This window comes from Dipodomys spectabilis, unplaced genomic scaffold (genome assembly GCF_019054845.1).
Source record: "Dipodomys spectabilis isolate Male_0828 unplaced genomic scaffold, ASM1905484v1 ptg000108l, whole genome shotgun sequence".
Lineage (NCBI taxonomy): Eukaryota > Metazoa > Chordata > Mammalia > Rodentia > Heteromyidae > Dipodomys > Dipodomys spectabilis.
The window spans coordinates 14,318,575-14,571,402 of NW_024870785.1; the positions used below are offsets into that span (position 1 = coordinate 14,318,575).

Below are 252,828 nucleotides of genomic sequence, written 5' to 3' on the forward strand. Positions count from 1 at the left end.
TGTAGAGACGTAGAATTTCTCATGGTAGCCATCTTGTCTCAAGATGCTATTGGTTGTTGGGTAGAGGATGGGGAGGCGGGAGTTTAAAAAAATCTCAATCTTTTTTAGTATAAAGCACTACTATAAATAATTCATACATAGATCGGCAGTATATCCATGGCATTCCAATTCCCATGAGCAGAGGAGAGAAAACTGTAGAAAGCTTTCTTCATAGTCGGGTGCTGGTAGCTCACACCTATAATCCTAGTTACTCAGGAGGCTGAGATCTGAGGATCAAGGTTCAAAGTCAGCCCGAGTTAGAAAGTCCATGAGACTCTTATCTCCGGTTAACCACCAGAAAACTGGAAGCGGAGCTGTGGCTCCAAGTAGTAGAGTGCTAGCCTTGAGCAAAAAGAGCTCAGGGACAGTGCTCAGGCAGAGTTCAAGCCCTATGACCAACAGAGAGAGAGAGAGAGAGAGAGAGAGCAAGAAAGAGACAGCACAAAGGTAGGAGAACACCATGTAACACATACACCAATCTTGTTTCTTCTCTTCATCCTCTCTCTCTTCTTCCTCCTCATCTACTTCCTCCTCTTCCTCTCCTCTTCTTCCTCTTCCTCTCTCCCTCTACTCCCCTACCTCTTCTCTCTCTCCCCCTCTTCCTCTTCTTCCTCCTTCTCTTCCTCCCCTCTTTCTCTTCCTCTTCCTCCTCTCCTCTCTCTTCTCTTCCTCTTCTTCCTCCTCCTTTCTTCTCACCTTTGTGAATTAAAAAAAATTATTGTTATTGTAAAGGCACTGTGCAGAGGGGTTACAGTCCCATGAGTCAGTTAGTATATTTCTTTTTGGCCAATGTCACCCCTTCCCTCACTCTCTCCCAGTTTTTCCCTCCCACCCACCGGTTGTATAATTCATTCTCCACGTAGTATCTAATGAATACCACTTGTGAAGTTTTTTAAATGTTTTGCTTCCACTGTTATTTCTAGCTTCCTGACCATAGACATTTGATGAGTTCACACTCTGTTGCCATCCAAATCAATGACAAAATCACTGACTGAGGCAAAGCCAAGCCTTTGGACCCTAAGTCAAAACCCAGGAATCTTCCTTTCAAGGTGACATCATTCCATTAATTGGGTGTCTTTGGGTACATTGCTCCCCTTAGTGATCCACCCACCACATCATCGCTGCAGGCCACATGTCTCCCATCTTCTCATGTGGATATTAGTGAAAACACCACTCAACATCTTGCTCAAATCCTGTGCTGTTTCACCTCTCAATTCTTCATCTGATCAGCCCCCAGGTTCTGTGGATTCCACCCAAAATGAGGAGTCCTAGGGCTTGAACTCAGGGCCTGGATGCTATCTCTCTGAGCTCTTTTGCTCAAGGCTAGCACTCTATCAGTTTAAGCCACAGCCCTGCCTCCATTTTGTGTGTGTGTGTGTGTGTGTGTGTGTGTGTGAATTAATTGGGATAAGAGTCTCGTAGACTTTTCTTCCAGGGCTGGCTTCAAACTGGGATCCTCCGATCTCAGCCTCTTGGGTAGCTAGGATTATGGCTTGAGCCACCACACCAGCTCCATTTGTTTGTTTGTTTTTTGTTATTGTTGGTGGTGGTGGTTTTTTGTGGTTTTGTTTTTGTTTCTGTTTTTGTCAGTCATGGGGCCTAAATTCTGAGCCTGGGTACTGTCCTGAGCTCTACCACTTGAGCCACAGAGCCACTTCTGGCTTTTTCTGCTTATGTAGTGTTGAGGAATCGAACCCAGGACCTCATGCATGCAAGGCAAGCACTCTACCACTGAGCCACCTTCCCAGCCCCTCCATTTGTTTTTAAACATTTGCGTTGGTGAAATCATGGCTGATGAAAAGGTGAGGAGGAAGGAAGAAGTGAACCTAGTTAGCTTCCACTTTTGTAGGAATGTCCAGTGGGGCTGGTTGAACTGGGATGCGACATTTGGTTGAACAGAAGAAAAAGAATACTAAATTGTCATGAGTGTATGCATCATTTTTATAATACCCTTTGTAGAACTCTCATAAAAGCCCGTTTCCTTGCAAGAAAATTCATCTACCAGGATTTATTTATTTATTTCTTCCTTTCTTTCTTTTTTGTAAGAATAGGCAGATCCAGAGTTTTTTCCTTAACCTAAATTAATGCATCTGGCTCTGACATTGTGATACCGAGACTGATGCTTTCTTACAGTGTCTGGCTCTTCACACTTCAGGAATTTTCTACAGCCTAAAGTAGGTAAAGGAAACTTGAGGATGGAAAAAAAAAAATAGGCATCTGTTCTATCTCTTGATGTTAGAGATGGGTGTGAAATCCCAGCCTGGCCTATTCCTGGCTAAGCTAGAGTTTAAGCGAACTCTTGAGATGCATGGGCATAGAGCGAGACAGTAGCTGAAAATCCCGAGCTGCTTACTGTATTGCGTATGGATGTCAAAGAAAGAAGTGTGCACACATTAATTCAGACATCATTTGGAGGAGATGGAACTGCGGATTGAACAGGTTAGGGAATTGAACATGTTAGACAGACACTGTACCACTAAGCCACATTCCCAGCCACAATTTCTTTTATACTTTATTTATTTGGTGCCAGTCCTGGGGCTTGAACTCTGGGTCTAGGTGTTGTCCCTGAGCCTTTTTTCTGCTCAAGACTAGCACTCTTATCACTTTGAGCCATGGCTCCACTTTTGGTTTTTAGGTGGTTAATTGGAGATAAGAGTCTCACAGCTTTTCCTCCCTGGGTTGGTTTCGAACCGACATCCTCAGATCTCAGCCTCCTGAGTAGCTAGATTACAAGCATGAACCACTGGTGCCCAGCCAGCTGGATCTTGCTGCTCTCCCATTGAGGACAGAAGACACATGGCCACTGTCAACATCCGCCTTCCAGAGAACAAATGGCAGACTGTGGAACTATCATAGATAAAGCACAAAATGGCACCTATTGCTGAGTCCTGCCAGGCAGATCTTCCCCTCACCTGTGAATCATGTCTGGGCTTACACACACACACACACACACACACACACACACACACACACACACACACACACACACACTCACACACCAGCCCCAGGCACAGACATAAGAAACCAACAAACTACACTGCAGAGCCTGTACGATCTCTTTCAAGCGCTGACCAAACATAATTCCCCAAAGTGGAGACAAGAAATTTTCAGAAACCCTTGCTGATTGCAGAAGTCCATCAAGCAGTTTCAGATGGCATTGTGACAGATCTGGGGAGGGAGCAGAGGGGTGTGGGGCTCATGGCACCTTGGCTGGGGCGAAAGAGTTCCCTGTGGACTCCATTGACATTCCAGGCCAGCCCGTTTCGACCTCTGCCCATGGTAAGAGCATGCCAGCCCCATGAAGATTGCAACCTCTCAGAGCGGAGGAAAATGAATACACCGTGATCAACACACCTCAGGGCAGAAGGGATGGGAGCTACCTATCCTAAATTTCCCTGCTTTTCGATCTTATAGCCACCTTCCCAAAGGAAGGGGGCGGGGCTTCCCTAAAGCAGGCAAGCTATTCCCTAATGCAAAACTGCTAAGAAATGCTCAGCTTCATCAGTCCTGTTTTGGGATGGGGGAATGTGGCTGTCACCATCGCTCTGGACAAGCAGAAGGGAGTCCCAGATGGCTAGAGACAGGGCCCAACAGGCTGAGTCATCTCCGAAGTCTCCTGCCCTGCCCTGCATCAGCTTAGTCTCTGTCATTTGCAACAACTTGTAGGTTTGTGGGGTTTCTTTGCTTGCTTGCTTGCTTGCTTGCTTTCTTGCTTGCTTTGCCAGTTCTGGGGCTTGCACTCAGGGCCTGGGCACTGTCCCTGAACTTCTTTTGCTCAAAGCTAGCCCTCTACCACTTGAGCCACAAAGCCACTTCCGGCTTACTGAGGAATTGAGCTCAGGGCTTCATGCATGCAAGGCAAGCCTTCTACCACTAAGCCACATTCCCAGTTTCCCTTCCCCCCCCCCCCCTTTTTTTCTTTTTGGTTGTTAAGAATACAATTTAGATTTCTTCTTTCTTTCCCCCAGCAATCTCAAATGGGTCCGAAAAAAAAGAACTTTCTATCACTATTGTCAGAAATGAGACTGAAATAACATGCCACTATCAAACACAAGTGTTTTTTACACACACACACACACAAAAAAAACACAAAAAACCAACACACAGAGCATCATAGATCTCTAAGTACTAGAAAGAGCTAGAAAGTCAAATGGCCTCATTATCCTGATACAAGAATCACTGGGCAGTGTCATACCCTGTTTCATAAAATTGTCAGGCTTTGGGTAGCAAAGAAATGATTTCCTCTCCCTTAGGAGCGAAGAGGAGGAACACAGAAACAGCCATGCAAAGAACAGAGCTCACTCATGAAAATGATGGAAGCTGAAGGCCACTAAGGAAAAAGACATCCCTAATTTCCTGGGGGTACCTGAAACCTCATCTCATAGCACTGGGAGAGATTACCTGTCCATGCAAAGGCCAGGAGTCTAAGGGGTAGGAGTCTGGGGGGCTTTATGGGTATATTGGGCAAAAGCAGATCTCCCCCCAGTCACACCAACAACCTTGTAAGAACTCTGAAACCTTGTGGAACTATCTGTGCCCCGGCCAACCCATCCAGCTGAAGAGTGGCTTTTAGAGAAATGCTGTGAGCTCTTTATTATTATAAAAATGTTCAATCTGCTGGGTACCAGTGGCTCATTCCTGTCATTCTAGCTACTCAGGAGACTGAGATCTGAGGAGACTTAAGATTTGATCTCACCCCAGGTATAAAAGTCCGTGAGACTCTTATGCCCAATAAACCACACACACACACACACACACTCATGTGGAGCTGTGGCTCAAGTGGGAAGAGCACTGGATGGAAAAAAGCTAAGGGACAGTGCACAGGCCCTGAGTTCAGGTCCCAGGAACTCTCCCCCTTCTCCTCCACACACATACAGCTCAGAACCTAATAGGGAATTGTAACCTCTTTCTATAACTACTTAATATTTAAAAAAAACAACCAACCCTGCAGAGAGTACAGAAATTGAAGTCACACCCAGCCTGCCCTGGCATGGGTTCAACCCTCCTGCAGTCACCAAAAGGCCACCCTCCCACAGGTTTGCCTTGTGTGCATGAAGCCCTGAGTTCAATTCCTCAGTAAGCCGGAAGTAGCTCTGTGGCTCAAGTGATAGAGTTCCAACTTGGAGCAAAAGAAATAAAAATCAAAAAATACTAAAGAACAGAGTCCAGGCCCTGAGTGCAAGTCCCAGTACTGGCACACACACAAAAAAGGAAGGAAGGAAGGAAGGGAGGGAGGGAGAGAGAGAGAGAAGGAAGGAAGGAAGGAAGAGAGAGAGAGAAGGAAGGAAGGAAGGAAGAAAGAAAGAAAGGAAGAAAGAAAGAAAGGGAGAGAGGGAGGGAGGAAGGAAGGGAGGGAGGGAAGAAGGGTGGGAGGAAGGAAGGGGGAAAGAAAAAGAAAGGAAAGGGGAGAAAGGAAAGAAAAGAAAAGAAAAGGAAAGGAAAGAAAGGAAATGAAAGGAAAGGGAAAGGAAAAGGGAAAGGGAAAGGGAAAGGAAGCAAGCAAGCATGTTTTAGATCTGTCCTGTTCTAGACACTTGCTCCCAAGGACAAACTAGAAGAAATTCTTGCTTCAGCCCAAACCTTTCTGAGCTCTTTGATGATCAGAAATGAAGGGAAATTCTAGCACATGTTATTAATCCAAATATTTTCAACAAGCTTCAAAGCACACTGCCCCTGTGGGTGCAACCAAAGCAGAGCTCACGCTGAGCTGTTCCTTTGACCTGGACTCCTATTAGCCAAGCCAGGCTCGGAAAAACAAACAGCTCTCAGAACAATGGGGGTGGGGGGGTGGGCAGGGGCGGGGAATTAGAAAAAAAAATCAAAGGTGAGCTCAGAAAAAAAGGAAAAGGAAGCAGATAAATAGGAGAAGGGGAATAGAATTGGAAACCCAACTACCAGCCATTTGTGGCTCATTGATAATTAAAAGAAAAATTAAAAAGAGATAAGGTAACCCCAGTTACCTTAAAATAAACTGCTTTAATTCATTCTTGGGCAACTAAGAAATCTGGGGAGCCAGATTGGGCAGCATCGGCATCCAGACTCTACCCACAAGAGGTTACATGGACCAGAATTTTCCTGATCATATTGAGAACTGAATTCCTGCCAGGCTTGGTGGTTCACGATGGTAACTCTAGCTACCCTGGAGGCTGAGATCTGAGGATCGTAGTTCGAAGCCAGTCATGGCAGGAAAGTCTTTGAAAGTCTTATCTCCAATTAAGCACCAAAGAAGCCAGAAGTAGAGTTGTGGAGCAAGTGGTAGAGTGCCAGCTTTGAGCATAAAAACTAAGGGACAGCACCTAGGCCCTGAGTTCATACCCCAGTACTTGACACAAAAACAAAACAACAACAACAAATGACTTGTATTTCTCTCTGGGATGGTAGGGTAGTGTATTGGTTTCCAAGCCTCAAAGCCATTTGTTCACAGATAAACAAACATCTCCTCTGCCTTTGCCAACTTCTCCCAGCCAGCAAAGTCATCGTGAGGAATTAGTAGCATTTCAGCCACTTCTGTGACAAGCTGGTGACAGCCTGGAATATGCTGAGGAAGCAACCAGACGGCATTATGGGAAAGAGGCCCGAGGAAAGAAAAGCCATGTATTACAGGCATCCTACGCCTCTTCAGGGCCTCATTTACATGGGGTTTCTTTCTTTCCTTTCTTTTTTTAGTGCCAGTACTGAAGCTCGAACTCAGGGTCTAGGCTCTGTCCCTGAGCTTTTCTTTGCTCAAAGCTAGCATTCTACCACTTTGAGCCACAGCGCCACTTCCAACTTTTTCGTGGTTTAATTGGAAATAAGATTTTCATGGACTTTCCCACCTAGCTTGGCTTTGAACCCCGATCCTTAGCCTCCTGAGTGGCTGGGATTATAGGTGTGAACTGGTGATGCCTGACCTTTGCATGGAAGTTCTAACTGGCCAGTGTGAGAGTCTGTAAGGCATTTCCACGGCATTAGAAGCTGCTCATTGGGATGTTGGTGTTCTCAGTTGCATGTTTCTAGTGTTTTGACGAGTAGTAAATACTCGTTCCTTTCACTATCCTTCCTTCATAAAGAAGAGATGGTTTTAACCCTGCTGGCTGGAAGGAAAAGGGAGTTCAATGTCTGGCTTATGAAGAGAAGACATTAGCTAGGGGTGTCGCTCAGTCACTAGGTGCCCTGGGTTCAATCCCCAGAACTGAAAGAAAAACAAAAATAAAAACAAAACAGAGGAGGATGGGAGAAGAGGAAGAGGAGGAGAGAGAGGAGGAGGAGGAGGAACAGAAGGAACAGAGGGAGGAGGAGGAAGAGAAGAAGGAGAAAGAGGAGGAGGAAGAGAAGGAGAAAGAGGAGGAGGAGGAAGAAGAAGAAGAGAAGGAGGAGGAGAAAGAGGGGGAGGAGGAGGAGGAGGAAGAAGGAAGAAGGAAGAAGGTACTGATAATTAGGAAGAAGAGACAGGAAGAGATGCGTAGCTTTATTGGCAGCACCTAGTCCCTGAGTTAAAGCTCCAGGAGCAACACGTGCACGCATGTGCACACGTGCGCACATACACACACACAGACACATACAGGTCTTCTGCAGAAGGGTTCTAGGCTGGTACTAGCTGGCACTTCATCCTTCTCAGCTGGGCTGCTACTCCCGTCCCCCAGAACCCCAGTGATCTCCACCATCCCAGCAAAGGTAGACTCGCATCCATGCCCACAAGCACCACAAGGCTGGTCCTGGAAACCACACAGGGGGCTCCCCACTCTTTTCCCTCTAGCCCCTCTTCTGCTTCACTGTCTTCCGAAGAGATTGGGAATTCTAGAAGCACATTCCCTGGAGGGTTTCGCAAGGCAGACACATAGAAGCTTTGTTCCAGCCTGAGTCTGGGCCAAGGCCCTGGGTTCACCTCTAGCCTCATGGTGTACCCCAACCCACAGACCCAGGCTCTGCACATTCTGCTGCCTTCAGCCTCAGACCCCTGCTTGCTCGCTTCACTTCGGATCCACTCACCCTCCTTCCGGCTCTGCTGGCCTCTCCCCATGCCAGCTTTTTCTGCTAAGGCCCCTGGCATTGCCACGGCCATCTTACACACACACACACACACACACACACACACACACACTGATCTGGTGCTGCTTTGCCTTCCGGGGGGAGGCCATTGCTGCTCTCACATCAGAGACAGCTGGATGGAAATTGTGTTTGCAAGATTTCCCAGTTTCCCTCTGAGCATCATCTCTTCTAGAAAGTCTGACCGTGTGAACTCTTGAGTTCCCAGAGACGCCCAGGCACTGGGCAGCATTTGTCACTTTTGACATGTCTAAAGTCTCCTGGCTTCTTTGCGCTCAGCGAGCCAGAGGAATACGCTTAGCAAGTGCCTGGAGCACAAAACACCTGCTTTTCTCTCTCCTTTCACCCCCTTCCAAAGCCACAGCATGGGCGCCTCTGGCTCCCAGCACAGGCCTGGCAGCCTAGCTCCCCAGCGCCAAGCCAACTTCCTTTGCTTTCCACATTGGTTCCAGGCACTTTGGCACCTGCTAGGCCCAGTTCTGCCAGAGAAGAAGCTGCCTGTGGAGGAAGCTCCCTGGGGTGGGGGTGGGGATGGGGGTGGGGGGTGCTTTTCCATGTCAGGTCACCTGAGATTGTGTCTGACTGTGGCAAATATCCCAGCCAACACCCCTAGACTGAGGACAATTCTTCTCAGCTAACCCCAGGGAAGGAAGGAAGGAAGGGAGGGAGGGAGGGAGAGGGAGGGAGGGAGGAAGGAAGGAAGGAAGGAAAGAAGGAAGGGAAGGAGGGAGGAAGGAAGGGAGGGAGGGAGGGAGGGAGGGAGGGAGGGATCTAGTCTGAGAATGTGACTGGTAAAAACAAATCTGCCCAAGGATTGAGGGGTGAAGGTCATGGGATTTTCAGTTCTCCTGGTCACACCATTCGTTCGCGGTCTTTCCTATAGTCTGGGTGGTGCCCATTACAGCTGTCCTGCATGAGCCCGGATACCATCTTCCTTGACAATCAGGGTCTTCCCCAGAAGCACCAGCCTTTAGGAAGCACAGTCCCCCTCAGAGCTGTTCTGGGGGGATATGAAGCCCCTCAAAGAGAGTTGCACTGGGGGTGAGGACTTCCATGTGGAGCATGGCCAAATTCAAGATGGTAGGGTAGGGAGGAAGGAGCTTTCTGTCTTGTGAATCTGCGCAACATCTTGCCACCAGCTAGGAAGTGTGTGTGTGTGTGTGTGTGTGTGTGTGTGTGTGTGTGTGTACTCTGGGCCTTGAACTCTGAACCTGGGTGCTCTCCCTGAGCTTTTTTCACTCAAGGCTAGCACCTTATCCCTTGAGCTACAGCTTGACTTCCGGCCACTAAGTCTTCATGGAAATGGCTCTCATTCTGGCCACATCCCAGAAATTCTGAGGTCAGTATTGCCTACCTACAAATCACCCACCTGGCGCCCCGGGCAGGGGCAGATGGCTCCATCTTCAGCCGAGGACGATCTGCGTGGATGATCTGCAGGAAAGTCAGAGGAGCCCTGCCAGCTCCGGGAGTGAGTTCAGCAGCACATGATCACAAAGCAAGAGCGCACGCGTGCACACACACACACACACACACACACACACACACACACACACAGGGCAGAGGGCAGCTCTGGATTGTAGCCAGTTTGGCTTCTGGGTTTGTATCGCCCAAAAGATCTTCAAGTAGAAAAGATAAGAGCCAGGCACAATTGTGTATGCCTATAGTCCCAGCTACTTGAGAGGGAAAGACAGGAGCATCATAATTTGACTCAGTCCAGGCAAAAAAGTTATCAAGAACCAATCTTCCTCCCTCCCTCTCTCCCTCCCTCAGTCCCTCCCTCCCTCCTTTCTTCCTTCCTTCCCTCCTTTCTTCCTTCCTTCCCTCTTTCCTTCCTTCCTTCCCTCTCTCCTTCCTTCCTTTCTTCTCTTTTTTCTTTCTTTCTTTTGGTGCAGTTTCTAAAGCTTGAACTCAGGGACTGGACACTGTCTCTGAGTTTTTTGTTTGTTTTTGTCAGTTGTGGGGCTTGAACTCGGCTTGGGCACTGTCCCTGCACTCTTCAGCTCAAGGCAAGCGCTCTACCACTTGAGCCACAGCGCCACTTCCAGTTTTCTACTGGTTTATTGGAGATAAGAGTCTCATGGAATTTCTTGCCTGGGCTGGCTTTGAACCACAATCCTCAGATCTCAGCCTCCTGAGTAACTAGGATTATAGGCTTGAGCCATCGGCAACTGTCTTGTCTCTGAGTTTTTATCTTTGCTCAAGGCTAGCACTCTACCTCGTAAGCCACACAGCTCCACTTATTGCTTTTGGGTAGTTAATTGGTGATAAGTCTCATGGGCTTTCAGGTCCAGGCTGGTTTTGAACCGTGATCCTCAGCCTTCTGAGTAGCTAAGATGATAGGCATGAGCCACCAGTGCCCAGTTCAAGGTCCTAGCTTCAAACAAGTAGTTTGTCTTTGTCCTGGTTTCTTCCAGCATAAATTTTTGCAAACTAAAATCAAAAGCATTCTTCTATATCATGCTCCCCAATGATCCTGGATCTCTCTGCTAGTTTTACAAAGTCATCCCAGCTTCTCTTTCCCTTACTTCCCCTCCCGAGGTAATAATGGTGGGGCGGGGTGGGGGGAGGGGAGGTGGGCTGGGAAGGTGGCTCAGTGGTAGAGTGCTTGCCTTGTATGCGTGAGGCCCTGGGTTCGATTCCTCAGCACCACATAAGCAGAAAAAGCTGGAAGTGGTGCTGTGGCTCAAGTGGTAGAGGGCTAGCCTTGAGCTGAAGAGCTGAGGGACAGTGCTCAGGCCCAGAGTTCAAGCCCCACAACCAACAACAACAACAAAAAAAGACAGAGGTACTGGGGTTCACCCTGTACAAATCCAGTCTCAGTGGCTTCACTTATATCCCTCACACCCCAATCTTTCCTCCAGTGCATGACTGGCAGGGGGCCAGCAGGATTGGGGGAGGAGGGTAGAGTGCCCCCTACTGTACTGTGTTAGGTCTCCTGAAGTTCTACCTCCCTTCATCTGATAATTTTACCATGAACGGTGAATGCCACAGGGTATCCCCAAATTGCTGATCTCCAGCTCCTTACAGGGAACTCTCTGGTCATTCCATGAGGGGGGGCCAGGGATATCAAAGTCAGAACAGGTACCAGGCTGAGCACCATCCCTCTCTTTCGATTGCAGGGCCATTTGGGAGAAGATCTCGAAGCGTGCAAGTGCACAGCTCATTGCAAGAAACCAAGACCAAATTCTTGCTCTTCCAAGATGAGGTCTCCAGGGACTGTCAGCTCCGGCTGCACCATCCTGAATCACTACAGGAATGCAGCTTCAACTCCTCCTGGCCTTTGGTGATGATCGTCCATGGGTGGTCGGTAGGAAGAGCTGCACTGCCCGGCCTTTTCCTCTTCATTTTACCTTGACTTTTTACTTCCTAGTGTGGATTTTGAATTCAGGACTTCATATTTGCTAGGCAAGCTTGAGCCACACCTATACTTTGGGCCTTTTTTAGTTTTAGTCATTTTTCAGATGAGGGTATTCAATTTTTATCTTCTCCTGGCCAGCCTCAGGCCTCAATTTTCCTACTTCTATCTCTTGAGTAGATGGGATCACAGGTGTGAACCACCACACCCAGCTTGACAGTTAAGAGGAAGTCTCAAGCTGGTGGCTCATATCTCAACCTTAGTTGCTCAGGAGGCTAAGATCTGAGGATCCCTGCTCAAAGCCAGTCTGAGCAGGAAAGTTCTTGAGACTCTTATCTCCAATTAAATATGAAAATGCTGGAAGGGGTGGCTCAAGTGATAGAGCACCAGCCTTGAGTGAAAAAGTTAAGAGATAGTATCTGGGCCTAAGTTAAGCCCTAGTACTGGCACAGGAATGAAAGAATGGAAGAAAGAAGAAAGGAAGAGGGAAGGAAGGGGGGAAGGAAGGAGGAAAGGAAGGAGGGAAGGAAGGGGGAAGGAAGGAAGGAAGGAAAGAAAGAAAGTAAAGGAAGGAAGGAAGAGAGAAAAGGAGAGAGGGGGAGGGAGATGAGGAGGGAGGGTAGAAAGAAGAAAGAAGGAAGAAAGAAAAGAAAATGAAAGTTAAGACATTTGTCAGAACCTGGAGCTATTTTTGGTTTGTGAATTCTGGAACTAGAGATGGGCCTGGTCCTTAGTGGGTGAGGCCAGGATGCTGCTGACTCCAGCCCCACACTTAGAGCTCTCCCAGCCCAGATGGTTGAGGACTTGGGGCAAATGATACAGCATGTTGCAAAAGCTAGAGGAGGAAGAAGGGTATCCAGGAAGAACTGAAACTAGCCCCATACGCCCAGTGCCCTCTTGGAGATGCTAATGGCCTGTGTGGCCTGCCCTCAGGTGGATGGCCTGTTGGAGAACTGGATCTGGCAGATGGCGGCCGCACTGAAATCTGAGCTGGCCCAACCAGTGAACGTGGTGCTGGTGAACTGGCTCACCCTAGCTCATAACCATTATACCACTGCCGTTCACAACACCCGCCTTGTGGGCCAGGAGATAGCGGCTCTTCTCAGGTGGCTAGAGGTAAGCCCTGGCTCCAAGAGCACCCCAGATAGGATGCCTCTCCCGCATGCTCAGATGCCTTCCATGACCCCCAGTTGGTGGGCCAACCTTCTCCCTGCTCATTCGTTTGAACATCCAAAAGGATCTAACCACATCCTCCAACGTTTCACACACACACACACACACACACACACACACACACATCCATAGATGATCACTGCCCCTTGGGCACCAATTTTAGGTGAAGACACCTCTTCCCCATAGGCAAGAAGCTCTCCCTCCCCCAAGAAAAGGCAAGCCAGCTCCCAAGGGGCAGAGCAAATGAGGTGAGAAATCAGCCTCAAATGTGCAACATCAATAAATATGACAGCTCATTTGTGAGAGTCTCTCAAATCCCAGGGAAGATTCCAGAACTCGCAGAGACACCTTCCCCCCTCCCCCCCCCCCCCATCTAAACCAGCTTCCTTTCTCACTGTCCTTGCTGCTGTCTTCCAGGAAGCTGTGGAGTTTTCTCGAAGCAAGGTTCACCTCATTGGGTACAGCCTGGGTGCCCACGTCTCAGGATTTGCAGGCAGATACATCGGAGGAAAGCACAAAATTGGGAGGATTACAGGTAACCATGGCCGGAGATCTCACCAGCTGTGAACCCCACAACCTCTTAGGGAGTCAGGTAAACACCTGCGTTTCCCCAAAAGTCAAGTCTCCTTATTGAGAGACCTCACTTTTCCAATGTGCAAAAACATGGTGGGAAAGTCAACTGCCTCCAACACCATCACTGTATTCAATTATGGCCAATTATGGCTTGCATTCTGTTGATAGGCCTTGTAGGTGTGTGCCAAATAGTGCCAAGTGCACTTTCTGCTCACTCATGTTGCAATAAAATGAGGTTTGGTTTGGTTTTGGTTGTGTGTGTCTGTGTGTGTGCCAGTCCTGAGACTTGAACTCAGGGCCTGAGTGCCATCCCTTAGCTTTTCACTCTAAGCTAGCATTCTACCACTTGAGCTATAGCTCTACTTCCAGCTTCTTGCTAGTTAATTGGAGATAAAAGTCTAATGAATTTGTCTGCCCAAGCTGGCTTTAGACTGTGGTCCTCAGATCTCAGCTTCCTCAGTGGCTAGAATCATAGTCATGAGCCATGAGTGCCTGCTTGAAAGTTTTATTTTCATGTAAAGTTAAAGTAAAAGGAGCATAATGGCAGACACGAAAACCAAGTCCATTTGTCATTATGAAAATGCATTTTCTCACTGTCTCTTGGTCTTGCTAGTACCAAGAAGCCTGAAACTGCTTTAACATGGGTTCTCCTTCTGTTTTGGAGGCGAGGGGTGGGTTGGGTTGGTTGTGGGGCTTGAACTCTGGGTCTGGACACTGTCCCTCAGCTCTTTAACTCAAGGCAAGCACTTTATCACTTGAGCCACAGCGCCACTTCTGGCTTTTTCTGCTTATGGGGTGCTGAGGAATCGAACCCAGGCCCTCATGCTCGTGAAGCAAGCACTCTACCTCTGAGCCACCTTCCCAGCTCCCCTGGACCCTCCCTTTTTATGGTATTCCACAGAGGGTAGTCCTGCCTCTCATTGAGAAACAGACTGGGTCAGAAATTAGCAAGTTGGCCTCAGGCCTGAGCCCCAGGCCTTTGGCCACATCTGGCATGACTAGCCAGGGGTTAATAAGATAAGATTATCATTTCATTAACCCGGAGAAAAAAGGAATGGGGAGTGGGGGGGGGGAGGGGGAGATACATCAAGGCTGTGGGCGGGGCTAGAGGACAAGTAAGCTCTCTTGGAAGCTCGCTGTCCATCAATCCTTCTCCCCATCCCCAGTAGAAGTGGTAGCCAGGGCACCAATGGGTCCACCAAAGACAACAGGGGAAGGAAGATGAGGGAAATCCTTGAGTGCATAAACATGACTCAAGTCAGCATGGGATTGCTGTTTGTCTCAGTCAGACACATCTGTCCCTTGTTTGGCCCAGTGCTTTGGGCAGCCAGACCCGCTCACATTTTCGCCCTAGAACAGTGGTATCCTAAGGCTGTGTTGGACCTTGCAACACAAGGACATTCATGTAGGAGACAAGTCAGCTTTGTTTAGGGAAATTATTGACAGCCTATGGTCAGACGAATTCTTCCTTTGCTGGATGGGCTAGATAACTCCATCTCATACAAGAACACATTGGGGTTTGTGTTTGTTTTGTTTTAAGCAAATAGATACTTGTGAAAGTAGCTTGAGAGAAACTTGAAGTTGGTTATATTAAATAACCCAGCCTCTACTTTTTTTCTTTTCTTTTTTTTTCCAGCCTGCCTCGACTTTTGTGTGCCAGTACTGAGGTTTGAACTCAAGGTGTACTGTCTCTTAGTGTCTTTGCTCCAGTGTTTCTGCCGCTTGAACCACAGCTCCACTTCCAGCTTTTTGGTGATTCATTGGAAATAAGAGTTGCTTTTTTTCTCTTTTCCCTCTTTTGTGCTGGTCATGGAGCTAGAACTCAGGATGCTGTTCCTGATCTTCGTGGCTCAAGGCTAACACTCTACCATTTGAGCAATACCTCCATATCCAGATTTATTTATTTATTTATTTTGCTGGTTAATTGTAGATGAGTCTCAAGGCCTCTTCCTGCCTGGGCTGACTTCAAACCATAATCCTCAGATGTCAGCCTCCTGAGTAGCTAGGCAGACAGGTGTGAACTACTGGTACCTGGCACACGCATCTCTCTTTAACCTTATTTCTTACCTCTGTTTCATCTCTGCAAACATCTTTCCCCTAAATAAATGCTTAGCTGATGTCTGATTCTCAAAATAAATATATAACTATATATATGTATTTATGTGTATATATATAATGTATTATATATATAATATATATATATATTATATATATGTAATGGTAAGACTTTCTGGAAGGTTCTACCCTAGCATTCTCTACTTCCTGTTAGCTCCCCAAGGAGGAATAACATCAAACCACTAAGGTTCCCATTTCTCCTCCCTCCTGCCCCCACCCCCACCCCTATAACCTTGGCCTTGCTCTCCCTTCAGGGTTGGATGCCGCAGGCCCTTTGTTTGAGAAAGCCTCCCCGCGAGATCGCCTCTCTCCGGACGATGCTGACTTCGTCGACGCCATTCACACCTTTACGCAGGAGTACATGGGTCTGAGAGTGGGCATCGAACAGCCCATCGGCCATTATGATTTCTACCCCAATGGGGGCTCCTTCCAGCCTGGCTGCCACATCCTGGAAGTCTACAAACACATCGCCCTGCACGGCTTAAAGGGTGAGCAAGAGGGCTAGCCCGCTTCCCTGGGCTGCCTTCGGCCCAGTGGAAGCCACTGGCATCTATCTGCCATGGGGCCTGGGAGAACGTAGCCAAGGTTGGACCAGAGGCACGTTCAGCAATGCCTCTCAGAGAGTGGGCTTGTGATCCCCGGAAAACCCCTCTTGATACTAAGATCCCCCCAAGACAGAGGAAGAGCTCCGTCAGGATCTGCCCTCTCTCTCTCTTCCCTGGCTTTGCCCAGGCAAAGTCACATCAGAGGGACTGGCCCTCCTATCTGCTGGTAGTTAGTCCTGTTTCTCTAGAAGTTTCCTCATTCAGGGGTTTCCTCTTCACTGAGCCATAGAGACATCATCTGTCTGACTAGGCCATCCCTTCCTGATTTCTGGTTTGACAAGAATGGAACTCAAGAAGTCTGTCCAACCAGGCAGGATGGGACTGAATTCTTCCAGAACAAAGTTTAGCTGTCCTTCCATTTAGCTGAGGGCTGAAATGGATGTGCTATGATCTGGTTTGGGAATCCCATTTGTTTCTCAGATTCCCCAAACCCAGACATGAACATACAGCTCAGGATTGAAGAACCAAACATCACACCAGACACCAGTGTCTCACGCCTGTAATCCCAGCTACTCGGGATGCTGAGATTTGAGGATCACAGTTCAAAGCCAGCCCGGGCAGCAAAAGTCCATGAGACTCTTATCTCCAATTGACCACCAAAAAGCTGGAAATGGAGCTGTGGCTGAAGTGGTAGAGCACTAGCCTTGAGCCCTGAGTTCAAGGACTCACACACACACACACACACACACACACAGAACACGTAGCAGCCACCACACTGACCACAGGCCTTCTGCATTTCCCCTGATTTTCAAAACCTCACCCTGTCAGAAACATCCGCAGTCACTGCAAGCCAGCTGTAGGCGCTCAGCCCCACCCCTGTACACCACCTCTCACACCCATCACCCAAAAGCTCCCCCCACCCCCATCATGAGCTCTTTGGGGTACTTACGTCACCCCTCTTACCTCTCCAATATCAGAGCGACCTTCACGCTCCACATCATGCCATTTTGGCCCGACTCCCAGCCTTCTGCCTGCCCAGGCCTGACAGCCTTCTGGGAACACCCCCCCCCCCCATCCCCTACCCCTGCCCGGCTTCCTCTTTTATCATGGCTTACACCTCTCTTGGGTCACCCCAACCCCCCTCAGCTCCGATCACCCACAGTTCCCAACTGACCACCCAGCCTCCCTTCCAGATCTCCACAGACCCCCGGGGTGGGGTTGGTGAGTGATCTCTCTCTCAGACACGTGTCTGAGATCCGTGCTGAACTGCAGAATGCAACTGTAAGTGTTTCCATTTCAGGGAAAAGAGTGGGTGGGGGATCTTGAGTTCTTCACCCCTGTGTTTAAGGTGCTTCCCCAGGCTGGGGTATGGGGGGGAGGGGGGCTCTTCCAGTCACACACAGGAAGATGGGGTCAGGCCTGGAATGGGTGAGTCAACAGTAGGAGACAAGAAACTACGAGCTGACCAGACTGCTCTTGGCAGTTAGCTGTAAAACATTCAAGAGAGTTGGGTGTGGTGGCTTGAGCCTGTAAACCTACTTACTCAGGAGGCAGAGATCAGAGAATCCTAATTCAAGGCCAGCCTAGGCAAAATAAAGATTTGGGAGACTCCATCTCAAGCAATGTCTGGGTATGGCAGCACACTCCTATTAACTGGGCTGGGAAGGTGGCTCAGTGGTAGAGCGCTTGCCTCGCATGCATGAGGCTCTGGGTTCGATTCCTCAGCACCACATACACAGAAGTTGAGCAAGTTGAGCTGAAGAGCTGAGGGACAGCACCCAGGCTCCAAGTTCCAGATCCACAACTGACACAAAAAGAAAGACAAAAGAAAAACACTCCATGAGACTAATGTTAAAAGTTAGAGAGTATTGGTTTTTTGTTATTGTAAACGTGAGATACAGAGGGTTTACAGTTACGTAAGTCCGGCAGTGAGTACATTTCTTTTTGGACAATGTCACCCTTCCCTCACTCTGCCAGTTTTTCCCTCCCATCCCCACTCACAGTCGTAGAGTTCATTTTCAACATCGCGTCTAGTAAGTGTCACTGTTAGCTTTGTTCACCCTTTGTCCCTCTATTTCTATACCCCTGCTACCCGCCCAAAGACAGATAAAGGAACAAACAAGACAGAAAGGAAAGAAAGCAAAAACAGCAGCAAAGAAAGAAATCTCTTGTTTCCATTTCCTGGAGTTCATTTCAGAGTTGGTTTTTTGTTTGTTTGTTTTTTGGTTTGTTTTTGTTTTTGCTGGTCCTCTGTCCCTGAGCCTGTCTGTGCTCAAGGCTAGCGCTCTACCCTTGAGCCACAGCACCATTTCTAGCTTTTTCTGAGTAGTTATTGGAGATAAGAGTCTCATGGACTTTCTTGCCCAGGCTGGCTTCAAACTATGATCCTCAGATCTCAGCCTCCTGAGTAGCTAGGATTACAGGCGTGAGCCACCTGTGCCCAGCTTCGAGTATTTTTTTTTTTAGGGTTAAAAAAAAGCCACACTAGGGCTGGGCACTGGGGGCTCACACCTATAATCCTAGCTACTAAGGAGGCTAATATCTGAGGTTCACGGTTCAAAGCCAGCCTGGGCAGGAAAGTCTGTGAGACTCTTATCTCCAATAAACTACCAGAAACCCAGAAGTGGCACTGTGGCTCAAGTGGTAGAGCACTAGCCTTGAGCTAAAGAGCTGAGGGACATTGTTCAGGCCCAGAGTTCAAGCTCCACAACACTCCCCCTGCAAAATAATATTAATAATAATAATAATAATCACACTAGAAAGCCCAGATGCTGGTGGCTCACACCTGTAATCCTAGCTACTCAGGAGCCTGAAATCTGAGGATCATGGTTCAAAGCCAGCCTGGGCAGGAAAGTCTGTGAGACATTTGTTTCCAAGGAACTGGAAATGGAGGTGTGGTTCAAGTGGTAGAGCACCACTCCTGAGTGAAAAAGCCAAAGGAGAGATTGAGGTCCTGAGTTCAAGCCCCAGTAGTCTCTCTCTCTCTCTCTCTCTCTCTCTCTCTCTCTCTCTCTCTCATACACACACACATACACACAGAGTTATTTGTTGACCCACCTTAGACTAAAATCTGCCCTCCATAGTCATGGGAAGCTTAATTACAATGTGGTCTTTTGTTATATATAATTTTAAGTTTCCTGTGCCTTTCCCATGGCTCATGGCTAACTGCTGTCCATCAATGACATTTCGTTCCTATGGAAACACCTCTCCCACCCCACCCCCACCCCAGAGGGATCACTGCCCCCATCGGGGGAGAAGGGGGACAAACCTTAGCCATTTCTCCTGTCCCAAGCACGCTCGTGTACTGTGGCTGCTAACCTGCTGTGTAGCCATAAGCAAAAGGACCTTTGAGTGGAGGCCACTTGGGGTTCAGGGACAATGATGTCTTTTCTTAATCTTGTGTTCTAGCCATCCCACAGACCTTAAAATGTGCCCACGAGAGGTCGGTGCACCTGTTCATCGATTCCTTGAGGCACAAGGACCAGCAGAGCATAGGCTACCAGTGCACAGACATGGACCGCTTCAACCAGGGCCTGTGTCTCAGCTGTAAGAAGGGCCAATGTAACAGGCTGGGCTACTACATCCGCCAGGACAGGCCCAGAAGGAGCAGGAAGCTTTTCCTCATCACCCGAGCTCAGTCTCCCTTCAAAGGTAAGTACAGAAGAACCAGCTAACATCTCTCTTGGAGTCTGGGGGGGGGGGGGGGGGGAGGTTCCAAAGCAACACAGGCTCCAAGCAGCCAAAGTCCTGCCTTATCTCCTTTCCTAACTATGTGCTACCTGGTTGCCAAGGGCTGGAGAAGAATCTTTGCTAGCTTTTGGAATGATCAGTCTTGGGATGCCCTCTCTGTATTCATTTTCCTGGTCCTCTAGAGTGTTAGATGCAGAAGACCTTCCCCTCCCCCCCTCCAACTCATTGTCTCCAAACTAGAACCCAGCTCTTTTCCTCTCAGTCCACCCTGAGGTTTGAATCTGGGGAATCTTAAATCAAGTGAAGCTCAAGTGCTAGATCACCAGATGGGCACTGGTGGCTCACACCTGTAATCCTAGCTACCCAGGAGGCTAAAATCTGAGGATCATGGTTCAAAGCCAGCCCGGGGCAGGAAAGTCCTGTGATTCTTATCTCCTGTTAACCACCAGAAAACCAGAAGTGCAGCTGTGGCTCAAAGTGGTAGAGCACTTGCCTTGAGTGCAAAAGCTCAGGGATAGCACCCAGGCCATGAGTTCAAGACCCAGGACCAACTGGGGGGAAAAAAAGCCAAGAGAGAGCACAAGGCTGTGAGTTCAAGCCCCAATATCACCCTCATTTCCCCCCACCGACCAACTGAACACAAAGAAGAACGAAGAATTCAGTTCTTCACACTAGCTTGGATCAAAGCCAGCCTGGGCAGGAAAGTGTGTGAGATTCTTGTCTCCAATGAACTACCAAAAAGCTGGAGATGGAGGTGTGGCTCAAGTGGTAGAGCACCATCCCTAAGTGAAAATACCAAAGGAGAGCACGAGGCCCAAATATGTGGTGGGCGCCTACCAAAAGCAGAGAAATAAAAACAGCACCATCCCTGCCCAAAACAAAACAAAGCAAAACCCCCTATTGGTGGGTGTGGCTGTAGGAAACCTTTCATCTTAGCCACATAACGATGCCATGATCATCTGTGGTATAAGCCCCAAACCTCTGTCTGGCCACCACTGACATTTTGATGAATACGTGTAGCTTCTTAAAATAGAGGACTTTGCCCAGCCTTGGTGGGCAGTGAAGGCCCAGTGGGAATTTTTCAAAGACATGTAATTGGGTCCCCTATTTTAGCGCAGGATTGGGTTTAGCAAGATAAATATCGCCTCTCCATTTGTAGCTTCACAGAAGATGACTAGCTTCGCTCCCTCTTGGCTGACTCCCAAGACAGTGCTCCAAAAACCATCAAGGGATCTATTTTCTACTCCTGTACCCCCAGAACTTGGTAAACACAAACTGTGGCGAGACAGAACGGAGGCGCCCCGTTTTCATTTGTTTTACTCCCCAGAGGAAGCCTTCCAAACTTGAGGGCCATTTGGAAACAAGAAAAGAGGGAAACTGGTTAGTATTAAGTCACGCCTAGATCAATGTCATCATCAGGGTAGCTGGATGAGGTAACTGGGTGTGTGTTGGGGGGGGGGAGGTGTTGTTGAGTGGTACTTATAGGCACTTTTCCCAGGCTCCATGATGGATGTGTTGTCATAGCAACTGGGAGAGACAGAGACAGAAAGAGAAAGGTGAAAGTGGGAGCCCATATTTTCTGGTAAAGGTATTGAGATCCACTGAGGCTGAAGCACCATCCCAAGGAGTGGCCGTGCAGGTGTTCTTGGCAGATGGCCCAAGTGTCTAAACCCTCGCTGTTTGGATTTGTGGCCTACAAAGTACAGGATCCTGTCCCCCCCCCCCCCCCCCCATGATCTTGGCTCTGGTTGACTTCCGGCTGTTGTGTGATCCTGTCCCTCTTCTGAACTCTTTTCCATTCTCACTTCCTCTTCCTGGCTCTCTGCTTCTTCTAGGGTTCCCCTTACCTGAACTTGATCCCCAAGCCCTGGGGCTTGCCACACCCAAGAACTCGATTCTGTTGCTCCCTCCAGCTAACCAGAGCACACTGCCCCTCTATACGATGAGGCCACTGGATTGGTTGTCATTTAGGAAACTCACCTATCTTTGGCTTTCTGAAGGTTTTCACTGGCTTCCAGGGAAAGTTCCAGAAAAACCCATGAGAAGCTTAAGATGGGAATAAAAGAGTATTGAGAACCTTGGCTTTGCTGCCCAACTACCTATGAAACCTTGACCCCGGTGGCAAAAACTAAATAGAGCACGTGGCTCATGAGTGTGTAATCCTAGCTACTCAAGAGGCTACGGTGTGTAGATTGTGGTTCAAAGCCAGCCCAGAAGGATACACCTCGAGACTCTTCAAATTAACCAGAAGTGGTTAATGTCTGGCTAATTCAAATTCGCCAGAAGTGGAAGTGTGGTTCAAGTGGTAGAATAACCAGCCTTCAGTGAAAAAGTTATGAGAGAGTGCTCAGGCTCTGAGTTCAAGTCAGGCTATCTCAGACTATGAAGGCCACACGTAAATGGGCGGTACTGTTAGACCTGAGGGTGATCTCTAGGATAATCACAGAAGATGCTGACCACCCCCTGCTCTTTCCCTCACCTCCACCTGCTCTGGGTTAACACATCCAGCCCCCAATACTGGCTGCCTCTCATCCATCCATTGCAATACTCAAACCACAGCAGGTACTCTGGGTCATGAACTTGAGTTTCCCGGAAGTTAGAAGCACTTGCACTCAAAACCCAGACTTAGGAAGACTCCAGGGATACCATTTCCTTTATCTTCATGGCAGAAAAATCCACACCCAGAGGGAGAGAAAAAAATATGTATGTATGTATGTATGTATATTTGCAATGAAGAAGAAGGTCATAAGATCTCCCAAAGCCATTAACTTATAAGTCACAGAGAAAGAGAGAGAGAGAAAAAAGAACAAGGCAGTCTCTTTTCATAAATTCCCACAGTGGCTGAATGGTACAAAGACATGGAATATTTTTCTTTATTAAATAGCACCGATCAGGTCCTTGCAGAATTTGAATCCAGGATTCCCCCCACCCCACCCCATCCCCATTTCTGCTGAGGATGGAGACTCCTGCTCTTATTCTGGGTCAATGGATTCTTTCGTGCCTTTCATCTTTTAAGATCTAAAATCATTTCTCCTGCCAGAACTCCAGCGAGCATGCAGCTACAGGATCAAAAGAATTCTCCCCCCCCCACCCCCATATCCTAATTAAACACATCATAAGGTAAAAGCGAGAGACATCACACGCTCTCCGCCTTAATCTTTGTAATAGCATCATTGCCGGAGACGCGGGTTTTTTGGTTTTGGTTGGTTTTGTTTTTTTTTTTTTTAAGGGAAAAAATGCTCACACAGATCAAAATAAGAGGAGACAATCGGTTCTTAATACCGAAGGCCTTTTCATGTTGAAAAATTAAATTTTAGTTTGAGATTCCCCCCACGTGACTGCATTAGCAGCTTAGTCTGCTTCCTGCGTGGACCTGGGTTTTCTTGGTTTGGTTTGGTTTGTTGTTGTTTTTTGTCAGTCATGGGGCTCAAATTCAGGGCCTGGGCACTGTCCCCAAGCTCTTTCGCTCAAGGCTAGTACTCTACCACTTTGAGCCACAGCACCACCCATCTGGTTTTCTGGGGTTAATTGGAGATAAGAGTCTCATAGACTTTCCTGCCTGGGCTGGCTCTGAACTGTGATCTTTAGATCTCAGCCTTCTGAGTAGCTAGGATTACAGCTGTGAGCCACCAGTGCCCGGCTTTTTTGTTTTGTTTTGTTTTAATGAAACACTCCTGGTTAATTAAGGTGGCACTTTGGCCACCACATAGCCTCCACTCTGCCCATCTGCTTCTCTGAACACCCAGGGTGCAAATGGCTCAGCCTCTCCAGAGCCCACACCATTTCTTTGCAGGTTGCAATGCCTATTCAAGTCTCATCCCATTGTGGCTCCTAAGGGGCCAGGCAATACTCTCTTCTCACTGTGCAAACTAAAGGTCTTGCTGTCATCCCAGCTGACTTAGAATGGTGGAACCACAGCCATGTCAGACAAGGAAATCCACTTCCTCCTCCTCTTTGTCCTCTACCACTTAGGAAAAGGGAAGACACAGGTAGCTCATACCTGTAATCCTAGCTAATCAGGAAGCTAAGATCTGAGGATTGCAGTTTGAAGCCAACCCGGGCAGGAAAGTCTATGAGACTCTCACCTCCAATGAATCAGTGAAAAGCCAGAAATGGAGGTATGGTTCAAGTGATAGAGGCTAACCTTGAGCACAAAAGGTCAGGGACACTGCCCAGGCCCTGAGTTCAAGCCCCAGGACTGGTGAAAGCAAGAAAGGAGGAAAGGAAGGAAGGAAGGAGAGGAAGGAAGGAGGAAGGAGAGGAAGGAGGGGAGAGAAGGAAAGGAAGAAGAAGGGAAGACAAATGGACATCTCTAACATAGAGAAAACATTCATCCCCTGAACAATGCTAGTCATTCAGGAGACACAGGAGGGAGAGAGAGAGGGAAGAAGGAAGAGAGGGAGGGAGGGAGGCAGGGAGGGAGGGAGGGAAGAAAGCCCCAGCCATAAGGAGAAACAAGGATAGATGTCCCAGCATCAGGAGGTACTTTGTCATTGGTTTCTTTGGAAGCAGGTTTGATTGCACCTTTTATTTTTCAATTTGTTTACTCTTTCCTTTTGCCAATATTGAAGCTTAAACTTGGGGCCTCTCACTTGCTAGATGGGTTTTTCTACCACATGAGCCACACACCCCAGCTCTTTTCTACTTTATTTTCCAAATAAGGTCTCTCACGTTTGCCCAAGTTGATCCTCAGACCAGGTTTCTCTTACCTCTTGCCTCCCAAGAAGCTGAGATTATAGCCATGAGCCACTCTACTCAACTCCTGACCAAAAGTTTCTTTTTAAGACCATATGTTTGCCATTCCTTTCAAAGGGTATACCCAGCTTGCAAATATCAGAGTGGCCTGGGTGGGATCTTTTGCAATCGGGTACCTGGTTCAACTTCTGTTCCATTTTTTACTAATCAGGGTAACTATAGGCCTATAAATCTCAACTTCCGTGTCTGTAATTTACTAAGACCATTGGCACCATATTAACCTAGTTCTCGGCAGAAAACAGGGCCCCACGGAGCCTGGTTGAGTGGAAGAGAGGGAGTGGGACTCTTTGCAGGGGTGAGGAGAAGCAACCCCAATGGGCTGATTTGTGTGTGTGTGTCTGTCTGTCTGTACCCCAAATCTAAGGGCAGGAGGGAGGATCAGAGAAAGACAGCAGTCCAGGGAAAAGCAGCCAAGCCAGGAGGAGAGGCTGCTGTTAATCATGGGGGCCTAGCTCCTCTCCTCTGCCCTGATCTGCTTGTACCTCACTAGTGGCCAAACCCAACCAGAAACCAGGGATTGTGGGAGATGCAACCCAAGAAGTTGTGAGAAGATCAGCCCAAGGGATTGTGGGAGATGCAGCTCTACTGAGCTGGGCAGAGCAGGGCAGAGAGTGGATGGAATGGCAGCCATAGACGTAGCCAAGAGGAGACTGGCCAACCTGTTGCCATCCCCGCATTTTATTAGGAAGAGCAATGGGGAGGTGCCTAAAGCACTTAATATACAATGTCATGCAGAGCAGGAAAGGTGTTTGTATCCTTCTTCCTAGTGATAATGAGGGTCTAATGTGGTGTGTCCTGTCCTATGGAGTGCTCCGTAGGGTGCCTAATGGCACCATGGAGACTGGGACTTGTGCAAACATGATCCTTCATCAAGACTGCTTTCAGGACCTAGCACATGGACAGCGACATGAGACAAGGCAGAGGCTGCAGGTCATCTGAGCTATGGTTGACACCCAGGTGCAAGCTCCTTCCAGGTCAAGACACTGCTCAGAGCCTCCACTCCCACTCAGCTTTCTTGCTCACAGCTGGTGTTCTACCACTTAAGTCATGCCTCCAGATAAGCTTTTATTTCTTTGTGGGGCTTGAACTCAGGACCTGGGCACTGTCCCTGAGCTTTTTGGCTCAAGGCTTGTGCTCTACACTTCACTTGAGCCACAGTTTCACTTCTAGCTTTTTAGTGGCTAATTGGAGATAAGGGTCACATGGACTCTCCTGCCCAGGCTGGCTTTGAACCTCAATCCTCAGATCTCAACCTCCCCTTAGTAGCTAGAGTTCTAAGCAGAATCCTCTTACTTTCTTTTTAAATGATTTTCAAAGGCCTTGCTTTTTCCAGTAAGAGCCTAATTAAAATACATAGTTGTTTTTTTTTTTTTTTTAAAGAAAGCATGGATCTTGTAGAAAAGCATAAAGAACAAAATTGCCTCTCTGTGTCTCCAGGGTTACTATTTCTGAGAATTCTGTGAATTCTCCTCCCTACATTTGTGCCTCCTGTTAGATATACAATTTCATATAGGCTGGGAAAGCTTTTTTTTAAGTCTCACTTCTAAGCATTGGAGTATTTCCAAAAACCTTGTCTAATGGCTTCTTGGGAGTGAAGCATGTGGTTGGGAGTATGAAGTCAGGATCAGCTGACTAACATCTGATTGCCTTTCTTTACCAGTAAGCCACAGGACATAGATCCAGTGACTTGATGTGGGCCTTGCTTCTTTGCAGAGTGGTAGAGGAAGGAAAATCAAGGAGCATCTAATGAAGTGTGCACAGAGAAATGAGCTAACCGAGTGAAGCAATAAGCTTGAAATCTATGACTTAGTCAAGCATGAAATGGTAGTTATCCAAATTATAATCATTAGCCGAGCAGGGTAGTGTCCCTCTATAGTCCCAGCTACTTAAAGAGACTGGAGTATGGGAATCATTTGAGCACTCAGGGTTTCTAAAACAACCCAGGCAACTTAGTGAGATCCTTCTAAATTAATCTTGATTACTCCATAAACATTTTCTATGGCTGAATAATGTTCCTAGTTTGTTTTTTTCTTACTAATTGCTATGACATTTTAAAAAAATTGAAATCTCTTTTCACATTTTAACTTCTTTAGTCCCAGTATAAAGTGTTATAAAGATGAAATTCCAGAGCTAGGATGTCTGGCCTTGCATTGGCCATGCTATTTACAACCAGCTGTGTGGTCCTCAAAAAAGTCCCCTCCCACCAGGCAGGCACAGTGGCTCATGCCTGTAATCACAGCTTTTGAAGAGGCAGAGATCAGGAGGATTGCGGTTTGAGGCTAACCCGGGAAAAAAAATGTTAGCTGGAGCCTAAAGCAAAAAAGGTCTGGGGGCATAGCTCAAGCGGTAGAATGCTTGATTAGCAAGTTGCAAGGCTCTGAATTCAAACTCAGTTTAGCACTGCCACATGAACAACAATGCTGGGCACTGGTAACTCATGCCTGTATCCTAGGAACTCAAGAGACTGAGATCTGGGGATCGTGGTTCAAAGCCAGCCCAGGCAAGAAAGTCTCCAGGAGATGAGTCTCACGGACTTTTCCTGCCCGGCTGGCTTTGAACCGTGATCCTCAGATCTCAGCCCCCTGAGTAGCTAGGATTACAGGCGTGAGCCACTGGGACCCAGCCCCAGGAGATTCTTAATCTCCAGTTAACCACCAGAAAATTGGGAATTTGGAGCTGTAGCTAAAAGTGGCAGAGTGCCAGCCTTGAGCAAAAAGAGCTCAGGGTCAGTGCCCAGGCTCTGAGTTCAAGCCCTAATACTGGCAAAAAGAAAAAGAAAAAATTTTTTTAAATTAATTAATTTTTAAATTAATTCAGAGAGAATATTTTCAAAAAATTAAAGCCTGTGTGCACTCTCTCTCTCTCTCTCTCTCTCTAGTTAATCACTACCAATTCAAGATCCAATTCATCAATGAAATTGGGAAACCAATAGAACCAAGCTTGAGCATGTCACTACTTGGAACGAAAGGAGAGAAGCATAACATCCGGGTCACCCTGTGAGTACATCCGGGTCATCCTGTGGTTGGTGACAGCAGGCTTCTTTCTCTTACGGGCTCTGGGTGGATTCTACTTCAGGCCACACAGGACCATTCTTCCTGGCTGATGGAAGCCCTGGCCCCTTGGGACCCTCTTCAGGCTTCTGGGGTCATAGATGCCCCCCCCCAGGTTGGTGGCATGTGTTGTATAGAGAGTAATGTCAGAGATGGCATCACCAGAGTTGGCCATACAGAAAGGAGATCAGGCAGGAAGATGCTGTGAGGGCAGAGCAGATACCCACAAGGCCCCTGGGCATCTTTCTAGTAAGTTCTGGAAACCATGATTCAGGGGGGAAAAACAACAACTGGTATTTTTTATCAGCCTCTAGTGCCAGCCTTCCAATCTGTCTTCCCCTGTACGTACATGTCCACAACACAGCAGACTCCCCAGCTTTGCCAGCTAGAAAATGCATATGAACTGGGCCAGCTACTCAGGAGGCAGAGATCAGGAGGATCGTGGTTCAAGGCCAGCCTGGGCCAAAAGTTAGCCAGCCTGCATTTCAACCAACAAGCTAGGCATGGTGATACATATTTATAATTTCAGCTGCACAGGAAGTGTGAGTAATAAGATCAAGGCTAACCCCAGACAAAAACAGGACCTTATCTGAAAAATAGAGCAAGAAAGGGCTGGAGTTCCCCCGTAGGGTACTCACAGCTGAGCAGGTGGATAACCATCCCCAGGAGGGTAGCACTGGATGGTGGGCCTGGGCATCATCTAGCTGTTCTCTCAATGCTGTGATACTATAAGGTCTTGAAGATGACTGAGCAAAACTTTAACAGTACCTCAAGTCTGTAGATGTCATATTCTAAATTGGTGCAGCCTTATTCTAGGTGACTTTTTATCTAATACCTTTGTGCATTGCTGCTTTACTAGACGTTTCTACTTATTTATATGGTGGGGAGAAGTACTACTAGGGAGAGGTGTGTGTGTGTGTGTGTGTGTGTGTGTGTCTGAACTAGTCAGAGAGAGAGACTATCTAAAAGAATTGCCTAAACTCCACTGTCTCCTGTTTGGGGTGGGCAGATACTTTTTTCTAGAAGCAATGAAGAAATAGCCATGCTAATGAAGTCAACTAGATCCATGCTAGCGATAAGTCTCAGGTATATATTTTTATATATGCTAACACAGAAAATAATATGGTTTCCCAATTCTATTAACCAGGGAAACGTGTGTGTGTGTGTGTGTGTGTGTGTGTGTGTGTGTGTGTGTGTGTGTGTGTGCACGCCCTAGTCCTAGGGCTTGAACTCAGGGTCTAGGCACCGTCTTTGAGATTTTTTTAAATGATTATTATTCAAGGCTGGCACCCTACCATTTGAACCACAGCTCCACTTCTAGCTTTTTGGTGATGGATGGAGTCTCACAAACTTTCCTGCTCTGGCTGGCTTAAGACCACGATCCTCAGATCTCAGCCTCCTAAGTAAATAAGATGACAGACCTGAGCCAGATGACAGACCTGAGCCACAGCTCCCCGCCAGGAAACCCTTCTTAACCTGCTGCCTCCCACCATCTCCATTACTAGTTTTTCAACACCTGTTTGGGAAATGAGACCTCCCCTAAACAAAGAACAACCCCATCCCAAGTCAGCCGGGCCTCAACTAAACCCATCCCAGTGCCACAGTGAAGAGGGCTCACTGTCTGCTTCTTCCATGTGTTCAAGGGGCGAACGCATCATCAGCAACAAAACCTATAGCTTCCTCACCACTGTGGACTTGGATATCGGCGAGCTGAGCGTGATCAAAGTCAAGTGGGAAACCAGGGCAGTGTGGGCCCATGTCTGGAACACAATGCAAACCATTATTCCCTGGGGCCCAGCCTCCCACAACCTGGGCCTCATTCTGAAGACCATCCGAGCCAAGGACGGGGACACCCAACGAAGGTGAGCCACAGCGATTCCTGCTCACACGAAGCATAGGAAGAAAACATCACTGTGCTTCAAAGATCCAGTATAGAGTTGGGCTCCCGGTGGCTCACGCCTGTCATCCTAGCTACTCAGGAGGCTGAGACCTGAGGGTTGTTGTCCGAAGCCCATCTAGGCAGAAAAGCCCACGAGACTCGTATCTGCAATTAAGGAGGGGGAAAAAAAACCTGTAAGTGGAGTTGTGTGGCTCAAGTGGTAGAACACCAGCCTTGAGTGAAAAAGCTAAAGGACATTGCTTGAGGTCAGTACTGGGAAAGGAAGAAGAAAGGAAGACAGGCAGGCAGGCAGGAAGGCAGGCAGGAAGGCAGGAAGGCAGGAAAGCAGGCAGGCAGGCAGGAAGGAAGGAAGGAAGGAAGGAAGGAAGGGAGAGAGGAAAGGAAGAAAGGAAAGAAGACATGAGGGAGGGAAGGAGGGAGGGAAAGAGAAGGAGGGAGGAGGGAGGGAGGGAAGGAGGGAGGAAGGAAGGAAAGAGAGAAAGAGAAAGAAAGAAAGAAAGAAAGAAAGAAAGAAAGAAAGAAAGAAAGAAAGAAAGAAAGAAAGAAAGAAAGACAGGAAGGAAGGAAGGAAGAGAAAGAGAGAGAGAAAGAAAAAGAGAAAGAGGGAAGGAAGGAAGGAAGGAAGAAAGAAAGAGAAAGAGATAAGAAAGAGAGAGAAAGAAAGAAGGAAGGAAAGAAGGAAGGAAGGAAGGAAGGGAAAGGAAAGAAAGAAAGAGAAAGAGGGATGGAGGGAGGGAAGAAGGGAGAGACTCATGTCCACAGACGCTAGCAATGAGGATGACCAGGTTGGAGGATGGAGTGGAGAGATGGAGGTACTCCTACACATTTCCAACAGCGTGGAGAGATGCTCAATATTTTGCCATGGCAACCATGCTTTTCTGTAGCTCTGTCTTCTCCATTCTTTGCTTTCCCCCAAGGCCTTCCCTGTCTGGCCCTTTTGTATTCAGGAAATTCACCTCTCCTCTCCCATCTTTCTCCACCAGGAAATCCATTCGTCCCTTTGGCTTCTCTCAGCTGGGATGGGATGTGGGGTGCTTCTAATCTCTGCACCTCACACCTCCCTCAGCCCTGGGTGTTCCTGCCCAGAGCCAGCCCATGGTAGACTTACGTTCTTTGACCTTATACGAACACCGGCTGAGATTTTGATCTCCCAGGGATGCCAAATCCTGGCAACTGCTAAGCGCCCAGTGTGCAGTCTTCCAGCAGGTTTTTCTTGATCAAGCTGAGAAACATCAAAACTGTTTCACTCTTCTTACATCTTCTCTTCTTCTCCCATGACTTCTGCCCTCCTGGCAATCAAGACTAACTACTGCTTCTGAGCCAGGTCTCTCTCTGAGTTCTTAGCTAGAGAGCAGTTTGTCAGCATGGGTGACAATTCTTTTTTGTTGTTGTTGGTGGTGGTCATGGGGCTTGAACTCTGGGCCTAGCCACTGTCCCTCAGCTCTTCAGTTCAAGGCGAACATTCTACCACTTGAGCCACAGTGCCGCTTCTGGTTTTCTGAGTGGTTTATTGGAGATAAGAGGCTCATGGAATTTCCTGACCAGGCTGGCTTTGAACTGCAATCCTCAAATCTCAGCCTCCTGAGTAGCTAGGATTACAGGCATGAGCCACCAACATCTGGTTTTGGGTGACAATTCTGTGGGTATGATCTAGCAAGGTGACAAGATACAAAACCCTGCTTGCCAGACTTATGCACTAGCTGAGGGCCTGAAGAAGGAAGAGGAGAGGGAAGAGACTGGTATCCTGTAGAGGAGACTAAACAAAGTGTTTCCAAACATCTTTCCCTAGCCTTCCCAGTTACCCTTGCGAGTGGCCCTTGGCAGTCATACAGCTCAGGGTCATTGCCAATGGTTGATAGCCCACAGCTTCCTCACCTTTGATTCACTGGCCATTTGTTTCCATGTCCCATTTCTCCCAGCTCCTTCCGCCATCAGTCCTGGCCTCACTAGCAGACTTGCAGGCTAAGCATCAAATGCTAGATGCATCCGGTCCTTCCTCGGCTGGGAGAGGTGCTTCTTAAAGTGGGGTGGGAAAGCCAGGCATCAGTGCTTTACACCTGTAATCCTAGCTACTCAGAAGGCTGAGATCTGAGAATCATAGTTTAGAGGCAGCCCAGGCAGGAAAGTCTGTGAGACTCTTATCTCTAGCTAGTGAAAAGTGGAACTGTGGCCCAATTAGTAGAGCACTAGCCTTGAGCAAAAAAGGTAACAAACAGTGTCCTGGCCCTGAGTTTGAACCTTAATAGCAGCGTGTGTTCACATGTGCGCATGCGTGTGTGCACACACACACACACACACACACACACACAATCTATAATGCTGTCACTGGTCGCCATTAGTTTCAACAGAATTTTTAAAAATGATTATGATCTAGGATTGGTTGAAAGTGTAAAGGAATGGACATTCTCAAGAACTATTAACAATGCATATCCTAGAAGCTTCCAAGGAAATCTCATTCAACTAAACCTTAGTGAGGTATCTATCATGTCAACGAATATAGAAGTGAACAGAACAAGCCCTTAGCTCATGGAACTTACGTTATTGAAATTTTAATTATGGAAAGAATTGTACTTTATGATAGTTTATAAAATACTTTGATCCAGAATCTTATTTTAGACATCTATAGGTTATTTCTGGGTTATTTATCCATGTGCTCCAAAAGTATGCACAAAGGATATGAGCATAGAAAATGTTTGTCGCAGTATTATTCCCAAACTGTACAGAGAACCTAGTGTCTATCAACAGGAAAATGCTAAATGCCCTGCGGTACTTCCAAACAATGGAATATTGTACTACAGGTAATGAAAAATAAATAGATTTATATGTACTGATATGAAAAGGTGTTTGAAAACACTATTGGTAACAATGGAAAACGTCAGAACAGTCAGAGTAACTGAGTATGGTGGCTCATGTCTGTAGTCTCAAGCTATTACAGGTTGCATCTATCTATGTATCTATCATCTATCTGTCACCTACCTATTTATCCATCCATTATCTATCCATTCCTCTACTCATTATCTACCTATTAATCAATCATCTATCTATCATCTACCTAGCTATTCATTCCTCTATCCATTATCTACCTATTAATCAATGGTCTATCATCTACCTTTCTATCAATCCATTACCTATTTATCTATATATCTATTCATCTATCCATCCATTATCTACCATCACTATATATCTTATTCATCCACTCATTATCTGTCTCCTATCAATCTATCATACAGAGATGATCATATAGATGCCAGAGATACAAAGATAGAATACAGATAGCAGATAGAATTGAAGTTAATATCAAATGACATCCTCAGACCAAGTGAACACTCAAAATCCATGTCCAGGACTCCACCAACACAAGGAAACAGAGTCACAGGGCTGAACGAGGCAAAGGCAGCCGACAGTGGCCTCCTGCCTAGACCCTTTAACAATAGCTGTGCACATGTCCAACTAAGGAGAGCTGGGCCAGTAAGCCTGCCTGGCAGGGAAGAGTTGAGCCCTGGAGTTCTGATGTAGGGAAAACGCCACTCTCATGCTGGAGTCTCTGTTACACCCTGTAAAGGAGAAGGAAGGATGAAGGCCTCCAGGGCTTTCAACGATTATAGAACTGAAATCATTCAGGCACGGTCCTATTCTCAAGTATAGTTTTCAAGCTGGGTGCTGGTGGCTTATGTCTATAATCTTAACTAATCAGGAGGCTGAGATCGGAGGATCACAGTTCAAAGCCAGCCTGGGCAGGAAAGTCCATGGAACTCTTATCTCCAAGTAACCAACAGAAAGCTGGAAATGGAGCTGTGGCTTAAAGTGGTAGAATGCTAGCCTTGAGCACAAAAGCTCAAGGATAGCACCCATGCCCTGAGTTCAAGTCCCACAACCTATGGAAGGAAAAAAAAAAAAAGGAAGAATTGTTTTCACTAACTTAGGTTTTATTTTTCTCTGAAGTTCTAAAAGATATTTTCAAACATAAGAATTTAATGCAAAAAACACATCACATGATCAAATACTGTAAGTAGTATTTGGTAAAGGAAGGATCGTTTCCATAAGCTGCCTGTAAAACTTAATGCCGTGTTTGTTTTATGTTGTCTATTCAGAATGACATTTTGCTCAGAAAATACCAGTGATCTACAGCTCCACCCAAACCAGGAGAAAGTCTTCATGAAATGTGAAGTAAAATCGAAAAAATTGAAGCGAAAGAGCAGAAGACCTTAGGGAGACCCTCTACAAAGAATAAATGAATCTTTCCAGGCGCTCAGTGGCTCACTGTAATCCTAGCTACTCAGGAGGTTGAAATCTGAGGATCATGGTTTGAAGCCAACCCAGGCAGGAAAGTCCATAGACTCTTATCTCCAATCAACCACCAAAAATGCTGGAAGTGGAGCTATGGCTCAAGTGGTACAGTGTTAGCCTTGAGCAAAAAAGCCAAGGTTTCAAGATTCTGAGTTCCAGCGCCAGGACTGGCACTAAAATAAAATAATTTTATTTCTCACCAGCAGTGATTGTCTTACTTAGAAACCAAAATTACATGAAGAATCTTCCATAAATTTAAATGAAGTTTAAACTTAAAGAGGGGGTATCTTTCATTGACATAAACTAAGCTTTCAAAATTGCATTAAATAGCTATATTCAAGTAATAGTAAAATTAGAAGTTTCCCAATTTTATCTCTGATTAAAAGTTAATATATGCAAATAAGTACAAATGTAAGAGCCATCTTAGATCTGTTATTCTAATTTACAGCATTTTCCAATTAAGTCCATTTGCCCACACTTCCTTCATTCTGACAAGTTTTTGAAGCATGTTAAAAAAAATCTCTATTTTGTAACTCACATTTCAATAAAGAAAAACTCTAATGAATCACTAATTGTGTGTGCCAAAGCATACACCTTTCAAGACGACACTGATTGCCAAAAGAAAAAAATTCAATTTAAATGAATATGCAAATCACACAATTATTTCATGGCCCCAAACAGAAGCAGAGTTCTAAACTACAGTGAAAACAGAAAATGCTGGAAAGTTGATTATTAATTGAATAAATGCAATTCTACTCTTGCTAATGGTTGAAACAAAGCTAATGAAAACTTCAGAATATCTCAATGAATCTGCCACAGATTGAATATTAGTGCTCCCCAGATTTCTTTTGTTGAAGCCTGTGTGCCTATTAAGTTGGAGCTTTTGGGAAGTGACTGGTCATGAAAAGTAGAGTCTTGATGATGCACTTAATCCCCTATTGGGGGTCAAAGACACTGGCCTCATCAATTTCACAGCATGGTGCTGGCATGGAACCATTTTCCATAGTCCATTTTGTAAATCAGTCAACTAACACAATGTGCTGTTTTATAGTCAACTTTGTGTATGTGTGTGTGCGCACGCACACACACATGCATGCACACACACATGCACATTATGGTACTGCAACTTGAACTCAGGACCAGGCACTTGCTTGCTCCTGCCTGGAGCTCTACCACTTGACCTATACCTCCAACTTGGCTTTTGCTGGCTAATTGGAGATAGGAGTCTCATGGACTCCAGATTGAATTTCTACCCAGACTGGCTTTGAATGTCGATCCTCTGGATTTCAGCCTGCTGAGAAGTTAGGACTACAGGTGTGATATTAACCCCCCCCTTCCCTTCCTCCCCCCCCCCCGTGGTCCCCCCTCCCCAACCCCCCACCCCTCTGCCTCACAAATCTCACCTCTTAAATGGTAAGTATGTTTCTGGTACACAACTTCAAACACTGGAATAAGAAATGATTATATCTGACTATCCCAACAAGTATAGAAAAGTTCTTGAGCGTCTGGTACCATCTGAGACACTACATTCAGCATTCATTATTTGCCTTTCGTGAAATGCTATAATAGAAGATAGATTTATTAGCTAATTTATCATTGACTATTTTTTCCATAACTACATTATATGTGAGCCAATTTGCTATCATTATCAGATATTGGTACTGTCCATAATTGTCTGGGCTATATTTACATGAACACTAGCACAGATTTAGTTGTACAAACATCACCACACATGCAAGAATTTCACTAGGCTAGGGGTTACAATAGCTAGGACATCTCTATGCTATAGGAATTTCAACCCCATCAAAATCTCATGAGACCACACCTTCCATCTTTTGAGTAAATGAATCTTGTAACTCAAGAATATCTCTTGAAAGCTAATCAACATCTCCTGAGTTGTATTACCTTATTATATTATTGAGTTGTTATCACTGTTATTGAGAGCTGCATATTTCCCATTGTTAGCAGCATGTTAATTTTTGCTCTTGTGTTTCTGTGCCAGCACTGGGGCTTAAACTCAGGGGCTGGGCGCTGTCCCTTAGCTTTTTTGCTCAAGGCTAGCTCTCTTCCACTTGAGCCACAGTTCCACTTATGGATTTTTATTGATTAATTGGAGAGTCTCATGGATTTTTCTGCCTATGCTGGCTTCGAACCAGTCATCAGATATGAGCCTCCTCAGTAGCTAAGATTACAGGCATGAACACTAGTGCCTAGATTTTAAGTATATATTTTTTAAGAAGAGTATTTCTAGGGAGGGAAATAACTACTACCACTCTCCAATTTGGTTTCTCTTGACCATTGACCGAATTATTTAAGTTTCCTCCCCACCTCATTTGTGAGTTATATCTAAATGTAATATTGAACAGAGCCTACTTAGCATTCCTGTCGCTTCATCTTATTCTCCATGATAAATGTGTGCTTTTGCTTCAATTGCCTTAGAAAGAATCATTAGAATTCAGTTAGCATTTGATTTTCTCCTGTACTTTAATGTTATGCCTTTATTTTACTCATTATTATATGTAAGTCTCTGCCTCTCTGGTGTACACACACACACACACACACACACACACACACACACACACACACCACACCACACCACACCACACCACACCACAAAATGGTAGTAAATGTTGCATGCAATAAACAAGAAAGCTGAAATTCTAAGAATTTTACATGCAAATGCACAAGGACCAGATGGTTTCACAGCTGAATTTTTCTCTAATTAAAAAAAAAAATTAAAAAGATCATCATAATGTTATCCAGACTATTTAAGACCATAACGAAAAGCTGTAGAGTATCAAAGTATGAAAATGACAGTCCTTCCCCAAAATATGGGCCAATTTCATTTATGAAAATAAAGGCAATTAAAAAAAGTCTTAGCAAGGAAATTCAGCAATGTAATCTTTAAAAAATGTATTGTAGCCAGGGGCTGGTAACTTATGACTGTAACCCTAATAGTCAGAAGACTGAGATCTGAGGATCATGGTACATAGTCACCCTGGGCAGGACAGTCTGTGAGACTCTTTATCTCCAATTACAAAGAAGCCAGAAGTGGAGCTGTGGCTGCAGTGGTAGAGTGCTAGCCTTGAGTGAGAAAAACTCAGGGACAGCACCCAGGCCTTGCGTTCAAGCCCCAGGACTGGCTCTGGTGCACACACACAAATATATTGTTCCCATGGAAGGTTTTATTCCAAGAATGCAAGTTGGGGTCAGTACTAGGGTATCAGGATAAGTTAGGAGTAGGAAGGCACCAGCTATGATATACAAGGCCCTAAGTTCAAGTCCTCTATCTTTTTCTTTTTGGTTTTTTTTTTGAGTGCATCTAGATGAAGAGCTTGGCTTGGTGAGTCAGGATTTTGTTTGTGGGGGTGGGCCAAGAAAGCTGGAATGGAATGATACAATTTCTGGGGACCATCCTAGGAGCAAGGCTACTTGTCCTAGCCCAAACTTATTATAATCATGATAAAGGTCAAAGGCTAAGACCTTCCGCAGCTCCCAGACTCTTGGGCCAATATCCTAAGAAGAATCATCAATTATGGATATCTACCACTGAGCTCACCAGCTCTGTACAAACAAGAGAGTGAGAAGCAAAAATGAAAAGCTCATTATTTCTTTATTTGGAGGTATAGGGGCTCGAACCCAGGGGCCTCACCCTTGCCAGGCAGATGCTCTCTCTACCAATGAGATGTGCAATTCTTGTTACCTTCTGCCTCACATGTGAGTCACCGCACCTAGTGAAGAAAGATCATTTTGAAAACAAAAACCGATACTTATGAATGGCTGCTTACGGGTAATAAAAACAAGAACAAATTTATTGCCTTTTTCCCCTGAGAAAAATTAAGTTAGTGTCTAGTAGTTAATTTCAATCTACATCAAAAGCACTATTTATTCTATTGGATCTCTTAACCCTTTAGATTTTAGCTCAAGCAATTTCTAGGTCCTGATTCTTTCTGTGTGAGAATCCTCTGGGTCACTGAAGACTGCTTCCAACCACTCATCCTTTATGGGGTTGCATATTGATTCACATGATCATTTGGCTAATGGTATAATGAGCTCCAGTATGCTCGCTTCACCATGGTGACATTCACTATTTTATTCTTATCATCTAGCAGAGGCCTTGCTTGGTGAAGAACTTATGTAAGAGGACTGGATGGGTGCATCCTAGCTATTCAGCCAGCCTGAGCAGGAAAGTTCGTGAGACTCTTATCTCCATTAAAAACAAAACCAGGGGCTGGAAAGGTGGCTCAACGGTAGAGTGCTTGCCCTGGGTTCGATTCCTCAGTACCGCATAAGCAGAAAAAGCCGGAAGTGGTGCTGTGGCTCAAGTGGTAGAGTGCTAGCCTTGAGCTGAAGAGCTGAGGGTCAGCGCCCAAGTCCAGAGTTCAGGCCCCACAACTGACCATTAAAAAACAAACAAAAAACAAACCTGAAAAAAGCCAGAAGTGGTACCGTAGCTCAAGCGCTAGCCTTGAGTGAAAGAAGCTCAGGGACAGTACCCAGAGTCCTGAGTTCAAGACCCACAAAGGATTGAGGAACTGGTCCATACCTGTCAACATTTGCATCCACTAGGAGCTACAGAATTCCAAACCAGGCTAGAGAAGGCTTTGGGCTAGAAAGAGAACAAAGTGGTTAACAGGCCAGATTCACTTAGAGATGCTGCTAATAGATAAGTATGAAAAACAAAAACAAATGACAATCACAAACTAAATAAACTAAATACACACAACATATTGAAATGACTAATTTATAAACCCAGCACTTTGGTGCTTAGAAACACAAAACTCCCACCCCAAAGTCAGAGAAGAAAAGAATAGTAAAAAACATTCAAAGGGGGGGAGGGGAGCTGGTACCTCACCTGTAATCCTAGCTACTTAGAAGGCTGAGATCTGAGGTTCAAAACCAGCTCTAGGCAATAAAGTTCCATAACTGTTCTCTCCAACTGGTTACCAAAAAGCTGGAAGTGAAGTTACTGAAAACACAGTCAGAATGGCATGTGAAATGACTTAATTTGTGAACATCGACAGGCTTCATGTTTTCCAAAATGACCTCTACAACTCATAGAATGGGGAACTCATAGATCCTATAAGATCCTACACCACACAAATTCTTTCTCACTTCTCCATGCTGACTAAAAAGACAAACTCTAAGTTATCTTTTTCAAGATACATTTCCATCTCCAAGGGTCATTATTATTTAAACAAGAAAGGGTAGAAGAATCTAGTTTACCATACATTAACTGTACTTTAACATCTGTTCCCAAGTGACACACCCAAGTTTAATGTGGATAACCTAACCATAGTCCTTGACATGTTTAGCAGAAAATAATTATTTTCCCTTAACAGTTACCAAGCCACACACAAATTAGAAAGCAAGGAAGGGTCTATGGCCTCTTGCTAAGACTGCTGAGTGACTGATCGCTTCAAAATTCACCCTAACAGTCTAAATCAATTATTCATTGTAACTGGAGCAGAATATAATTAATTATGTTAGCTTGACTGGTTCAAGTTTAACTCCACTAAAAAGATCATTATAAAAAAATCATTAGGAATATCAGTTATTACCATGAATTTCTGCTAAAATGAAAACAGTTCCGAGTCTCTATGACTTCGATTCACCCCCAGATTTTTGTTTAATGCAGGGAGCACTTGTTAAAAAGATTATTCTTGTATGTTAATGTTAAGAGACAATATTCTAACTTTTCTATCAATGATCTTTAAAAAAATATTTAACTCCCAAATTCCACTTTTTTGGAATTTATTTTTAAGCTTAGGATTTCCACACAGGAATATGAAAAATAATCAACAATCTAGTCTCTATTAAATATCGAGGAAGTAGTTAACATAAAAAATACAACTATAGGGCTGGGAAGGTGGCTCAGTGGTAGAGTGCTTGCCTTGCATGCCTGAGGCCCTGGGTTCGATTCCTCAGCACCACATAAGCAAAAAGAAAAAAGTCGGAAGTGGCGCTGTGGCTCAAGTGGTAGAGTGCTAGCCTTGAGCTGAAGAGCTGAGAGACAGCGCCCAGGCCCAGAGTTCAGGTCCCACGACTGGACCCCCCCCCCAAAAAAAAAATACAACTATAGAATAAAATATTTAGTCATTAGGACAACGGACATACACTATGAATGTCTAATTATGCTTTCAGTCTTGGGTAAGAAGGCCCAAGGCTGGAACTCAAAGCCTGGGTACTATTTCTTACCCATTTCACTTAAGGCTGGTGTTCTGCCACTTGAGTTCCACTGTCCACTTCTAGCTTTTATGGTTAATTGGAGATAAGCATCTCATGAACTCTCCTGACTGGAGTGGCTTCGAACCTCAATCCTTAGCCTAAATTGCCAGGATTACAGGCATGAATCACCATACTGGGCTTGTCCACAAATCTTAACTGTGCCAATTGTATCATTCTGCCTCCACTGCATTCAGATTTGGCTTTTGTGGGTTTGCCAAGATAGACATGATTTCTCAACCTGCTTCCCAATTTCCAGAATTTTCTTCTCATTCATTTCTCCTCTTCCATTCATCTTGTCCTCGTGGTATTATCCCAATCATTTTAGTGGAGATTTCAAAGAAGAGCAGAACTGAATAAATATTTTACTCAGCCCTCTATTTTTACCTAGTATCTGGTTGTTCTCTGTAGGAGAGAAAAGCTTACCAATTATAAAGTACATAAATTGTTAATGTAACAGTACTTCATCTGTGTATATATATCTAAGACAAATAATATAGCAAGATAGAACAGAAGGGCTCCACTTGTATCTTAAGGGTTGATTCCAGAAAACAGTAATGGAAATATTACACTAATAATAAATGGAAAAAGTTCAACCAATGGATGGTGGGCTTTGTTTGGTTTTTGTCTTGATCTGCTGCTCGGGTTAACTCCTAGACTTTGGTGATACTCCTACCTCGGTCTCTAGTGTAGCTCAGACTACAGATGCAAACCAGTATGCCTAACTTTCAAGTTTGTTGTTGGTGGTGGTGGTGGTGGTCGGTTGTGGGGCTTAAACTCTGGGCCTGGGCACTATTCCTGAGCTCTCCAGCTCAAGGTGAGTGCTCTACCATTTGAGCCACAAAGCCACTTCTGGTTTTCTGGTGGTTAACTGGAGATAAGAGTCTCACAGACTCTCCTGCCCAGACTGGTTTTGAACTGTCAGTAGCTAGGATTGCAGGTGTAAGCCATCAGCGTCTAGCATCAATTGTTTCTAATCAAGAATATGAAATGCTGAAACTAACTGGGTGCCAACGGACCATGCCTGCAATCCTTGCACTTAGGAAGCTGAGGTCTGAGGATCACTGCTTCAAAGCCAGACTATGAAGCAAAGCTCATGAGTCTTTTTTTTTTTTTTGGGTCCGGTAGTGGGGCCTGAACTCTGGGCCTGGGCGCTGTCCCTCAGCTCTTCAGCTCAAGGCTAGCTCTCTACCACTTGAGCCACAGCCCCACTTCTGGCTTTTTTCTTTTTGCTTATGTGGTGCTGAGGAATCGAACCCAGGGCCTCAGGCATGCAAGGCAAGCGCTCTACCACTGAGCCACCTTCCCAGCCCAAGCTCATGAGTCTTATCTGCAATTGACCACCAAAAAGCTGGAAGGGGAATTGTGACTCAAGTGATAGAGCACCAGCTTTCAGTGAAGTCCCAGTATAGCACCAACCAACCAACCAACCAACAAAACAAAAAAGCCCAAGATGAACCACATAAAGCTATTTTTTTTTTTTTTTTTGCCAGTACTGGGGCTTGAACTCGGGGTGTAGGTTCTGTTCCTGAGCTTCTTTGGCTCAAGGTTAGTGTTCTACCACTAGAGCCAGAGTGCCACTTCTGAATAGTTTATTTGGCGATAAGAGTCTCACAGCCTTTCCTGCCCAAGCAGGCTTCAAACAGCAATCCTCAGATCTCAGCCTTGAGTAGCTAGAATTACAGGTATGAGGCACCAGTGACCAGCTTAAAGCTATCTTTTCTTTAAGTAAATCTTTCTGAAAACAACAGCCTGACACTATGGAGAATATTCTAAGTCCAGAAACAGTAAACATTTTGTTCTGAGTTTGTGCCTAAACTTAGAAAACTGCCCCAAAGCAAACAAAGTTCCAAACAGACTTGAAATAATTACAGGAAAAAATGACAAATGAGTAATTATCTCAATTAATGAAGAAGGAAAGTTTCATGACTAACTAGATATAATATATTCATTTTGGTGGTCCCCAATTAACAAAGTAAATCTAATACTAAAACATTGTAAGCTGAGAACCTGTGACAAGTACCTGAAATCCAACTACTCAGGAGGTATGGGCAGGATGATCATGAGTTCAAAGCCAGCCTAGACCACAAAATGAGACCCTGTCACATACAAAAAAATAAATAAAATTCTTCTTTGGATCTTTACTTACTTATTCAAGAGATGTAAATCATTTAGTCTTAAAAAAAAAAAAGAATTTGGGGCACATTTCTCCAAACAGAGTACTACTTTAAGCATATAATTCCTTTTCTAGGTAGTACTTGTCAGCTTTTTATTTGCATTGACTCTGACAATACAGGAAAACTTTGGATCAAAAAAACTTTAAATGTATTCAGCTAGATCTTCCTCCAACTACACCAGAGTCTTGTGCATGATAGGTATCAAGAATACTACTACTAAGCTACATCGCAGCTCTAGATGCTTAAAACCAGGTGCTCTCTAGACAGCCTACACTGGCCTTAAACTCACTGTCCACCTACCTGAGTGTTCTGAGTGCTGGGATTACAGGCATGTGCTTCCACACCTGGCTAAACTAGACCTTTAAAACAAATGAAGTACTTAGCATTCCAGGTTTCAAAAAATAAAATAAGACCACAAGTTTCCAGTATGACTCAGCTCTTCCTCCAAGAGAAGTACTGAATATTGATTAGATATAGTGAAAAACAGCTGAGACGGAATGTTTTAAAATGTCCTTTTTTAAAAAACATTTTCCTACACGGACTCCAAACTACAAATAAAGCTACCTACACTTGTATGGGAAGAGTCGGTCTATCTGGATAATGATGTCTTTCCTTTAGGAAGGAGAAGCTGCCTGTGGGGAACTCCTTTGACAGTTCCCAGGGTTCAAAGAGCATAGAACCTTCAAGTTGATTTCATCAAGTCTATTTATTAATGCATTTCAAGTTTCAAAAAACCTTACATCTTTGCACAATACTTTATTTTTTGCAATTTTTAGTAAAAATTTCCAAAGTGAACAAAAAAAAGATACTGTATAAAACACAGTGGACATTAAACTGACAGTAGTATTAGATCTCATGTCTCTTGATCTTTGCATTTTACCACATCTTGATTTGCAGTGGAAAGAGTTCAGTGCATGTATCTCCTTTCAGAACACATTTAACTTAGACTCAAAAATAAAGCAGAGCAGTCTGTCCCCACCAAAACCTTACCACAGGATAACATTACAAGCAAAAAAAATGTACATGTCTCAAAGTCTACCACACCCAAGAAGTTACTAAGAACTCTTGCAGAATAAAAGTCACCAGTTTAGAAATGCAGACCCACTTCCAACCTTTGCACAGTCCAAAAACAAAGGCATTTAAATGATTTAAAAGCAATTTCATACATATCTACCTACTGGTTTGTCGAGAATTATTTATAGTCTATCTGGGGTTTCATGTACAAAATTTTGTCTCTAAATCATGTACAAAAAGCTGTATTTTGAAAAAAGTCACCACATCCTGTACAAGTTAACAGGAAGAGATCCCATTATTTTCTCTAGCATTTTTTGGCCTTGCTGGCGTGCGTCACATTATGAGAATGATTGTGTAAACCTTATACTCTTAAGAAAAAGGAAGGAACAGCAACAACAGAAGGGAAAAAAAAGCCAAACCATAGAAATCTCAGCCTTCCCTAATTCTGCCTCTTATGCGAAGCAAGGAAAGTTGTAGCTGTTTCAGTTGTAACTGAAATGATGTAGCTGGAAAACAGAAGCAGTAAATAATGTCACAAGCTTAAGTTTCTTGTAATGCCCCTTCCATTTCCTGCATAGCAATAAGCCTGTTAATACATCAAATGCTTTTGCTTTCTCTCTTAACAAAAAAAAAGCCAGTTATTTACATCTGCTTACAAAATAAATTTGGAATGGGACATTGTGCTGTTTTGCCTTCAGTTCTATTAAAGGATCTCAGGGAAAGAATATCAGAAGGCCTATCTACAACTTGAACTACTCCTGTCTGTAGTGGTTAGCCATGATCAGTGACAATATGCTGAAAAACCTGTTCAAATGTTTCTGTGAAGACACAGCTTCTCTTTTCCTTATCAAACAAAAAGCACATTAGCATACTTTAGAGAGATGAAAAATACAAATATAAGTAGGCTACAAATGAAAAGAAATCGGTTCACGGATAGAACTGCTACCAAAGCATGAATCCAAGTTCACCTAAGCAATTCAAAAGAAGAATCGGGTTAGGAGGCATCACATCTGTAAGCAGAAAGCAGACGTGTACATGAAGAGCTAGCTGTGAGCGGTATGCGGATGTCCAGTCTGACCACACTCCACTGTTCTGCCCAGCACAGCCCCTCCAGCTCACGGCAGCCATTCCATAAGGGAGAAAATGCACGAAGAACCAACTCCAGCGTAAGGAAAAGGGAAACTGATTCTTGGTTCCAAACTGCCCGTGGAAAGCATTACAAATCCTGGACCACTGAATACCACCACTCTGTTATCCTGAGTATGTCAATTAAACAGTAAGTTTGTTTGTTTGCTTGTTTTCATTAAGAGCGGAAAAATTTTATAATACAAAGAAACATCCATATTGCAATTTCTGTTTACAATTGCACACAGAAGTACAGTGTACGTAAGAAATACATGTCTGCATATAACAAGGTATGTACATTGGCAAGTATGTCTCCAATGTTGAGGTGGTCGAGCCTCCAATCCGTGATTGGCAGTTGAAAAAAAAATAGATCTATTTCACTTTGTGGTATCAGTCTATCGAGAGCCAAGTTTGACTGCAAGTGAAGACAACGCAGCAGCGAAGAACAGGAAACACGGGCCCAGAATGATATTCTAAGACTTTGTGCCATTAGGTTAAAAATATTGTCCATAAGAAAATTGAGTTCCTTTGCCACCCCACCCCACCCGATCCCCAAATTGGAATTTTCAGGCTTTCAAATTTAAGTTAATTCCACCTGGTCTGAGGACATGATCTCTTGCCATTTTTTTTTTTTTCTTCAACTATTATTTGTGAGGGTTTAGTTTGGAGATGACTTAATAGGTTTCTCTTTGGAGTGAAGTTTTCCCATTGTAGGCACTAGGAAGAACCAAGGCAAAAGCTGCAGTTTAACGTCTCATGTGTCCCATCTGATAACTCTCCCGGGGCCGCTGTCGCTGGGGCTGCTGAATGGGCTGTGGAGGTCTCCTCCGCTTCAAAGTGCCTGCAAGTCACGGACAGAGGTGGAAAGGTGAGTTGGCTATGAGCTGCTCTTCCCAGCGCCCGGTTATAGTCTGCACAGCCCAACACAAACCAGCAACCAGAGACTCTTTAAACTCTCTAGAAGCCAAATGAAACAACCAGGTGAAATCGTTTCGGTATTTGCTGCATTTAACACACGATATCCCGTTTCAAGATGTATTCAAATATAAAACATCATTAGTGAGGTATTTCCTTTTTTTTTTCCCCTAAGTCTTGAAGTGTGTTAGAGGTTTCATATTTAAGAGTACATCTCAATTAAGACTAGCCATGTTTCAAGTACTCAGTAGTCATAAGTGAACTTAGCATAGGGCGCACAGTCAGCCCCGAGGCTGTATAAAGCCCTCAAAATTAGTTGAGGGAATGAAATTCTATGTAAATGGCCCTTGGAAGGCCTGCATTTATCATAGGCTGTTCAATAAGGAATCTACTAAGTGACTGGGCAAATAACTTCACCTCTGATGTGCCTGGTGTGTACAACAGGAGCCGCAACTGACTTATAGCCTGCTCAGGAGTTTCAGGATGAAAGTCTTAGCACTTTTCATTTACTGGGTCTACCAATAACAGCTCTTTCCCCAATAAAATAAAACCAATTCACAATAAAATCTTGATTTCACTGAAAATAACTGTAATTGGTCATTGTACCAAAAGTATGAGCCGGTCCTCGGAAATCCCTTAAGACTAACCCAAGTTCAGAGTGCTAATCCTATAAACTTAAGAAAAGCAATGCTATCAAAATCATATTTCCTCTGATCCCCAATTAAATCCCGTTCCCTAACATGGTTTCCGGGCTCCCTTGCCCTAAAACAGGTAACCACAAGGGAAAACAGAGAAACCTAAAGAACATCCTTAATTGTGAAGTCCTTTCTGTGGGGTAGAGACTTGGCCTGAGACAAGACAAGAGACTTCCTTCCTGGGAAGTAAGAGGGGCAAGTTGTGGTCACTCAGCTCAGCATCTCACCACACTTGATGCTATCAGGAGTCCTGAGAGCAGCATACCTGAGGCTCTGATGAGAAGGTGCCTACCCTAAGACTCTCCTACACACTGGCATCTGCACTGCCTACAGGCTTCACTGAGCCATAGGGAAAGGACCTTCCAGGCTAGAAAATATTTCAAGAGCACAGAGATTAAAAGCAGTAAAATCAACATAATTATTAAAACAGAAAGGACCTGCCATTTTAAAGCAGCTTAACTACCATTTATATACGTACATATATACATATATATGTATATGTATTGTATATAATATATATATGTACATATATAATATGTATTATATATACATATATATTAAATATATATTATATATACATATATATATATATAATAAAAACAAGGAAAGGCATTATGCAACAAAACAAGAAAACAAATACCAAGAAAAGTCAAGATCTCTAGTTGTAAGAGTTGTTTGGATGTTTAGCATTAAATTGGCAGTCATTTGGTTGACGGGGTTGATAAAAAGCACACTTAGAACATCAAGCTGAGTCATTCACGCAACAATTTGCTCTTGAGGAGAAAGTTCTATAACATTAGTTACTAAAGACTCATCGATAATTGCACCTGCTCAATGTCTGTGAGTGGTGGAAGCACATGCTCAGCTGGAACGCCTTACCTGGAAGTGGTTTAGGCGGTGGCAACTTTGGATTACTACTTGGGGTGTGAACACTGCAGATCTTGATAAATCCAGCCATTAGCATGATCAGGGCGATTCCCATAAGTAACACTGCCCACCAGTGAGCCTAGAGACAAACAGATTTTCCCATTTAAAAAGTCTAGAATATTCTAAAACATAAAATGTACAACAGAACCTATCACATCTCCATTTTTAAAGAACATTTAGGACTGGCGGTAGGGCTCAAGTGGCAGAGTGCCAGCTGTGAGGGACACAAAAGGAAAAAGGAATGTGTTTTTATCATTTTAAAGGGGAACTGGGGGGAAAGTGATGGAAGGGACACCATTGATCAAGATGTATTGTACTCATAAAGCGATACGTTGTACAACTACTTAAAAATAAAAGTAAAGAAAGGTGAACTCAGAAGGAACTTCCATACTGACTTCCACCGTGGCTTCATTATTTACATTCCCACCATCATTTGTTCTTGCTAGCCATCTGACTGGAGTGAGATGGAATTTCAATGAAATTTTCCTTTCCTTTCCTTTATGGCGAAGGATGTTGAATATTTCTTCATGGATTTGTCTTTGTATTTTATACTTCTTTTAAGAATATCTTTTCAATTCATCTGTCCATTTATTATTTGGACTATCATGTTGTTTACTTTTTTTGAATTCTCTATATATTCTGGATATTAATCCTTTGTTCATTGAATAACAAAGCTTTCTTTTTCTCTTTCTCATTCTATGTTATCTCCCCATTCTGGTAAATTGTTTCCTTTGATGTGCAGAGCTTTTTAATTTGATGTAATCTCATTTGTCAATTCTTGCTATTTCCTGAGCAATTGGAGTGCTATTCAGAAAATCATTGCCTATGCCTATTTCTTCAAGTGAATCTATTTTTAAATGCTGGCAAACTCATTCAAAATTTCTAAAAGCAACGGGTAGTCACACAAAACATGTTGACAGGGCTGAATCTGGCTTGAAATCACAAGTTTACTTTGTTTTGTGGTACTGGAGCTTAAAATCACAGCCTTGAGTTGACGAGGCTGGCGTTCTATCATTTGAGCTCTATACCTCCAGCCCACAGGTTTACTTTTTAAAAGCTATTTCATATATCCTGCTGAGCCTGTCAGACTGTTTCCTATAATTTTCCTTTGTTTCCTATAGAAAATAAATTGCAGAATTCTACCCTTAGTATTTAGAATACCATTCCCTTTTCCTTACTATATAAGTTTTCCATGGAATTCTATTTTTTTCTACTTTTATTAACCCTCAAATGTTAGTATCAAGAGGTAGAGTAGAAGGTTTCCTTCCGTCTGTCTTGAGCAATCCCTAACCCCAATCTGTATCAAATGTCAGCACAGCCCCTCAGTTGATTACTCTAACAACTACAACACATTTGCAAGTCCCCTCTGGGGAGACAGTGTCACTTGTAATGTGACCCAATCCCTGGGGTCAAGGGTCTTCCTACTACTTCAAATCAGTGACTATTACGGTATAGGACATGCTTCCATTGCTGATGTGTATCACACTCCCTAACACATTTCCTTCCTCTTCCCTGCTTACCACACGGCCACCACACTATAGTGACTCCAAGTATGGAATTGACTGTGCCATTCCTTTACCTAAAACTCCTCCTTTAAAGATTCCCACCAAAGCTCTCCAAGAATGACTGCACAAGAAGGCACAACAAATATAGTGTCAGATCAACAAATATTTACTAACTTGGAGTATCTGAGCTCTCAAGAGCTTCTGGGCTACCTAAGCAGTGTTTCTGGACCTCCATAAGGTTTTCCAGGTAACTCATGGCTTAGAAGCCCAAAGCTTGAGAAGTTTTAGTGCCAACACCCCTAGATTTTCAGAACTTAGTGCCTGGGGAAATGAAACATGGTAGTGTATAAGAAGCAAGGAAAAGTAGATACAACTGGTATATTTTAGCATGTGGCTTTTTTCTTTTTTGCTAGGCTTGATTCTTTTTTAAAATGCTCCATTTGAAAGAGAATTATCAAAGGGAGTTAAAATATGTGTTTTATCTTTTATGTATTATAAGATGGAGGGAAGCGCCTGATCTAATAAATGCAAACACATTGTATCTCAGAAGAAAAGATTACAATTTATCTACTAGTCTGGAAGAAAGGAGACTTGTCATTTAGTCAATCAACATTTAGTGAGTGTCAACTTTTTTTTTTTTTTTATTGGTCCTGGGGCTTGAACTCTGGGCCTGAGCGCTGTCCCTCAGCTCTTCAGCTCCTCAAGGCTAGTGTCCTACCACTTGAGCCACAGTGCCGCTTCAGGTTTTCTGAGTGGGTTATTGGAGATAAGAGTCTCACAGACTTTCCTGCCCAGGCTGGCTTTCAACAGCAATCCTCAGATCTCAGCCACCTGAGTAGCTAAAATTACAGGCGTGAGCCACAGGCACCTGACCTAAATGGTAGCTTTGTGCCAAGCTCTGACCTGGCACTGACACAAAGATGTTAAGAAAAACTGTAAGATGAAGAGAAGGTACTAAGTTCAAAAAAAGGCCTGGGAGTTAAAAACAAACAAAGAAAAACCATGAAGTCAACTCTGGGAAAGTAATTCTATCTACGAAACAGAGAGATACCATTCACTATAGTCAGTTACAAATAGCTGATGACAAATAAGAGTCAAAATGTACTAGTCTAACTTACTATGCATTATTAGCTATAATTTAAATCAACAGAAAGAACATTCCAGGTAATTCTATGTTTTCAAATTTGGAGAAACATGGACTTAAAAATTAATCCAGTTCAGAGTAATGCTCCATGAGCCTCAATAATCATTAACAGATCTGCTTGAAAAAGGTCCTGGTCTGACCTTGCTCTGTTTAACATTCTATCATGAACAAGAAAATATATTAAAAAGATGGGAAAGACTCTTAGAAATCACCATCTTCTTGCTCATCTCTCAGCAAAGTAGAACCCATAGTTGGCTATCTGTCATACTGACATTAGGGAGAAATATAAAATGCAAGCTGAGCTTTCCAAAACAACTTAAGGAAGAATTCCCATGAAAATGCTCTACCCACCAAGGCCACAAGGGAAGGAGTAGAGTGGAACAAAAGATTCTACCAGCTGATACCACTATGCATGAGCACAGTCGGAGATTCTGATCACTGCGGAAGGAAGTAACAAGCAGGGATATTTAAAGTTCAAAAATCTGCATATAGAGTAATTCCATATAAACAGGAAGTGAGCATTTTCCCCACAACAGTGACCTTTGATCAACTAAAATTCAGATCAAACCACTTTAAGCTAGGGTTTTTTTTAATCAAGAAAAACTATCCTTACCACAATCCATTCGGCAATGTTTTCATAGAGCTGTGGACTGAAAATTGCCTTCTTAAGCCTCGCAAGAGGACCATCAGCATCTACTAATCGACACCGCATGAAGACATCACAGTAGCCCCTGAAGTCATTGCAAGGAGACCCAGGCTGCAGCGTGATGGTCCTGCCACTGAACTGTCTGTTCCACTGCACAGACCCTGTGCTGGCACAAGTTGATGGATCCACTGGAAAAGAAGGCCATGTGTAAGTCAAAGGTCAGATGTCCTACTGGGCTAGGAGGGGGAAGAGAAAGAGGAAGAAGGAATTGCCTAAAACCATCACTAGGACATGTTCAATGGACCTCCACTAGTGAAGCGGGACACTGCTGTCAATATGACCATATAAACATGACTTAGTGCCTACCACACTCATATAAATTACTGCCATAAAAGCTGGTAGTGTATCATTTCATAGCATTGCAGGGACCATCATGCTAGAGACATAATACTACACTTGATTAAAAAGTTCCTTAAGAGGATAGAGTTAGTTGCACACTGTTATCCAAAGCAGATGCTGAAGCTGAACAGTTAAAATGTAGGGAAAATAGTCTTTGTCCTCCCGCAGGGGACAAGCCTTACTTTTCTTCATACAGCAGACGTGGCATAACTCCTTGTCATCTTTGCCATCGGAGCTGGCACACGTGCACTCCTCCAAGTCATGCTTCTCACAGATGGAACCTGCGCATTGCTGGCAGGAGACACAAATTATTCACAATCATCGATCGGCAGGGCTAAGCTTCCGATGTCAAAGCAATAATGTGGAAATACAAGTTAATAACCAACAGAGCTGGGGGGTGTGGCTCTGCGGGAGAGCGTTTGCTTGGCATGTGCCATCCCCAGGATGGCAAAACAAAAATGAAAACACAAAGATGAATCAGCACTGGGATCATATAAACACTGATGGAGAGTAATGCGAGTAAAACAGCACAACCTTTCAAGCAGCAGCAAGAAGGGGAAAAAACAACCCTGCACTGAATCCATACAGAAAGAGATCAGATGAGTACCAACTCCACACTGGTTATTCTGGCTCCTCAGGAGAGGAAAACAGATCTTTCTTGTGCAGAAGAAAGTGACAAGCATGAAAGCATGCAGAGAAAACGAACAGAAAGAGTCCATGTATTAATTTAGAAATCCTAAAAGCAGTATAGACACAGCCAGTGCCTAGCTGTGCCATGATGTTTCTCCAGAGAATAGGGTACGTGTGGCTGGAAAAAAGTCACCAAACATGTGGGCTTTGTGGGAGAACAATTACTGAAACAGAGACCAATAACATTAATTACTTTTTCTTTTTGGAGACAAGATCTCACTTGGTACTCAAACTGGCCTGGAACTTGCTAGCACCCCAGGCTGGCCTCACACTTACCATCCTAGCCTCCCAAGTGCCAGGATTACAGGTGTATGCCACCATACCCAGCTAGGATAAATCACTTCATGTAGCTTTCAGTGTCAATAATCATTCTGAAAACATAGATTCTATAAAATTAAAAATTAACCCATGACACCGAATGCTTACCCCATTAATGCACACTTGTGTGTGTCTGTTACAGTCTGTAAAGTTTGGCTTGGGATCAGATGCAGGGCAGAGAGCTGTGATGCCATTACATATTCCTTCTTTTGCACAGTCGGAATCGTCCCGACACTTCTCAGACTTGGACTTAAATGCACACTGGGCTGTACAACAGGGACCTTGACTGGGACTAGAGGAACAACAGATGAGTAAGCCGAGTTAAGTCTTTAGGTGTTTTCTATATACGCATGGATCAGCCTCATTTTTTGATCGTCTTTTTCTTTTTCTTTTTTTTTGGTGCTGGGATCAGGCGCTTGAACTCTAGGCCTCACATTCTTGCTTGGCTTTGGGGGGGGGGGGTTTGTTTTTGTTTTGTTGGTCATGGGGGCTTGAACTCTGGGCTTGGGCACTGTCCCTCAGCTCTTCAGCTCAAGGCGAACGCTCTACCGCTTGAGCTACAATGCCACTTCTGGTTTTCTAGTGGTTTATTGGAAATAAGAGTCTCACAGGCTTTCCTGCCCCGGCTGGCTTTAAACCGTGATCCTCAGATCTCAGCCTCCTAAATAGCTAGGATTACAGGCCTGAGCCACCAGTGCCCGGCTTCTTGCTTGGCTTTATTCCTCAAATCTGGCACTCTGCCTGTTGAGCCATATCTCTAGCCTAGCCTTTTGGCAGGAACTGGAATCCCAGTCTTTTCTGCCCATGCTGTCCTGAAATCTCAACCCTCAGTTCTTAGTCTCCTGAACAGATAGGACTACAGACATGAAATATCACCCTTGCCCCCATATCTGGCAAGCCTCATCTTTTACATGTTACTGAATAAGAAACTACTGGATTAAGAAACTACTATATTTGAACATTCCAGTGAGTACAGAAAAGAGTCGAGCATCTGGTTTTTATGCTCAAAATACTACAGTTAGCATTCTTTGCCTTTGTGAAATGCTCTAATAGAAAATGGATTTATGAGGTAACTTTTTTCATAGCTACAATATGCATTATATTATGTATTATGTATCAGTTTTTCTCATATTTTATTCTAAAATCAAACCAAGGTACAGACCAGATACTTTTAAAGTATTGTACAAACCAGATTCCGTTGCTTATAATTTAAAACTAGTGAATCTGACAAGTGCAATAATTATATTTCACTAAGTCACAAAAGTATGTACTCCACGTTACCTAAATATTTGTTAAGATTCTAAAAATACAGAAGGTGGTCAGATTTTTAATGTTAGGCAGTAAATAATGTGAGTATCCTTTTCAGGCCCTTTTCTAAAAACCCACCACACAAACTTTCAGTAGGTCAAACACCCACAGCAAAGTACCATGTGCCATCTAAGAAAAACAACAGAATAGCATGGCAGGACAAAGTGTGAAGAGCATGCGCATCCCCTGAGCTCAGTTCTGTCTGCTAAGTGTTCAAGGAGGCTTTACAGGTACCTGCACTGCTTTCCAGGTTTCAGTTTGCATTTCTTCCCCTCAGGCTGGTTGGCATCAAAGCAGCACTCGTCCTTACACTGATCGCTGTAGCCACAGTCACATTCCTCCCCTTGTTCCACCATTCCATTTCCACAAATGGGCTGGCCAGATTCTGAGAAAAACGCACAGCAGATTAAGCATTAAGTGCACACATTAATTTATTTAAGATCAGCTATTCTTCAGAGCTTTATAACAAAGACAGAAAGGAAATGATTGAATAGGTAAGGCAAAACAAGAGCAGAATGTGGAAATTGGGAGACCTAGATTTAACAAGGGTTCTACTAGGAGCTAGCCATGGTACCCCAACATGTTCCTTCCTCATAGGGGCCGATGCATCTTAATCAGCACAATGAGAGAATCTAACCTGACATCCCTTGTGAGGTCCTTACAGAATCAGCAAGTCGCTTGCTATTTAGGCCATGCTACACTGAGCTATATCGAACCATGCCTCTACTATTTATAACACACAAATGCAAACAAGGTTAGAGTTGCATCAACCAGGAACAAAATGAAAACTTTCTGTTACAGAAAATTCCAAATATACATAAAAGCAGCAAAAGGGCAGACACAACGAACTCCCACATCTATTGCCCAGTCTTGCCTTACTCCCCAACAACTCTTTTCTGGAGTATCTGTAAATATTTTAGGATCCATTTCAAAAGGATTAGCAAATTTCTTTTCTTTTTTTTTTTTGTCTTTTCTTTTTTTTTTTTTTTGGTACTGGGGATCGAACCCAGGACGTTGCACTTGCTAGGAAGCGCTTTGCCACTGAGCTACATCCCAGCCCAGATTTCTTCTTTTTAAATCATAACCATGATACCATTATCACATCTAGCAAAATCAACAAGATACTTAATAGCATCTAACAGACTGTCCACATTCAATTTCCTCAGCTGTCTCTTCACAATTGGTATACCTGAATTAAGTTACAAACAAGGCTTGTCCATTTGATTCAAGCATCTGTTACGTTAAGATATAACAGATTCACTCTTCTCTTTTTGCTTTATGCCATTTATTCATTGAACACGTTAGGTAACTTTGCCCTGTGGAATGGGTGACCCTAACTATACTCAATAAATAACTTTTTAGATGTTCCTTAGTGGTGCTTCTCAGCTAGATCAAGTTGCTCAAGGGAAGAAACATGCATTATTTCTTTTGTATTCCCTTGCAACCTAACTGTACTGGGCCCCATCTTGGTTAACTAGTTAGATAGTCCAGCCTAACCATAGTGAATGGTTTTAGAAAATATCTTCAGCTTTCTTCTCAAGCAATTTGGTTTTTGTCCATGAAGTCTTATGAAAACCGAATAGTGGATTCAATCTTGAGCACAGTAAAAACAGAAATACACAAAAAAACCCTAGCAATGCTGGCTTTTGTAAGATCACAAAAATCACAGAACTTTATCATCTGCTGGGAATGACAAGGAGCAACAAATGCCTTTGTTTTCTAGAAAAAAAACCTAACTTCTCAGGATTTTGTGATTCACTAGAGACCCCAATCTGAGCAAAACCGTCAAAGCCCAGGGTCTCTAAAGACTGCAACTTGTGCTCCTTTCTTTCTGTGGTGCTGAGTCAGGTGGAAAAGTCACAGCACAGCTTCAGATGGGAACTGCACGAGCAGAGGAAAACCATTTCAACCACCTCTTTCTTTTTTTTTTTTTTTTTGGTCAGTCGTGGGTCTTGAACTCTGGGCCTGGGCGCTGTTCCTCAGCTCTTCAGCTCAAGGCGAGCGCTCTACCACTTGAGCCACAGCGCCACTTCCTTCAACCACCTCATATACAGCACATCTGAATCTGTAATACTCTACAAAGACTGGATTTCCACTCAGAAAATTCTCCCCTACTCCTTCCTTGGCTGGTATTGGAGTTTGAACTCTAGGTCTTGGGCTCTCTCTCCATTTGTTTGCTTGGCAAACCTCCAGTTTGTCATTGTGCTAACTGGAGATGGAGTCTTAAAGACTTTTCTGCCTAGGCTAGCTTCAAATAATGATCCTTCAGATCTCAGCCTCCTGAGAGTTATAGGTGTAAGTAAGTCAGCAGCAGCTGGCCCATTCTGAATCTGGTCTGTGGTGGTGGGATGTATAAACCTATACATGCAATGAGACTGTATAGAACTAAATACACACCAACAGAAATGAGAATATGGAAAACCTGGAAATGGGAAGATCTGTGGATTTTATCTATCGATGGCAATGTTGTGGCTATAATTCTGAACTGTAGGTTTGCAGGACAGCCCCAGTGTGGGAAACTGGGCGAAGAGTATAGAGTCTACTGCTTCTTAGAACTGAACACGAGTCTACTATTAAAAATGTCAACTGAAAATAAAAGGTGGGATTTTATCTGGAAATCTTCCTCAATTCTTGTTTAGCCCATTGTGGGGTGCTCTTTATGAACCCATGTGACAAGTTCTCAGTGTTTACATGCAAGAAATATAATCTTGTAAAAAACTATAAGATGCAGCAGAATATAAATGCTGGAGAAATGTACATACCAACAAAGCAGTTGTTCCTCTTCTTTTCTAGAACTTGGCTTATGTTTCTAATACTACACAGTGAGAATTTATTGTTGTTAAGTTTGTCTCCAGACGTTGCTCTTGCGTACATGATGTAGTTGCCGTTCTCTTTCTGTCCTAAATTCTTAGATTCTCCTGGTGTGCACTCTGTTCCAGAATCATGCTGCCAAGTAGAAAGTTACAGAAAGAGGAAATAAAACAAGATTTACAGATCAGCAAAAAAAAAAAAAAATGGCATTTTCTCATTAGTAGACCAGCAAAAGCTGTAGACTCTCCTTTAGAAAGGATCTTACATTATTATTATTATTATTATTATTATACATATAGATATAGATATATACTCTTTTTGGTGCGGTCATGGGGTTTAAACTCTGGGCCTAGGCGCTGTCCCTGAGCTCTTCAGCTCAAGGCAAGCACTCTACCACTTGAGCCACAGCATCATTTCCTTTTTTTCTGGTGGTTAATTGGAGATAAGTGTCTCAAGGACTGTCCTGCCCGGGCTGGCTTTGAACTACTATCTTCAGATCTCTCAGCCTCCTGAGTATCTAGAATTACAGGCATGAGCCATCAGCGCCCAGATTTACATTATTTTATATTGTGAGCAGGAAATGTCTTAGGGGCCAATGTCACAGAAGATAAGGAATTGTGGCAGTCGAGCTATGATTTAGAACTTTGTAGATAGGGACTAAAATTGAGGACAAACTGTCATAAAAGCCTATTAAAAGTAAGCCCATCCAAACTCTAAAGTAGTAATATAACTACTTTAAAACTACTCAATCTTATTCAAACTATATGGTAAGTTACCAAATATTAGTGCTTCCCACCTACAATTTGAACTACTCAGGAGGCTGAGATCTATGTGATCATGATTCAAAATCAGTCCAAGCAAAAAGCCTGGGAAACTCCATCTCCAATTAGCCAGCAAAACGCTGGACTGGAAGTGTAGGGACACTGGCCTTAAGCAAAAACGTCAAGCATGGGGCCCTAAGTTAAAAAATTTTTACGTTTTTTTAAAATATATGTATTTTACATATATACAACATGCTAATACTAGTTTAGAGAAGACTGAGGTAGGAAAAAACAAGAGGAAGGAAACAAATACATAGAACAGGAACCTAAGGCAGCTCATTTATTAGTACATAGGAAAGAGTAAAAATGATGATTAAGGTCAGAAACACAGTGGTTTAAATTTAATGAAATGAAGAGCATTGGACACATACAGTACTTGACAGAATAAACAGAGGACAAAGTCTGAGTACACAGAAGTAGTCTCAAGTACTGATTACATACAGAAGAGACCAGAGCACAGCTATGTGAACTTTCCCCAAGAGCGCACTCTTATGTGATCACACTGAGCTCAGCAGCCCCTGCCCTCCTGCAAAGTTTAGGGGTAAGATCATATCATTCAGCGCAATCATTCAGAACGATAGTAGAAGGGGCAAACCAAGGTTATAAAATAATCCGACTTAATGAAACTCCTCTGGCTTGGAGCATGCAACAGTGCTGCTCTCTAGAAGGTACCAGAACTCCAAGGCGTCCATCCAGATAAAAAATCACTGTTTTCTCCTCAACCATGCCCAGGCTCACCCAAGTCCCTGCTGTGTATCCTCTGTCTCCAGATGGGCTTTAACAAGTCTTTACTGGGGTCTGTATTGGACCCCCTAAAATGTGATGAGAATTCAAATCAAGAGTAAAACTTCACAAAGAAAGTATAACTTAGTTTGGTAAGAAAAAAGAAAAATATTTTGTATCACTAAAAATAAAACAGGCCAGACATTGTGGTGTATTCCTATAATTCCAACACTCAGGAAGACCGAGGCATGAGGCTGGACAGTTTGAGGACATCATGGTCTATCTACAAAGAGAATATAAGGCAAAACTGTGCTATATAGTATGAGACACTGTCTCAAAATAAATAAATGAAAATTAAACTCATATGTACATTTATATTCGCAGTTTTTTAAAATCACTCAGCATAAAAAAGGCTGCTGAATTTTTTAAAACGAAGTCATGTGGCAATACTTACTGGAGATCCAAAGTTATGGCCGACTTCATGAGCGAACGTGATATGAGAGACTTTGGGAGGCACGTGTGACCCGTAGTTCTGAACAGTGATAATCCCAGTGTTCAGGGACTTCTTCTTACCATCAGAGTACAGCTTGCTTTTCTCACAGATGCCTCCAGAGCTTCCTAATGCACAACAGAAGCTGTCAAATGAGTTACCTAGTCCCCACAGCCCCGAAGCAGGTAAATATGAACTGAAATCGTTTATTAACTTAAAACGCAATTGGTACTCAAATGTGTCAAATACTCAAAAGTCTCTTTAGTCCAAGATTAGGAAATCATTTCAAATAAAACATTAATGGCACCCAGAAAGAAACTTCCAGGACTGAATACACTGGCCTTATACTGGTTCTTCATTATCAATGTGTTTTCATTTAGCAAGAGAGTATTTACATTTCCTTTAAATTTGAATATATCAATATTTATAGCGAGTCAAAGCCTATACCTTTACATCTTTTAAAATCTTACAAACCAGGCATAGTGGTACATGCCGATGCTCCCAACTGTGTGAGATGCCCACAATGGCAACAAAAGCCTTGAGCAAGAGAGAGAAAGAGAGAGAGAGAGACAAAGACAGAGACAGAGACAGAGAGGCAGACAGAGAGACAGACAGAGAAACAGAGAGAGAGAGAGACAGAGGGAAGAGACAGAGATTGATCATCTCTGAAAATTAACTCCAAAGGGTTAGAGATGTGGCTCAAGTGATAAGTGTGTCTAAAAAGCACTAGAGAACCAAAAATCTGTCACAGAATTTTGAGACCCATTAAAACAAAATTTAATGAGAAGAAAAAAAAAAAAAAAAGCACTAGATTGCTGGGAATGTGGCTTTGTGGTAGAGTGCTTGCCTAGCATGCATAAAGCCCTGGGTTTGATTCTTTAGTACCATATAAACAGAAAAGAGACCAGAAGTGGTGCAGTGGCTCAAGTGGTAGAGTGCTAGCCTTGAGCAAAGAAGCTCCGGGACAGTGCCCAGGCCCTGAGTTCAAGCCTCATGACTGGCAAAAAATAAAAAATAAAATAAAATAAATAGGGGCTGGGAAGGTAGCTTAGTGGTAGAGTGCATGCCTAGCATGCATGAAGCCCTGGGTTCGATTCCTCAGCACCACATAAACAGAAAAGGCCGGAAGTGGTGCTCTGGCGGAACTGGTAGAGTACTAGCCTTGAGCAAAAGCCTCCCAGAGACAGTACCCAGGACCTGAGTTCAAGCAAAAATAAGTACATAAATAAATAGTACTAGACCCTCAGTTCACTCCCAAACTACCCCTCCAAAAATAGATGGAGAGAAAATAAGAAGGAAATGGAAAGAAAATAAGAAGGAATTATAGGAAATAAATTTGGAAAAACATTACAATTGATTAGACATTCTTGTACTATTCTTATAATTCTTCAGCAGCTTTGAAAAAAAAATTTGTAAATTCCACCTTATTTTTCAAAGTGTCTGATAACATTCTTAAATTTTAAAAGAAGCGGGGCACTAGTGGCTCACGCCTGTAATCCTAGCTGCTCAGGAGGCTGAGATCTGAGGATCGCAGTTCAAAGCCAGCCCAGGCAGGAAAAGTCTGTGAGACTCTTATTTCCAATAAACCACCAGAAAAGTGGAAGTGGTGCTGTGGCTCAAGTGGTAGAGTGCTTACCTTGAACTGAAGAGCTGAGGGACAGCGCCCAGCCCCAGAGTTCAAGCCCCACGACCAACAAAAAAAGAAAGAAAGACAGAGAAAGAGAGAGAGAGAGAGAGAGAGAAAGGAAGAAAGGAAGAAAGGAAGAAAGGAAGAAAGAAAGAAAGAAAGAAAGAAAGAAAGAAAGAAAGAAAGAAAGAAAGAAAGAAAGAAAGAAAGAAAGAAAGAAAGAAAGAAAGAAAGAAAGAAAGAAAGAAAGAAAGAAAGAAAGAAAGAGGGCTGGGAAGGTGGCTCAGTGGTAGAGCGCTTGCCTTGCAAGCCAGAGGCCCTGGGTTTGATTCCTCAGCACCACATAAGCAAAAAGATAAAAGTGCCCAGGCCCAGAGTTCAGGCCCCACGACCGGACCCCCAAAAAAAAAAAAGAAAGAAGGAAGGAAGGAAGGAAGGAAGGAAGGCAGGAAGGAAACTCCCACGCCTGCTTATATTAAACATATGAAGTCATTTTATAGCTACAGGCTCCCTATAAAGAACCTTGAGCTTACTATCATGTTGACAGTGCTTTCACATGTAAAAACCACCAAAAGAAATAGAAAACTGGCAGTATAATCACAAACTAGGTGGCCAGTCAATGGGATTATAATCATTACACTAAGGAAACTACACTTTCTGTTTAATTTGCTTTCTGAGAGAGTATCTCCCTATGCAACCTAGGCTGGTACAGGACTTACCACCCTCCTGCCTCAGCCTCCCCAGTACACCTGTTATACTCTCCCTTAACTTTTTAAAAGGGCTTTAATGGGAAGTTCTTCAGTTTACATCCACATTTAAAAGGTTTCTAGGCTGAGGATGTAGCTCTGAAGTAGGGAGCTTACCTAGGATGCTTGATCACCAGCAAGTTGGGGGGGGGAGGAGAGACAGAGAAACAGAGAGATAGAGACACAAAGACACAGAGAGAAATTGACCAATTTTCCCTGTCTGACATTTGAAAAGATGCAATCAACTGGATTAAGATGCTCTAAAAATTCTTCAAATTAGCTCCCTATACACAAAAGTATAATCATAAACTAAACCACTTTAAGGAAGTATACTATTTTAAATCCCTGATAAAGCTTTCAATGCTAGGTAGCCCTGAACAGAACTATAAGAATAAGCTAATACTACAACACCTCTGTTGCCTTGCTCCTATTAAATACATGAGAATTCTTGGCAGCAAATATAAGTGGAAATTACTGCCATGACATGATTTAGAAGCTGGAATAGTTTTGCAGGAAAGAAAATTAAAAGACTGAGCCACAGGCGGATCTAAGCCAACAAGGACTTAAAACCTTTATGCTGCTTTACAATGACTACCTTTTCCACACAGATAACTGAATAGAGAAAAAATATTCAATGATTAGGAATATTTAATATATTTTCTTTACCCAGAGATAAGTCCTAAGGACTTCTAGGAACCAGCAATGTCCAAGGACATTCAAGGAAGTAGCACATATAAAATCTATGAGTAACTACTGCGCATGGACTAGTTATAACCCACTTTTATGGTTCTAACAAATAGTACACGAATCCCCCTAGCTTTGGCTACGACTGGCTATAAGCACATCTGTCCAACACAGCACTGCCACTCTTGAATTATGCACAGAAGACTCCACAACACAAATCTGCAAGGTCAGTTTTTCTTTATTTTTGTAAACAAGCATATACATATTTTTAATGATAAACACTTTACTGTATTTTTAAGGTCTAGCTAATTTAAAGGAAGATCATTTATAAATTTGACTACACTCTAAAAATGTCTTTGTAGTTTATACATTGCTTAATTTACTAAATAACTTTTTTATCTTTGTGAATGCTATTTACATTAGTTTCATATTTACTACAGACTTTTTTTTTTTTTTGGGTCCGGTCATGGGGCCTGAACTCTGGGCCTGGGCGCTGTCCCTCAGCTCTTCAGCTCAAGGCTAGCGCTCTACCACTTGAGCCACAGCACCACTTCCGGCTTTTTTCTTTTTTGCTTATGTGGTGCTGAGGAATCGAACCCAGGGCCTCGAGCATGCAAGGCAAGCGCTCGACCACTGAGCCATCTTCCCAGCCCCATACAGACTTATAGCATATATAACTTGAATTATACAAGACAACTAAAATACTATATCTAATTTTATAAATTATAGCTAATTTTTAAAAGTATTACACTTAGTTTTAAATATTATTGATAGAAACTCAGTAAGTAAGGACCTATCATATCTAGCTACACAATAACTCAAGGTTAATAATTTTTGTTGGTGCTGGTGCTGGGGCTTGAACTCAAGGCCTGGGCACTGTCCCTTACTTTGCTTTTCTGCTGACTGCCACTTGAGCCACAGTTCCATTCCAACTTTATGATGCTACTAGAGATAAAAATTTCATGCACTTTTCTGCCCAGGCTGGCTTCAAACTGTGATCCTCAGATCTCAGCCTACTGAGTAGCTAGGGTACAGGTGTGAGCTACTAGCACTTAGCTATAATTGCAATTTAAGATGCTGCTATCTAGTCATCATTGAAAATTACAATGAAAATAAAAATGAGAAGAGTAATGTAGATTAAGACATTATGGAGGCATACATACTCCCTTTATCTATCTCCTGTATTTTATAAATTTCAGTCTTCTTTGAAAACTGCTTTTCGTTTCAAGTATTAGCATAAAACACAGATAAGTACCTGAAGGTGCTCCAACCCATGCCAGACCAAGAACACCGTCATCAAAATCTCGGTCTGTGAAGACATAGGCTAAACAGTAGTCATCATGGTTCTGCTCAGAATTCAATTCCAGAAACTTCTCCACACCAATATTTGGGAAACGGAAAGGATTTGTGGGGTCCTTTTCATCAGCAGTTGTATTGATCTAAAATCCAAAACAGTAATTTAAATAAGCAATTCATATCAGCAAAATCTTAGTAATAAGCACCTACTTCCGTACCTGCCTATGCTTCGGGCCAAAAGGAAAGCAAGAAGGCTTCTAATGATGTTCCCACTGCCCACATCCTGAGCTGATCACCAAAGCCAATGAGTGAGTGAATGAATGAATGAATGAATGAATGAGAAAATGACAAAAGTAAAAGAGCAAGGCAGTGCAAAAGAATAAAAATTGAAGATGTTGGGTTTGATGCATGGCTCAAGAGGTAAAGTGCTTGCCCTGCAAGCATGAATTCAAACTACTGGGGGGAAAAGAAGGAGGAGGAGGAAGAGGAGAGGAGGGGGAGGGAGAGGGGAAGGGAGAAGGGGAAGAGGGGAGGGGAGGGAGAGGAGGCAGAGAGGGGGAGGAGGTGGGAGGAGGGAAGAGGGGAAGGAGGAAGAGGGAGGATGGAGAAGGGGAGGGGGAAGGAGGAAGAGGGGAAGAAGGGGAGAGGAAGGGAAAGGGGAAGGAGGGGGGAAGGGGAAAGCCAAAAAGTTGAAGATGTCAAATTTTTGAGCAAGTATTTACTAGATGTCTGAACATGGAAGACTTAGAATAGTTTTGCTTTCAAAAACTCTAATAAACAAAGAGTGATTTATCAAATTCAGTCATTTGTGCAAGTCTCTGTTAGTGATGACCTCCTACAGATGGTGCTATATATATGCTATGTATCTGTGGCTTACATCTGTAATCCTAGTTACTGAGGAGGCTGAGATCTAAGGATCACAGTTCAAAGCCAGGCAGGCAGAAAAAGTCCATGGACAGCACCCAGGCTCTGAGCTCAAACCCCAGGACTGGCATAAAACAAAATCAAACAAAAAAATATATAAAACCCTATATTTTAGCTAATTAGTATAAATCTATACCAAGACTGTCAGTTCAGCAGATAAGTCGCTTTCCTGGTTCTCTCTTCCTAGTGTCAGAGGAATGAGTTAATTTATCTTCCCCAGATGTGGGCAAGACTTTTGAGTTCTTTCTACTTTCAACTCACATCTTTTATGAAGTTATTGCAGATCCCTTCATTGGATATTTAGCTATCACTCTCCTTGTGCCAGTTCTTCCTTCATGATATGAAGAATAATCTACTCTAATGCCAAACTTCCACTGAACAAAGCTTTCATTTATTAATGTCTCCTTCCTTCTACCCACCCCGCCTGTCCCAGTCCGTCTCAGAAAGTCTGACCTTCCCCAGGTAAGTCAGTGAATTACACATAAGACTTGATAGACTTTAAAGGATACCTATGAAAGAAAATGTTTTTCTAGAAGACAAACCTCAGTCTATGTGAAAAATGCTGGTAGTTAAGGGATGATATGGTTGATGATTTAATGAAAACTACAGGCTGTTTATATGAACTTTGCCCTCTAGTAAAATTTGAAGGCATAGAAAGAAGGTAAGAACACAGCTGAATGCATCTGCCTTGGGACAGAATTCAGAAAATCTGGCTTATCCATTAACAATTAATTAAGCAAAAACATTTAGAGATAGTCATTTCATGTAAAGAGAACAAGGAGGGGAAGGGGGTATAAGGGGCAGGGAGGAAAGGAGAGAGGGGCAAGAAGAGATGAGAGGGGAGAGGAGGGGAGGAGAGGGGCATTTTCTGATTCTTCAGGAACATTGGCTGTAACTAACAACTATACTTAAATTTTAGCTACCTATATTAAAAATGACTGATTAATATTTAAATAATACTGGTAGAATACAAATTTTAAATTATTTAACAAGTCATAATCTTCAACAGATGAGATTTAAAGTTTTCATCTCAATTAAGGTCTGAAAACAACCAGCTGTCACATTATTTATTCATATTCAAGAATTTCTTCATAATGCAAAGCTTTTTGCAAAAATGTTTCATCAAAATTGGTTCAGGTGTTCTCTATTTTTTTATACATTTTGTCCACTATATGGCAACACTTAACTACTTAGCACTTGTACTTGCTCTTTTAAGGGTCTACTCATTTCAGAACACACGAAGACAGACAAATATGGAAGCCCTCATAAGGTAAATCTACAAACCATATTTCACCAAAGCCAGTCCAACTTAAGACTTAACTATAATACCTTCAGCTATGTTTCTTATACTATACATGCACTAAAACTTTGTTTACAAATTCAGATATTTTGTTTTTTTTAATTGTCATTATAAAGGTGATGTATGCTTTCAATCCCAGGATTAGCTTTGAAGTTAATATTCTCTGCAGCTCTGAGAATAAAAATAGCAACTCCTTATCCAAGATGAGCCAGGAGGATTTCAGATCATCATTGAACTTTCTAGTTTGACAGGAAGCAGCTACATAAATGATATCCTTGACATATACTTCAGTGAGCTTAAGACAGAAAGATAACTTAGCAATTTCCCAGAAATGCCTGTGTTTTCATAGAAAAATATTGCTTTGCGACACAAATAGTGTTGGTAGGAAGTTAGACTGGAGAGCAACAGACCTGGAGACAACAGTTAGCACCTAAGAGGCAGCCAGTTTATGTTTACAACACATTTCTGGATGAAAATGAAACAAAATTAAACAGACATATCTGCTTCCAGTAAGAGTTTTTTTTTAAACCTGCTGGCTATTTTGTATGTAAAAATAAAGGAAATGATCATTAACAAAAAAAAAAAAAAACGTTAAGTATTTGTAACAAAAGAATGTTTTGTTGGCTCTTACAGTGTTTATAGTGTATGTTGTTGTATTGGTGTGATCTAAATGCTTTGACAATTCGTGGTGGAATGAAGGTTCTGGTCAGGCTGAGAGGCATTAACCTGTAGTTTCAGCTACTTGGAAGACAAGAGTCAGGAGGATTTTGAGTGTGAGATTAACTCAAGAAACTTAGTAAAACCCTATCTCAAAACAAAACAAAACTATAGAAATCATATAAACAGGGGGCTGGGAAGGTGGCTCAGTGGTAGAGCGCTTGCCTTGCATGCATGAGGCCCTGGGTTCGATTCCTTAGCACCACATAAGTAAAAAAAAAAGAAAAAAGCCGTAAGTGGCGCTGTGGCTCAAGTGATAGAGCGCTAGCCTTGAGCTGAAGAGCTGAGGGACAGCCCCCAGGCCCAGAGTTCAGGCCCCATGACCGGTCCCAAAAAAAGAAATCATATAAACATATGCAAAGCTGCTACTGCTACCATTGTATCAGTATTAAAATGGTATCTTGTTTTTTTGTTGTTGTTGTGTTTTGCGGTCATGGATCTTGAACTCTGGGCCTGGGTGCTGTCCCTCAGATCTTCAGCTCAAGGCTACCACTCCACCACTTGAGCCACAGAGCCAATTCCACTTTTCTGGTGGTTAACTGGAGATAAGAATCTCATGGGCTGGCTTTGAACTACGATCCTCAGATCTCAGCCTCCTAGTAGCTAGGATTATAGTTGTGAGCCACTGGCACCCAGGTAAAATGCATCTTTTTTTTTTTTTTTTTTTTGGTCAGTCAAGGAGCCTAAACTCTGGTCCTGGGCGCTGTCCCTCAGCTCTTCAACTCAAGGCTAGTGCTCTACTACTTAAGCCACAGAGCCACTTCAGGCCTTTTCTGTATAAATGGTGCTGAGGAATCGAACTCAGGGCCTCATGCATGTAAGACAATCATTCTACCACTGAGCCACCTTCCCAGACCCTAAAATGCATCTTTTACTAGCTTTTATGACAGATTTTTATCTTGCAACCATTTGACTACCCTATAAATGGTATGATTTCATTAAACTATAAATACTGTGGCTTATTAAACTATTGCTTCTAAAAATATATATAAAGGTGATGTACAGAAGGGTTATAGTTACATAAGGCAGGTAATGAGTATATTTCTTTTTGGACAACGTCATCCCTTTCCTTGCTCTCAAATTCATACTGTTAAAGAGACACACAGACAGACAGATAGAATCTATAACGATATAGATATGTAGATTTTTTTTCTAAAACTTTTTGAAATAGGCCCAATTTTACAGTGTAATTTTATATATTTGGGGGGGGGGGGTCAGTCATGGGGCTTGAACTCTGGGCTTGGGCACTGTCCCTGGACTCTTTGGCTCAAGGCAAGTGCTCTACCTCTTCAGCCACAGTGCCACTTTCTCAGTGCAATTTTAATATTTACTTATTTCTCATTTATAACAGTAACCAGTGGCCCATTAGCTCTGGCCCAATAGAGTTTTGGGGGTGTTTTGTTTTGGTTGTTTTTGCAGATTTTTGGAATTTCAAGCTATGTCAATATCAAAAAAAAAAAAAAAAAAAAAAAAGGTTCTATGGTCAAATTAATTTAGAAAGATGTGGCTTTCTTTCCTGAAAGACTTTGTGAAACTTGAGAGCTGTGAATTCTCAAGATTCTCGTAAGTTTTAGTTTCACTGAAACCTAGTTTCATTTCCCTCCCCACTGGCACACCCTGGGACATGCACTGGACTGTGCTGCACAAGCAAAGCTTAAGCAACTGGGGAGGAACTAACAACACATACTGCATCAAGCAGCTACAGGGGCCAGGGTAAGCCTCCTTAGTGGTAGGTTAGCCAGACAGAAAGCTGGTATATAGCCAACAGAAAGCAGCAGTGCTTTCCTCTGCTATAGAAGTCCAGATTAAGACCCTGCAGATTTAAGTCTTAAATCAGAAATGTGTATCTCCTGTGTGTGTGCACGTGTGTGTGTGTGTGTGTGTGTGTGTGTGTGTGTGCCAGAAGTAAAGACATACAGAACAACAGATACACTCTAAATAAAATCAGCAGTAGATACATTTGCAACTAAATTGTTCAAGGCACACATTTAAAATCCAGCACTTTTTTTTTTGCGGGGGGGGGGGGGGGGGGGGGAGTCCGGTCGTGGGGCCTGAACTCTGGGCCTGGGCGCTGTCCCTCAGCTCTTCAGCTCAAGGCTAGCGCTCTACCACTTGAGCCACAGCGCCACTTCCGGTTTTTTTCTTTTTGTTTATGTGGTGCTGAGGAATCGAACCCAGGGCCTCATTCATGCAAGGCAAGTGCTCTACCACTGAGCCACCTTCCCAGCCCATTATTTATGTCGGTTGTGGGGCTTGAACTCTGGCCCTTGGCAGCACTTTTCTTTTTGTAAGCATCATCCTTATAGTTTCACTTCTTAAATGTCTTGTTGTTGCTTTTTAAATGTAATTTTACTGTTACTGTGAAGGAGTTATACAGAGGGGTTATAATCTTGTAAATCAGGTAATGAGTAAAATTCTTCTTGGACAATGTCACCCCCTTCCTTCGCTTTCCCCAGATTAAATGTTTTTAAACTACTGAAGTTTCTTACTCTTATGCGTTTCACCATGAAACTGATGTTCCGAATCCCAGAGAAGTCTGTGGTCTGATAAATTGTATCAATCGCCTTAACATGACTGGATATCTATCAATTAAAAAAAGAGAGAGAATAACATTTTAGAGGTAGTGTTGAAATAGGAAAAAGAGCATAGTTAAACTAATGTTTTCACAAATGAGCTTAATACATGTCTAGCATGTGTGAAGTCACCCCAAAAAAACAAAACTGCAAAGCTTAGTTTCAATAACTTTAGGCTCCTTTACAAAATCCCTTTCTCAACACGTATTTTGAAGGCAAGCAGAATATCCATCCTAACTGGTCTTTCCCTTGTCTCTGCACTTGGCTTACATTATTTGGCCACATCATAAATGAAAACATTCTTTTCTTCCAAGAGATATGCATTAACTTTAGCTCAAAGGAAAATATAGATATAATAGAAACAATATAAGAACTTCTAAATTGGGTACAGTAGTAAATACCTGAGCAATCACAGCTTCTCGTGTTCCATAATACTTAAAGAAGAGATGATCAGTCTGAATATAAAGCTGACACGTGTTCCTCTCAGCTAAAGTTGTACGTTTTTTCCTCAGGAGCTCTGGACCATTAGCAGCATGTTCTTCTTGAGGTGTCTATACATCAAAGAGTCATTTCTACAATTAGTATGCTTTAATATCCTTATTTTATAGTTCTGAGTACATATATTAGGCAATTTCATATGATATGTTATTACCCAATACCATAAGTGTTTCCAAAGCTATTAAAAGTTCCTTATAGTAGAACTGAGACCATTAGAGATTGGGATAAAGGCAAAGCGTGCTGGCATCCAGCCCTTGGGTTTTGAGACAGAGAATGTAGTCCAGGCTGGCCTAGAACTCACAATCCTGCCTGCCTGCTTCAGCCTCAAGTGCTGGGATTACAAGTGTATATCACCACATCCTGTTGGTATTTTAGTTAACATCTAATACCCAATCTACTATCCAATCCTATTAAATAAATCTTCTAAACACCTAAGGAGTCTAGCCTTTTTCTCCAGTTATACCTTTCTAGCCCAAGCTACCATCTCTTATCTACAGTATTTCAGTAGGATTGACTTAATCAATCTATATCCAGTATACTCCATACTGCAATTTGTCCAAAATGAAAATGAGTATCTGACCCATCTACATCATACATCTCAGTAATTCCAATTGCTCTAGGATAAAGCCCTACAATTTCTTATATGTACCACCAAATCAGTACCTATCTAGCTTCTTCTCATTCCACGTGACTCTATAAGGAAACCCTGCTACATGACTCACTTCTGACTCTCCATGATATGGCTAAGTCTGCTTCCGTTTCCCTTCTACACAGCCTATCTGCGTGGGGGCACTCTCTCACATGCTTTAAGTTACCATTCCTGTCTAGTTAATGTCTTCCTTCAGACTGAGAGGTCAGTTCATCCACTACACCACTTCCCAGGACTGTGTTCCCTAACATGGCACAATTTTACATTTATTTCTGTCATCAGTCCCCAATTCACCGCCACCACTTAATGATTAGATTAAAAATTGGAGAAACAAGGGGCTGGGAAGGTGGCTCAGTGATAGAATGCTTGCCTTGCATGCATGAGGCCCTAGGTTCAATTCCTCAGCACCACATAAGCAGAAAAAAGCCACAAGCAGTACTGTGGCTCAAGTGGGTAGAGTGCTAGCCTTGAGCTAAAGAGCTGAGGGACAGTGCCCAGGACCAGAATTCAGGCCCATGACTGATTCAAAAAAAATAAAAATAAAAATAAATTGGAGAAACAAGCTATCTCTGTACTTGTCTCTCACTATATTGTTATCACCTAACAGATTTAGCAGGAAATAGTAGACATTTAGGAAGTACTGTTACTACTGTTGAATTAAATACTTGGGACACATTTGTCAATTTCTAAAAGCATCATTTAAAGGAGATTTTGATAACACAATCATACAGAACCTGAATTAAATTTTAAGCCACACTCCAGATTTACACTCACATTTTATACCTTCCTTCTCCCTTGTCAATTCCCTGTGAACACAAAGTTAAAATATTATATCACTCCACGTAAAGGGGGTAACTGTTGACATAATGAGTATGTTAATCTGCTTTGCTACAGTAACCATTTTATGATCTACACATATGTTATAATATCATACATTTAAGTACATATAATAAAATTTACTTTAAAAAATATAGATGAGAAACAGTACCACTGAAAACTAGTTACTGAAGTCCTAAAGGGTATAAGATTTGGGGAAACTGACCCATGAGCATGCCTTTAATTCTATTTTGGTCATTTGGATGGCTTTCCAGGTCCCAGTCTGTAGAGTTCATAAATGACTTAAATACAGAGAAGCAGTATATATTTGTGTTATACAGTTCACATTAACAATGGTTATTTCCTATCAGAAGAACTGTATATTAACTGGAGTTATTATTGTGTTTTATATAGGCAAGATTTTCTACTTCTGGGGGAAAATCTCTGGTCTAATATGAAAATATTTTCTAAGGAAAAGTTTTTAAAGTTTTAAATAGTTTTAAAATCAACCTTCAATGTGAAGACTTCTTCAGCTTATTCATCAAGTGGTTCAGACTGTCCATATCTTTATTGGGTTTTACTTTTTGTCTGACTAATTTCTCAATGACTAAAAATAGGTTGTCATCTACTGTTCCTTTTATTTTTGTCCAGTATTGATAGAAAACTTTTTTTTTTTTATTTTTTATTTTTTTATTTTTGCTTATGTGGTGCTGAGGAATCGAACCCAGGGCCTCTGACACGCAAGGCAAGCGCTCTACCACTGAGCCAACTTCCCAGCCCCTTGATAGAAAACTTTAAACTGTTATAACATTGTGAGGAACTGAATCTTCTGTTGTTACAAAATGCTTATTTTAGTAAGCATGTTTGCCTAAAGTCTATTTTCATGTTAATAAGATACAAATTTGCCATCCTCAAATTTGATATCTTGCCCCCTTTTACTTTCATTCTTTTTAGATGCTTGTAAAAAAATTATGCCGTATTTGGTTAAATCTAATCTGGTAATTTTTTCCTCAGTACATAAATCTAATTCTCATTAATGAATTACTGATATCTTTGGGTTTAAGTCACAATTTCATTATTTATTTTCAATTTGTCTTGTTGGTCCTACATTGTTCTTTCTCTCCTTTCTTGCCTTCTTTTGGATTACATATTGCTTATTAGCTTTTCTTTGGGGCGGAGGGATTCCTTAGTTGCCCAAATTGATCTCAAATTGGGACTCACATAACCTTTCTACCACCTCAACCTACAGAGTAGCTGGCATTACACTATGGCAGGTTTCTTTTAGCTTTTTAGTTATATATTTTTACTGTTTTAGAAGTTAATCTAGAGATAATAATATAATCGTTCACACCAGAAGTTAATATAAATCATTGGGCTGGGAAGGTGGCTCAGTGGTAGAGCGCTTGCCTTGCATGCCTGAGGCCCTGGGTTTGATTCCTCAGCACCACATAAGCAAAAAGAAAAAAGCTGGAAGTGGCGCTGTGGATCAAGTGGTAGAGTGCTAGCCTTGAGCTGAAGAGCTGAGGGACAGCGCCCAGGCCCAGAGTTCAGGCCCCACAACCGGACCCCCCCCCCCCAAAAAAAGGAAGTAAATATAAATCAGCACCTTTATCTGTTCACAGAAAATGGGGAAAACATCAGAACACATGAATTAGTGTCCTCCCTCCCAGCTTATTTCCTCTATATTTACAGATACAATGTATGAGTTACACAACCCCAAAAATCTTTTTATTTTTGTCGGTCATGAGGCTTGAACTCTGGGCCTGAGCATTGTTCCTCAGCTCTTCAACTCAATGCTAGCGCTCTACCACTTTGAGCTACAGTACCACTTCCGGTTTTCTGGTGGTTTATTGGAGGTAAGAGTTTCATGGACTTTCCTGCCCGGGCTAGCTTTGAACCATGATCCTCAGATTTCAGCCTCGTGAGTAGCTAGGATTACAGGCGTGAGCCACCGGTGCCCGGCTCCATAAATCTTTATTAATACTTTTTCATGTACAGTCAACATTCACTTAAGATTACCCACTGTATTATTCTCTGCTCAACTCTGCATCTACAAGCTAAAACCTGAACTTATCATCTTTTCACTGGAAAAAAAGACATTGAGTGTGTTCTGCTGGTTACTCCTTCACTTAGAATATCTTCATTTTATTGATCTATTTGCATTGATTACAGCACTCTAGGATATCAGGCACTCAGGTTCACCATAATCCACTGCCTTCAGGCTTCAACTGCTCTCAGTGAGGCATAACCTTGCATTTTTAACTGTTGCTTCTTTGAAAGTGATCAGATTTACTTCCACTGGTTGCTCTTAAGACTGCATCTTTAGATTTCAAACTTTTCTGAGAATGTATAACAGCAGTGATTTTGCATTTTTCCTACCCTGGGCTTAATAATCTGTTGATGTCCCTTCTTACATATTTTAAATTGTCAGCAATTAATTGTCACTATTTGACTCTGCACTTATTGCCCTTTTGGGTGGGGGAGGAGGGGACAGACAAGAATTATACATGTTAGACCTAGAGAAAAAAAAAGAAAGGAGCACACCATTTTCTTTGTCTTGAGTGTATTTATGTCTAATACCAGCTTGAACCCTTCTCTAGAGACACGGTCACATCACCTAGCTACCCCTGGTCACTGTGCTAAGTTCCCAAGCATAAGGTGGTTATAAGGCTTTTGCCTCATAACCCTGGTTACTCAAGAGGCTGAGATCCCCAGGACCGTGGTTCAAAGCCAGACTGGGCAGAAAAGACTGTTAGATTCCATCTCCAAAATAACTATAAAAAGCCCACCAACAGTAGATTGTCAGCCATGAGCAAGCAAGAGACTCTCGGTTCAAGCCCTGATACTGCTCTCCCCATTCATTCAATAACTCGATCATATGTTTAGACCTTCTTACCATTCTATGTGCCTCCTGTCCTTTTCTATATTTCCTATCCTTTCTTTCTTAGCAATTTATACTATTTTCTTATGACATACTACCAGATCCAGAGTTCTTAAATTATGTCGTTATATTTTCAATTCCAAAATACCATCCCTTTCTTTTACACATTTTAAATTTTCTGTTGAAATTATAGTTTGTCTTTCTATACTTCAATATACTTGAGTCTGTCTGATAATCTCATTATCCATTTTATCTTTATTCTGAGATTTAGAATTCAAGACCACACTTTTGCCAGACTGGTGGCTTTACCACTTGAGTCAAACCTTCCGCCCTTTTGTTATCTTTCAGATACAGTCTCTTATTTATGTCCAGGCCAGCCTAGACCACAGTCCTCCTACATAGGCTTCCTGAACTTCTGGGGGGACAGTAAGCCCCATGACTGACAAAAACAAACAACAACAACAACAAAACAAAAAACCCTTGCAATCCTGCTTCCCATGTAGCTTTTAAAATTACAGGCAGGAGCCACCACACCCAGCCAGATACTTTTAAGTTGTTTTCTTTGTTGCGTGTTTGCACACTCATTATTTTTAACTGAATACCAGACAACACACAGTCACTCCTCCATGTGTATGGGTTCTACATTAGCAGATTCAACCATAACTCAGTATGAACATTTAAAGAGCAAACTGAGTATGTATTGAACATGTAAAGACTTTTTTTTTTGTTTTTGGTCATGGGGCTTGAACTCTGGGCCTGGGTGCCGTCCCTTAGCTCTTCAGCAGAAGGTGAGTGTTCTACTACTTGAGCCACAGTGCCACTTCCAGTTTTCTGGTGGTTAACTGGAGATAAGACTCAGATCTCAGTCTTTTGAGTAGCTAGGATTACAGGCATGAGCGCCTGGCCTGTAAAGACTTTTTTCTTTCCATCATCCTTTCCACAAGACAGCAGAAAAATGATTGAAATAGCTTTTACATTGCACTAGGTATCATAAGTCATCTAGAGATAATCTGAAGTACAAAGGAGGATGTTAGTTTTGGCTTTTTGCAACAGGATCAGGGTACATAGTCCAGGATGGCAGCTCAAATAACAATCCTGCTTCCACCTCCACAACACCGAAAAAAAAAAAAAGATGTCCACCATGACAACAGGTTCCCACTTCACTTTTCACAACTCCCAAAGTTCTCAATCATCCTAATCACCATTCACTATATACCCTATACTAGCGTAGAAAGAAACCAAGAAAAAAGTATTCTTCTAGATCCATGGTGGATTTCCGTACATTGAAATACAGAATTGAGACAGCTTTCATGTTTATCTCTTTGTTGGGGCTGCCCTCTTAGAAATCAAATAATTTTCAACTGCAGTAAACTTCCTCTAGCCAAAATATTGTTTTTCTTCTTCCTCTTCTATATACACCTTAATTTTTATTTCTGTCATCTTGACTCTCTCATGTTTCAATTATTTTCTTTCTGAACTTACATGTGGATATTGTCTATTCTTTTAATGTCCTTTAATTGAGTTTGTCTGTGTTGACTGCTACAGTGATTAATTGGCTGTTAAACCTCCATTACAATTTTCACTTCAGGGCTGGGAAGTTGGCTCAGTGGTAGAGTGCTTGCTTCACATGCTTGAGATCCTGTATTTGATTCCTCAGCACCACATAGGCAGAAAAAAGTGGAAGTGGCTCTGTGGCTCAAGTGGTAGAGTGCTAGCCTTGAGCTGAAGAGCTGAGGGACAGTGCCCAGACCCAGAGTTCAGGCCCCACAACCGACAAAAAATAATAATTTTTTTTTCACTTCAGGTAATGCGCTTTTGAGTTCTAAAGTTCCCCTTGATTATCATTTCTACCCTCTCCTCTCTGTGTTAATAACAACTTTAATTCTTTGAACATATTAATAATGGTTGTTTTAAGGTCTTTGTCTGCTAATGCCCATATTTTCTGTTCCTATCTGGATGGTTTTTCTTTTGTTTATAATTAGACTGTTCAGTTTCTTATCATCTAGTAATGTCTTTTAAATGCTGGAGAATTTGAGTGATACATTGTTGACTATATAGATTTACTGTCTTCCTTTAAAAATTACTAGAGCATTTTCTGACAGGCAAAAATTTATTTGAGAGTAACCTTGACTTCTTTTGAGATATGTCTGTCTGCTTAATTAACAGGTGGGTCTGAGGCAACCTTTAGGGCTAAACTAGTCCTGTTCCTCTCATGGATTGAGATCTTTATAGTTTTTCATTTCATGAATTTCCCAGTAGGTTTCTTCACATAATTCACAGCTTGATAGTCAGCTAAGTTACTAGAGATCTCAGTCCGGCACTGCCTGGTATCCAATGTTAGGATATAACTGTTGATATGCATTATTTTATTCAGTTTCCTAGAAGCAGTACTGAAGAAAGCTTAATTAGATACCAGCTATTTTATCATAGCCGGAAAGATAAATCTGTACTCTTCTAGTTTCCAAGTTTTCATTTTAGACATTTAATAATTAAACTCATCTGGAGTTTTTTTTTTAATATGACATAAGGTAGATTTTCAACTTCACCTTTCTCCAAGTGGATGAATGTCATTCTCTGTCTCCATCAATTCAGAGGTCCACATATTTTCCTACTAATTGAAGATCACATCTCTATCAAATAACAAAGTTTAAAATCTATAATGGATCCATTCCTGAGCATTCTATTTTATTCTCTAGTCACTTCGTTCATCTCTGTGCTAACATTACACATGAAATAATTGCAGCAAGCTGGGTGCTAATAGCTCACAACTGTAATCCTCGCTAGCTACTCAGGAGGCTAAGATCTGAGGATCACAGTTTAAAGCCAACCTGAGCAGGAAAATCCATGAGACTCTTATCTCCAATTAACCAACTGAACACCAGAAGTGGCACTATGGCTCAAAGTAGTAGAGCACCAGCGTTGAGTGCACAAGCTCAGGAACAGTACCCAGGCTGAGTTCAAGTCCCACAACTGAGGTGTGTGTGTGGGGGGGGGGGGTGCAGAGAGGGAGGGGAACTGCAGCAAAATACAGTTTTGCAGCAATGCATATAGGGCTCAGGTGTCTCTCAGGATACCACTGAATGATGGCCTAGCATGTGTGAGGTTCTAGCCCTAAACACTGGAGGAAAAACACTTTATAATAATAACAAAATACAACGCATATAAACACTGTGTATATTTTATCTTCACCAAATATATTTGATGGGTTGCCTATGGAGGAGGAATGGGGGAAAACAGAATAAATGAATAAAACTAGAAAAGAACTTGACCCATGGACCAGTGAAGACTATGCTGAAGAAAGTAATTAAGCCACATCTCTGCAACAAGATCCTAAAGCCAGAAGAAATCCAGGGAAGCCAAGAAGGGTTTTATTTGGAGTGTACAGCCCTGTGGCTCCTGGACCAGATATATAACTACAATTTTAAAAGGTCAAATGGAAACCAAAACACCAACCTCACAATTAAAATACCAAAAGCACTGAGGTGTTTTTTTTGGGAGGTGGGGTGGAGGGAGAGTGCTAGTGCTGGGGATTCAACTCAGGACCTGGGTGCTGTCCAAGTTGGTTCGGGGGGGGGGGGGGGGGTGCTCAAGTGTAGTACTCTACCCACAAGAGCCACAGCTTTACTTCTAGTATTTGTTTGTTTGTTTGTTTTATACTTAATGGGAGATTAAGAGTCTCACAGATTTTCCTGCCTGGGCTCACTTCAAACGACAATCTTCAGATCTCAGCCTCCTGAGTAGCTAGGATTACAGGCAAGAGCAACTGGCCCTGGAAGCACTGACATTTTTATTAGGGTAAACAACCATTTTAGTTTCTCTAGAGATACAAGATTTCTAATGTTAAAATGGCAATACCAGCCATGGTGGCACATGCCTATAATCCTAGCACTCAGGAGCTGAGAGAAGAGGATCCTGAGTTCAAGGTCAGCTTGGGAAAAATAGAGAGGCTCTGTCTCAAAACCAACTATAATAACCCCATACAAAAAAAAAGAGAATACCCAGGCAAACTCCTAATCTTAATACTACTACAAATACATTCATATAAAACAATTCTGATTTGAAGAATATATTGGGGGCATTTATTTTTTTTATTCACACAGACTTGTATTCAAACCTTAGCACCACCACTTTATTATTACCTGGTATAAACATTAAAAAATATAAATACTGCACCACAGTAGCATAAATCTTCCAAAAAAATTTAGAATATGTATTATAAAAGGCAAAAGTCCATGTCCAAGTTCATTTCCATTTCTTAAGTATTAAAAAATAATTTAGTGTTAAAAAGCTTTACCTGTGCTACTTCCTCCACTCCAGTCATCTGGTACTTTCTCATCCTTTCAAACACTGAATGGTCTGCACAGCCCCCCTGTGGACCATATTTATGGGGATAATCTACAGCACAAGAAGAAGAAATACTGTTACTGTGACATGTTTAGACAAAACCAACTGTTAGAACTGCTATAATTAATGAGCATCATAAATACTTATTATGCACCTACAAAAAAAGATACAATGCTAAGTGCCTTAACTTTAAAGCCCAGGAGGTCCATCTATCAATAAAAAACACACTAGTCTCTATCTTATTATCCATGGAAAATAAGACAATAATCATTCTTCATTCTAGATTTAACTTTCCCAACTTTTCCTACTTCAGATAAATACATCTTCAGGTTGCAAATTTATTACTTTCTCATCACATATTAAATTTACTATTCTACAAATATACAAAAGCTTCCTTGACTTGAACTATAACCAGGCTAATATAATGTTAATTTTGGCTTAGATTCCTTTTATGAGTACCAATTGGCCTCAAAGAAAGTGAAGTAGAAAAATGTTCCATGAAATGACCAAAATACACTGAGTTTAAATTCATTCAATGTATACTTCAAATTAATGCCTTAAAAATTAATAACCACCACTTGTTTTCTTCATAAACATTGATTGACACTGTTAAATTTAGTAAATCACTTAAATGCCTATTCTAATCTCATAGGTCTACATAGTTCTACATAGTTCATAGTTAAGATCCTCAGTTCATGAACCTATTTTATAATCCAATCTATTAATCACACTGAGAACTGACAAAATAAAATCCCAAGACACTGATATGAGGAACACTGAATGATTCCTAAGTAGTTGGCAAATTAAAGAACATACTGAAATATAAACATTGCAGGTAGTTTCTTAAGAAAACCCAGAACTTAATATGGGTAACCAGTTTAAACGATTTCATTAGAATATTAACTTGAACTGGGCCAAGTGCTGGTGACTCACATCTATAATCACTGCTATTCAAGAAGCTGAGAACAAGACTGGGAAAAAATGTTTCTGAGATCTCATCTGAACAGAAAAAGGTGGTTATGGTGTATACCCCTAACATCTCAGCTATGGTAGGTAGAGTAAATAGCAGGATCACAGACAAGCCAGCACAGGCAAAAAGTGGGACCCTGCTGGGCGCTGGTGGCTGTAATCCTAGCTACTCAGGAGGCTCAGATATGAGGATTGAAGTTCAAAGCCAGCCCGGGCAGGAAAGGCCACGAAACACCAGAAAATGCGAAGTGGTGCTGTGGCTCAAGTGGTAGAGTGCTCACCTTGAGGTGAAGAGCCGAGGGACAGCGCCCAGGCCCAGAGTTCTGAGACCCTATTTCAACTAAAAAGGGCTGGAATATGGTTCAAACATTATAGTTGCCTGTCTATGTCTGCCTTCAAGGATGAAGCTCTAAGTTCAAATCCAAGCACAGCCAAAAACAAAGAAGAGAAGAGAAGAGAAGAGAAGAGAAGAGAAGAGAAGAGAAGAGAAGAGAAGAGAAGAGAAGAGAAGAGAAGAGAAGAGAAGAGAAGAGAAGAGAAGAGGGGGGGAGGGGGAGGGAAGGGGGAGGGGAAGGGGACAGAAGGGAAGGGAAGGGAAGAAGGGAATAAGGAAGGAAGGAAGGGAGGAGGAAGGAAGGAAGGAAGGAAGGAAGGAAGGAAGGAAGGAAGAAAGAAAGAAAGAAAGAAAGAAAGAAAGAAAGAAAGAAAGAAAGAAAGAAAGAAAGAAAGAAAGAAAGAAAGAAAGAAAGAAAGAAAGAAAAAGAAAGAAAGAAAGAAAGGAGTGCTTGCCTTGCATGCATGAAGCCCTGGGTTTGATTCTTCAGCACCACATAAGCAGAAAAAGCTGGAAGTGGCGCTGTGGCTCAAGTGATAGAGGGCTAACCTTGAGCTGAAGAGCTGAGGGACAGTGCCCAGGCCCAGAGTTCAGGTCCACAACTGACAAAAAAAGGAAAGGAAAGGAAAGGAAAAAGGAAAGGAAAGGAAAGGAAAGGAAAGGAAAGGAAAGGAAAGGAAAGGAAAGGAAAGGAAAGGAAAAAGGAAGGAAATAAATAAATTTGAACTATCAGATAAGAGAGCAGGATGATAGGCAAGCTACCATACATTGGCACAGCAGTTCTGATGTAAACTTTTTGTTTCTCTTGTCAGTTGTTGGGCTTGAACTCGGGACCTGGGCATTGTTCCTCAGCTCTTTTGCTCAAGGCTCTACCACTTTGAGCCACAGCGCCACTTCCAGTTTTCTGGTGGTTAACTAGAGATAAGAGACTCATGGGAACTTTTCTGCCTGAGCTGGCTTCAAACCTCGATCCTCAGATCTCAGCCTTCTGAGCCACTAGTGCCAAGCTGATTTAAACTTTAAATTTACTTTTATAGGAAGTCACTAATTGTATCAACTATAAAGTTCATCAATAAATGTGAAAAGAATGCCATATGGATATGGCATTATGCAACCCTATATGTATACATTGATTTGGCAAAGTTCATCAATGGGTGCTAGAACTATAAAGTCAACGTTATGAAGGCAGACAACTATGGGTAAAGCATCACCTCACAGATTAACTACTATTAAAAAGGGAAGGTCCCTGGCTGGAAATATGGCTTAGTGGTAGAATGCTTGTCTAGCATGCATGAAGCCCTGGGTTCGATTTCTCAGTACCACATAAAGAGAAAAAGCCAGAGTGGTGCTGTGGTTCAAGTGGTAGAATGGTAGCCTTGACCAAAAGAAGCACAGGAACAGTGCCCAGGCCCAGATTTCAAGTCTCAGGATTGCAGGGATGGGGGAGAGGGGGAAGAGGGGAGGTCCCTTCAGAACAATGAGATACAGTGATAACTACTAATATACGAAGTGATTAAATTTAGCATTACCAATATGACAATCTGCTATTATATGCTTCCTGGAGTGACACAGTAAGAAATATCCTGCTTCATCTATGCACTATTCCTACCAAAAATGCCAACTGAATCTAATCATGAGCAAATACTCAAGAGAATAGAAGCATTCTGGAAGTCACTGCTTTGGCTGTTCATTTCTGCCTATTTTTTTTTTTAATATTGCTGATCAAGTAAGTCCTTTCAAAACTTCAACTTTCAGCAATAGAGTTCACCACTATCGTTTCAGTAAAAGCCTTCAATCTACCACTGCTACCATTGTTTCTCATTGGATAGTCTTTCTTCTCTAAATTCCATAGTTGACTGCCATTATTAATTACTGCATTCATCATCAAATCCTCTGTCCTCTAACCCATCCCCTCACACTCAACCAAATCTTGTTTAAATTCAACTGTCTACCTCCACTCTAGTAGCTGTTATTAGTCTGGAGAAAAGCTGGTAATTATAACTATTCTCACTCAGAAGTCCTGACCTAGAACCGGAAGCAATTCCTTTTGCCCCTGGGACCTACATCTACCTCTGGATCCACTCTCAGCTCACCTGCCTACTTAATACAAGGCACTTTTCACTTTGCCACAGTAACAGAGGCTAGAAAAATGATCCTAAGAGCTTTTGAGACTACACAAAGTGATCTCAATGACAAATGGGAGAAATTAAAATTGCTTTATGATTTTAAAACCTCTTAAAAAACATTATAAACTCTTTTAGTTAATAAAATTCTAATGTTAACACTCTGGCTATTAAAACTATTAAAAAATTAAAACACCAAAACTATGGTTATTAACATATAGAGGAAGAAAAACCATTTATTAAGCACACTCTAATTTAAAAATGAACATCAAGATTAGTGTTTAAACGGAATTAGAATTTTATTTCCTTGTAAGTTATATTTTGTATATTACAATTCCTTTTGAAAGCCTGATATGCAGGGTAAAATTAAATTCCCAAAGCAACAAAACAGTATTTATTATATGTTTCAAGTTCTGTCAGCACAAAACTCTCTTAATAGAAAAAAAGGTCAAGTACAAAATATTTCTCATATACTTCCCCAAAACTTCTAAAAGAGCCCATTTTCCCTAGTCACCACATAACTATAAAAAATGGACAATGAAATTTTCTCTCCAGAATTACTGACAATATAATCTCATTTCTAGAAAAAGCCTTTGTTCAACTAATGAATAAACCCTCATTGAGATGCAAAATCATAGGATGCACTGTGGTTCCCTGAAAAGGCCAAACAGCATATTCTTTCACAAAGAATGAGTCATGGGGGTAGAATAGCCAGCCTGTTTAAAACAAAGATCAGCTTTGGATCTATGGCCTTTCTTCCAGTTCCTCTGCATGCAAAACTACTGCTTTTGTTTGGTTGTAAGAAAGAAACACAAATATAGATAATACATATACTGTGATACTACCTCCAACAGGAAATTGCGCTGGTTAACTCTCAATCATCCAGTCCACCAAAGGAAAACACTGAAAATTCAGGTCCTCTGCTCAGCACTGAATGCAAAAAACACTTCCTATAACCTCACTGCTTCAGGGAAGGCAGCCCTCATCTGCAAGACTGGCAAATTCAGAACTTGACTCAAGGTCCAAGGTCTGATTATAGCTAACAGTCAAAGGTAGTTCTAATAACATTCTATCCAACAATTCATCCAATCAAATATTAATTGAAATTCAACTAGAATGACTCTATAGGCAGATAATGCAGAATAATTACTTGGTTAATATATCAGAAAGGAATCATGCATGAGGTGGAGTCTCTACCTAGGAAAACTCACATTAATTTCCAAAACTGTGAAAAATAACAAGGACTAAGAATAAAAGAAGGAAGAAGCTTCCTCTCCTGCCTCCAAAGATGAAGAGTTTGGAGGGCCTCCAAGTGGTTCTTTCTTTTCCAACTCCAGTGGACAGGTGTCCCTTTCTCCCCATTACTCACTCTAACCCTCAGGTAGGATATCTGCTTTGGGAAGGCAGCAAGCACAGGAAGAGGGGCATATTGTGACTGAGAAGGGGAGCAAGATAAAGGACAACCCCCATTACTGATCTCCCAGGAAACAAATGGGGAGCTGGGCCAGGCATGCTATTCCTCACCCCTGGTTTTCAAAGACAGGGTTAGTGTAGGGAGCCAAAGGGATCATGGGCATCAGGATCAATACAGGAAGTGCTGCTGCTTTAATATTCTATCCATTAAAAACAGAATTTCTAGAGGTTGAAATCCCAAAAGACACCACTGGTAACCACTGTATCCATGGAATCTAAAGTCTTGTATTGATTAGGCTCTCAAATAATGTCAATGAAAAAATAAATCAATTATTAAACCTGTTATGGAGTAGAAACATACATCAAACACCTTGAGCAAAAGGCTTGGTCACCTGTAGAGTTACAATAAGGTGGTAGTACCTTTAGAAGCTGAAGCTTAGTAGAAGGAAGTTAGGTCATTGGGGCTCAGGCCTCTTCCCTCCCCTTCTCTCTTACTTTCCGGTCATTATAACATGAATAGGACTCCTCTGTACCCACTCTCATCTTTGATATAGTGTGCTAGCATTAGAGTCCCCAGGCCAAAGCATTAGGGTCAACAGGCCATGGTCTGAAATCCCTAAAAACATGAGCCAAAACCAACCTTTTCACCTTGTAAGTTGATTATGGCCAAGTATTTTGTCACAGTGACAGAAATCTAACACAAGACCTGTAAAACTTATAACTGAAACATACAATGAACACTCGGGACACAGATTCATATTTATTTAATTTGTACTCTTCAGTCCATCCACAGTAGTGAATGGCAGGCTTCCAGACATCCCAGGATCATTTCAATTTGTTTCTTCTTTTCTAAAATTCCCAAGCTGTAGCAAGTAAAAGAAAATGTTGTTGCAGAGGAATGGCTCCCATCCTCACAGATTCTTTTCTCTGGCAGCCAAAAGTCTGTTATCTTCAAGGTTCCAACCAAATGCCACCACCCTTGAGAAGACTCCTCAAATCTCTGTGAGGTAGCCTCCAGTGCTTTAATGACATTTGTGTTAGATTTTTTTTTTTAATCACATGCTGACCTAATTGAGAATTTTCCCTCAGATATTCTTTACAAGTCTTAATCACTCCTGCACATTCGTAGGTAATAAATATAGGTTAAGTAAATTTTTCAGCCAGAAATTCATTTCCATACCTCTTTTGTAAAGGTCATCATTAGTCAAAGACCTGTAAAATGCTGGGTCTAATAACTTCCTTTTAGCCTTTAGTCCGGTTGCAAGAGGTAAGGATTTATCTACCACTTTAAATTGTTTCTACAGTTTGGAAAATGTGGTCTAAATCTCTACTTTTCAGATCCCCTATTACAAAGCAGACAATTAAAAATTAAGATCTAGGGCTGGTGTATAAAGCAGCTTAGTGGAAAAAAAAAGAAGGCCTGAATGCATACAAATTTCCTACCTGAATATGTATGTTATCCTTAGGTATATTCAATATAGATACAAACAATATAGATACAAAATAAATCACACAGAACAGGTACACTCAAAAGAGCTCATAGCGAGCCGTCAGTGACTCACACCCGTAATCCTAGCTACTCAGGAGGCTGAGATATGAGGATTGAGATTCAAAACTAGCCTGAAGCCGGGCGCTAGTGGCTCACACCTGTAATCCTAGCTACTCACAAGGCTGAGATCTGAGGATCGAGGTTCAAAGCCAGCCTGGGCAGGAAAGACTGTGAGACTCCTATCTCCAATAAACCACCAGAAAACTGGAAGTGGTGCTGTAGCTCAAGTGGTAGAGTGCTCACCTTGGGCTGAAGAGCTGAGGGATAGCGCCCATGCCCAGAGTTCAAGCCCCACGACCGATTAAAAAAAAAAAAAACAGCCTGGGCAGGAAAGGCCATGAAACATTTATCTCCAGAAAACTACAAGTGGTGATGTGGTTTAAGTGATAGAGCACTAGGCTTGAGCTGAAGAGCTAAGGGACAGTGCTTAGGCCCAGAGTTCAAGCCCTGTGACCGACAAAAAAAAAAAAAAAAAAAGAGCTTATAGTCCAGTATCAGAATCACACTGAAGTTTAACCCCGGGGCATAAAGGTACCTCTGTTATAAACACTGGATTTATTCATCTAGCCAACAGCCAGGTTTCTCCCATGCCTCTTCTCAAGGTCAACCACATGGCCCAAAACACCTGCAAACCACTGCATTCAAAACACAGTGAGTGCAAGGTAACAATGCCTAGGTGCCTCTGATCATATAAAATAATATAGATAGAATATGAGCTAAAAAAAAAAAAACAGAACCCAAAAAACCCACTGTGAGAACTCACCAATACAAGCACAGGAATAAAGAGAGTATCCATGGAGCTTGGAAGATGGATCAGTGGTAGAGTGTTTGCCTTGCATGCAAGAGGCCCTGGGTTCCATTCCCCAGCACCACATAAGCTGAAAAAGCCAGAAGTGGTGCTGTGGCTCAAATAGTAGAGTGCTAGCCTTGAGCTGAAGAGCTGAGGGACAGCACCCAGACCCAGAGTTCAGGCCCCATGACAGACAAAAAGAGAGACAGAGAGAGAGAGAGAGAGACAGAGAGAGAGAGAGAGAGAGAGAGAGAGAGAGAGAGAGAGAGAGAGAGAACCCAGAACTGAGAAGTTAGAAAATTGTGGATTACACCTGTGCTTCATTGTGAAGGATCATAAGTTTGGTGAGAGAGAATAAACGTGATTACCATAAAAATGAACATTACTTCTGAATGACTAAATCACTTTTATAATAAAGTAGCTCACGCAACATTTCTCTAGAAGCAGTTCTTTGGAAGGATAGGTGGGGAACGTAGACAAAGTCCTCAGGCCTTCTCACATGGTCATTAGTATAAACATCCATCATTGAACCATGTCATAATGCAGAACACTGACTTTTACCTCCAAATTTCCCTACTTAACACCAAATATTTTCTCATTTTTCTATACTCATTCATAAAACTTGGATCTGAAATATAAACTTGAGCTTTATTTCTATTTTTCTAGGAGTGAACATGATTATCCTTCTGTCAAATCAATAATGATGCCAATCTTTAAAAAAAAAATCTTAGCTTTTCCCTAAACTTTTATTTGCTTAATCCAAATTTGTTTAATTACAACTGTCCATAAGGACAATTAATATTTCTGAGTCCTTCACTTTCATCGACCTTTAAACTAAACTAGGGGTTGGATATGTAGCTCAGGGTTAAAGTATATGCTTAGCACGTCCAAGGCCTTAGATTTATCCCCAACACAAGATAAAAACAAAAAAACAGAAACACTCAAAAAACTATTATCGCCTTCAAATACAACAGAAAAAAAAAACAAAACAACAAAACAAACAATAAACCACTGGAGTGGAAGCTAGGAGGCCGAGGCCCTTGTCATAACATACCTTACACCCTGAACTCAGCCTCTTTAAAGTGCAGTTTTCATCATCCTTAAACTACAGGGTGTCAAATTCTAGTGCAATCCTGAAATTATCAAATTCTGTTATGCTCAGCACTATGCCAATCTCCTGCTTGACTACAAACAACTCTATTTTCCATAAACAATCTGCTGGCTAGGTATGATAAAGACACAATACCCTAAAATAAAATATGTTGATTTTTTTTTTTAAGAGGGAAGTACCAGGTTTGAATCTAGGGCCTTCTATTTCCTAGGCAGTCATTCTAGAGTCAGGGCTTTTTTTTTATTTTGTTACTTTTTAAATAGGTCTCACTTTTTGGCCAGGCCTGTGATCCTCCTGTTTATGCTTTCTGAATAGCTGGGATGGTAAGCATGTGCCACTGCACCCAGTTTTACTGGCGAAGGCTGGGAATGTGGCTAGTAATATAGTGCTTGCCTAGCATGCATGAAGCTCTGGGTTCGATTCCTCAGTATCACATACACAAAAAAAGCTGAAGCAATGCTGTGGCTCAAGTTGTAGAGTGCTAGCCTTGAGCAAAAATCTCAGGGATGTGCCCAGTCCCTAAGTTCAAGCCCCTAGATGAGGGAAAAAAAAATTACTGGCTGAGATGGAATCTAGAGAACATTTTTATCTAGGGCTGACCTCAAACCACTATCCTCCATATCTCAGCCTTCTAAGTAGTTTAGGATTACAGCCATGATTTAGACATTCAAAATGTACCTAATTGTTTTTCACTACAAATTGTTTTTCACTACAAATCAAATATTCAAAAACTAACTTGTAAACTGGGCGCTGGTGGCTGACGCCTGTAATCCTAGCTACTCAGGAGGCTGAGATCTGAGGATCATGGTTCAAAGCCAGCCCGGGCAGGAAAGACCATGATACTCTTGTCTCCAATAAACCACCAGAGAACCGGAAGTGGCGCTGTAGCTCAAGTGGTAGAGCGCTCGCCTTGAGCTGAAGAGCTGAGGGACAGCACCTAAGCCCAGAGTTCAAGCCCCATGACGACAAAACAAAACAAAACAAAAACTAACTTGTTCTTAAACACAAACCCTGACTTCCAAGTACACTGAAAACTACATTTAAAATTGCATCATAATGACATCTAGATGGCATGGTTAAGATCCTGATTCTTTCTTTTTTTTGGGGGTGGGGGGTCCGGTCGTGGGGCCTGAACTCTGGGCTTGGGTGCTGTCCCTCAGCTCTTCAGCTCAAGGCTAGCGCTCTACCACTTGAGCCACAGCCCCACTTCCGGCTTTTTTTCTTTTTGCTTATGTGGTGCTGAGGAATCGAACTCAGGGCCTCAGGCATGCAAGGCAAGCGCTCTACCACTGAGCCACCTTCCCAGCCCCCCTGATTCTTTTTATTAAATACTGTAAAACACAATGATATGAGGGCAGTTCTCTGAAGAAAATGGAGAAACTTCTCAAATATAATCTTACTTTCTAGGATGTTTCTACATTGTTTGGGAGCAAACACTCTGTGTTTGTTTTTTTCTTGTCACTTTTTATCTGACTTTCTGTTTTGTTTTCATTTACTTTTCCCAATAGTCAAGGTTGACCTCAATCTTCACACCTCAACCTCTTAATGCAGAGAATACAGGTAAGTGCCACCAACCTGGCATTTTTTTTTTTTAAGGATCTATTATTTCTAACTAAATATTATTTTTTAATGACTATCATAGCTCATAGCTTTCTCAATTTCTCCATTTTTCTGTCTACGAGTGGCTTGGAGAAGTTATATGTCCTACAGATTAACTCAATAAAAGCAAAGGCTGTAACAAAGTATCTTAAATTTTTATACTTTTGGCATAGATTGTCACTGTGTTTAAATAAGTACCTCAAGTGGTAAAATACCTGCCAAGCAAGCAGAAGGCCCTGCATTCAAGTCCCAGTACTGTCAAAAAAAAAAAAGTAAAGCTGAGTAAAGAATGCAAATGAAATCATATAATATAGAATATCTAATATAGTTATATATACAGTGGGAATTCTGAACTCACAGACCCTTGTCATCATCATTTTAACCATTCTGCTACTGAAATTAATTATCAATCAGAGCCCTCCATGTCTTAACTTTCCATAGCTCATCTATAGCAGCTTGTCTAACATAACTTGTCACAACTTGATATGCAGAAGCAGATTTTTAAGCTCAAGACTGGACCTACGTATGGCTAACCTACTTTGAAAGGCAGTCTTCAAAATTCATGTTATGAATGAGATTATAATCTGATAGGTGTGAACAGTGCAAGCAATCATTGATGCTTTCCAATGCAGTACTTGCTTCTGGCCCATTTCACTTTGCCACAAATATGGCACAAAAGGAAAAGAGCTGGAAGCTTTAGGAACTCACTTATGTCCACAACTTCAAAAGCACAATATGGAACTATTTGATTGTTTTAGGTTTCCACAAATGAGGAAACATCTACATAAATGAGGCCTCTAACAAGATATGTAAAATAAAGTTTAACACTTAATCTTAATAAGTACAAGAAATTAGGGGTCTCTTCCCTAAAGCCAAAGGAAAAGGAAGACCATACAGCTATGACCAACTACCATGCTGATAGCAGGTGTCTATACTACAAAGAGGCACAGGTAAATTCAAACTTACTGGGCTCTTCTATACCACACACAGAAAAATACATTACAACTTTAAGTGAAAAAAATACACTAGTATATTTATCCTGATGTAGCTTTATATGTTTAATTAAAATGCCTTAATTCAAAGATGATGTATTTCTATGGATTCACAGATTGGGAAAATTAATAGGTAGTGCCCAAAAGAATGCCAGGGGACACTAATACAGCAAATGAGTCTGAGCAATGACAGTTGGACATTCTTAGAAGCTGTCGGTGTAGAGATTACTTCTATAATCAGGACAATGTTTTTCTCAGTTTCCTCAAAACAAGCTGTGCTGGGCAGGGGCAGAGGACTAAGTGATATTCTTACCTTGTCAGAATTGTTCACACTTCTATGTCCTAGGAGAGTGTGCTTTTTACTACTTCAGTGCAGAACTGGACAAGTGTGAATTTCAGGCTGGTAACTAGACATAGTTATCACATTACATCAAAGCACCTGAAGAAGCTATTAAATATTTTTGCTAAAAGCTGCATCTGTGTTAGGGTATGGCCACAGAAGCACTCCCTAAGGAGTAATTCCAAGCACTACTACTTTTAAGTTTAATACTATCATTTTCCCTGGTGGTTTCATACATTTAGGCCTACAGCTGCCAAAACAGTATTCATATAAACAAGTACTCTAGTTGTGAAAATAAACCACTGGCGCTTATACAAAAACAATAATATACATTGAAGAGCATACTCTTTTTTCTTAATTGGTTGTAAAAATAAAAACTCCACTGCTGCTGGTTGTGGTACTATGCATCTGACAACCCAGACCTTCAGACAATGAAGCAGGGGAATCACCAGTTGAGAACCTAGGCTGGGCTACAGTGGACCTAGTTTTTAAAAACATGGGATGGAGTAGGGGAAGAGAATCCATGACTATATTAAGGAAGGAACTTGGCCTAAAACAGCAATGGAAGCAAGCATGATTTTAGAGAGGCTAACAGATTTCAGCAAAAGCCCAGAAATCCTTCGAGTAACAAGCAGTGAGAATTTAATTTTTCTTCAAGAGTGAATTAAAAAGAGCACATGGTAAAGAACATGAAGTCAAGTGAAATGTTTTTTCCAAGCCTCTTCCTCACCTATAAAAAAAGAGATAATTTTCTTACACTTCACAGTTATTATGAAGATGAAATTAAACAATTCAAGTAAAAAAGTTTAATAATGGAAGATACATACTAAGGAACAACTATTCTAACTATTACTGTCACTTAGAACCTTCCAATACAGAGAGATTAAAGAGGCAATTAAATTTATCCATCCATCACCTAGAATCAGAGTAGATAAACTACAGCTTGCAGAACCAGTAAGCTCTACTACCAATTTCTGGTTGGCATGCCTGCTAAAGATGGTTTTTATATTTTTAAACAGTTGAAAAAAATTTAAAAAATAATATTTTCTATCATGTGGAAACCAAATTTAACTGTCAATAAAGTTAAACTGGAAAATAGCCATGGTTATTTTATGGTTCTCTGGTTGTTTTTATACAATGGCAGAACTGAGCAGCTGCAACAAAATTCACAGTTCCTAATGCCAAAAATATTTACTAGGTGTCCCTGTACAGAAAAAGCTCGCCAGTCTTGGCCTAGAATCTGGACTACAGTAACTATTCAGAAACAAAGAGGTTACATGCTTTTTTAAATCATGGTTAATTTTTCAGACAATTTTTCAAAAGTAAACAACTAAAGTGAGACAGAGTAGTACATACCTATTATTCCAGCTGTAGAGGAGACTAAACTAAGAAGCTTCCCAGATAAAGGCTCACCTGAGCAATATATGAAAACTAGGTCTTAAAAAGGAAAAAGTAGGCCAGGTGCCAGTGCCTCATGCTTGTAATCCTACCTACTGAGGAGACTGAGATCTGAGGATCACAGTTCAAAGCCAGCCTGGGCAGGAAAGTCTGTGAGACTATAATCTCCAATTAACCACCAGAAAACCCGTAAGTGGCGCTGTGGCTCAAGTGGTAGGGCACTAGCCTTGAGCTGAAGAGCTGAGGGACAGCGCCCAGGCCCAGAGTTCAAGCCCCAGGACCAACCTCTCCCCCAAAAAAGGAAAAAGTAATTGACTAAGTAACCATACAGAAACTAGGTTCCAGACAGTTTCTTATAGACCTCCAATCCTCATGTCACTACATTTCTACTTAGTAGCCATATCCCAAGCAAAATGGCTCCAAACACTATTACTTTAAGTTTGATACTATCACTGATAACAAATAATGAAATGCTGATATAAATGAAGACATTCGGAAGTTACTATGGGGTGCAACATGGGGTAAATATAATTCCGTTACAAGAAGGAAACGAAAGTAGAGAATAAAAAACGGAATGCATTTAAACAATACACAAGCAGGTAACACAAGAAGGGAATGCAGAGAAAACACAATAATAAAAATCACAGCAGGCAGGAAGCAAAGAGAATGTGTGATTGCAGTGTGATTGTGAGGAAAAGATAACCTGTCAAATTACTCTTCTCCTCTTGCTTTTCCCAAAAAAAAGGTCTCGTGATTTTGAGAAAATATCCTAGGGAAACTATTTCAAGATTTTAGCAAGTATTTATGAAGAACATTCTGCATAAATGATGCTTAGAATATTAAAAGAACAAAAGAACCCACAAACAAAAAACAAAACAGAAACTGTTCATGCACTTAAGTCTCCAAAAAGATTAAATTGCTAAAAAAAAAAAATAACTTTAAAGCAAAGTGCAGATAGATAGATAAAAATTCTGTCAGCAAAAAGGAAGGAAGGCAAAGGAATTCATTTTCCTACTTACAAAAGAGGACTATAGATAGGAAGTTGAAAAGAAATGTAAAATTTGAAATATCGGGAATTGAAGTTGGAAAAATGACTCAAGTAAGGGATCAGTGAAGAAAATACAGGCAAATAACATCAATGAATTTATGAGTTGGCATAAATACACTCTACCTAATATAACGGTGCTATTTTCAACTCTAATTCAGTATCAATGATAACAAGCATTTAGATAGACTAAAGATAGGAATTGTAAAGCTGATGGAGCAAAACATAAAACTGGTTAAAATTTGTCAGCACTTTATAAGTGAGAATGAAATATTGATTTGTTTTTTTTGTTTTTTTGGGGGGTCCGGTCACGGGGCCTGAACTCTGGGCCTGGGCGCTGTCCCTCAGCTCTTCAGTTCAAGACTAGCGCTCTACCACTTGAGCCACAGCACCACTTCCGGCTTTTTTCTTTTTGCTTATGTGGTGCTGAGGAATCGAACCCAGGGCTTCAGGCATGCAATGCAAGTGCTCTACCACTGAGCCACCTTCCCAGCCCAAGAATGAAATATTGATAATAGATTGCCATGGGTAGAAAAGAAAATGAATCTGGGAGGAAGTTGCCAGGTTAGGAAAATAGGCAAAAATGGAGAGCTTTTCCTAATTGCAATAAAAAGAAATGAGTATTCAAGAGGCATATAAAATAGAGAAATGTATTTGTGTTATTTTATGTAGCATTCCCACGATTGGATGACTAGGGATACACAGACACTGGCAGAATTAAAAGATTAAGACTATAATACATTTTCTATTCTTAAAACACAGAAAATGAGCCGGGCGCTGGTGGCTCACGCCTGTAATCCTAGCTACTCAGGAGGCTGAGATCTGAGGATCGTGGTTCAAAGCCAGCCCGGGCAAGAAAGACCGTGAGACTCCTATCTCCAATAAACTACCAGAAAACCGGAAGTGGCGCTGTAGCTCAAGTGGTAGAGCGCTCGCCTTGAGCTGAAGAGCTGAGGGACAGTGCCCAGGCCCAGAGTTCAAGCCCCACGACCGACAAAAAAAAAAAAAAAAACACAGAAAATGAATTCTCCAGATAAACTGTATAAAGGCTATGGTAGAAGGAAAAAAAAAATCCATGATAAACCTGGAATCTTATGAAGCTGAAGGGAAGACAGCTATTTCAAGATTCCAAAAAGAAACACTTAAATGATTCAGAAACTTACAAAATGTAAGTGCTCCTTCAATATTATACAAATATCTTTTCTTTCATGCATGTGTTTCTAACGCATTTATAAGATTATTTCTTTGTTGCTTTGTATGTCCCTCCCCCACAGTGTAACCCCCGCTTTCGCTATATTTGATGTCAGTATAACTTGTGGAGGAGAGGGGGACAAACAAGTCGTTTAAGGATTCAGGTGGACCTGTTGCAACAATGAGAAGTACAAAATGTCATGTCAAAAACGAACTTTACAATGTCGGTGTGGGGGAGGGGAGGGGGGGAAGGATTGGGTGGGGGGGAGGGGGGAGGCTGGGAAGGGAGGTGAAGGGTAAACAAAGGAGGAGGCTGCAATGCTTGGTAAGAAATGTATGCATTATCCTTCCCATATAATTGTAACCCCTCTGTACGGTATGTTCTCAAATAAAATGAAATTAAAAAAAAATATACAAATATCCACAGAAATTTCCATAAGAACATAATGATGTGCCTTCAGTAGGCTATACATACTAAACTAATTGGTTGATATCAGAATCTGATTCCAGTTCTATCAGACTTGGTTAACTGGTAGCTCAAACAGAACAGGTTGTCTCCTATCAACAAAGTAGGGCTGTGAAGGATTGACAACTGCCATACCATAATGCCCCATTATTCATTCAAATGTGTTCGTTAAAACAATTTTCTAGCTGGGGGAGGGGGGGGGGTCTCAGGCTTCATTTGTCCCTACATGTTTTAAATACTTACTAATATCATCTTCATGATAAATGACAGAGTGGAATGGCAAAATTCGGTCTTTAATATATCTCTCTGCTGGCTCAATATAAAACGTGCCGCCACGAGTCTTGATGAATCCTTCAAATCTCCCATCAATAACAGACCCATGGCTGAAACTCCCTTCTTCACCTAGTAATGAAAGCAACAAATCCACAATAACTTAGTTTTGCACATGAATGGTAAATTCACTTACCTTTAAAAAGACATTTTTCTATTGTATGTATTTTTCAAATATTCTGAGTATCAATTTGCAGGAGGAAATTCTTACATAAAGTACATCAAGTTGAATTTGAACTACAAATAGCAACTGGTGAGTAGTTAAAACATACAGTTACTTATTAACAACAAAGAAAATCAGAACATCTGTCTTACAAAGCCATCATATTCCTAGTGCCTGGTACAGTAACTGGTAAGCATGTAGTAGCCTTCATTAAGTAACTGTGCAATTAAACTTAGAAAAAGGCAAGCAGATCCACAAAAAATATACCTGGTTTCACAACAATGAAAACTGTTGCTTAATAGAGAATAGAGTTGAGGAAAGAGAAATAGTCTCTATCAGAGGGCTGAGTATTAGTGGAAGAGGGCTGAGCTCACAAGGAGGCTGAATATAGTTGAAATAGATTGTTTTCAACTATGAAAACAAAACCTGTTGAAATTAATTTGGACAAAGGGAAATAGTGTTAAAGGAGTTAAGAATGATTGGAATACTTGGTAAAGATGTAGAAATGTATTAATGATATCCTCATATAATGAATGCAAGCTAATAGAGCATACACACACACACACACACAATCCTTATATACCTTTTGATAATTTTAATTACTGTGAGGAAAAAGCCTGTTTCACACCTGACCTACTGTACATGTGACAGTTGAACGAAAATATAACAGTCCTTTTTATAGCTGACAAAGATTTGTGATACTGTCATATCAATTTTTACTTCCCTACTAAAAGAAAATAAAAGTAAACACTGTACTTTTAGTTCTAAATATAATCACAAAATCTGAGCACCAAAATCAAATGGCATAAAGAGATGGCAAATAGGGAAAGGGATGTTTTTGTTTGGTTGGTTTGGTTTTGTGTTTGGCAGGGAGGCTTGAATCCAGAGCCTCACTATTCTACCACAGAGCTAAATTCCCAAGACTACCACCCCTCTTTTGTTTAGCGATCAGATATTTAAGCAAGTTGGCTCCAGTGATCCTCCTAACTCAACCTCTCAGGTAGCTGGGATTATAGGGGCATGCCTCTGCACCCTAAAAGGAGGCTTTAAAAGCTAAATTTACTAAAGCCAGGCTTGGTGGCATATACCTATAATCCTTGGTAGTCAAGAGGCTGAGGCAGAGAATTCATCTGAGTCCAAGAGTTCAAGGCCAGTCTTGAACAAAACATTACAAAAGAAAAAAGAGAGAGAGAGAGAGAGGAAGGAAGGAAGGAAGGAAGGAAGGAAGGAAGGAAGGAAGGAAGGAAGGAAGGAAGGAAGGAAGGAAGCAAGCAAGCAAGCAAGCAAGCAAGCAAGCAAGGAAGCAAGGAAGCAAGGAAGGAAGGAAGCAAGGAAGGAGGGAGGGAGGGAGGGAGGGGAGGGAGGGAGGGAAGAAGACAAGCCCTTTTATAACTTCCATAATAGTTGTGATCCTCTTACAATGGTGTCAGATGTAACTTTCTGGTGAATTAAATGTGGTACTCATGCCTCTCTCTACTTTTCTAAACTAGTGTACTACAAGAAATTTGTTAGAATTGTGAAGAAAAGCAAATAAATTCTAAGGAAGGACTTAGCAAGATTTTTTTTTTTTTTTTTGCTAGTCCTGGGGCTTGAACTCTGGGCCTGTAAGCTGTACCTGAACTTCTTTCTACTCAAGGCTAGTACCCTACCACTTGAGCCACAGTGCCACATCCAGTTTCTTCTGAGTAGTTTATTGGAGATAAAAGTCTCAGGAACTTTCCTGCCTGAGCTAGCTTCAAACCTTAATCCTCAGATCTCAGCCTCCTGAGTAGCTAGGATTACAGGTGTGAACCACCAATGCCCAGCTGGCAAGATTTTTCTATGAATAATTTTGTCACATTATTTTTGGCTAAGATGATCTTAACAGGCTTTTGTGTTTTGGGGTTTTTTTTTAAGCTTCTCCTGAATTTCTTATAAAACAGTAGTTACTGCTAATTTCTTCCTTGGATGATCAGAAAATTATAAAAGTCATCAAAATTTTTCAAAAACTATTGCTTTGAAGTATTGAGAAAGTCAAAATTATTTCTAACTTTTAAACATTCAAATTCACTATTAAACTTACATGTAAGGATAGGTCCAAAGATCAGTTCAGTTTTCAAAGGCTATTTACTCACCCTCCTCAGGACTTTATATAACAGCAAAAAGAACACACAAAACTTAACCACTTTCATCGGGCCTGGACTTAACTACATTCATAGGGCCTGGTCATATAGGCCAAAGCTTTCTACTAGAGGGGCTCAGGCTTCTGACACATAGAGGAGGTGGCCTGATCTGTAAGAGGCTGAGTGGAGGAACATGAACAACCAGCCAGGATTGTCTTGTGTCACCAATGATGTCTCCCAAGTAATGGCCACTTGCGGTCATCTCTGTCTGGACCAAGTGTCAGATCACTTCTTCCCAGCTCTGCAGCATAGTACTCTCATCTAATGGGCATTCTCAGAAATCATCCAAACTTGAACTTGAGCTCAGGCAGTGGGCTGCTGAGTACAGAGCTCCAAGTTCAAGGACCCTGAACGACAAATTGGCAAGCTGGATTCTTGAGGGTCTGAGTCTCCTAGGACACTTTGAAGAGCCAAATGGAAAAGGAGTCTATCTTTCTTTCTGCTGCAGGGTTCTGAAGTCTGTTTTCACTCTCCTAAAAGAGTATAGCACCTTTTCTTTGCTTATATTTACAAACATGTATTTTCTTGTGTAGAAAAAAATTGAAGAAAAGGATTCTGTTAAGGTTCAACTTACCATAAATATGTCCAGTGTAAATATGAGAGGTATCATAATCAAGTACTTTATTTGATGTTTCTACTTTAAATTCATCACTAAAAAGGGAAGTATCCTTCTTCATTCGTAGGTTGAAATGTCTGTAAAAAGGGATGGAAAGAGGGGGAAAAACTGAAATTAAAAGGATTCCAAGTTTATTTTTTTAATTTGCAAAATATGGACAGATCACACAATGTCTATTTGAGAAATATACTAACCAAAATTTTCTTATAAAATTCTGTTTTAAAAGGAAAATTGTGAAAGACTGAGTGGAAGGCTTAGGGTTTGATCTAGGATTAAGGTTTGACATGAAAACAAATCTTAAGCCTAATATTTTTAAGCTTAAGCTTCCTGTCTGAAAAAATGAAGATAATAAACTCTATCATGTGGGATTATTTTTAAGGATTACAGATTATAATATAGGTAATTAATATAATTCTTGGCACATATGAGATGTACAAAAAATGGCAACATATCAGCTACCACTATTAAACTCTTAAAAGTGTGCCATGTCTTTCATAATGGCTATAGAAGTCTGCCCACATCAGAATTTTTACTCAGTGTTCTTCATGAAAACTACAAAGCAATGATTATGTTCAACTATTTTTTCCTTGCAAGTAGATATTCTGAAGAGCACCGTTAAATCCTGTTGTTGGGCTGAGGATGAGTACACTGGTACAGCACTTACCTAGCAGGCACACAAAAAATTTAGGTTCAGTTCCACAAAACAAACGAAACAAAACATTACCTTGTTTAAAATTTAATATAAATTTGAGTGGTATGAGTTGTAACGCTAATCACTATATATGATCTGAACAAACTGACAGGAAAGCTGCTAAAAATAGATAAACAAAAGCAATCAAAATTACAAATACACACAACCTTTGGTGCAGGAATTCTACTCCTAGGAATTCATCATGTGCCTACCTGCATATAAATGAAATCACTTCCATACCATAAGATTAGGGTATAATTTAAGCAAATATATTGGCCTGTGGCCCTAGGCCCCTGGAAGGTCCTGCATGACAGGAGTCACTTTATATCTATTCAAGAGTCTATAACAATCACATTGAGTTTATGCTAATAAAGAGACCTAGCAGCTTGACTGAGCCTGGCACCCCAGATGGCCTCAGGATGGAGCTGGTCACAAAAGACACTGTGATGAGAGGATTGGGATTTCAGCCACAGTCACATCAGTAGTGGGGGACGAAGTGTGACAGGAGATGAAGCGCTACAAAAATGATTGCACGATGACATGTGATGAGCTTCCAAGGGTGGTGAACACTGAGGTGCTAGAAAGGAATGTACCAGAGAGGGCCTTCCCACACATTTTCTTTTGCATCTCCTACATCTGGCTATTGCTGAGCGGTAGCCTTTGTAATAAACTATCATTAATAAGGGAACTACTTTCCAAAGTTCCGTGAGTCATTTTAGCACACTAACCATAAGAGAAGGCCATAGACACCACAACTGACAACAGGTTGATAGAATGGTTGGTGGCTGAGGATCTGTGACTATGTCTGAAATAGGGGGAGCAGTTGTGGGACTGAACCCTTAAGTCCGTGCTAACTCCAGGTACTTTCTGTCAAAACTGCATTAAACTGAACTGCTGAATATTCAGTTAAGTGAACTGGTTCTGGTGTTGGAAATCATACAAAAAGATTATTCATCATAGCACTGTTTGTAGTCACAAAGGATTGAGAGCAATTGAACTAATAAACTGGTAGTATATCACACAACTGCACAGCACAATGCTGAAAATATATATATATATATATATATATATATATATATAATGAAATCAAAACTTCTAAGTTACTTTAGGTATTTTGAAAGGGGGAAAGAGTACAGAAAAGGGAGTATAGTATGATATATTTTTTAAATATAAAAGATACAGCCACAGTTCTGTAGAGAACATTTTTATCAGTGATACAAAATATGCATTAAATATGTATCAAATGTCTTAAAGAATACATAGAAAGTAATAACAATGATCAACTCCAGGAATGGGAAATAGGTCACTAGAAAACAAGATCCTGTGTCAGTAATAACTGAAACTTGGAGGAAATCCCCTACAAATTTGTTGCTTTCTTGGCTAATCTCCCTCTGCTCAAGGAGTCTTTAGGGTGTGTTTCGTTGTTGTTGGTTTTTTTCCTTCTTTGTTCCCCTTATAGTAACTAATCCTCAAAAATACAGTTAGTATTTTTTATTTTTTGGTAAAATCCTGGTGCTTGAACGCAGGGACTGGGCACTGTCTCACAGATTTTTTTGGCAAGGATATTCTCACCCTACCACTTGAGTCACAGCTGCACTTCTGCTTTGTGGTGGTTAAATGAGATAATAGTCTCACAGACTTTCCTGCCAAGGCTCCCTTTGAACCTTGATCCTCAGATTTCAGCCTCCTGAGTAGCTCAGGCTAGTGGCATAAGCCACTAGCACCTGGTAGTTCTTTACATAATTTTTACTCTTCAAATTAATGTGTGGTTTCTATAGCCTAACTTGGCCTGTGCTTGGTATATTCCCATAAAGCTCACATATGGAAATAACCTATCAACAATGAAAGATACTGTGACTTACACATACAATGACAAAATACTCCACAATAAAAAGGTTCAAACTATTTATAATATGCTCTTTCATGAAGACACAAAAGATATGCACAGTGAAACCCCACTTATGTATAATCCTAGAATAGTCAAAAATCTATCTGTGGTGACATGTACCAGCAGGCTGCTGCTTGCCTAGAGAGACACTAAGAATAAAGGAAAACTTTGACATGATAGAAAGTCTTGTATCTGGATTTGAACTGTAATTTCACAAGTCAAACTCATCTCAAACCCCATACTCCATGTGAGCATACTTCATTTTATGTCAATAGGAATCTGCAAGGTGTACTTACTAAAGTAGGCTATACTTACTGGTTTCAAAAAGCCAACAATTTGACTTTTTGAACACCGTTATGGATGAAAGTGTGGCCCAAAAGGTAGAGTGAGTGCCTGCCTCACAAGCACGAGACCATGAGTTCAGTCTCTAGTACCACCAGAAAGCTAGTAATAATTATGAATGCTGCAATTTTAGGTTTACCTTCTCATCCTTTATGTTAGAGCTATGCTAACTTTCTACTTATCCCCATCTCCTAGGTCTTCCCAGGTGACTGAGGGCTCTAAGATAACAAACAAATCCTTAGAAACCTACTGCAGGAAGTAAGTGACAAGTCAAACCTATCTTGTAAATTGGAACCCTGAGAGTTCAAAACAGACTGACAGTGACATGGCAAACAACTCGTGCCTGAATTACTATTGTCCTTTCATAAAATGACTCTGGCCAACTAAGAGAAAATTCTGGGCCATTTAAGCAAGCACAACACGCAATATATACTATTTGTTATAAAGGGGATTATGTTGAAAAATTCATTTATCATTACACTTCCACTGAAACTTATTATAGCACTATCTCTTATTTTTTTATTTTACTAACCGCATTTATTATATGCTCTTCCAACAGTAAGAATACTATCTCTTAATGTACATCTTTGTTAAATAGACTAAACTAAATATGCAAGGCTTAATTTATCATTGGAGATTTATTATCCAGCAAATTTGTCACCCATAAATCCACGGTGAGACTAAGTAGTAGTCTATGTAGCAAAGGAAAGGAAGAAAAAAAGGGAAAGGGGAAAGGCTCAGGAAAACATCTACATTAAATGGGAAAAGTCTATTTTACATCACTTTCATGCCTCACACAAACTAAACACACCAGAAGGATAACAGAGAGACTCTGAAGTAGGCCCCTTCCAATTCCGAGAGAGACTTTTACACTAGGAAATCATTGCATATGCATCAAACATTACCAACACTGATTTAAGCTGGACTAAACCATATAGAAAATCAGGTCTTCCTCATGACAGACAAATGAAGGGCTGACCTACACACACAATGGACAGTATTAAACTCAGGAATACTGTGCCAACAGAAGAAAACCTGAAAGAATGGAATCAAAGAAGTAAAATGGCAGTACATAACTGTATCTCAAAACACCACCTAACTTGGACAAAGTGATCTAAGGTCTCTCAAGATAAACATTATCAAAGTTATTCAGTTTGACAGATGAGAACAAACTATTTGTAAAAACAAAACAAAAAAAGTAAGGGGGTCACATATATCAGCAGAACAATTGAACAAGTTCACTGTGGATAAACTGTGTTTGTAGTTCACACTGACAGAAATTAACCAGAACCGAAAGAAAGTAACAATAACCAAGTCCTTACAATCATTCACCTAAATTTTAACATAAACAGCTCAGTTCTGGCTTTTTTCTATACTTCTGCAATTCAAACCCCTTTCCTTTCAGATTTCTTTACAAGGGGCTGGGAAGGTGGCTCAGTGGTAGAGCGCTTGCCTTGCATGCCTGAGGCCCTGGGTTCGATTCCTCGGCACCACATAAGCAAAAAGAAAAAAGCCGGAAGTGGCACTGTGGCTCAAGTGGTAGAGTGCTAGCCTTGAGCTGAAGAGCTGAGGGACAGCGCCCAGGCCCAGAGTTCAGGCCCCATGACTGGACCCAAAAAAAAAAAACAAAAACAGATTTCTTTACAAATGTATTTGTAAGGATTTTAACTTGTTATGAAGAATCCAGCAAGAACAAAATATACCATATCCTAGAATATCTACTACTCAAAGAGGAGTGTGAGATATGCAGTATCTATTATGTGTATCTGACATACGTAGGTACTAAACAAATATATTCTCTGTTCGAATTTTGATAGAATTTAAACTACCAAGTGAGTATTTTTTAAATATTCTTTTTAAAAATCCACAGTAACAGTTGCATTTTGCCCAACCCAAATTTACACTCTAGGTGTTTTTATGAGCATCCCTTTGTGCTTACTATAGACTCCAACCTCTCTGTTTCTTAAAATCTCCTGGCTTGACTACAGAGCTAAAGATCTCTGGTGCTTATGACATGACAAAAGATAAAGCCCAAGACACTTCCAAACTAATCCACAGAGATGCTACATCATATTTGCAGAATCAAGACTTAAACAAGATTAAACTTTCATTTTACAAAAATCACATCAGCAAAATTCCTAATGAAATGACAACATATTGGTATTATGAAAGCCCTAAACGCATGACAGGTAAGCCAGGAATAAATATATGATAGTAAGGTCAGGAATACATGACAATTAAGGCAGAATATAGCATGTCATTTACTACTTAGTATTTAACAAAAGTAAAAGGATATAGTGATATAGCACCTGGAACATCACGATCTGTTTGTTCATTTGTTTATATTGCCAGTACCAGGATTTTAACTCAGTGCTTCACATTTGCTTGGATGGTAGCCCTATCACTTGAACCACACCTTTAGCCTGACTTTTTGTTGGGTATTTTGAAGACAGTCTCACAAACTTTGCTGCCCAGGCTAGCTCTGAGCCATTATCCTCCTGATAGCAGCCTCCTGATTATCTAGAATTACAGGTGTAAGCCACCTGAGTCTAGCCACCATACATTTTTACATGAACATGAGGACAGGAAGGAAATGAATTTTTGGAAATTATCACCAAAGTATCCCATAATATGATAACTCTTATAAAAACCACTGAGTAGTTAAGACATAGTACTCTTATAATAATCACTTAGAAGTTAAGAAAAATAACTATAAGCTAGCAGCATAGTTTAGTGGGTTGAGAGCTTGCCTAGCATGCAGTGAAGGTCCCAGGTTTGATCCCCAGCAATGGGGGAAAAGGGAGATAAAAACCTGCTGAAGAAAAATTTAGGTTGAAAATAAATGTCTTGTATTTTAGTGTACTCCATTATGCACAATATTAAAAGTGCCATGAGCAACTGATTTTTTTTTTCTAATTAAACTCTATAGTTAGAGCAAGTCCTAAGCAAAAATTCTGGTTATATACTTCCCTGCCAGCAATTTATGCTCAAAAATGTTATACTCCCTTCATACTTCTTCCTTGACTCCTTCCTTCCTTCTTTTCTTTCTTCATTCACTCAACATGACCATCATCTATGTAAAAAAGGTAAGTAAGACTCAGGCTCTGCACCTGAATTTCCTAAGAGACAGAGGACACAGGCATGTTATTGTTACAAGAAAATATGATAAAACTCTAACATACAATACAATATTGCTAAGTAAGCAGTCACATTTATCAGAATTTATCCAAGTAAAGAATTTCAGAAATCTAGACAACTGATAACTGCAGGATGAGAGTGGTAGTAGTGGTAGTAGTAGTGGTAGAATCCAGGGGCCTCAAGCTTGCTAGGGAAGTGCTCTACAACTTAAGCTACCCTTCTAGCTTCGTTTTGATTTTTGAGATAGTCTATCTACATAGCCCAGGCTGGCCTTTAATACTCAGTTCTCATGCATCATCCTCTGGAGTTACTGAGATTGCAGGCATGGACTACCATACACTGGGAAAACTGACTCAAAAAATTCTTTTTTTTTTTAATTGTGAAAATACCATATAGAGGGGTTACAATTACATGGGCAAGACAACTGACTCAAAATTTCTAAGCAAAGGTAAAGATAGATTTTACCCTAATAGCTAATTTTAACATATTTGTTTTAAAATATCTCTCCTTAAAACCACATTACTAACTCAAATAGAACTTTTATTTTCAACAAACTCTGAAGTTTATTTCAAGGGTACTGAGATTTGAACTCACTCAGGGCCACATACTTGGTATGTATGCTTAACCTCTTGAGCCACGCCCTCTTTTTGCTTTAGGTTATTTTTCTGATGAGGTCTTATATTTATGCCCAGGGTGGCCAGCACTGCAATACTTCTAGTTATGTTTCCTGTATAACAGCAATGACAGAGATTCACCACCAACCCAGCTTTTACTGGGAGAAATGGGGTCTCAATGACTTTCTGCCAGAATAGTGTTGAACCTCAATCCTTCGACATCAGCCTCCCAAGTAACTAGAATTGGACATAGCATGATCTTGTATAAAGGATGACAAATAGATAAGAAAGTAAGCCACAGAGCATAAGATAGTACGCATTTTTACAGGCCAGGCTATAGCTAAGTATAGCCCAAAGTATATGAAAGCTTTTACTATATTCATAGTAAATACAAATAAAAGATAATATGGAAAAATAAAATGCAAATTATTATTTACAAGAATAATCGATGTGTGCATACATTTAAAAAAAACCCCTACTAGGAGTGACGGTGTAATTAACTAGCACTTCTTATAGAGAAGAGACCGAGTAGGAAATCTATAATAATACTACTCCAATCATTTATTTATTTTGCAGATTCTGGGGCTTGAACACAGGGCCTGGCACTGTCCCTGAGCTTCTTTTGCTCAAGGTTAGTACTCTGCCACTTGAGCCACAGTGCCACTTCCACCTTTTTCTGTTTATGTGGAACTGAAGAACTGAACCCAGGGCTTGTTGCATGGTAGGCAAGTTCTTGACCACTAAGCCACATTCCCAGCCTATTCCAATCATTTTATTCCTCTATTTCAAGGGAAAGGAGAAATAAAACTATCAAATCATCCTTTTTTTTTTAGTAATGGGGCTTGAACTCAGGGCCTGAGTGCTGTCCCTGAGTTCTTCTGCTCAAGGCTAGTGCTCTACCACTTGAGCCACAGCTCTACTTCCAGTTTTTGAGTGGTTAGTTGGAGATAAGAGTCTCACAGGGACTTTTCTGCCAGGGTTGGCTCTAAACTGCAATCCTCAGATCTCAGTCTCCAGCATAGCTAGGATTATAGGCATGAGCCATCAGCACCCAGTATCATTACATTTTTATAACTGAATTATGTTAAAGATAATTACAATGAATATGTTTTAGGGCAAATTCTGTGAAAGTAGGAATATAACTGAAGAAATAAGATATCTGAAATTAGATCAATTATAGAAAATGTCTATTTCTATACTAAACAGATTTCTGTTAAAAGTACTCTAAGATGATCATCTTCAGGTGAATATACTTGAGATCACTTTGCATCAGATTTCCTAGTTCCAGTCCTTTGCTCAGCACCTCAGCCACAAGTTCTCTTTTGAGAATCTCCAGCACCAAATCTCTAAAGCACCATATCATTATCTTTCTTCTATACAATGATTTATACACACCTCACTGCTCCTGTTAGATCTATGATTCCATCATCCGCAGCTAAACCAGGTAACTTTTAAGCAGCAAACACTTGGGATGACTAAGTAATGGTATACTCACTTGTGTGAACTAGCACTCTCTCATACATACACGCACACGCATACAGGAGGCTAAAAATCTGGCTTTATCATGTTGTATGAAATATGTGAAGAAGCTGATTTTTAAAAATCTAACAATCAACAGGAATGTGGTATTCAAACCAGAGGAAAGTAGAATGTCACCTTATATATTTAGCACTCAAACTATAATGGGAAATAATACTAAGTGTATTTTGAGAGGTCACTAAAAACTTAAGATAGCAAATGATTTCTTATTCCATGATACTAATAAAAAATGGACAATTTTATTATGGGGAGAAGTACTGGAGTTGAGCCAGGGGCCTCAGGTTTGCTAGGCAGATGATTTACCACTGAACTATAACTCAAGTCCTTTTTTGCACTGTTTTTGTTGTTGTTTTAAGATAGTCTCGCTTCCTGCCTGGGTGCATGCCTAGACTGAGATCTGCCTATCTTAGGCTTCCTCTTACAGCTGGGATAGATAAACACGACCACATCTAGCTTCCCTTACATTAAAATGAAGTCTAGAAGATTCTTCTGCTTGGGCTAGTGTGGAATCACAATCCCCCAGATCTCAGCCTCCCACTCAGCTGGGATGGTAAGTGTACACCATCTCACCCAGCTATTGACTAACAGAGGTCTTCTTTCTTGTGTATACCTAGGCTGGTCTTGAACCTTGATCTTCTGGATCTAGCATACCAAGCCACTAGGATTACAGGTATCAACCACTGGCACCCACTAGAATGGACAATTTTATAATATCTAAAGGTAAAGGTCATAAAAATGCATATGAATTGCTGTCAGTACACTTTTTAATCTTCTTCAAATCAAAGTTGGATGCAATGTGAACAATATATTAAATTACACATGCAGAAGAAGTTTCGTAGCATTTTAGATCATTTGATTGTTCATCCATTAAAATTTTTCCTATGAACCTGTACCATATGTACAATAAAATGAACAATATTCAGTAGTAACCAGGGTGCTTGCCTGTAAGGAACAAGAAACACAGATATAGAAAAACAGGTATGAGGGCTGGGAAGGTGGCTCAGTGGTAGAGCGCTTGCCTTGCATGCCTGAGGCCCTGGGTTTGATTCCTCAGCACCACATAAGCAAAAAGGAAAAAGCCGGAAGTGGCGCTGTGGCTCAAGTGGTAGAGCGCTAGCCTTGAGCTGAAGAGCTGAGGGACAGCGCCCAGGCCCAGAGTTCAGGCCCCACAACTGGACCCAAAAAAAAAAAAGCAAAAGAAAAACAGGTATGAAATACTTTCATGAAAAAATAGGGGGTCCAAATCAAATGCCAATCTGGTACAGATAAGGAACTTAAAACTTCAGAGGAAGGGATGAAGTAAGTGTCTAAGAAGCAGAAGTTGAATTGTACATTAAAAGATGGTCATAATTTAACATAAGTGTCACAAAGAACAACTAAGCATGTATAGCAAGCACTTAGGTGGATATTCTGAGTAAAAAGGACACTTGAAGCTGGGAAGTAGAATAAAGATAGTTTAGAATAATGGCCTGTGATTGACTTGCGGAGAAACTTGAAAGGCAAATTAGTAAATCTGGCTAATGGTCATTAGTGGAACACTTCAAAGCAATAAACATGAAAAAGGAAGAATTTAGGGGCTGAAGGTCTATACCAGTGGGACAGCATTTACCACATATGCACAAGGCCCTATATCAATCACCAGGACACACATATAAAAGGGCAGGAAGACAGGCCGGCAGGCAGGAAGGCAAGAAGGAATGAAGGAACAAAGGAACGAAGGAAGGAGTGGGAGACATGCATCTATGGAAAAATCATCTTGCTGTGCTGTAATCAGAACAGCTTTTTCCCCACCCTGTACCAGCACTGGGGCTTGATCTTCAGGCCTCTGCTCAGCCTTTTTGCTCATGGCTGACACTCTACTATCTGAGCCACACCTTCACTTCTGCTGCTTTGCTGGTTAATTTAAGATTAGCATCTCTTAGATTAGTCTACCCAGGATGGCTTCAAATTGAGATTCTCAGACCTCAGCCTCCTCAATAGCTACAATTACTAGTGTCCAGCTCAGAAGTTAAACAGACTGGAAGTTGAGAGACCTACTAAAGAAATGAGTAAAATAGGTCTCAATACAGGTTACACCAAAAGAATAAGAAAAAGAAGGAATGAATATTTAATAATTACAACAGACAAGATGGAAGATCTGGGCAAAGATGACAAAGATTTCATACCTAAGTAGTCCCACAAGAGACAGAAAGAAAATAAATGAGTTTTTGAGTCTGCAAGATCTGGTCCAAACCTGTGCTGTGTATAAGCTATTTAACGTCCCTAAAGCCAGTTTCCTCAAATGTAAAAAATAGCTACCTTCTCTGGATGTTCAGAAGATTAATAAGAAAATATAAAGCATCGATGCCAGGTGCTGGTGGCTCATGCCTGTAATCCTAGCTACTCAGGAGGCTGAGATCTGAGGATCGTGGTTAAAGCCAGCCAGGGCAGAAAAGTCCATGAGACTCTTATCTCCAATAAACCACCAGAAAACTGGAAGTAGTGCTCTGGCTCAAGTGGTAGAGCACACACCTTGAGCTGAAGAGCTGAAGGACAGCACCCAGGCCCAGAGTTCAAGCCTCACAACCGACAAAAAATGAAATAAAAATAAAGCATCGAGAACACAACAGGCACTCAATTACTGTGACTGTTACCTCTCTCCCTTGGCTCTCCTTTCTTTAAGAATTCTCTTTCAGAATGTAACAGTACATCAGGTAATCTATCTACTAAGTTTTATTTCAGAATTGATCAAATTGAGTTCATGGAAAAAATTAGATGATTCATTCAATGGCAAACAACAAATTATTTTTCTATTGGTATCAAAAGATAGATTGACCATGAAACGTACAAATGTTTTTTTCAAAGGAGGGAAGATGTAAACACAGAATATTCTTTAAAGACATATATATCTAGATAGATATCTTCTGTAGAATAACCCTTTGGTTATTTGATTCATAAATCCAAAGACGATTTCCTTATAAACATAAGGGTAATCTATTTAAAACAAGACTTTTTTTCATGTATACATCAAAATCCAATGGAGGCTGAATTTCCAAATATGGACCTTCCCATTAAGAGAAAAAGGTTAACAGTATAAATTTCTTTTAAAACAAGTTGAGTAAAAGCAAAGTTCAGACATAATAACAAATTACTCACCTTCCATGGGCATGGAAATCTAGGCGTAAAAACTGGTCCTCATGTGAGACTGCTCTTTTGGCACGCTGGTGTTTTTGGTGTAATGAGTCCACACTGTAAGATAATCCTTCATAATGTCTAATGTATTTATTTAGAGGATTTCCATACTGACCTATAAAAACAGATAAAGCCTGAATTAGTATCATCTTGAAGGTCTCCCTAGTTCTTCCATAATTCTGCAGCTACCAACAATATGTATGAAACAAATGTTCTACTAATCCCAGTAGTAATATTGTGAATCTCCCGTTGTTTTCACATGTATTTTTTTTTTTTCTTTTTGGGTCCAGTCATGGGGCCTGAACTCTGTCCCTCAGCTCTTCAGCTCAAGGCTAGCGCTCTACCACTTGAGCCACAGCGCCACTACCGGCTTTTTTTCTTTTTGCTTATGTGGTGCTGAGGAATCAAACGCATGGCCTCATGAATGCAAGGCAAGAGCTCTACCACTGAGCCACCTTCCCAGCCCCTACACGAATTTTTTAAACTTACTTAAGTGGTAATTCCAACCATATACAAAAGTTTGTCTATTAGCTGTAGATTTGTCTTACATCTTTTATAAGGTTGAGGAAGTTTTTTTTATCATACTTTACTGATTTAAGAAAAAACTATCTCATTCTTTACTGATTCAAAAAAACTATTGGCAACAGATGCTCATTCTCCATCTATTGGAACAATCTTACTTTTTTTCTTTCTGTTTTGTTAATATGATGACTTAAACTGTCAGATTTTTTTTTAATGTTAAGCCAACCTTGCCTTCCTGAGTCTTACTTGGTCATATTGTTGGATTCAGTCGTTGCTCCAATTTTATCTAAAATTTTTATGTGTGTTAATGATAGATACCAGTTTACCGAACTTAGTCCTGGCTTTAGAAGTATGTGCCAGAGTCCAGCTAAATCTGAAAATGTGTTAACTATAATAATGACAAGTAGAAAATTCCACAACTGATCTCATGTGAGGGACCACAATCAAAATACAGAAATACTAAAAATATTGTACAAAATTGTCTTCAGACTATGCATACAAGGTGTACAGGAATCAAAATTAATTTTGTGTTTAGACTTGTTTATATATATGTGTGTATATATATATATATACACACACACACACACACACACACACACACACACGCATACATATATGGATAAAAATATTCTAACATTAAAAGAAAAAAACAACTTCTGGTTCCAAGCAATTTGAATAAGGGATACTCACTGATAAGGATCTGACATTAGTGTACTGCCAATTTTTTCCCCTTGCCCTTTATAAGTTTATATAGTTACATTTAAACCTTCATATTTAAATTTTTGTTTAAATAAAAAATTGTCTCTCAGGCTGGGAATGTGGGCTAATGGTAGAGTGCTTGTGTAGCATGCATGAAGCCCTGGGTTCAATTCCTTAGTACTAATAAACAAAAAAAGCAAGAAGTAACACTGTGGCTCAGCAGTGGTAGAGTGCTAACCCTGAGCAAAAGCTGAGGAACAGTACCCCAGCTCTGAGTTGAAGCCCCAGGACACAAAAAAAAAAAGATGAAAAAAAGTTGTTCCACCATTTTCACTTGTATTCTTTCTAACAATAAATCATCTGTCCTCCTTATCTGTCTAAATATATGTAGTCTTTTCTTAGTCTGCCTTTAAGACCTTCCTTTTTACTACTGGCTTTGGGCAATTTATGAGATGTTTTGGTGTAGTCCTCGTGACATTTCCTAAGCTTCAGTTTCATTGTATTTACTTCCCAGAGCTGGGAATTTTTATTCATCCTTCTTTAAAGGCTCCAGTAAGTATATATTACTCTACTGAAACTTTTCCCACTCTGCACTGATGAGCTTTTCATCTTTCTAAAAATTTCTTTTTTCTTTGTTTCATAGTAGGTGATTTCCAGCACTGTGTCTGTTATCCCTCTAATATTGCACAATATCTAATCTGTTTTTAATTAGATATGTATTAAGCCATCTGTTAGAAATTATATATATATATATATATATATGTATATGTATAAAGTAAATTCAAGATTAAAACAAAACTAGAGCCAGGTGTCAATGGTTCACACCTATAATCCTGAGCTGAGATTTGAGGATTGAGATTTCAAGCCAACCCAGGCAGGAAGGTCTATAAGACTCTTATCTCCAATTTACCACCAGAAAGCTGGAAGTGGAGCTGTGGTTCAAGTGGTAGAGTTCTAGTCTTGACCAAAAATAAATAAATAAATAAATATTCAGGGGCAGTGCCCAGGCCTTAAATTCAAGCCCCAGGATACACACACACACACACACACACACACACACACACACACACACACACACACACACACACACACACACACACACACACACACACACACACACACACACACACACACACACACACACACACACACACACACACACACACACACCCCTACACACACAAAGAATCTTGATGGCAAGCCAAAGCCCAGAAGTTGTGGCGGGGCTGGTTTTGGAACTTAGGACAGTGACAACACACCTGAGTGGTAGTCTCCTCTTCAACTGTGACTGGCTAATCCTGGGGCAAAAGATTAAAACCCTGCCCAAAACCTACGATGTTTCCTTTAAAAAAAAAAAATGGGACCTATGTTTCTTTGGGTCTGGCTTACTTCACTTAATATTTTTTCCAAGTCTTCCTATTTCCTAACAAATAGAGCAGTGTCATTCTTTCTGATGGAGGCATAGAATTCATATATCTATATTGCAATAACTAGTATATGTGTAGGACAAGCAGAAAAGGCCAAAAGCTATGTACGTATGACCATATAAGATGATGTTAAGTGAAATGAACCTCAAGATAGGGACACAAGAGGTTGTATCTTTGTTGCTGTTGTTTTTAATGCATATATAATGTACTGTGTGATTTTTTTTTGTTGCTTTTGTATGTTCTTCTGCCATGGTATAACCCCTGTTTTCATTGTATTTGATTGAGGTGCCCTGCATCTTGTTTATACTTTTTTCTAATTTCGTGAGGGGAAGGGAAATAACAAAAAGCTGAAATAAGGATATAGGCTGACCCATTGTTAACAATGAGATATACAAGACACTATGTTGAAAATGAACTTTACAACTTGGGGCGGGGGTGGGGGGTAGGGAGAAAGAGGGTGGGGGAGAGAGGAGTTAGGGAGGTCAGGAGGAAAGGGATGATAGGGGACAAACAAAGTAGGAGGTAACAATGCTCGATACAAAATGTACTTATTACCTTACTCATGTAACTGTAACCCCTCTGTACAGTATCTTTGCAATAAAAAACATATACTAGCCGGGCACCAGTGGCTCACGCCTATAATCCTAGCTACACAGGGAGCTGAGATCTGAGGATCACGGTTCAAAGCCAGCCCAGGCAGGAAAGTCTGTGAGACTCTTATCTCCAATAAACCACTGGAAAACCAGAAGAAGTGCTGTAGCTCAAGCAGTAGAGCACTCGCCTTGAGCTGAAGAGCACAGGGACAGCGCCCAAGCCCAGAGTTCAAGCTCCACGACCAAAATATATATTTTTTAAATCCATTTTTTCTTCAAATGTACCCTGATAGCTATCATGAAAATTTTGTCTCATTTAATTATATAGTTAATTAAACACGTTAGCTTGTTGTCACTATGACAAAGAACTGAGCAAAATAACGTGAAAGAGGAAGAAGTTATTCTGGCTCAGTGCCACAGGTTCTCATCTATTGTGGTGGGGAGGGTGCGGCAGAGCAGGGCAGCTCACATCAGTGTGGCCAGGAAGCAGAGAGAGAATGCCTATGCTTGCAGGTTTCTTCCCTCTTCCTCTTTTATTCCATAGGATAGGGACCTTCAGCCTAAGGTGCTGAATGTGGTGCCCCCCACATTCAGGGGGGTTCTTTCCTCTTTAATCTTCTTTGGAGATGTTCTCACAGACATGCTTTACTAATCTTGTAGATGCTTATCAATCCAATCAGGTTGACAATCAAGATGCAGCTGGTTTTCTTTGGTCCTAGATTCCTGACACACAAACCCCACCATCCCAGGGGCACACAGATGCTCTGACTCTTGGTATTAGAAAGTCTGACTCCTGGTATTACAAAGTCACACCATGAATAGAAATACCAGGAAGGCCGGGCGCCTGTGGCTCATCCCTGTAATCCTAGCTACTCAGGAGGCTGAGATCTGAGGATCATGGTTCAAAGCCAGCCTGGGCAAGGAAAGTCCGTGAGACTCTTATCTCCAATAAACCACTAGAAAACTGGAAGTTGTGCTGTGGCTCAAGCGGTAGAGCGCTCGCCTTGAGCTGAACTGCTGAGGAATAGCGCCCAAGCCCAGAGTTCAAACCCCCATGACCGACCAAAAAAAAAAAAAAAAAAAAAGAAAGAAGGAAGGAAGGAAAAAAAAAAAAGAAAGAAATACCAGGAAGCTCTGAACCACCTGACTACAGCAAGTCATGTCCAGGCCTTGGTGTCTGGCTACTCCACCAGTCTATTTTCTCTGTCCAGTAACTACAGAACTTGAAGAATGGTCCATTTGTCTAAATTTAAATTAAGGCTTAGCTCATCTGTGACAGGTGATGATGCTTCTCAACGCAATCAAATTGAGAACTGTGATTAACTGTCTTAACAATAAGACATGAATCGGATGGAATAAGAAGTAAAATTTATCAAGCACTTGCTATCTGGCAGGGTCTGTATTGCTCCACACTTTTTCATTTAATCCACCCAATAGACTTAGAATGTAAGAACTGCTTGCCAATTTTAAAGAAAATTGAGGCTTCAGTGGTATATAACAAGTCCAAGGTCACAAAGCAAATAAGAGGCAATGGGAAAGAGGTAATTTTGGTTTCAATGATTTTGAGACAATATATAATACTATTGCCTTCATCATAAGTAATAGTCACAAGTTGTGTTTCTGATGGGACTACAAAAAACTGAAAAGAAAAAAATATCAAAATACAGTACATGACACAAGCCTTCTTAAAACTGAATTGACATCTACCTTTAAGATGCAGAACGCCGTGTAATAAACTACTAAAAAAGAATGTACTTTTTATAGACAAAAAAAATATATGTGTGTATACCTTTGATTTCCACAGCTAGTAATTGCAATTGGCATGATTTACTCCACAGGAGCCCTGGCCAATCTCCAACCCTTGCAATACTTACCTCAGTGAGACACCACAAAATTGCCTGTTCCCACACGCAGAGTCTAGACCTACTCAACTGAGATTTGTTCCTATACTTTAGCAACCAGTCAAAAACTTGCAAAGTAGAGACAGAACACAGGTCTTTCATCAAATCGCATTGAATCTAATAATATTCACCCATCTCTAAACAAAGCTTAGCCTCTGACCCACTCACTTTTGTATCAGATCTCTCCTTGTTAAGCATCTTCCTGAGATCCCCAATGTTAAGCTACCTTTCTACTCCAATTCCTTATCACCTATTCTAGCCTGTCCTTGTTATTTGCTACACTAACCCAATCCACGTTCTATCAATCTAGATGCTCTGGTACTTACAATATCATCCTTTCTTATAATATTAAAGAGAAATCATGAACTTGGCAAAGTACCACCAGACACAAGTAGAAATTCAAGGTTTTGTATTCCTTATAAATCAACATGCACAGGGCTGGGAAGGTGGCTCAGTGGTAGAGTGCTTGCATGCATGAAGCCCTGGGTTCGATTCCTCAGCACCACATAAGCAGAAAAAGCAGGAAGTGGCGCTGTGGCTCAAGTGGTAGGGCACTAGTCTTGAGCTGAAGAGCTGAAGGACAGCACCCAGACCCAGAGTTCAGGCCCCACAACTGACAAAAAAAAATCAATATGCACTAGCCAGGTGCCTGTGGCTCATGCCTATAATCCTAGCTACTCTGAGGAAGCCAGCCCAAGCAGGCAAGTCTGTAAGACTTGCCAATTAACTGCCAGAAAACCAGAAGTGGCACTGTGGCTCAAAGTGGTAGAGCACTAACCTTGAGTGAAAAAGCTCAGAGACAACATCCAGGCCCTGAGTTCAAGTCCCACAACTGACACACACACACAAAAAAATCAACATGCACATCCTACTCAGAAAACTGACTCAGAAACTATGTTTTTGTCCATAAACACTAAAGTATTTTCCAATGTCATCTCCTATCATCTATTATTTACACAGCAACTAGGGTAATAGAGACTTCCTTTAGAGTAGCTTGGTATCTCAGATGCCAGCAGAATATAAACTGCCCCTCGAAATATGTAAAAGGACCACACTAATGTCACTCCACTTGTTTTTTGTTTGTGGTGCTAGAAATTGAACCCAAGACTTCACACGTGGTAGACAATTGCTTTAATCCTAAGCGACCCTCCAGTCCATTTCCATGGAAAACAAATGTGGGAATAGCTGTCACAAATGCCTGAACTTCAGCAAGCAAACATGTCTACTTAGTTAGAATCCCAGTCGACAGAGATGATTCTGATCAGAAGTATCTGGTTCATAACACTAACTTATATGCCTGTATCCTGGTTACAAATAAGAGTCCGGAAGTTTGAATTAGGGAGATGAAACTCATAACACATACCAAACACAGCGAGGTTTTAGAAGTAAGAAGGCAGTCATAAATGACTGGCCTCCTTTGTACTTCCATATTTGCACAGCTATCATCTACTCTTCAGATAGCAGCTGTAGTAACTCTGTCCAGTGGAAGTCCAATCATGCCATTCCTCTGCCAAGTTTCCCGATCCACTTGCTAAGAAGGCCAAATCAATGACCCTTGTAAGAGGCTGCATTGCCCCACACAAGTCCCACATCTCTCTTACCTGGTCTTCCATCACTTTTCCCTTGTGTGCTACAGCTACAGACTTCTTATTGTCCCTCTGCTTGGAACATCCTCCCTCAAAGCACCAATGACTACTACACTTCATTCAAGTAGCCACTCAGTTTCCCCAAAGCTTCTCTGATCACACTATCTCAAAGTACATATCTCCATCATTCTCATTCTAACATCCTGCTTTGCTTTTCTTCATGAGTTCTAACTAATATATATCTCTACCCCCACTAACACTAGACAATCAATTCCAAATTCCCTGAGAACAAAAACTTTGCACTGGAGCCGGGCACCTGTGGCTCATGCCTGTAATCCTAGCTATTCAGGAGGCTGAGACCTGAGGATCTCAGTTCAAAGCCAGTCCATGGAGGAAAGTTCGTGAGACTCCTATCTCCAATTAACCACCAGGAACCCGGAAGTGGCACTGTGGCTCAAGTGGTAGAGCACTAGCCTTGAAATGAAGAGCTCAGGGACAGTGCCCAGCCCCAGAGTTCATGCCCCCCCAACTGACAAAAAAAAAACTTTGCATTGTTCACTAATGTGCATCTTCAACAGCCCATTACAAAACAGATGCTCAATAAATATTAATACAGATAATTTACTCAATGTTTCACAGAAATTTTCATTTTCACTCAAATTTATTTTCTAAAAAGAGCAGACTATACTTGGCTGATTAAGAGAGTCATAACTACAACCACCAAACAAGTATGAGGCCCCGAGTTCAAGCTCCCAGGGACCAAAGAGGAGTACACACCATAAATTAATCATCTGAAAATATGTGATCCTATAATACTCATACAAGAAGTAAAAAACTTTCTAATAAGCCTGGCATTTGTACAATACTTTTTTTTCTTTTTTTTGGCCAGTCCTGGGGCTTGACCTCAAGGCCTAAGCACCATCCCTGAGCTGCTTTTGCTCAAGGCTAGCATTCTACCACTTGAGCCACAGAGCCACTTTTGGCTTTTTCTGTTTATGTGGTACTGAGGAATCAAACCCAGAGCTTCATGCATGCTGGGCACGCACTCTACTAAGCCACATTCCCAGGCCAAAAAAATACATGTTCTTTTAAAAGCTTATAGATCTAAGACTGGGGGCTTTGCCTTTTTACTGACAATGGTATACCACTCAACAGATGTATCTTCTTCTCCTTTTTCTGTCATCTTTTTTTAATTGAGGTAAAATTCACATTACTAAAGACCATCATTTTAACCATTTTAGAGTATACACTGACCAGGTGAGGCCAAACTTTTGAATAGGATCATTGACTGCTGGGTTAAAGAGACTGAAGGGACAAAGCAGTAAGAACGACTCACACCTTTCACAATAACCAAAGTAATGGATGTTGGCTCATGTCAACACGAAGTAGCAGTGGAATTAAAGTTGCCATACCGTGAAGGAGTGGCTGACAGGTTTGTTGTGCAAACTTTTATGTGCACAGGATAAAAAAGAGAAGAATTAAGGATGACTCCAAGTTTTAGATATGAGTACTTCAAGACCGGAGCTTCCATTTATTGAGTTGGAAAAGACTAATGAGGAAAAGGAATTGGAGATGTGGGGGAACAGACATTTGGTTTGGGGCATGTTACACTTGAGATGACCATTAAACATTTAACCAGGGATGTCCGCAGGCAGTTGAGATACTGAAGTCTGGAAGTCAAGAATGATATCCGGACTAGACAAAAACATATGGATGCCATCATTAAATTAGGGGGTAATAAAAGTACTAGTACAAACACAGAAACTACTTCTTCCAAATGTCTGTTGCCATTTTAATAAACATATGGTGTGTACTCCAAAATAGATTCTTTTTCTTCCTCTACCTTAAATCTTATATATACATCAAATAGACTTGTATAAAAAATAAACACAGCATGCAAGTCCAGGAGTGAAAAACAAAACAATAAAGAGAAACTAGTATCATCTCTAAACATAGACCTGGAGCAAAATGAACAACAGGGACATGGAATTCAGGGGTACAATGCTTGCCCAACAAGGACAAGGTCCTGGGCTCCATTCTCAGGACAATAACAATAACAAAAAGATCAGATGACAACCTTAAAACTCCTTTCATTCCTTCGGCTCCCATGAAAAGACTTCAACAACAGAGAAACAGGTGTTAAGTGATAATGGTAAAAATAAGTATAGAGTAAAATGTTCCAATCTGAAACCAGTTGAAAATGACAGCTTCCCATCAGGAGAGTTTCCAGACAATTTAAGTTTACCTCTGTGGCAAATATCTTTCAGTTTGAACCATTATTGATTTTTCTCCCTACTTTAACATCTTGCTTAGGCTCAGCCTTAACAATATCTTTAGCAGAATAGGCCAAAACCATGTGATAATCTCAAGATCACATATGGTGCCACTGTTTCTACATAAAAGTTTCACTCTGCAATTTATTCTGTCAATTTCATCTTTCTCTTTTGTTATTTTTACCTGTACTGAAAAGCTTCCCAGTGGCAGGCACTCTACTAAGTAGAAATCTGAATTTTCCCACTTTCAAAGCAAAAAGTAAGCCAGGTATTATAGTGCACACCTGTTATAACAGCACTTTAAGAGACTGAGGCAGAAGGATCATGAGTTAGAAGCCAGCCTGGGATACATAGTAAGACCTTGACTAGAAAAAAGCAAAAAAGTACCTAGGGGTAGTGGTACATGCCTAGTGATCTCAGCACTTAGAAGGCAGAGAGATAAGGAGGACAGCAAGTTTGAGGCCAGTTTGGGCTATCTAAGAAGACTGTCTCAAAAAATAGTAATAGTAATAATAATTATCTTGTTAGTTATGTAGGACAATATCCTTACTCTTGGGAGCTAGAAAGTATTTTCAGGGCCCGGTTCCAGTGGCTCATGCCTGTAATCCTAGCTACTCAAGAGGGCTGAGATCTGAAGATAGTGGCTTAAAGCCAGCCAAGGCAGGAAAAGTCCATGAGACTCTTTATCTCCAATAAACTACTCAGAAAACTGGAAGTGTCACTATGGCTCAAGTGTCAGTATTAGGCTTGAGCTGAAAAGCTGAGGGACAATGCCCAGGCCCAGAGTTCAAGCCACGACTGACAAAAATAAAGTATTTTCAGGGTACAACTTACTAACAAATAGGTCAGGAAAAACATGAATATATACTAGAGTAGTAAAACAAATGACAAAAAAAAAATCATAATTTATGTAAAAATAAATACAAGTGCTAATTGTACTATTTTACAGTTCTAGCCATCCAAATAGTACAAAAAATTTTAAGATAAAAATTTAAGGGACAATGGAAGAAACACAGCCTCTTCAACCGCTGGTGCTGGGAAAACTGGGCAGCCACATGCAGAAAACTAAAAGTGGACCCCAGCCTATCACCATGCACCAACATCAACTCAAAATGGATTAAAGACCTTAACATTAAACCTGAATCTCTGAAACTACTGCAGGACAGAGTAGGAGAGACACTTGAACTAATAGGCACAGGAAGGAACTTCCTGAACAGAGTCCCAGGGTCACAACAAGTTAGAGAGAGACTCGACAAATGGGACTACCTTAAAATAAAAAGCTTCTGCACAGCTAAATCTATCGCAACTAAGCTAGAAAGACAACCAACTAATTGGGAAAAAATATTTACCAGCAATATATCAGACAAGGGGTTAACATCCTGTATATACAGGGAACTCAAGAAACTAATCCCTCCCAAACCTAACAAACCAATTACTAAATGGGCAAGGGAACTAAAGAGGGACTTCTCAAATGAAGAAATAAAAATGGCAAAGAAACACATGAGGAAATGTTCATCATCCCTGGTGGTGAAGGAAATGCAAATAAAGACAACCCTGAGATACCACCTTACCCCAGTCAGAATGTCCCACATCCACAAATCAGCCAACGACAAATGCTGGAGGGGATGTGGAGAAAGAGGAACCCTATTACACTGCTGGTGGGAATGTACACTTATACAACCACTTTGGAAAGCAGTCTGGAGGGTCCTTAGAAAGCTAAAGATTGACCTCCCTTACGACCCAGTCATACCACTTCTAGGCATCTACCCTGAACAACAGGAACCAATATACAAGGACACGTGCACCTCCATGTTTATTGCAGCACTGTTCGCAATAGCTAGGATATGGAAACAACCTAGGTGCCCCACCACAGATGAATGGATCCAAAAATTGTGGTATCTATACACAATGGAATATTATGCAGCCATTAGAAATGACAAAATAATGGCATTTGCAGGGAAATGGATGGAGCTAGAAGGAATCATGTTGAGCGAGGTAAGCCAAGAACGAAGAGACAAACGGTACATGGTCTCCCTCATAAGTGGATGCTAAATCCAAAAGGTTAGGTGATACGACAAAACTAACAGGACTTAAGAAACAAAGAACTCCCGCTCATCTGGTTGAACCACTACTAAATATCCTCATGCTGCTGATCACAAATATGGTATATAACATGTGAACGCTGTTATATATTACAGACTGTGGTAGACAATTTGCTCCAGGGAAGTTAGAATGAACTTGTGACTTTGAAATTATGTAATCATTTAATCACAATCAAAAAAAAAAAAAAGAACCTCGGGGAAGGGAGGGAGGGAGGGGATGGTAGGGGGAAAACAATGGAGGGGGTAACAATGTTCAAGAGGAAGGGTACTCATAACCTCACTCATGTAACTGTAACCCTCTGTATAGTAGCTTTACAATAAAAAAAAAAAATTTAAGGGAAAGTGAAGAATATCAAACAAATGCTTATTTGTAAAACTGGTAGGAAAAAATTAGAATGATCAACACAATGGAGAAAACAGGTTATCTTAATTCAAAAAAAAAAAGTTTTTAAGCTGAGGGAAAGGCCAGGCACACACTTGTAACCCTAGCACTTAGGAGGCTGCAGCAGGAAGAGTCACAAGTAAAAGCCTAAGCTACACAGTAAGACTGCTGTAAAAACAAAAAAGCACTTGAGTGTGGCACTGTGGGAACAGCTCAATGGCAAAGCAATTCTCTGACATGTGTTATGCCCTAAGTTTAATCCCTAGCACCACAAATGTGCACACACAGATTTGCACACAGATTTACACATACATGTATCTATGCAAGTATAAATATATCTATGTGTGCATTTTGCATTTACATAAACATCTATGTATTTGTACTTATACATATGTATATGCGTTTGGATTTATATACATATGTAAATTTATGAGCATGATTATGTGTGTATATGTAAATCTATGTGTGTGTATACATAATATGTGTGTGCTTAAATCTGTGTGATCTATATATAGATATAGATATACTATATCAAATGTCCTAAGAACAGTGCCTGGCATAGTGGAAGTACCCCATGCTAACAACTATTATTTTCCATATTTCACAGGAGGCAGCATCTTACTTCCATGGAACCCTTCTAGTAAAGAAAAGCTTCCCGTCTTATCCCTTCACTCTAAAACTCAGAAACATCTGCTCGAATCTAAGTCAGATACCATAAGATGAACCTTTCATTAACACCAATGGGAAAGGGACAGTATAGCCCTCTGATGGTGGGTCATTACGATGATATGATATGGGTGTTAGTAGATAAAGTTTCTTCTTATCTACATCCAAAATAAAGTTGATTCTAGTCTTAAAAATGACAGAAGAAAATCTGCAAAAATGTTTTGGCCTTACAAATCTTTTTTTTTTTTTTTTTTGCGGGGGGGTCCAGTCGTGGGGCCTGAACTCTGGGCCTGGGCGCTGTCCCTCAGCTCTTCAGCTCAAGGCTAGCGCTCTACCACTTGAGCCATAGCACCCCTTCTGGCTTTTTTCTTTTTGCTTATGTGGTGCTGGGGAATCGAACCCAGGGCCTCAGGCATGCAAGGCAAGCACTCTACCACTGAGCCACCTTCCCAGCCCCTTGGCCTTACAAATCTTATTTACAGAAAAACTCAATTAAAATAAAAGAAAGGATGTATGAAGAATAAGCTAAGGCTGGCACATTTCCATTTCTCAAAAAAATTACTTTTACTCATTTCCAACAGAGTTTTCACTTCTATAGTATCAATATTGGGTACCCGAAGCATAAAAGTGTATTTCCTTTCTACTTAAATCAACTGCACCTCAAATGTCATACTAGTGAAGAAGGCTTATGTTTGACAGTTATTCTCATGCTGATCTCAAAGCACCAAGTACCACCCACAAAGCCTCACCTATATATAATCAACAGTAGCCATCCAGGATCCATTAGGTCTATATTCAGCAGGACTTAAGTGTCTTCAATGCACTCAGATAAGCTGCTTCCACAAACAAGCTTCAAACAAGCTGGTATCCATTTCTTCACTGGAAACCAGTCAAACCATTTCTAGAAGCCAGTATCTCCGCTTCCCAGTTACAAGTGAAAGTTCAAGATAGGGGGCCATGCCAAGATAAAAAGCACATTTCAACACACCCACAGTTTCAAATAAGCTAGACTGTAAAAAACAAAAAGAATAAGGTCACTGGCTCAGAAATGAAACTAAGTAGCTCTTTCATACATTGCAAACTAAATCTATCATATAGAACACAAAACATGAATGATTTAATTCTATTGAATGTATTAAATTTCTACCACTCATAAAACACGATATAAAAACCCAAAGATGGAACTATGTACATATTTTAGCTTTTACTTCTCGCTGATCTGAAACGCTATTAAGACAATTTCAAACAAACACAGACACAAACACAGGTGTGAGCCACATAAGGCACTATAACTTAACTGCCTACATGGCGCTCTCACTTGTACACAAAAGGAGAAATAGGAAAGAGTAATGGAGGAATTGAAATTGGTCAAAATACCTTATATGCATGGGTGGAAATATCAAATGAAACTCCTTTGTACCATTATTCTACATTAATAAAAAGGTAAAATAATTTTTAAAAATTAAAACGAAGAAAAAAAGCTCCAGTCACCACTCCACTATTGTCTATTTACCCTTCCCCACACACACCTGCTCATTACCTCTTGGTTAAGAATCACTGCCCTGGCCGGGAGTTGGTGGCTGACACCTGTAATCTTAGCTACTCAGGAGGCTGAGATCTGAGAATTGTGGTTCAAAGCCAGCCCAGACAGGAAAGTCTGTGAGACTCTTATCTCCAATAAACCACTCAGAAAACCAGAAGTGGCACTGTGGCTCAAGAGGTAGAGCACTTGCCTTGAGTTGAAGAGCTGAGGGACAACGCTCAGGCCCAGAGTTCAAGCCCCACGACCAACAACAACAACAACAAAAGAATCGCTGCCCTAGAGCTTGCTGTATACCCCCACCCACTACATGCTCTTCCAAGAGACCCTGGAATTAACAGGAGATTCCTGCTATCATTTGGGTAAAAGTATACTTTAGAGGGTAGCAGAAAAATTAGTTTACAACCTTAAAACAAACATGAAGTTCTGGTTTCAGAAGCAATTTCTAAGCATAAAGGATTGCCAGGCTCCAAAACTGTCCTCTCAACTCTACTGGATTAAAACACCCACTCTTATTATTACACATTTCAGATTCTGATAATAATACACTGGACTGCCAGGTGCCAGTGGCTCATGCCAGTAATCCTAGCTACTCAGGAGGCTGAAATCAGAGGATAGTGGTTCAAAGCCAGTCGGAGGGAAAAAAGGTCCATGAGACTCTTATCTCCAATTAACCACCAGAAAACCAGAAGTAGCACTGTGGCTTTAAGTGGTAAAGTGTTCACCTTGAGCTGAAGAGCTCAGGGACAGTGCCCAGGCCTAGAGTTCAAGCCCCACAACTGACAAAATCATCATCATCTTCATCATCATCACTGGATTGATGGGGAAGGTCACTTTCTGATTACAAAAACACTTTTTGTAAGCCAAGCACTAGTGGCTCACACCTGTAATCCTAGCTACTCAGGAGGCTGAGATCTGAGGATCACAGTTTGAAGGCAGCCCAGGCAGAAAAGTCCATGAGACTCTTACCTCAATAAACTACTCAGAAAAAGCTTGAAGTGGTGCTGTGGCTCAAGTGGTAGAGAGCAAGCCTTAAGCAAAGAAGTTCAAAGATAGCACCAAGGTCCTGGGTTCAAGCCCCAGGACTGCGCCTCCCTCCCAAAAAAAGGAACACTTTAATTTTAACAAAAATTGTAACTTTTAGTTTCATATAAGAAGTTACTTCCATACACAGTGATGGCCAGTACTTGAAGGCCTACTTCAAAAGAGTACAAATTCTATGAATGAAAATGGATATATAACATGCATTCAAAAGTCCAGTCCAAACTAGGCACTGGTGGCTCACGCCTGTAATCCTAGCTACTAAGGAGGCTGAGATCTGAGGATCACGGTTCAAAGCCAGCTGGACAGGAAAGTTCGTGAGACCCTTATCTTCAATAAACTACCAGAAAACTGGAAGTGAAGCTATGGCTCAAGTGGTTGAGAGCTTACCTTGAGCTGAAGAGCACAGGGGCAGCGCCCAAGCCCAAAGTTCAAGCCCCATGACCGACCAAAAAAAAAAAAAAGTGCAGTCCATTTATACTGATAAATGTACTTAGCAACCCTGTGGATTTAATAAAGTCATTTATTATCTAGATATATGCTAGGCATTATGCTAAATTCTAAAACAGAGACTAAGTATAAAGTCACTTCCTTCTGAAACTCCCATTATAGTAAAGATACTGATCATGAAATTCACCATAAAGCAACTTCAAGTCAAAAGCAATGACATCTATAAAACAGAAAAAAAAAAAAAACCAGCAAAAATAAGATTAACATGGTTTCGTTTTATTTTACTTATAAATATTGTATCTAAGCTGGGCTCCAGTCACTCTGACTGCAATCCTAGCTACTCAGAAGACTGAGATCTGAGGATCACAGTATGAAACAAGCCAGGGCAGGAAAGTATATGAGACACTTATCTCCTATTAACCACCAAAAAAAAAAAAACCCACAGAAGTGAATCTGTGGCTCAAGTGGTAAAGTACTACATGTAAACAAAAATGCTCAGGATAAGATCTCAAATCTGAGGCTCATCCCTGTAATCCTATAGCTATTCCGGAAGCTGAGATCAGAGGATCTGGGCTCAATGCTAGCCCAAGCAGGAAAGTCCTTGAGACTCTTATCTCCAATTACCATCAGAAAACTGGAAATGGCTCTGTAGCTCAAAGTGGTAGAGAGCTAGCCTTGAGTGGAAAAAGCTCAGTGATAGCACCCAGACCCTGATTTTAAGCCCCAGTACTGGCAAAAAAAGACAAAAGAAAAGCTGTGTCTTCTTTGAATGCACATTTCAACACATTATTTGCTAGAGGACACAAAACTGTACAAATAGTATGATGTAAATTCATGATAGGTATTTCAAAAAACTAAATGATTGCTATTAAGAAGGGATAAAAGTCAGATATGATAGTGCATGCCTGTAATTTTAGCACTCAGAAAGTGAGGCAAAAGAACTGCAAGTGTAAAACTAGCTTGGCTTATACAGAGAAACTATGATGGAAAAAAAATGGATAACACTTGGAAAAGGAATTACAGGCTTTCTTAAATTCCATTTTCTAATAGCTAATAATGATATTCTAGTATTTCAACTACTAAACATAGGATTTATCTGTATTTTGTAACTAAGAGGTTCTAAAGAAAAAGAAAATGTGCATATATAAACAATAGAGTCTTATTCTGCCATAAAGAAGACTGGAATTATGTGATTTTCAGGAAAATAGATGGAATTAGAGATTAACATGTTAAGCAAAGTAAGCCAGACTGAGAAAGACAAGTAATTGCATTCTCTCTCTCATTCAGAAACTAGACTTTAAAAAAATCAATAACTGAAGTATAAAAATACAGAAATTGTTTGGAGGCAAAAACCAGCAGGAAAAAGTTAAAGGAGAGGGCAAAGGGGAGTATGAACATGTTTTAAATATTCTGTACATATTTATGAAAATAGAGTAATGAGGGGGCTGGGAAGGTGGCTCAGTGGTAGAGCGCTTGCCTTAAATGCCTGAGGCCCTGGGTTCGATTCCTCAGCACCACATAAGCAAAAAGAAAATAGCCGGAAGTGGTGCTGTGGCTCAAGTGGTAGAGTGCTAGCCTTGAGCTGAAGAGCTGAGGAACAGCGCTCAGGCCCAGAGTTCAGGCCCCACGACCGGACTCAAAAAAAAAAAAAAAAAAGAAAGAAAGAAAAGAAAAGAGAGCAATGAACTTGTTAAACAATGTTTTAAAAGAAAATATAGCCGGGCGCTGGTGGCTCACGCCTGTAATCCTAGCTACTCAGGAGACTGAGATCTGAGGATCGCGGTTCAAAGCTAGCCCTGGCAGGAGAGACCGTGAGACTCCTATCTCCAATAAACCACCAGAAAACGGGAAGTGGCGCTGTAGCTCAAGTGGTAGAGCGCTCGCCTTGAGCTGAAGAGCTGAGGGACAGCGCCCAGGCCCAGAGTTCAAGCCCCATGACCGACAAAAAAAAAAAGAAAAGAAAAGAAAATATAGCACATGGGAAAGATAATAATGGGGAATTGTGTTTCCCAGATAACTAGCCACAAATTACTGAAGAGTTGTGAAGAATATTTCAAGAGTTCCCGAGTATGAGCATACAGGTCAGGTAAAATCCAAGCTCTGGTGGCCATGCCAACTCACATTCTTCTAGCTACACTCAAAATCTTAAGACATTTTCAACTTCAAAGACTACGGTCTTCAAAGTTTTATGAAACTACTATATTCTCCAATGTAAAAGCCTCTAAGATCTAAATTCAATACAAGTGAGCCCTCAATAAATTTTGTAAGCATCACATTAATCATTTGCTAAGTTTTACCAGTTTTCCTTCCATACCATTTCTTTTTTTAATATTTACTTCTACAATAACTTCTCTAAGACTCAATCACCCAATTCTCTAACTGGCTAATTTATTTTTTATTGTATCACATCTCAACTCCTCAATATTGAAACCAACCAACAATTCCATAGTATTCTACTGCATAGTTATCATGGCCTAGAACCAGATCATGAAAATCCTGCTTACCATGACTGTTCGTATTTCTGATTTTATATCATAGCCTAAATATGCCAGGCAAGGAAATCTACAAGCACTTTACTACAACTATATTGTCTCTCTTATCTCAAGAGGCCTTTCTTAACTGCCTGAGGTCCCTGCAGCATAGTGAATCTTTGTTTCACCTGCAACTACAATATGGAACTAGAACTATATATTCTATATCACCCTGTGCAAAAGAAGAGTATGGGGCTGGGAAGATTTGCCACTGCTATTGTTATTTCAGAAAGAGCAGACTTTTTAGAGTTGCTTGGAAGAATCATTGTCAGCCATTAAATAAATCTACTCCTCCTAAAATTAAGACCAACAAAAACAACAACAACAACAACAACAAATAACTGGCTCTTTACCAAGTTGTCACATGGCTGCCCTCTGTGAACATTTCTACAATTGGGGTCTGACCCAGTGATTTTGAGTTTGAGGCTCAGATTTGAAACCACAATGTTTCTCTATCCACAGTCTTTCCTGTTTACAATTTATCTATCCCAATTATTGTTCACATAGGTTTCTCACTGAAACTTTGTGTTGGCAATTATGCCAATAACTGCTGTTGCCTTGCTCCAACACTCTTCACACACACAAACTACACTGTTGGTACTTCACAGAGACTATATTTTAAATGAGGCCATTCCAAAAATATATCCCTGCATGAAGGCACTTGCCTGTTATCCCAGCTACTTGGAAGGCTGAGACAGGAGGATCATTTGTACCCACAAGTTTGAGACCAGCTGAAGCAACACGGTAAGAGTAAAAGCAAATGAGCAAATGTTTTTTAAATATCATAATGCAATATAATTAAAAGACCAGAGCTGAGGAGTATAGCTCAGTGGTAGAACATAAGGTCCCAGATTCCATTACCACCACCAAAAAAAAAAGTAAACAAAAACAATAACTCTAACTTTAATACAATTTTTTTAAAAAGCTGGAATACACAGGAACTGTAACAGAGCCATTTACGGCAAACTAAAAATAAAACAAACACGGAATCAGGAGCCTTTGCCATCTTTTACTGAGTTTCCTTAAGTATAGAAAAAGGCTTTCTTAATTTGCAGCTTACATTCCTATAGGTAATATTACAACTGGACATTTTAGGTATGCTGACTATCAATAATGTAGTGCAATAGTTTAAAACCAGAGTACTCATGACTCAGATCTAAGACATGGCTTTATCTGTTATTTCTTCACGGTTATTTATCAGTTTTCATGCTCCATTCTATCCTGCCCCACTCTAATCGGCAAGCACATGAATACAACTTCACCCCAGCTGTTCAGAGAGACTAAAACACCTCCAATATTGAACTCTATAAAGATAAAACATTAAAAAAAATTAAAAAAAAAAACATTAAAAAAAAAAGGCAAAACTACCTAGACTTGTATTTTCCCCATGGAAGAGTTGGCACTTAATTATTTGTACTTCACATGCAAGAATGATTATTTAGCATCCTCTTGGGGGAAAAAATTAGAAACTAATTAGAAGGTGGCATCCTAAAGTTTTTTTAAGAGACCCAAAGAACCTAACCAAAAAGTTGACAAAACTATTAAAATTAGATACAAAATGCAAATGCATAATTAGAATAAATTCAGAAAAATGATAAATTGCCATACCATTTCAATACATCCTAGAAAAATTAAAAACAGAAATAATAAAGTCCCCAAATCAAGTTTTTCTTATACTAAACCTCAAACATTTAAGCAAAGACTAAATTTAATATGCTTTCAGATGACAGCAAACAATACATTTTAGGAAAACTTCTACCTAAAATAGCCAAAATTTTAAGTCTACTTTCAGAGACTTGTTATACAGTAATATTCAAATGACAGAAAAATGTAACTCTTAAATATATTGCTCTATTTCATTTCCTTCATATCAAAAGCAGAGTTTCTGTTTATATCCCAAAAGAGAAAGGGCTAAATTAGTTTTTACTCTATGGCCCTCAACTCATTTTTTCTGTGGTTCTCATCCCAATAAAAAAGAAATGGCCTCTTATTTGCTCACTGAGATAGAGAGATGTGGTGAAATCATAACCCATCACTTTTTCTTAGAAATTTTCAAACTAGCCAGGCACCAGTGGCTCACACCTAGAATCCTACTCAGAAGGCTGAGATGTGAGGATCACAGTTCAAAGCCAGCTCAGGCAGAAAAGTCCCTGTGAGAGTCTTATCTCCAATGAACCAGTCAAAAACCAGAAGTGGTGCTGTGGCTCAAAGTGGTTGAGTCCTAGCCTTGAGCAAAAGAGCTCAGGGACAGACTTCAGGCCCTGAGTTCAAGCCCCACAACTGACAAAAAACACAATCTACAAACTGTTTCCCACAAGCTTATCTAAAACATGTGATGCTAGAATTCAAATTGTGGAATATTTGCATAGACTCTACTAGGTAAGCATCTCATCTCTGCAAATCTAAAATCTGAACTGTTTCTATTTCCAGATTAGAGAAATTCAACTTACAAAAACAAGGAGAGTGTGTGTGTGTGTGTGTGTGTGTGTGTGTGTGTGTGTGTGTGTGTGTGTGTGTGTGTGTCTAACAGACTGGGAGTGAAGCCCACTCAGTAGAATACCTGCCTAGCACATGTGAAAGCCCTACCACAAAAAAAAAAAAAAAAAAAAAAAAACCAAGAAAGAAAAAGAGTGAGTGAGCAAAACATAAAAAAATCACAAACACTACATTGGGCACCAGTAATCCTAGACACTCAGGAGGGGAGGCTGAGATCAGAGGATTGAGGTTTAATGCCAGCCCAGCCCAAGCAGGAAAGTCCATGTGACTCTTCTCTCCAATTAACCACCAAAAAACTGGAAGTGGAGCTGTGGAACTCAACTAATAAGAGCACCAGCCTTGAGAGAAAAAGCTAAGGGAGAGTACCCAGGCCCTAACTTTAAAAGAAAAACAAAAAAACAAAGAACAAAAAAACAAAACACAAACCTTGGACTTTGCAAACCCTCTGGCGTGGTTTGAACTTCTATTTCACCACTCAGCAGTAGATGATGCTGGAATAATTATCCCTTCAAGCTTCCATTTGCTCAACTGTAAAGTGCTGCCCTGTCTCTTAAGTGTTGAAAAGAGAAATTCCCAGGAACGGCTTCAGATATTTAACAGGCATCAGAAAAATGTCCTTTACACATATATCCCACACACTTAACCCCAGAATCTAGGAAAACTTCAGTGAGATCAACACCATACACCCTTGAAGGTATTAAGTTTTAGGTCTTACTAAAAGCACATTTGAAATAAGCAGTGCCTGCCATGGCCATGCCCCTCAACCCCTTCCAACAGAGGTCCCACACGTACACAGAGAAAATATTGTTCATGGAGGGGATATCTAGAAATGGGCCCTGTTAAGGTGACAGAGCTTTTACTGAACTTTTGAACTCTAATTAAAGAGATAGAGCCAGAGTTCCTTACAAAGACTTCTTTCCTTAATCTCAGAGACACTAACTTGTTGTTAGAAGTTAGAAAAAAAGTTTTAAGCTAAAACTTTAATAATTTCAACTCTTTCAGCCAAACTTCCAAAACACTTATTCCTATAGTGTATGGTACAAGCAGAGCACATATACCAAATTTCTTTCATACAAAAGTATATCATACTCCAGTATTTCATAGGTGACTATCAAACCAAAACATTATCTTATTACTACAACTATCTTTTGATTTCTCAAACACAGCAAGTAATTTCAAAAAGAAAGGTAAACACCATAACACTAGTATTTTTGCATTTAAAAAATAAACCCCGCAGGTCAATGATGGCTCATGTCTAAAATCCTATCTACTTAGGAGGCTGAGATCTGAATACTACAAGTGCAAAGCCAGCCCAGGCAGTCAAATCCGAGAGACTCTTATCTCTGGTTAGTTAACATGCAAAAAAGCCAGAAGTGAAAGTGTGGCTAAGGTGGTAGAATGCCAGCAATAAAGGAAGCCAGGCAAGACAGAAAGGCCAGGTGTTCAAGTCCCAACACCAGCTACTGGAAAGGAAGATCACTAGGGAGATGCTGGAGATGGAGCTCAGTGGTAGAGTGCTTGTCTATCATGTGCAAGACATTGAGTTTGAGTACTTAATTAGCTTGGGAACTTAGTCTTTTATTTAAAAAAAAAAGATAGAAAAAAGGAATGTAATATACACCATACAATTTTTTACCTTTATCTAATCAGTAAAGTTGCAAATAATATTTATAATTTATTAAATAATGAAGATATAAGGATAATTCTATCCAGACACTTGTTGAACTACAGAAATAGGTATTCCAGCCTTTTACAGAAACAATACAGATGTGCCATGTTAGAACAAACATTATTAGGAAATTTTGTTTCGTGACTCTAAACACTTTAATTCTTTCCAGCATCCTGTACCAAACATAGGTATGAAAACACTCAGTGAGGGCTGGGAAGGTGGCTCAGTGGTTAAAGCGCTTGCCTTGCACGCCTGAGGCCCTGGGTTCGATTCCTCAGCACCACATAAGCAAAAATAAAAAAGCCAGAAGTGGCGCTGTGGCTCAAGTGGTAGAGCGCTAGCCTTGAGCTGAAGAGCTGAGGGACAGTGCCCAGGCCCAGAGTTCAGGCCCTATGACCGGACAAAAAAAAAAAAAAGAAAGAAAACACTCAGTGACTGATGGATTGGAAAGGGAAAAGCAACTAACAGTTTATTAACCTGAAGGATTTATACTTTAAAGTTAAATCTGTATCTACACCATCTCCTAATCTTACATAAAAGATTCATTTATCTCACTTGCTAAAATCAATACATATTCAATTTGAATATACTCAAATATACATCTCGCAAACATCTTACGAACGACCAAAATTGTACAATAAAATTACAAATATGTCCATGTACTAAAAAATTACAAAGAAGGACTGGGGGCATGTCTCAAGTAGGAAAAGACCTGCCACAAGTCCAAGGTCCTGAGTTCAAAGTTCAGTACTAAATTTCTCCGTAAGGGTCTTATGTTTATTTTTTTTTCAGTCACCAGTTTGTTTTCAACCTCTAATAAAAAGCATTATTCATTAGTCATGTAAAGTGTCCCCCTACTTGTCTTTTATTACTTCGTGGAGAATAATAGGTCTAACTCCTGACTATAATCAGACAAAGTAAAAACAGCCAAACAAGTGTTGGAAGCCACAATTAGAACAGAAATACGAAAGTTACGTGAAAGGGTTCTTATAAAGAATCTCCAACCTTGATCACTTTAAAACTATGTAGTCTCAGCTTTGAGTCTAAAATGTGCATCTAACAAATGAACACTACAAACTACAACAAAAGTCTGCCTACACAAATACCAGCCGCAGACTAAGCAGAAACAGGATAGAAGTTATAAAGTCAAGAGAACAAAGGAATAAAACGGAACAATACAATACTTGAAATAATTAGGTATTTTCTCAATTATCAAATGAGGCTACAGATACTCATCCCAAGCGTTGGAGTCAATGCTTTAAGGATACTTTCAGGATGAGCACACTTTAAGGATTTCAAGTCTACTTCGGGACAAGTCAAAAGCTTACCTAAAATAAACCATCTTATACAGAGCAAAAGACTGTCATTGGAAATTAAAAATCATTGCCTTCAAAACTCGAGTCGCCCAGAAATGACACCCTAAGCCAAAGTACCTCCAATTTGAGGGCGGGGGTGGGGGGGAGAGGGAAGGGGGAGACGGGACACTGTTTTGACAATCCACGGGATTGCACCTGCAAGTTTTCTTAAACTCTGCCAAGTCGGGTCACTTCCACGGTCCGTCCTTCTGCTCCAAAGCGATTCAATCCAGCCAACAAGATCACGGAACACCCCGAGACAACTTGCCCTTCACCCCAGCAAACCCTATTGCCCTAGGCGACCAAAATGGTTTTCACTGATCACAGAACACACCCTCCTGAGCTCTCGCCCCCAACCAAATACTCCCCCAAAACACACTAGGGCACTCGGGCCACATGGGGCACCAAGGATCGGCGTGGGACCAGCGGACACTGACGGCCGCCCACTCCACCGGCGGCCCCCACCGCAGATGGGGGGGCTGGGGGGGGGGGGACACCGTCTGGATCGTCACGCTGGGTACCAAACAATACAACGAGCCGGGCCGCACACATCGCCAACTTCCCACGAGCCTGCGCGGAAGAGCGGACTCCCGGCATCGGCCACCCGGCCGAGGGGCTGCTGGGGGAGGAAGGTGAGGAGGGCGATCGAGGGCGGCGAGCAGCCGACAGCCCCGCGACAGCTGTCCGCGCCCTCCGGAAGGCTGCGGACGCCCGGCCTGGGCTTCCACGGACGACCCCGAGCTCCCCGACTTTGCTTCTCCCGTGCCGCCGGGCGGGGAAGTGGGGGGAGGTAAGGAGGAGGAGGGGAGGACCGGGGGAAAGGCCTCGCCGGAGGCTCGCTGCCGCCTCTGCCCGCCACCGCTGAGAACGCGGTCCCGGCGCGGGGGACAATAGCGAGCGGCGAGCGCGGCGCGCCCGAGTGGCGCCGCCGGCCGGCCGGGCTGACTGACTGACGCGCCCGCCGCGCGCCGCGCCTGGGCTCCGCTCGGCCCGGGCTCCGCTCCACCGCCGCGGTCCAGGGGATCCGCGGCGCCCCGGCGCTCGGGAGGTGGGGGGGAGAAGAGGGACGAGGAGGAGGTCTCGGTCGTGTCTCACCTCCCAGCCCCGCGGCCCACGACAGGAGCAGAATTAACACTCTCGGCAACACCATCTTCCGCCCGCCGCCGCCGCCTCCTCACGGGTTAACAGCAGCACATCGATCCGGAGGGAGAAGCTGGAAGGGGCTTGGTCCGGAGCCGCCGCGGGAAGCCGGGACCTCCCCCGGCAGGAGAAACGCCGAAGCACCTCCCTCTCGCTCCACTTCAGGGGCCGGCAACGCTCTCCAGCTCCACCAAAACAGGGACCTCCCTCCCCCCCTTCCTCCGTTTCCTTCCTCCCTTCCCCGTTTGCCTTCCCTCCCCCCTCCCGGCCTCTTCTCTTTCCCCCCCTCCCTCCCTGTCTTCCCCGCCGTGTCCCGGATCTCCGCCTCCTTCCTCATCACGTGATACACCCGCGCCCAATCCGCACGCGAAGCCGCGCCCCTACCTCCCCGCTCCTCCCCCTCCCCCAGGTGCCCCAGGGGCGCGCGCGTGCGCACAGTGTCCAATTCCCGGGCCGCTCGGCCGGCCGCTGCTTCCTGTCCGCCGGCGGAGAGCTGGGATTGGATTTAGGAGGCGGGGTTTGTGGGCGGGGTTTCTCCTAGCCCCACCCTCAGAGCGGGACGGCTTGTTCCCGGTGTGAAAGCTCTAGGGTGAGTCTTACAGGTGCTGAGGACTTCACCTAAGCTAAAATGGGAGTGAGAAGGTGAAGAGGGACTGTGTGCCACTCCTTTGCAAGAAACGGAGGTTTTGTTTCTTCTTTTTTTTCTGCCTCTCGTGACGCACCACGGCCACCATGTAAACAAAAGCAGTCCCCGCTAGCTTCAATTCTAAGCCGCGACAGCCACCAGTGGTGGGACATAACTGATAGATCCCTCCGGCTGCCACCAGAAAGAAAAGACATCAGGCTTAAGGGATACTTTTCTGACCTCTCCATGCAATTTAATGTCACAGACTAGGCCTTTGTAAAAGCCAGACAGTCTTTAATCTACAGACCAGAAAAATGACCCCAATACCATCACTCTGTGCCAACCCATGTGTACAGAAAACCTTCGCCTGTCTCTTCTCCAGTTCCTACAAAGCTCATGTTCATTTGCTCAGCAACTCACGTTGATTCTTTACATTCATGTTTCGTTTGCTAGAACTCATTGATGGTTTTTAATTAGGTTAGTCTTCGCCTATTTGGCATCTGCCCTGAACTAGCTTAAGGCACTACAAATATTATTACTAACAATAAATTCCTATATTTTGCTCTGTATATCTTACGCAACTTCATATCACTGACATGAGACAAAAGTATGCTTTTAACACAAAAAAAAATAAAAATAGTATGTCTTTAATTCTAGGTTTCAGAAACAGATTGTTGTAATTTTATTCCATATTTTAGACTCAAATTCCAAAACCATCATTATTAATAGTGCTCATTCATTTCTAATGAAATATATGGAATTAACAGAGGCAAGAATGCAGTGCTTTTTCTCTTTTAAAAAAATGAAATCTGGGGGCTGGGAAGGTGGCACAGTGGTAGAGTGCTTGCCTTGCATGCATGAGGCCCTGAGTTCAATTCCTCAGCACCACATAAGCAGAAAAAGACACAAGTGGCACTGTGGCTCAAGCAGTACAGCACTAGCCTTGAGCTGAAGAGCTAAGGGACAGTGCCAGGCCCAGAGTTCAGACCCCACAACCGACAAAAAAAAAAAAAATGCAATCTTAGGAAGTTTTCTGCAGACATTACTTGGATATCACATGATTTTTACTGTTCTACAGAGATGCTGTCAACTTCTAGGTATCTCATGGTTTTCGTGCTGTACAGTATTTTCTATAATTCTAGTAATTATGTGTTACACAGAATTTTACATGTAGGTTTTTATAACTAATCCAGTGGTGAAGCAGGGTGCTGGAGGTTTGTGTCTGTAAACTACCTACTCAGGAGGAGGAGATCTGAGGATCGAGATTCTAAGCCAGTACAGGCAGGAAAGTCTAAGAGACTCTATCTCCAACTAACCAGCAAAGCATGCAGGCTGCAGCCATGGCTCAAGGAGTAGAGCACACCAGCATGAGCAAAAAAGCAAAGCAAGAGATTGAGGTCCAGTTTGGGCACAACAAAAATGTCTTTCCTGGACAGGAGTGGTAGCTCAGTAATACAGTGTTTGCTTAGCATGTGTGGTACCCAGGGTTTGATTCTCAGCATCGGAAATAAATAAATAAACAAACAAACAAACAATTTCATCCCTTTTCTTTTTCTGGTGATAGGGATCAGACCTAGGACCTCAAACATCAACGTAAGCACTATAACACTGAGCTATACCTCTAGTCCCCATAATTCTTGAAGATAGGTACAAAAAACACATTGTAGGGATTTTAAAAACAGGACCTCACTATTTAACAAATATATAACCAACACATATCTATTGAACTTCAGTATTAAAATAGGCTTTATTCCACTAATTTATTCAAAAACTAGGAAAGCCCTTTCACATCCTAAAAATCTTGATGTCTAAAACATTGAAGGGCTGACCAAAAATAAACTCATTTACCTAGTCTTTTTTGTGGGGCTTAAACTCCTGGCCTGGGCACTGTCTTGGAGCTTTTTTGCCCAAGGATAGTGTTCTACCACTTTGAGCCACAGCTCTACTTCCAGTGATTAGTCTTCTCTCTTCCTCTTCCCTTGGTCTTACGGTTAACTTCATCAGCCTTTGAGAATGTCAAAAGAATCTTAAACTTTTCCCTCTCCATGTCTTTTGTCTCTCTTTCCTTTCTGCTTAGAAGTACTAACCTAGCCTGTATAGACTGCAACATGATAGCTCAAAAACCAAATTGTATTTGCAGATATGTTTGGCTTGACTTTCAATTAATTTTCTTAATTATTCATCAAGATAGTCAACATCTGGGAGTTTTCCTGGTACATCCAGGATAGCAATTTTTCTTGAAAACTTCAAGGGTCATAAAGACCTGGTTTCCTGCAATCAGCTGGCAGGAAGTGAGCAGAGACTGCCCTCTTTGGACTGGGCTTGTCTAATGTCACTCAGGCCCATAGAATCCCATTCCGTATTGGAATCTGTGACTTCCACTTTGTGTACTAGACCAAAAAGTCCTTGGAGTTCATTTTCCTATACTCCTGTGGCTCCAGTAATTTCAATTACATTGTAATTCAAAATCTCTTTTACTAGTATCCATCATTTGTAATGAATCATGTATTTGTTACTTTATAGAAACTCTCAGATTATCCAGAGACCAAAGACAGCATACATAAACAGCATTACACAGAATAACAATACATTCAAAAAGTTCTCCATAGGTTATAAACCTTTTATTGGCGGTTTCCCATTTCACTTACAAAACCATATAGCAAATCATTTATGCTAATGATTCCCCTTGCCTTTTTTCTTTGTCCTTTTACCAAAACAAAAACAAAAACAAAAAAAGTAGAAATTGAAATCAAGTAAGTTGATCTCCCTAAGCTTGTAAAATTAATAAATGACTGAACTAGGTTCTGATTCCAGATCTTATCTTCTTTCCTGCTGCAACACACTGCCTCTATGTGAGCATGCTTAATATTCTCTTCTATGCCCCCAAAGAACTACATTGTAAATATTCAATATATAGTTATGGAGGTTGTTATTAGAAGTATAAGCCAAATGGATCATAATTCTTACATTATGACTATTAACAATTACCAACTATACTTCCCAACAATGCAAGTGGTTATTATCTGACACTGTCCTAGATTAGTGTTTTGCAATGGAATGACCAATGGAATACCTGAATTGAAATCATTTAGGATGCTTATTGAAACTGCAGATTCCTGGGCTTTTTTCCAATTTCATTGAATCAGAATTCCTGGGGTGGAGCCCAGAAACAGACATTTTAGAAGGCTTCCCACCGAGTTAATGACACCAAAGTTTGACAACTGCTCTCATAATAAGGGATATTATGAAATAAAAGACTCAGTTGGGTATATCTGGTTGTTTGTTTATTTGATTCATTTGTTGTTGAAACATGGTACCACTATTTTGGCTACTCTGGCCTCAAACTCTTATCCTCCCAAAAATGTGGTTTAGTGGTAGAGTGCTTGCCTAGCATGCATGAAATCCTAAGGGGATTCAATTTCTCAGCACTACATATGCAAGAAAAGCCAGAAGTGGCACTGTGTCTCAAGTGGTAGAGTGCTAGGCTTGAGCCAGAGAAGCTCAGGGACAGTGTCCAGGCCCTGAGTCCAAGCCCCAGGACTGGAAAAAAATGAACTAAACTAAAATAAAGCTGCAGTCTATGGTGCCTGACTTTTGACTGAGTTGTTTTGGAAAGTCAGTGTCAACAAATAAACAGAAAAGAAAATGTATTTCCTTGATTATAAAATGCCCTTGATGGTTGGATGTACCATTGATTCAATAATAGCCTGTGAAAAATAGGACTTTCTAATTTTCCCAAAGTAAATATGTTTAGGCTTTCTATCAAGAAATTGGATTTGGAGGTGGGCTCAAGTAATAGAACACTTGCCTAGTAAGCCTGAAGCCCTACATTCAATCTCCTGTACCTTTGGGGAAAGAGATATTAATTGTATATGCCAAACTTTTGTAGGGGGGGGTTGTTTTTTTTTGTTTTTGTTTTGGTCTGAGACAGGGTGTAAATCACTATGTAGCCAAAGTTTGCTTTGAACTCTCAGGACTCTTGCTTCAGGTTCTTAAGTCCTGGGATTATGAGTGTGCACTACCACAACCAGCTACGTTATACATATTAAGTGAAAAACAATAAATAAAATTAAACTACCTGAATATTTAACGTGTGACAGAAGATTGATTTAGCATGAAAAAAGAAAGCCAGATTTTAGTAGCTCCTGACTCTACTCCTACCTACTACCCAGGAGGTACAGATCGGAGGATCAGGGCTGAAGGCCAGTCCAGACATAGATGAGATGAAAATAGGAAGAAGTATAAATAGGGAGAGTGTGGTCCAGGCCAATCTCCGCAAAAAGCCAAATCTTATCTTAAGAATAACTGGAAAAGGTCTAGAGGCATGGGTTAAGCATCGGAGTGCTCGGTGCAAAGCCCTGAATTTAAACCCTACTGATGCCAAAAACAAACATGGGAGAGACAGAACACAAATGCAATTTGAGATCAGGATGATATAGTCTTTGTCATAACTTGAAAGATAAATCTATCCACACATAGTGCTCAAAGGCACATGCTTAGATGAAATTGACTAAAAGCAAACACTTGAAGAATTTGGGGAGAGTAATGTCAACATTGGATGTAGAAGGTAAGTTCAGAAACTGTTTTAACTGTCTTTTGCTGAAGATTATTTATCAAAAATGTCGTTGGAGATTTCTTCCCTAGTACTAGACAAATGATGATAAAACTTTACATGGAGCAGAATCACAGGAAGCCCAGGTCTTAAAGCACTATGTTCCTGATTCTGCAGGTTTAATCAGACAATTTATTTATTTATTTTATTTCCAGAGCCTTGACCATGCTAGGCAAGCATTTAATCCACACCCTCAGCCCCCAAATTTTTCATTTTTTAACATTTAACTGCTAATACAAAAATCCATACTTTGAAAACAATTGTGGCAGTTGACAGATATTTGTCAAAGTGATAAGTTGGCAGGACAGAACTAACTTCCTTCCTTCCTTTCTTTTTCTGCCTCTTTCTCTCTCTTTCTTTTTTCCTTCTCTCTCTCTCCACCTTTCTCCGCCCCCCCCCTACTTTTTTTCCCCCAATACTGGGGTTTGAATGTAGGGTTGCATGCTTGCTAAACACTTTGCCACTGAATTATATATACCTCCAACCCCTAGCAGGATAAATTTTGAGGAAAGAAGAATGTAAGCATGATATATCTGATCCAACAACAAACTGGCATAAGACTCGGGAGTAGAGATTCTTGGTTGAAAGTAATGGAATGCATTTCTTGAATTCATTCCTGGTATAATCTACCTGGATGCATATTTAATTCCCACATTTAAAAGGGATTGCATAAGCAAAATTAAGAGAACTATTTCCTTAACACGATGGCCTATTAGGGCTACAATAAAAAGGAAGAGGTTATTTCCCTCTGTTCCCAAGCAGGCATCTCTGCCACCACCAGGACAGTTGAGCATCTGCTAAAGCAGCATGGAGTAGATGCAGCACCTGGTAGAATATCACAGGACTGGCTTTGTTTGTGAACAGGTGTGGACTCCTCATGGGGTGTAAGGAAATAATTGAGCCAGGGATGTACTTTGCAGGAGGTTGGACTGTCTGCAAGCAGTTGAAAGCCAAAGCCAGGGCAATTTGGGTTACATGGAAACTCTTGATTTTAACTCAGAATTTTCTCATGTATGTTGAATTGAAAGCAAAAGAAGCAAAATCAAAGTATGTATGTCCCTTGTATATATATCCCAAAATATATACTCATCCCTTGTTTTGCTCAGAACTGATCATTTGTGTGTGTGTGTGTGTGTGTGTGTGTGTGTGTGTGTGTGCGCGCGCGCACGTGTCAGTTCTAGGGCCTAAGGGCTGTCTCTGAGCTTTTTTTTCCCTCCCCTCAAGGCTAACCCTCTACCACGTGAGCCACAACTCCATTTCCAGCATTTTTTGGTGACTAATTAGAGATAAGAGTCTCATGCACTTTCCTGCCCAGGCTGGCTTGAACCACATTCCTCAGATCTTAGCCTCCTGAGTAGCTAGGATTATAGGCATGAACCACCAGTTCCCAGCTCTAATAGATAACTTTGATGTAGTTAACTACAAAGTGCTATTAACTCATTTTTAGAAATACAAGAATATAATAAGATGGTTGGATTATGGCTTATATAGTTTTATGCAGGATATGCCAAGAAAGAGGCCATAACCTAGCATAATTGGAATACTGCCACACTGTAGTGGTAAGGAGATAAGGACTGAGAGCCACAGAGGGAATGAAGATAAGAAAGGAACGTGTAATGGCAGCAAAATTTGATGGGTAAGACAATTATCTGTAAAGTGGAGTAAAAGTCAAAGATGACACCAAGTTTCTGTCATGATAGTTAGAAAAGTTATGATGCAACTGAGGAAAACAGAATTTCAAAGTAGAACCATGCTTGAGGCAATGCACTAGGGAAAAACATGTTTCTTAATGCTACATTTGTATTTGTTTGGAGAAAAATGCAAACAGATGTATTGCTTATGGATCAACATAGAAAACAATGCCTATACCAAAAATTTATGCCAGGTGCTGGGGGCTCACGCCTGTAATCCTAGCTACCCAGGAGGCTGAGATCTGAGGATTGCAGTTCAAAGCCAGCCCAGGCAGGAAAGTCTGTGAGACCCTTGTCTCCAATTAACCACCAGAAAACTGGAAGTGGTGATGTGGCTCAAAGTGCTAAGAGTGCTAGCCTTGAACAAAAAAGCTCAGCAACAGCACTTGTTCCCCAAGTTCAAGCCCAAGACTGACAAAAAAAAAAAAAATCCTCAACTCAAAATTGAAGAAAGACATTTATCCATGATCTTTTCTGGCTTTCTTGTGTTCTAGGAGTTGAATAAATATCATGCCTGTGCTAAAAAAGGAAGAGAGATTGTACCTTCTATATTTTCAGGAAAATGTGGTTACAACAAAAGTATTATAGAGCTGGGTGCCGGTGGCTCACACCTGTAATCCTAGCTATTCAGGAGGCTGAGATCTGAGGATTGTGGTTCAAAGCCAGCCTGGGCAGGAAAGTCCGCAAGTCTCCAATTAACCACCAGAAAACCAGAAGTGGTGCTATGGTTCAAGTGGCAGAATGCTCACCTTGAATTGGAGAGCTCAGGGACAGCACCCAAGCCCAGAGTTCAAGCCACACAACCGACAAAAAAAAAAAAAAAAAAGTATTATAGACATAGCAGTCAAAAATAAAAGCATTTAATATAGAGGGGTGTGCATTTGATCAAAGTATATTACTTATACGTCACAAATACCACAATAAAACTGTACAACTAATTATGCAACTTTTAAACAAAAAGTTAGACTCAAAAACAATTAAAAAAGAGAAAAATCACCAAGAGGCTGGTCTGTGATATAGTTCTGCAGTAGAGCACTGAAGCCCTGGGTTTGAATGTGGACACTGAGAAAAGAGAAAAATAAAAGCATAACCTACATGAATTGCCTGAAGGCATGGCTGGCTCAAGTGGTAGAGCTCCTGACTAGGAAGTGCAAGGCTCCAAGTTCAAGTCCCAGAAAGTTTTCTCTAAGGATCTTTTCACTAATCATAAGGGCATCCCCAGTGATAAACATTGTATCCACCCATCACACTAGGAACCCAAATACGTTGAATGAGTAAAACAATACAGCCATTTTGTCTACCTTGGGGCTGGGAAGGTGGCTCAGTGGTAGAGCGCTTTCCTTGCATGTCTGAGGCCCTGGGTTCGATTCCTCAGCACCACATAAGCAAAAAGAAAAAAGCCAGAAGTGGCGCTGTGGCTCAAGTGGTAGAGTGCTAGCCTTGAGCTGAAGAGCTGAGGGACAGCACCCAGGCCCAGAGTTCAGGCCCCACAACTGGATCAAAAACAAACAAACAAACAAAAACCATTTTGTCTACCTTCTCTAACCAGTAAAGATACAAAAGTAAAAATTGGAGCTGTGACTCAAGTGGTAAAGTGTCAGCCTTGAGAAAAAAAGATACAAAGTATCACACCCTATTATCAAGAATGTACATTTCTAGTTGGGAGACCAGTCTGTCTGTCTGTCTGTCTGTCTGTCTGTCTCCCCCTCCCCCCCCCTCTCTCTTTCTCTCTCTCTCTCTGGGTGAGGATTCCAGTATTGAATTCATGCCCTGGGCTCTGTCCCTTAACATTTTCTGATCAAAGCTGGCTCTCTAACTTTTGGGTGGTTAATTTGATAAGAGTCTCACGGATTTTCCTGCTTTGGGGCTGGCTTTGAACCGGGATCCTCAGATCTTAGCCTCCTGGATTACAAGCACCCAGCCATCAAGTCTGTCTGTCTGTTGGTCTGTCTGTCTCTCTCTCTCTCTCTCTCTCTCTAGAGCAGGCGCTTCTCACTCTGTGCATCTGGAAGCCAAGTTAGCAAAACTGCAAAGACTTGGCTGATTCAAACACAAGCTATCGTGTTATTATTGGCCCAAATTACCTAGTTTCTTCTCGCAGAGCAAGCCAATATCCACAACGGCACTGACGCCTCCTGCAGGGCAAAAGTCTCACCAGTAGCGGGTAAGGAGCATCGCGTTTTATTTACAGCTCCAAACCCAGGGTGGCTGGAATGTGTGCAGCTGCAATTAAGTTCAAACCCCCTCGAGCAGATCCCACCTTTAAGATCTGCATATTTCATAGGAAACGCTTTCCATCTTCCACGTTACAAACCAGGAAAACAAAACTCCCTGAGCCCTTCGGGAACCAGCTCTTACCCAAATGCTACAACAGAGAATGCTAATTCTGCACTCGCCCCTTCTTCCCCAGGCTTGAGCCCCGAAGCAGGGCCACCGGACCACCCACTCTTGCAGGGTCACAGCCAAGCCTTCCGCCCCCCGCAGCGCCCGCCTTTAAAGTAGTCGCGCGCGCGCGCGCGCGAGCAGTCCGGTTGCCCCCGAATTCAACTTCCGGCCACACAGGGAGAGGATGTTTTCCTACTTGCGTTACGACTCGCGGGCGGGCGGGCGCGCGCGCGCGCGCTCAGCCACGCCCTCCTAGCCACGCCCTCACCACCCCTCGCGGGCGCGCGAGGAGGGGCGGGGCCGCGTGGGCAGAACCCAGCTAGCGGCGTTCCTTTTCGCATTTTTAGCGCGCGCTGTCCCGCGGAGACACGCCCCGAGCGGGCGACGTGAGCGCGCCCGCGCACGCTCGCTCTCGGCGCCCTCGGTGACGTGCCTGGCCGAGGCCGCGCTAGGGCGCTCGTAGCTTGCCCGGGGCCGCTGTCATGGCGTCGGAGGCGCTGGCTGAGGAGAGCCGGCTGCGGTCTCTGTAGAGCGCGGGGAGGGTGGCCGGGTATGGAGAGCGGCCCTGACAGCCTGCAGCCGCTAGAACACGGGGTGGCGGCCGGGTCAGCGCCGGGGGCAGGTTCTCCTTTGGAAAGGCGACCGGAGCCGGGACTCGCCGCCGGGGATGGTCCTGGAGTCGGGGCGGCGGAGAGCGGCGGCGGGAACGGGCAAGGGGCGGCGGCGGCGGCGGCGGCGGCGGCGGGCCCGAGCCTCCCGGACTCAGTTTCCCCCACGGGCTCTCCTCAGGCTCCCGGACCGTGCAGCTCCTCGGACTTAAAACAGAGCGCCTCGGAGAGTCCGGTGGCCGCGGAGGCGCCTGTGGGAGGGCGGCACAAGGTGACCGGCTCCCCGGAGCCCGCCGAGGCCGGAGCGGGCCGCGGGTCGGGACCGGCCGGCGACCCCGGAGCCCGGGGTCCCGCGCCCGCCGGCTCCGGGGAGCCCAGCAGCGCCGGCGGCCTGAGCAGCAGTGGCAGCGAGCCCAGCCCTCCTGGGGAATCGCCGAGCCTGGACTCCCTGGAGTCGTTCTCCAACCTCCATTCTTTCCCCAGTAGCTCCGAGTTCAATAGTGAAGAGGGAGCCGAACCCAGGGTCCCCGAGGAGAACGAAGAGGGAGAGGGCGCGGCCGGGGTGGCCCGCGCCGCCCCTCTGTGCCGAGAGGAGGACGGCGAGGACAGCGCTCAGGTGTTGGCGGCCTCCAAGGAACGCTTTCCCGGACAATCTGTGTATCACATCAAGTGGATCCAGTGGAAGGAAGAGAACACGCCCATCATCACCCAGAACGAGAACGGACCCTGCCCTTTGCTGGCCATCCTCAATGTGTTGCTGCTGGCCTGGAAGGTACATTCTGCAGCTTTCTACTTCCTCCAGCTTCTGGGAGGGGCGAGAAGGGGTGAGGAAGCTTGGCTGCTTGTCAGCTGATGGCTTCCTCCTTTTCTTCATTCATCTCTCCCTCTTTTCTTCTTAGATGACATTTATTCCAGGACTCCCTTGTGGAAAGAATATGCGCGTGTGTGTATGCCTATATGCACAAGTATATGATCCATATAACAGTCAATCTCTATATACATCTGATCGATCTATCTACCTATCTATCTATCTACCTATCTACCAATCTACCTACCTACCTATCTATCTATCTATCTATCTATCTATCTATCTATCTATCTATCTATCTATCTATCTATCGGGTTCTATCTCTTTAGCTACCTATCTAAAACAGTTGAGCCTCCGACCTCAAACCTCTCTGATAGTGTTTCAGAATTCAACATTTAGTTGAACCCGGTGTGTGGCTGGTCTACTGAATTTGCAAAGTAGGATTTAGAGCATCCTACACCTTATGAATATTTTAAACTCTACTTTCCTATATTACTTCTAATTAACTGACCATATCATATGCAAAAGATGGGAGAATTGGAGAAAGTACTCTTAAGAAGTTCCCCTCAGTCTATGATATTGTGAAGTAGGTTTTGGTTATTATAGTAGCAATACCCAAATATTATAATGGTTATTGATTATAATTAATAATTGATGACTAGTCAATTTTCCAGCAAATGCTTGCCCGATTTGGGTGTGTATACTTAAGAGAAGGGACATAGGGAAGAAGTGGGCCTCTACACAAAGTGCATCGAATGAAGTGCATTTAATTGGTCCAAGATCCAATTACCATAGTGTCTTTGGTTTCAAAGAAATTTCATTTTATGCATGATTTTTTTCCTTGCTTCACTTCTTTGCGTTGACTTAAGAGATATTAGCATATTATTATTATTACCCCTAACCATGAATTAGAACTTGTTAAGAGAACTCAAGCTATTGCAACTAAAATATGTCTAAGGTAATGGAGTAGCAAAGAGAAGGGCAAGTTACTTTCAGAGTGAGTTACTTGTAAATGAAATGTCCTCTTTTAAGCATGTAGTTTCAGGGTACTAAGATGCAAATCACAGAGCTGATTATTTTCAAGTTGATATTGTATCTGTGAGTAAAATGTTCCTTAGAAGAAAAATAGCTTGCATAATTCTCACTAGGTAGGAAGAAAATCAAGTTAAGGGAACAAGATTTATTACATGCCTTCTCTTCCCGTTGCTAGCAAGGGCTGATACCAAAGAAATAAGATTAGAAACATTGCCATTATGTGGTGCATAATAAAACTCGGATGTTTTGAGAGGAGTCAAAGCCTCATCTTGAAGAGTTGTGAAGATATTCGGGCTTCCCACATTGAAATGCTCATGCTTGTAAATCCCATACTGGAGAGGCTAAAGCAGGAGGATCACAAATTTGATGCCGTCTTAGCTATATAGTGAGATTCTGTCACATACACACAAAAAACCTAAATAAGCAATGCAGAATAATAATGATAGGTTATTTGAGAGAAGTGGAAATGCATTAGATTTCCAAAACTTAGAAATTTTTCTTTGGTTTGGCATAGCTCCAGCAAACTAAATGGGATTTGTGGATCTTGAACTATGCTTTTAAGGAAAAGAATTTAGAATAGCAGGGAAATATAATTCCTAGGGGAGAGAAGAGTGTAAACAAAAGGAATGAAAATAGAATTAAGTGTGTGTGTGTGTGTGTGTGTGTGTGTGTGTGTGTGTGTGTGTTAGATGTTGGGAGTGGTAAGTTTATATTGGAGATCAATTTAAAAAATCAAAATGAAAAGATCAGGAGGACCACTTGATTGAAACCCTGACTAGGGAGTTAGAATTGGTTCAGGGGGCTCAGTCTCCTTCAGGAAGGAATAACTACTTATTTCTAAGGAAGGCCCCACAGAAGATAACCTGTTAATTAGGTCTTCAGATGAATAGAGGTTTTCTGAGCCAGTTATATTTAAAGATGCTGAAGTACCAAGACAAACAAACAAAACGTCAAAAACCAAAAAACAGCTATTCTTTTTTTGGGACCTCCATCCTTGATTGAAGTGCAATGGAGAGGAAAAGGAAATAAATTAGCAGGAAATAAAATTAATGGTCAAGTGTGATCAAGTAGGCATGCTAATGAATTTGAAGATTATTTTGTAAATCTGTGGATTGTGGTACTTTTTCCTTCCTCTAGGCTATTTATGCACAAAAAAATCAGTTCTCAGTCATCATTAATGACTCATAATGGAGATGGATTAAAAAAATTATGTAGAGCAGTATAGGAGACCATTGGTGTTCATGGGTCTGTGGGTCCAAGGAGACACCATGGAGGAAAACCAGAGCATGCTCAGGATGCATAGAGTTTAGCACTGCTCTGTGGATACTTGGTCCATTTTTCTCATAACAACACCCTACTTCTGCTAAAGATATGCTGCTTTTCAACAAATCTTAAATATTCAGCTTATCACCTCAGTTAAGCATATTTTGTTTTGTTTTGTTTTCTTGCTTGTCTTGGGCCTTGAATTCTGAACTTGGGCACTTTCTCCAAGCTCCTTTTGCTCAAGGTTAGCATTCTACCATTTGAGCCACAGCACAACTTCTGGCTTTTTCTGTGATTAATTGGAGATAAAGAGTCTCACAGACTTTCCTGCCTGGGCTGGCTTTGAACCATGATCCTCAGATCTCAGCCTCCTGAGTAGCTAGGATTTCAGGCGTAAACCACTGGTGCCCAGCTAAGCACATTAACTTTTTGCCTTCATTTTCACAGAAGGAAGGGCAGGTATACGGCAGATCACACAGTGATCTAAACACAACAGATGATAATGTCGGACTGATTAAGATTGCCTGTGAATCAACTGAGCTACATAATGTGCTCACAGGAACTTAAATTTTTTGTTTTTGAAATTTCCTTTGATAAAAAAATCTATTTTTCCCTGACCATGCTCAGTCAAAACTGCATGTAATAAATCCACAAATGTAATTTTCAAAGTGAGCCAGGGTTTCTAAGAGGTCAAAACTATTTTCAAATAATCCTAAGATCTTATTTGCCTTTTTCGGTTGTCAGTAGATTCCCAGACTATGTGATGGGTGATGACATTGCCCTAAAAGTTAATAGGATATGTCCATATACTCTTATGTTTTAAATCCTTCTCAGTTTTACTTTCCAATGTGGCAAATATTGGTAGCTATAACTCACATAGAGGTCCTCAGACATTTTTTTTTTTTTTTGCCTACAACGACAAATTCTCTTTACAGTAATTTTATAGATTTGACCTCAGACATTTTTTTTTTTTTTTTTGGTCGGTCGTGGGGCTTGAACTCTGGGCCTGGGCGCTGTCCCTTAGCTCTTCAGCTCAAGGTGAGCGCTCTACCACTTGAGCTACAGCGCCACTTCCAGTTTTCTGGTGTTTTATTGGAGATAGGAGTCTCACAGTCTCTCCTGCCCGGGCTGGCTTTGAACCGTAATCCTCAGATCTCAGCCTCCTGAATAGCTAGGATTACAGGCGTGAGCCACCAGCACCCGGCTTGACCTCAGACATTTTTAATATTGTGAAAGACTGAGAAATATTTGAGAAATGTTGAAGGAGAGAAAATAATAAGATATAAATGTAGTGTGAGACTTGAGGATCCATCACTAAAGGTGCTTAGACTTGGTACATAGCTGACAATAGAGCTATTCTAAGCACTATGTAAAATGATGAATGTTTTATATATGCATATGTGTATATATACACACACTCTTTTTCCTTCAGTGTTGAAGATCAAACCCAGGACTTTATACACTAAATGCACACTTTATCACTGAGCCATGTCTAATTACTTACTTATTTAGTGCTCTGAGTCAGTCCCCAGGACCTTGCACATAGTAAGCTCAGAAAGAGCTGATGAAGATCGCTGGTTTCGGGTAGGAAATTCCTCACCATCTCTCTTTGATGAAGACAAAGTAACAGTACCAATGATTAATTCATCACTAACTTGCTATAACAAAATGAAGGCAATGACACCATTTTTTCAAATCTGGATAATAGAGACTGTTGACTCTTTTAAGTAAGAAAGAAGATTCGATGGAATAATTTTAGAAGATGAGTTGATGCCAGAGTTTAGTGGTATGAAATTAGAAATGTCTCATCACTATGTAAAATACAAATGTTTATTATGTCTCAAGAAAGAGGTCAAAATGTTAGAGCAAAATTGAATTGTGGGATTATTGCATAGATACAAGTATGCTAACTATAAAAATAAATAAACTCTCCAGAGAATGATAGGCTACAGTTGTCAACTTTTTTCTCATATGAGGACATAAATTGCCAAAAGAAGCATCCTGTCTTGCCTCTACTTCTTTCTTCATTCCATTTTACAGTAGACAAAGAAAACTGAGGGAAAAGGATTAAAAGGGACAGTACTAAAAGCAAGCCAGTGAAAAGAAGCATTTGTACAATTTGAGATATAGAATGAGAAACAGAAATTTGACCATGTCATGATAGTCAGGAAGAGATGATATAATTATTTTGTGTGTGGGCCAATACCAGAGCTTGAACTCAGAGTCTCTTCACTCAGCTTTCTTGCTCACAACTACTGCTGTACCACTTGAGCCACATCTTCAGTACAGCATTTTGCTGATTAATTGGAGATGAATCCTCAAAGACTTTTCTTCCCCAGGCTGGCTTCAAACCTCAATCTTCCAGGTCTCAGCCTCCTTAGTTGTTAGGATTACAGGTGTAAGTGAGAAAATGTAATTTTAAAAAAGTGGCTAGTTATCATTGTCATGCATTAAGGAGCAGATGGAGTAGGAAAGATTTTGCCAAACAAGGCCAGGTGCCAGGGACAAGGCCACTAAAAAAAAAATCACAGTTATGTAGTCCTTACAGTGGGTACAGGTTACTTTAGAGAAAAGAAACAGCTATGTTAATTTCTGAAAGAATGAGTTAAAGAAGATAAAGTCCTGTAGAAGTTGACATGTAATACTTTCCATCATGGCAGAGTCCTGTGGAATTCATCGGTACTTAGAAATTAGAGCTGGCACCAGTGGCTCACGCCTGTAATCCTAGCTATTAGGAGGCTGAGATCTAAGAAATATGGTTCAAAGCCAGCCTGGGCAGGAAAGTCCGTGAGACTCTTATCTCCAATAAACCACCAGAAAACCAGAAATGGCACTGTGGCTCAAGTGGTAGAGTACCCACCTAGAATGAAGAGCTCAGAGTTCAAGCCCTTCAACCAATCCAAAAATAAATAAATAAAACAAAATAAAATCCAGCATGTCAGACTTATGTAAAATTCAAGTCTCACTTCCTGGCTTTTTTATTTTCATTTTTTTGAGGGGGGGGGGGTTGGTCTTAGGGCTTGAAATCTGGGCCCAGACTCTGACCCTAAGCTTCTGTTGTTCAAGGTCAGCACCATTTCTGGCTTTTTCTGAATAGTTTATTGAAGATAAGAGTCTCATGGACTCTCCTGCCTGGGCTGGCTTCAAGCCACAATCCTTAGATCTCAGCCTCCTGAGTAGCTAGAATTACAGGTGTTAGTCATCAACACCTGGCCAGATTCATTTTTATTAGCATATATTAATTATGCAAAACAATGAGATTCTTTATTACATTTTCACACACATATATAATATACTTTAATCATATTCAGCACCCCCATTAGCTTCTTAATCTAAGAAGGCACTAAAAATTCAAATGAGAAACATGAGCAAAGCTGGGTGCTGGTGACTTAAGCCTATAGTCCTAGATACTCAGGAGGCTGAGATCTTAGGATCGAAGTTCAAAGCCAGCCTGAGCAGGAAGGCTGTAAGACTCGTATCTCTAGTTAACCACCAGAAAACCGTATGTGGCTCAAAGTGTTACACTACTAGCCTTGAGTGAAAGAGCTCAGGGATAGCATCAGTCCCTGAGTTCAAGCCCTATGACCAACAAAGAATAGAAAGAAAAGAAACATGAGCGACAAAATGGCAAAGTAAGAAAATGGCCATGCATAGAGAAGAGAGTGCAAGTTCATGTGGACATTCCTGTCCCACTATCTTCTGCAAACTGAGGCTCTGAACGTGTGACTCTGTTAACTGCAATGAGTTTTGCTGTGCTTCCCTCCCTTTTTTGAGTCTCTTCACAGAAACCTCATCCAGGCTTTACTTTTCCCCTGACCTATAGGAAAATTGCAGTCCTACCAATGTTCCCATGTTCTCTTTTCCTAAAGAAAGCTAAACTCTTTTGAGGTTTTCTGAGTGTGTTTATGACTTGTAAAAAAGAAAAAAAAAAAGGAAAACAGATGGTGAGCCAAAGGTTCTATCTTAGCCTCTGCCCACTCGGTTTTAAATATAGATCTTGTAAGAAGAGATTAAAAACTTCACACAGTGGTGAGGCTTTGTTTACACGAAAGATTTAAGAAACATTTTTCAGGCTTCCTTCCTTCCCCAGTGTCTCCCAAGAATTACAGGTGGTGTGCATCTCTGGATTTGCGAGCTAAAGCACAGGAGAGCTAATGGTAGTATGATCTTGCCAGTGGATGTTTCCTCCTATCAGTGAACAGATATGTCCATTTTCTCCAGTCTGAGACAGGAATATTCTTCAGTGAAAATCTTCCCTTTCCCTTCCAGTTGTGCCTGTTGAGGTCTGGGTGAAGAATGATAAGGCTTTGAAATGATGATAAGTAGTGTTAGAAAAGGCAACCTTTCCATTGCTGAGCTATTACCCCTCCACCCACAGATGATGATTTACATATTTCATTGAATGCAATATTTTACTGTTTCTTTTCTTTTTCTGAAAAGGAAATTGACACACAATAAATTGGGAGGATTTGAGTATAGTTACTGGATAAAAGATGGCAGTTTCAATCATTGACTGAAGTAAGTTTGTGCTGTTATAGGGCGAGGGGTATAACTCAAGTGATAGAATGCTTAGCACCTAGTATGTAGTAGGCCCTTGGCTCAAGAAAAGAGGGAAGAAGAAGAGGGAAGAGAATGAAAGGGAGGGAGAGGGAGGGGAATCTATACATATAGGTGGTAAAACTACAGTGTTTTTTAAAGTTTTACATTGTAATTGAAAGTCATGAAGACGAATTTTCAGTGTATAGATATTACCTTAATTTTTTTTTTTTTAACTCCATTGTAGGTTTTGAACTCAGGGCCTGCGTACCTGTCCCTGAACTCCTTTGCTCAAGACCAGTGCTGTGCCATTTTGAGCCATAGCTCCACTTTCAGTTTTTGAGTTGTTAATTGGAGTTAAATGAGATCCTTTGATCTCAACTTCCTGAGTAGCCAGGATTACAGGCATAAGCCACTGGTGCCTGGCCTTGTATTCATTTTAACCATTTAAAAATAGCCAAAGTAGGGCTGGGAAGGTGGCTCAGTGGTAGAGTGCTTGCCTTGCATGCATGAGGCCCTGGGTTCGATTCCTCAGCACCACATAAACAAAAAGAAAAAAGCCAGTAGTGGCGCTGTGGCTCAAGTGGTAGAGTGCTAGCTTTGAGCTGAAGAGGCCCAGAGTTCAGGCCCACCACGGAACCCCCCCCCCCAAAAAAAAAAAGCCAAAGTAGACTGAAGTTGTGGGATATTATGCTATGTTCAATCCTGTCCTGAATAGAACTGTTCTGTTGGTGCCCTGTCACATATTTGGTGTCTCTTCCCAACCTGTAGCCCAGTTTCCTGTTGTGCAGGACACTATTGCAGGGGTATAATGGCAATTATGATGGGTAGTAAAAGGTGTGGCACTTGGCTTTGAAAACAGGTTTCTCAAGGGTTTTTTTTATCTTAAATCACTCTAAATTTTAAGGTGACAGAACTTCATTATCTTTTATAAAGGTTGATTCTAAAGATTCTAATAAATATGAATAATGTACACATAAACTAAATACATATATACACATATACACATTAGAAACATATATTCTTCAAAAATCATTTCATCCATACAAAACATTGGATTTGATAGGAATAATACTTTCTTTTTCAGGTGAAACTTCCACCAATGATGGAAATCATAACTGCTGAGCAGCTGATGGAATATTTAGGTTTGTGTTGAAGAATGGATGATTTTACATCTTTTTCAAAATAAGACAGTTTTCAACACAGATATTTATAGTCTCACCTTTCTAAAGTGCTCTTATGTAAACTTTTTCTGTTATGTAAACTTTTAAAATTAGAGTTGTGAATCTGTTAATTAAAAACTTTTGTCAGTATGTTATTGTTCTGACCAGCATTGAGATTCTGTAATACACAAAGGAGACTGGAAAGTATCTAGGATATAAGATGCAAGTTAATTCCAGTAAATGGCACTCATGATGGCTGGTGTAACTCGCAAAAGGCTGGCTGGAAGCAAAAGGTGAGATCAGAGAGTTAATGGAGTCAGGTCCCGCCAGGCTCAGAAGGCTATCATAGAGATTTTGACTTGTGACATTGGTGAGGTAGGAAAGGATTAGAGGACAGAGGGCTGTCATTATTTGACTTTTGAGTTTGATAAAAACTTCTCTGATTATTAATGTTGAAAACAGACCTTAAGGGAAGTAAGGATGGAAAGAGGGAGACCTCTTAGGAAACTTGTGGTTAGCCAAAGAGGTTAGAAGCTACGAGCAAAGCAGGAGAAGTAGAGGTGGTGAGTGGTGGTAATATCCTGGGATGTACAGTAAGTGAAAGTTGCTCCTTAGCCGATGTGGCCTGAGAGTGGAGGCTGGGGTAACGCTGTGGCTTTCGGCTCTAATAACTGGAGGGAAGAAAGTGCCATCAGCAGATATAGAAGAAATAAAATGGAAGGAACAGAGTTAGGGAAGAATAGAAGAATTTCATTTCTGAGATGCTTGTTGATACCCAACTGGAAATAATCAGGAAGGCACTTGAATATACAAATCTAGAGTTCAAGGAAGAGTTCTAGGTTTGCACTATATAATGCAGTATCTGTGAAGACAAAAATGTTCTGTGTCTGTGCTGTCTAGTTTGGGAGTTAGCAGCCACATATGGTAAAGACCACATTGACTAATGTGACCAAGGAAATTCTTTTTTTTTTTCGGGGGGGGGTCTGGTTGTGGGGCCTGAACTCTGGGCCTGGGCGCTGTCCCTCAGCTTTTCAGCTCAAGGCTAGCGCTCTACCACTTGAGCCACAGCGCCACTTTCGGCTTTTTTTTTCTTTTTGCTTATGTGGTGCTAAGGAATTGAACCCAGGGCCTCATGCATGCAAGGCAAGCACTCTACCACTGAGCCACCTTCCCAGCCCCTGACCAAGAAAATTCTATATAATTTACATGTTTAAATTGAGCTACTCTTATTAGTATAGTTCTAGTGTACAAATACAGACTTACAAATAAGATATACGAGTGGCAGTAGACTTTTGAGATCCTTCAGGGAGTTGAATGTTGGCTAGAGAAAAGATGAGGGGACTGGGTCCAACATATATGCCAGGTGTGGTGGTATGCATCTGTAATCACAGCGCTTGAGGCAGGAAGATTTTGAGTTCAAGTCCACTCTACCCACCTGAACCACACAACAACCCTCTTTTTTTTTTTTTTTTAAGGTTTTGTTTTGTTTTAAGATGGGATCTCATTCTAGAAACCAGATACAGTGGTTCATGCATGTAATCCTAGCTGCCAGAAGACAGAGTTCAGGAGGGTAAAGGTTTGAGCCAACCTGGCAAATAAGTTTTGGAGACCACATATCAACTAATTAAAAAAAAAAAGCTAAACACAAACTGAACACTAATGGCTTGTACCTGTAATTCTAGCTACTAAGGAGGATGAGATAGGAGGATTGCAATTTGAAGCCAGCCTGGGTAGGGACATCTAGGAGACTCTTACCTCTAATTATCTATCAAAAAGCCCGAAGTGGAGCTGTGGCTCAAGTAGTAAAGTGGTGTCCTTGAGCAGAAAAGCTCAAGGACACTACCCAGGCCTTGAGTTCAAGCCCACACACATACCTAGGTGCATTGGTGCATACCTGTGATCTCAGCTTTGTGAAAAGCCTATGAAAAGGATTGTTGTCTAGGCCAGTGAGACATAAATGTGAGACCTTATCTTAAAATGACCAAAGTGGAAAAAGGTGGTGGTATGGCTTACGTGGTAAAATGCCTGCCTAGCAATTTTAAGGCCCTGAATTCAAACCCCAGAACTAAAAAAATTTCTAATTTTTGGGAATGTGTATGTAGTAAAGTGAGTGGTAGAACACATGCTTAACATGCCTAAAGCCCTGGGTTTGATCTCTAGCATCAAAATAACTATGATAATAGAATTCAACTTATTCTATTACAAATTCTAAATAATGTTTCTACTATTGTATACTCACACTAGTTATCTCATACTATATTAAATCCTCCAACCTTATAGTAAACAGTGATTAACTTAGAGCATCTATCTAGAGATTAGGAATCTAGTTGGGGCTTAACCAAGTGGCCCTTGTTCATGGTCTTTCATGAGGCTGCTCTCATGATGTTTCAAGGCCAGAGTTTTATAGGAAAGCCTAACACAATTGGTTTCTAAGTTGGTATAAAGTCCTCAGTTCTCTCCTAGCTCTTGGTTGAAAGCCTCCCTTGGTTCCTTCTCCTAGAAGCCTCTGCATAAGGCAATTCAGAACATAGCAGCAGCTCTCTTCAGAGCATAAAACAGAGAATACAAGAACAAAAGCTACAACATTTTGGATTTTAGTTTTGGAAGTGATTATCTTATTTCTCTGCCATATTTTATTCACTAGAAATGAGCCAGCAAGGTATAGTGGTTCACATCTGTAATTCCAGCAGTTATGAGGTTTAAACACGATGATCTCAAATTTGAGATCAGCCTGGACTACAGTGAGAGTCTGGCTAAAAGAAAAAAATAAAAGAAAAAGAAAAGTAAGTCAGTGAATGCATTCTGCACTCAAGGGAAGGGAGGAGATACAATGGTATCAGGAAGAAGATGGGTATCGTTGAGATCTATCTTAAGGGTTGCTTAAACTAGTCTAATTAGACTAGCTAAACTAGTCTTCTCTTACTAAGCTGCTCCCCACAACCTCAGCAAAAGAGGCCTGGTGTTTCTTGAATCATTTCCACTATCATTCTACTCTGCTTTAGTTTCTGGTAGGATGTCCAGATTCATTTGATATTGTACTGTGTAATGTACATTCTGGCCCAGCTATCATGGTAGTCAGAAAAGCATAAGCAGTCTTTAATTGATAAAAATACTTGAAATACAAATAAAATACATGATTTAAGTACAGCATACATACTCTCCATTTTTGAATAAATAATGTATAGTATTTGTTCCATAAAGCATACTTTTCAGGTAAATTTTATATTGAAACCTCAAAATAACTGGACATGATGGTGTATACCTGTAATCTCAGAACTCAGAATACAAATTTGAGGTAGCTTAGGCTAGAGAGCAAGAAGGTGCCTCAAAAAAAATAAAATTTAGCTGGGTGCCAGTGGCTCATGCCTGTAATCCTAGCTACTAAGGACGGTGAGATCTGATGTTCATGGTTCAAAACCAGATCCGGCAGGAAAGTCTGTGAGACTCTTACCTACAATAAACCACCAGAAAACCGGAAATGGCGCTGTGGCTCAAGTGGCAGAGCACTAGCCTTGAGCTGAATAGCTGAGGGACAGCACTTAGGCCCAGAGTTCAAGTCCCACGACTAACTAACTTAATTAATTAATTAATTAAATTTAAAAAGCCAGTCACCAATGACTCTCACCTCAAATTCTAGCTGCTCAGGAGGCTGAGATCTGAGGATCACAGTTCAAAGATAGACTGGGCAGGAAAGTCTGTGAGTCTTTTATCTCCAATAAACTACCAAAAAGCCAAAAGTGGATCTGTGGCTCAAATGGTAGAATACTAATCTTGAGCAAAAAAGCTCAGACCTGGAGTTTAGGCCTAAGACTGGCACAAAAATAAAAGGTCACAACATGGAAAATATGTAAATATACAATGTATCATGTAAATATATAATTTTTTTTTGTCAGTCATAGGTCTTCAACTCAGAGCTGGGACATTGTCCCTGTGCTTTTTTGCTCAAGACTAGCAGTCTTCCATTTGAGCCACAGATCCACTTTTGGCTTTTTGGTAGTTTATTGGAGATAAAAGACTCACAGACTTTATTGCCTAAGCTGTCTTTAAACCATGATCCTCAGATCTCAGCCTCCTGAGTAGGTAAGATTATAGGCATGAGGCACTGGTACTGGCCATACAGATTTTTTTTCCCAAATTCTTGATTTATTTCCTTCAATCAGTTATTTCAGTGCTTTTTGAGGTTCTGTTGTATTTGCAGAGTAAAGTCACTCCTGACAAGACCTCGTACTTTTTAATTAAAAGTGCAAGTAATAATATATTTGATGTTCATAGGAGTTCTTTTGTAATCAGTGCTGGATAACCTAAGAGAATACTTGATGGAGTCTTAGCAGTTTATTTTGAATTTAGAAAATAAGTTGTTGGAAAGCAATGCTATCAACTTTGCCAGCAGTATGAAAAGTTAAGGAGATGCTAGTTACCTACCTTACTGTTTCTGCCTCAGTTAATTTCAGATAAATGAAAGGTTTCAATATTTTTTTTAAAAAGGTAAGCATAAAATTACATGTAAAATACACATGTGAATTTCTGTACACTCAAAGGGTAGGGATTTTTCTAAACATGACACTAACCAACTCAGAAGCTGTAATATATGTATTTGACTATACTAAAAGTAAATATTTCTGTGTAACAAGAATGTTAAACTCACAATGTAAACCAGAAAGTGAAAGGTCTAATATGGAAAAAAATACTTAATACATATGCCACAAGAAATAATACTAATTCTTCTAAAAGAGTAGTTTTTATAATTCAGTAGGAAAAGATGATATAGGCAGATAATGCAGAAAAAATATACACAGTAATGTATGTTAATACATAATTTAACAAGCAGTACATAGGGGAAAGCTGGAGTTTAGTAGCAGAGCACATTCTTAGCATGTACGAGGACCTCAGTCCAATACCCAATACTCCCCAACAGTGTCTTTAAATTTAAAAAAATATTGTACATAGGACAAAAAGGTACTGTACATTAAAATGACATTTTATATTTTTAAAGGACAGTACATACATAAAAGTGTTTTATAGATGTGTCAAGAAGGTATTGGGCCAGGTGAATATAGTCAAAGGCAAAGAACTTGCCCTGGTTTGGGAGGACCTGGGTTTGATCTCCAGCACCAAAACAAAATACAAAACTGATACCAAATTCACATTTCTCCATAAAGTAGATATTCTTAAATATTAGTTTTTTAACTGAAAAAAAGTTTCACTTTTCAGAGTTAAGTTGTAAACATTGAGATGATTGATAACATTTAGAACATTGGTACTGAACATTTAGCAGATTGGCAAGGTAACTGGGGAAATAGTTACATGGTAGATAGCAATGAAAGTTGCCTTTGAGACTTCTCTATGTAATAACATGGGAAGATTATCAAATATAAGACTGTTTGAAAGAAAGTTATTGCTTTTCGCTAAATAAAATTGAGAGTTCAGCTGTTGCTACAATTAAAATTTTTATTATCAAAAGTTTGTTACTGTTATAAACAAAGAAGACAAATTTCATTTCTTTTTACAGGAGATTACATGCTGGAATCAAAGCCAAAAGAAATTTCAGAAATTCAACGTTTAAATTATGAACAGGTAATAAACATGATTTTTCTTATGTTAAAATTTGCTGTGAGTTTTCACTTTGGTCTCTATCAGTGGCTTGCAAACTCTTTCTGGAAAGGACTAGATAATAAATATCTTAGGCTTAACAGGCCACCTGTGGTCAGTCTCCATTGCCTATTTTTTGTTTCATTAACAACACTTTAAAAAGATAAAAACCACTGTTAGCTCTCAGTCACAGTGGGTCCCATAGCCATGCTTTTGGATTCCCATTTTTTATTTTCCTAAGAATATACATGATAATAGATTTTTTTTGTTTTTGGTCATGGGGCCTGAACTCTGGGCCTAGGCATTGTCCCTCAGCTATTCAGCTCAAGGCTAGAGCTCTACCACTTGAACCATAGCGCCACTTCTAGCTTTTTCTGCTTATGTGGTGCTGAGGAATCGAACCTAGGGTCTCATGCATGCAAGGCAAGCACTCTACCACTGAGCCACCTTCCCAGCCCTATACATGCTAATAACATGTGTATTTCATTTTACAGCTCTATACTGAATGATAACTTAATCTTTTTCTTAAAAATGGCTCTGAGGGGCTGGGAAGGTGGCTCAGTGCTTGCCTTGCATGCCTGAGGCCCTGGGTTCGATTCCTCAGCACCACATAAACAAAAAGAAATAAGCCAGAAGTGGGCTGTGGCTCAAGTGGTAGAGCACTAGCCTTGAGCTGAAGAGCTGAAGGACAGCACCCAGGCCCAAAGTTCAGGCCCCACGACTGGACACCCCCGCCAAAAAAAAAAAATGGCTCTGAAATGAATTTATCATCAGTTTAACTTTCCTTGTTTGATTTGCTTTACAGTTTCTTGCTTTTTGTTTTTGCTGTGCTAGGGGTTGAGCCCAGGATCTTGAGCACACTAGGTGAGCACTCTACCACTGAGCTTCAGCCCCAAGGCCTTCAGTTATGTTTAGGAGGAAGGTGAGCACATGATATCTCAGATATGTAGGACAAATACCACTGTTCTAGTTTCTAGTATACCACTAGTTCTAGTTTCTTGGTATATTGTCTAGATATTCTCTTCTGTAATACCAGAGTATTTACCCCGTTCAAACTTGTAGAAGCTACAGGAAAGCAAATGGCTTACTTTCCTGCAATAGAAGGAAAAGGAAAAAGACATGCGCTCTTATGGAGGGAGAAACCAGCCCAGGAAGAGACAGCCATGCCTGGAACCTTCACAGTCACTTCCAAAGCTATTTTTTTTTTTTTTTGGAGGAGGCCAGTCATGAGGCTTGAACTCTGGGCCTCAGTGCTGTCCCTGAGCTCTCCAGCTCAAGGTAAGCACTCTATACTTGAGCCACAGCCCCACTTCTGGTTTTCTGGTGGCTAATTGGAGATAAGAGTCCCATGGACTTCCCTGCCCGGGCTGGCTTTGAACCTCAATCCTCAGATCTCAGCCTCCTGAGTAGCTAGGATTACAGTTGTGAGCCACTGACACCTGGCAGCAGTTTTTAAAAATACAATTCTATTGTTATTATTAAGGTGTTGTGAAGAAGGGTTAGCATTTCATAAATCAGGTACTGAGTACATTTCTTTTTTTGGATAGTGTTGCCCTTTCACTTTCCCCCAGCTTCCTTCTCCTGTCCCTGCCCACAAGTTACATAGTTCATTTTCCACAATGTATATGAATAAGATGATTACATTTGTTCGCCTCCCTTTCTGTGCCCCTCCTAAAAAAAGCCAAAAAAAAAAAAAAAAAAAGCAAAAACAAACACCACTATCAATAAAACCAACAACAAAACCATGTTTCCATTTCCTGGAATTAATTTCCAAAGCAGTCTTTACCACATACTTTGAACAGTGTCAAATTTCAAAAGGAAGCAGAATTCATTTTTTGTGACGATGAAGATCAAACCCAGGGCCTTCCACATGTTAGACAAGTGCTCTACCACTGAGCTCAATCTGCAGCAAATGAAGCAAAATTCATTGAAGTATTGTAACATACCTTTAATGTTCACATAGTCTTATTATGGTTGAAAAACCAATATTTTACATTACATTATCTAAAATAGGAAATTTATAGCTGAAGCCACACTTGTATGCTATGTGAAATTGTATCAATACAGGACTGTGGTTGTAGTTCAGTGGGGCCCTGGGTTCAATCTACAGCATTCTCCAAAATATTATTACAATTGTAGTATAAAGCAGTAACTTCTAAACATTTTTTATTTTGGACTTCTAAACATTTTAAGCAGTAGAAACCTCTTTCTAAATGAAATCTTACTTCAGCTCCTAATGTATAAAACCACAAATGACATTTCGTAAGTATAAAATAAGTTTCCATTTATGTCATTTATTAAATTTATATAATTTCTTAATTAGGTACTTTTAATAATACCAAAAATTAAGTTCACAATCACATATGATAGTTAAAGTCTCATATTAATTTGAAAATTTCATTATACTTAATTTGGAAAGTCCTGAGACAGTCTTGATTGACCATGTTTACAAATAACATCCACATTTTTTTTTTTCCCGTCGGTTGTGGGACCTGAACTCTGGGACTGGGTGTTGTCCCTCAGCTCTTCACCTCAAGGCTAGCGCTCTACCACTTGAGCTATAACGCCACTTCTGACTTTTTCTGCTTATGTGGTGCTGAGGAGTCAAACCCAGGGCCTCATGCATGCAAGGCAAGCACAATACCACTGAGCCACCTTCCCAGCCCAACACCCACATTTTGTCTTGCAGTCTTGGGATACATTTCTGTAACAATGATTTAAACTCTAGAGAAGTGGAAGTAAAATTTTATTTATTTATTATTTACTTATTTTTATTGGTTGTGGGGTTTGAACTCAGGGGCTGAGTGTTGTCCCTGAGCTCTTTTCGCTTAAGGGTAGGGCTCTAACACTTTGAGACACAGTGCTACTTAAGATATTCTGGTCATTAACTGGAGATGAGAGTCTCATGGACTTTCCTGCCCACCCTGGCTTCAAACCACGATCCTCAGATCTCATCCACCTGAATAGCTAGGATTACAGGCATGAGCTACTGGTATCTAGCTCAAAATTTTTATTTTATAGTTGAGAAAATATCTGACAATTGCTTCCATTTCTTATAAATAAGTCAGGCAAAAATACTCTTTACTTAAGCACTAAAAGTATTTATGAGCTTAATATAACACTGCCATTGTTTTTGAGAGTAGTATACAACAAGCTGATATGGCTGAGTCTGAACTAGTGTTTAATGTTCCAAAGGTGTGAGGTAACAGTGTTCTTTTTAATATAATTTTATTTAATTTTATATGAGCTGATATGGCCAAACCTGTATTTAGAAACACCAACTAAGAGATGCAGTGTTCCCAAGAAAAACCTCTTTAATGATAAATACCTTCATGGTCAAATCAAATGTGATGTATGGTAACAAGTTTCAATTTATTTGTTTATTTGCTGAGTTGTTGATTTCCTGGTACTAAGAATTGAACTCAGGTCCTACATTTATTAGGCAGGGACTTTACTACTTAAGCAATACCTCCTGCTCATGTGTTGATTGATTGATTGGTTGATGGAATTTCTGAATATTGAACCTAAGAGTCTCAAGCATGCTTGAATATTCTAATTGTTCTAACACTCTCAGCCTTAATAGGCTTTCAAGTGAATACAAACATAATTTTAAGGCATTTTGTATTTAAGCAGGTGTATTGGTACATGCTTATGATTGCCTATAACCTCAGAGGATTATAAAGTACACTGGAAGCAAAAAATAGGAGGACTGAGAGTTTGAGGCCAGCTTAGACTACATAGCAAAACCCTGTCTTAGGGTTGGAGATGTGGTTTAGTGATAAGAGTGCTTGCCTAGCATGCATGAAGCCCTGGGTTTGATTCCTCAGTACCACATAAACAGAAAAAGCCAGAAGTGGAGCTGTGGCTCAAGTGGTAGAGTGCTAGCCTTGAGCAAAAGAAGCTCAGGGACAGTGCCCAGGGCCTGAGTTCAAGCCCCAGGACTGGCAAAAACAACAAACAAATTAAAAAAAAAAACAACAACTCTGTCTTAAAAATTAAATGCATAAATAATGTATCTTATTTAAGTTTAAAATATTCCCTCATGTTAGAAGTACTTTGGGAAAATAATAAGAAACAGTTTAACCATTATCTGATAATCTATTCTTGGGATGTAAGCCATCATCCCTTTTATCCATATTTCATAATATTAATTTAGCATTAGAAACAAAGCCCTTTTCTAACACTTTGTTTATAAATTTGTGTGTTTCATGTTTTATTAATCCTGTTGGAGATTGTCAAAATATTTTGCTATTTTAACAATAATTCATAATGCCTAACATGGAAATATCACCAGGAGCCCAGGAGTCATGGAAGATTATACTGGCCTACAGGAAGTTGGTAGCTAGAAGAGAAGACTGATAGTAGTAGACCTAGAACATTATATCTCTTGTTACCCTTATTAAGACTTGGTCTTGGGGGCTGGGAAGTTGGCTCAGTGGTAGAGCGCTTGCCTTGCATGCTCGAGGCCCTGGGTTCGATTCCTCAGCACCACATAAGCAAAAAGAAAAAAGCCGGAAGTGGCGCTGTGGCTCAAGTGGTAGAGTGCTAGCCTTGAGCTGAAGAGCTGAGGGACAGCGCCCAGGCCCAGAGTTCAGGCCCCACGACTGAGCCCACCCCCCCCCCAAAAAAAAAAAAAAAAGACTTGGTCTTCCTGTCATTCTAGGAAAAGCTTTACAGCACTTACAGGGAAGAATGTGAACTTATTGTTTTTTAAGGTTCAATTTTTAGAAAAGTTGAGAAAATATATTGTTGAGTATTAAATATGTATTAGGAAGAGGTGAAAAGACAAAGGTTAATGACTGTATTATAAGGCTGTCCTACTTATAAATGGATCATTTGAATTTAAAACGTGAATAATTTCTGTAGTCTGCATAATATCTTAGAATTGTCTTTTAAATTGTTTGCTGTTTAATATAGTTTTTATTATCTATCTATCTATTCATTTGGGGGGTCCGGTCATGGGGCCTGAACTCTGGGCCTGGGTGCTGTCCCTTAGCTCTTCAGCTCAAGGCTAGCATTCTACCACTTGAGCCACAGCGCCACTTCCGGCTTTTTTCTTTTTGCTTATGTGGTGCTGAGGAGTTGAACCCAGGGCCTCATGCATGCAAGGCAAGCGCTCTACCACTGAGCTACCTTCCCATTCCTTAATATTGTTTTTATAATTTAAATTAATCTCTTTTTGTGGGGGAAGGTGGCTTTGTAGCTCAGGTTAGACTTGAATTCAAGATCCTTCTGTCTTAACCCCTTGAGTTTGTACATCTTGTTTACACATTTGTCTATCAATGGATATTTGGACTACTACTTCTTGACTATTGTGAATAATGTTGTAATAAACCTGCATCTGCAAATACCTTTCAAAGATCCTTCTCAAAGATCCTGCTCAATTTTTCTTTCTTGGACATAGTTGTTTTCAGGTCTCTCATAGACAGATATTAGTTATATGAGAACAAAAACTTTATTCACTGTTATATTTTTGAAACATTGTAAGTGCTTAATAATAAAAATCTGATTACAGTGCTGGGAAGGTGGTTCAGTTGTAGAGTGCTTGCCTTGCATGCATGAGGCCCTGGGTTCGATTCCTCAGCACCACATAAGCAGAAAAAGTTAGAAGTGGCACTGTGGCGCAAGTGGTAGAGTGCTAGCCTTGAGCTGAAGAGGTGAGGAACAGTGCCCAGGCCCAGAGTCCAGGCCCCACAACCAACCAAAAAAAAAAAAAAAAAATCTGATCACAAGATGAATAAATAGGATAAAATAGTGTAAGAATAAGAGTGAGCATATTGTTATGTTGCAAACTCTCCTCCTGCCTTAACCTGCCCAGTAGCTGGGTTTTGCAGATACCATCACACACAGTTTTTGTTGTTCTTTTTATTTTCCTGAACTGTACTTTCCCCTTTCTATTTTCAGAATATGAGTGATGCTATGGCAATTTTACATAAACTCCAGACGGGCCTGGATGTAAATGTCAGATTCACTGGTGTTGGAGTATTTGAATATACCCCAGAGTGTATAGTGTTTGATCTTCTTGATATCCCTCTGTACCATGGCTGGTTAGTGGATCCTCAGGTAAGTAGAATTTAAATTGTACAAACACAAACACAGAAAAAATTTATTAATATAAGTTTCTGTTTTCTGATATTTATATTTTTGTGCTATGATCTGGAATTAGACAAACCCTGAGGTTAAGGGGACAGTCCTTCAGACTTCCGATCACAACTGGAAAACTAGATTGAGTCCACACGAGACTCCTCAGCTATCACATCAACTGCAGGTTTTGTGGCTTCCCAAAAGTATCCTCAGATTTTGTGACTTTCTAAAAAGACTTGCAAAACCTCCTGAAGCCTATTATGTTCACCATTATAGTTTAGGGGTAAGTAAGATGTGGGTTAAAATGAGCCAAGGAAATCTGGGCACGGGTGACTCACACCTGTGATCCCAGTACTCAGGAGGCTGAGATCTGAGAATCATGGTGCAGAGACAGCCTGAATGGGAAGTCTGTGAGACTCTTATCTCCAATTAACCACCAAAAAACTAGATGTGGAGCTCAAGTGGTTGAGTGCTAGCCTTGAGCAAATAGGCAAGTTCCAAATGTGAGTTCTGATGTTCACAAGGCAGGTTACCAGTCAGAACTGATGTACTGTGAGGGCTTGGGATGTTGAGATGTTACCAGTCCTGGAATTCATTAGCCTTCAATGTGCAAATTGTTATTGAGATTTCATTGCAAAGACATAATTAGTTGCCCTTGCAGTTGAACTTGGTCTCTAGCCTTTTTTCCCAGGGAGATGGGCTGTACCACATTCTTCAAAGGAGCCCCTATGAATCACCTCCTTACTATTAACCCATAGATGTGTTCCAAACATCCACCTTAAATAACAGTTACTTGAGTAACAACATTACTAGGGAAATTCCGAAAGCTTAGAGTTTATCTCTTAGGAATCTGGATAAAAGCCAGGCTTCTCTTGGGTCAAAGCTGCATACTTTACTGCAAAGCTTTGAAAAGGGATTTTGAAACACTCTAACATTTATTCCAAAAGACACTCTCACATTCCTGTCACTCTAATTGTGCATTTGTAAATGTACGCTGACCTTGGTATTTGCTAATCTGGCATTCCAGGTATTGCCTTGTGGCAAATAAACCAGGGTCCTGGCACGGAAGTAGATAACTGAGGAAAGCTTTAGGAAAAGACTACAACAACTATGAGGCAAAGTTAAGGAGAAGGAGTCAGCGATATGAAGCATCCTAGTTAGCAACAATCAGAAACTGCTCTTCTCTTCCACTCTTGACCTCTGCTTAAACCCCAAAGCCAGCCTGGGCATGCAAATCCAAAAGATTCTTATTTCTAACTAACCAGCAAAAAGCTGAAGTGGAAGTATATCTTAAGTAGAGTAGAACACCAGCCTTCAGCAGTTGTGTAGGATGGGGGCAGTACTAAGGGAGACCAGAGTTTGAGATTCTGATACAAGCTCTGTATTGATATAATTTTAGATTGACAAGAAAGTTGCAAAGTTTTTCCTATGTACCCTTTACCCAGTTTTCCCTTACCTTTTTTTTTTTTTTTTTTTTTGCCAGTCCTGGGGCTTGAACTCAGGGCCTGGGCACTATCCCTGAGCCTAAGGTTCTTTTTATTCAAGGCTAGCACTCTACCACTTGAGCCACAGCACCACTTCTGACTTTTTCTGTTTATGTGGCACTGAGGAGTTGAACCCAGGGCTTCGTGTGTGCTAAGCAAGCACTCTACCACTAAGCCATATTCCAAGCCCTCTTACCTTAACATTTTTACATGACCAAAGTTCATGTATCAAAGCTAAGCCCCAGTGACTAGATTTTTAGGCATGAACCAAGCACCAGTGGCTCATATCTGTAATTGTAGCTGCTGACTTAGGAAGCTGAGATTCAGGATCAAGATAGACAGGCACCCTACTCTAGGCAGACAGATCCACAAGACTATTATCCATTAGCTGAAAAAGGCAGAAATGGAGGCCTGGCTCAAGTGGTAGAGCACCAGCCTGAGCAAAAAAGCTGAGTGTTTACATATCTGTAGACTCTAGATTTACAGATATATATATGCATTTACATTAGATTAATGAAACATGAATACAAAGATTCTGCCTATGAAAACTGGAAATCCCTACTGTTTGCTGTTAGTCTGTAGCAATATAGTTGATTTTTATGTTTATATAAATATTTAAGCAATGTGTATAAAATTAAGTATGCAAATAAATAAAAAGCATTTATTCTAGTTACATTTTTGTGTATACCATAGAATTGAAAATTCAGATTCTTTGGGAAAACTTAGTGAAGTATAGTGCTTTAAGAGTAAGTGTACTAGCCGGGTGCCAGTGACTAGCTACTCAGGAGGCTGAGATCTGAGGATCATAGTTGAAAGCCAGGCTGGGCAGGGAAGTCCATGAGACTCTTATCTCTAGTAAACCACCAAAAAACCAGAAGTGGTGCTATGGCTCACTGGCCTTGAGCTGAAGAGCTGAAGGACAGCACCCAAGCCCAGAGTTCAAGCCCTACAACTGACAAAAAAAAAAAAAAAAGTAACTGTACTGAGAAAAGCAATGCACACCCAAAGAGATTGTGTCTTCAAATGAGTTCTCATGTTAAATGAATAAAGGATAGAAATCATAGATAGGCTTTCTTTGTGTGTCTTACATAGACGAGAGCCCAAAGATCTTCAAAGGGAAGGCCTTACTTGGCTCTTCATGAAATGATTGACAAGTGAACTGGGCAGTCACAATATTTGGGAGGCCCAAAGAGGAGGATTGTGAGTTTAAGTGCAGCCTGGGCTCTACTTAGGGAGCTCTAAGCCAGTCTGAGTTATATAGTGAGATGCTATATCCAAAGAAAGAGAGAGGATCTGTGATATGTATGTAATTTAAAAGTTACTTAGCCAATCTTTTCAACCTTAAAAAGTATGCCTGGCACGGGATGGGAAGGTGGCTCAGTGGTAGAGTGCTTGCCTAGCATGCATGAAGCCCTGGGTTCGATTCCTCAGCACCACATACACAGAAAACGCCAGAAGTGGTGCTGTGGCTCAAGTGGTAGAGTGCTAACTTTGAGTAAAAGCAGCTCAAGTACAGTGCCCAGCCCTGATCTCAAGCCCCAGAACTGGCAAAAAAAAAAAAAAAAAAGACAACAACAAAAAAGTCTAAAAAAAAAAAAAGTATGCCTGGCAGCCAAGCGCTAGTAGCTTACGCCTATAATCCTAGCTACTCAGGAGGCTGAGATCTGAGGATGCTGTTCAAAACCAGCCCAGGCAGGAAAGTCTGTGAGACTCTTATCTCCAATAAACCACTCAGAAAACGGGGAAGTGGTGTTGTGGCTCAAGTGGTAGAGTGCTAGCCTTGAGCTGAAGAGCTGAGGAACAGCACCCAGGCCCAGAGTTCAAGCCTCACAACCAAAAAAAAAAAAAAAAAAGTATGCCTGGCACCAGTAGCTCATACCTGTAATTCTAGCTACTCAGGATGCTGAGATCTGAGCATAGTGGTTCAAAGCCAGCCCAGGCAGGAAAGTCCATGAGACTCTTACAACTCCATTTAACCACCAGAAAACCAGAAGTGTTATGGCTCAGAGTGGTAGAGCACTGTCCTTGAGCTGAAATGCTGAGGGACAGCACCTAGGCCCAGAGGTCAAGCCCCATGACCAACAAAAAAATAAAAATAAAAAAATAAAGGGCACCAGGCTGGTGGCACATGCCTGTGATTCAAGCTACCTGAGAGACTGAGATTGAGAGGATTGTGGTTTGTGGCCAGCCTGGGCAAAAAGTGAGACCCAGCACTTGGGAGGATCACAACTTCAAGGTCAGCCTGCGCTACTACACAGTGAATGTGAGACCAGTCTGGGCTACCTAGCAAGACTCTGTCTCAAAAAAAGAAAAAATTGCTGTTGCTAGTGGCTCATGCCTGTAATCCTAGCTACTCAGGAGGCTGAGATCTGAGGATTGTAGTTCAAAGCCAGCCTGGGCAGGGAAGTCCATGGGACTCTCATCTCCAATTAACCCCCAGAAAACCAGAAGTGGCTCAAGGTGATAGAGCACTAGTCTTGAGCGATAAAGCTCAGGGATAGGAAGGAAGGAAAGAAGGAAGGAAAGAGAGAGGGGGGAGGGAGAGAGAGGGAATGAGGGAAGGAAAAGTAAAGAAAAAGAAAAGAAAAGAAGGATAGAATAAATAATTATGGGATGAGAATGTGGCTTAGTGGTAGAGTGCTTGCTTAGCATGCATGAAGCCCTGGGTTCAATTGCCCAGTACCAAATATACAGAAAAAGCCAGAAGTGCGCTGTGGCTTAAGTGGTAGAGTGCTAGCCTTGAGCAAAAGAGGTTTAAGGACATTGCCCCATCCCTTAGTTCAAGCCCCAGGACTAGCAAAGAAAAAAAAGAAAAAAGAAATAATTATGGTAAAGTTGCATGTAGTAATTTTGTTTCATCATTTTTGCATAATACAACTGTAGTATTTTAAATCATGTGTTATACTAAACTGTAAGCAAAATTACGAACTGTTGGCTGTTGATTTTAGTGAGGATTTTCTCTTCCCTAAATAATTCTATTTATTGTTATATTAGAATAAAATACTGAAGAGTTACATTCATTTCTCTTGTTATTGTTGTATGTAATCTTACAATGACTAGTAAGATACATTTATTTTCTAGATTGATGACATTGTAAAAGCTGTTGGTAACTGCAGCTACAACCAGCTAGTGGAGAAGATCATCTCTTGTAAGCAGTCAGACAACAGTGAGCTGGTTAGTGAAGGTGGGTGAGTGCTCCTGCTATTGGCTTGTTTAACATGTGACACAGCAGATTATATCTATATGGTTTCATGTAATGCACTGTTTCAAAAAGCAGTTTATTAGTAATACTCAGGTCATCTGTCAATCTCAAGGTACAGATAGCTATTGTTAATACTAAAAGTATTAACTAAAGGTCAAACAAACCTGATAATATATTTAAAATAATTTTATATATGCAATGATATATTACAAAAATAATATTACTACTGGACACTAGTGGCTTATGCCTGTAATCCTAGCTATTCAGGAGCCTGGGATCTGAAGATCATAATTCAAAGCCAGGCCAGGCAGTTAAGTCCAATGAGACTCTTATCTCCAGTTAACCACCAGAAAACCAGAAGTGGTACTGTGGCTCAAAGTGGTAGAGTGCTAGCCTTGAGCAAAAGAGCTCAGGGACAGAGCCCAGACCCTGAGTTCAAGCCCCATGACCAACAACAATGACAAAACAACAACAGCAGCAATAGCAAAACTTTTTCTGGCCATCAACTAACAATAATTATTTTTTTTATCAGTTGGTAACTTTGTACTTAAAAAGTAACTATAAAAAATGGAGAAATGTCTTATTTCCTAAAACATAAACTCAAGCAGTTGCATGTGTGTTCTGTGAATTTCCTTTGGTCTAGCCTCCTGATAGCTTTTATACTTTCCTTCCTTAGCTAAGTTTTTGGCAGAGTGTGCCATGTTGGTAACATTTAACAAGTGCTTCTCAGCGTAAAGTGCTGTGGCTTCCAAAACAAGAGATTTCTGTTTCTGACCTTGATATAGGTATACAAAGAGCAGCCCATATTGGAAGCTAGGATGAAAATGCCATTTCTGTTTTGTCTTCTGCCTACTTTTAGTTTTAAGGCAAGAACTGAACAGTTTGCAACTTGAGAGTTATCTAGTGTCTTTGCTAAAATCTTAAGCAATTCAATATTAAGGCTACTTTTAATTTCTAAACATCTAGCCATTGGGAAAGTAGTTGTTAGACATAACTCTTTCCCTCTTACTTAAAGTTACTAATTCCTACTTTTTTAATTTAATAGGGTTTTTTTGTTTTATTGTATCTGTGTCTTATTATATGGTGTTTGAAATCCTCTTAGTAGGTGAAGAATAATGATTATTCATAACAATCTCATACAGCCATTTCTTTCAGATGGAATGGCTTTAGATACAACTTGCATAGAAAAATTAGAAGATGAATGTTCAATTTGGGGACCCTCATAACTGAAAAAGTCTTATATTAATTGATCTTTCTACAAACTTGGGAAATAATATATTGAAAAATAACTGTGATTTTGAAATTATTCTTCCATCTGATATATATGCATTGGTTCTATAGGTTTTGTTGCTGAGCAGTTTCTAAATAACACAGCTACTCAGCTGACGTACCATGGATTGTGTGAGCTCACGTCAACAGTTCAGGAGGGAGAACTGTGTGTGTTCTTTCGGAATAATCATTTTAGCACCATGACCAAATACAAGGTATGGGATACACATAGAGCTACTTAATGGTTATTCTCAACCAAAAGAGCATGATTTAGACATGGCCTTTTTATCTACTTCAAAATAAAGGATTTTATCATAATATTCTTTGAAGATCAAATTTTGAAGGCAATTATTATACACTTCTTTAGATGGTATAAATTAGCAATTGAAATATTAACCTCAAATCAGGTGTTTGTTTCTTTAATTCTCGTGCCCTTTTCACAGATTGCCACATTATGAAACTATTAATTTATTTTTATGAAATCTGGTGCATTCAGGGTGGTATGGGCAAAGTCAATAGTATGTATTTATTTATTTAGCTAGCTAGTCCTGAGGCTTGAACTCAGGGCCTGGGCACTGTTGCTGAGCTTCTTTTGTTCAATGCTGGTGCTCTACCACAGTGACACTTTCGGCTTTTTATTGGAGATAGGAGTCTCAGGGACTTTCCTGCCTGGGCTGGCTTCGAAACATAATCCTCAGATCAATCTCAGCCTACCAAGTAACTAGGATTACAAGTGTGAGACACTGGCACTTGGCTCTTCTTTATTTTCTGAAACAAGATTTCATTATGTAGCCTAGACTGGCCTTGAACTCATGATCCTACTGCCTGAAACTTCTGAGTGCTGGGCTAAAGTATTTATTTATTTATTCATTTATTTTCCAGACCTGTATTCTGGGCCTTTTTGTTCAAGGCAAGCACTTTATCAGTTGAGCCACTGTGCCACTTGTGGGGTTTTTTGTTTTGTTTTGTTTTGTTTTTGATTAGTTTATTGGAGGTAAGAATCATGGAATTTCCTGCCCTGGCTGGCTTCCAGCCATGATCCTCAGATCTCAGCCTCCTGTGTAGCTAGGATTACAGGTATGAGCCACCAGTGCCGGCTTATTATATATATATTTTTTTAATTTATTCTAATTTAATTTTTTTTTATCGGTCGTGGGGCTTAAGCTCTGGGCCTGGGTGTTGTTCCTGATCTCTTCAGCTCAAGGTCAGCACTCTACCACTTGAGCCACAATGCCACTTCTGGTTTTCTGGTGGTTAATTGGAGGTAAGAGTCATGGAATTTCCTGCCTGCACTGGCTTCGAACCATGATCCTTAGATCTTAGTCTTCTGAGTAGCTGAGATTATAGGTGTGAGCCACTGGTGCCTGGTTAATATTATTTTTGAAGAAAGGGAAAAAAATCTTAAAAATAGAACTAGAGTGACTTTTAATTATATTTATATTTGAGCACTAACATAGCACTAAATTAAAAATTAACATTTGTCTTAAAATGGATATGGTGTTATGTTTCTGTAATCCAGTCTGAGGCAGGATTGCAAGTTCAAGACCTGCATGGGCTACATAGCAAGACCCTATATTAAGAAAAAAGTTTTACTTAAAGTTATCTTGGTGATTTAAAATTATTCTTATAGATTGCTCTGGGGGGAAAAACCTTTATTATTCAACCATTCCATTGTCTCTTGCATTCTTCTCTTTTGTTTTACAGGTGGCCCTTAGTTAAGGAATTTATTAGTTTTTATCTAATGTCTGTGGTAGAATACTGCTCATACTATGTCAGTATTATAGCATGTATGTTCGGTAGCAGCCTGAGCCCAGAGGATATCCCTGGGCCAGCTCTGCTACAGCCAGAGCCATGTCCAGTCACTGACGATCCTCACCCCATGCACAGCGTATGCTTTCCTATACCTCCACTTTTATCATCACTCTTCTTTCCCTCTCAGACTCTAGATAGGAAGCATATCTGTGCGCTTGGAGAAACTCCATTTACCATAACCTAATATTATCTATTGTTAATGAAGCATCTCAAATACTCTGTAGTATTCTTACTGAGTCTATTCTTATAAATTAGTGCTTACCTCAGATTGTATGCTAGACCTACCTGGTAGCTTTTCAAAAGTATCAATGCATAGAACTTACCATTCACAGGGGCTGGGAAGGTGGCTCAGTGGTAGAGCGCTTGCCTTGCATGCCTGAGGCCCTGGGTTCAACTCCTCAGCACCACATAAGCAAAAAGAAAAAAGCCGGAAGTGGCGCTGTGGCTCAAGTGGTAGAATGCTAGCCTTGAGCTGAAGAGCTGAGGGACAGCACCCAGGTCCAGAGTTCAGACCCCACGACCGAACCCCAGAAAAAAAAAAAAAAGAACTTACCACTCACTCAATTAAATCAGAATCTCTGGAGGAGGCAGGACCTGAGATGAAATCTCAGATGGAACCCAGAGCTTTGCACATGGTAAGCAAGAGCTCTACCACTGAGCTGCACTGCCAGATCTGCATTCGTGTTTTCAGTGCTCCAGAGGTGACTATTTTGCATCTGAGGCTGAGGACCTCTGTGCTTACTCTCTTGTAGCTGCTAGAGGCCAGCTTATCCTTGTTTAGCCCTTATTGATTAGTTCATAGTTACTGATTTGCTTCCTGTGAAAATGCATCTTTGTTTTCTAAATGAAGGTAGATTATTGAAGTCATACATCACATCCTCCTGTTTACTTCAGTGCTTCAATATGAATTACACAGGATAGAATGAAAGCAAACCCTAGGGCCCTAGCTCTCCTGCTACTCCCTTACCTGTAGCAAGAATCTGTTTGCATTGCTTCATCATTCTATCTAGGCATGTGCTAGGTTTGTAGGCCAACAGTCCTCCATACTGCTCAGATATCTAAAACCAAAGGTCTTTTAAAAATTAAGATCAAGCTGAGTGCCAATGGCTCACACCTAATCCTAGCTACTCAGGAAGCTGAGACCTGAGTATCACAGTTTAAAGCCAGCTTGAACCAAAAAGTCCATGAGACTCTTATCTCCAATAAACTACTCAGCAAAAGCCTGAAGTGGTATTGTGGCTCAAGTGGTAGAATGCTAGCCTTGAGCATAAAGCGGCTCAGGGACAGCGCCTAGGTCCTGAGTTCAAGCCCAAGACCAGGAAAAAAAAAATCAGGATCAAATGGCTGTAAACCCTTTGAGACTACAAAATAGATATCTTGCTATTTTATTTATTTATTTATTTATTTTTGGGTCTGGTCATGAGGCCTGAACTCTGGGCCTGGGCGCTGTCCCTCAGCTTTTCAGCTCAAGGCTAGTGCTCTACCACTTGAGCCACAGCGCCAATTCCGGCTTTTTTCTTTTTGCTTATGTGGTGCTGAGGAATTGAACCCAGGGCCTCATGCATGCAAGGCAAGCGCTCTACCACTGAGCTACCTTCCCAGCCCCCTATCTTGCTATTTTATACTGCAATTACAAAAGAAGTATCAAGTAATCTGTCGTTTGTGATGAATCTATTACAGATTTTTCTTTTTTCTTTTTTCTTTTTTTTTTTTTTTTGGTCAGTTGTGGGGCTTGAACTCTGGGCTTGGGTGCTGTCCCTCAGCTCTTCAGCTCAAGGCCAGTGCTCTACTGCTTGAGCCACAGTTCTACTTCCAGTTTTTTGAGTGGTTTATTGGAGATAAGAGTCTCACAGACTTTCCTGCCCAGGCTGGCTTTGAACCATGATCCTCAGATCTCAGCCTCCTGAGTAGCTAGGTTACAGGGGTGAGCCACTGGCGCCCGGCACAGATTTTTCTTTAAATGTCAAAATCTAAAGAAGGAAGAAATGGAAGATGACTATGAGAGAACAGGTTGGCTACATTACAAAAGGAGATTTTTTTTTAAGCTAAAACTTCCAAATATTGTATTGATACACTGTGAATGATACCAGCTTTCAATAGAAGCCCTTCCAGAATTGATCTACCCCTAAGTCCCTTTGAGAAAAATCATTTGTATTTTGGCTATTGATCAGCCAATCAAATTTATGATCTGTATAAATTATGAAGTTTAGGAATACATAAGAATATGAATAGTAGTAAAATAGTAAACATTGTATTAACCAATAAGAATTCTGAGCAGAAATTGGGAGCTGGTGGCTCACACCTGTAATCCTAGCTACTCAAGAGGCTGAGATCTGAGGTTTGTGGTTTGAAGCTAACCCAGGCAAAAAAAAAAAATGTCCCTGTGAGACTCTTGCCTCTAAGTAACCACTCAAAAACTGGAAGTGGAGCTATGACTCAAAGTGGTAGCGTACTAGTGATAAAAAAAAGCTCAGGGACAGTCTCCAGGCCCTGAGTTCAAGCCCCATGACTGACCAAAACAAAACAAAAACAACCAAAAAAATCTCTGAGCAAGTATCCAAAAGTCATATCTTCTGTAAATTGAAGACCAAAATGACTGGCAGACTATGTATAGTATACCAAAGAATGTAAATTTTAAATATTATTGATATCAGAACTATCACATATAAAAATTTAAAGGTCAGTGCTAATCTCTGACTGAATGTACCTTATATTAGGCCTATGGATTCGCAAATTTTTAATACATGGCTTAGGACTGGAGATGTACTTCAGTGGGCCTTGTCTTCAATTCCTAGAACCAAAACATGAAAGAAAAATATAATACAGGGATAAAGGCAAGAAAGCAATCTTAATACCAGGGGATTTGGTACTATGATGCAATAGGTACCAAATATTTTCAATGTGTAAAGCAAGAACAATAGTGGAAAAACAGAGGAAGGAAACATTGGGATGGGTTAGATTAGTTAGAAAGGCTTAACTTGAAAAAAGAAAACAAAATCAGACAATGTGGATCATTTTTAGCAACTGTTACCCAGGAATTTGTTTAGTGATTTTTTTTTTTTTTGTGAAATGAGATTAATACCTCATCACAAAGCTGTTTCTTTTTTTTTTTATTATTATTATTTTCTTTTTTTTATTGTGAAAATACTGTACAGAGGAGTTACAATTACATGGGCAAGATAATGAGTACATTTCTTATCAAGCATTGTAGCCTCCTCCTTTGTTTCCCCTTGCCATCCCTTCCCAGCCTCTCCCCCACAAAGCTGTTTCTAAGCCAAGTATTAATATATAAGTCATGTAGTAGTATGCCAAGAGATTTTCTTTTCTTTTCTTTTCTTTTCTTTTTCTCATTGGTTGTGGGGCTTGAACTCTGGGCCTGGGCGCTGTCCCTTAGCTCTTCAGCTCAAGGCTAGCACTCTACCACTTGAGCCACAGCACCACTTGTGGGTTTTTTCTGGTTATATGGTGCTGAGGAATCGAACCCAGGGCCTCATGCCTACAAGGCAAGCACTCTACCACTGAGCTACCTTCCCAGCCCAAGATTTTATTTCTTTCTATATTGTATTGTGCTTATTATAATCTACATTCAAAGCCAGATGACTCAGTAAATAAGATATCTACTTGGTCTTTTATTGTGTTATACAGATATGACTGGTAAGAATAATATACTTTAAACATACAGATTACATTTTTTCTTAAACATAATGTTAGCTAAATTTGGTGACTTTAACCCTCCTTTTTCTTTTGCTATTTCTTATGTAGGGTCAGCTGTATTTGTTGGTAACAGACCAGGGGTTTCTTACTGAAGAAAAAGTGGTTTGGGAAAGTCTGCACAATGTAGATGGTGATGGCAACTTCTGTGACTCAGAATTTCATCTTCGGCCTCCCTCAGATCCTGAAACTGTGTACAAAGGACAGCAAGATCAGATAGATCAGGTAAAATTGTTTTGTTCTTATATTTCTTGAGCCTGGAATGGGAAGTTACAACTACTGTGCAGGAGGATCACTTAAATCCACAAGTTCCAGACCTACCTGGGCAATAGCAACACAGCAAAACCTTGCCTAAAAAAAAAAATTAAATTAAAAAAAGTATATATATATATTCACTTATCTAAACTTTTGGACTAAAGAAGCTTTCAGTACTTTACTTGTGAGACTTTCTTGACATGCTTCCTGAATGGGTTAGTGATCATTTTCTCTCTCTATATATGTATACATTAATTATACACTTTGGTTCAAAGAAGATCATGATCAGGAATTTGGACTATTTTTAGTGTAATAGGACAGCTGTGGTAAGTGTTAAACACGGAGGGGGCATGATCTGCTTTACATCTTACAAGTCTGCTATGTGGAGGATGCCCAGCATGGAACAGGTAGAAGCAGAGACCAGCAATCTGAGATGGACTGTGGCTTAGTTGGCAGGGGGAGACAATGAGATGAGCATATATTTGAGATGTATTTTGACTAGCCAGAAGAAAGCAGAAAGGAGTCGAGAAGGCTGAGATCTTAGGACCATAGTTCAAAGCCAGCCTAGGCAGGAAAGTCTGAGATTCTTATCTCCAATGAACCACTAAAAAGCCAGAAGCAGAGCTGTAGCTAAAGTGGTAGAGCACTAGACTGTGCACAAAAGCTCAGGGACAGCACTGAGTTCAAGCCCCAGGACTGGCACAAAAAAAGAAAGGGAAGTGGCACTGTAGCTCAAGTGGTAGAGGACTCACATTGAGCTGAAGAGCAAAGGGACAGCGCCCAGGCCCAGAGTTCAAGCCCCATGACCGACAAAAACAAAAAAAGAAAGGAAGAAAGAGAGAAAGAATGAAAAAGAAAGAAAGAAGGCAGGCAGGCTGGGAAGGTGGCTCAGTGGTAGAGCGCTTGCCTTGCATACATGAGGCCCTGAGTTCGATTCCTCAGCACCACATAAACAAAAAGAAAAGAGCCAGAAGTGGCGCTGTGGCTCAAGTGGTAGAGTGCTAACCTTAAGCTGAAGAGCTAAGGGACAGCGCCCAGGCCCAGAGTTCAGGCCCCACAACCGGACCCAAAAAAACCCAAAAACTAAAAAAAAAAAAAAAAAAAAAGGAAGAAAGGAAGGAAAAAAGAGCAGGTAATTACAGCAAGAATTATACTAATGAAGCCAGGTGCCAGTGGCTCACACTGTAATTCTAGCTATTCAAGAGGCTGAGATCTGAGACTCGCATTAACAAAGCCAGCCTGGGCAGAAAAGTCTTCATGAGACTCTTATCATCAATAAAAACTATTCAAAAAAGGTGGAAGTGGTACTGTGGCTCAAGTAGAGCACTAGCTTTGATCACAGAGGCTCAAGCACCCAGGACCTGAGTTCAAGCCTCAGGACCAGCAAAAAAAAAAAAAAAGTTGTACTAGTGAATACACTTCAGTATAAATAGCGTCTGGCCTTTTGGCTGTTATAGATGTGCAGACTTGAGCCATACCATACTAATTCTGAAAAGTATGACATTGATATGAATTCTGTAATTAAGGCATATGATGTTTCTGAATACCGGACACACACACAGTTTACTAAGACCAATTTAATGGCATAGAGACTATTCATTTGGCCACTATTCAGTGAGCAATTGTATAAAAAGTCTTAAGGACACAGCCATTTATATCTTCAAAGATGTAAATGGCAGAGAAAGCAAAGAAAGACCAACTAACGCTCTTATGTTTAGTTCGTGGAGTTTGAATAGAAAGCTATTAATAGAGAAATACTGAATTCACCTCACCACTGACCTTCTGGGATTCTTTACTTTTTTTGAAAACAGTTGGGTTAGTGTAATTTATTTGCTTTCAGAAAGCTAGATGGGACATTATTTTTAAAATATTACTAAGAGACTTGGAATCTTTTTAACACTGTATGCAAAACGTATTGGAGCAAGCTGGGTGCCACCTGTAAAAGTGACACCTGTAATCCTAGCTACTCAGGTGGTTGAGACCTGGAGGATCATGATTCAAAGACAGCCCAGCAGAAAAGTCTGTTAAGACTCCATCTCCAGTTATCCAGCACTGGCTGGAGTCATTATCAAATGGTACAGCATCAACTGAGTGAGTAAGCTGAGTAAACACCAGGCCTGAATTCAGGCCCTAGTACTAGCAAGCATGAATGGGTACCTGAAAGTAGTAAAGAAGGTGGATCCAGGACCACCTGCATTTGAAGAACTGAGGAGAACCTTTGGGAAACATTGTGTTTTTCTTTTTGATACCAGTACTGGGGCTTGAATTCAGGGCCTTGCACTCTCTCTTGGCTCTCACACAAGGCTGACTGTCTACCACTTGCGCAACACATTCACTTCTGCCTGGGCTGCCTTTGACCTTGGCATGCCCCTCCCTTTCCCTCCCCAGTGCAGGTTTTATAGGCGCGTGCTCTATGCTTACTCCATTTTATTTTTTTTAAAGAACCATTCTCAAAGCATTACAGAGATAGCGAATGTATTGGCATTCACTAGTTCTTGGTAAAACCTCAATTCTTCAGGACTATCTCATGGCGTTGTCTCTACAACAAGAGCAGCAGAGCCAAGAGATCACGTGGGAGGAGATCCCGGAAGGCGTCAGTGACCTGGAACTAGCCAAGAAGCTCCAGGAGGAGGAGGATCGCCGTGCTTCACAGTACTACCAGGAGCAGGAGCAGGCAGCAGCCGCGGCCACACAGGCCCAGGTATAAGTTAGTGCCAGGGGCTGGGAAGGTGGCTCAGTGGTAGAGCGCTTGCCTTGCATGCATGAGGCCCTGGGTTCGATTCCTTAGCACCCCATAAGCAGGGAAAAAAAGCCGGAAGTGGCGCTGTGGCTCAAGTGGTAGAGCGCTAGCCTTGAGCTGAAGAGCTGAGGGACAGCGCCCAGGCCCAGAGTTCAGGCCCAAGACCTGATCCAAAAAAAAAAAAAATAATAAGTTAGTGCCATGCTCCTGTGTGACTCACTTTGCCAGTGACATGCTCCTCCAGACAGAAAAATCGAACCAGCTGTTAACTCAGCTGCCTGGTGGCTTTTTAGCACCCAAGGATATTTGACATTGCCCTACATTTAAGAGTTTTCTAATACATTTCTCACAAGAATTATTTTCCCCAAATTCCAATGTCTAGGTTTGCAAATTAATTTTTAAAGTTCACCCAGAGGTACAAATGGAAGAAAGACACTTGGGCACATGCTTCTTTTCTTTCTGTGAGGTGGAGGGATCTGCCTTGCTTTTCTTTTGAGCCTGGAATTATGTGAATATGTGTGCACAGATCCCTGCTTCTCCTCTCCCCCCTTCAGCCTCACCCCCCCAACCCCTGCAATCCCACTACCTCTTTTGGGTCCTCAGGATCCTCTAAAAGATTACAAAACTTAACGCTAACGCTAGCCTTCCTGTGGAGGAACAGCTAAGGTTAGCCCTGTCCTGGTCTCCTGTACATCCCAATGCTCAAGGTTAACCCTCTCTTTCTCTTCACTCAGTTTGTGTGTGTGGCTGGTCCTGGGCTTGAACTCAGGATCTGGGTGCTGTCCTTGAGCTTCTTTTTGCTTAAGGCTAGCACTCTTCCACTTTGAGCCACATTGCCACTTCTGGTTTTCTGGGGTTAATTGGAGTTAAGAGTCTTACAGACATACCTTCCCAGGCTGGTTTTGAACTGCGATCCTCAGATCTCAGCCTCCTGTAGCTAGGATTACAAGCATGAGCCATCAGCACCTCATTCAGTGTTTTAAGTGTTGAAAATATGACTGTTACATGGCTTTCTGTGTGTTAATTATTAAATAAAAAACTATGTCCCCCCCCCCCCTTTTTTGTGGTACAAGGGCTCTACCTCTTGAGACATTCCCTCTAGTCCTTTCTCACTGGAGCCATTCTCTCTTCTTCCAGGCCTCTCTTCAAATATTTTTCCCTTATTGGCATACATTTTCATTTTGTCTGGAGCTGGTCTCAAACTGCAATCCTTCTGTCTATGCCTGTCTTATTAGTTGGAGTCTCAGTAACTCTCAGCCAGGCTGAATTTTGAGGTCCTCCAGATCTCAGCCTCCTGAGTGGCTAGGACTTAAAAGCCTGAAAGTGAACTAGTGTTGGCATCACGACCTCTTTTTCTCCTTTTGTGATCTGTTCATTATTTTATTTAATGACCTCTTAAAAGAACTATTACCAAAAGTCACTTTAACATTGTTAAAATTGTAACCTAAATGTTTTTTTAAATTCTAAGCTCATATGTGATTTCTTATTTGAAATGCCATTTATTTAGAACAGGAATGCATTAATTATATCTGAAGGGAGGTACTCCGATTCCCTGTAACAGAACAAATCCATTTGCCAAATCTTCTTTTCCACTTAGTGACGTCTTTAACCCCTGTGACTTGAGACCTGGGTTGCCCTAACTTCTCCTTCCTGTGTTTCTCCTTCATAGCAGGGCCAGCCAGCACAAGCCTCTCCGTCCAGTGCACGACAATCTGGAACTAGTGAACGGAAGCGAAAGGAACCTCGGGAAAAAGAAAAAGAAAAAGAGAAAAATAGCTGCGTCATTTTGTAAGGTTGTAGCGCTGGATTCTGTTGGAAGCACCTCTATGTCTTGAGAAAGGAACCTGCAGGAGGAAAGGAAGAAACGATCCATACCGTCTGTGCCTGACTTCCCAAGGGATTTTGTTCCTGCTTTTCAGGGGAAAGGTTGTTACTTTGTTACAATCAAACTTTTTCAAGTCACACAATACACTCTTTATGAGCTCCAGTTTCTTGTTACAAGTTGGAAACCGCTGTGTGTTGTCATTCATGAAAAATACTGCACTTGTAGCCAAATAAGCAAATCACAGCAACTTCTGTGTCATTGTGACATTCATAACTCATATCAGTTAGTAAGCTATTTTGTCTTCTGTTCTAACAGTGAATGGAGGTAATTCACTTAGTCTGATTCCTTCCTGAAATCTAAATATTGGCACAATAATTTCTGAAATTTTTACAATGTTAAATTATGATCTAATCAAGGAGAAACCAGGGGTTTAATACAGGGAGAGGGGAAGGGTAACAGGAATAATTAATCATTTGATTGTACGTTGGACTAGTTCAGCCCTTGAACAGCTTTACCTTTCTTTAGTAGTATACATTTTAAGATCTCATCTTGAGAACTGATAACGGAGCTTGGATTCAATTTAGATAGAAAAAAATTAAAGATTTGTATTTCTTTTCTGATAGCAAAAAATAATGTAATACTAATACTTATAACCTGTCCAAGTCAGATATGAATGACTTTGTAGTGTTGTAAATTTTTGAGGAATTTTGAAATCTTTAATTAGGTAAGCTGGTCCATCGTTGTATTTATTCACACTGGACGGCCTGCAAAGACAAGGTAGGAAAGCAGAGAGTTCATTGTCTACCTTTTTCTAGAATTACCTTGATCCTTAAATTTTAATCATGTTTATTACTATAAAATGACAGATACTTATTCAAACAAAAAGCACATTTCTAAATGGAAATGAGAGATAATCTGATTATAATAAAAGACTATTAATAAGAATCGGGGAGTAGATATGCATTTGGAGGCAATTATATAAAAGCAATCGTATTTTTAACTTATGAGAACCAAATAAACCTAAAACATCTTACTAGTGTTTATAGCAGTAAGAAAGAATATTTATTTAACTTTATTATGAGGCAAAACATATTTTTCCTGTATTTCTAGATATAGTTTGGAAAACTATACTTAATATAGTCCCTTTTATATGCTTTGTATTTAAAGTTTGTTTTGTTTGTTCATTTAAAAAAAAAAGACTGTTGTTGCTGCCAGTAACTGTGATTTACATTCAATGCCTCAGTAAGTTGGTTTATTTAAGTATGTCCTAATCTGAGCAACCAGTTGAAGAATATTTCTTGTAGTCTTGGGATAACAAGGACTAAACAAAATGTGGTCTAGATCTTTTTGAGCTGTGATTAACTTTCTCTATAACCCAAACCACTTATAGGATGAACATAATGTAAAAAGTAAAGTCTTATTTATGGAAAGGATATTCTAAGGGAAAAAAATGCAGGGCCAAGCTGTATCTTTTGTATCTTTCTATATCACATGTCTGTGGGTGTTCTATAAGTTGGTATTTCTTCAAATTTCTTATGCATCATGATAAATCACCAGAGTACCTGTATGGGCATAAAACTTGGAGAGAAAGTATTTTTGTGAGTCTCTTAATTACAACCCAAAATAGAGTCCATTGATAATTGGAACTGTCCATTGACATCAACCCAAGTTTATTCTTGACACTGATTGAAGACAAAAACATTTATCTTTCCCGGAACAGATACTAGTGACAGTGAATTCTATTTTAATTTTAAAAACCAACAATGAACCTTGGATAATAAAAGGCATATCTGAGGCATATTTTGCATAATGACATGCTTCTCTGTAGAAGTTGCTGTTCCATTATTTGCTATCTTACATTGTTACAGAGATTATCCTGCCATTCTTCATTCCTTCTAGAAAAAAAACACAAAAACAAACACTCAAAAACAGCAGTGCTGCTACCAGATAAATAGATGTCTGTCAATACTTAGAAGAAAACTCAAAGAAACATGCCATGTTTGTTAATTCAGTCTTTTTCTATGTTCAATTTCCAAGTCAGACTTCATTACATTCCTAGAATTCAAGAGTAATAAAAGATTTGATTATGATGGAGGGAAATTAAATTCTATTAAAACAATAGCTCACATACTACCATCTTCTCCTGGAAGATTACAAAGGATTTAGAGCTGATACGTTTTATTTTCTTATATTTTGCTCCAGACCACAACTTAGATATTCAGGCATTTCATTGCTGACTTGGGTACATAGGAATTTGATATGGATATTTTTTTAAGTTTTTATTTTATAATACTTGAAGTTGTTACGGATATGCTGCCAGCAGAAGTGAGAATTGAAACATTTTGCTTTTTACATGTGTAGACTAGATGACAGGCTTGTATGGTTACTGTGCTTTGTCTTGCTATCAAAGTGTATTCCCTAAGCATTAGTAACCAATTTTTGTTAAAAATAGCAAACGTGTCTTCATGTCTAATCCAATTATAGTGACACAGCTGTGATTTTGTGGCTTTTCCAGTACTTGAAAGCATTTCAGTTGTGCATGTTTCTCAAGCAAGTTTCTATGCCTTGTATTAACTGCAAGTCACACTGCGAGGCTGGGGATGTCATTGACGTGCTGGGGTCAATCCCCAGCCCCATTAAATCAAATAGAAAGGAAGAAACTGTGTCATGCATGTACTCACACACAGTGGTCCAGTGGGCAGAGCTGAACCAACTGTGTTAGCTGTACAATGGCTGTGTGTCGGCTGTACATGGCTGTACACCTGCACCTGTATCTGTACCATGATCTTAGGGAAAGACACTGCTTTCATGTTTAACATCACATGTTATTTCACTGAGGCGGAGTGTATAAGTGTAGGTTTTAGAATATATCCTGTTTTCATATCTCATAATTCTTGCATTCAACTACTTATCCAGTATTAGATTGTGAGCTCTTCCTTATGCGTCTTGTTAGTGGCCTGGCTAAGCAAGTTAGTATCAGAGATTTAGTCAACTGAAGCCATTAGCCATTTTGCACTCACACCAAACCATTGAGCATCCTGTTTGCAGTGAATCATAAACTCAACTACTACGGAATAGATTTTGAGAAAACAAATGTGTGAGGAAAGTATATTTGTGGTCTCTGTCCTCATGTTGGCTTATGAAGCAGATGTCTGTAAAAGCCTGGGTTGGGGCGGAAGGCAAGAATCTCCATGACCACCAACTCATCACTTATTTGAATCTTCTTAAGAAAAAAATGCAAATAGCAAATTGCCTACAATCTGCTTACCTTTCTGACTCATTGTACTGGTTATTTTAAGCTAGTATGAACTATTTGTTTTCCCTACTACAGTTTTAGTTATACAACTTACCCTGTCTCAAAATGGAACCACCTTTTTGTTCTGTCTTGCCACGGGCAGACATTCATTCTGTGCCTGGATGAGCTGTCTTCCTTCTCCCCTCCCAGTGCAGACTTTTTTGGGCCAATGACTGAGATCAGTTTTGCTTTGTTTTGTTTTTCCCAAATGCTGTGAAGAGTTGTAGAGTTATCTTTGAATATGGCATCATGTCATCCAATAATTTGAATTTGCTTTTGTGTTTGTTAGGCTATGTCACAATCAGGAGTGTCTGGGGAATCTTAAAAGTACTTAAAACTTAACTTTTCCATATCATTTCCATATCTGAAGGCCAATGTCTGAATTGTCTTTTCCCCCAGTGCTGTCAGGTTATTAAAGGGCAAAACCCAGCTTTGCCTCGGTGTGACTGACTTAGGTCTCTCAGATATCATCATTTAGGGGCTGTCTAAATGATTCATAAGGTTTTGTTGTTGGTATTTTTTTAAGTGCAAAATCTTACTTTGATCCTGTGCAATTTAAATTCCTTTTCAACACTGACTTGAAGTTATAAAGGAACCCATTAGAACTTCAGAGTTCTTCACTTCCCTGCTATTTTTTTTTTTTTTGGTCTTTTCTTACTGAGGAATTGGGAGTTTCTTAGGTGATGCTTTAAAAAATAGATTTGAAAATTAAAGGCTTCCAAACAAAATCAATTGCAAAATAGAGGCGTGTGAGGGCAGATCGCAGGATGCTGATAAGTTTATTTTGAAGACCCATCTAAATTTTAATTCATGCATGTCTGATTTAATAGTGGCGATTTAATCGTGGCATTTTTCCTGTTAAAAAGTACTAAGTTGATTTTTTTACACATATATTTTTACAGGAATGATTCTAATTACTCCCGTCTGATCTCAAGAAAATCTCAACAAACAGGGTAAAAACTTTACTTACTGCCTCAATTTCAACTTTGTTCTATTTTCCTGAGAAAGGAAAACATTTGTACTTGTCTGAGGGTTATTTTTTAGGGTGACATCCTAGATAATGTGTTAACACAAAATGGCAGAAACACAAAACTGAGGTTTCAAACCATGGTGGACTTAACAGAGACCAAATATTATTCTGTAATGTGTACTTTATCTGATATTAATTGTAAATATTTCTTCAAAACCTTTGTCACTGGCAATTTAGGAAAACTTTATATCCGTCTGCACTGTAATATCTTGCTGGCCGTAAGAGGCAAGGATGCACAAATAGAAATTGCAAGGTGATCCTGGCTCCTTCGGTTCTAGCAGTTATTTTATAGTTTCAAGTATAGTCACAAAATGAAACTGCCCACAACTCAGTGGCCTGTCTAAAAGGATAGTATTCATGGAAATACTCTACCCAAAGCAGTTACAACAAATACAATTTGTGATGGGTATTGAACTTTTAAAAATTACGTCTCAAATTTTTTCAGAACTTTTGTGATGGTTTCCATGTATTATGTGAAATAATTTACATACACTCCCCACCCCCACCCCCAGGTACTTAGTATATTTTAACTTTACAGACTTATGGCTTTTGTTAAAAGGCAGTTTTCCTCAATGAAATGACAACTCTTGTCACAGCTCCACTCACAAAGCAGGAATAATATGGCATTTCTTAGTGTTACTGCACATGAATCCCTTGAACTGAGGAGAATTAGTGGGTTGGAACATCTTTTGGGGAAGAGCACATGAAATGGAGTAATGACTTCTGAGAAGTTGTACTCTTGATTCATTGGTTTAAGAATTTGTTGTGACATACAGATCTGTGTATCAGGCCCAGGTGGCTGATTGAAAATAGATGGGCGCTTCTAACTTTTGCTCTTCCTTTCTCTGGCTATATTAAGTACCTTTTCTGCTTTTGAAATAATTCATGTTTTGCTTTATGACCAGCTTTAATTACAGTTAAAAAAAAAAAAAAGGTAAGAGCAACCCTAAAGATTAACAGGAGAAAGCATTGGAATACATGGTTTGAATAAAGACACCTAAATACGTCTAACCCAGCTTAGGGTTGAACTGATTTCTATGAAATAAATGTTTTGAATACTAATTATGCTAAACCTACTTTAAAAATTATGTCTTAAACAAGTTTCCAAAGTTTCACTTTTGGAAGATATTCCTAAAAAGACATATTGAATAGGTGGGAAAGTATAATATTACTTCTGATGAAATTATTCAGTATTAAGCAAAACTTAATGTCTGTTGTTGTACCACAAATATAGTGTCCTTGTTGGGTTAAAATGTTTTGTTTAATATACTTAAAACTGTAACCAGTGAATAACACCTGTAGTATTTTTTATTATAGATTATATTTTATTTCAATAAACTTTGATATTTAGACTAGTCTTTCTGCTATATATTTTTATCTCATTAAGCGACTTCTGACCAAGCTAGGAAGTGTGGACAGTTGGCCTGTTCACTTACATAGGAATGAACTCTAGGAATACTTAGACCAGCATTTGATAGAAAACAATTACATACAGTATCTGCAAACCTTCCCTGGGGGATGTGAGGCTTCTCTTTTCTTCTTTTTTTTTTTGGTTGGTCGTGGGGCCTGAACTCTGGCGCCTGGATGCTCTCCCTCAGCTCTTTAGCTGTAGACTAGCGCTCTCCCACTTGAGCCTCAGCCCCACTTCCACCTTTTTCTGCTTATGTGGTGCTGAGGAATCAAACCAAGGGCCTCATGAATGCAAGGCAAACACTCTACCACTGAGCCACCTTCCCAGCTCCAAGAATTTTTATTTTTGGTGGTGGAGCTGCGATTGAATACTATGCCCTCCCTTCCCACCCAGACTTTCAAAGAGCTTTTGTGTTTTGGTCTTTTTTCCCTGTTTTTTGGTTGTTTTTTTTTGGTCAGTCATGGGGCTTGAACTCTGGGCCTGGGCGCTGTCCCTCAGCTCTTTAGCTCAAGGAAAGGGCTCTACCACTTGAGCCACAGCGCCACTTCCGGTTTTCTAGTGGTTTATTGGAGGCAAGAATCTCACGGACTTTCCTGCCCGGGCTGGCTTTGAATCGTGATCCTCAGATCTCAGCCTCCTGAATATGAGTAGCTAGGATTACAGGCGTGAGCCACGGATGCCCAGCGTCCCCCTGGGTTTTTTGTTGTTTTGAGACTTGTTCTACATAGTATAGGCTGGTCTCAAACTTGTGGTCCCCCTGCCTCAGGTATGTGCCACGATACAACTGGCCTGGCCAAAGGTTCTTTTTTTTGTTTTGTTTTTTTAAGGGATGTAGTTGAAAGCACAGTGCTTGGCTAGCATGCACAAGGCCCTGGGTTCAGTCCACAGGGCTGCAATTCACAGTGCAAAAGGAACATTACGAAACAGATGACTTCCCATCAGAGAGGTGGACAGGACAGTAACGGCTTGGCTGCTGGTTGAGGTTCTTCTGAGTATCATGTTGTGCAGGACAAGAAAGTGTCATATGACCCATATGACCCAAGTCACAAGCAGAAGCACCTGAGCTACAGGCAGGCTGGGGGCACTTCCTACAAAGGGCTAGGCATCAGCAAGTAAACCGCACCGCCACCCACACACCCATCTCCCAGTTATAGGGCAGAAAGACTATAAAATACACAGAGCAATAGAAAAGATGTCAGTGCTCACCTAGGGCCAAAGAATAGCTTTCAGAGGTTATAACCCCCCAGCACTGAGAAGTCTGTTCCAGCTCATAGGGCAGGGACAGGCACTAAGATGAACTTCTAGAAGATGCCCTCATATCCTTAGGACAGGAGCAGCCTCAGAGCAACACCACATCCCTTTCACTCTTCATGGGTACCACACTAACGCACCAGGAAATACCGTGGGGACTGCTCATCACTGATTCTATAAGACGACGGGGACGCTTGCCCGAAAGAGGTGTTTATTAGTTTCATGGTACTCACCATGAAAGGCTTTCCCAGAAAAGATGCCTTAGAAAAAAATGCCACCAGCTCTCAGGGCAAGATTCTAACCTTACAACCGACTGTGCCGCCTGCACGAAAGGCAAAAGCAACATTTATTCTCTAGAAACCATAACCAAGGCCTGCTGGAAACAAAGACACATACGCTTGAGGTGTGGACCTTTATTTTCACAAAAAGACAACAATGTCTTTCCACATACAAGTATTTACAAAACCCAACTGATTCACCAATCTAGAATCTGGGTTGGTTTGTTTTCCACTTCTCAACATAGTTGGGAATATGGAAACCTTAATACCCACACAATTCCTAGAGATGGAATTCATCCATCAAACAGTGCAGATTAGCTGAAAAGTGCACTTACCTGCACATCTCAGTCTAAAAAATAAAACCTCGCGATACAAAGCTCAGGGCCAAGATTTCATTCATCTATTTGGTTTCATACCATGCAAGCCTGACAAAATGTGCTGCTACCCTAAATCTGAAAATTGGTCTCAATTTACAATTAAAAAGCTTCTCAACACCTTAGCAACTATACAGAATAGGAAGGTTTATTTCAAAAAAGGTTACATTTTCTTTGAAACAGGATACACAGATGTACTTAATGTAACAGTACCTTCTGCAAAAATAGGTTACATAATACTCAAATGCAGAAACAATCTAAGATTTACATGGCAGACTTCTTCAGCTTCGCCAGCCTTTAAAACGAAGGCTAAAATGCTTGATGATGAAAAACTCTAGAGCCTGACACCACAGACCTAAGGCTGCAAACTACTCAGATGCTTTCCTTCCATCTTGCCAAATGTGTTGTTGGTGCTGCAGGAAAAAAAAAAAAGTCGAATGGTACACAAAACTATGAAAAGTTACAACAGAACTATCCAAACATCATCTCTAAATAGAGAAAAGCAATCATGTTAAATTTTTATAAAAGAAAAAAAAAAAAAAAAAAAAAGGAAGGTGGACAGAATTCTTGAGCGGTCAGAGGTCCTCCTCTTCGTAAGTAGTCAAGTGAAACTTCAATAAATTATCTCGAAATCACGGCAGAGTAGCTCATTTTCAAAATCTCCGTGGAGGTCCACTCTTAAATGGCTTAAATCCAGAGCCACTTCCTCTTGGCAGGGAATTACCACTGATTTGTACAATTCTATGAAAAGAATGTCCAAAGAACAAAATGTAAACTATCAAAAGCAAATACCTATTCATGCTTCCATTTGCCAAACATTGCTCTGTGCTTGGAACTTTAGCTACCTGCACTCACCCTTTCCCCCAGACCTGTGAGGTGCTACCGTGCTACCTGCATCCTGCAGGAAGAAAAATGGCCAGGTCAGAGAGCTAGTTAGCACAGGGGGTGGGAATTCAAAGCTGGGGGGCAGTACCCTCTTTCGCACACATTTGCTGTGGGATATGAATGGACAGGCTAGAGTATAGCAATGCTTCTCAAAATGTGTGCCCCAGACCTAAATTTCAGTGGCAGCCAGGAAATACAAATGCTCAACCTCAGCTTGCTTCTTCCTCCCAACCACCCCCCCTGTTTTTTTTTACCTCGTTGGGGGTACTGGCACTTAAGCTCATGGGCTTATACTTGAATGTCACACCAGCCCTTCATATGCTTTATTTTTCAGCTAAGGACTTGATTGGCCTCAAATCTTAATCCGCTCAGTATCTGCCTCCCAAAAGTAGGTAGCATTATAGGCATGAACTACTTTGGCTATTGTGAGACAAGGTCTTGCTTGGCAGCTCAGGGTGACCTGCCCGAGCCTCTGCATTCAGTGTGGATGCTCCCATCACACACCATTCCACCACACAGCATGCATAGAAACTCTGGGATGCTACTCTTGGCATCTGTTTTCCTAAGTACCTGAGCAGATCCTGCTCTATGCTAGAGCCTCCCACTTTCAGAAAGGCATTCAAGAATTACTTTTGAATTCTTTCTGTACAATGCAGTATAGGCGATGCTAGAATGGCACAGACAGCAGACCAACATTACCCCCCCAAGACCCTGGAAAAACTAGGAGCTAAAAGCCCATGATGAGCCAGGCACTGGCGGCTCATGCCTATAATCCTAACTACTCAAGAGACTGAGATCTGAGGATCACGGTTTGAAACCAGCAGGGGCAGGAAAGTCCATGGGACTCCTAACTCCAATAAACAACCTAAAAAATAAGAAATGGAGCTGTGGCTTAAAGTGGTAAAACACTAGCCTTCAGCAAAAGAAGCTCAGGACTTGAGCCCCACAACCAACACTGCCCACCCCATCCCTCCCCCTGCCCACCCCCCAAAAAAAAAGAAAAGAAAAAGCCCATGATCAAACAGTTTTAAGTAGAACACAAACTGACTACAGGAAATGAAGGTTCGAATGCCAGGATCCAGTGATCTAAGGCAGCCACATATGAGTTAGGACATGGTAAAGGAAAGAAAATATGACTAAGAAAGCAGAAAGAAGGCTGGCATGGGAAGAGCACCTGGAGGCTGAGAGTGGAAAAGGGAGAGCTATTAGAAACAAAATCTATGGCAGGTCTAAAGATCAAGAAAAGCCTCATGTTTCTGCAAGAGGGGGGAGTGAGGTGGTGGTTGGTGGCAGCAGTGGAATAAAAAAGCTAGAGGCAACTTGTGACACAGGGGGACAGGAAGGTCGGAAGGTCTGAAACAGGAGGAGAATGAGTGAGTCTGCGATCTCAATTTTATGGAGACAGTGGAGGCATTTGTGTGGAGAGGGCAATGGGCACCAGCATCTCCTGTCAGACAAGGGTCGGGAAGGAAGAGGAGGCTGGCTGAAGGACCACGCCTGAGACCGGTGTGAAGAGGAATTATTACAGTCTGCCTCGTTAGCTTAGGAGCCAGCTTTAGGTTAAATATCAAAGTTTTGCTAGTTATTTTGAAAACAGGAAACAGAACATGTCTCTCCTGCCAGTTTCTTTTTCCCAGGAAATTTTAGGGATGTTCAGTCATGGAGAAGACAATCCTGGATTATGACACACAGGCATACTACATGTGGGTATTGGTCTGAAGACCCACTTGCAGGAACATCAATGAATTAACTTACTATTAAGAACACAAAATGCATTGGGGCACCAGTGGCTCCCATTTATAATCCTAGCTACTCAAGAGGCTGAAAACTCTAGATCATGGTTCAAAACATGGGTGGGAAAATCTGGGATGCTCATCTCCAATTAACCAGTAAAAAAGCTAGAAACAGAGCTGTGGCTCAAGTAGTAAAGCTCTAACTTGGAGCAAAAAAAAAAAAGCTCAGAGTGTCCAGGCCCTAAGTTCAAGCCCCAGGACTGGCACACACACACACACACCAATTACACACACACACCAATTACACACACACACACACACACACACACACCAATTAGTATCAGCTGTCTGAATACAACCCCTGGCAGACTCTGAGCTAATATGGAGAAATGTTTGCACAGATCTCTCTCATGGGAATTGCAGCAACCTTTAAGAAGAGGATAAAGGCCTTAACTCATTAGCTATGTACCTTGAATGCTGGGAGATCATTCCTGCTCCAGCCCGACCGTCACTCATTCGCCTTGCATCATGGTAGCTAGGCCCCTGAGAAGGAGGACCATGCCACTCTTTCCTTGGTCCACTTGTGTCCCGTCCATGGCGGTCGACAACATGTCGTTCTTCGGGATAGTGCTGGGAAGAGCATAGGAAGAGGTTGAGTCAGCACACCCACAGTCCTATGGCAAGCTTCCGGCAAACATGGGGAAAGTGATTCCACATCTCCACTCCTAGTGCTCCACCTGCCACAGGGGTAGAACTTAATACTCTTTGACCTTAAGTATTTCAAAGGCCTGCAGGCACTGCAGCTCTTACATGGGACTATGTCCATGAATACAAAAGGCAGTGAGCATGAAGAGAAGCCATCTCAGGGCCAAAGGTGGGAGCAAGCTGAGTCACGACACTAACCTATAGTTGATGCCTTTATCCCAAATAGGATACTGCCACAACTTACAGACTATCAAGGATTTTTATGGAAGAATACAAGACTTCTTCCCCAGGACACCTTTCTTAAAGAGATCTGTGCAGGGATGGGTTTATATGGGAATTCCATAAGCAGATATATGGACTGGAAACTGTCTTGAAAGTTCTGTGCAGATGGGCACCAGTGGCTCACACCTGTAATCCTAGCTACTCAGCAGGCTGAGATCTAAAGATCCTGGTTTGAAGCCAGCCTGGGTAGAAAAGTCTATGACACTTTTATCACTAATAAACTAAAAAAGCCAGGAGTGGCACTGTGGCTCAAGTGGTAGAGTGCTAGCCTTGAACAAAGAAGCTTGGGGACAGAGCCCAGGCAGGACACCAAAAAAGCCCAGGACTGACATACAGACAAGAAAATTCTGCCCAGAGCAAGCTCCATGAACTTGCTTTCACACTGGGTGGCAGAGATGCTAAGAGATGAAGGTACTTTTCTCTTCCTAGCTCCTGAGCTTGAAAAAATAAATATGCAAGTCAGCAAAGAGGGAAAAGCAATTAGGAACACAAAATATGGTACGCATCTATCCTTAGAAACAAGAGAACAAAGAGACAGACAGATGTTTCATTTCAATTCTCTACTTTAACTACTTAATGGACAGACAAGTAATTGTCCTGAAAAGGCAAAGAGAGTAAGTCAGGAGGATAGTGCACAGCTGTAGTCTCAAGGCCATCACCAATGAGGCCAGCCTCAAGCTTCAGTTAAAAAAAAACAACAAAATCAGAATGGGAACACAAGCAGGAGCTATTTCTTACCCAGTATGAAAGCCCTGGGGGGGGGGGGGGGGGGCACGGGGGAATGGGAAGGGATGGGAAAGGCTACAATGCTTGATAAGAAATGTACTCATGGGGCTGGGAAGATGGCTCAGTGGTAGAGCGCTTGCCTTGCATGCCTGAGGCCCTGGGTTCGATTCCACAGCACCACATAAGCAAAAGGAAAAAAGCGGGAAGTGGTGCTGTGGCTCAAGTGGTAGAGCGCTAGCCTTGAGCTGAAGAGCTGAGGGACAGCGCCCAGGCCCAGAGTTCAGGTCCCACGACCAGACCCCCAAAAAAAAAAAAAACCCCTCTGTACAGAATTTTCACAATAAAAAATAAATAAAATAAAATACCCAGAAAAAAAAGGACATTGAAAATTTGAGGCCCCCCCCCCAAAAAAGCCCTGATTTCTTAAAAAATAAAAAAATAAAAAGTGAAACCAATAGCATCATTAACAAAGCTATTTAACCAATAACATGACAGCGGGAATTTTAAATAAAAATGCAGACTGCAAAGGTACTATCCTATGTCTTCCGATTCCTGCTGATCAGCTGTTGATAGTAACACTGCGAAAGGCTAAAAGAGTTTAGAGAAAAGAGTTTCTCATTTATTCCAACCTAAGTAAGCCCAGCCTGAGGAACAGTCCTCGCGATGCAAATGTGTTCGGATCATCTCCTAGGTCCTCTGCATTCACTCTAGAGCGTTGACAGATCACCTTGCCCAGCATTTACCTGGGCTCCTCGTTCGGAGATGACGCCTCTGTCTCCTTCTCGGCTTCCGTAGCCGGAAGCATTGCTGCGGCTCCCGGGGGGAGCGCCTCGCACGCTGTGTCCCGATACTTCTCTCCCTGATCGCTCTGGCCTGTCCACTCTGGTCCAGAAAACAGAACAGAAATGATCAAAGGTTCATCAGAACCTTCTTCAATCCACATGGATGAACCAGCACAAGGAAGCAGGAAGCTTGTACACGAATACCTGGATTCCCGCTTGTCTGCAGACATGCTTCCTTCGTTCTTCCAGGAGCTGGGCCGGGAAGGGTTGGGCCCAGCTTCTCGAGGGTGTCTGGGGTGCGCAAGGTCAGGCCGGTCATGGATCATCACGGTTCTCCGCTCATCTCGTTCCCCACGCACCTCCCGTCTGTCGGTTTCTCGAAGTTCGTTTCTGGGTGGTGGAGGCTCATTTCTTCGGGAATCACTGAAGCTTTTGGGATATCTTTCAAAGCTTGGGTCTTCTCTTCGCGTAATTGGTCGCGCTTTCTTCCCTTCACTTTGACCCACAAAGCGTTCCCGTCTATGGATGAGAAGAAGTACTTAGTGGCTCTCTGTCACCTTAATTTGATTCCTGGGAAGCTATAATCTATAAGACTTTCCTTACCAAAAAAGCTACAGTATTGATTATAGTCATTTTCTCCTAAGCTGAGCTAAATGACTGGCGTGAAGGTTGGTTTTCTCAGCATCCAGAAGAAATAATACCAAATACTGAAGACACCTCCAACCTGAAGAATGTGCTGTTTTGAATAGATGAGGCACATCCAAAGCTAGCAGTACCCCTAACTCAGTTTCAGGGGTAACAAGAGAGAACTCACTCTACCTTAACCTTGTTCTAATGGTCTCTGTAACTCATTTGAAATATAGAACCACATTCCCATTCATGAAAACCAAAACTGTATAATATCTACATTTCATTCTAAACACTCAGATCTGATTCTGTGCTTCTTCTTCAATTATTATTTCAGTAGAGAATCAGTCATCAATAGCAAGGCTTCACATAGCAAACACAAGATTTTGAAATCTACCTACTTACCTTTCAAAAGAGGAAGACTGAACCGCTGAGCTCTCAGGAAACCTGCTCCTCTCCCGGTGATCAAAATCATTAAATCTGTTTTGTTGGCGAGAATAGTCTGATCCATGGCTGAATCGCGCATCTGTATCTAGAGACAACTTTTTATTCTCGCTCCAGTAAGGATCATCTCGCCTTAAAGAGAAATTGTTGCTCATTATATGTTACTGTTCTTTTTTGTTGTTGTTGTTTTTGTGGGTTTTTTTTTTTTTTTGCCGGTCCTGGGGCTTGAACTCAGGGCCTGGGCACTGTCCCTGAGCTTTTTTTTGCTCAAGGCTAGCACTCTATCACTTGAGACACAGTGCCAGTTCTGTCTTTTTCTGTTAAGGACTGGAACCCATGGCTTCATGGTAGGCAAGCACTCTACCATTAAGCCACATTCCCAGCCTAAATTACTGTTCTAAGAATCAACATTCACTTGGCATCAAACATACCAGGACACAGCACATTCAGCTAGGAGCTCACCAAGCATCCTTCAGCTGTGTAAACTCATATATTCAAGGAACTTAAACAGAAGAGCAAAATTGCCTGTTTTCAAGACATTCAATGGACTAGAACAAGCAACCTTAATCGTTTTTCTTTTTTGCAATGCCTGGCTGGGAATGGCTCTAAGGACCAGGACCTTGCAAATGTTGGAACTTGACCATGAAGTTACACCTCTAGCCCTCAGTTACCTTCAATGTTGGAAAGACTTAAGACAAAACTCAAGCCCAATGCATTCAACTCATCCTCGCCTCTACCCCCTCAACCAAAGCTCATGGAGTTTATTGCTACTGAGAAAACTAAACAAAAATATTTGTATTTTAAACTCTACTAGAAAACATAAACACAAATACATAATAGAATCTATTCCTAAGGTTATGACTTCCATGCTTGTACTACATGCACTACTGGGGGGGGGAGGGGGGAGGAGTTAAGAATGGGTCTGGGAATTTGAGGGCTACCATGACTATATGTCTGGTCATAAGGGAAAAATCATTCCATGCTAGGAAGCGGAAAAGGAAAAGTAGACTATCCCTTCTTCATACTCCAGTGGGCCCACCCCAACACATAATCCTTCCCACTCCTGTTGAACTTTTATTCCAAGAATGGGAGTTTGTCCTAATTCCCTAGTGCTGGCTTGATGGGAAGGAGAAGCAAGTGTCACTGGTAGGAAGAAAAGCCAAGCGACTACCTATGGTCTACGTCACGTGGGCGTTTCAAGGAATTCCTCTTCTCTTGTTCATAACGAAGCTGCTGCTGCTGCCTTCGGAGTTCCTCTCGTTCCCGGGCAATCCGTTCAGCTTCCTTGCGACGCTCCTTCAGGTGGCGCAGAAGGAAGAAGCAGCCAATGCAAAAGAAGACACAAGGTAAGCGCCTATGCAACCATTTTGTAACCTGGCCATTTCAGAAAATCGTCATAAGCGCCAGGCAAAATGTACACACCTGGGACAGACCAATGAATTCAATTTCTATAATCTAGGCTACAAGCTCTTGTTCTGTAATGTAACAGCAACAGGAGTTGAGTGGGGGAAAAGTGGTAAACGTCTGGGAAGGCAAACTTAGTTGAATCATTTGACTTCAACACAAGCACCTACTGGGAATCAGGAACAGGTCTCAGTATGTATGGAGACTAAGTGCCTTAAAACCCTGGGTTGTAATTGTGCAAAGAGAGGCATTAGTTGCTTCCAGCCTTGAGAAATCATTGCCACTGCAGTGTAAGGAAACATTTGAAAGATGGGGATAGTGACAGAGCCTGGATTACAACTACTCTGGACTCATAGTCCTATGCTCAGACTATTGGCTGCCATTAAGAGTACAGAGCTAACAGTTCTTGTCAATGATCTGGAACAAAGTCACTATTAGCGTCTTTTTTGTTAACTTAGTACCTAGTTCATTGTTATAGTTCAGGGACACGTCAATGCTCATTAGCTGGTCTCATTCTATAGACGCTTTACAACAAGTAAAGCAAACTTTAGGGCAAAAATCACAGGGTTTGAAAAGGGTGAGTTATTTAAGATGAAAAGATTTTCTGACTGCACCTGTTCAATACGAATGCGTTCCCTTTCCAAGCGTTCGCGTTCCATTCTCTCTCTCTCTAGTTTTTGCCTTTCAATTTCTAGGCGCTCTCTCTCTCTCTGTAAGCGCTCCCGTTCTTCCCGTTCACGAATTATTCTAATGTGTTCTCGCTCTCGCCGCTCTCTTTCTGCAATCTCGCTTCGTCTACCAAAAATCAGTATTTAGAAATACTTAAATTATGCTAGCACTGTGTGAAAGAGAATAGCTTTTGAATTTGAATTTTTTTTTCCCTCGAGGTTGGCAATTTTAAACTTTCAACTTAATTTCAGTAGTTTTAATGTAATTGGAAAGAGAACTCAAAATCAAACTTTAAACAGATTCCAGTATTATTACTTATTTATATAAATTGTCAACTAAACAGCTAAAGTTTAATAAATTAAATAGTTGCCTTTTAAACGATTCTTATTTAAGGAAAAATACTACTACAGTAATCCATTAATTGACATTTTAAAAAAAGATTATATATGTATAAATTTATAAAACTACAATTTCGATCCGTGTTTGTTTTGTCTTCTTTGAGACAGAATTTTGCCCAGATTGGTCTCAAGCTTGCTTTCCTCCTGCTTCTGCCTCTTGAAGTACTGAAATTACGGGTACGTACCACACCTTGTCCAGTTACTGAATGTATTAAGGAGAAAATTTTCCAATGTCTATCATCTATCTATCCTATAACCTTAAGTTACGTATACACTGTATTTGGATAGCTCAGGTTTATAATCATAAACATGAATCAAAGCAAATGCTATTTAACAAGATGGCTTCCTAAAGGGCTCTTTGAGAGTGGTCACTGGCTCCTAACCCCTGGCTCTGGGACCATGCTTTGTCGAGTTAGAGGTAACTTAGTTCAGTAATTTGCTGAACTGAATCAAGTTATTATGTTCGACTTTTAATACTATTCCCATCATCTACCCATCTCTGTTCATCATCATATATTATTCCTCGAGCAACCCAGAGGTTCTCAGTGAGTTAAAACTACTCCCATGGAAACTGATGGGCCATTTCTAATGACTTCAAGGATCAATGGTTGCAACTAGAATTTGGAGCATCTCATAATGCATGAACCGGCATCTAAGTTCATACAAAAATGACTATCTAGCACTCCCCAGATCTTTTGCCTGCCACAGTGGACAGTCATGTCATTGAAACCACAGCAGCCTTAAAACAAACAAAAAACACACACCTGAGCCTAGAACTTAACAGTTTTTAATGTATGATAGGCTTGTTTCTTTGCTTTGGCATGGTTTCATATTCTAAATATTTCAGTGATGCAAATCCAAGGAGGGAAAATTATACTTTGGCTGAAAATGTTACCCAGAGTTGCTCACTGTTTCAGAAACCCTGTGGACATGTTAATGGCCCTGCTGGTGATGGACCCACAGATGTAACCTACAAATAGTGGGCTGCACTATAGCTTTCACACTGTCAGTGAATTGAGTGCACATCTGCCTAGTTAAGTCTTCTAAGAGTCATGACTAACCATTAATAAACAACACATTTTTTTTTTATAAATTGCTTTTATTTCTCCTTTAGATTATAACTAGGCCACGATATTGACCTAGAAAGTCACTGGACAGAGACAGGTCAATTTCATGTGAAAAAGACTCAGAGAGGGCATTGCAACACTGTGCTCAATGCCATGGTGCACAACTGTAGTTCAGCTATTCAGGAGACTGAAGCAGGAGGATCCCTAAAGCCCTGAGTTCTCTGTTAGCTTGGGCGACAGGGATACTCTGGGTTTGCTAGGTCTGAGAATCACTGCTCTAGCCATTCCCCATGGCCATTACCTTCCCAATCTGTTACTAACTAAAGGAACAGGAAGCTGGGGTCACTGGAACCTCATCTAGAACAAATGGAAAATGGGCTGAGTGCTGCATGGAGTACTTCCTTTGGTCAGTTGCTAAAAATCTCTTGCCAGTTTCTACCACTCAGAAATAAATAGATGAACTGTCATAGGTAACCTCTGGAGAAGACAGGTAAACATTTACAAGCATACTTCAAGTGGCATCAAAAACTTATTATGTGAAAAGAAACGGACTCATGAATATCTCTTGGGATATTGCCACTGAAATAGAAGCATCCTGGCTCATGGTTTCTCAAGAGAATGCTTGCTTAGGGCTCATAAAGCGCAGGTCTTCCACTTCTGAACTAATCCAAAGAACGATTAACTTGCTTAGTTTGTTACAGTATTTAACAGTGTAGTTTTCTGCGAAACTACCTTAAAAATCAACTTCTCCTTTAAGACATGTTTTTTTTATGGCAGCAGTGTTTCAGTAGAGGAAAGAGCATTGGACTTGGAGTCAGAAGACTAGGATCTGAGTCCCGACTCTGCCACTCACTGGCCATGTGGCATTAGAAGAGTCATTGAGCCTCTCTAGGCCTCCATATTTTTCTATTAAATACAGAGTCATTTAGCCTCTCTGGACTTGTATATTTTTCTATTGAATATCGACCATAATTAACTCTACAGAATTGTTGAGCGGAGGTAACAGACTTGCTATGCAAACTTATGGAATTGTTAAACGACACTGTCAGTCTTTGAAGTGTCAAGGTGTGGTTTATAACGAATCTGGCTTACAACTAGTGTTAAGGCTGCACTTGTATTACAAGTCGGTGGTAAACAGACCCTTCTCCTACCTGCGAAATTCCATCGCTTGGCGCAGTCTTTCAAAGCGAACTAAATGTTCTCTCAATCTTTGCTCCTTCATCTTTTCAAAAGGCAAGATCTCTTTCCTTCTGTAGTCTTTGTCCCTCTTTTTATCTAGGCTAGCCCTCTCCTTTTCCTTGCTTCGTCCATGAATCTAGGAAAAAAGTTATGCGAGGACTAGAAGTTAAGATAATTCGGTGGTTTACTTTTTCAGGTTTCGTTGGTCATTTTAAAAGTTCGCATGGTTAGCTGCATTTCCTTTTTCTTAAAGTCTTCAAGCGTGAAAACACATGAAAAGTTTTAGCCTGAAACTGTGCCCAAAACATCTCAGCAGTAACAGAATCCTCTTTTGAAAGCAGCTGAAACCATACAGAGCATCCACTTAGAAACTTACTTTCTCGTATCTTCCTCTTCTTGACGGCCTACAATGATCTGCCTTGGTTTGGTCTAGTATTACCATGTGACCTGGACTCTTTGAACCTATGGGAAAACGAAACAAAACAAACAAAAGGAACATTCTTTTTTAAATAAGCCAGTGAGTAAATAACAAAGTTGCAAGAAAATAAATGGGGCTGGGCACCAGTGGCTCATGCCTATAATCCTAGCTACTCTGGATGCAGAGATCTGAGGATCACAGTTCAAAGCCAGTCCAGGCAGGAAAGTCCATGAGACTCTTATCTCCAATGAACCACTAGAAAACTAGAAGTGGCGCTGTGGCTCAAGTGGTAGAGTACTAGTCTTGAGCTGAAGAGGTGAGGGAAAGCAACCAGGCCCAGAGTTCAAGCCCCACAACTGACAAAATAAGAACTCAGGGAGAACACCCAGGTCCCAAGTTCAAGCCCCACAACTGTTACCAACCCCATTTTAAATCAGTTCCATTTCCCTTTTTCTTTTTCATTTTGGCTATATCCCCAGCCTAAGGCAGGCAAGCTCAGAGCTAAGCTGGGAGAGCTTAGCTGGAAGAATGGATAGGAGAGGACGGCTAACAACATAGTTTCCTCTTCACCTGGGTATCTGTGTGTCCCCGCTCCCCACTTGGTAAAGCAGGTGGCATTATGTAAGAGAAAGGGAGGGGTAGGAGCCAATGAACGTACTTATTCGCTTCTTTTCTTCACTTCTTTTCACTGGTTCTGAAGTCGTGCCACTGGCTCCACTATCATTCTTTTCTTCTTTACATTCTGTTTTCTTAGTGTCCTTGCTTTCTTTCTTTTCAGATTTCTCAGATGATCTTTTCTCTTCTTTTTTGATAGAGGCTTGTGTCCTGACCATATCACCCAAGACAAAAAAATAGAATGAGAACTACTTTTGTTAATGTAACAAGTCGATCCACTTATCAAAAATAAATAAATCAAGCTAGGTGCTGGTGGCTCACTCCTGTAATACTAGCTATGCAGGAGGCTGAGATCTGGGGATTGTGGGTCAAAGCCAGCCCAGGCAGGAAAGTCTGTGAAACTCATCTCCAATTAACCACCAGGAAATTGGAAGTGGTGCTGTGGCTCAAGTGGTAGAGCGTTAGCCATGAACTGAAGAGCTGAGGAACAGTGTCCAGGCCCAGAGTTCAAGCCCCATGATTGATAAATGATAAATCTTATCCCAGCACCAGTCATATTTCAAAATGTATTAATGCTTACTTGTTACTTCTATCATTCATAGTTTTTTTATCTCCAGAATTTCTTGAGCTATTCTTTTCATCATTTTCTTTCTTCATTTCTTTCTTACAAGGATCACCTTTTACCTAAAAGGGGTTAAACCAGAACAAAATCTGAAAACCTTAAAGTTACATTTTTCTGATTATAGAAAGAGTGCTGAGCTGGTGTGGTGACATCTCCCTGTAATCTCAGCATTTGGGAAGCAGAGGCATGCAGACTCTGAGTCTGAGGCTAGCCTAAGTGAGACCCTTTCTCAAAGGGCTAAACTATAGCTCAGTGGTAGAGTGCAAAAGACAGAAAATTATATAGATGAAAATAAAATTTAAAATAAATACGTCAGGAGCTGGGAAGGTGGCTCAGTGCTTGCCTTGCATGCCTGAGGCCCTGGGTTCATTTCCTCAGCACCACATAAGCAGCAAAAACCAGAAGTGATGCTGTGGCTCAAGTGGTAGAGGCTCTAGACTTGAGCTGAAAGAGCTGAGGGACAGCGCCCAGGACCAGAGTTCAGGCCCCATGACTAACAATAAATAAATAAATCAAAATAAAGCTAGTTCTTAACTCTTTTTTTTGTCAGTTTTTGTTGATTTTTGCCAGTCCCAGGGCTTGAACTCAGGGCCTGGGCACTTTCTGAGCTTCTTTGTGCTTAAGGCTAGTGGCTCTACCATTTGACCCACAGTGCCACGTCCAGCTTTTTCTAAGTAGAGACTTCCTGCCTGGTCTGGTTTCAAACTGTGATCCTCAGATCTCCTGAGTAGCTAGGATTACAGGCATGAGCCTCTGGTGCCCGGCTTGTCCCTTAGCTTTTATGCTAAGGCTAGTGTTTTACCACTTGAGCCACAGCTCTACTTCTAGTTTTGTAGTTAATTGGAGAAAAAGGTCTCATAAACTTTCCTGCCCGGGCTGGCTTCGAACCACAATCCTCTGATCTCAGACTCCTGAGTAGCCAGGATTATAAGCATGAGCCACAGGTGCCTGGCTTATTTTTAAAGATGGTTTTCCAGCTCACCTCCTCCTGGCTTCATCCTTTATTAGGACTAACAGGCATGGCAATCAACACTCAACAGAGTTGTCTTTAAATTGAATGATAGGTTGACTAGTCCTTACATAAGATACTTGGGATCAGAGGCTTTACTGGCTGAATGGCCCTAATCAGACAATCTGTAATCTAACAATGCTCTGAAAGTTTTTAAATATTGGTGACACTCAAGATTTTTGACTTTGGATTTTCAGATCTGGACATGTTCAACATGTACAAACATTTCCACTTGATAAAGTTAGGCAAGCTTACTTTTTCCACAGAAATCAGCTGTCCATGCAGCTCAGTGCGATGCAGATGCGCAATACACCTGGACACCTCTGTGCTGGAGGACATTGTCACAATGCCATAGCACTTTGCCCCAGGACTGCGAGCGTTTGTAACCACCTTCGCACTTAAGACCTACAGAAAGACATTTTAGTTGAGGAAGATTTACAACTTTATAACCACCCCTATTTCTCAACAGGCAAAACTTGACTAAGATGATTCAATATAAAGAAATCTAGTTAGGATACATTAATGTGTGCTTTCTTTCCTTGTATGTGTTTTTCTTTTTCAGCTCATTGTTATCATCTACCTTGCCACTATGTACTTTGTAGGTATTGAATGGAATAAAATGTCACAAAGCAATTTAACCTACCTTTGTTTTTTTTTTTTTTATGTTTCTTTATGCCAATATAGAGTCTGAACCACCAGTCACATCAATGAAGTAATGGCATAATTAACAAAGGCAAAGAAACTGAATTTGGACCAATTTCCTTACCATAGACACCCTCTGAATTTCTTAGAGAAAAATGTAGGTTTGTACAGGTTTATCAATGAGTTTCAACACTTTCCCATGAATAACTTTATATTTTAAAAATGAGCAAATAACCAGACATATGTTTAAAAAACAACTTAAAACTATTACTTCCCTCTAAAATACACCATAAAACTGTAAAGAGCCTCTCCCGTCTATGTCCTTTATAATTTTTATCAACATAAGTGACAAAGAATTTCAATTCTAGTTCTAGAACAGAACTATTCTATTCTAGAATAGTGAAGAGACAAAGCAGGGATGGATGAGTGGGGGAAAAAAGCAAGAATCATTCAGTACAAACAAAAAGGAACAGAGACATACTGCCATGAACAGATGAAGAGTTAGATAAATAAGAAGGATTTTTTTCAGGGTGAGCTGCTGGAAACTAGCAGCTTCTCTCCATTCTTGGAAAGGATGACTTGTCCCCACGGCAATTTAAGGTTTCATCCATGGTATTGTCTCCAACTGAATGGTATCCTTAGAGAGTTGTGGTCTTAGTAAATACCACCATCAATGTATTGTTTTTTTTAATTTTAAACCAATCTAACAATACATTATTGAAAACAAAAAATACATCACAGCTGATAATGGGACCACAACTCATTGGCCTTCCTCTGTCACTGACAAGAGCCTCTTTGCTCAGGTGAGTTCCTAATTGAAGATGTTGGGGGTGTGACTCAAGTGGTAGAGCACCTGCCTACCAAGCACAAAGTCATGTGGGTAAAACCTTAGTCACTGCCCCTAAAGCCAACCCTCCTAAAGCCAACAAGACAGGTTTTGATAGCTCCACTAGTGCCTATAGATCATTAAGAGGCAAGGCTGCTGCACTCATAGAGGGGATTGGAGTAAGTTAAATAAATTTGTAAAATACATATGAAAAAATAAAATACAAGTAGAGAAGACTGGATGCCTTGACAGATATAGATGAATTGCAATTCGATGTAACTGCTTTAACTGAATATTCTCTGGCTACTACTGATCCTCTTTTAGGGTTCGGTCTTGCCTTAAATGCTAGAGAAACTTCCTGATCAATCAACTATTCCCACCTTTTCTCTCAAGACCCATACTCTTCCTTTACAGAACTTAGGACAACTTCTGAATATTCAAATACACACATGCAAACATGAGCACATGCTTTTATATTTGTCTCTAACATTGGAACAATCTCAACGTTCATATTCGGGTTTTCTCCATCTTATGAGTTCTGTTGCCTACCACAGGTCTACTTGTATTTTCAAAGTGACCATATGAGCCTCCACAATGTATTAGAAAAAAGTTATAATGAAGAAAGCATAGTTTTACAAAGACCCCTGGGGCCCAAAGTGGGAATAAGTGACAAAAACACCAACCCATAACCATAATCTACCATTACCTCAGAATCCAACAAGTCTGTTTGTGATGTCCCTAGATATACAAAACTAGACTATATATATGCAATACTGAAATTGGCTTCAAATGCAGCTAGGAGAAAGATGGATTAAAAGGTAAAAAGAATGTACCTTTCCATATTTGCCAAAGAGGTTCTTCAAATCAGCAGCTTTGGTATTAGAAGAAAGTCCACTAACCCAGAGATTTTTAGTTGAGCTTCCACTGCTACCACTAGTACTACTTGTACTTCCTAGAACAGATTTAATATCACATGTTTAAGTATCTTGCTTGGAACTTTTTTCTCTTTACAAAATTATATGGGTTATTATCCTTTAAAAACTGTAAAATCCTTTCACTTCAATTTTGATCAAATGACCTTACTATGTAAAAGTCCTATAAATTTGCCAGCATTGCAATTAAAGAGTTAATATATAACTAGTGAGGAAATGAATCCAAAATATTTATATACTTCCTTGTGTATGAATTTTAAGTCACCGTGGATGCAAAAACTCAAGTACATGCCTTGGGCTTTTTCTGTCAAGTTTAATAATTTATACTCTACCACTGCACTGAAACAGACAACCAGGAAGCAGTCCTCTAGGAAGGAACAGACTACTTAAATGCTCATCTGTTGTGGGCTTTAGATCCTGAGAAGCTGGAGTGGAAGAGGGAAAAGTCAGAGGATGGGACAAACCATTTTAATCATTTAAATGGCTCACAAGAAAGTTAACCTGTTAACCTTCCTTCTCTATTAGAGAAAGGATAAGAGAAAATAGAAGCTACATATAGTTGGTCAATTCTAGATCAACTTCAAAAGAAAAAAACAAAAAGCAACCCTTCAACAACAAACCACCACAAGAACTTAGGTTCGGAGATTCTGAAACCATTTAGAATAATGATCATATAAACCATTTTTTTATTTCCAATCGCAAATTATGGTTTTATATATAGATGCCATATCCTAGAATAAGAGCTGTGGTAGAAGGAAAATTATTGTCTAATTTTTCATGCTATTATATAAAAAGTAGTAGTACAGTGAATAAAAAGTCTAATGCTTTAAAAAGTTGCACAGCTGAAAAATTAATCAGTGTAGATTTTTATAGGAAGAGACAATATATACCTGACTCAAGTATTTTAAATATTAATGACTGGTGCTTTTCCCTTCTTAAGGACATTGATCAAAGTATGTTTTATCTTATAAATTATAACTAGAGGTTTAGATATATTTTTTTAACCAGTAACAACACTTGGGCCTCAGTACTTATCTAACTACAGATTTTATTTATTTTTACTGACAGAAAAAGGCATTATTTATCTAACGCTACTAAGCTTCTAAATTAAAGGATAAAATTTTGTACACTGTTGGTAACTTACAAACTAAAGCTGTAAAAGATGTAGGTATTACAACTGTGAATTACTAACTCAAATCACTATCATTTCCAACTATTAAAACACAACAACAAAACACACTAAATAAACCATAGTGCATGTATACAATCCTACTTTAGTTTAGGCACTCCAGAGATATTTGAGGACTTTGGAGTAACTGGATGATATATTTTCCATTAGAATACCTTATTACAAAATCATTACTTGTCAAGTAGCCATAGCATGTGTACAAGATGAACTATCTATGGGCACAAGAGAACCAATAGCAAAAAGCAAGCAACTACTACACTTTAAAATGTACAGAAATTTAAATAAAAGTATTTCCTACATAAGAATCATCAACCCAAAATAAGTTAGGGGATAAATTCTGAAGCATTAAAATATTGTTCACCATCTATGTTAACAGAACTCTGTCCTGCTTTTAAGGCATGAAAGAAATAAAACTGAACAAGATGTTTTGTTTTGTGCTGGTCCTCAGACTTGAACTCAGGGTCTGGGTGCCATCCCTGAGTATATTTGCTGAAGGCTAGTGCTCTACCACTTGAGCCACAGCTCCAATTCTGGCTTTTGGGTAGTTAATTGGAGAGTTTCATGGACTTTTATGCCCAGGCTGGGTTTAGACCACAACCCTTAGATCTCAGCCTCTTGAGTAGCTAGATTACAGGTGTGAGCCCCATTGACTGATGCCTGGACCATCTATGTTTACTTTCAAATGATCAAACATACAAGTATTATAAAGTTTCTATTTCTTCCTTAAAAAACAGGGAAACGAATGTGGTTGTACGCAGTGGTTCAAAATCACTGCAATTAAAGAGAAAATATATTTCTGAAATTACAATGTAAGAAAATGAAATACCTATTAATATTCAATATGCTTAAACGTAATAAATTTCCCAAGCAAATGAATTAACACACTCCTACCAGTTTACAAAGTACATAAAATAATGCTTTAATCACACAATCTGCTGTAATGTATCTAAAGAAAGACATAGGTTGCACAAAGACCACCCAGAATTTTTAATCTATTAATAGAATTTTAAACGTCAGAGGAAATAACCAGACAACTACTACGTTTTAGTGGAAAATACGGATGGCTATCACTGAAATAAGAGGGTGAAAACTCCATTACCTTTGTCATCTTTAGAGGATGTCTTGCTGTCTTTAGATTCCTTTGAAGCGCTAGAGACAAATCATTAGAAGAAAATTGAAGGAAAAAAAAAAAACAAAAACAAAAACCCAAAACAAAAATCAAACAGTTTGATATTGACTATATTGCAAACTAGTGCTATTTTTACAAATTAACAATTCCAAAAGCCTAGAATAGGTTATTCCAACAAATGACTCCCTTAGGATCTTGCACTGATTTTCCCCAAGGTGCCTGAAGAGCTAGTTTTCTGAGAATTCTATCGAGTGGATATATGGCCATCTTCTCCAGATTTCAGGACTGGGACTTGACTTCATTTTGTGTTCTTAGAACTGACAGTTGTTCATTAACCATCATCACAAGGGTTTTTAAAAATAAAACCAAAAAAAATCGTCAATTTGAAAAAAACAAAAAACAAAAAACCAAATATATGGTGACAATTCGACAATGCAATCAGTAGGACACACTGCATATATGAAGATCTTGACATTTTTAAAAAGTAACTTATGACGATCAAAAAAATTATAGGCAGGATCATAAGACACTAATTACTGTACATGGTCTTGAAGCCACCCCCTTAATGTAGAGTGATCTTATTGAATGCTGGAATTCAGTATCGTAAAGAACTGACATAGAAAAACAAACCTCTTTGCTTGACCAGAGGCCCCAGTAGACGAGGGCCCTTTCTTCAAAGTATCCTTTTCTTTGTCTCCAGATTCTGCTTTCTTAGAACTTTCTCTGGCTTCCTTCTCGACAGGATCACCCTTCACGCAGTCTTCCTTCTTACCATCTTTATGGTTCGCATTCATCTCATAATCCTTGGTTTCCTTCTCCGGGCTCTGTGCAATGACGTCCTGCCCATCTTTTGGCTTACTTGCTTCAGAATCTGTAATTTTCACATTTTTACCTGTTTCTAGGAGGTCATCACCATCAAAATCCAGAGTGATGGCATCTTCAGCCTGGATTGTGACCGAGATGTTGTCATCCTCAGCTTCTTTCACAGTCGCATTAGCTTCCATCTCTTCATGAGCTGTGTGATCAGCCTCAGCTAGGTTCCCTTCTGAAGGAAGAGGTTTAGATACTTCTTGTGTACCATCACCAGAACCTGCTATATCTAAGAGGATTTAACAGGAATAAATATGGCAAAACAAGAAGTTTATAAACAATTTCATATTCATAAGCTAGAATAGGACCTAGAAAATATAAAGCCAGTTATTAGCACTGATGGAAGATTAAGGGGAAAAAAACACAAGGGAATTAACTAATATAAACAATCCTTTACCCAGGATCACTTATTCTTCATGGGGAAAAATGATCTCTACATACAAACACCATACAACATAGTGAGAAAGAGGCTCCATCCTGAAGATATTAGCTCTTCATTTGTGGTTAGAAATGAAAAGTAGATGAAGATTTGTTTTCTCCCTCCATGGGATGACAAGGTGCAGATTTGTTATTCGATGTTCCCATCATCTTGGGACTTAACTCTTGTGGCCTTCAGAACTCCTTTGGGGACTTCTTGGAAGCTCACAGTCTGACGATAACAGTCTTCGAAGTATTTCAGGGCCCATCTTTTTCACTCTTCTATTCCTGGGTAGTCCAGAATGGGATAGAAAGCTGCATTGGAAGGCTCCAAAGATGCATCTAGGGAATGGTGCTTTCTGGTCTTCATCCTGTCCAGGTAGCCTGTAGTTACCATTTTCAACGATGTCTTCCATTATTCCAAGAGATAGATAGGCCTCAAAACATGAGATTTTCAAGTCAGTACGTGGCTCTACTTCATCACTGCTCCTAGGTTTTTGATTCTGCCTTGTGGAGACGACTGTTCCGGGTCCAAAGTAGGATGCGCTGACTTCTGTCCAAGAGCTCAACCTCTTAGTGACCACACGTATTGCTATTGTTGTCCCTGTAACTATTTTAGGTGAAACAGTTCTCCAAAATGGTCGGAAGACTGTAGGAAAGTTCTCTAAGCAGCAAACACAATGTCAGTTCTCTGGTCCTTCACCATTTTTAGAACTAGTTGTAAAACTTACTGAGACTCTCCAGTAAGCACATATGAATGACTGCAGTGCCAGCCTCAAGGGCCTAATTGACTTACCGTATGCTAAGTTATTTTTAAAATAAAATCAAAATTAGATTAAAGTTAAATACGGCAATCATAGCTACAGTAACTGATAATGTACTATTTAGACTATATCTTAAGTGTGCAAAAGAAAAGTAAAACCAATTGAAAATTAAATCAAAATGCTCACTTATGAATTCACTAAATTGATAAATTTGAAAATAAATGTTTTACTTTAAAAATAGGATTTCAAGTAAGGATGTTGTACATCATTTACTTTCTAAATGTCAGCAATTTTTAAACTCTACTTAGCAAACATACCTTTCTCACTCTCTTCTTCCTCACCATCCTGAAATTCAAAGAATAATCAAATGTAAAATGAGTTCACATAAAAATTAGATTTTAATAATAGCACACATACACGTGCGCGTGCACACACACATATACATCAGCCAAGTGGATAATTTAGCAGTATGAATTAGTGGTATCTATTACTAACAAATAGAGCAATCCACTCAGAATCAGGGCCCCATTTAAAGATATGTAGCCAAGCTTGGTCTATAAGATTTTAGGAAAAAAAAAAAAAAGCAAGTCTTGTCAATGAGTACATCAAAATCATTTAAAGCTAGTTTATTTATACACTCAAAATCAGACACATAACCAAAAAGCTAACCGATGAAATGACTGACATTATTAGTTTATATCACAGTTCACAGGTACTCTTAAGGTAAACTATTCAAAAACATTATACTTAAATTATTTTATTATACATTATTTTGTACCATTATTTCTGGTACATATTATACCATAAACTATAACCTGTAGACATAGACTTTCAAAGGTTTGAATGCACATTAACAAAACAAAACAACAAAACAACACTCCTCTTTTAAGCATTTTAGACAATGAGAAGGATGACTATAGAGTAGTAAATTCCAAATTACTCATTCATTTAAAAAAAAAAAAAAAAACAGTTCATAAGCTGCAACAGATAACTGGCAATCAGAACAATGATATTTGAGCCAGGTGCCAGTGGCTCATACCTGTAAATCCTAGCTATTTGCAACCTGAAACTGGAGAATGGAGGTTCAAGGCCAGCCCAGGCAGAGTTGTTTTCCAGATTCCATTTCCAAAATAATCAGAAAAAAGCTGAGCTAGAGGTGTGGCTCAAGTGGCAGAGCATGAGATGAACAAGCAAGTATTACTGGTAACCAAAAACTAAGTACCCACTCCTTTTTAAAAAAGCTATCTTAATTTTGAAGTATTTGATATTTTCACTTAAAACTAAAATTAAGTATATGTTACCTTGAAAACAGGAATACCACAAAAGGAAACTCTTTTTGTGTGTGTTTGCTTTCTTAAGAAAGTACCGTGAAAATTACTGAAGTAACTGCACCAAGATAAAGCCTGATGCTAACATTTTCCTAAATATAAGTCCATAGAGCTAAAGTGGTATGGATAACAATCAGGAACATGAAAAACAAAGTTCCTGAGAGTTTCAATTCCAATCACTTTAAATACAGTTGAGGACCATTTTAGGTCGGTGGTATATATAAGTTGTCATGTAAAAAGCCAACACAGTGGCTGAGCATATAATCAGATTCCCTACAGAACTTGTTAAAACAGACTGCTCAGAACCAGCCCCAGCTTTTCTGATGCAAGCCTGGAGAATGCACCTCTTTCACAAGTTTCCAGATGATTCTAATGCTTCTGGCCAGAGAAGACACTGCGAGAATTACCTCTGCTTCAGAGGCACAGCCTATCAGTCAAAGAACAACTTTGAAAGACATATTTACAACACAATTTTAGATTCATATCAAAGTAGGCGTTCCTTAAAATGTCAACTACTTTACCATCTGCTCAAAATTACTTTGAACATTTTTGTCACTATATCTAATGTGTAAATATCTACCTCAACAGGGAATGAGGCATTGTTTTATAGACTAAAATAACATGAAGAAAACAAAAAATACCTCAAACCTAAGCCACAAAAGCTTAAGAGGTAAAACACTAACACAAGTAAAGTAAATCCCATTATTCCATAGGTGCCTTCCGAAAATGGGCTGTACCTCAACTTCCTTCAGTCACACACTTACTTGGCAAGGAAAGAGATACATTTTGGTTGTATGGCCGGCAGAGGCATTATGGAAAGGATGAATTACAGTTAAATTCTGGATGTCTATTTTTCCTTCCAAAACTTTGTTTACTAATATTATCTCAAAGGGCTCGGTACACCGAATATAATAAATTAAGAATGCAAATTGACTCTCCTTTATCTACTTGTAGTGCCAACAGCACAACAATTCTTTTATCTTTTAGAACAGGGTCATGAAGAGGAGGTCCAAATTATTTGCTATTTAAAGGAGTAAAATTGAAAGAAAAACGGAAGATGTGAAAACAAAACAAAAAAGACTCTTCTTTCTGTTGTAGTCCCTGTCAATTAGAAACTCTGTGTCTAGCTGCTCCAGTGTCAGGTAAGGTCTGCCTATCTTACTTGGCTGAGGAGCTTCTAGGCATTTCTTAGTAATTCAATGTGTCTTCTAATCAATCTCTTAATGCTATATTCTCCACAAAGTGCATCCCTAGCCTTATTACATATCCTTAAGCATACAAACTTGTTTCTAATTCTAGGAAACAAAAGCAACTACAATGCACTGGAGCACAGAATCAGGGAGGAATAGTAGGGAAAAAATGAACTACAAAGGTAAGCAGTGCAGAATCGCTTTACTGAATAGTGTGTAGAGAACAGCACTCCAAGGTTAAAGCAAAGTCATAAAGAAGCCCCCAAATTCCTTGTAAAATGGAAACAAACCAAGAACCAAAAGAAAGATGAAAAGGTTTTCCTCTCTAAATGATCTATATGCACAGATATGCGTTTAATCACTTTGGAGTTTCTCTTGAAATAAATACAGTACTTTACATATTTTGAAAAGAAAATAAATAGCCGGGCACTGGTGGCTAATGCCTGTAATCCTAGCTACTCAGGAGGCTGAGATCTGAGTATCATGATTCAAAGCCAGCCAGGGCAGGAAAGTCTGTGAGACTCTTATCTCCAACTAGAAAACCAGAAGTGGCGCTGTGGCTCAAGAGGTAGAGTGTTCGCTGAAGAGCACAGGGACAGCACCCAAGCCCAGAGTTCAAGCCCCACGACTGACAAAGAAAAGAAAAGAAAAGTGCCCTAGAAGGTAAGTACTCATATTATTTATTTTTGGCATAAGATCTACAGCTCCTTGCTCCTCAAGGCTGGCACTTATTTCTCAGTGAAGCAAAAGATGTAACATTGCCTACAGGCTAAGCCTAATAATTTAAGGTTTAATAGTTTAAGCCTGAGGTTTGGCTTGAAATAGATCAATCCTTGTACAAATGTAATTCTGACATATTTTTTCAAACCAAGTAATGAAAGAGTAAATTAGCACTTCTTAAACGAATAAGGGAACAGGGTGAGGAAAGAGCTTTGAGCATCTATCTCATTTCATGCTACTTTGGAATCATGTCCATCTTTTAAATAGTTTTAAAACTAGATTCAAATTCCTAAACACTTGTGTTGAAATGAGGATAGATTCAAAAGAAGTTAAAGATTTAAATGAGCAAGCATAGAAAATAAATGAAACAAATTAACCACAAGTATTTGCTTTGGTCACGTAGAGCAACATTACAGTTTTCCATCCTTATAACAAATATAACTGGGATAAAAAGATTTTAAGTTATGTTCAGTACTCATATGGGAGACAGTGGTGGTGGTATTATTCTAAGACTATTGTACTTGTGTGTGATAGAAGAAGTGATTTTCAATTCTATCTGAAAAGTAAAAATAAATCCTTCAACATATTCTCTAGGTATACTGAAAAGGCCTAGAAACAATAAACAACCCAATAGCAACAAACATCTCACCACCTCGATGGTTATCCTGAAGTATTATTTATCAGTAAAAGAAAGCTCAAGGGCAGGAAATACAACCTTTACTTACCAAAATCAAGGAAAAGGTCGTACTGAAAGAACAAAAGCCAACTAGAAGAAGCTGTCACTAGCTAAACACAGGCAATTTGAGCATTGAGTATAATAATGGCATGGACTGAAAACATTAAATATATTGAAACCATGAGCTCTAAATGGAACTAAGAGAAAAAAAAAAAACCTAGGGCTGGGAAGGTGGCTCAGTGTTAGAGCGCTTGCCTTGCATGCTCGAGACCCTGGGTTCGATTCCTCAGCACCACATAAGCAAAAAGAAAAAAGCCCCAAGTGGCGCTGTGGCTCAAGTGGTAGAGTGCTAGCCATGAGCTGAAGAGCTGAGGGACAGCGCCCAGGCCCAGAGTTCAGGCCCCACGACCGGACCCAAAAAAATAAAATTAAAAAAAAAAAAACAAACTAAAAACTCAATGGTCTCTATTTGGAGGTGCTAATGAACCAGCTTGTTCTTTTGAAAATCAGTAAATTAAAAGGGGGGAAAAATGAAACTTACACCCTGGCTTTCCTTCCTTCCTTCCTTCCTTCCTTTTATTTATTTATTTTTGTCCATCATGGGGCTTGAACTCTGGGCCTGAACTCTGGGCCTGGGCGCTGTCCCTCAGCTCTTCAGCTCAAGGCAAGTGCTCTACCACTTGAGCTACAGCACCACTTCGGGTTTTCTGGTGGTCTATTGGAGATAAGAATTTCACAGGGCTGGGAAGGTGGCTCAGTGGCAGAGTGCTTGCCTTGCATGCATGAGGCCCTGGGTGATTCCTCAGTACTACATAAGCAGAAAAACGCTGGAAGTGGTGCTGTAGCTCAAGTGGTAGAGCATTAGCCTTGAGCTGAAGAGCTGAGGGACAGCTCCAGGCCCAGAGTTCAGGCCCCACGACCGGACCCAAAAAAAAAAAAAAAAAAAGACACAACTAAAAATAATATGCATCAAAATAATACTGAGGGAATGGGAGAGAATAAGGGAACAAATGATACTGTACAATAGGAAATGTAATAAAAATGTAATAAAAAATGTCCGGTAGTAAGTATTACCAGACAGATGTACATGTAACGCTGCTGTATATCACCTCTCATATAACAATAAAGTAAGTTAAAAAAAATACTATTGAATGTGTTCTAAGGGGAGTGAAAAGTATAAACCCTGAGTCTTATAGCAAGTACACAGATAACATAACAACTTACCCATTTACAATAAAGATAGGAGCATGATAAATGTAATCAGTACACTGTAAACTTAGGGAGCTTTTATAGCAGGAGGTAGCAACTAGAACAGATGCCTGTTTTTCATAATATCTCTACTGAGGCACAGCCATACCCATTCATCTATGAATCGTTTATGAACACTTTTACACCACGGTGGCATAGTTGAGTAGTTGTGACATATACCATACAGCTTATAAATGCTAAGACATTTATTGTCTGGCCCTTAAGGACCTTGACGAACCCTGCTTCTATAGAACAATTAACTTGCTAAGACATTTATTGTCTGGTCTTTAAGGACCTTGCCAAACCCTACTCTACAGAACAATCAACTCCGGGTTTTTAAGAAATAAAATAGTGTGAGAAAAGAATACCTATAGATTAAAAGACAACCAATCACCATGTATAGGTCTTCTTTAAATCTGGATTCAAACAAGGGCTACAAAACAACAAAAAGCAAAAGCCACAGCAGACTGAACAGCTGAATCTAACAGTATCTTGATAAGATTAATATAAATGATATTAACATCCTTTTATCATCTCTTAGAAATAATATAAATTGGGCTGGGAAGATGGCTCAGTGGTAGAGCGCTTGCCTTGCATGCATGAGGCCCTGGGTTCGATTCCTCAGCACCACATAAGAAAAAAAGCCGGAAGTGCGCTGTGGCTCAAGTGGTAGAGCCCTAGCCTTGAGCTGAAGAGTTGAGGGACAGTGCCCAGGCCCAGAGTTCAGGCCCCACGACCGGACCAAAAAAAAAAAAGAAATAATATAAATTATAAAAGATAAATGATCTCAGGACTGGGAAGGTGGCTCAGTGGTAGAGCGCTTGCCTTGCATGCATGAGGCCCTGGGTTCGATTCCTCAGCACCACATAAGCAAAAAAAACAAAAAGCCGGAAGTGGTGCTGTGACTCAAGTGGTAGAGCGCTAGCCTTGAACTGAAGAGCTGAGGGACAGCACCTAGGCCCGGAGTTCGGGCACCACGAGCAGACCCAAAAGAAAAAGATAAATGATCTCTGAGAGATAATATACACTAAAAATTTTCAAGGGATACAAATCCTTGTTTCAAAAGAATGCATAAGGTAGAAGTGGACATGCAAAGGAAACGAAGACTGGCCAAGAGGTGATCGCTAAAGCTGATTTGTGACTGTACACACTGTGTAGCAAGCAGCCCATAATGAACATAGTAGTGTACGCAAGGCACATGTTTAGAAGCTTTAGATCACATAGAATTAGACAATTTTTTTTTTTTTTGGCCTGTACTGGGGCCTTGAACTCTGGGCCAGGGCACTGTCCCTGAGCTTCTTTTGCTCAAGACTAGCACTTTACCACTTGAACCACAGTGCCACTTCTGGTTTTTTCTGCTTATGTGGTACTGAGGAATTGAACCCAGGGCTTCATGCAATCTAGGCAAGCACTCTACCACTAAGTGGTAGCCTTGAGCTTCAAAAGAAGTTCAGGGACAGTGCCCAGGCCCTGAGTTCAAGCCCCAGGACTGGCAAAAAAAAAAAAAGAGGTTACAACAACCTATTACAAATGGAGATGAGCAAGGAGGATTCTGCCACAAAACTCACAACCTGCACAATTGAAAGTGTGGTCCTTGGTGAAAGTTTAAAAGCTAGTTGCCAAAGACATAAAGAACTCAGCCTACCATTTGGCAAAACCAGTAGTTCAGAAAATGGACTCTTCCCAGTAGAAAGCTAATCTTCACCTATCGTCATGCAGAAAGGTATACACTTGAGGACAGCCTGTAGGACCTACCTATATAGACTTTGCAGTGCCTTTCACATGCTCCAAATGATGAGAACTATGCCTTCCCCAGAAATGTATCTTCTCCTCTATTATAACACAGGGAGCCCACATACTGCTTCCCTGGCTTTGGTGCTGACCAGCATGTCTAAAGCAAGAGAACTTCAGAGCAGGCAGAGCTGACACTCTGAACATGTGCCCCTCTACATGCTCTTCCAGGAAACACTTTGGAGGAAATCACACATGCCACCACCATTCTTTCATCTAAACCTAGTAAACTATCTCTTGAAGTTTAGTGTTGAAAGAGGGCCCTGAAGAAGGGGCTCTTAAGAACAGGAGAAAAAGACAATTTTTTAAAACTGCACAAAATGAGCTACATGTTATAGCACCTGTAAGTTACACTTTAAGATTTACAACATAGATGCGATAACCTACACAGGACTCTAGGCATTCACACCCAGACTTAAGGAGGATACCCTTACAAGAGGAATTCAAAGGTGTAACTTCTCGGAACTTTTAAAATACTATTTATCAATGGGGCTGGGAAGGTAGCTCAGTGGTAGAGCACTTGCCTTGCATGCCTGAGGCCCTGCGTTCGATTCCTCAGCACCACATAAGCAAAAAGAAAAAAGCCGGAAGTGGCGCTGTGGCTCAAGTGGTAGAGCACTAGCCTTGAGCTGAAAAGCTGAGGGACAGCGCCCAGGCCCAGAGTTCAAGCCTCATGATCGAACCCAAAAAAAAAAAAAAAAAAAATAGAATAAAATACTATTTATCAAAATGAATTCCAGGAAGTGGAAACAATGGGTTTTCTGTTTTTACAGTTGGTTGTTGGTAGTGTTTGTTTTTGCTTTTTCTTTCTTCCATTTTTCAAGGAAGCAAAAGGCAGTGCAGAAAGAAATGAAGGATGACCAAATGTGATCATAACTTGTGGACAGGGACATGCCCAAAAATAAAAATGTACTCATTACCTGACTTATGAAATGGTAACCTTTCTGTATATCACCTTAATAATAAAATTATATTTTAAAAAAACATCTACATGTGTCATATACACCAAAATAAATTTCATCACACTAAAGTACAGCCATTTTCCATACACACATACCAAGTCAACATGGAGAATAGGTTATTACTACTTTTAAACTGATTTTATACCAGAGCTAGGAAAAAAAAAAATCAAGAAGCTCATGGACTGGTCAAAGCTTCTTTTAAGAAGTCTATACTATTTTATAGAAAGGATGAGCTTTGGGCTGGGAAGGTGGCTCAGTGGTAGAGCGCTTGCCTTGCATGCTCAAGGCCCTGGGTTTGATTCCTCAGCACCACATAAGAAAAAAGCCGGAAGTGGCGCTATGGCTCAAGTGGTAGAGCGCTAGCCTTGAGCTGAAGAGCTGAGGGACAGTGCCCAGGCCCAGAGTTCAGGCCCCACAACCGGACCCAAAAAAAAAAAAAGAAAGGATGAGCTTTTTAACTGAACACGACAGCTACCTCCTAACAAGTCCTAATTACCTCTATGGCAACAGAAACTTTAGCTGCCAATGGTTGATGTACTTTGGATGAACCACAAAAACAATTCCGCATTAAGCTTAAGGCAGTTTTATGAACTAAAGAATGAAGAAGTCCAATGGAGATTGCTTTTCCAAGCCCTTCCCCCACAATATCAAATTCATAGGACTAAATGTAAACTTACTTGGGCTGTAAGAAAGGTATCATCTTCACCTTCTTGGGCTTCAATTTCCTAAGCAAAAGGGTATATAATAGCTTTGCTTTACAAAACATCTGGGCAGCGTGAGAATGCTCTTATGCTTCTACCTGACTTATCATTTGCCTTGTGTTGTGATACTGTGGGTCTTAAATCAATGCTGAAAAACTGAGAGTACATTTTTATGCCAACATCAATCATAGTTACTTGAGGAAAAGGAAAGTCCTGAGCCCCTCATTTCTGCATGGTAGAGAAATGTTTTAAGCATGAAGACCAGCAGTATTGACTTCCTTGATCCACTGATTTTCTCAAGATATACTAATATACTTCAAGGCAGGACAAATAGAGTATTTCAAAGGAAAGATTTCAAAAGTTGTCTACTTAACAATAATTTTCTTGGAAACTAATTGTATACATTTTTATATTTATTGGAGTAGAGAAAGGTATCCATTCATTAAGAGCCTTATTAAGGGGAGTGGAGACTTACCACCATATTAATATTGGCAAGACTAGGTTGAAACCGGCATACTCACAGAGCCATATAGGGCATGGGGAGGGGAAAAGCTGAAGAGTTTAAAAGTCTAACATTACAAGACTAATTATTCAGAAACAAAGATAGCAGCCTAATAAATTCAGATTTAACACATGGATTATGAAATCACTATGCTGTATGGTAAAAGCAGAATACAAAATAAGTAGCAATTTATGGTATGATAATCACTATGTAAAAATATATAATTATGTGAAATAAGCACAATGGTCACCTTAGGTGAGAGAATTATGGGTAATTTCTAAGCAACTTATAAAAATTACTTTTAAATTCTGAACTTTCTAATTGAACTAGAAAAAGAAAATAAAATTTAATCTGTGTCATGTTTTAACAAAACTGGCTAAAGACCTGACTTTCGATGTCCTCTTTTTCTCTATCTTCTACAGGTTCTGCCTCTATTAATTCATGAGCTTCCTTGTACTCCTCTGCAGGAATCAACTCCTTGCAATGCATATTTTCCTCTTCATTTTCACCAAATTCTTCAGAGTCCTTTAGTTCATCATTCCCATCTTGTTCATGTGCCTCTGGATTCTCCAACTCACAGTCCTTTTAATGGTAAGAAAATCTGGTACAACTAGAGGCAATCTATCAAATGTTTTTGATAAATTACATCTCTGTGTCCAATTTGATTATATTTGGCTATTATTCCCAGAGTTAACAGTAATTTTACCTTTCACATTAACTTTGTATTTTAAAATAGATGTGTGACACCAAGGATCATTAAACCATGTACTTGAGTTTTCAGCTCTTTCACACTAAAATGCAAGCTAAGTGAACTGCTACAAGAGTTAACTTCAAATTCTAGTTATTCACATTCTAGGAGCTGTCCAAAAGACATGGCTTCAAAGAAATGCCTTCTACATATTCTACAGTTTGATTTTGAAGTCCCTAGAAGTCTTACATATTAAACCAAATTTACTTCTAATTAACAAAAAGGATCTTCCAACTATTCTAGCAGTATGTTCTTGGAAGGTCTATAAATACCTAACTTAAATGTATTTGTTTGGAAATTTCTTACAGCCACAAGTCCAATTAGGCAGCTTTTCACAGGAAGATCCCTAAGCATTTTACTGGAAACAAAAACACTAATCTGCTTAGTTTCCCTCTCGAACTGAATGATAAGAGTTTAAAGCTATGACCATTCCTTTACTCTTGACAGTAAGTCAAGCAGATTTAAGAAAAAGTTCTGGAGAAAGGAGAAAGGGCAGGGCCAAGGATTATTAAGGATTTGTAGCTGGACTGAAATTTAGAACTTTTTAGCAAGGAGGTGGACCCAGAGAACTGTGGTTGTGGTACAATGTGGAGTGCTTAGGAGGGGTTCTCTGGTTTGTGTAAGTACCACAACACGGGAAGTTGGGAGTATGATAATAGAATAGAAGCCAAAACTATCAAAGGAAAAATAAGAGTACTTCACCTGGCCTCAACCCAACTTTGACTACTTTCCTCCCTCATCCACAAAAGCAATTTCTATACTGCTGAAATATCCACATAGTCAGATATTTAGGCAATAGGTAATATATACCCACTATATGATTTTGTAATTGTATAAATTATTTGTCAACTTTGAAAAGACTAGGAAAATAAATTCTCTTAATTTCTATCCAATATATCATATATGCTCCTATTTCCAAAGTGGAAAAAAATAAAAAGAAATTGAGCTTTTTTTTGCTCTCCTACAATTATAACAACAGGTCCATTTAATAACACAAAGGCATCCTTTACAGCCCATATACAAAACAATACTATTATTTTCCTGAATGGAAGTGTTTATTTCCTTACAACATTTCAAACAACTAACATTTTCATGCTCTGAAGATCCAAAAGACATTTAAATTTCCCCCACAAGTCACAATGTTTTTCCAGCATGTGGATAGTTTAATAATATGCTTATGAGTACAGACAACTAGAGAAAGTAAGAAAAAATGAACAGACCTACCACAAGGATAACAAAATACCAAAAATCAAGAGTTCTTAAAAGGGTCACATAAAAACTGAGTACAGGCATACAATTCATTTAAATAGGTACCCAGCAAATATTTTCTAAAATTATCTTGTTTTCAAAGTTAGCTCAACTAAATGTTTCTTTTTCTGTATGCCTGACACTTAGGTCAAAAGTAGGAAGTATGTGGTATGATGTGGACTCTGTGAGAAGGAAGAGAAAGGACAGCTACAGGTAAAAGGGAGTAGTGTGCAGATGGATATGACTTAATGGTACAGCACATCAACACCCAGAGACGTTATACCAGTACAGACTAGGTACACAAAGAAAACAGAATATTTGGGGAAAGAAATGTGCATAATTTGTGAGGTACTATCACTAAATACCTATAACTACCTATAACTTAAGACCTAACAATGAATAATTAAGTCACTGCACTGTTCGCTAAAAAGGAAACAAAAAATCCCAACTACTATTAAACTACATTGCTTTATATCTATAGCATATAGAAGTTCTAAACCCCAATTAAAGTTACATGCATTATTGTCTTGACAGAGAAATTTTGAGATACATTCCTTTTTCAGTAAAAAGACGTGGCTTACTTATCTTTATGGGGCAAAACAATTATCTGAATTTGATCTTACCAAGAAGCAACATATTAGCAATTTTCTTATCCACTTAAAGGTCTACATTGATCTAAGTCACACACACACATATATATATACAAAAGCTAAAAGCAAGGAGCAGGTGAAAACTGCCACTATCCTTCAAGGTGGTAACCTGTCCAGGACCTTAACTAACTACTCGAGGATGTTCCCCAAGTCCCTAGTCTCACATTTCCACATAAAGGCTTGGACTAACATTATTTTTAGCTTTATGTCTCATTTAGCTAAAGAAAAGGTAACTTCCTCTAGTATTCAATTATGAGTTTAATTCTCTAACCTACCCATTTCAGTGCCTATTGTTCAAGTAAAGTGCATGAAATTCATCATGCAAAATACTAAACTGGAAATAAATGTCTTAACCTGAGTAATTAACACTTTACCTTGACAAAAGCATCATCTTCCACAGAAGCATCTCCACTCAACTCATCTGCTTCTTGTTTTTTACCTGTGAAAGAAGGAAAATGGGCTAACAACCAATATTTGATTACTTTAAGAGTAAAACAAAATACATTCCAAATTTACTCTGCAATATCACTTCACTCCTAAATCATCTGCAAAGCTAATGCCAACGGCTTATAAACCACCTGATCATAGCTGTCCCAAACAAGCAGCTTTATCAGCAATGCCATGACACCTCACAAAAACTCTTGGTGCCAATCTCAACTCATTCTTCTTTATATCACTTAAATGCTCTATCTTCAGCTCTAACATAGCAGTACCTTTCAACAGTATTTTACTATGTATGTAACCAGACACCTGCTAGCTAAGTTCAAGACTATTCCCACCAAGCCTTTCCCAAATGCTCCTCTTGAAAAGCTCTCTAGAAACTAGGTTTCATCTTCACCTCCAGCTTACAATCTATCAGCTGATTATCAACTCATATGACTGCCAAGTCATCGAACCTCCAGATGCAGAAAGAAAGTCCTTAAGTACAATGACTGGTTTTAAGCTAACTTTTGTATTTCTCCAAAAGCCTTAGCAGAATAGTGCTGCTCACTTAACACAATGATTGATCTCATTAATTCAAGGCACAAAGAAATGACTTCAAAATTAAAGTAGTTAACTTCCTGAAACTCCTGGCTTTCAGGCCCAGCCCTTCATTTTCAAAACTTTGCAAATTCCTCAAGACCTTTGAAAACTCATTTTCAAACTTTGCCAAAATATTTGCAAATATTAAAAAACATCATCTATGTCTTAAAAAGTTTTCCACAAAGCCAATGTTAAAACTTTTTGGCTTCAATCTAGTCCACAAAAATGTGTTTTAAAATCTATGATTATACCAGAAATAAGGTTTTAAAAAAAGCACAACCACTGACACATTTAAAGCTTTAAAAACATTTTTTATTTCTTTTGAAATGTAAGTGGATTTCCTGTCCCCAGAAGCCAACTAATGAGCCTCACCATGCCTGTATCAAGCAGATCAAGCTCAATCTTCAGTGACCTCCAAGGTAAAGGGTTTCATTGTTGGGATAACTTGGGGGAAAAAAACCCTGTTCAGGAATACCACCTTCCCCTAGTCTCCCATATATTCCCAACTCAAAACTCTTCCATGAATGAGTAAAAGGGGAACACAGCTCTGGTCCAACTATGTAAAAAGCAAGAATGGGAGAAAAGATTTTTTTCTTTCACTCAAGTAATACCCAATCCTTGTGAGAAGGAAATGAAAAATGAATGATGGAGTTCAGTGTGGTATGAATGTCCTATGCAACAGCCTGGCATTTTCATTTTAGGGAAAACACAACTTTCTAATATTCTAAAATCATACAAATTATTGCCATCATTCTTTTTACCATGGGATTTCACTTGCATGTGGGATTTTTGAAAAACAACATTTTTTAAATATAAAAATCCTACCTGCAATTGAAAGTCGAAGAGCAGAAATAACTACAAGAACAATCATCAAAAAACCTGTCCACCAGAAAGTGCTTATTAAAGAAAATAAAGATGTCTCTTTGCCAAAGAGGAAATAAATACCATATGAAAATGAGCTCATTAAATTTTTCTTGTGTCAAAGAAAGCTTCACAGTGCAAAAAATTTAATGGGAAAATGGCTCACGCCTTGTAGCTACTCAGGTAGATGAGATCTGAGAATCGTGATTCCAAGTCAGCTTGGGCAGCAAAGTTTATGAGACTCTTACCTCCAGTTAACTATTTTTAAAAAGCCATAAATGGTGCTATGGCTCAAAGTGGTAGAGCACTTGCCTCAAGCACAAAAGCTCAGGAACAGTGCCTAGACCGTGAGTTCAAGCCCCAGGTCTGGAACCAAAAAAAAAAAATCTTAGGCTTTTCCTCACAAAAGCTCCCATGAATAACCTAAATAATGGGTGGAGCTCTGAGAAGCACTCCTTTAGATCATTCACAAAAGTTAGAGTTACCCCTTGTAATTATAACCCGATTGTTTGCAAAGCATGTGAAAAAAAATCACAATTTTACTAGTATAGTACTATGTAATTTACCCCAGACTAGCAGATGGCTTTCCAGGACTGGAAGCTAAGATCTCTAATTCAGTCCTAAATTCTCTCTACTACATTTTATTATGACCTACTTACAGGGCATTATTCTAAGTAAGGAGTTAATTAACTCAATTTAAGATATCTGTGAAATGACAGCATTCAGCATAATGACAAACTACATTACCAGGCACACTCCATGGTAAATTTCACTTGCTTTGATTTACTTACAGGAAAATAAAGAACAATCAACAGTCACTATAACTGCCTAAATGGCTTCTGTAGGCCAAACAGTGGAACAAATGCTTTACATATACGAATGTATGTATCTCTTTTTACCATCCTAAGAGATAATGTTGCTAATAATATATTCTGAAGAGGACAAGATTTTCCAATACAGTGATGGAAAGTAATGACCTGATAGCTTGTCAGAAAACTGAAATTTCATACTAGATTTTGACTTCATAATCTGAAATTTGGGGCTTGATTTATACATACTGAATTATAAACTACCTTATAATTATTTCCTTTATGTTCCCCCCTACAAAATACAACCCATTTTTAAAATTCTATGATATGCACTATACAGCCCAGAACCCACTGCAACACTACATAATCAGCAAATCCTCAAACATTACATATTTCCTTGCTAATAATGAAGTTGAGTCCTAGGTTGACATGATTAAGTCCCAGGTCTGAACTTCTATTAGGCCCAACTGGGACAAAGGTAAGAAAGAAGTGACAAGGCAATCTAACTGGCCTCAAGTGCAAAACTCCACCTTGCAAGTGAAACTATACTCCTAAAATTATTCACACCACAAACTACACCTACAGGTCCCTAACTTTGTGATGTCACAGGGTATCTTCTATTTTTTGTGCCAGTCCTGGGGCTTAAACTCAGGTCCTAGAGATCGTCCCTGAGCTCCTTTTGCTCAAGGCTAGCACTCAAGCCACAGCTCTATTTTTGGGTGTGTGTGTGTGTGTGTGTGTGTGTGTGTGTGTGTGTGTGTGTGTGTGTGTGTGTGTGTGTGTGTGTGTGTGTGTGTGTGTGTGTGTGTGTGTGTGTGTGTGTGTGTGTGTGTGTGTGTGTGTGTGTGTGTGTGTGTGTGTGTGTGTGTGTGTGTCACAGACTTTCCTACTCAGGCCAGCTTCAAACTGTGATCCTCAGATCTCAGCCTCCTGAGTAGATAGTACTAGAATTACAGCCATGAGCAGCAAGCCCTGGATCCTCAGTACATTTTTGTATAGTTAGTAACCATTTATATCTACTTCATTTAAGCCTGTGCTATCAAAAGTCTGACAGCCAATTAATCAACTCACAATTTCAATACTATTTTTCTTGGGCAATCTGACCTGTACTGCAGAAATGCAACCTGGTTCAATAAAAGGATCTTGAAGCCGGGCGCCGGTGGCTCATGCCTGTAATCCTAGCTACTCAGGAGGTTGAGATCTGAGGATGGTGGTTCAAAGCCAGCCCAGGAAGGAAAGACCATTGGACTCTTATCTCCAATAAACCACTAGAAAACTGGTAGCGGCGCTGTAGCTCAAGTAGTAGAGCGCTTGCCATGAGCTGAAGAGCTGAGGGACAGCACCCTGGCCCAGAGTTCAAGCCCTACAACCAACAAAAAAAAAAGGATCTTGAACTTGACAAAGGGGCTAAATTGAAAGTTTAATGTAGAATCAAATCTTTGAGAAAAAAAAAATAAACTGTACAATAATCATAGTCTGATAAATCAAAATAGAAAATGAAAGTGAAATTAACCAGTCTCATCCTAAACTTTGCATGCATGAAGCCATTTGAGCCACAGTGTCACTTCTGGTCTTTTCTGTTTTGTTTGTTTGTTTTTTGTTTGGGGGGTTTTTTTGGGTCCGGTTGTGGGACCTGAACTCTAGGCCTGGGCACTGTCCCTCAGCTCTTCAGCTCAAGGCTAGCACTGTACCACTTGAGCCACAGCACCACCTCCGGCTTTTTTCTTTTTGCTTATGTGGTGCTGAGGAATCGAACCCAGGGCCTCATGCATGCAAGGCAAGCACTCTACCACTGTTTATGTGGTACTGAGGAATCGAACCCAGGGCTTCATGCATGCTGGACAAGCAGTCTACCACTAAACCACATTCCCAGCTCCCCACAAATTCTTAATGAAACCTGTGGAGCCAAATAAGCTTCATAATTTTCAAATTTTACAAAGGTTAAGAAAATATTTCCTTTTTATGGGCTGGGAAGGTGGCTCAGTGGTAGAGCGCTTGCCTTGCATGCTCGAGGCCCTGGGTTCAATTCCTCAGCACCACATAAGCAAAAAGTAAAAAGCCAGAAGTGATGCTGTGGCTCAAGTGGTAGAGCACTAGCCTTGAGCTGAAGAGCTGAGGGACAGCGCCCAGGCCCAGAGTTCAGGCCCCACAACGGGACCAAAAAAAAAAGAAAAGAAAATATTTCCTTTTTATTAAGTTAATCCCCCCCCCCACACACACACACACACAGTGGCTTCTGGAACAGTATCTCATAATAATATGAACGTGCCAATGAGAAATATACATAATCACATCAAATGGGGTGAGTCACAACTCTACTACAGCCTCATGACAAGAAACTTCAAGAGATTTTCAGTTTTCATAAGTATATAAAACACTTTTCAGCAATTCCTGCCCAATCGATGTTTTTGAGTCTGGGGAAAAGGAAAGGAGGATTTAAAGTCCACTCTCCATACTTCAGGAAGCCCACTGTCTTTAGGGATTAGTACAGTACATTTTAACTTTCTCTCCTCCAGGATAACTACCATACGGAAGTATCCTGGTGATAAGAACAATGAAGGTTTTACAGGCTGAGGTAATGGGTGAGTGCACTTGATATAACCACCTCTGAGTCCGGATGAGATTCCAGCAAAGATGAGGTGGCAAAGCTTTCCAGGACAGTGAAAACTTGGTAAAGGAAATAATAAAAAGACAATGCCATGAGACGGGTTCTAAAAGTAGATAAACTTTACCCACCAGCACATAAAGAGAAGCAAATGAACCCCTTTAGAAGACAGTAGAGACAATTAGATCTATGTATGTGCTTCCTACAAAAAATGCAATTAAAATAGGCACCGAGATGAAGTATCAAAAAGTAGTCTAGAAAGACAACACATGGTCTTCAGTATTCAGTCAACAAATGTTTTCTGAGCACCTATTTTGTCCGCCATGACAGAGAAAGGGGTGTCAAACAAGGTTGTCCTGGCTATCACAAAGCTTTCAGACTAACAGGTACCCAAGAAATACCTGACAAATACCTGTACTCAAAATCTTCCTCAATGTCATAGCTCTCATTAGTTTCTTTTTCTTTCCCAGTACTGAGGCTTGAACTCAGGGCTGTGAGTTCTTGCTTTAGCTTTTTTCCACTCAACAAGGATGGCTAGCTACCATTTGAGCCACACCTCTACTTTTTGGTTTTTTAATATCTGAACATGACACAGATTTTTTAAAGGGAAAGAACAAGAACTGTACAGACTACATTACATAAAATATACTTTTTTGGAGGGACAATTTTGGCAAGGTTTACAGGGTAAACATATAATAAACTATATTAACAATGGTTCTTTTTCAAAAATTTTTTGATGTTTCATGAGACCTATAACCCCAAATCATACATGTTCTCACAAAAAGAAATCAGATTTTACATAGCATGTTAAATCTTTTTAAAGCCTGCACATACTGAAAATTAGTTTCAACCTCAGTGACTGCATTACATATAATCAATGATATCCTGATTAACCACAAAACTGGCTTAAGTTTAAAAGCAACTGAAATCCTAAAAGAAAATAATATTCCATTATTTGATAAATCAAAGCATTTTACATGTATAATCTGTAAAAGAAGCTAATGAGGAGTGAGCTCTACCTGTTTAACTGCTTTCTTTACACACCCAAATCATATGACAATTTCATCTCTTTCATCTAGGTAACTTATTTTTAAAAATCTTTAAAAAAGATAGTAAAATGATAAGAACCAATTCAAGATTAAAAAAAAAAACCTGACTATATTAATGATAAATTAGCTTTATGTTATTATAACACCAGAACATAACTTTGCTTGGTATTACATTCTAAAAATATTCCATAGTATACTTAAAAGAATATAGCTTTCTTTTCCTCTGATTTGTCTAAATACAATTATATATATATTTATATTTACATATGTATTTGAGGATGTGGTGATGACTGAATCCAGGGCTTCACCCACTACTATACTACCAGCCATAATATATAATTTTTAAGAAAATCATTGCCTTCTATTTATCTTCTAATAGCACAAACTCCCTGTTTCATCTGTGTTACTTTTCCAGACCCATGAAACTGCTCTCTTGCTTTTTTTATCATTTAAATTTTGTCTGCTGCCTTAAGAACACCCTGAGAATGCTTACCATTCCTGATAAGCTATTATGTGTCATTCTTATTTTGAGATTTACAGAACTGCCTTTGATAGTAGTCCCCTTCTTTGCTATTTTCCTTTTCTAATAAATTGTATGGACATTCACTGGAGGCCTATAGGCTTCTCCCATTCCTTCCTAACATATCTATTTTAGTTGAGCAGAGGCAGTTTTCTTCCCAATCTTGGCTACAATTATAAATTTAAGAACCAAAAGGACCTTAGAAATAAATTAGGAAAATTTCCAATGTTACAAAAGAAAAACAGACTCACTACAGGAAAAAAAAAATTAAAAAGGTGTAACCCAAATGAGATTATGTTCAAAGTAGATATCACTAAGTAAAATAAAATTTGGCAAGAACTTCATGGAACAAAGACAGTACTTAGGTTTCATATTCTTGGTTTAAAAATCTTTTAACCCTCTTAATTTAAAACAAACATAGGGCTAGGTATGGTGGCACACACTGTAGACCCAGCTACTCATGAGTTTGAGACCAGGCTTGGCAACACAGAGAACCTATTTTAAAGAAAAAAAGTTTTACTAAAAACTAAAATAATCTTAGGAGGTTGAGGAAATAGCTCAGTGGTAGAGCCTGTCTAGCATGAACCAAACTGAGTTCCATCTTCAGCACCAAGAAACAAATAGGCATTGTAATTATACACTAATTCACGCTAATTTTAAGTTGTGTATATGCATTATATTCCTTGTAATACATGTGATTTTTAGAACAGTAAGTGAAATTCAAGGAGTCCATAGCTATTATAAGGTTTGCCCTACAGTAAGGTTCATCAAATACAGACTAGCTACTACTGCAGATGAAAGAATAACCACTACAACCTCCAACTCTAGTGGAACTTTAAGACACTCAAACATCAGTTCTGAAATAAAGTTTCTTATAAATTATATGACAGAAAAGATAACAGACTGATAATTGAAAATTTCCTTAATTTTTATTACTGAGATTATTGCTAAGGATAAGATAAAGTTTCCAATCAAAACCAAATAGAAGGATTAAAAAAGAAATAGTGAAGAGTCTGGGGTATGACTCAGTGGTTGAGGGAGAGGTCAGTAAGACCAGACTCAGAACTTGGTCCCCAGCACCAAAAAACAAACAATTCATTTGAAAGGCAAGACCTGAATACACTCAAGGAGGTTTACTTCAAATGCTAAGATCATTAATTGTCAACTATGATACTCAAGTATTAGAGTAAAACTGACAAGTCAAATAAAAACAGGAATTAAAAGCCTCACCCAACACAATCTTAATTCTTTACATACTTATCTCCAAATCTTCCTCATTTTGAAACAGCCTCTAGCAGAGCAATCTCCCTGCAGGCTTCCCTAAATACTGGGATGTGTACCTTTCAAGGTGATACAAATTTATCTCTCAAAGTGATATACAATTACCTTGAGAACCAAGGTATTCAAGGTAACTTTGTTACTCTTCTAAACTTCATTCCATCTCTGCCATTCCCTTAACACCCAGAAAATGCTTCTTTGCCCTTTAAATTTTCCTTTGGCACCAACAGGGGATTCTTATATCAATGTGAACTCAAAACAGTGAGTTGGCCTTGTCCTAAAACCTAGGTGCAAAGAAGGTCAAAACTGAATATTCACTTCAACCCATTCAATCCTGTTATTGTAGTAGCACTTGTGGCAATAAAAAAAAGTAATGTTATAACCATAAAATACTACAGATGCCTTTGAAATACTGTGCCTGGAAATTACAGCCTGGAACCAGGATTCATTTGTCAAAATCCTTCATGGGAGGGAGAAATGTATAGTTATGCAAATAATATCTCACTCCCGCTGGACACCAGTGGCTCACGCCTGTAATCCTAGCTACTCAGGAGGTTGAGATCTGAGAATCTCGGTGTAAAGCCAGCCCAGGCAGGAAAAGTCCTGTGAAACTCTCATCTCCAAAAAACCACTCAGAAAACCAGAAGTGGCACTGTGGCTCAAGTAGTAGAGGGCTAGCCTGAGGGACAGCGCCAAGGCCCAGAGTTTAAGCACCTTGACCAAAAAAACAAAAACAAAACAAAACAAATCTCACTCGCCAGATACTTTAAAAAAAAACATCTAATTCCAACTTAATAACAAAATATTCATATTAACCCACTTTGGGCTAAATCACTATGTCCTGAAAATATATACAGTCTAATTTAAAAGATATAAAATATAATTCCTTAATATACACTAAAGCTTTCTTTATGGATAATTACCATAGACTTTTCCCCTTACCTTGTTAGTATGATTGGATTTTTTTAATTTCATTGAAAAGGGAATGCTAGGGAGGATTATGGCTCAAGTAGTAGACGACTTGCCTAACAAACAAGGCCCTGAGTTCAAGCCCCAGTAACATAAGATTAAACAACAACAACAAAAAAAAACAACAGTAATTTAACAGCAAATTATTAGAATGGGTAATGGCATAAATGCAAAAGAAGTTCACCAAGTCAAATAATACACTGAACATAAAGGCTATAGAATGGTGATGTACTAGGAAGAACATCAAAAAGCAAAGGAGAAAAATTTGGTAGGAATGTCATCAATACTCTGCCAATTGTGGGACAAGGTAGATATGTATCAAGCTGTTACTTTATTCTTCATGTTTTCACAGGAGTAAGGAGTGGTATGCAACTTTGTACTTTTTCCGGAAGTAATAAAGAACCAGAACACTTTCTGGTTAGCTTCAGTAGAATCTTAAGGGCTACAAGTTACCCAGAGCCTGGCAACAGTACCTTCTTCCTTGACCCAACAAGGCAGAGTGCCAGAGGAAACAGCAGAGTAGCACTATATAAACAGGGCAAGTGGCACAGAGCAGAGGCAAGTTATATAACCAAAATATATTTTAAAATATGTTCATAACTCATAACAACCTTTGCCTTTGGTTGGTTTCTTGTTTGGAGTATCAGTTGAAACAGTTAATTCAATATTATCTGGATCGCCTCCTTCCTCTTCAATAGCCTACATTAGAAAGAGAAGTTAATATGCTACACAGTCTATCTAAACTTATTTTATAAAAACGAAATGAAAAAAAAAATTAGCAAACTTTAAGCCTGAAGACATTAGAAGGGTCAGTTATTTCATAAACCGACTTAAAAAAAAAAAGAGCAATCCTACAGGAAAGGGTGAAAGAAACTTTCCCTGGGTATCAAAACAAAACAAAAATCTCAGAGCTTTAAATTGTAAAAGAGTGGATAATTAAACATCGCATCTCATATGGCAAGAAAAACCTACATGTGTTCTAGGGCAGCTTAAATTTCTAGCTCACTAAAAGGAAAAATAAAGAGTTTTCCTAGTTTCTGTAAACGCAAACCTAACTGCTCCTCTACTAAAATGATTCCAACGCCTCATTCAGATAAACCAAGTAAGCTGATCATCAAGGATGAAAAATATATACATATCCATCCATCTATCTGGATGGATGGATATGGAAAGAGGTTATCTTTTAAAGTAAGATCTAGACGCTGAAGCAAAAAGGGGGGGGGGGGGGGAAACAAAACTAAAACCAAAAATTCCAATGGAAAAACAAAACCTTTCTCTCACCCACCCATCAAATCCTACTCATCAATTTCACACCACCATCACCAGCACCACCACCACCAGCACCACCACCACCCCCGACCCACAAGATGGGGAGGAAACGGTTGAGCACGATTTAAACGGTAACTTCGCCCAAGTCACCAAAGTAACCATTCTCTCCGAGCCCCGAGGGATGCACGCGCTCACCATGGCTCAAGGTTGGGGACCCGGCGACTCTCGGGGTCGCCTCGATCGCCTCTTCCCCGGGGAGGCCGCGCTGCCCCGGCCCGGTCCTCAGCCCGCACAGCCCCGGGGTGGGGGGAGGGGAAGGTGAGGCGACGGGAGGGGGGGGAGGGGGCAGCGGCTGGTCCCGGGGTTGCCCGCGGGGCCCTGTCACAGGCCCGGCCGGGCCCCGGCGTGCGGGGGAAGTGGGGGGGGGGGGCGCGGGCGCCGCGGGGGGGGGGGAGGAGGGGGTCCCCATCTTCCCTCACACACACGCGCGCGCGCATGCGGCCGCCACCACCCAGGGGGGGGCGAAGTGGGGTGGAGTAGGGTGGGGGGGGGAACGACCGCGCTGACCGCCCCCCTTCCCTCCCGCGGGTCCCGGCGAAACTGCGGGCGATCCGGGGCTGGGGTCGGCCAAGGTGGGGAGAACGCCGAAGTGCGGCCTAAGCGCACCCCCGGCCCCGCCACGCCGCGCCGCCCGCACCCCCTTTCCTTCACCGACCTCACCGGGCCTCACCTGCTTGAGTCGGGAGACCAACACCGTCTTCACCCCGGTGAAGTCTAAGTTCCGTCGCTTCAACTCGGACCTCAGATCGATGACGCGCAGATCGGTGATCTTTTTCCCTTCCGCCTGCGCTGAGGCAGCCGAAGCTGCCACGGCACCGCTCGCGGCAGCCATCTTAGGAGAGCGGCGCGCTACCGAGGCCAGCCGCTGGGGCTGCAGGGCGGCGGCGGTGGAGCGACGGCGGCGGCGGCGGCGGCGGCGGCGGCGACGGCGGCAGCAGCAGCGCCAACTTCCACCCTTAGACCCGGGCGGCCGGCGGCGCCGCGCAACGCTGCGCACAATGAGCCGCTGGCCCCGCCCCCTGTCCGTCACCCCGGCGCAACCTGCAGTCGCTGCCGCCGCCGCCAGCACCCGGATGACAGGCACGCATGCGTACTGGCGCGAGACAGTGGCAGCCGGGTAGCGCGCTTCTGGGAGCTCCGGGCCCCGTCAGTCAGTCAGTCAGTCAGCGGCGACTCGCTCGGGTCACCTCAGCGGTACGGGCCGAGAGGGTTCTGGCAAGGTTGAACCGCTGTTTTAAAACGAACATCTTGGAAGTGTCCGAGCGGGGGACGGTGTGCTAAGACAATTCAGACGGTTCGCGCCGTGGCTGGGCGCCAATGGTGGGGGCCTGGGGGCTTGCGGGACTTTTCCCAAGGAAATACTTCCTCGGTCTTGCTGAATATTATTATTAATAATAATAAGGGGGCCAGGGTGCGCTAATGAACGTGGATCCCCGAATTCCATTCATAAAGGTCCCAGAAAAGATGCCGAGGCCGGAAGGGGAGGGGGCGGGCTGTTGGTCCAATGAATGCAAAGGGTTTGCCTAATGGGACACGCCTTTATGGGGTGTCTCTAACCCACCTCACTTTCTTCTAGCTTGCCTGAGAAACAGAAAACTTCCTCTCCGTGTTTGGCCTCCGTTTGCCATCCTCCGTCCCCCTCACCCCCCCCCCACCCCCCACCCCACCCCGTGCACCTGAAACCACAAGCAAAATACCAAGTCCCCCAGGATTTGAGATTCCAGAGTCCGCTGGCCACCTGCAGGGATCAGCTTCCATTAGTGAGTACCTGTTCGTCATTTTAGCCAGTATTATTGGTAGTCAAAGCATACATATTTTAGGGAAGCAAAACGGTAAAATTCTGTAATGCACAGTGAGTATGATGCACAATTAACTATACATACTGGGCATTTCCTGGGGTTCCCCCCCTCCCCCATCCCTCATTTCCTGGTTGTATAACTTCCATCCTAGCAACTCAGGAGGTTGAGATCTGAGGATCATGGTTCAAAGCCAACCCTGGCCATGAAAGTCCGTGAAAGTCTTATCTCCATTTAACTGGAGGGGAGCTGGAGAGCCAGAAGTGGGGATGTGACTCAAGTGGTAGAGTGCTAGCCTTGAGTGGAAAAAGCTAAGGGACAGGCCCTGATTTTTAAACCCTATATATCTGCACATATGTACACACATACAGAGTACCTGACATTCTGGTAGTTCTTCACAGTTTATAAAGCATTTTTGACAACAATAACCCCTTTTTAATCCTTCCCAACTCTGTGAAGTAAATCTCTCTAAGGCTTAGAGATTAAATGACTTGTCTGAGTTCATATAGCTGATATGTGTCAGAACTGTGCTCGAATCCTGGCCTCCTGATTCCAAATCCAGCTCTATTTCTACCACAACATGGATTGTTAGAATTCAAATGCTCTTTAGAAATCCTCTGAGTCAATCCTCTTTATTTTTAATAAATGAAGATTTTAAGAGATTTGTGGAAAGGAGGGAGGGGGACCTAACTGTTGACCATACGTGCACTAAACCTTAGACTTCATTCCAATATTTTCCCCACTACTTTTATCTTCTGTGAACACTTTTATTTTTTGTACTACTGAAGTTTGCAATCAGTACTTTGCCCTTGCCAGTCAAGTGCTCTCACTCAAGTGACATTCCCAGCCATTTATGCTTTTGTCATTTTTTTTTTCAAATAAGGTATTTATTTATTCTTAGAGGTAATCTGGACTTCTATCCTCCTGATCTCTACCTCCCAAGCAACAAAGATTATAGACAGTGCCTGGTACTTCTCTGTACATTTTTTATGAGGGCTTCTATGAACTCAAAATTTAACATTTTACCTAATGGGGGTAACTTTTTTAATTGACTGTATTTTCATTTTAAGAGAAAACAAAAAACAAAATCTAACATCAGAGTTATCTGAAAGTGGGGAATCTAGGTATCTAGGTTTTAACTTGTAAGGATGTAGCATTACTTGTCAAAATGCTAAATATGTTTTTGTTGTTTTGTTCTTTAAGAAAAACTCTCGGGCTGGGAAGATGGCTCAGTGGTAGAGTGCTTGCCTTGCATGCCTGAGACCCTGGGTTCGATTCCTCAGCACCACATAAGCAAAAAAGAAAAAAGCTGGAAGTGGCGCTGTGGCTCAAGTGGTAGAGTGCTAACCTTGAGCTGAAGAGCTGAGGGACAGCGCCCAGGCCCAGAGTTCAGGCCCCATGACCGGACCCAAAAAAAAAAAGAAAACATCTCTCTATGTAGCCCATACTTTCCTGGAATTTATGGTCCTCCTGCTTAGGCTGCCCCAGTGCTGGAATTACAGGCATGTACTACCGTGCTAGGCTTTGCCAAGAATGTTTAATCTGAACCTGATAAAAGGGAACTAATCAGAAAATTCCAATTCTAAACAAATAACTGCTCTGTACTCTTTAAAAACACAATACCCTGAAAATAAAAGGTGAAGTTGTTCAAGGTTAAAAATGAACAGGGAGCCCGGCCCCAGTGTCTCACTCCTGTAATCCTAGCTACTCAGGAGGCTGAGATCTGAACCTTTTCAAAGGCAGGCAGGGCAGGAAGCTCTGAGAAACTCTTATCTCCAATAAACTACCAGAAAACTAGAAGTGGGGCTGGAGCTCAAGTGGTAGTTAGCCTTGAGCTGAAGAGCTGAGGGACAGCGCTCAGGCCCAGAGTTCAAGCCCCACGACCAACAAAAAAAAAAAAATGAACAGGGAGAGAGACATAATAGTTCAATGTCATGTGAGATTCTTGTTTGGGTACTAAAACAAAGAACAATAACCAAAAACAAAACAACAATAACAAACATCCCATTAAAAGGACCATTGGAAAATCTGACATGATTAGGAAATTTGACCTATTACACTGTGCCATTACACCAATATTACAAGTCGAGAATGTGATAGGGTCTTAGAGACCTTGTGTTTAAGCAAGCCATGCTGAGATTTAGTATCATTCTGTCTACAATTTACATGCAATCGATTAGGGAAGAAACAGAGACAATAAATGTAACAACATGTTACCAATCTCTAAAGTAAATGTAACAAAATGTTAAATACTGAAAGAGACAGATACTATGTTAACTCACAAATTTAGGTAAAGTGTCTAAAGTTGTTCCTAAACAAACAAACAACAACAACAAAACAGTAAGAAAGCCCAGCTGGATGCATGACTCCAGGTAGCAGAGTACCAGCTTAGTTCAAAAACAAATACTGCTGACGAGAGGGCAGGGAGGATAGTGAAAGCAGAAAAAGATTTACATGGCACCCATGAGAAGATAGCACTTCAACCCATCTTTTCAGAGTACAGACAAGAGTTATAGATTTAAGTAGACAGAAACCTAGTGGGTAGGGAGTAAGTGAGAGGTTGTGCATGAGCAGCCCCAAGTCACAGGCATGTTTTGGTGGTCAGAAGTGGCATTAAAGGTGGTCTGAGAGTCCATTATCTTGAGATTATATTAGTTAGGTGTTATTGATGCTGGGCTGAGAAGGTGGCTTAGTGGTAGAGTGCTTGCCTAGCATACATGAAGCCCTGGGTTCCATTCCTCAGTACCACATACACAGAAAAGACCAGTAGTAGTGCTGTGGCTCAAGTGGTAGAGTGCTAGCCTTGAGCAAAAAGAAGCTCAGAGACAGTGCCCTGGCCCTGAGTTCAAGCCCCAGGACTTGCAGGAAAAAAAAGGAAGGAAGGAAGGAGGAAATAAAGAAGAAAAAAGAATTATTGATGCCTATCAGGTGGTCTAGTCTCTTGGACAAGCTTTCCTGGCTTCCATAAGGGCTATAAGGCAACTACTGAAGGGAATGGCTCAAGGCAAAAGACACCTATGCAAAACAGAGGTGGGATAGTAAGTTTTTCTCCTGATTTTAATTAATTCAGAGGCCCAAGTAAGGAACATTTCAACAAATGAAGTTTTTAAGCACCTGTTACAGTATCTCACTGTATTATTTTTTATATTCCTTCAGGTCTATGCCATAGATTTATAACTGTATTATGGGGTAGTTCTATTTTTAGTTTTTTTTAGAAACCTCTATTCAGATTTTCATAGTAGCTACACTAATTTGCATTGCCACTAACAGTGTGTATGTGTGGGTTTTCCAGATGATTGGCATTCTGAAAAGGATGAAATGGAACCAAAATGCAGTTTTGCATAGCATTTCCTGATGGCTAAGGTTACTGAATATTTCATGCGTTTATTGGCCATTTTTACTACTTTTAAGAAGTGCTGGCTCAGTTTGTATGCCTATTTATTGCTTACATTTATTTGCTCTTTTGTATTTTACTTCTTTGAGTTCTTTATATGTCCAGTATGTCAATCCTTTCTCCAATGAATAGCTGGCATTTTTTTTTATTCTTAAAAGCATTTTTATTTGTATTTTTTTAAATTTAATTTTATTTGTGAACATACTGTACAGAGGGGTTACAATTACATGGGCAGGATAATGCGTACATTTCTTACCAAGCATTGCAGCCTCCTCCTTTGGTTTACCCTTCACATCCCTTCCCAGCTGCCCCCCTCCCCCCCATCCCAATCCTTCTCCTCCCCCCCCCCTTTATAGCTGACATTTTTTTTTCTCCCATTCTATGAGTTGTCTTTTCATGATAGTAGTTGTTTCCTTTTATATACAGTGCCTTTTAATTTGATGTAATACCATTTATAAATTCTTGCTCTTATTTCCTGAGCTATTTGAGTTCTAGTCAGGAAGATGTTGCTTGTGATCATGTAGTTAAGTGGTTTGTTGTTATTGTTATTGTTTTGCTTTTGTTTTTGTCTTTTTGCTGGTCATGGGGCTTGAACTCAGGGCTTGAGCACTGTCCCTGAGCCTCTCTGTGCTCAAGGCTAGTGCTCTACCACAACCATAGAGCCACTTCCAGCTTTTCTGTTTATGTGGTACTGAGGAATTGAACCCAGGGCTTCATGCATGCTAGACAAACAATCTACCACTAAGCCACATTCCCAGCCTAGTCAAGTATTTTCCTATGATACTTTAAAAGATTTAGGTCGATTAGAAAGGACAAAATAATGGCATTTGTAGGGAAATGAATGGAACTAGAAGAAATCTTGTTGAGTGAGGTAAGCCAAGAGCAAAGAGACAAATGGCACTTGGTCTCCCTGATAAGTGAATGTTAAATCCAAAACGTAAGGTGATACTACAGTTAACAAGACCTGAGAAACAAAGGACCCCCACTCATCTGGTTGAATCACCACTAAACCCCATGCTGCTGATCACAAATATGGTGTATATGTGCACACCAGAGGGAAACTAGGAGGAGGACACAGAACTAGAGGGAATCAGGGAAAAATATACAACAGGGGGACCCATCAGCGGCACTGGACATTGATCAAAACAAACTAAACAACTTAATGGCAGCAATGGGAGGGAGGGAACGAGTGGGAACGAAGGAACAGCTGACACTATGCAAAAGGAAAGAAATGTACATATCACCCAATGTGGAAGAAATAACTGCATTGTCAAAGCTCATAGACTCATTAACTTTATAGACCATGATAGACAATTTGCCCCATGAACGTTAGAATGTGTTTGTGACTTTAACTAAGCATTACTATCCCACAATAATGTGAAATTTGTGAAATTATGTAATCACTTAATCACAATAAAGAATTTGCAAACAAAAAAAAAGATTTAGGTCTTACATTAAGATCTTTAGCCATTAGTTAATTAATTAATCCATTTATGTATTTTTGGCACTGTTACCAGGGCTTGAACTCAGGACTATTTTGCTCAGAGCAGGTGATTTACCACTTGAGTCACAACTCCAATCTAACAAGTTTTCTAGTTAATTGAAAATGGAGTCTCTCACATTTTATGTCCAAGCTGGCTTGATCCTTATATCTTAGTTTCCTGAGCAGATAGAATTATAGGTGTGAGCCACTAGTACTGGGCTTCAGATTCTTCTCTTTCATTCCCTCCCTCCATCACATACCCCCCCCCCCCCCCCCCCCCGCTTTGTCTGTCATAGGTCTTGAACTCTGGGCCTGGGTTCTGTCCCTGAGCTCTTCAGCTCGAGGTGAGCACTCTACCACTACTTGAGCCACAGCACCTCTTCCAGTTTTTTTCTGATGGTTCATTAGAGATAAAAATCTCAGACGTTCCTGCCCAGGCTAGCTTTGAACCGTGATCCTCAGATCTCAGCCTCCAGAGTAGCTAGGATTACAGGCGTGAGCCACCAGTGCCAGCTTCTTTCTTTCTTTCTTCCTTCCTTTCTTTCTTTCTTTCTTCCTTCCTTCCTTTCTTTCTTTCTTTTTTCTTTTTCTTTTCTTTGTTTCCCTTTGTTTTATTTCTTGTGTGCCCTTATGAGTTCTTGAAATCAGGGCCTTACACTCTCACTCAATTTTTCCACTCATAGCTGGTGCTTTAACAACTTGAGTCTTGGCCCATTCCAGCTCTTTTGGGTTAATTGAAGATATGGTTCTCATGGATTTATCTTCCTGGGTTGGCTTCCAACTGTAATACTCAGTTTTCATGAGCCACTAGCACCTGGCTCTTCATGAAAAATTGTTGAATTTTGTCAAAGGTTTTATCTACATCTGTTAAGATGGTCATGTGATATTTCTCTTTTATTTATACACACTATTACATTTGTTGATTTGCATATATTTTACTAACTTTGCATCTTTGTGAACAAGCCAACTTATATATGATCTTTTTAATGTATTGCTGGACTCAGTATTTCATTGCATTTGTGTTTATGTAAGAAATAAATCTATAATTCTCTTTTTGTTGTGTCTTTATCTGGTTTTTGTTTCAGGGTAATACTGGCTTAATATAATGAGTCTGGTAGTATTGCTTCCCTTTCTGCTTTATGGAATAGTTTGAGGAATATTGATGTTAGTTCTTTAAAGTGTTGATATAATTCAATAGTAGATCTGTCTGCTTCTGAGTTTCTCTCTGTTAGAAGACTCCTCACTCTACTGCCTTAATTTCGTTGTTCATTACAGATCAATTTAAATGGTGTATATTCTCTAGATTCAGTTTTGTTAGGTCTAGAAACTTACTTCTTTTAGATTTTCCAGATAACTGGAATAAAAGCTTTTGAGTTATCCCTTGATTACCTTCTGAACTTCACTAGTATGTGTTGTTGTGATATCCACTTGGTCATCTCTAATCATCTCTAATTTTGTTAATCTGGTTCTTCTCTATCTTTTGGCTAGTTTGGTTAATGTTTGTCAATCTTGTCAATCTTTTCAAAGAACCAACTCTTTGTTTCATTTCATTTGCTTGATTTTTTTGTATTCTTTTAGTCTACTCCAATCATATTATTTTTTTACTGTCTACTGATTTTGATTGTAACTTGTTCTCCCCCCCTCTCTCTCTTGCCAGTCCTGAGGCTTGAACTCAGGGCCTGAGCACTGTCCCTGAGCTTCCTTTTGCTCAAGGCTAGAAGTCTACCACCTAAGCCACAGCTCTACTTCTGGATTTTTCTGCTTATGTGGTATGGAGGAATTGAACCCAGAGCTTCATGCATGCTAGGCAAGCACTCTACCACAAAGCCACATTCCCAGCCCCTTGTTCTCATTGCAAGACCTCAAGATGCATCATTAAGTTATTTGCTGTCTCTCTGATTTTTTTTTTTTTTTTGTCAGTCCTGGGGCTTGAACTCTGGGCCTGGGCGCTGTCCCTCAGCACTTCAGCTCAAGGCAAGCGCTCTACCACTTGAGCTACAGCGCCACTTCCGGTTTTCTGGTGGTTTATTGGAGATAGGAGTCTCACAGTCTCTCCTGCCCGGGCTGGCTTTGAACTGCGATCCTCAGATCTCAGCCTCCTGAGTAGCTAGGATTACAGGCGTGAGCCACCAGCGCCCGGCTCTCTCTGATTTTTTAATGTAGGTACTTATAGCAATAACCTTCTTTCTTAGCATTGTTTTCATTGTCTAAGAAGTTCTAAAAAGGTGTAAAATTATTTTCATTTGATCCTAGGAATGCTCTGATTTTTCCTCATTTATTTGATTACCCACTGATTATTCAGACATGTATTATTGAGTCTGGCAGAGTGCCCCAAGTGGCAGAATACCTGCTATGTAGAAGACTTCATGGAAACTTTAAAACTTTGTTGGGAAGATTAAAGAAGATGTAATTTAATGTAGACAGCAGGATCATAAGTCTTAAAAACTCAATATTGTAGCTGAGCATTGGTGGCTCACATCTGTAATCCTAGCTACTCAGGAGGCTGAGATCTGAGGATCATGGTTCACAGCCAACCTGAGCAGGAAAATCCATGAGACTCTTATCTCCAATTAATTCCCCCAAAGCAAGAAATGATGCTATGGCTCAAACTGGTATAAAACTAATCTTGAGCACAAAAGGTCAAGGACAGTGCATAGGCGCTGTGTTCAAACTCCAGGTTCAAAGCCAGCCTAGGCAGGAAAGTCCATAAGATTCTTTTTTTTTTTTTTTTTTTTTGGGTCCGGTCATGGGGCCTGACCTCTGGGCCTGGGCGCTGTCTCTCAGCTCTTCAGCTCAAGGCTAGTGCTCTACCACTTGAGCCACAACACCACTTCCGGCTTTTTTCTTTTTGCTTATGTGGTGCTGAGGAATTGAACCCAGGGTCTCATGCACGCAAGGCAAGCACTCTACCACTGAGCCACCTTCCCAGCCCTCCATAAGATTCTCTTTTTTTTTTGGGGGGGGTCCAGTCGTGGAGCCTGAACTGTGGGCCTGGATGCTGTCCCTCAGCTCTTCAGCTCAAGGCTAGCGCTCTACCACTTGAGCCACAGCGCCACTTCTGGCTTTTTTTTTTTTTGCTTATGTGGTGCTAAGGAATGGAACCCAGGGCCTCAGGCATGCAAGACAAGCACTCTACCACTGAGCCACCTTCCCAGCCCATGTATAAGATTCTTATCACCAATAAACCACTAGAAAACCAGAAGTGGTGCTGTGGCTCAAGTGGTAGAGGGCTTGCCTTGAGCTGAAGAGCTGAGGGACAATACCCAGGCCTAGAGTTCAAGCCCCACAACTGACAAAAAGAAAATAAAAAAAGAAAGAAAAAGCAAATATGAGGGGAATATGGTCCAGATTTTGTATCGGGAAAAATAAAGACAAAAAAAATATCATCTGCAAAGGAAAACATTTATATAAATGACAAGTACAATTCAGTAGTTCTTGGGCTGGAGGCATACATTAAGTAGTAGATTGCCTTCCTAGCAAACACAAAGCCCAGAATTCAAACACAAATCATTGTAATTGAAACTCTAATAGCAGGAGAAAGCCAGATACCAGTGGCTCATGCCTGTAATCCTAGCTACTTGGGAGGTTGAGATATGAGGATTGAGGTTAAGAGCCAGCCCAGGCAGAAAAAGTCTGTGAGGGGCTGGGAAGGTGGCTCAGTGGTAGAGTGTTTGCTTTGCATGCATGAGGCCCTGGATTTGATTCCTCAGCACCACATAAGCAAAAAGAAAAGAGCCAGAAGTGGTGCTGTGGCTCAAGTGGTAGAGTGCTAACCTTGAGCTGAAGAGCTGAGGGACAGTGGCCAGGCCCAGAGTTTAGGCCCCACAACTGGACCTCCCCCCCCCCCCAAAAAGAAAGAAAAAGTCTGTGAGACTTAATTCCAGTTAATCTGCAGAAAGCAAGAAATGGAGCAAAAAATCTAAGGGAAAAAGTGGTGCTCTGAGATCGAGTCTCATACTTCTATATGCATGTATACACATACACACACAAAATTGAAAGAAATATAGACACAATCATAACAGTTTAGAAGAATCAAAGGAAGTTCCATTACTACATGTTCTTTGACCCAGAAATGTACTTCTAAGCATAAATCTGCAATAAAACAAATACAGTCACATGCCACATGACAACATTTTGCTCATGAATGAGCCACATCTTGGTGGTGGTACCCAAGACAATATCACAATGCAGTGATAACCTAAGCATCTTAGTTTATGTAAGCAGTTGGTGTGAATGTTCACACTATAACAAAATTGCCTACTGGTGAAGTTCTCAGACATATCCCTGTCAGTAAGCAACACAAGACTATACACACAACAGCAGGATTTTTTTTGACAGTTGTGGGGCTTGAACTTGGCCTAGGCTCTGTCCCTGAGCTATTCAGCTCAAGGCTAGTGCCGTACCACTTTGAGCCACAGCACCACTTCCAGATTTCTGGTGGTTAATTGGAGATAAGATTCTCACAGACTTTCCTGCCTGGGCTGGCTTAGACCTGTGATCCTCAGATCTCAGTCTCTTGAGTAACTAGGATTGCAGGACTGAGCCACTGGCTCCCAGCAGCAGTATTTTTTAATTTTTTTTTTTTTTTTTTTGTCAGTTGTGGGCCTGAACTCTGGGCCTGGGCGCTGTCCCTCAGCTCTTCAGCTCAAGGTTAGCCCTCTACCACTTGAGCCACAACGCCACTTCCGGCTTTTTCTGCTTATGTGGTGCTGAAGAATCGAACCCAGGGCCTCATGCATGCAAGGCAAGCACTCTACCACTGAGCCACCTTCCCAGCCCAGCAGTATTTTTTAAATAAGCTGTTTTTGTCTTTGTTTTTGTTTTATGTGCTGGTCCTGGGACTTGAACTCAGGATCCAGGTGCCATCTCTGAACTTCTTGGTCAAGGCTGTCACTGTAGCACATGTAGCTCCACTTCTGGCTTTTTCAGGTAGTTTATTGGAGATAAGAGTCAAACAGACTTTATTGCCTGGGCTGGCTTCAAACTATAGTCCTCAGATCTCAGCCTCCTGAATAGATAATAGTACGGTGTTGAGCCACCAGGGACCAGCTAATAACCAGTTTAAAAACAAAGGCTGGGAAGGTGGCTCAGCGGTAGAGTGCTTGCCTTGCATGCATGAGGCCCTGGGTTCTATTCCTCAGCACCACATAAGCAGAAAAGGCCAGGAGTGGCGCAGTGGCTCTAGTGGTAGTGCTAGCCTTGAGCTGAAGAGCTGAGGGACAGCACCCAGGCCCAGAGTTCAGGCCCCATGACCGGCAAAAAAAAAAAAACAAAACAGAGCCAGGTGCCAGTGGCTCACACCTATAATCTTAGCTACTCAAGAGGCTGAGATCTGAGGATCATGGCTCAAAGGCAGCCCAGGCAGGAAAGTCTATGAGACTTTTATCTCCAGAAAACCAGAAGTGGCACTATGACTCAAGTGGTAGAGTGCTTGCCTTGAGCTGAAGAGCTGAGGGACAGTGCCCAGGCCCAGAGTTCAAGCCCCACAACCAGAAAAAAAAAAAAAATCCTACCTGGACGCCAGTGGCTCATGCCTGCAATCCTAGCTTCTAAGGAGGCTGCAATGGGTTCCAAGCCAGCCTGGGCAGGAAAGTCTGTGAGACTCTTACTGCCAATGAAACATCAGAAAACCAGAAGTGGAGCTGTGGCTCCAAGAGATAGAGTGCTAGCCTTGAGCAAAAGAGCTCAGGGACAGCACCCAGGCCCATGAGTTCAACCCCCGTGACTGCCAGAAAAAAAAATCCTCAGTCCTAAGCAGTTTGTTGGTCATGTCCTTCTAGATCCTTAGCAGTAATTGTAATAGCCACTCACATGCCAGTTAGCAGTTGCCTGGATTAAAAGTCGGGCTATGAGCACACAATGCAATTCTCTACATTAATGTGAAACAACTAAAGTTTCATGCAACAATGTGGACAAATTTAACAATAATATTGGAAGAAATCACATGTGAAAAATGCATATTGTACCATTTTATTTATATGATCGACAGCCAGGTGATCTAAGGTATAATGTTTAGAGATATATGCTATTGTTATAAATCTGTAAAGAAAGGCAGAAATGATTGCAGTGATAGGGCAGCAGATCAATGGTAGTGTCCATGCTTAATATGCATGAGTCCCAGCATGTAAGACAACAGGAGAAACAATAGAGTATATTGCAGTCAAGAAATGAAAGTATGGTGTAAGGGGAGGAGTGGTGAGACATAAGTCTGGAGAGGCATCTCAGAGATTCCCATGAATGTTGTAGTAAGGATGGAGGCAGAGAGACCAGTTAGGGAGTTACTGGTGTGTTAATAATGAGATGGGATGGGAAGGGATGAATACAGAAGCAGAAGCCATAGGTCTTAGTCATCAGATTGGGTTCATGCTATCCACTGAGATGCTGAATGATAGAGGACCAGATTCAAAGTAAGAAAAAAAAAAGGGATTCTTGCTGAGTTTAAAGCTAGGAACCTTAAGGATCCAGAATATGTGAAAGGAAACCTGGTGGTGTACCTCAGTGGTAGAGTGCTTGCTGAGAACACGAGATGCCCTTGACTCTATTCCCAGCAATGGAAAACAACAAAAAACATGCTGAGGAGAAAAACCTGGCAGAAAGGGAAATTCTAAGGTTTTGTTTTGTTTTGTTTTGATGGTGGTGTTTCTGTTTTTCAGCAGTGTCTATCTTGCCTGGGCATGAGGTTACATACTGGTAATCGCAGCTACTCAAGAGGCAGAAGTAGGAGGATTGGGGTATGTGGCTAGCCAAGGAGAAAGTATGAGACCCTATAAGAAGAATAAACTCAAAGTTGCCAGGCATCGTTAGCTCATGCCTGTAGCTACTCAGGAGGCTGAGATCTGAGGATCACAGTTCAAAGCCAGCCTGGGCAGGAAAATCCATGAGACTCTTAATTCTAATAAATCACCAAAAAACTGGAAGTGGTCCTGTGGCTCAAGTGGTAGAGTGCTAGCCTTGAGCTGAAGAGCTGAGAGATAGTGCCCAGGCCCAGAGTTCAAGCCCCATGACAGACAAAATAAATAAATAAACTAAAAGCAAAAGGACTAGAGACATGGCTCAAGTGGCAGAGCAAATGCCTAGCGAGCATGAGATCCTGAGTTCAATCCCTAATCTCTCTCTTTCTCTCTCTCTCTCTCTCTTTCTCTCTCTCTCTCTCTCACACACACACACACAGTGTCTGATTTGATATTTCTTCTTCCTCATTTTATGTCCCACATAACCCTCTTGAGTCTTCTGTCCCTACAAATACGTGGGTCTTCCTCTTCCTAAGCTCATCAAGTAGCCTATAACTGCTCAAAGTAATATTTACTCTTAAGTTTTATATTGTAGGTCCTTGGTAACCACCCAGTCAATATTTGCTATGGATGACATTTCCTATTGAAACTTCTTTCCTTCAATCTCTGAGAAGCTTATATCTTCCCAATACTTTCAAGGTAGTATTTTTTGGGGGTAAATTCTAAGACAGATCTTATTTCTATATCCATCCAAATGTTCCTGTTCTCAGAGTCATATCATGTTTATTACAGGTTGGGATCATCTTTCCTGAAGTTGGGGGTGGTGAGTGACACACTTTTAAGACTACTAGCTATGGATTAAAATCTCAGAAAGGGCTTGGAAGGTAGCTCAGTGGTAGAGTGCTCACCTTGCATGTGTGAGGCCCTGGGTTTGATTCCTCAGCACTACATAAGCAGAAAAAAAAAGTGGCATTGTGACTCAAGTGGTAGAGTGCTAGCCTTGAACTGAAGAGCTGAGGGACAGTGTCCAGTCCCAGAATTCAGGCCCTACAACCAACAAAAAAAAATCTCAGGCTGGGAAGGTGGCTCAGTGGTAGAGCGCTTGCCTTGCATGCTTGAGGCCCTGGGTTCAATTCCTCAGCACCACATAAGCAAAAAGAAAAAAGCTGGAAGTGGCGCTGTGGCTCAAGTGGTAGAGCACTAGCCTTGAGCTGAGGAGCTGAGGGACAGTGCCCAGGCCCTGAGTTCAGGCCCATGACTGGACCCCCCCAAAAAAAATCTCAGGAAAGTGTGTGTTTCCCATTAAAAAAGACTACATGATGTGATGGGTTGTAGAAATGGGGCACTGTGATAGAGTGCATAGCCCTGAGCTCAATTCCTAACCACAACAAAAATAATAATAATAAAATAAAACACCTGTTGGGTGCCTTTGACCCATGCCTATAATCCTAGCTACTCAGAAGGCTGAGATGTGAAGATCTCAGTTCAAAACCAGTCCAGGCAAGAGAAGTTGTGAAACTTTTATATCAAATTAACCACAAAAAGCCAGAAATAGATCTATAACTCAAATGGTGGAACACTGGCCTTGAGCAAAATGGGCTCAGGGACAGCACTCAGGCACTGAGTTTAAGCCCCAAGGAGTGGCACAAAGGAAAAGGAGGAAGAGGAGGAGGAGGAAGATCTGACAGAGGAAAGAGTTTCATCTTTCATCTACTTTTTTTTTTTTGGGTCTGGTCATGGGGCCTGAACTCGGGGCCTGGGTGCTGTCCCTCAGCTCTTCAGCTCAAGGCTAGCACTTTACCACTTGAGTCACAGCACCACTTCCGGCTTTTTTTCTTTTTGCTTATGTGGTGCTGAGGAATCGAACCCAGGGCTTCATGCATGCAAGGCAAGCGCTCTACCACTGAGCCAACTTCCCAGCCCTCCTACTTCTTTCTTACCTAGAGCATGTGTGGACCTGTGATCTGCCAGACCTGAGGATGAGACTTCCATAACAAAGAATGTGTAGGGCTCTAGTGGCTTATGCCTGTAATCCTAGCTACTCAGGAAACTGAAATCTGAGGATCACGGTTCAAAGCAAACCCAGACAGGAAAGTCCATGAGAATTTTATCTCCAAATAACCACCAACAAACTGAAAGTGGAACTGTGGCTCAAGTGATAGAGCACTGGCTTTGAACAAAAAAAAAATCAGGGACAGCACCTATACCCTAAGTTCCAAACCCCAGAAATGGCAAAAAGAAAAACGATGGTATATAGGAAAGATTATTAACAATGGGCTGCCTATTCCTGTCTTATTGTGGCCTAATGGAAAAATAAACCACATTTGTAATCTGTTCTCAGTCAACCTAAAATCCTAACTTTTTGTGTTCCTGGACAACTTTTCTCATTTTCATTACTCTACAGGGAAATCTTAGCCACCATCTTGACTTTTAAGCATTCTCCACATGGAGTTGACTTACAAAATCCACGTCTGTCTAGACTTCTCTGAGTTCAGAATCCACACATCCACCTACCTCCTGGACGTTTCCACTTTGATTTCTACCCCAGGAAATATATGCCCATTTTCTTATGCTTAAAATAACAAAATTGACACATTTTCTCAAGAATGGCAAACACTTTTACACAGACAACACACTAATCTTCTCTATCTGATTTTTACTCATCTCCAAATGTATTCTAAGCCATGATTATAGTCACTCACCCAACAGTGGAGATGGAAATGGACCATCTCAACAAAGCAGACACACACGTTAGTTGGGGAATATACCATTGTAGAATGGTTTCTTATTTCCCAAGTTTCAGATAGGAAACGAAATCCCAGGAACCTAAGTCTCCTACGATGATTCCATCCCACTTTCAGAAGGGCAGACTGTCCTTTCTTATTACTGCTGTCTGAGTAAGCAGTCTCAATTCAAAATTTCAGTTAAGATTTTTTTTCTTGAGGATAAAAGATCTGACTCTGCTCCAACTATTAATATTTTCATAATGATGTACCCTTAAATCCATTAGTTTGAAATCTAAAAAGTTTTAATAATCTTTTGATGTATGGTGAACTAGTCTGGACCAAAAGGATCCACACTTGAGAGTGATCACGTAAGTGACTCTCTGTTAATGATTAAATCTATTTTCTTAAAAAAAAAAGCAGTGAAGATCGCATACAAGATCAATGATATGAATCAACATGGCTCCTCCAAGCCTACCTTTATTCTTCATGGTGGTCAATGAAAACTCTCCTGGGCCAGGGGTACCAGAATGATGGACAGCAGCTGCTTTTCCTATTGTTTTGAAGCTGGAATGAGGCAAGCTGAAGCAACCACAGCTGTGTTCAAGTGCACCCAGTTGCCAAATGAGGAAATCCCTCCTGTGCCATAATTTAACTCTTGAGCTCCAGATCCTCCCCTCCAAACAGCCTACTTGAAGTATCAGCACCACCAGCCCAGCCGTGGCTTTTCAAAAGGGTAAAGTCTTTGAATTTTGGAACTTTTATTTCTGGGACTTGAGTAATATTTAATTAACGTACATAATTGGAGTAACACCTCCAACTGGAAAAGCAGGTTTTGGAACAAAGCCATCTGACTCATGGCACATGTACAACCCAGCTTCTGGAGGCCCAAGCACACAGTCATGCCAGAGAGGAACTGACAAGCTGCTATGCCTTGGATGTCAGACATCCTATTTCACAATGGAAGAATGAATATAGATGAGTATGGTTAGCACAACGAGAATGACCAGGGACATTTGTATGCTGTGAACATAAGCAGACAATGTGAGTCTGTTCTGTGTTGGCCCTTGAGAGGGTTTCAACCCCTTCATATGACTTTGGTCCTTAAAGGGAAGTCCCAGTTGTTAAAATAGATTCACCATTCCTATTTTTAAATGGATACCCATGGCAAAGGTGCTAAGGATCCAGGCAGTTAGGTTGCAGTCTCTGTAAGCAGTTTGGCTAATGGGATGTGGGTGGAACCTGAGGTAAGCCGTTTTCATGGCTTGCCCCTAATAACTTCTTGGGCAATCTTCCAGTTTTATCTTTACCACTGTTAACGTGGATGCCTTATGCTCCAGATGGCACAGCTGGAAGATAGTGGCAGTTCACCTGAGCCAAAAGAACTAGTACAGGATTGAGAAACAAGTTTCACTACAGTTTGGGGGATTGTCCAATGCCATGTAGTGTGAGTTCCTGTAACTAATACAGCAGCTCACATAGCACCTCTGCTCCTTGGTTGCCTGTGAGGAGAACTGGTTGATTGTAAGACAGTTGTAGGGTGGGAAACTTTGCTGACACACATTTTGTAACAACAATATATCCAGTTGCTTAATGATTGGGAAATGTTTGGGAGAATGCATCCTTAATGAATTGTGTTGCTATGTGAATATTATCAGGTAGACTTACTTTAAGTGTGATGGCCATGAAGTCACAAGTGATGCTCTTAAGGGGCCACCATCCAATCTGTGACCAAAGCATTGTTATATGTGCCACATGATTGTGCACACCCAACTTAAGATACAGAACATCTTCAGTGCATGAAAAAAAATTACTTAGTCTCTCCAATCAATAGCTGCCTTCTCTAAGATAACAAGTCTTCTGATGAATATGAATATTGTGATCCATTTATTTGCTTGTTTTTTGAGCTTTTCTTTTTTTCTTTTTTTTCTTTTTGGTCAATTGTGGGGCTTGGACTCCGGGCCTGGGAGCTGTCTTTGAGCTCTTTTGCTCATGGCTAGTGCTCTATCACTTTGAGCCATAGCTCCATTTCCAGTTTTCTGGTGGTTAATTGGGAATAAGAGTCTCATGGACTTTCCTGCCCAGGCTGGCTTTGAAATGTGATCCTCAGATCTCAGCCTCCTGAGTAGCTAGGGTTACAGGCGTGAACCCAGAAGGTAGCCAGTTTTTGAGTATGTAGTTTTTGAGCTTTTCCAAAGTAAGTGGATTCATTCACTCTTTCTCCTCCTCCTCCTTTTCTTCTTCTTTTGTGTGATTAATAGGCGATAAGAACTTTACAGACTTTCCTGCCAGAGCTGGCTTCCAACCATGTTCCTCAGATCTCAGTCTCCTCAGTAGTTGGGATTCCTGGCAGGAGCCACCAGTGCTGTAAGAATTCTTCACATATTCTGGAAACAGGACCTTTATTAGAAATATGTTCTTTTCTCAATCTCTCCAGATTCCTTGTCTCTGTCTGTGTCTGTTTCTCTTTCTCTCTCCAGAGATTTGACTGAACTCAGGAATCATTCATGCTAAGCACTAATTTTACCAATGAGCCATGCTCCACCTCCCCCAACTTCTCTCAGATAAGTACCTTTTGATGAACAAAAATTCTTAATTTTAATGAAATCCAGATTTTTTTCCAAATGCTGGGATTGAGTCCAGAGTTTGTGGCTAGTGCTTTTATTGTTTTCTTTCATAAGGGCATGAAGATATTATCCTCTGTTTTCTTCTAAGTTGGTTGTTGAAAACTTTAACATTTATGTATGATCCAAGTAATTGTGTATGTATATGTTGAATTAATTTTTTTCCAATGTGAGTGATCTCATTTTGAATACATTTGAATATACAAATTGATCCAAGAAAAGAGCATTCCTTCTTCATTGAAGTATAATGGCATTTCTATGATAGATGAAGTGATTTGTGTATGTGTGTCTTAGTGCATGTGTGCTATAATATTATAGCAAATGCTTGAGAGTGGGTAATTTACAAAAACTAGAAAATTCTTTTCTTTCCTTTTTCTTTTTCTTTCTTTCTTTTTTTTTTTGTCGGTCGTGGGGCTTGAACTCTGGGCCTGGGCGCTGTCCTTCAGCTCTTCAGCTCAAGGCGAGCACTCTACCACTTGAGCTACAGCACCACTTCCGGTTTTCTGGTGGTTTATTGGAGATAGGAGTCTCACAGTCTCTCCTGCCCGGGCTGGCTTTGAACCGCGATCCTCAGATCTCAGCCTCCTGAGTAGCTAGGATTACAGGCGTGAGCCACCAGCGCCCGGCTCTTTCCTTTTTCTTTTCTTTTCTTTTGTGTGTCTGTGCTGGTCTCAGGGCTTGAACTCAGGGCCTGGGAGCTGTCACTAAGCCTTTTTGTTTAAGGCTAGTGCTCTACCACTTGAGCCACACCTCTACTTTTTGCTTTCTTGGAAGTTAATTGGAGATAAAGAGGACTTTCACTGACTTTCCTGTCTGGGCTGGCTTCGAACCACCATCCTCAGATCTCAGCTTCCTGAGTAGGATTACAGGTGTGAGTCATCAGTGCCTAGCTCAGAAAATCATTGCTCACAGTTCTAGAGGATGAGTCCAGGGTAAAACCCAGGCAGATTTAGCATCTGGTGTAGGCCTGGTAATACACTTTTCCCCCAGTATTATTATTTAAATTTTTTTTTTTTTTTGCCAGCCTAGGGCTTGAACTCAGGGCCTAGGCACTGTCCCTGAGCTACCTTTGCTCAAGGGTAGCACTCTACCACTTGAGCCACAGTGCCACTTCTGGCTTTTTTCTGTTTCTCATTCATGTGAGGTAAGCCCTCTATCACTGAGCCACCTTCCCATTATTTTTTTGTTAATATTGTCAAACTTTTATTTAATTTTTTTTATTTGTATACATTCATTTTACAGAAAGATTTCATTGTAATATTTATATACATACTATAAGACAGTATGTTGCTGCTATATTCCCTAGAGTGTATGGACACTGTGTTCTCAAATGATCTAAGGATGGAAGACAGAAAAAGGGCCCAGCTGGTTCTCACCAGATAGTTTTAGAAGGTAATTATCCCATCCCTGAGGGCTCTGTCCTCATGGACCAATCACCACCTAAAGGTCCATTTTGTAATACATTTTTTTTTAGGGGGGGTGGATGGGAGTTGCTAGGAATTACAGGGCCTTACTCTTGCTAAGCAAGCATTCTACCACTTGAGTCATACTCCTGGCCCTCATAATATATTTGCATTAGGAATTAGGTTTCAATTAACTTTGGAAGGTGACATAAATGTCAAACTATAGCCATATACATCTATTTCTGGATTTCATTCGGTTCTGCTGATCTTTCTTTCAATATCATTTGCCTTCATTCCTGTGGGTTTGACAATAAGAAATATTTTATTTAAAAATCTTTAAAGTAGCCGGCGCCGGTAGCTCACGCCTGTAATCCTAGCTACTCAGGAGGCTGAGATCTGAGGATCGTGGTTCAAAGCCAGCCCAGGCAGGAAAGTCCATGAGACTCTTATCTCTAATAAACCACTGGAAAACCGGAAGTGGGGCTGGGGCACTAGTGGTAGCGCGCTCACCTTGAGCTGAAGAGCGCAGGGACAACGTCCAAGCCCAGAGTTCAAGCCCCACAACCGACCCCCCTCCCCGCTAAAAAAAATCTTTAAAGTATTGTGGATGTAACTCTGTGGTAGAATGCATAATTAGTATGTGTGAAGCCCTACTACTGAAAAAAAATTGATAATGTCTTGATATTTGCTAATGTAGGCTTCTAGCTAGTCTAAATACTTTGCCCTTCTGTCCCCTAACTCATTTCCAACTATAGCGTTAATGAAAGTGTTCTTGTTATATGACCTTTCTTCAGATTAAGGAAATTTCTTCCTATTTCTATTATAACATTGTTTACATTTCTATTCACAAAACTGACTAGATCTCTTTATACATTCTAAGTCCCACCTGTATTTCCTTTTGTGTGATTTGTCTTTCATATTCTCTGACAACTTTTTAATATGTTGTTGAGCTTTTAAAAATTGATTTATTGACATTTTATAAATTAGGGAAATTTTGACATGTTACTGACAGTCTATAAATTAGAGAATTTTTATATGAATTGTAAATATTTTCCCCCAGGCTTATCTGTGTAGTAAAAGGCTTTGGGGGAGGAGAGTTGGGTTGTTTTTGTTTGATTGTTTTGTTTTGTTTTTTGCAGGACTGGGGGTTGAACTTGTAGACTCACACTTGCTCAGCTTCCCTACTCAAGGCTGGTGCTCTATCACTTGAATCATGCCTCCAGCTCTTTGTTATGCTGATTATTTTGGAGATGCGGTCTCATGGACTTTTCTGACCAGAATAGCTGCAAACACAATCCTCACACCTCATCTTCCTGACTAGCTAGTAAGATTGTAAGTATGAGTATTTGACACCTGGCTTCCAAGGAAGTTTGAATTGGTAAGTTATTCAAACATTTTTCTTTGCAAGGGTGTGACATGATATCTTAAGCAAGGCAGCACTTAAAGAGTTACCCAACATTTTAAGAATTAATAAAGTAATCTGGGCGCTGATGGCTCACACCTGTAATTCTAGCTACTCAGGAGTCTGAGATCTGAGAATCATGGTTTAAAGCCAGCCTAGGCAGGAAAGTCCATGACACTTTCTTTTTTTTTTTTTTTTTGGTCGGCCGTGGGGCTTGAACTCTGGGCCTGGACGCTGTCCATCTCTTCAGCTCAAGGCCAGCGCTCTACCGCTTGAGCTACAGCGCCACTTCCGGTTTTCTGGTGGTTTATTGGAGATAGGAGTCTCACGGTCTCTCCTGCCCGGGCTGGCTTTGAACCGCGATCCTCAGATCTCAGCCTCCTGAGTAGCTAGGATTACAGGCGTGAGCCACCAGCGCCCGGCGTCCATGACACTTTCATCTCCAATTAACCACCAGAAAGCCAGAAGTAGCACCATGGCTCAAAGTGTAAAGCACTAGCCTTGAGTAAAAAAGCTAAGGGACAGTGCCCAGGCCCTGAGTTCAAGCCCCAGGACTGACCAAAAAAAAAAAAAAGCATTCATAAAATAAGAGATACTTTTCCTCAATGTATTATACATGTACATATTCACACACATAAACAACATCTCAGTTACTATGGATGCTAGCTGTATTTCCTCTAAAGAACAAGATAAAAATGCCCTTCTTTATTGAATTTACTATTAAATATAAATGAGTCTATTTTGTTTTAAGCCATTCATGCTTAACAGAATATAACAAACTAAATTATAAAGAAGTGCAATTTATTTCTCACAGCTCCTGAGGCTGAATGTCCAAGGTCAAGGAACTAGCAGGCTTGGTGTCTGGTAAAGGCCTGGTCCCCACTTCCATGTTAGAAGTGGAGATGAAACCTATGTCCCAACACATCAGGGTAGAAGATAGGAGAACCCACTTACATAAGCATCTTTGTTTGCAGCATTAATCCACTGATTAGGGTGAAGCTGTCATTTCCTAAACATCTCCCATTAGGAGCCACCTCCAATACTTTTGTTTGGGGAAGAAGTTTCCAACACATGAATTTTGAAGGGCACACACAGATTATACAGTACATGGGTATTGACCTGTTCATTCAAGAGAAAGAATGACATAAACAAAACACAAGCCAAGTGTGGTGGCACATGTCTGTAACCCTAGTCTAGAGGCTGAAGCAGGAAGATTGCAAGTTCAAGACCAGCCTAGACTACACAGTGATACCTCATCTCAAAATATATATAGATAGATATCAGGGCTGGGAAGGTGGCTCAGTGGTAGAGTGCTTGCCTTGCATGCATGAGGCCCCAGGTTCAATTCCTCAGTACCACATGAGCAGAAAAAGCCAGAATTGGTGCTATGGCTCAAGTGGTAGAGTGCTAGCCTTGAGCTGAATTGCTAAGAGACAGCATCCAGGCCCAGAGTTCAGGCCCCACAACCACCACCACCACCAACAATAAAAATCAAGCAATGCCCCCCCCCCCCCAACCCATTGCCTAGCAAAGGTGAAGCCCTGAGTTCCTCCACTACCACCACCACCAAAAAGTACCATGTGGCTCAATTTTGCTTTTCTAAACTACTTTTTCTTTCTTTCTTTATTTTTTTTGTTGGTCGTGGGGCTTGAGCTCTTCAGCTCAAGGCCACAGCACCACTTCCGGTTTTTTGAGTGGTTTACTGGAGATAAGAGTCTCACAGGCATTCCTGCCTAGGCTGGCTTTGAACCAGCGTCCTCAGATCTTAGCCTCCTGAGTAGCTAGGATTACAGGCATGAACCACCAGGGCCTGGCTATTTTTTTCTTTTTATTGTGCTGAAAATCTGTATGCATTGGAGATTTCCACCCCAATGATCCCATCTGTCCATGTAAGCTACCACTAATACTATTAGAGAACAGGGCTGGGATGTTTGCATAAATAAGTAAAAATAATCAAAGATGAAGCATTGCATGCGAGATGAGGAACTGATGACCATTTGACATCTTAAAATACAGGCACAGTTCCAGATGTTCAGCCCTCATGCCTAAGCACATTTACTCCTGGTTAAAAGTTGGAGGTTTCATTGTACAAATCTTAAATGACTCTGAAGGAAATATTCTTACTCTAGAGACAAAAATATTTTTAACCTGTTGGCTCTTGTCTTACTCCTCGTATTACCAGTTCATATAGACCAAAGGCAGGTAATTTAACCTTGCTCAGCTACAAATGTCTCATTTGTAATGGGAACAGGCCTAATTTATTGAATGATTCTCATAGATAGATACTACCTCATTAATGTAAAACACAGTTGGATATTGCTCCTAGCTAACTTGTCATGGTATGTTGTACAAGTTCTTAAACATATCTGGGCCACCTTTCCTTAAGTAGAAAATAGAATGGTTGAGCTAGCTCCTCTTTTCTCCGGGTTTTTTGTTTTTTTTTTAAACTTTTGTTTTCTGTTCTGGGATCTGTACCAGGGTCTCATGTTTGCTAGTGGCATGGGTTTACTAGTGGTGGACAGAGCACATTCTCACTGCAGCCCTGAGCCAATAGAGTTACAAGCCACTGTTAGAGGTAATGCCTGTCAGTGTTGGAGCTTAGCACAGGCCACACTTCCTAGTGTTGCAGCTTTACACTGCAGCTGTTACCTTCTCCTCTCAGGAATTTCAGTGGAATTGTCTGTGGAATGATATTCACAGACAAAGAAAGGTGAATGGGAAGAACTTTATTCAGCAGAGAAGTATCTCAGCTGAAGGCCTCTCTTTCTCCCTCTAGGTGACTTAAGTTTAGGGGGTTTTGTGCTCTGGTTATCCCTACTATAATTAGCAATTTAAAATAATAATTAACTATTTGGAAGGTGATATTTGTATCAGTAAAGCCCTACAACATCCTGAGCGATATTTAATTTGCAATTAGGACCCCTTTGCAAATCTCTTTCTGCCAAGGTTATGCGAAAACGATTTCAACTTGAGGAGTAGAAAGGCAGGAGCAGAGGCAGAATGCTTTGTTTCCTGCTGGAACCTCTTTTGAAACAATGTAGTCTCTTTTGTATCTGGTTTCCATTTGCCAGGCTAGGATGCTGTTCAGGGTCTTTAGTTCCTAATTAATCTACCTTTTACTCGGAAGCACAATACCACTAAAATATCCTTCCAGCCCTGGATTTTTTGTTTTTTGCTTTTCTCCTGGTTGTTTTTGAGAGGAGGCCTTGCTTCCTGCTTGGATGCACACTGTAGCTGAACCACTTTTTGGTTTTTCACTGTTGCTGGGATCACAGGTGCAGGACACCTAACTCTCATCTTCCTCCTCTTGGTGGAGATAGTCCTGTGGACGTTCCTGTCCAGGCTGGCCTGGCACCTAGGTGCTTTAATTTCCTACATAGTTGGAATGACAGATGTGCACCGCTGTGCCCAAGTTCAGGTTGTGTGTAGGAGTCTCACAAACTTTTCTCCTGGTCTGACCTTAATTGAAGATCCTCCTGTCCTCGTCCTCCCAAGTAGCTAAGATTACTGATGTGAGCCATACCTTGCACCTTTACTACTCTTGGGTTACTGA

The 252,828-nt window shown here is 40.9% G+C and overlaps 4 protein-coding genes across 16 annotated transcripts; 2 read left to right on the forward strand and 2 right to left on the reverse strand.

Annotated features, from left to right (window-relative positions):
* The first annotated feature begins 11,335 nt into the window (after nucleotides 1–11,335).
* Nucleotides 11,336–33,520, forward strand: Lipc (lipase C, hepatic type). The gene is made up of 8 exons (XM_042687539.1): nucleotides 11,336–11,371; nucleotides 12,353–12,535; nucleotides 13,010–13,127; nucleotides 15,535–15,768; nucleotides 19,234–19,476; nucleotides 27,149–27,266; nucleotides 28,964–29,182; nucleotides 33,312–33,520. Exons 1-8 carry the CDS (start codon nucleotides 11,351–11,353, stop codon nucleotides 33,427–33,429), a joined length of 1,254 nt encoding a protein of 417 aa, XP_042543473.1. The 5' UTR covers nucleotides 11,336–11,350; the 3' UTR covers nucleotides 33,430–33,520.
* Nucleotides 33,521–42,596: 9,076 nt separating this feature from the next.
* On the reverse strand, nucleotides 42,597–131,079 carry Adam10 (ADAM metallopeptidase domain 10). Its single transcript, XM_042687536.1, has 16 exons — nucleotides 130,798–131,079; nucleotides 106,434–106,584; nucleotides 95,045–95,163; nucleotides 92,059–92,217; nucleotides 76,446–76,546; nucleotides 67,709–67,858; nucleotides 67,224–67,316; nucleotides 61,753–61,936; nucleotides 57,405–57,568; nucleotides 55,358–55,541; nucleotides 52,830–52,980; nucleotides 51,396–51,579; nucleotides 50,462–50,570; nucleotides 49,848–50,068; nucleotides 46,538–46,664; nucleotides 42,597–44,889 (listed from the first exon to the last, which is right to left on the reverse strand). Exons 1-16 carry the CDS (start codon nucleotides 130,850–130,852, stop codon nucleotides 44,795–44,797), a joined length of 2,247 nt encoding a protein of 748 aa, XP_042543470.1. The 5' UTR covers nucleotides 130,853–131,079; the 3' UTR covers nucleotides 42,597–44,794.
* Nucleotides 131,080–140,592: 9,513 nt separating this feature from the next.
* Mindy2 (MINDY lysine 48 deubiquitinase 2) lies at nucleotides 140,593–183,222 on the forward strand. Of its 2 annotated transcripts, none has more exons than XM_042687537.1 (9): nucleotides 140,593–141,535; nucleotides 149,493–149,550; nucleotides 155,078–155,142; nucleotides 161,062–161,220; nucleotides 165,807–165,909; nucleotides 167,269–167,411; nucleotides 172,771–172,944; nucleotides 175,493–175,675; nucleotides 177,384–183,222. In XM_042687537.1, the coding sequence occupies exons 1-9, from the start codon at nucleotides 140,708–140,710 to the stop codon at nucleotides 177,504–177,506; spliced, it is 1,836 nt and encodes a 611-aa protein (XP_042543471.1). In that variant the 5' UTR covers nucleotides 140,593–140,707; the 3' UTR covers nucleotides 177,507–183,222. The 2 variants fall into 2 exon arrangements, with proteins under 2 accessions (XP_042543471.1, XP_042543472.1); XM_042687538.1 differs by having other exon boundaries at nucleotides 177,387–183,222.
* A 1,702-nt stretch (nucleotides 183,223–184,924) lies between these two features.
* On the reverse strand, nucleotides 184,925–228,722 carry Sltm (SAFB like transcription modulator). Of its 12 annotated transcripts, none has more exons than XM_042687424.1 (21): nucleotides 228,390–228,722; nucleotides 227,002–227,089; nucleotides 217,651–217,715; nucleotides 215,015–215,212; nucleotides 214,105–214,152; nucleotides 205,830–205,857; nucleotides 204,092–204,506; nucleotides 203,432–203,481; nucleotides 201,045–201,163; nucleotides 198,999–199,148; nucleotides 197,693–197,796; nucleotides 197,156–197,322; nucleotides 196,456–196,541; nucleotides 196,052–196,215; nucleotides 193,381–193,561; nucleotides 192,534–192,658; nucleotides 191,324–191,494; nucleotides 190,496–190,810; nucleotides 190,253–190,391; nucleotides 188,266–188,426; nucleotides 184,925–185,919 (listed from the first exon to the last, which is right to left on the reverse strand). In XM_042687424.1, exons 1-21 carry the CDS (start codon nucleotides 228,549–228,551, stop codon nucleotides 185,832–185,834), a joined length of 3,024 nt encoding a protein of 1,007 aa, XP_042543358.1. In that variant the 5' UTR covers nucleotides 228,552–228,722; the 3' UTR covers nucleotides 184,925–185,831. The 12 variants fall into 12 exon arrangements, with proteins under 12 accessions (XP_042543358.1, XP_042543357.1, XP_042543356.1 ...); XM_042687423.1 differs by having other exon boundaries at nucleotides 193,381–193,564; XM_042687422.1 differs by having other exon boundaries at nucleotides 204,092–204,560; nucleotides 228,390–228,636.
* Nucleotides 228,723–252,828: the final 24,106 nt, after the last annotated feature.

Bases quoted from the DNA above. Each gene is read 5' to 3' on its own strand.
- Lipc (XM_042687539.1), top strand. From the start codon at position 11,351: ATGATCGTCCATGGGTGGTCG. The intron at 19,477-27,148 runs GTAAGTACAGAA...CTCTCTCTCTAG, and splicing joins AGCTCAGTCTCCCTTCAAAG to TTAATCACTACCAATTCAAG. The intron at 27,267-28,963 runs GTGAGTACATCC...CATGTGTTCAAG, and splicing joins CATAACATCCGGGTCACCCT to GGGCGAACGCATCATCAGCA.
- Adam10 (XM_042687536.1), bottom strand. From the start codon at position 130,852: ATGGTGTTGCCGAGAGTGTTAATTCTGCTCCTGTCGTGGGCCGCGGGG. The intron at 106,585-130,797 runs GTGAGACACGAC...CTGTTTTTATAG, and splicing joins GTGGGCCGCGGGGCTGGGAG to GTCAGTATGGAAATCCTCTA. The intron at 67,859-76,445 runs GTAAAGCTTTTT...TTTGATGTATAG, and splicing joins GAGTGGAGGAAGTAGCACAG to ACACCTCAAGAAGAACATGC.
- Sltm (XM_042687421.1), bottom strand. From the start codon at position 228,551: ATGGCTGCCGCGAGCGGTGCCGTGGCAGCTTCGGCTGCCTCAGCGCAG. The intron at 217,716-227,001 runs GTTGTTATGAGT...CTTCTTTCACAG, and splicing joins GAAACCAACCAAAGGCAAAG to GTAAAAAACAAGAAGCAGAT. The intron at 201,164-203,431 runs GTAATGGAGTTT...AATCTGTTCTAG, and splicing joins ATCCTCTAAAGATGACAAAG to GAAGTACAAGTAGTACTAGT.
- Mindy2 (XM_042687537.1), top strand. From the start codon at position 140,708: ATGGAGAGCGGCCCTGACAGCCTGCAGCCGCTAGAACACGGGGTGGCG. The intron at 141,536-149,492 runs GTACATTCTGCA...TTTCTTTTTCAG, and splicing joins TGTTGCTGCTGGCCTGGAAG to GTGAAACTTCCACCAATGAT. The intron at 167,412-172,770 runs GTATGGGATACA...TTTCTTATGTAG, and splicing joins GCACCATGACCAAATACAAG to GGTCAGCTGTATTTGTTGGT.